Source organism: Prinia subflava, chromosome 2 (assembly GCF_021018805.1).
Source record: "Prinia subflava isolate CZ2003 ecotype Zambia chromosome 2, Cam_Psub_1.2, whole genome shotgun sequence".
Classification (NCBI taxonomy): Eukaryota; Metazoa; Chordata; class Aves; order Passeriformes; family Cisticolidae; genus Prinia; species Prinia subflava.
In genome coordinates this window covers 52,597,994-52,886,351 of record NC_086248.1, presented here as the reverse complement: position 1 = coordinate 52,886,351, position 288,358 = coordinate 52,597,994, and the positions used below count along the sequence as shown (strand labels likewise).

General features: G+C 41.8%; 4 protein-coding genes, 1 long non-coding RNA gene and 1 other non-coding gene across 19 annotated transcripts; 2 read left to right on the top strand and 4 right to left on the bottom strand.

The window, feature by feature from the left end:
* Positions 1 to 78,327: 78,327 nt before the first annotated feature.
* Positions 78,328 to 102,237, bottom strand: TRMT11 (tRNA methyltransferase 11 homolog). Of its 2 annotated transcripts, none has more exons than XM_063389950.1 (13): positions 102,109 to 102,237; positions 100,630 to 100,695; positions 99,802 to 99,875; positions 98,504 to 98,585; positions 98,313 to 98,405; positions 97,151 to 97,285; positions 95,348 to 95,504; positions 90,640 to 90,720; positions 89,868 to 90,032; positions 88,433 to 88,505; positions 87,562 to 87,693; positions 84,223 to 84,343; positions 78,328 to 78,910 (listed from the first exon to the last, which is right to left on the bottom strand). In XM_063389950.1, exons 1-13 carry the CDS (start codon positions 102,181 to 102,183, stop codon positions 78,779 to 78,781), a joined length of 1,386 nt encoding a protein of 461 aa, XP_063246020.1. In that variant the 5' UTR covers positions 102,184 to 102,237; the 3' UTR covers positions 78,328 to 78,778. The 2 variants fall into 2 exon arrangements, with proteins under 2 accessions (XP_063246020.1, XP_063246021.1); XM_063389951.1 differs by having other exon boundaries at positions 87,562 to 87,663.
* A 232-nt stretch (positions 102,238 to 102,469) lies between these two features.
* LOC134546808 (uncharacterized) lies at positions 102,470 to 113,875 on the top strand. 8 transcript variants are annotated; one of them, XR_010079269.1, is made up of 6 exons: positions 102,470 to 102,609; positions 102,882 to 102,969; positions 104,016 to 104,128; positions 104,271 to 104,336; positions 104,662 to 105,045; positions 105,244 to 109,869. It is a non-coding gene; the product is annotated as an uncharacterized LOC134546808 (long non-coding RNA). The 8 variants fall into 8 exon arrangements; XR_010079266.1 differs by having other exon boundaries at positions 102,882 to 102,999; XR_010079268.1 differs by lacking the exon at positions 102,470 to 102,609 and adding an exon at positions 102,641 to 102,778.
* Positions 110,012 to 116,888, bottom strand: HINT3 (histidine triad nucleotide binding protein 3). The gene is made up of 5 exons (XM_063389952.1): positions 116,691 to 116,888; positions 116,176 to 116,293; positions 114,813 to 114,882; positions 113,885 to 114,011; positions 110,012 to 111,947 (listed from the first exon to the last, which is right to left on the bottom strand). Exons 1-5 carry the CDS (start codon positions 116,832 to 116,834, stop codon positions 111,900 to 111,902), a joined length of 507 nt encoding a protein of 168 aa, XP_063246022.1. The 5' UTR covers positions 116,835 to 116,888; the 3' UTR covers positions 110,012 to 111,899.
* Positions 116,889 to 121,129: 4,241 nt separating this feature from the next.
* Positions 121,130 to 204,826, bottom strand: NCOA7 (nuclear receptor coactivator 7). Of its 6 annotated transcripts, none has more exons than XM_063389946.1 (16): positions 204,690 to 204,826; positions 180,509 to 180,638; positions 159,515 to 159,768; positions 143,291 to 143,370; positions 142,358 to 142,465; positions 141,510 to 141,608; positions 140,350 to 140,475; positions 137,952 to 138,136; positions 135,455 to 136,521; positions 133,892 to 134,060; positions 127,554 to 127,701; positions 124,173 to 124,301; positions 123,888 to 124,040; positions 123,258 to 123,353; positions 122,545 to 122,618; positions 121,130 to 121,667 (listed from the first exon to the last, which is right to left on the bottom strand). In XM_063389946.1, the coding sequence occupies exons 2-16, from the start codon at positions 180,556 to 180,558 to the stop codon at positions 121,532 to 121,534; spliced, it is 2,874 nt and encodes a 957-aa protein (XP_063246016.1). In that variant the 5' UTR covers positions 180,559 to 180,638; positions 204,690 to 204,826; the 3' UTR covers positions 121,130 to 121,531. The 6 variants fall into 6 exon arrangements, with proteins under 6 accessions (XP_063246016.1, XP_063246017.1, XP_063246014.1 ...); XM_063389947.1 differs by lacking the exon at positions 204,690 to 204,826 and adding an exon at positions 198,246 to 198,376; XM_063389944.1 differs by lacking the exons at positions 180,509 to 180,638; positions 204,690 to 204,826 and adding an exon at positions 168,720 to 168,838.
* Positions 204,827 to 205,594: 768 nt separating this feature from the next.
* TRNAE-CUC (transfer RNA glutamic acid (anticodon CUC)) lies at positions 205,595 to 205,666 on the top strand. The gene has a single exon. It is a non-coding gene; the product is annotated as a tRNA-Glu (tRNA).
* Positions 205,667 to 216,500: 10,834 nt separating this feature from the next.
* HEY2 (hes related family bHLH transcription factor with YRPW motif 2) lies at positions 216,501 to 229,682 on the bottom strand. Its single transcript, XM_063389943.1, has 5 exons — positions 227,669 to 229,682; positions 226,429 to 226,507; positions 226,242 to 226,325; positions 223,532 to 223,613; positions 216,501 to 218,707 (listed from the first exon to the last, which is right to left on the bottom strand). The coding sequence occupies exons 1-5, from the start codon at positions 228,178 to 228,180 to the stop codon at positions 218,031 to 218,033; spliced, it is 1,434 nt and encodes a 477-aa protein (XP_063246013.1). The 5' UTR covers positions 228,181 to 229,682; the 3' UTR covers positions 216,501 to 218,030.
* Positions 229,683 to 288,358: the final 58,676 nt, after the last annotated feature.

The following is a 288,358-nucleotide window of genomic DNA, read 5'->3' as shown; positions in this document are numbered from 1 at the left end:
AGGGATGCGCCCCTGCCTATATTCAGGTGTATATTCCAGATGCAGTTCTTCCCTATTGCCTTTGTAAATTTCTCAAAACAGTGTACTGAAGTAGTTGTTAAAAATGGAGACCTCAAAGAGTAACCTCCCATCTGTAGTGGCACTTCCATTGTGCATGTATCTGCCATCATCTGCCAATGATTCCTCAGATCCTCCCCTTTTGTCTAGGCTTATTTGGTTTTTTTAATGAGAATGCTGTGTCACAATCTTTTTTTTTTTCCAAATTAAATGAGACCCACCATGAAATACATAATTTTGTATATAGGAATCTGGACAGGATGGAATTATACTTTTACTAAAGCTAGATCTAATTTTAGGTTGTTCAAACCACTGTGACAGTTTTTTGCAATAAATTGAAATTTGTATTTGACACTACTTTGATTTATTGTAATTTTCAATTCTATATACTGCTTTTAATTTAGAAGATGGCAAATAAGCTGTAAAAAACATTTATTTTCAGCTCATTTTTGCAGTGTTATTGCATTTGAGTCACAAGAACAGATTTTTATATAACCAATATTATATTCTTAGAACATAGTGGATTAAATGCAGAATAAACACTAGGTACAGAACTCTCTAGACTATATCATAAAGCGTATGTAATTTTAAAAACTCTCCTCCTCTCAGCACTGCCACTTCATATTTTATTCTTCAAGACATTGTCTTGCACAAATTATATCTCATGCAATCTTCACCTTCACCATTTATGACAAAACCCATCATAATCTCCAAACTTGTGATCCTGTCTATTAAGAGAAAGAGGCAGAAGTCTCTCATAATTTCTGTTGTGAAGCTACTGATGGCCTGACAGGCAAAACCTAAGCTCAGTTCTATATCAACAAGATTTATTTCAACAGTTTTCCTCTGAGTTTTCTCCTGTGTACAGGAGCAAATTACAAGCACTTATATAATAATATAGCATTTCAGGATGCAAGCAGCAGTTCTGGGGTATTCAGCATTAACACTGTCATGCTTCACTCAAGGTTGTAGAAAAATGTGCATAGAAACATTTGGGTAAGCATTCTCGATGGTTTGAGTCATTTCATACAACAAAGAAAACCTGGAATGTTTTTGGGTAGCTAAAGCTTGCACAGATTCACATGCAAGTTTGGAAATGTCTGGAATAGATGATGGCATGGCGTGCAGAGCTTAGGTTGTTGCATTTATTTCTATTTCTCTCTAAAATTCAGATTGCTTTCAGCCATGTCTTTTCAAAATTATCTCACAATGATACCTTGTACTGTTGCTGCCACTCTGTGTTCTTATGAGGAGTAATCAGTGGACTTAGTTATAAGGACTATGTTGTACTCCTGCAGATACTATGTAAATTTTCACAGAATCTCAGAGTGTGTCAGGTTGGAAGGGACCACAGTGGGTCATCAGGTCCAATCTCCAGCTCAGTCAAGGTCTTCCTAGAGTTCACAGCACAGGATTACATCCAGACTGTCCTTGCATATCTCCTGTGAGGGAGACAGCACAGGCAACCTGTGGGAAACTGTTTCCAGTGCTCAGTCACTGCTCAGTGATGTTCTTCCTCATATTCAAGCGGAACCTCTTGTGCATGGTTTTCTGCCCATTGTATCTTTACTGTTGCTTGGCACCACCAAAAAGAGCCTGGCTCCATCTTTTTAACATCCTCCCTTGAGATACTTGTAGTTGTTGATGGGGGTCTCCTCTCAGTCAGCTCTTCCTGAGCCTGAATAGGTCCAGATGCCTCAGCTTTTTTCTGTGAGAGATGCTCCAGTACCTTAATCACCTCTGTAGCCCTCCACTGGACCTGCTCCAGCCTCGTTTGTGCTGAGGAAGCCAGAACTGCACCCAGCACTCCAGATGTGCCTCACCAGGGCTGAGTAGAAGGGGAGGATCACCTCCCTTGTCCTTAATGCACCCCAGGATAGCACTGGCCTTTTTAGCCATGTGGGAACACTGCTGGTTCAGGGGCATCTTGTTTCCCACCAGGATCCCCCAGGTCCTTTTCCACAGAGCTGCTTTTCAGGAGTTTGGCCCCCAGCCTGTACAGATGTCTGGGGTTATTCCTCACCTGGTGCAGGACTCTGCATTTACCTTTCTTGAATTTCAGACAGTTCCTCTCTGCCCAGCTCTCCAATCTGTAAAGGTCCTTCAAATTTAATTATGATCTACATTTTCCATACTGCAAAATGTGTCACTAAAAATTTTAGCAACAAAGTGAGATAATTTCCACATTAAAACAATGTTAAAAATCATATTTCATGTTTTGTGAGAATGTCATGGGGTAGCCAGTATTATCCACCTTCAGCTCAGCTGGTGATCTTCCACCTACCAATAGCCCATCCTGCTGGGAATGTATGTCCATGGACATCTACAAATCTAGACCTGAATCGAAGGGGGAAAGTTGTTATTTTGCTAACTGGGTCAGAATATCAGATTCATGTCTACAATTGAGACAGTAAGTAGTTGCTCAAAGTTTTCATTTTGGAAAACAGGCAATTGTTTGCCAAGTTGGAAAGAGGGATAGAAAGTGCCTTTTCCTTGAAGTGTTCCTACCATCCAGATGTTTCTAGTGACATCTGTCTTTGCTCAATGAACATATGTCATTGCAGACCCCTCACCTTATGCTGAGTAGTTGAAAAAAACAACATATACTCAGCTCAGCAACACCCTGTTTACAGGAGAAAAGCTTTAATTTCAGCACTTTCAACTTAGAGTGCTATTTGGAAACATTTAGCTCATAAAAAGCCTCACAGTTCATGCTTTGAACTCATCATGACCTGAACATTTTGTTAACAAAGTACCCTGTTAATGTTTTGACCAAAAGAACTAATGTACTTGGGGATGGTTGTGTTGCCAAAGTGGTGCTTGCTCCTAAAAAGGGAAAGTTTTAATTCTATTTTCAAAAGCAATGTCTTACTCCTAACTATATATGGAAATGTCATCAATCAGTCCTGAAGACAGAGTGTGTAGTGCAGTGCATTTTAACAGCTTGTGCTCCTGTGTGCACTTGGCGTAACCAATCCCCCACACCGGGGCTCATAGCAAAAGTCTTCTGCTGTGTCTGTTTTCCCTCTACTAGCTTGGGTAGATGTGCACATAACTTTTGTTTTGATCACCAGCAATGAAGAATTAAGGAACAAGAGAATCAAAAGAGGGGATAATAAAATACATTGCCACTCCCAGAGATATTTACAACAGAATTCCTTGACTAAGGTGGTTTGGCTGGTGTTTTTTTTAATCAAGATCTAAGCCACCTAAAGCCTTCACCTTCCACAGGTGCAACCTTCTGATATTGTCTTGGTTTTAATGCAATAAAAAATTATGTCACTAAAAAATGGATTCTAAACATTTTAATCAGTTCCCTATTAATATCTACCAAAGGACTTCCACAAACAAAAATCATTTAACTTAAAGGGATGCATTATTTAAGCATTAGACCTTCCAGAAATGGTAAAGAGTAGTTGTTTGTTAAGCAGTTAGTGCAGTCAGACACTTTGGTTTTCTAAAACAAATCCCAAGAAATCCCTGAGAGATAAATTCAGCATCAGTGAAAGTAGTGATCACTTGGAAAATACTACAACAGTAAAGAAACATAATAATTAAGGGTTAATAAGAAGTGTTGTATTTGACAAATCAGAACGGAATCCTAGAAAATCCAGTGCATTGGGAAATACTGCACAAGCAGTTGTCATTTACAAGGTACTTAATTTTGTTTCATCTCTTTTAACTTTTTTGTAATTCTTGATCAAAATTGAAAATAATATATACTGTACATATTTTAAAAGTCATATTAGCTTCTGTTTGGTTGGGGGGCTTTTGTATGAAGATCATCAAACATTTTGGTTTGGTTTGTTGGTTTTTTTTTTCATTACCAGCCATCTAACTTACTATTGTCTCCTCCATATGAAAATAAAAAGCCCTTCTCAATACTTTCAGAATTGCATTTTATGAATTTAAAACAATCGTACTTGATTGGGTTAACATGGAAAATGTATTTCTACAAGCCCCTGATAGAAGAGTTCACATGGAAGAAAATATCAGTCAAGTAGACAGGATGCAGAGAAAAAAAGCAAAAAAGGATAATAAACGGGAGGATTTGTGGCTTCTTAAAATACTTCCAGCTAAATGTAGGACAGCAGAGATTTTGTCAAAATTAGCAGTCAACATGACATAAGTGTGTAGGATAAAATCTATTTTGTTGGTGAGGAAAAGAAGACTATTGTAACTTACTGAGCTACAGGATATTGTTTCTGATGCTTTGTCAGCATGCTGTTATTAATACAGAGGCTGAACACTATTTGTGTCAATATTGTCACTCGGAGCCCTCGCTTCCCAGCCAACTTCAGCTTCTTAAGTATATGCAAACTCATGCAGTTGTTTTTACTTTGAGGTTCAAACTCTTTTTGAGGCCAGAGTAGTGGCAGATAAACAGAAAGAGACAGAAACCATCCACGGAGCTCAAACTACTGAGCACAGGTTTCTAAATGTAGGATATTTTAGGTAGGAAGCCTGATGATCTATAAGGGACAGTTCACGTTATTAAAAACATGATGCACAGTTAGAGCATGTCCTTGGTTTTTACTCAAGTTTGCAACACCCTCTTTCTTGAAGAGATGATGCTATATACTTCAGAAAGTTCAGCTAATTGTAATGGTTACATTAAATGCTGAATATCTAGAGTTACAGTAGGCAGTCATAAAACTTTATGGGAACAATTGGATGTGTTTTAGATTTAAGCCAGTCCCTGTTAACCAGGGTTTGGGGGAAATCTTCAGTGAGTGTATTTTCATGAACAGTCTAGGTGATGGCAAACAGTAAGTCCTTATTAAATCTGCAGACAATAGGAAGGGTGAAGCTTCAGACATATTGAAAAGCCAAAAATCATGCTGAAAACTGAAGTTGCATGAAAAAAAAAATGGGATGGTATTCAAGAAGGAAGAACACAAAGTTCTGCATTTGGCCAGAGGGAATCAGCTTCTCAGATGCTCGATATAGAACAACTGGTTGGGTGGATAAGGACAGAAGAGGATCCTGGGATTATAAAGCACTACTGGCTGAGTATAAATCAGCCACGTCATCCTGCTCTGGACAGGCCAAACACTAAGCTAGGACTTATAAACACAAGAAAAGACATGCAGCAGCTTCTGTTCTCCTCAGAAAATAACACCTGCTGTTCTGCTTTAGCCGGTTTTGATGTCTCCAATCCACTCTAGCTTTTGACATCTCAATCCACTCTAGCTCTATTTTCTAGGATGATTTTTACCCCAGACTCTGGAATACCTTCTCTGGAAGACATTGGGCTTGTCACTGTTGGTGAGCACATGCAGAATGAGCAGGGCTTCTGCCCTTCCTCCATACTCTGCTGCTCTGCTGTACACAGTGCCCCAAAGGGCACTGAGCTGCTCATTTTGCATATTTTTTTGGGTTTTTTCAGTTTCATATGAGGAGTTAGGCCTGAACCCCACATCAGACACTAGTTCTGAAATGTCTCTGTTCCTAATTTCTGCAGAACTCCAGGCTCACCTCCAAGCCCCTCAGATAGGAAAATGTCATGTCACATTTGTATTGTCTTTACCTCAGCAGCTCTGCAGCACCGCCAGGCCAAACATCCGTGGGACGGAAGGGGAGACAGAGGAAGGGATAAAAGGTCAGGTCTCCAAGTATTGCACATAACTCATTCAGGGGAATTAGGAACTTTTGCATTCATAATTTTACTTGAGTTCAGGCCAGTCAGTAAACATCCTTATTCTGACAAATATGTTGAACAGCTATCGAAAACTCACATTTTCTTCTGCCAGCTTTTTCTAATTTGTTTCTGGTGAGAACAAAGACATTCACTTGATCTAACTTAATTTTTCTTTATTCTGTAAACAGTATGCCCTTCAGAAAGCAGAGATAGTCACAAATGAATTATCATAGATTGCATGGGGAAAGGCTTTGTGAGCCAAAGCAGCCACTGCTGAAGTCCAGTATTCCCTTTTGCTACAAAAGACTTAAAACATTGCTATTTCTACTGCAAGCTAGTCACAACACTGGTTTCAATTCTACCATCCAGACAACACACCACCTCCCTCAAGTGGTCAGCAAATTTAGGGTTGTTTTTTCTGCTTCAAGGGTTGTTTTCTGACATTGCCCAAAGAATGTGTCAAAGAACGCACTTTTTATAAACATTAATAGATCAAATTTAAACCGCTCTGCAAAAACAAAAAAAAAGTACTTTGAATGGTATAAAGAGATAAAAAAAATCTCACGGAAACACTTAGTTGGCATCACTTAGGCACTGTAGGCTTTTGATGAGAAGAAAACTGAAATAGCTGCTTTTTTGTGGATGGGCCCTAATAGTTTTCTGCCTGCGGTTACAGGCATTCAGTTACGGTCACTGCCACGGCAGGGATTGTATAAGCACATAAGCTAATCAAAACAGTGGCACATTTGGAAAATCAGCACTGTTAATTCTGATGGCTTGCTCAAATCCTCATTGGAATAATTACAGTTTTCTTCTTTTGTTCAAAATGCTCTCCATTTAGAAACAGTTCTTTTGTAATTTGCTGCCTAATATGCACTTGCAGAACAAACTGGAACAATGCTGGGGAAGAGCTCACGGGAACTCAAACCAGAATTACATAACTTAAAAAATCAGCAGTAAAGATAGTAAGAATTTTAAAAGAGGAGGAAACAGAGAGCTTCATACTTCAGGAAGCATCCGGGCATCGCTGCCAAGGTTCAGGATGAAGTTCTCTCATGGAACAATGTGTTCTAGAAGTACCTTACAGAGAGACATATACTCAACACATGAAGCAATGCCTTTGTATGCACACTGACAATATCCCCGTGGCAATGGGTGCAGAAATTCCTGCCATGTGGCCAAGTCATGCTCATCTACACATCACTGGACACCTGTGAAATTCTGTGGGTATTATCCAAGATGAAACATAATATTCACTCAGACCACTACTCCCCTGTCAGTGACCAAACACTGTGATATTCAGCGTTACCTCATATGAGCAAAGACACAAAAGGAAAAAAATCAGGTAGAACTGGACAAGCAATGAAAAATTAAGAGCACCATAAAAAATATTCGAATTTGTAGTCTCACAGAATACATCTAAATAAACCTATTGAACAAAAGTCTACACAACACAGAAGTTTAGAGAGGATGCAAAAAAAAAAAAAAAAAAATCAGTGATGCCAAGTCACCAAGAAGTTAAAGTAGTTCATACAGGAAACACAATCCTCATTTCAAGGCCTAAGTCAGTCCCCAGCAGAAGTCAAGTATAAAACTGTGAAGCATGACACATATAGCCAAATATATTATAAGCATTGCTCTTGCTAAAGACAATGTTCTGTTCTAGGAAGTAATTTTTGTCTTTCTTTTTCTGGGTAAAACTGCAATCAGGTAGCTCCAACCATTTATTTTAGCAAAAACCAGTTAATTAAAGCAACACTACCCGGCCTCCTTCTTGGCATTAATGAAGTGCCAAAGGAAGGAAGCATTAAGCATTTCTTTTCCTCTCAGAGCATCTAATATCCCACACTACAGCTGGTGGAAAAATAGTAACACATTTCCTGACTAGGGAAAGAGAGGGAGAACATATTTGTCACAGAAGCCTGATGTTTCTTTTAGCAGTCTGTCTGAAAACTGTTGAAAGGATAATGTCCTCCACATATTTGGAGGAAACATAAGTATATGAAAAAAGGTTCTCCGGTCCTTCTTGCCTTACTACAGCACCAGGGTGGTTTAAGTTGGCTATTGCAGGTCTCTGAAAAATATGGCCAGATCAGACTGTAGAAGACATGCAGGTGTTGTGACAGAAACAGGGCTAAAGACAGCAGCCCTTAGCTTGTAGTACAGATGTGAAGAGGAAGAAGATAATTGCAGATAACTTGCAAGGTCATCATAGCTAACTTTATGTGATTAATTGACTGCTACAACCCCCATCCAGTTGTCTGCTATTTCCCCTTATTCTGTGGCTCCACCTTGAGCTGCCTTTCATTCACTCTGGTGCCTGAGAAGCCTTTATACAGAAAAGTGAATCTTTGGTACCAGATGTGAGCCAAACTAAATTGCCACCTCTAAATAGTCCTGAAGCTTAGAACTGCTTGAATTTTAAACTTATATCCAGATTTGGCTGTTTGAGGTCATCTTTACACCTTTTTGTTTAAAAAAAAATAGCGTTGTCTGATTCTCCCAACTTTTTTTTGCTTCAGCCCTTCAATTCATGGTCAGATTGGCTTACCAGAGGCCCTGGTAACCTACGATATACATCCCTCTCCCCCGCCTCTTCACTTCATAATCTTCCAGAGATGAAATTCAAGATTGCCCTCTAATTATAACAGGACAGCTTCTCAGACAGATGACTTTCCAAGTAACCTTCTCATTCCACTCATATTCAGGGAATGAAAAAGTATGCCAGAGCGTTATGTGATGACGGATGAGGGCCAACATTACAATTTATGTTTGTGACCTGGCACACATATAGAAACAGAGAGTATGATTCAGTGGTTTCTGCAGCCTTAATCCCTACTAAAGAGTGGCTCTGCCAAGGTAAACGTGACATTTTAAATGAAACTGCTTTGCATACACTGCATGGAACCTGAGATCCCACTTTTGTACTGTGGTTTCCTTCTAAAATGTAGCTACTGCCTGACAGGGCAGAGTAAGTGTGCAGTCTGGGCTCCCCTGTGCCAAGAGTGTTTGGTCTGCTTCAGCAAAAGGCAGTGATGAGAAGACTGTGCAGAAGGAGTGAGACAGATGTTTTTTGAACATGGACATTCCCAAGGCTAAGCAAAGGAGTAAAAATAAAGGCTGGATCCCATTTTCCTTCCCCACTCAGACAACTCCCAAGCAACAAAATCCAAATTAGTCCCCACATTTATAATAACAGCACATTTCCTGGTAAATCAATCATTAATCTACAGATCTAGGAAGGGCAATTCATCTCATCATAATACCCACAACTTAAACCAAGGTTTTAGTACTGGGACCAGTTTCCTCTTTCCTCTCACCATTGCTTCCTTTGTGCTCTTTCTAAACACAAAATATTGACCATTTTAACAAAGGAGGAAGAGAAGGAATACAAATCATTTAGTGCTCCTTATAGCACCAATCCAATCCAGCACAAAGAGCCAGCCTCTGCTTAACTATATTATTCGCCAAAATCAATGAGTTTTATCCAAGAACTTAAGGTAGCTGAACAACTCCAAGAGCATCTCTGTACCAGTGTGGTAGAAGTGGCATTGGTCTTCCTCAGGCAAAACCCCACCAAAAGACCTCATATTCAGTAGACTGAGCAGTAACACAAACTACAGCTCATCTCTCAGGCCCTTGCTACCCCTAAGACCCTGCTGTAAGAGATTTATTTAGACTAAGAGCTAATCATTTCACCCAAATATCAAATGTCATCAGTCATCATAATCTCTGACTGTCACTGGCAGGACCTGGAGTACCATAGGTACAACCTGTGTAGGGTATAAACTACATGTGACCAAATGCTGCATAAACCTGGGAATAGAGGAGCACAGCGTCAACAAACAGCCATGGGTTTCCTCAGCATGCTCATCTCTGCCTGGAGAGAACAAGGAACATTTCAGTATTCCTATGCATCGATTCTCATCCCCAGCCATTTTCCTTCCCTCAGACACCATTTACATGTAAACAGGTGAAAATTTGAAGCCCAGTAAAGTCAGACAATGCTTTGGACTCTTGAGACTGAGAATCCCAAGCCCTGTTAGAAAGAAAAGAAAGATTTCTCTTCATCTTTGAAAATGGGACAGTTCTAAAGGAACCTATAGTTGGGACTCAGGTAAGTCCTTATCTTTGAAACTAGTTTGCTCCTTATGCTCTGCTATGGCCACAGCGAAAAACAGTGAGTCTTCACATGCATCCTCAACACACACACACACACAAACACATCTTCTGCCTTTCAGCTGTCCCTGCAGAGAGTGCAGCTGTGCACTCTGCATAGCCAAAAGCTGTACACCTATACATTTCTAGCTGAACCTGGTTTTATTATAACCCTTTAGACCTGCTTATATCACATACTGCATTGGCAATACTTATTTAAATATTTTATTAGCAATAAATTAAATCATAATCATCCACATAATCAGTGTCATTTTGAGTCCAACTGAGAGTCTTCTCTCTACTGCTCTGCCACACCTCCTTAATATGTAGGTCTGAAAAAAAAAAATCTGAAGCATTTCTACATTTCTTTGTTTAAATCTAGCCAAAACTAGACTGGCTAGATTTCAATCATCTATTTCATATAAGCCTACTAATGAAAATGCTACCATCTAGGGTTTTCACCTCCTTAAAGCTAACAGGAGAGAAGAGTTCAGAAATTCCTGTCCCTTTAGAAGAGAATGGATGGGGGAAAGGCAAAACATTTAATGAAGAAATAAAAACCAGAAGCACTTTAAAAGCATGATTTTTCCATTCATGTTTCTTAAAAATATTTTGAACGACAGGAAAGGGAACATTCCCATGAATTTTTCTAGTCAAACAGGTATCAAATGGGCCCTTCCTTATATCACAGAGGTGCCAGGGAGGCTGCTTATCTGCTTTCACCATTCTAAATATTGTAGCTTAGCCATTGTTACTCCCCTACTTCTTTACTCCTCTAGCTTCCACAGTAAATAAGCCCCGGACCAGATGTAAGCAGTTACCATCTAGCAGGGATAGCACAGATTTCTTACCCTTTTGGCAAGGTCAGTGTGGACTTCAACCACATTTCTAGACAGCTAGACACAGCATCCTCTCTCATGCAACTATAAGCTTTTCCTAATGCAGTGGAATCTTCTACTATTTAAATAATTTTTTTCCAGAGCATAATTTAAACAGGATTGACCATAATTACATATATTTTGGAAACTGCAAGAAACGTATGATAGAAAATGGATGTTTCCTGCTTTCCAGCATCTTACTTTGAGGCTCTTTAAAGAGGTCTCAAAAGCTATGAAAAAATCAGTTTTGCTTTTACTGATCAGATCTTTTTGATATTAGAAACCAAATTGCACAGGAGTTTTCAAGTCAACAAGTTCATCACATTTTTTTCTCCACACAACAACACAGTATTGCATTACAAGAGTAGCAATAAGACAAAGAGTAATGAGTTTAAACTAAAAATGAGTCAGTTTAGACTGGATATAAGGATGAATTTTTTTTATAGCGAGGGTAGTGCAACACTGGAACAGGTTGTCTAGAGCAGTGGTAGATACTCCATCCTTGGAAACATTCAAGAACAGGTTGGATGGTGGTTTGAACAACTTGATCTAGAGGAAGATGTCCCTGCTTATGGAAATGGGGTTGGAACTGGGTGACCTTTATAGGTCACTTTCAATCCAAACCACCCTGTGATCCTATGGTTCTGTCTATCTTTACAAAAGTAGTGCAGACAAAAATGAGAAGTAAAGCAACTGGCAAAAAGGAGGAGAAGTAGAACAGTGATTAAAGAAAAAAAAAGTAGGAAAAAAGACACAGGGTCATAGAAGCACATCCATATGTGTCTCTCCAACTACCAGCAGATCATTGCATCTTAAAAATACTTCATATTGGAAGGAGGGAAAAACTGTGAGCAGCTTTGAAATTGTGTTAGCTGTAAAAGATATCTGGTTACAAAGATGTTTAATTTAATCAGGACACCCTCAGCCCATTATTCCATAAACATTTTTGCAAAGATAGAAAGAAAATAAAACACATTGTAATGTAAGAAGATGGTTTTATTTGGCTAAGCTATAATATTAACTTTGCAAACATTGAGATAGAAGATGTTAAAAACCTTCAGATTGTGCATTAGCACTTATTTTAACTGACCAGTTACACAGGAACTTTGGAAACATATTGCACATCATGGATTTAGGATCACATTTAGCAATTTTTTATTGATATAAGAACCCAGAAGATTCACAGGTCACTTGTAATTTTTATTTCCAAGGAAAGAAAAACAAGAGGGTTGTGAACTAAAGTCCTGCCAGTATTCAATCAGGGAAATGCAATCAAAGTAGTGGAAATCAGAAACCAGGCGTATAGTCATGTGAAGATGCTGGCATACAGAAATAGGTCTCCAAACTATGTCCTACCTCTTTTTAAACCAGAAAGAACTTGTGTGAGTTCCTGGGGGAACAGCGACAGCTGCTCCCAAGGACTGGAGAGCACTTCAGGATGACATCCTGAGCAGCACTGTCTGTTAAAGTCTGCAGATGATCAAGGTGGCAGCCTGTTCTTCAAATCTTACCTGCAGGCACAAGCAGGTTTGCACAAATGGTAATCCAACCCTCTTTCCACTATTTAACTGAGATTAATTTGTTCTTGTCTTAAATGTTCTTTGGCATTTCTATCTTTATTCCCTTTATGTCTTAAAGGCCATGCTCTGTAGAGATAGACACACAAAACTCTGCTGCAGGATCATTTCAGTGCATGACTATTGCACCTGGAGACTGCACAAATCTTTAGGAGAACATGAAGAATTAAAAACAGTCAGAAGAAGTGTTGGTATCTGCCTCTGGATAGCAAAGGGTTAAAACAGAAAGCAAAAGGGACTGATCAGGCTAAAAGGAATTAAGCCCACTCACTCTCTAAAAAGTATTGTAACCACCAGATCATGGGGTATGCTGCTGAAGGATACTGAAGGATGCTGAAGGATTTCTCCTTGTCCCCCTTGAAACCGAGCCACAGTGCAGCTGGCCATGCAAGAGCTACACACACAGAGAAAGAGCAGAGCAAAAGAAAATCATTGCAAGCAAGTGGTTAGGGCACACAGAGAGTGCAAAGACCTAGCCCATTTTCCCAGGTCTGTTCTGCATTTTCTTTAGCCCACAACTATTGCAGGGACAAACTGAAGGGAAACTCACCCCTTCCCAAGAAGTAGGGCCTTACCTCCTCTTCAGAGTTGAGTAGCTAACGACTCAGCTGAAGTCCCACATCTCTTGCTGCTGTTACCTGTGGTTCACCTTTAACAGATGGGACACTCTCACGACCGTCATACTGTATCTCAAGTGGGATACAGTATGGCCTTGCAGCTCAGGTATATTTGTGAGATGAGAAGTTTGGTCCTTGTCCAGCTGAGTGGACCCAGCACTCAAGGCACCCCACTGCCTGTGAGAGCGCTGTGACCGCTGTGTGAAAGGAGCATTCCTCTGCTCCCCTGTCCCATGAGGTACCTGTCCTCAGAGGAAAGTTATGCAGACAAGCTGGCTCAGTACAGACTAGCACCCAATATTTCCCACAAGTCTGCTATTTTCTTAGTGGAAGATGTAGGTGCCTAAATTAGGTGACCTGACTGACCATAAGAGGTTGTACTGTTCACACAACCGACACTGAATGGGAGATGAAGGCTAAGCAGATGAAGAATACACCTAATGTTGGAGTGTGTGTATTCGAAGAAATTTCCACTTTTTCGAGCAGCTTCCAGTCCAGTATTCTCTCAGGTAAAGTCAGAAGAAGTAAAGACACACAGGCTCACAGACTCAGAATAATGATGCAGCCAGACTGCTACAAGCTTTTGGTTTCTGTTGATATAAACCAGATGTTGGTGAGATCTGAATTTCTAAGTTTGTTTAACTCCTTGGAGCATCATTTTAGAATAAACACAAGAGGCATCTTTTCCATGTCTCTCTTTTCCCTTGCATCAGACTTACCTCAGCTGAACAGGTTATTATTGCCCAGTAAACTGGGAAATGTCAATTACAATTGCATTGTTTGAAAACTTGGATGGAGGAGGAGAAAGAAAATCTCTGTGAAATTTTCCAGTCAAAACTCCATTTTTGCCTGTCATTTGATCTGATACAGTGGTTTGCCACGGTCAGCTATAGAGCCATTGATAAATTTAAGAAGACCAGAGAAAAATCTTGTTCTATTCAGCACAGTAAGATAAATGTAAAGTCTGGCTCATTAGAAACTGGTTTAGGACTTTAGTAAAAGATTAAAATAATATCATTCTCCTCTCCCTTGTGATTTATTTACTGCACATGGAACAAACGCTCAGAGAGTTTACCTGGTTAAAAGAGATCAACAACTGTCCTATTTTACTTGTGTGAGATAGTACACAACCAAAATATGAAATTTCAACACCACCTAGAGCAACTCTATGTAATTTCACAACCACCATGAAGTGCCTTGTGTTATGCCATCACAAATGTAGCACTGCTGATGCCACAATGAAATCTGGGAAGGGACCGGTCATGAATGGAATGTTTTGGAATTTTGGCTTGCTGCCATGCACTTTGCTCCTACACAACAAAAGTACACTCGGGAGTCTACCCAAAGCTACTCCATGGGACTCAAGAGTGAGGAGAAGGAAGTGTGCCCCTGGCAATGCCAGATCAGCAAGAACAAGACTCCCCAAGGTGTATCCCCTCTTACAGAGTGGGAATAGCTGAGATCTATACGCTGTTACGTGATGCCCACCACTACTCTTGAAAAATCTCAGTCCCAAAAGCCATGAGACAAGGAACAGGGAAGACTAGAACCTCTCCTGTGCCAACTCTTCCCCTTCAGACTAGATGACCCCAATCCACTTTCCTCCCAGATGTCTGCACCCTGTGTTTCTAGCTCACAAATGGGAAAAATTACCTTTTCTAAAGGAAAATCACTTCAAACATGGAAACTGTGGGAAGAGGAAGCAGACCAGAATAAATGGCATGGTGAAGTCTCTGACCAAAATAGCCGAAATTACACCTATAAAGTAAGCAAAAGTTGAGGAAAAAAGAACACATGGATGACCTATATTGAATTTTTTCATCTAGAAAATAATAGTAATTTTTTTGCCATTTCCACTTATTGCTGGAAAAATCTGTTGCTCTGCAATGCCTTTACATTTGCAAATTTGCACAGGTGTTTAGTGCAGTGCTCTTTAACAGCACAGTGCTGCCCAGCTCACCAGAAGTACATACAGGGAGGATTTGGTAGAACTAACTTGATTGTTTTCACTGGAACTGATCAATAGTGCTAAAAAAATTGTAGGAATCTAATTGTCCACACTGCAAAGATCTCTTATCATATAAAATTGGAGTGTGCAGCTAGTGGTTCATGAAAATCAAATTAATTTTAGATTCATTTTTTGATCAGACAACCTATTCACATAAACATTGCAGGAACTTTTTTCTAATGTATGAACTATCTCTTGCCCCTTCCCCCAAACTGGCAAGGATGATATATCTCTTCCAAATAGAAGCGCAGATTTTAAAGTAGCCAAGAAGAAAGCGAGTAGCTGAAGAGGCCACTTTCAGGCTGGGAGGTGCAAAAGCAAGCAGCAATGCAGATCTGTACATCACTGGCTTACAAAGCCATGGAAGACTTCACAGTAAGTGGGTGTGAAAGAGATGATGTTTTCAGTGCTGCAGATGCTTAATCCATTCAACAAGAAAATCATAGTAAAATCAGTCTCCTGAATGTGATGAGTCTGCAGGGATATATACACATGTGCAAGAAACACCCTTCTCAGAATCAGAGAAGAGGAATTCTGAAAGTCCCCTCTTTTTGTGAGTTGTGGTGACGGTCTGGAAGAAATTAGAGACTGCATTAGAGAGCCTGTCTCTGGCACTAATCAATGTGGCATCTTTCCTGAGTGGTAAGAGAGCTGATAACCCTTTTATAATACTGCCCACAGATCACTGACAGTAGTCCAGCAGGCTGACTGATCAGCCAGGCATCTGAATAATATTCAGAATGGGACAAAATAATTAGCTCCAGCTGTAGATTTTGAACACTCATCTAACTAAAGCATGTCCTTCTTTTTAAAATGTCCTCTTTCTGTCAAGGTTGTAAAAATGCTGCTTGGTCTCCCTTGGTCTTTGTATGTATGACAGCCCTGGTATGGCCAGCTACTCTGCAATCATTCCCATTCATTAGATGGAGCTGACAAGTCCATTGAATTCCACTCAGCAGTAAAGCATGTCTTCTGCTTCTGGGATTACTCACTTGCTTTGTTTTTGAGCAATTCTTAAGTGCTTTGCTGGAACAAACCAAGCCACTCAGCACCACCTAAGACCTGGCATTGCAAACTTGGATTCTGCAGTTGCACATGCAACAGCTGGCACAGAGTTGCATTTAGGATAAGAAAAGGTGATGGATATTCATAGATGAGTAGGTAAATCACAGAAGATTTGAAGGAAGAGGGTCAGAAGTAGAGTTACACTGGTGTAATCTTTAAAGAAAATAAAGAAAACCTTCAAACCAGATGTTTTAAGATATCTTACTCAACATACAATTAACAAAAAGGAAATAGTCCTTGTTTCAAAAGGGGCAGGACATGCTGGAACAGCCTAACACACTGAGATCACAAATCTAAGTTAAACACCAGAACTTAACTATAAAAACACTTGGGCAGAATTTCAGGCTATGGAAAGAGACAGATGGAACCACAAGATCTGCAGCTATGCAAGAACCAGTGACATACCAGAGGACATGAACTAGGGCATGGTTCCACAAATATAAATGACCCCTTGTCTGGATCACCCAGGTTGATGCTGTACTTTTCTCTACTCATTTATAGACCAAGCTTCTGTAAAGGGCAGTGGGAACTTTGTCATTGACTTGCAAGGGAGCAGAAGCCCTATTATTTGGCTGTGTACAATTTCAATTAAAAAGTCTATGAATCACATCATTCCACCCTTGGCAGCTGACAGAAGGATAGGAAAAGAGCAGCTCAAGCAAATGGAAATAATTTTTCTTTTAATTTTCTTTTTAAAGGAGGATAGTCAGCATAACTTGTCCATTTTTTTCTCCTATTCTGTTACAAATAACTGTCTCATGTCATTAAAGTGAATTGCTAGCATCTTATTTACTTTTCACTATCAACAGGTTTGATCCTGTGAGATTTATTCGCCACAGATAAAACTCATTCCCACAGAGCAAATGTTTTCTTGTTCAGGGTCATTTGAGTCCTCTCTTAGCTTGATTTTGACAGTCAATCTGGGCTTTGACTAATGGCACACCCTTGTGAATAGAGCACAGGAAACCTCTCAGAAGTACTTCTGTGAGCTCCAGTGATGCCAGCGGAACTGACTGTTCTGATTGGAAACAGACCTTTCACTGTGCCATGACACTGGTTTAAAACACGTCGTTGTACACACGTGCCTGCATTAGATACTGTGTGGGTTGAAATATATTGTAAAAGAAACCAACCAAAGCAAAACCCAGACATCCCTAGAACACAACTGCAGTTACACAGAGGATCATCGTGCAGTGTTTTCTGAAAGAACACAAGAAGTACACAGAATAGTGCCACTGAATAATGACTGATGCTGAGGTAGCTTTGGCTCCAGGCTTCCTAAATGCCCAAGTACCAGTCATTAGGACGATGCCAATATGGGTTAGTAGACATGACCCTGCTGATTCCATTAACATTACCTTAAAAATTGAAAGAAAACCACAAAAAAACCCCAACACCAAATGCAAAGGCCAGAGGGCTACAGGAAAAGGGTAATGATGGTGCATGATGGAGAGGCATTCCTGTGGGCTCAGAGATGCTGCTCCACAAGCCAAGCCACCCTTCATCCCCACCAGATCTGCCCAGCTCACCTCTACCATGCTGAGCGGAGCCATCTCAAGCCAGCCACAGCACTGACATCTCAAATGCTCAAGTCACTTGAGTGTTTGGCTCATACTGATTTCAGTCAGATCTCAGTATTTAAAGCAAGAAGCATTTTGAAGGACCTGGGCCTCAATTCTCTCTGTGTAAACCAGAGACATTTCCCTGTTCCCATGTTCCATAGGATCTGTTTCGGTCTGCAGGGCTTTTAGAGTACTTTCTTTAGCCATGTGTAATATTCAGCCCAGCAAGGCTGCAGCACCAGCAAAGACTTCATAAACATGAAGCAAGCATATGATTAGTCAAAACAGAATACACATTTTCGTTGTGATTCAGCACTGACCTTAAAACAGAACTTCCCTGAGCCTTCAGAACCAGTAGCTTGCTAGTTTCGGAAACATACCCCAAATAACTCCAAACGTAGCTAGGGTCATTGCCAATAGGGCTGACTCAAAAGTACTGCAAAGATCTTTTCTGAAGTGTTTTCCTAGAGATAATACTACTCTCTGTCTCTTTCTCCCACTAGCATCCATATTCCTCAGCACTGTGACCTTGTCATCACACGGTAAATTAATATAGGTATTAAGATAATTTCTTCTTTCTCATAAAAACAAAAGCACCAGAGCTGCAGTAAGTCTTAACTGGACTGGAACCCACTGATATAAAGCTGAACCAAGACAATGTGAGAGAAAACACTGAGCGCAGCAATAACCAACAACCTATTTTGGAGAGATGTATTTCTTGCTTTTTCTTTTCTTTTATGAAGGCATCGATACATGAAGGGAAGTCTAAGAATCTTCCACTGCATAAATCCTTTTATCTACATGGTCTTCTTCATGTTTGTACCATGTGACTCCTGGTAGTCTTCCTATTGAATACCCGTAATCTACGCACTCTTTGCACAGCACTCATAATCCTTTGATGCTGCATGGAGCAGAGTTTAGAAGCTTTGCAAGCTAAGAAATTTTGAGTGACTTATACAGTGAAGCAGAATTTTCTCTGCCCACCTGCAAAAGTGTGAAGCATTTCTGTGATTAAAGTTCATTTTTAAAAGTTTCCATCCATGTAGGGTTTTTCATGAAAAAATAAGCACATTAAAGGCATTCATATATATGTGTTTGCTACTCAAGTCTTCAGCAGGTCTCAGAGTCTGTCACTTGGAAGAACAAATTTGATTTCATTTGAAACAGTCTGCTTGCTCCGTGCGTTTGTTTTAGCTGTAAATTGTTTTGTTACACTATAAACAAACAGAATATAGGGAAGGGAAATATCACACATGCAGAACTTCTCCTTTAATAACATCACTACGTGCACTTATTTTTATTGTAGAATTAAGAAACAATCTGTTCATTTTCATTAGCAATGTCACACTCTTAACAGTTATTAAAATCACTTCTTGCAGATCAAATTAGAGTAATCAAATGCCAAAAAGAAAAAGAGAAAAGAGAGAGAAACTCATACAAAACCATTTTCATAACTTACTCAGTCTAGACATGGAGCAACAAGATAGTGGCAAACATTTTCATATCCCATTGCCTACTCCCTGAGCCATGCTCTCTCTTGTTAACCAAAAAGACCATCAGATTAATCAAAAGAATACCTATCATAGAATATTCCATTTAGAGCAAAATGAGAAATTATTATCAATGTTATAAAATTGCAGACGGCAATTCAAATGTCTGCAACAATTGCAGGCAAAGAAGTAATGCTCAGAATTCTAAATTAAACAAATAAAAGGCCTTATGGAAAACTAAAAGAAGCACCCCAACATTTAAAATGAAATGTGTGGATTAAGATGATGAAAAAACTAGCAAGAGCAGCAACTGTGGAAGGAAAATTATTGCAGGGTATATAAACACTAGTTAGAGGACTAGCATGGCCTTCTTCCATCTTGGAAGGCTGTTATGTTACTAAAAGTCAGCAGTAAAAGATCAGAGCATTGTTAATCAGCATGAAAGGAGAAGATCAGCCAAGAACAGCAAAAAATAAATTTATTTTTAATGGCTATTAAAAATCGCGGGTCTTCTGGCCAAGCAGGGAGTCTGAGATGTCTGGTTACCTCACTCTAGCAGGAGACAAGGCAGCTGAATTTACCCTTTGGTGTTTACACAAAGGAGGCCAATTTCAGCAGCACCTGAGCACCATGGAACTGGGGAGCCAGGACAGCTGCTCTGGCTGCCCTCTTGGTGCTGGCTTGGTTAGACAACGTCTTCATCTGTTTGTACAGAGCAGCTGAATAACCCCGAGATGCCCTGGCACTGAATCGCCATTCATAACAATAGTTTAAGTACACAAAGCCTGAATTCCACCTACATATAATATAGTAGGTTACATTTCTTACAATGTATAGAATTTCCTACAAAATTCCTGTGCAGCACATACCGTGCCTCCGTGTTTCCATAAGGGACTGGGCCCTTTGAGGCACTTAAACAATAGAAAACACTGGAAATTTTGACTGCTGGGAAGAGTTTCAGTAGAGTTCAGTGAATGAGGAATATGAAAAGCAACACACCAGTGTTTCAGTGGCTGTAAGCCTCACATATCAATTATGTACCCACTAGAGGAGCAGGACATGGAGTCGCTGTGTAAAATAAAATATTGTCTAAACCTTACCCTCTGGAGGAGGACCTCACTGCTGGAGTTTTGATATCCCCTGCAGTCATTCAGGAGCTTCCACACACCTCTGCCACAAATCTCCAGGCTAGACTTATACCCAAACACCCTCTTGCTAAGCATTTTTGGCAGGATGACATACAAATGAGATCAGACTGCTAACTCAGACGTATTGAGTGTTGCTCAATTACTGAAAAGAATTGTTCTGCACAAGTCAACTTTTCCTCACTCACAGAAGTGGATCCATCTTTCACAGCAGTTTCTGAAGTGAAACAAAGTTAAAAGGCTTATTTCACGGGAGTGTTTAACAAAAGTAATGAGGTGTCTTGCACCACAGACCAGCTACTGCTGCAGTGGGACTTACTGCTGTACTTGTGACACCGTGGCCAAGGCAAGAGCCGATGACACCCTTCTCTAGGGAAAGAAAAGACTGAAAAATACAAAGCTTCTAAAACACGATCCTTCTCGTGAATCACATGCCAAAAATTGCCTCACCCATGGGTCATTTAATATGCAATTTCAAAGCAGATGTATTTTTCCTGATGCTATTTACAGATCTCTCAAATTGTAAATTAAATTCCTTTTGTTGCTCAGACTTTTTTTTCCCCTGCTGAAATATAACACTGATACAAGTCTGAGTGTTATTTTAGGATGTCTCTAATATTTTTATTTTTGTCTTTCACTGCTTGTTAAAGTTTATCTGGCTCCCATTTAAACATCTGTGGAAAATACAAGTGGATTTACATTTCAATAAGAAATTTTTGTTGGTTATTTTTTTCTCCTGAATGAAATCTCTCCTCCTATTTTCATGCTTTCATGGGAGGAAATCCAGTTTTCTTCTTCTGTACCTCAACTTTTTTTGGTTCTTTCTGAAACCTTTAAGTTAATTCTTTAAATGATTAGGAGAAATGAAGCATTCCTTTACTGACCTTACATTTTGGCCATTCATTTTTAGCAGGGTCTCAAAATTATATAGACTATATTCACAAGTAATATATTGTGATATTTTTTGTGCAGGTTGCAATAACTGAGACAGCTTTGGGTTTTTAAAACTTCATTTGTTGTTGAAGCATTAAATTCAGAGGTAGTAACTGCATAGATCCATGTGAAAAGCAGCAGAGTCCAATCAAAGGCAGTTCAAGAAAGCAACATTTAAGATGCATGGCACATTTCAGCTGGGGTTCAGGGTCTGGATCTGAAACTGAACCAAAGCCAAGAATAATGCTCCATTTATTTCCATGACTTTATTTCTCATTTAGCTTAAAAAGGAAAAAAAGGAAAACACAGAATTGCTTTAAATCTCACAGACCCAAATGTAGTCAGACCTGCAGAGCATAATCCCACAGGTTCAGGTTCAGGAAAAAGAGCTTTAAGTTTCAAATGACTGGGGTTTACATTTGATGGTGCACTTAAGGTGGTCTAATCTAGCACTTTACTGGATTGTTTTATCTTAATTTTTACTATAAATTTGAACTGAGAGTCAAATGTTCTCACCCTAACCAAGCAGCATGGTCTCACAATGTGAAAATCAGGATAAGTATTTTCAACAACAACGCATTTTGGCAATTTCTATCAATCAGATGCCACGTAGGCTACAAGGATATACTACACATAATATTGCTTTAATTCATAGCACCAGTAACAGACTACTTTTTGATAGTTATCAGTTCTGTTTTGATTAATTTTCAAATCTAGGCCTTTTCAAAGCTACAAAATTCATAGCATGAGATCAGAAATCCTTTGGAAGCAGACTTTACCACCAGTTCCTAGGACTTCATGAAGAACCACATCCAGAATAGTAAAAAAAAAAAAAAAAAAAAAAAAAAAAAAAAAAAAAAAAAATTAGAAGTGCTTCAGCATCATACTGCTTTAGTCAGCTCCAGTTCTGGAGATAATCTGCACTTTGCAGCCAGAAGCACAGGAAAGTCAGTCATGCCAGGCTGGTTTGTCTATGGTCTGTGTCACCTCAATCCAGTGCTTGATAAAAGCATCTTATGTGTATTGTAAAAGATGACTTATTGCAAAATCTTATCACTAATCTCTCTGCTTGGGCTCCTGTCATCCCTCCTCTACAAGACAAAGGCAATGATTTCCACATTCACCTGGAACTCTGAAAGGCATCTGCAGGGCAGAACCTGTTTGAAAAGAGAGAAATTTGTGCATCCTGACAATATAAGGCTGTAAAAAATATTGCCTGGGGGAGGTAGTGAGAGAAAAATAGATGTTTTCCTTATTCTTTTTATCTTTTTTTTTTTTCTTCAAAAGACTAAATGCACACAGAGAAGCACACACAACCGAAAAATCCTGCAGACTCCAGAAGATAATGAACTTCTGGGGAATCCTCTTCGAGACAGGACTATGTGAGGAGCTCCCATGTGCTTTTGATGACAGCACATTTCTTCTTCCTCCTCTGGATTCTTTACTTACTGTGATCAGAAAACAGAGATGAGGCTTCAAGATTTTTCACTTCATGAACATTGAAGTTAAAATTAAAAATGTGGCCAATCCTCTGGGAAAATAAACCTTTACCTTCTTGCTTAAAAGGCTTTCACCTGATTTATTCTGATTGCTTGACTTTTATAAATTGCAGACCAGATCCACAGCATCTAATAAATTAGTGCAGCACTGCTAATCAAGGCAAGCTCATTTATAGGAGGCCAGATCTGGATGCTCTGTTGCCTTCGGGTATGTCTCCTGCAGTAAGCAATTTCCCCAAGCTGTTTTAATTACTTTAGAGTGTTAAGATATCTTGCACTCTATTAATGAGATTAGCTTTATTACATGTATCTAAAGTTTCAACACATGATATAATTTTAAATGATTAAAGCAATAAAATTAAGGAGGGTTTCTTTACTAAAAAAAAAAAAAAAAAAGGCAGAAAAAAAAAAACCCAACCAAGCCCTAACAAGTTTGCCAGCATTGTAAAGTGAAAAAGAAGCAGTCAGAACTGGCAAAATATTCACTATGGATAAGGCAGGTTATGACTGGGAAATATGGAAAATTATTTGTCCAACTGCATGACTTAATAAAAATACATACTTTACACAGTGCAGGCGACTATGTCACCGTTTATACTTGTAAAAACAATCTCCTTTTATCTCTCCAGGCTGTGGAACATCTGGTAAGCAGCTTCCATTCTGCATTCTTTGTTGCCCACTAAAACTTTAGGGTTTGAGGAAAACCCATTACCCAGCTTGCCCCTAAAAAGTAAATATTTTAAGAGATCCACCAAAATGTCTGAGGATAATTCACTTATTTATGGACATGCTATTAACTTTATAGTTCAAGCCAGTTTTGCCTGAAAGGTTCTGCTTCTGATGGTGGGAAACCTGTTTTTCATGGCAGATGAATAGGAGGGAGGATAGCTCTTCTTAGAAGGAAAGCTTTTAACAACTTTTGAGAATAAAGCTGTGCAGTGCAACTCAATCAAATGTAGTAAGCAGACCTGAAGACTGGGCTTCTTGAAAATATTTCTATCATTACCATCTTTGGAGAGGAATTTTCTCACATACATTTTCTTTCTATCTTTTTTTAAATCTCTCTCATTAAAAATATCAACACCCAAACTCTAAAACTTTTTCTCTCTGACCTGCCACATCAGTGTCCTTCAGGACAATCATGGTCTTCCTCAGTTCCCTCATATTGTGATGCTTCCTTCAGTTTCTCTCTGGTCATACCTGTGGGCGACAAAGAGAGAGCTGTGGGACAACCATGGAGCTGAGCTGGCAGGTCAGATTCAGAGGGTCTCCTTTGGAGCTTTGCCTGATCTTGTTTAAAAGTGGAGAACATGGGAGTGGAAAGATACTATGCTGTAAAACAAACCCTACAGATTTAGTGCAGCAAAAAATCTCCCAGTATTTTTACATTCCCCTTGCACCAGAGAAGCAAGTTTTGAAACAGCAATATTTTTACATGGTTCAACATTTGCCCAACTTATTCCCCACACAGAAGGGGTAACTGGGTGCCATGAGATGGCAGCAGGCAGAAACACCTCTGGAGCAACTTTTTTTTCCAGATATGCTTCTCAGTCTGTCACTGGGACTCAGTTCTTACGAGGGATTGATATTACTTAGATCTCAGCAGGATCTAAGCCCAGAGACCTGTTGGGGGCTTAAGCAGCCAAACATTCACACTTGTGTCTGTGCAGCACTTCCAGAGGAGCCATGCCAAGGCCATATGAGGGATCTCATTGGCTTTGAGATCTTCTCCCTCCATAGACTTCCAGGTCTGGCTCTGCCCTCACACCATGGTAAATGTCCAGTGGCAGCCTGATGAAAAGATGTACGGGGACAGTTGCTCTGACAGGAAAATGTCTGAGTTGCAAACAGTTTTGTTTTGACAGTCTGGGCAGGATAGGTCAAGTAGCAGCATGGTCCTAAGGATGAAAGGCATTAGAGTTACTTCATTTTTAGGCATTGCAAGAAGACACTGGAGCATGAATCTGAAAAGGTTTGCTTCAAATTAGCATAGAAAGCATATGTACAGGTTCTCACCTAAGCTCTTAAGGCTCATACGATTTGTTATACTGGCACTTCCCGCCCTGGCTCTGTTTAAACCTACCCCGATGTGCAGTATTACAGAGCCCAGACACAAGGCAGGCACATTTACTGCTCTGCCCCAGCCCTGCAGGCTGTCCAGCAGATGGGACTGCTGAAGATCATACATGCTGCTGGTACCAAATGAAGACTTGGAGGGAGATGCTCTGGGTAAACAGGAAAATACAAGGCAGGAGAAGGGAGTTTTACTTGTTTTAATAACTGACTGGTGGGATTCTCTGGAGGGAGCCCATGATGCCAAAGAGAAGGTACAGCTGTCTGCCATGGCCTCCCTGCATTTCCTTACTCCCATCTCCTTTGCCATTTCCTTCCTGACTTTGAAGAGGAGAAAGGAAGAAGATCCCTCTCTTGCTCTTATGAAACAAAACTCTCCCTCTCCCTCTTGCCCTGCACTTTGGATGAAAAGAAATGATGAACACACAACAGCCCCTCCCCTGGGGCTCGCGGGCAGGGTCAGCAGGCACCACTGGCACAGGCTTCCTTGTTTAACTTACAGGATTGCATTTATGTCTTTAGCTTTTAGCCTGTTTCTTTTTAAGAGAATATACTGGATAAAAGTCATTCCTTAAGGCAAAAAAAAAGATATTTGGCTTTGAGTTTCATTCAACTTATTAGTCCAAGCTGCTTGTGGTACAATTGTAATTTTGCCAGCTATCTAGTTAAATGTCCAGCTTGCTCCAGTTCTCTGAGTGTTTCTCCTCAGAGTAGCTAGTAGCTGTACAGAAAAGAGTACAAATGTTAGCACTTGGAGGAGACAAGGAAAACTATTACTGTTAAGTCCACAGGTTTTGTATTTATAAGGTAGGGTGGTTTTGATCTGCATGTGCTGCTCTTAAAATGGTCTCCTTTGTGATTATTACTTCTAAATTACCTACTGGAATGCAAACATGAAAAAAAACCGGGAAACATTCAGCAGAGAATGTCAGCAACAGCAAAACACTAACAGAGGACTAACAATTTACCTGTAAGAAATTATCAGAAAATGGGTTCCAGCTGGATAAATAAAGTGAAGAATTTTTTTTAAGTTTAACCTGCAACACTTTTACAGATCTAGAGAAAAAATATTCTTGCTCTGTTAGCATAGCTACTGGGAAAATGACAGGTCCTGGGTGGGGGAGCTGGGACACTCTACCTCCTCCAGGAGCCAGGCTGAAGCTCTTGGCAGCAAATATATCCCTTCCTAGATCTGCAGAAGACTTCTTTATGAATTCTGACGGTGATTTACTGACATATCTTTATTTGTAGACCCAATAAAATGTTAGGCTGGAGAGGCAGAATACGTAGTACTGCCTTACATCCTATTGCCACTGGGTTTGTCTTCCTTACCTACCATTTACTGGCCTTTTCAAGGCAGTCCACAGGAAGAAAAAACACTGCCCTTGGACCCATGTTAGTGGCAGCAAGGGAAGACAGATAATGTCAAAGCTGAGAAAGCATACATGTATCACAAGCAAAATTCCAGGATGGGCAAAGTTTGACAGAAAATCCTTAAAGAATTTGCTTAGGACTGCCCTAGGAGCTGCAGTGGCTGCTTTTATACCAGGAGATACTCTCTTAGGAAGGTTGACAGCATGGTGGTCTATCAGAAATGCCAGAAGATGCTGGAGGCTTGTTTCCTCTGGTGTAAGGCTTGTATGAGGTCAGATGGCCAAAGTACTGTTCAATAACAAAAGCTGCTCTCTTATCATGACAGAGACATGGCCATTTCTGTTCTTCTTCAGCCTCTCCTGAAACAGAAGACATTTCACGATCTTCAAATATATGGAATAGTAAAGTACCCAGAAAACACGAGTGAGAAAGGATAAGTTTCTCTGGAATTCAGTGAAGGTTAATTCACTGTTTTCAAAGGAAGCAGTAACAACCCGCTTCAAAGCAAAAGTATCTCATCAAATGCCCACAAGGACAGAGAGAGGCTTTGTGATTTCAGGATCAGGCCCTTTGGGAATGAATAAAATAGAAGGTTGTGTTATTCTGATAACATTCTTCTGTACATTTCAGTCTCCATTATGCTCTGGACACAAAACATTTAATTTAATTAGAGATAGAACAAGAAGGCCATGTTATGGTTTTGGTTTTGAAGGGCTACATTAGTCAGGTTGTGATTTGCACAACCCAAACTGGGGATGGTTTAAATTCAGGCTCCATTTTTAGCCAAACCACCCAAGTCCAGAGGGGATAGAAAGCCCAGATAAAAGGGTTTGAGTTTAGTCTCATGTCTGTAATGGACAAACTGGAGTGGTTTGGGTTTAAATGTTGCAAAACCTCATCACTCAGGTTTTGGTTTTGCAAAAACAAAAACAACTTGGAGTTGGTTTGGATGTCATTCTATTTTATCTGAATCACTAACTATGGAGGAGGGGGTAGGGTGGGTTATGCCCCACGTCCAGCTTTAGCAGCACTGTTGCAAATTTTCCTGTGACTTTTCAGGAGACAGAGGAAAACAGCCAAAAAATCCCCCCAAAAACCAAAAAATTACCACAACAACAAAGATTATCAAATCACTTTAGGACTCAGTTTTTTGAGATGCTAAGCAATTGTGCAAGGTATCAGGCTGACACAGCTGCTGGCATCTTTAGAAAATGTTGACAGTACAGAGCGTTTTGTAGGGGTCTGAGCCAGCAGCATTTTACAAGTCAGGCCCTTGACTGGCAGACCTGTCAGCATGCCCCTGAAGTTTGAGAGGCAAGGATCTGTTCCACTGAGCCAAATTTCACTGCTGTAACCAGTCATGTAGCCCTATGCACAAAGTCAGTCAACTTGGATAGAAGTAATTAGAGCTATAAAATGTTAGAGTTTAGGAATTCAGAGGGCATTTGAAACTGAGATATCATATTCTCTGAGCTGAAATGTTGACACTGTTCATTAAAGGACATGTGTTGGGAATGATAGAAAAAGAACATCTGATTTCTAGTTATGAAAAAAATTCATTTAAACAAATCTATTCATACAGTAATTCAGTAATTTTTATTAGTCTCTCTTCTTCTGGCTCTGTATTGATTATTCTCAAATGCAAGTTCATCTTTAAAGCAAGTGGTGAACTTTTCAGAAATTAATCCTATTTGTGTCCTCTAGAAATAATTTTCCTCCTTTTTGATTGCTCTATTTTCAGCAAATTAAAAACCAATATATTTATATAAATTTATTTTTATATTAATATATAAATATATAATATATACTGTCAATTTTATTAAGAATCAGACACAAGCAGTTAAATTTAGGTACTACTTCTATTTGGACCAGAAAAAATGTCAACACGAGGTTCATTCAAGATATTTCTTTTGCTTAAATCAGTGTCAAATCAGTTCTGCAATCAAAAATTACATGTCAGTATAGTCTTATCAAGTAAAGAAATGAGACTATATTAATGAAAAGTAAAACATTTCTGTCATATTCTTGCTATCATTTCATCACTAGATCCCTCTTCTTATACTGCATCCAAACCCTTCTTCCACACTCAAGTCCCGCATATTAATTTCCTGAGAATGACTGCTTCTTCTCCGGAATCCGAGACTGGATGATGATTACACAGACTATCTGGTAGAGCTGGGCCAGCTCACACATCTACTCTCCAGTTTCCCAACAAATCTCCTCGGCACATCCATGTTTCCGAAATGCCCAAGTCCATAAAGAACCACTCTGGAAGACAAAGTGGATTGGAGACACAAGTGCTTGTTGTCATATTATTCATTCTTGGTCTCAGTGACTATATAATACATTGATCAATTTTATTGTAGCTTGTCTTATCCATTTTCTGAATTCTTTCAGTGTCTCTTGCTTACGCATTCTTTTTTTCTTTCGTCTTTTTTTCCCCTCATTTTTTCCAATTTCTCAGCTAACTTCAGACTATGCCCCTTTCCCTCCACCTCTTACCACAACTCCTCTATATCTATTCTTTCTCCTTATATCCTTATACATATATCCTTAATATCAAATGCCCATCTTAACCCCTTCACATGGACCCCTGACCATTACACTGCTGTGTAGCAATGGCAGCCAGTTGCTCTAAGGAGTTGTGTGTCCCCTCACACAGAAACCAAGGTTTCACACACTGCATTCATCCCTACAACCCCAGAAAATTTTGATACTTATGGGAAGGAAGATTGTCCTTTGTAATTGTAATTCCTAAACCAGATCTGATGTCGACATATTCTGCCATAACTGACTTCCACGGCATGAATTAAAATCTGGATTTCTCCCAGTTTTCTACTTCAAATTCATTTAGACTTCCAGTAGCACTCCAGACTCAATATTGAGCAGACTCAGAAAAAAAACCAAAACAGAAACAAAAAGGTGGATAAACAGAGAGACCTTCTATTTGCGGATAGCAAAATGAAAAAAAAAAAAAAAAAGAAAGGAAAGTGAAAAATGCTTTGAGATGGTGGGATCTTAGTTTGGCAAATTTTGTCAAAAAAGGTTGTGAAAAGGTTGTGGCCATGGGTTTTTTCTTCCTTTCACAAAGGAAATGAAATGCACACAAGTCTCCTTTATAATTCATTTGAGACTTTTTAAACGTTGAGAACTCAAGAATTTCATTACTAACATTCCCATGGCAACTGTAACTTGTCCATACTGCACATGTATATGGCACCATAAAAACTAACACTCCAGGCAGTAATAGAAAATTTCTGAACAATGCTTTTGTACTCTGGCAGTTATTGCAGAAATTAGGATGCTAATTTCTATCATATATGGCGTATCAAAATGTCAGCCAGAAGGCTAAAGCAATATTGGATCATTTTGTCAAGCACTAAGGCACTCTCTTAATTCCTGGGAAAAGTTCCCTTACCTTTGGCATCATCCTTGAACATTCTCCACCTTCACCCACCTTTACACTGTCCTTGGCTATATTCACTGCCTTAAACCACTGCCTTAAACCTTGAGATGTGAACAGCTGCAGGTTTGTTGCATGCAGGGAGGATACAAAAGGCTGGCAGCACATCTGCTGGGGTTCATCATTGACCCACTTTCACAGGAACACAGGAACAAGCCATAACAGAGATGTCATTAGTCACAATGGCCAACTCTTTGGTCCTACCTGCAGATTGGAGATGTTAGATCCTTCTGCAATTTGAAATGCAAAGCTTCCACCCAGTCTATGGGTTGAACCCCTCACTGTTATGCACAAATTCATTATTCTGGGCAGTTAATAACAGTGGAAACAGAGCTTTGATTTTTTTTTTTTTCACATGGCCCCAAGGTTATACTTGACCATTAGGCAGGGAGTTTTGTTCAGTGCACACATCCAGGTTTAAAAAATACTAATAAACCTTCTGTGAGATGTATAGTGTATTATGAGCAAGTCATTGTGACACTGTCACCAAATGGAAAGATGAAAATATGGGACACTTCTGCTCCAGCTGTGGTTTTGGCAGCTGTGGGACTGTCGCTGGCTTGGAGCAGGGTACATGACTGGCACAAAGAGCTATTCAGAGGAACAGCGGGAAAAGAAACACTGTATATTTCACATATGATTTGACCTTCCATAATCAAATTTATTAATAATAGCCAGTAAAAAGCTGAGTGGTAATGAAATGATACAGAACATGTTCTGTGGAAATTTCTAGACAGCACCAAAACTCTCATGCTGAGTTCTGTAAAACACCACCCTTTTAAAGAGGAAAGAAGCCATTTGAAAAACAGCCTTCCCATCCTCCCTTTGATCACATGCAGCAGATGGATTCAGTTATGGCAAAATCAATGGAATGAAAAAAGGAATTAAAAGTAATCAGGTAGCTGAGTAGTAATACATCCAAGCAGTAGAGTCTAGGCAGCAAAGAAGGATGTATTGCCAGTGACTGGGGGCTAAAAAGAGACAGGGAAAAGGAGAAGTAGGAAAGGAATTTTGGGGAAGGAAACAGCAAAGCAGGACTAGAGGCAGACTCCCAGTCTTGGATTTTCCCCAAGCAACTCAATGGCATTGAGTTCAATGGCATTACACAGGCAAAGTACAGCTGCTCATACTGGGAAGCAAGCTTAGCTGGCCTTGGCCACAAAGTGTGGTTAGATGGACTTCCCCAGCAAACTCTGTGGGGCTGAGCAGGCAGGAGACCCTGGGCCTGAAGGAACATCTACACACAGTGACCTAACAGGGATGCAGAGATAAGTTTGAGAAGGGCAAGTCAAATAAAGATTTGAAGCGGTGAAGAAGAAAAAATAAGAAATAGGCTAGTCTGATTTTTAATCAGATAAAATAAATTCAAACTCCATGAACTGGTGCTTGGTGATTCTTACATGTGTGTATATATATATATGTATAAATATATATATATATGCATGTGTGTGTATGTGTATATATACATACATATATATATATATGGTACATCATGGTATCACATGGTGAGGAAGGTCAGAACAAATGATCATGGTGCTTTCAGCTGGCCTTGCACATTATGAATCTCTGAATATATGAATTCACATTTGAAAGCACAGCCCTTCTCTCATGCCCAGCAAGAGATGCTGAAGAAAACTATGAAGCATTTCCCAGCATTTTTTTCCATATGTGAAAAAACAGCTGCAAGATCCAGGTCTCAGCATGGGGATGAGTATCCAGGCCTGCCTGGGAAGGTTCTGCTCTGCAGATGGTCATTTTGCACTGCTTATCTCTCTGCCACCAAGCAGTTTTGTCAGCACAGTGCTGCTTCCTGACTAGTGCACTTCATGAATCTCATCTGCTGTCAGTGCATTGTGGAGAGGGGATTTTGTTTATACACACACATGGACGTGTGACACACAGCTCCCTGGCACTGCATGCTTTATAACCTCTGCTTTGACCTTTTCCCTTTGCTAGCTTTGATCAGACTGCAAGATTTTTGTTGAGACCTTGCTATCTACCCAAAGTATTCAGGCAGCATGATAAGGATAAAGCACTGCAATGCTAGCTGAACAAACAAACAAACAAGCTAGAAAACAAACCCAAACCATCTCTAAAGTTTGAATTTCCCTGCCACATGATTCTATTTTGGCTTCTGTTTGCAACATTTAATGATAACCACATTGGTGGCTTAACTTGAAGAGCCTGGCTGCAAATCCAACCCCCTCTCTGACTTTGTTGTGTTCCTCCAGATAACCTCATAACCCCCTTTTCTCTCCTTCATATTTTCCTCCATAGATCACTGCATTTGCATTTGTAATATTTGAAATCATAAACACTGAACTTTTTTGTCTGCCTGCCATGGAAACCCTGCAGCCACTTCCACCCATGTGCACACTCATCTGCTGCCTTTCCATGCCACTCAGGCCACCTCTGGAGCTGGGTGCTGGCTGTCCTCCAGGCTGGCTGTGGGGCCTGTGCCCTGTGGAGGGAAAGGGTGCCCTCAGCTCGGCTGGGCAAGCGCACACGTGGGCAGGAACCCGGACATGTCCCGCTTCCAGAGGGGTTCCAGTCAGGGCTGGTGCCTGCTCAGCCGTGGGATACAAACCACAGCAAATCAGGCTCGTTCATTCCAGCCCATGGGGAGCCAGTTGTTTTTAAAGGGAACCATGTACATCCCAGTGCTATATGGAGTGGCTGTGGCTCCAGCTGGGATCATTTCGGGTGTCAGTAGGGGCATGATTGCTCTTCACAAATGGGTCTCAGAATGACCCAAATGCAAGTGAGGGCTGCAGGAAATCCCATGTCCCCCTCCTTCAGCACCCCTGTCCTACCAAAAAATGCTTTGGCAAGACAGAGGAAGCTTGTTGTTTTTGTTGGCTTGTATTTTTGTTGCATTTGAGAGATCTAGGTAGAAATTAGTTACGCTCATCACAGAAGGTAGTGTGAAAATGAAAATTCCTGCCCCATATATGCTTCTGTCACTTCTCTACGAGGTGCATAGGTTTGCTGATGTGCTGTCCTCCTGTGTGTTGCTGGGGTTTTTGCACAATAACATGCTCAAAAGCCTCTGATGGTCCACTTAAATACAAACAACAAATTAGATCTACTCAGACATAACTGTCTTATGCTTTCAAAGAAATTTGTAGTTAGAAACCTAATCTGAAGACATACAATTTTTAGATTTTACATTAAACATCTGAAAAAGTAGCAATTGCCTAGTTTTCTACAAATAATCTTGAGTTTATTTCTGAAGTTATCATACACTGAAAATGAGAATGAAGGAGAAAACGTGCAAGAAAAGATCTGACTGACACTTCACTATGTGCTGTGCAGTGGTCACTCCACCAGCCAGGAGGACTAGCTTTCAACTAAGGGCCCCGACCTATAAAGGGTTACATCATTGAGAGGCATATTTCCTCTGGGCTAAAATCTTGGCAGAAGAGGTCTTACAGCTCACACTTAAAAACAATAGCTCTGAGAAGGGCAGGGGCCAGAGGCTGTGGTGTTTTTAAAATCTCTGTTATATCCTAACACTTGCACAATGACCATATCCTGAAAGGGGTGGATTTTCTGTCTTTCTAAGATCTGATTGATTTAGATTAGAATAGTTATTTGGTTTTCAAGAAAGAGTTATTGTTCCCATGTGCAGCAATTTTTATATGGCCAACAAAGCTGTGTGATGTTTCTAGCATATGGTGCAAGTGCCTTTAATGATTGGACTTGGTGATCTTAAAGGCCCTTTCCAACCTAACGATTCTATGAGTCTATGATTTACTTGACAGCTCACTTTATATTTAATCCAGAAGCTTGGGTTAGAAGTGGGAAAACACAAGCAGCGATTAGAAACTCTCTAGCTTCACCTGGCTCTTCTCACTGACTCCCTGTGTGGCTTTGGATGCTGAGCTAGAGCAGTTTTTTAAAACAGCCTCTGAGCAGGACTGCTGAGCTTCTGGCTAGCGTGAGACACTGTAGGGCTTCTCTTTACATTGCTGTAAAAAGTAATTTTTTTTTTCCTAAAGTGTTCACCTAACAACTTCACTAAAAGTTACTGGCCCTAAATGTCTGTATCAGTTTCCCCATTTCAGAATGCAGTATGCTAATATAAATCTGCTTCATCAACAAGGACTGAGAATCAACTATGTAAAATCTAAACAAAACTTTGATGTTCACTTTGAATCAGTTCATACTTAGTCTCTATATTTCAATACAGAATTAAAGTCAGCTTGAATCAGGATGTACATGTGCTACATAGACAGCATAAGGAGGCCTTCCTTTGCTGGCAATCCAGAACTGTCTGATTTCAGCCGAGTTCTAATGGCAATTGATTGAAGTGTTTACTGCAAGTCCAACAAGTCCCAGCTGCAAGAATCCTTACGCAAATGTACAGGTTGAGTGTTGCCACTTGTGCCAAGCAGCCTTCATACAGGATTTGTGGACAGCTGGGAGCTCAATATCCAGTCAAACAAAGTAGCAAGGCAGTAGGGAATTGCTAAAATCTGTGATCTACCACCAAATCTTATAAAGCCAGCGGGGGCTTAATAACCCCTGATTGTATCTGCAAAAGAAAATTCTTCCAGCATAAGCTGTCTGTGAAGAAAGCCACATTCTGGAGATTGCTTCAGATGACTTCTCTCCCATGAATCACAGGCATTCATTTTTTTTCAGCCATTGTTGCTCTGCTGTGTCTGCATAAAATGGTGGGGTTATGAAAGGGCTCCCCAGCTTCCTCACAGCAAAGTGAGAAGTGTTCAGAATGAGAGCAATTCAGAAAACAAGTGTATGAAAACAATTTGCAATTCACAGGTGACTGACCACATGGAAACATTTGCTCCTCTTAGGTCTCTCAGGTGCTCCCCAGGGACTTCTTCTCTTGGTTCTCACCTGTCAGTGCTGAGATGAAGAATGTTTTATTTTCTTTCCAGCATTGCCATCCAAGCAGGAGGCATATGGGGAAGTTTCTGGGGCTGAGGTCTCCTTACAAGTCATTGTGCTGGGTGCTGCTCCTTGACCAGGGATTATTGGTGGGCCTGTGAAGAATGAAATTCATCCCCCTCGTCTGCATCATCACACAAATTATACACTTCCCCTAAAAAAGGTATTTAAAAAAATAAAGCCATAAACCTCTATATAAGGACATATAATCAATTGTATAGTGTAGCATAAGGGCCAAGGCCACGCTGACCACCTCATGACAAGCAGCTCCTTCATCAAGTATTGTCTTTTTACAGGCTGTCCACTCTTGTATTCCTAGAATTGTTAGGATCTCTTTAACTCCAGAGTTAAGGAGACATGCTTCACAAGCAATTGCCAGTTTCTGAGCACAATTTTTGAAGTACCTTCTTTTCTAAGCCCTGGTGATTTTGAGTTATACTTAGAGATTGAACTCATGGTCAGGTCACTCAAACTTGTCCAGCCAGCAGTTACCAGAGGTTGTGCATGAGCTGAATGGCAGTAAGTGTCTGGGTGCACACATGCACGATGTAATTTGACCTAATTTAAACCTCTCGTGCTATGAGGTAAATTGAAAGCTGCCACGGACTGAAAGCAGGCACATGGGGAGGTAAGGCAGCTTAGCAGGCACATGGTAACCTGCTATGCTGCAGGGGCTGTGGGGTTAATTTGGCTCGTAGGTTCCCAAATCCCTGTCCAAAATGGAACATACAAAAATAACACAGATCTCACATATATATTGGCAGCCTGAATTCAGTTTTGTGAGTGCCACAATAACTATGGAGGTACTTCTAGAGATGGTTGCACCAATAATCACAATGCTTGGAGAAAAAGGAAAAAGAAGGCATTCAAAAATAAAAAGAAACTCTGTTTCTCCTTCCCTCAACTGAAGGAACTATGGAACCTTGCAACTTACAGCTTCCCTCAAATAGTCACAGTGAGGAGATAACTTGGTATTGGAAAAACTGAATTATCGTGTACTTAACTCAATTTTCAAAGAGTTTTCTAAGGAACTTATCATGTAATTTTCATAACAAAGTGTGTAATTATTCCTCTTCTTTATTGAATAGTAGCCTCAGGTCTATTGCTAAATCTCATGCTACAATAAAGCTGTTGTTTTCTTTGAATTTAATTCATAGACTTAACAAAAGGATATCCTGGCAGAGCTTGTTTGAAGTGAAAAACTGCTTACATCCCATGAAGCTCAAAGAAAATATAATTTATTATACAGTCTTCTCAATGCCTTCATAAGCATTGTCCATGTTCTGGAAAATACTGTCAATAAATCAGCACTAATTGTTGTTTGAAGGTCAGGCTAAAGGTTCTGTTTTTCTTTTAGTTGGCTTCTGTAGGTGAAGAGATATTTGGCTTCATGGCTAGACATTCTTGGAATTAATTTTCCACCAATTCTTATGCTACTGAATGTAAAATATTTTTGGTTTTGAATATGTCACATCATTCTGAGGAGCTAAATCTAATTGCCACCTCTTTGATATATATTTTTTTAGCATTTCTGTGGTTTTTTAATTTTTGTCTGTATTCATTTCTTTTCTGCCTTAGGCACTTCTTTTTCCTTTTCTTTTTTTTTTCTTTTCTCTGGCTCCAAACACTCTTCTGGATCTAAGTGCCTTGTTAGGAGCCAAGCTAAAGCAAAAATTGCAAGTAAAGCATCACCACTGTGTGCTGACTTCCTTATTACTGTAGAAAAGGGTCTCAGCTGTCCCACAGGACTGAGAGAGGGAGTGTGGATGGCTGGGTGGAGATGCAGCCTTAGCAATTTGCTTCACAGGTGTAACAGCCTGAGTGGAAAGAGGTGTAGTGGACAACTGGAGACAGACATGTATGGACAGGGGCTGATGAGCAGCATACAAAGGACAGAGCAACCCTGCAAAGCTGGCTGGCTGAGGGTTTCCAGGCTCCAGCTGTGGGCACTGCGAGTGCTCTGGGAAGGGGAAGAGGCCATGATGGGAGCGTGGCCAGGTGACCTGGAGTCTGGATGCCTGAAAACAAGCTAAAGGTAATTACAAGGATGCAACTCTTCTACAATCTCATACACAGAGCCGCTGGAGGGAAATGATGTGTAGGACGTTAGCACAGTTTCTCTCCCATCACATGGGTTCAGTCATCATACACCACGTGGCACCGGTCCCAGGACACTGGATGCACCAGTGTCCATGGAGCCCATTTCTTTGCTCCCTGTCATGTGTCAAGGTGTCATCACTCCCAGCACATTGTGAATGGCACCATCCTTTCTGCTCCTGCCACTGAGCTCATCTCACCCATCACGCATGGGCTCCATCCATTCAACATATTCACTAACAACTTGGCTGCAGGACTGGAAGGGATACTACATAAATTTGCCAACCGTACTAAATTGGAAGGTCTTGTTGAGGTCTCTTCTCCTTAGAAGGGAGAGGGGCCCTGCAGGGAGACAAAGTGAAGTTCAACAAAGGCAAGTGCCAGATCCTGCTCCTGGGATCAGGGGCAACTCTGAATGTACATACAGACTGAATGAGATGTTGGAGGGCAGCCCCACAGAAGGGGACCTGGGAGTTCTGGTCAGTAGAAAGCTGAACACGAGTCAGCAGTGCCCTGGCAGCCAGAAGGGCCAGCCTTGTGCATGGGGCACAACATCACCAGCCAGGCAAGGGAGGGGATTGTCCTGCTCTGCTCTGAGCTGGGGCAGCCTCACCTCCAGTGCAGGGAGCAGTTTTGTGTGCCATACTGTAAGAAAGGTACTAAACTATCAGAGAGTTTTCAAAGGAGGGCAACAAAGATAGTGAAGGGTCTTGAGGGGAAGCTGTATGAGGAGCAGCTGAGAACACTTGGTCTGTTCAGCCTGGAGGAGACTGAGGGGAGACCTCACTGCAATCTACAATTCCTTGACAAGGGGAAGTGAAGGGGCAAGTAGGAAGTACCAATCTTTTCACTTCTGTGACCAGCGACAGGACTCAAGGGAATGGCATGAAGCTTAGCATGGAATTAGGAGAGGATTAGACTGGATGTCAGGAAAAGGCTTTCCAGCCAGAGGGTGGCTGAGCACTGGCCCAGGCTCCCGAGGGAAGTGGTCACTGCACCAAGCCTGACAGAGTTCAAGAAGTGTTTGGACAATACTCTGAGGCATGTGGTGTCACTCTTGGAGATGGTGCTTTGCAGAGCCAGGGGCTGGACTTTGAGGATCCTTGTGGGTCCCTTCCAACTCAGGATATTCTATGATTCCATGAAAAAAACAAAGAGCACACAGAAGACTGGGAGAAGACTACTTCAGAACAGAACTGAATTTTGGACAAGAGTGTTTGGATATGGTAGGTGGAAAAGAAAATCTGGGTTCAGTCTTCTAAGGAAGGAAATTACATCTTTGCACAAGAGGAAAAAAATTAAGAGGAAAGGAAAGGAAAGGAAAGGGAAAGGAAAGGAAAGGAAGGAAAGGAAAGGAAAGGAAAGGAAAGGAAAAGGAAAAGGAAAGGAAAGGAAAGGAAAGGAAAGGAAAGGAAAGGAAAGGAAAGGAAAGGAAAGGAAAGGAAAGGAAAGGAAGGAAAGGAAAGGAAAGGAAAGGAAAGGAAAAGGAAAGGAAAGGAAAGGAAAGGAAAGGAAAGGAAAGGAAAGGAAAGGAAAGGAAGGAAAGGAAAGGAAAGGAAAGGAAAGGAAAGGAAAGGAAAGGAAAGGAAAAAGGAAAGGAAAGGAAAGGAAAGGAAAAGGAAAGGAAAGGAAAGGAAAGGAAAGGAAAGGAAAGGAAAGGAAAGGAAAGGAAAGGAAAGGAAAGGAAAATGAGTGAGGGCATTTTGGGATGGCTGTCTATAAATCTCTCTCATACCCTGCTCTGTTACAATCAGACCCTATTTTAGATAGTGCCCTCTTTCCTTGTGCTGCCTCTTCCCACAGACAGCTCATGGCATCATGGTGTTGCCCTGCCCACATCTTCGAGGAGTGAGCCCAGTCTTTAACAGCAGCTGAGGTGAAGGGCTAGGCGGGAAGAACTGCATGAAAGATGTGAAGAAATTGTTCTGCTCTGTTTGGATGGGAGAGCTTTGTACCCTACTGAGATCTAGAAAAAACAAGTGGAAATTGTAGACAGAAGTTTTGAATAAATAAATAAATAAAAAAACCCCCACCAGCTCTGCAGTTCTAAGGAGAAAATAATATTTGATTAAAAGACAAAACATGTATGGGGCAACTTTTTCATTTCCTGTTCATGATGAAGGTATTACTGACATTATTTAAGCTGTGTTGAAGACATATAACGAGAGTCTAAGCAGATATAAATGTTCTTTTGGAATGTTATTTATAGTTCCTTGGTACCCAATGCCAAATGTTAATAAGGTTTATGAGAAACCAGTGGAGACTGTAAATTGTTAGACTTCTAATTTAAATCATGTTCCTGACTCCATTTGTTTCCTACACATTGATCTGGCATTCAGATAAATCTGATAAATTCTCTAAGTTGGAGAGAGATTTGTTTTCTGTCAGTGGGAATCTAACTATTAGAAAGACAAGTTGTGAGGTTATTGGGAACAAAGCCACAGGCAGTAATATGGCACACTTGAATACTTCTTTACTATTTATTTAAATGTTACAGTATTTGATAAATTGCTTATGCAGCCATTTAACTGACTCTTCTGGAAAGTGTTTATTTGCAGTCACCTCAATGTCAGCAGTGAAATGAGCTGGAACTGAAATTTCATTAAGAAAGTCATATTTCATTATTATGGCCCCAGCAATCATCACCCTGTGTACATTAAGTCCAAAACCTATAGAATGTTATAATAACACAGCTATGGCAAAAAAATGGGCATGAGCAAGACAGGATATTCACTGTTAATGCACTGGCCATACCAGCAGCTTGGACTCTTGTGGGACAAATAGCTCAAAGAGTAATGTGGGTCTTATGCTTTGAATTTCCTTTGATTTGCCCATTTCAATTTGCAGCCTTAATTTCCTTTAGTGCAAAAAAAGCTCAAGGTACCTGCTCTGTGTCAAAATGAGCCCTACTGCTGTAAAACCTGAAACAGAAGGCCAAAAAAAGGATGGATAAGTTACAAGAATCCTCCCTGGGACCTCTCATCTGAACGCTTTTCTCAGGACAAAATGTGGTTTCCCCCCTGTGAGGAGGGAGGTGACAGAAAGGTCAGTCCCCTGTCCCCTGGACAGCCACAGGGTGTGGACCAGGGGCTGGTGTTCCCCTGCTTTTGAAATGCCCACCATCTTATTTCAATTTTTTAGAGCAGCTAAATTCAGCTTTTTTCCTTACTCCTCTTTAATGTGTATCTACAAACCAGCTTGCCCCAGTTCAGCTAAATTGGATTAAACATTTCTTCTCCCAAACCACAAGACTATGTTGTAAGGACAAGGTTCAGAGTCCACGAAGCCAAGAGAGAGAGGAACAGACGGACATAAGGGCAGGCAGAGATGTCCAAAGCAGGTGAGAGTCTATGGAACAAAGCTCAAAGCACTGTAAGCCCCTGTACTAAGGGATGTTTTGCCCAGGTGTAGCCCTGCATGTGAATATTTTTTCCTATTCCATACCCTGTCACCTAAGCAGTGTGGTGCATCCCAAATTCCTACCCCAGTGCATCCACACACACTGACTTGGAAGCAAGCTGCAACATTTGACTGTGTTGTGACGGTTACTGTGGTTTAGAAGTCCTGGGCTGAGAAATCAGTATTTGGAAGTAACAGCCTGTTAAAAACCAGGACACGGAACACTTTTGTGGCTCCTTATGCCTTATAGAGATTAATGTTATGTGGGATTTTATTCCTCTCCTCTGTCAGTCATAAAAGTCCTCAAGGGATATGGGCATACCAGAATGAACACAATTCCGATAGAGTAAATAAAACTGATCATAGAAGGCAGAGTTTTGCCGGAGGTTTTGTTTGTGCCTTTGAATATACCAGGTCGGATCAAATTAAAATCAGACTATCACAGGAAAATGGGATCAAAGGGGACTGTGAAAGACACGCAGCTCTTACACAGATTATTCACACCTTGCCTCCCAACAGTGTGATTCAAACTCTGCAAAAGTTGATGTGTGTCATAGGCTTCAGTGGTTTTAACTCAGCTCCTCAGTGTTTTAGAGTCCCCTTGGAGCAAGAGAAATTTAACTTGCCCCCTCCCATACACCAAATAAAGTTTCCAAAATGGCACCTCTGCCTTGCTGACTACACTCTTTTCTTTTTTAATTGTACATGTGAATCCCTGAGAAACCTCACTCCAAGTTCAGGATAAACTCATGTTTCCTCTGCTTGCCAGAAGAAAATGAAAAGTAAAGCCCCATCAATTTTATTGCTCATAATTGTGGATAAAATGCAATATATTTGGCTCATATAAATTTGCTAGCAAATTATATTCAATAAAACCCTGGTGAGCAATTTAAAAGCATAAATCCCCCCATGCTGAAAAAAAGCTCATAAATTATACAAGAAAAAGGAGTGATTTCATCAAAGAGCCAAGATCTGCCCATGGAATGTTTCAATAGTACTGGATTTATAGTTTTCTGGGAGACGATTTATTATCCCTAATTTTCTGCAATAAAAAGCTCAGTGGGGATTCTCTGAATGAAATATCTTTTAACAAAGAAATAAATTTTAAAAAAAATCTGAGAGTGAATGCAGACAATGCCATTCTTGGAAATCTGTCCCTTTCGTGTTCCTGCTCCAAAATTAATCATGGAAGACCCTAATAAAGAGTGCATAGAGAGAAGGGAAGGAAGACCATTAGACTTTAAAATAAATGCATTTCACAGTTGGAGAGGGCATTTTTAGTAATAAATTCATCCATGATGCTTCATAGCAATTGTATTGAATTCAGAATAAAAATTACCACGCTGGGAAGGTTAAACATTTCCAAAATACCCAGGGATGATTGTGTTATATAGATAACCTGGAGAGAGGGGCTGTGTGTGACTCGTGTGCACAGGCGTGGCACGCAGTCACAGCGAGATGCTCAGAGACATTCACTGACTTCCCCTGGTTTTGGAGTTCTGATTCACAGCCCTTGTCAAATCCAGTGGCAGTGGCTGGAGAGGTTATTGTTCCCACGAGCCATCAGGGACCAGGGGTCAGAGTACTGATCTGTTGCAGGTCACAGACCAGGGCACCGAGCTGAAGTGAGAACAAGATTTAACTTAATATGCCAGGCTGTGAATCATGACAGCTGAGGAGAGAACCTAATGTCTCTTTGACTGCAAAAAGGATAGTGTAGGAAAAAAAAAGTCTTCAGTCACCTTTTAAAAATTCCCACATAAATCACCAGTGCTGTGACCATGAATTCCTGTTTTGAGAATCTGCTACTGGATGGTAAGAGAGAGAAGATAATGGGATGGATGGATGGGTGGGTGGGTGGATGGATGGGTGAGTGGGTGGGTGGATGGATGCCTGCCATAGAAGACTATGGTTGTTTCTCAAGATGTTATTATTCCCATTTTGTTTATAAGAAGGTGAGGCACATAAAAATGTAAATATCTGTGTGAATGATAAGACAAGCAGACTGACAATACTGCAATCTGAGCACATTACATGCCAGGTTGAGGACTGTCCTCCCTCTCCACAGTAAATTATCCACCCATGGACCATGGGTGTCTTACAAAGGGATAGGGATTGCCACCAGGATAAGTGGGAGCAGTCAAAGTACCTACTACTGAGGTAGTAGGTACATCACTCAAAACCTTTTGCTGTGCCCCCACAGTTCCAGATTTTCAGAAACAGAAGAAGGGTGAAGGTGCTGTTCAAGTAGATTTCCCATATCTATCCTTTGGATTTTCCCTATTTACTTCTTCTGTGTGACAGGTCTAATCTAGGAGCTCTAAGCTTTCAACTTCCATGGCAAAAATACAGACATGGCCAGTTAGGGGCTGATTCAATGCTCACATGATTCTGTAGATGAAAGGACTCTTGCCTTTGATAGGTATTAGATTGAGCCCTTGCCTAAACCCATGTAGTACAAATGAAAAGAAAATGCTCAAAAACATTTCGTTTTGACAGCAAACAAAGGAGAGAAAAGGCCACAGAAGATATTTGTCTTCTCGTCATTGAGTTTTATTATGAAATAAAGCAAGAATTGCTGAAAATAATCTTAGTTCAACTATCTCTTTCTTATATAGCCCAGCAGATTCAATTGACTGCAACAAGGAGGAAGATTTTTCAACAAATTATTTTAAACTCACATTCCAGCTTTGGAGATCTACCAGCTAAGAGTGCTGAGGCAGAACAGCTGGCTGAAGGGAAGGAAGTGTGTCTTTGGAAAGGTAATTTGTAAGTAATAAGCATGCAAGGTTTGCTATCTATCATCTATCCCTGCCCCAAAACTCTTACAAGCACGGGCATTTTGCCCATGTCTGTCTGGCAGACCCAGGAGTTCCTCCCAGCTCCTCTGCCCAGCTGTACGTGCCAGCTACATCCACTGCTGTGTTGAGAGCAGATCCAGCTACAGACTAGTTCCCTCCACCCCATGTGGTGAGAACTCTGACCTATGGCCCAAGAGGTGACTGCAAAGTGCCCTTGCTGCTCCCTTGACTGGAACAGAGAGTGTGTGTCTGGAGCTAACTTACCCTGCACTCCCACAGCATTTGTGGCTGAAGCAGACCAGGAGAAGGCATTCATCAACATCTCATTCAATGTTCTCTCAGGAAAAAAATACAGGCTGCAGCTTGATCATTCACTGCTCTTACAGAGTTGGGGTTTTATTTGGTCCTTTTTTCCTTTCAGAGGACCTGGACTGTATTTCTAATTGATCAAGAATGCAAAATAAAACCTTTTTTTTTTTTAAGGTAAAGGTGTTCTGATTATCCACAGATTTTCCAGTAAATATTACTTTCATCCACTATTGATACCAGAATGTATACATACAGCCATATATTAGCACGTCTACTTGGCATCCCAGTGTGCCAAAAAAATTAGCATTTTCTTATGCAGACAGTGGTATCTGGCTTCTCTACCAAATAGCAAGAAAAATTATTTGACATAAGTAGAAACATCCCTACAAAACAATTCCCCACAAAATAAAGGCATTCAAAACTTAGAGTTTTGTAATCCATTCACTCAGCTGTCTAAATTTTAGAGATAAATTTAATATTTTTTACATGTCTTGGAGATAATTCTAGCATTTCAGTAAATGAGACATCACTGATACTCCAGTAACCGAGTCTGTCCCCTAAAGTACATCAACCAGTTGCCCTGGGCAGGAGCTGTTTCGCCTTAGGAACAGATATTCCTGAATAGGCCTTTTAGACACACCTTTTGTGGATTTTTCCAGAACTTTGACACAACTTGGGAAAAAAAAATCCCAACATCTCTATCTTGATCCATAGAATAGTTCCAAAGCAACCTTCCAGACTTTTACTTGATCCCACATGGAAACTCAGGTCAATCAACATGACAATTATTTGTGCCATTGTGCAGCCTTACTGCATCTGTGCAGGCTCCCATTGATCCATAAAAATAAAAACAGTATTTTTGAACAATCCATCCATTATTAGTGCCTAAAACAGCAGAGTTGGATCCCCAGAAGTGGTTATGTTCAGAGAAATGAAGGAGCCCTGCATGAGAGCTTTCCCTCTTTTTTGTTCAGCACTATCAAACCGACCTACAAGACATCTTGCAGCTACTAAAAAGAGAACCAGGAAAATAAGAAGCTGCTTTTGCATATTGAAATGTGTAAGAGGATATCCAAAAGGAGATAAAACAACTAAAAGACAACTGTACAGCAGGCATAAAAGAAGCAATTTGCGTTGGAGGACATTCCACATATATAGACTGGAAACAGCCAGAGGTGTCCTGCCTGGGGCAGGGTCCAGCTTGAACAAACAGCCTCACAGGCAGCACACGAAACCACAGGGTGATATTTTTGCATAGTGTGTTGTAGTAAAATGAGAGTCATAAACATCCCAGAAACAAAGCTGGAAGGGATCTCAAGAAGCCATTTATTCCATGGGCCAGTATGAGGCAAACTGAGTACAGCTGAGAGTATGTATTCAATCTGTTCTTAAAAATCTCTAATAAGGGTCAAGCCACAGATTTGTTAAGGGATAGTAAGGTAAGGAAATTAATTCAAAACACACCAGCCTTCCAAATGGTGGGTTCCCTAAATTCACCTACATATTATCTGCAAAGATACTCTATTGAAGCAGTATCTCTATTAATAACTGTATCTCTATTATCAGTTACAAAGAGGAGTACTGGTTGTTGGGATCAGATGCCCAGAGCTAAGGCTGATGCCTTTATTGTGTCCAGAATACTCAGAAAAGGATAAGGAAGGAGTGGGATGGGAAGTGGCCCCTTTGAAAAAGAAATCCACTGCTATTGACACAAGAACAAGAGAAGTATCTCAGGACATCAGTGGGTTGGCAGCTGGATTCTGATGGCTTTTTGGTGTATTCAGGAACTTCCCAAAATCACAGGCCCTGGCACTGATCAGACACGAATCAGGAATTATGATCCTGAAGTCAGCCTCGGCAAAGTCACATCAGTCAGACTTAATGTAAAAGTTATTTTTATTTGTTATTGTTTCTGGAAGCCTGGGACAAGAAGGCGCTTCCCAAATTTTGTCAAGGTATGATCCAAGACCCAAACACAATACAGTCAGGATTCAGCAGCACCCAATCACTTAGGCTTAAGAGAGAAAATTATTAAAATGAATGGAAAGGAAAGTTCAACAGTAAAAACAGGTGCTTGCCAAATAAGCCATAAATGAGCCAGGGACCTCTGGCCTAACTTACTCCTTTCTCCACCTAATTTCAGACTTAGAAAGGCTGAAAAGGGCTGAAAAGAAAAGCAGAGCAAGAGAGGACTGTGAGCTTTATGAAGTGTCAGTTTTAGGATACCCCTGTGAATGCATCAATAGAACACAAGAGAAAAAATACCTGGAAGTAGTGCACTAATCTTCCTATGTGTTGGCTGAAGCAATCAGATAGCCTACGGTGATTCTGGGCTACAGTGAGATAAATCAGTGCTGATGTTTATGCCAAACCACAGATACCACACTCAATTTGTTAGGGAATAACCCCAGGTCTTTCCAGCAAAATATTCACTCCTTCCATATCCTGTCAGTGAGCAATATGGAAAAATTTCCCTCTAATGGGTGAGTGCTGTGCCCTAAAATAAGCCTGGGAAACCATAGCTTGTACTTCTTGCATGAAAGTACTGGACAATTAGAAACTCAGCTGAACCATGCAGATTGTCTGCTGATGAGGGCAGATACTTATTAAAAAGCGTGGAGGAATTTATTCTTTGAAGTTTACAGCTGTTGCCATTTCAACCACAAGGCCAAGTTTACATCCATGACAGACGAAGAACACAGCACAGAAAAAAAGAAATACAGCTTGATAATTGCATGATGATTTTACACCTTTCTGAGGGCAGTTTTTTTCCCATCCATTTCAGTGGCTTTATCCACGCAGAAACATTTTTGTATCCTAAGATGAGATCTCTTGTTCCCCAAGATGGAGCAGCTGGGACAGAACAAGTGTCTTGGAGCAGTTCTTGTCCCCTCTGGGTCAGAGGCCAGGTTGTTTTCAGCCTGAATGGGATTGCTATTCTCTCCATAATGACTTCCTATCCCCACATTCTCCATAAAACTACCTCTACAAAAAATGGACCATCCTCCCAGAAGGGAGCAGACATGATACTCAGCTAGAAGTAAAAGAACACATTAGTCTCCATGTGCATTTTCTTTTTCAGTTACCTGTTAAGATCCAGCAAAGAGTCTGGAGATCTGTTTTTCTCCTTACCTGGATAAAATAATTATGCTCTTTAGACATTGCAATGACACTCTGATGTCACCTGTCTAATACAGTCCATCAGATGAATGAAGACAATCTTCCACTACCTTTATATCCTTAATTAAAGTGTTATATCCTTAATTAAACTGAGCTGCTGCCTGTTGGTACTTGACCTCAGAGCTGGGTGATCTCTTCACCGTTGTTCCAAAATCAGTGAGACAACATAAAACCAGCCAAGACCAAACCTTAGCATTGCCACAAAGGCCTCAGTTCAAATCTTCATAGCAAAACATTTTAGGAGACATCCCTGAAGCTGTAGCTTGCTTAGTCTGACCAGAAGAGCACAGGTGTTGGGGCAGGCATCACTCTGCGTTCATCATGGTGCACCACATGTTGATGTCCTGGGGTCATGTGCATATGTGATGGACAAGGAGCAGCCTGCTGCATATTTAGCTGGGTAGTGCTTGATAGACACAGAGGTGTCCTGCAGTCATTTTAACAGTGTGCACTGGCCTAATAACTGTTTATTGCACAAATATTTGAGTTATGCTTAATAGCTGACTGTAAGGAAAACAATCAGAAAGGAAGAAAAATGGCTTGAACTCAGCCAGCCCTGCAGTTAACACAGGACAATGGGAAAGTCATGGGCTCCCAGGAGTCTGGTTCAGCTTCCTGCAGGGCCTACTGAACTGGTTGGGAAAGACAGAGCCAAAAGTCTGACAAGCGAGAAGCACAAATGAACTCTGGCTGCATCAGCAGGACTCTCTTTTCAGAGCCAAGGAGATCTTGGGGAGCTGTTCAGGGGCACCAGACCGAGACTCAGGCACTCGCTGTAGTGTCTGCAGAAGCAGAGACCTGCCTCAGTTGCCAAAGGGGCAGAGCTGTGGATGATTTGGAGGATGGGGAAGAACTCCTCATTTTGTAAATGCTTTTTGGAAAAAGAAACAACACTACAGTTTTGAGAAAGTGGTTTTGACATTTTGTGGGCATCATTTGTCACACTATCCTTGAGGGAATGTCCACAGGCATCCAAACATGGCTTCTGGTGAAACCTTTCCTTCCTGTATTACAATCCCTGGCAACTCAAGGAAAGTTGAGACCCACACTCTTGAAATGTGCCTCAGCTGGCCAAGGCTCAGTGTCCAAGGTGAGGCCAAGACCGAGTTTCTAGCAACAAACTCTGCTGAAACTATGGATGTGAGGCCCACAGTTCAGGCACTGGCAGTTGTCTCCACCCTACATCTCATGCCAACGAGAGCATCAGACAGTGCCTGATGTCTGAGCCACCCTGTCTTTTTCTCCTGTGGGCTTTGTGGCCCATCAGACACCAGAGGGGCAGAAGTGCTGCCAGTCCTGCTCTCTGAGGTCTTGAACAGACACAACGAGGCAAGCTTTTACCACCTGTAAAACGCACTGCCTGTTGGTGCTGGAAATTGTAATGCTCTTTGCCAGGGCCTAGTATCCTCTGCTCTACTGCAAATATGTAAACTGGGCTTGTTTAAGCCACCTGAATTCATACTTAACCTATCAGCATATTAGTGATTTTGCATTACATTGCAATAGAGTATGTGCCAGGTCTGCTCAGCTCCTGTCTTCCAATCCCAGGGCAGTAGCAAGAAGTACTGATGCATACCCTGCTCATGATCAGCTGAGCCATATCTGCACAGCAGCGCCTTATCCATGTTGCCTTTCAAGACTAGCAGTTCTTCTCTTCCAAAACCAAACTGCTAATTTAGATGAAATTTCATCAAGGCTCCTGTGGTCATTATAGCTGTGCACCAGTAAGAAAGGACAGAGCTCTTGCTGGACAACAGCAAAGACTCACTGGCTTATGTATATGAGGACAAGTGACTGCTGCATCATATTTAATTTACCCTTACCACACAGACCATAATTCCATCTAACCAGAAGAAAACATTGCACGATAGGGAAAACAGGCAGACCGCAAATTAAGTATACACCACATGTTAAGTAAGCAGATGTCACAGGAAGGAAAATGCAATATACTGTAGGTGCTGAAAACCTTCAGCTGACATCTGCTCTTTATTTCTAAATTCTCCTTTAATACCTGACATCGTGATCTCATTTTAATGCTTTCTGATATAAAGTGGTGATAGCTTATATCTGCAATTCTCCCAAAGACATTTTTCTCCTGTCCAGGAAAATGGGTATCTTCTTGTTACAGTTGAATTAATCTTTATCTGAGAGATGATTTCTCACCAATCCACCAGCAACACTGGTGAATTACTTTAGAGAAAGTCATATATGATCATAATATTACATTTAACTGAAGAAAGAATTAGCAGCAGAAACAAAAGGTTTGTGAACCTTAGATAGCCTGAGCAGCACCTTGTCCCTTAGCAGGGACCTAGTCTCAAAAAGCACTAGTAACAAAGGAAGAACCAGCCCCTAAGAGCATCAATCTTTCTTCTTCTGTCCACAATCCCTCACAGAAACTACAGTTTAAAATCTCAGCAGGAAGCTGGATGTCAAGTACCTCATGCCTTGGAAGCTCAACTTGAGAAATATGACAGGGGCCCAATTTTAAGGAGTCCTCTCAAAAATCAATCTTTGTTTTGGACATCATAAGCTGTTCAGCACCAGCAGTCAAATGCTAAGATCTTGGGAAGAAAGTACATCTTGCCATAAGCAGCGTGCATCTCTTCACAACAGGAACCCAGTCTGCTGTTTGTAATGCTTGGCGTTCTAACCTCAAGTAAATACACCACGTAATCTGCAGGATATGTCTCTGAGCATGCTTACATGGTAATAATGATGTTAAATAGAATGGCCATATGATTTATTATACCTTATGAAATAAAGCAAAGCCAATCTCTTCCCACCACAGGAAGTACCAGCACAGTAGAAAATGGAAACAAGAAAAAATGAAATACCACCCAGACCTGGTTTAAACATGCAAACTTTCTAATAAAATATCAGAACCAGATGCTGCTAAAGATGAGTGATAATTAAAGAAGATAAATTAAAGAAATGTTTTTCCAGGGAATGACTCTACTGCACACAAATTGTTTCAGCATGGTAAAAAAACATAATAAAATTACTGCTGCTGCCTGTTTTCAAAAGTTTCCATTAATAAGTCAAGGCAGGTTCCCTGCTAAATTCCCTTCTATCCAGGCTCCCTCTTTGCCTGTGTTGGTTTAATCTCAGTGTGGTTTAGCAGAGTGAGCAGAGGCCTGAGCGCTAGGAATTCGGTTCCAACACTGACTCACTGTGTGGGCTCCCTTATGTCATGCTCAGGGCAGGTCAGGCCTGCAAAGCACATCTCTAAAAATGGTCCTGAGGGGTCCAGCGCCTGACCATCTCCCCACTCCTGTGTCAGATGTGCACAGCTCCCCAGAGGTCTTCCCCTGACTGTCAGCCCAGCAAACCGATGTCAGGCTAAGCTGGTGTAATGTGACTTTCTTCAGCCTGGTGTCTCATCACAAGAAATGAGTACACTGGGAGCCAAGTTATGCAGACACCTGTGCAAACTCACGGCAGGAAACGCGGCTGGAGCATTGCAGATGAAGGGTGCATTCAGCAGACCCACCCAGACCACCCTGGAGCTTTATGTGCCTGTGTATAAACTCATCTTAGTCCGGGTTGTTGTTAAGCCTCATTTTAGCTAAACACAAGACGGTGTATAAGCCCCTCAAAGACGTTTTAATTTCTTAGCTTTCTCACACGCAGAAAAGAGTCCACCGAATTGCCAAAGCCAATTTTGTAGCAAAGAATATACTGCACCAGGGGAGGAAAAGAATAAAATGTAAATAATGGCCTAGTTCCCTTTTAACCCCGTGTTCCCGAGGCTCATAACCCCTGCAAAAGCCTATGAGGAATAATGTGGTTTGCAGTGAGGCTGTAAGGTCAACAAACCCGGCGTGTCTGAGGCTGAGCAAAGCGCAGACACCAGACCGACTCCCCCGCCGCAGAGCCGAGGGGCGGCTCCGCCCCGGCCCCGCCGAGCGCCGGCGGAGGCAGCGCGGCCGCCCCGGCCTGGGCCGCCCCGCGGCCTCCCGGGGCCGCCGGGCCCGAGCGCGGGCACCGCTGTTCGGTGGCCGCAGCCCTGCTCGAACCAGCGCCAGGCAGCTCCGTGCCTCAGCGGGAGCTTCCCGGAGGAGCCCGCGCTGGCGGCTCGTTCCCCGGGTATCGCAGTGAAATGGATGAACACACATGCAGTCAGGAGCGGGGACAGGCCCCTCCAGCACGCAAGCTCCCAGCTATTTGCAGATGTTTCAGCTCAGTCTGGGAATTTATCCTCGATGTGAGACTCCTTGCGAGTTAATCTGCGCACGGCCGGTTGCCGGCCCAGCGCAGCCACCCAGGTGGCGAGGCCAGCTGCTCTCGCACCTTGTCCTCCGCAGCTCCTGGGAGCCACAGGACACACGGTACGGACCGCAGTAGCTGGGGCTAACTCCAGAACAGTAACAGGCGTGCTCTGCCGCTCACACTCAGACACCGAACAGCAGTGTTGGCCACTTGAGCCTTTAAAAACCGCATTTATTAAGACCCTTTACTCCCTGCAGACCACTGAACTTGAAACAAGAAATATTGGTTACACAGCTCATAGAGGGATTGGTGACTTCTTGATCTGTTTCAGTCCTCATGCAACCAGTGCTGCAGGGCATCTGTTCCCAAAACACACTTCTCACCTGCTGGGCAGACAGACTTCCCTGGAGATACTGGCTTGAAAATTCAGTGAAAAGGAGACAAGAGGAGATAAGAGGAGGAGAAGAAAAAAAGTAAAGAAGGAAAATTTTAAAAAATTAAGAAAAAAAATAAAGAAAAAGAGGAGAGGAGAGGAAGAGGAGATTTGAAGAAGAGAAGAGAAGAGAAGAGAAGAGAAGAGAAGAGAAGAGAAGAGAAGAGAAGAGAAGAGAAGAGAAGAGAAGAGAAGAGAAGAGAAGAGAAGAGAAGAGAAGAGAAGAGAAGAGAAGAGAAGAGAAGAGAAGAGAAGAGAAGAGAAGAGAAGAGAAGAGAAGAGAAGAGAAGAGAAGAGAAGAGAGAAAAAGAAAAGAAAAGAAAGAAAAGAAAAGAAAAGAAAAGAAAAGAAAAGAAAAGAAAAGAAAAGAAAAGAAAAGAAAAGAAAAGAAAAGAAAAGAGAAAAGAGAAAAGAAAAGAGAAAAGAAAAGAAAAGAAGAAAAGAAAAGAGAAAAGAAAAGAAGAAGTTGTGAATCTGGGTGTGTAATTTATATGTGAGGGAAAGTTTAAACCAGTGTGACTGGCAAGAATACAATGTTACTAAAAGCCACAGACATGCTAATTGGTGAGTCATGTAAGTAAACCCTATTGATCTTGTAGGTTTGCCAATTTTCAATTTTCACTTTTGCTTGAAAACAGCTCAGAAAATAAGACTTAACCAGAAACTCATGATCAGTGATTTTTTCATCCAATTTTTTAGCAAATGTAACTCATCTATCTTCAGGGGTGCTTTTGTTTGCCAAGGGAACAATCACAGAGCTTCCCTTGACTCACCTAAGCCTCTCCCAGCATTGGGTGGAGTCACACACTCAGAGCAGACCACGTCCTATGTGCTTTCCATATTCCCATTATTTCCATATTTCCACTGCAGCTGCAAACCAAGATATTCTTCTCAACCGTGATGTTCACTGCCAGCAAGCAGTCTTAGGTGTATGAGAAATAACCACCAGAGGCCTGTGACACCTCAGCCATGCCACTGCAGAGGTGGGGGATTTCAAAAGGTCAGGCTTGCCTCAGCTCAGTTTTCTTCAGCCATGCCCAACACAGGAGCTCTGAGCTGCAGGAATTTGACTGACATTGTCAGTATGGAGACAGTAAAGGAATGTGACTGATGTCTAGAGGTCCAAAGGTGAGTGTAGTTTGACAATTCATGTAAAGGAATAAAAAAATAAAGCTAACCCCTTCATCCTTTACTATTTGGACTGAATCTAAGATGAATTTAATAGAGGGGCTAAAGCAGATATCCCTGAATATCCACTCTGCTCCTCTGCCACAGGTTAGGAAAGTCTTGTCCACCTTGAAAGAAACACCATCACCTCTTGTATGATCCTGAGCTGCTGAGATAGAGGGATTGGCTCCTTCTCCCCCCCAGAGAGAGCTTCAGTAAGCAGGCACAGGCTTTCCACATTCTTAAGCAAAATATTTACTTTACAAGTGCTGAAACAAAATTTGGAAAACTGAAGAATAATATTTATTTGGATTATGTTAAATTGCAATAAAGTCAAAAGTGAAAATTAGATGCATGCACATACACCAAGGGCATTATTCACTAATCACAGGAACATAAAAGAACTGGAAAATACCCTCCTTCATTGCCACTAGGAAAGCTGATCTGGAATAAATTACAGGCAAAATGTATAATTAGGCAAGCTATTATTATCCAGTGTCTCAGCAGATGCTGACCTCGTTTATGGTGATTGGGATAAGAATTCAAGCGAGGTTTGATTTCACAGCTGTGTCCATGATGCCTCGGACCTGTTGTATTGCCCCAGAAATTCCCAAAGTGTTAGCACTGGTATCTAAGTGTGCTGCTTATGGATTCCTATCCTCCTCAGCTGCTGACTGGAGAACTTTTCTTTAGCTTCTTGGAAATGAGAAAGTTGTTTCACTGATCTGTAAGCCAGGCTTTATACTTGAAACCTGTGTTTAATTACTTTGAAGAAGCTTTAATATTCCACCAGTACAAGGAGGGGGGACCTTCCACTGCACGTTGTTATTCTCTTGTTTTTATTTTTTGCAGGTGTAAGCTCATGGCTTAGTTACTGAAATAATAATTCCGTTGAAAATATCCTTGGCACGAGACATGAGCTGCCAAAGTGTTATGGGCATGGTAATTTGTACGTGGAAATGAGGATGCAGGGAACAACATGAACATCAGTGTCCTGAGGAGCTTATGATTAAAACATTATGCTGAGCTTTTATGATTTCTACAGCTAATTAGCAAGATTTATAAGTGTCTGAAAAAAAATCCAAAAACACAACAAGGCTGAATACAGAAACTATCCTTATTTTTCACTTGGGTCAGAGAACTGCTGGGTTCTAAAACAGTGGGGAAAGAAAGGAAGGGAAAACACCATTATCTTTTCAATTGCCCCCAATTTAAACTAATTGCTTCTCTCTTTTCCATAGGATGAGTGAATGTCTCTCAGGTGTCAAGCATGAAGTCTGTGACTTATTCACATCAGTGGCAATGCCTTGTTGATTTCATAGAGAAGAGGTTTCCTGCTGTTTCCTTATGGATTCAGACTAGCACCGGTTTTGTTTTCCAGCAGCGTGCTGGGGGAATGTGAGGTGTCTGAAAAAGCCACTTCCACTAATATATACTTGGTTGATTCTGTGTCCCCAGGGGTGCAAAAGGAAAAGGAGGGGCATGGGAGGAAAGGAGAAATACCAAGCTAGTCTGTAGAGGAATGAAGGTCTTAGTCTGCAGCCACAGAACTGTGAGGGCCTCCGCTGCTCCCAGAAGGGCTTCTGGCTGGCAGCACCTGCATGACCTGCTTGGGAAGTTCATGGTGTGCATGGAGGGGCTGTGCGTGACCCTGGCCCTTTCCCTACAATTTTTGCATTTTCAGAAGCCCAAACATCTCCATGTAGTCATGGACAGAAAACCCCTGGCCAGTGCCAGAGAGCTCTGTTCTGTCTGGACAAACCTTTCAGCCAGAAAAGGAGACGCACTCTGGAAAATGTGATAGTGCGGATGTCTCATTGCATAGGATGAACTCTTGCTCCAAGTGAGAATAAAGACTGATGATCATTGCTGAAGCCATGACAAAGGAATTGCTTCAAAACAGACCCAAACCAGCTGAAGCCAGATGTGATGACTGGTTTTGTGGTGGTTGTAGTTGGTGTTTGTGTTTCTGCTCCTGTGTGCAGAACAGCTGAGATTTCACTCAGAACACAGCTGGTTGTTTTGGCCAGGCTGTCCCTGGTCCAGGTTTGCCTTTGGGAAGAGACTTTTCAGCCACTGTGGGCATTGCCCTTTGTCAGAATCTGCACTCCTCCTGTTTCTAGCCAAGACTACAAGGACCACAGGTGGGTCTGTGCTCCCCTAGCTGGGAATTGTCACCCGTGGCAGGGGATCGGGAGCCACACTGGGCCCTCAGCTGCCTGGGCACAGAACTACATATAGGGACATGTATGGTGTGTACAACCCTCTCAGGCAAACATGACCTTCACTTCTTTGTGATTGTACTTCGCTTTTTGGTGGCTGCAAACATCTAGTGTTTGCAAACATCTAGACAGAGACAACATATTCCTGTAGCCCTGGGAAATGCTTTATCAATTCTGTATGTCACCACAATGTAATAATTAAAAATAAATTCTTTTACTGCATAACTAGTGTGACCACAAAAGTCCATTTATAAAGTTCCATCTATTTATACTGTATCACTCAGTATAAATAGTTCCCTCAGATATATACAAATACTAGTATGCCACACTTAATAGTATCCTAGCATTTTATTATTTTTTTACTGAACCGCTGTCATCAACTTGTCCAGTAATTTTTTTTCTCATTCCTGTATTCCTAGACAGTTGGCCTAAATGGGTACAATGGGATAGTTTCCACTCCAGCTATAGTTTGGTGCTTTTGTTACACAGTGCTTGGTAGCTGCTGCACTCCTGAGACAGAGAACATGCCAAAGTCTATGGTGAAACCCACACTAGAGTGATGCCATACTCTCCATATTCACCCACAGAGCTGGTCCTTTTTTTTTTTTTTGTGTAAACGTGGAGTGGGATCAGCTAGAAACATTTTTAAAGAGTTTTTGGTCTAACATTAGATAGGAAGGTTTAGCCAGAGAACTTTTCATTGAAGTGGCACCTTAGCCTCCTTGGCCAGAGGTGCTTCAGACCATGGGATTATCAGGCTGGCACCTCCTACTGCAACGTGTCCAGTGAGAGGAACATCAGCAGAGCCTGACTTCATCATAGAAACCCAGGGCTGCATACAAAGCTCCCAAAACAGAGCTGTGGAGGAAAGGATCCCACCCTGCTGGAAAGAGGGAAGTGGAACAAAGGCCTGGCTGAGGCAGCATTGCCGGGATGCCAGCAGAGCTTGCAGAAGGAGAGGAGCAGGACAGGGAGCACCCTGTCACAGGGCAGCCCCTGCATCCTCTGTCTTGCAGCACAGACAGGGGGTCCTGCCCAGCCTCTTTTACAGGTGTGCAGGGAACTGGGGGACCCATAAGCTGCTGGAGCTCTCCTCCAAAGCATGTGCACTCCAGATGGGCTAGGACTGAACGTTAGCCAATACGGACTATTATTTATAATAACAATATTAATAACATAAGAACATCTGGTAGCATTTTTTCCGTCTACCATTTGGCTGGAGGCAGAGCATCCGGGTGACATGACAATGTATTTCTGTTTCCAGTTTAGCCCCAGCTCAGCTGCTGCAGTGATCCAGAGACAGGCACTTCCAGGGACGCATCCCTGCTCCCAGTCCCGGCTGGCCCCACAGGTGTCCCGCCACAGACAGCAGAAGCACCTAAGATCATCCGTGCTTGGATTTCCTTTATTGGCGGTTTCACAGGAGACTGCAAGGGGGTTTTTATGCTTCCATGGCTCCTTTCCATCCTACCCTGTGAGGAAGTCACCCAACTACAGCGGTGTGCGGTTTCAGACAGAAAACAAAAGCTGGCTGTTTTGAAATCAAACCAGAAGCGGCTCTATTACACACTTCATGCTATTGAAAGTATATTTGACTTAATACGTATTTAAACTATTTTGGTATTGTTTTGAATTGTAAGGCTTTCAAATGCCTCCAGTGAATATGTCACTTCCACCAACAAAGATTTCAGTTTTGACAGGCAACTAACATCTAGCCTAAAAAATTAATGCTGTAGTTAAAAACAGACTTTCCTTTCTTCATTATACTGACAGAAAGCTAAAAGCAAAATTACTGTGGAAGCTGAAACTGTTGCTCCTAACGTGTATACAGAGAGTTACAGTAGGAATGCTTTTATGCATCTTGCTCATCATTAGTTTCTCCCAGCAAGTTCTATCTGGGGAGTTGGTTTCTTTGGGATCTGGTGAACTGAGGGTGCATTCCTCAGTCACGGAACAGGCTTTCACTTCAGAGCAGTTACCACATTGCATGTGCATGGACTCTCATCTGCAATACATTTATACAGGTTGATGACAAACTTTAAAAGTGCACTATTAAAACTTCATGTTCAAGAATAATGTTCTTTTAAGTATTTCAGCATTCTCTCTCAAGTCACTAAAGACTGAGATTTATGTAAAGTAAATGAAGCGTCCCTCTGATGCCTTTGGAGGCACGTATCCTGTTCCTGTCCTTGGGTTCAGCCAGCTCTGCATGTATGCTCCAGGACAAACTAGGTCTCAATACTCATTATATTATCAAATTTGCATATGAAGTAGCAAGAAAATGCTGATAAACAGAAAATCCAGGCCTTTGGCTCAGCACTTGTCCAATTATTAAAATCAGTTGCTTTAGATGGCATGTGAAATAAAGCCATTTCTCTTAATGCCTTTTACACACCACTCTGTGAAAAGATTAAATCTAATTATGCAGCTTGACCTCCTAGTTTAGTCAGCTGAATTTGTAGGGCAATGCAAGGTTGCTCCCATCACCTTTGGCTATAGTCCTGTGATTCTTAAAATCCTTAACAGGAAAACTTCAATAGTGCAGCATTATTTGTAACTGACAAAAGCCAGGAATTTGGGTTAATTCTACCTCCAGCCTCATTTTAATCCCCACATAGGTTCCCTGTTGTCACAAATACTATTAGCATATAAAATCTGCTGACTGCTGAAGTTTGGGGAATTCCAGTAATGAAGGAATTTCCACACCCTTAAATCTAACACAATTTCTGAAGCTGAGATGTATATTGTAAAGCTTCCCCTTCCTTGTGTTGGTTCAACACTCGGTGACAGTAGCCAAGAGCCTGCAGCTCTGGGACACAAATACAAGGCCACACTTTCCCCTCTTGGCCTGGAGAGGCAGTGGCTCCCTTTCCCCTTGGGGATGCTTGTGGTGCCACCCAAGTGGGAACCCAGCATTTGCCTTTCTTTGGGATCTCATGGCTGGCCCTGGGTGCAGTGATTACATTATGGGGCAGAACACACTCACACTAGAAATTTGGCAGCTGAACAGCCAGAAGAACAGGGGAAAGCAGAGTGGAAATGAGCAGACTTGGGAAAAGAAAACTGGGAAGGAACAAAGAGAGAGCTGTAATCAGAAATCATCTGAAGCAATGCTGTTAATATGTTATCCATAATAGAGTCCTTGATGACAGTCCAGGACTCTCAGCCTGGGCCAGGGAACTGTCATCTAGAAAGGAGTAAATTCTTACATAGGTTCATGCTATTAATAGTGACATTGCTCAGTAAATCTTACCATGTGCACTGTAAACAAGCTTTTATTCCTGTGCCTCAGGACAAATCCGTCCAAATACAGAATTTATCTGTCTCCCAGCTATACAGACTAGAGGTCCAGCTTTGCACTATGACACTGTGTATGCATGGGCTGCATACATTTTTAGCATAAACAGATATGATTCACCTTCCCCTTGCAAGATGTTGACCTCAGTTCAGTGTCTCCTCCCTTCCCACATCCTCCCTCTACAAAACAGGGTGTTCCCTCCATTCTGTAGGGCATTCCCTCACACACATGTTCTCTTGCTTTATGTGCACTAAAGAAATATTTGTGACAATCACCCGGGAGAGGGAGAAGTGGGTTCCTGCCTTTTTCTTAAAGATTTGACACAGCAGGAGAGAGGGAACTACATCTCCATGGTACCAGAGAGGTCTCGCAGCCTGGAGAGACAGCCTTGCCTCCTCCACTGCTTCCTCTGAAACGTGATAATTAAATCCTTGAGTCCAAGGATGACAGCTGCAATGGGGAGACTGAAGTCCACAATCACAAAGCTTTCTAACCCCTTTTTTCCTACAAGATGGGTTAAACAGCTCTGGGTCTCCCTGGTAAAGGTGTGTGTGTGCTCAAACCGTGTCCCACCGAATGGGTGAGCAGGTAAAGCTGGATGTGAAAGAGGTTTAGATTTGATATGAGAAAGAAGTTATTTAACATGAAGGTGCTGAGACACTGGAACAGGTTGCCCAGAGAAGCTGTGAATGCCCCATCCCTGAAAGTGTTTAAGGGCAGGCTGGATGGGGCTTCGACAACCTGGTCTTGTGAAAAGTGTCCCTGCCCATGGCAGAAGGGATGGAATAGATGACCTTTAGGGTCCCTTTCAACCCAAACCATTCTGTGATTTTATAAAACACTTTCTCAGTCCTTCAGGGTGTGCCTTACTTTACCATCCAAGGTAAGCAGTGAGCCAGTCAGCCAGTCTTTGAATACTGATTCTCTGTGTAGCAGATGACCAAACACCTTCAGGCAGAGGTGCTCTGCTCCCCACTCCAGGCTTTCAAGAGTATATTGTCAAGAAATCCTGCACATCAACTCTGATTTTCTGGTAAGGTTTTTAAAATGCAGGTGTGGAACGCTGATGAAAGATCCCCAGAGCAATGAGGGTTATGGTGTCAACATCAGAAAACGAGAAAGAATATCAGTGATTGACTCTCATATTTTTGCCTGCACGTCATCTGAAAGAAAATCTTGTTTAGTGCTGAGCATCCTACTTTTATGGAAGGACAGAAATCTCAAATACTAGGAGAGGGCACACACACTTGTGGCCACACTAAAAAGTATCCATCGGAATAAATATTGCAATTTATTGGCTCTGGCCATGGAACCATGGATTACTCTGTCTTCTCAAAGATGATGCAGCTAGCAGCAAAGCTCCCTCCTAACACCAGGTTAGTGTTGCTTCTAGTGAGGTTTGGGCTCATGTTGTAGGGGAAGGAAGAGAAATATTCCTCGGATTGATAAAGAGAGGATCCTTGAGTGCTCAGAAAATGGGAGAAGATGTGAAGGTGACTAGCATCATATTGATTGCTGTCAGCAAGTGACTCAGAGCACAGTCCCTTCCAAAATCTTTATAAGGAAAAGACTGGGGAGCAGGAGAAGCCATCCAGCCCAGCAACTCAGGATGGACAGTCCATCTCTGCACTGAGTAAATTAGTTGGTCCAGCTCTTACCACAAAATAGCAGAAGCTGGAGGGCTACACCCACCTAACTTCAACGAGCTTTTGCTAATGTGGGACCTCCACTGCACATTTTGGGGGATCAAGAAACACGAGTGCTACTGGCTAGATTACAATGAACAAAATAAGCAGCAAAGTGACTGCATGTGGGTAATAAAAATAATAGCCAGTGGGAAACATGAGGAATCATTTAAATGATGGAAGAGAAATAATATACATCTGAGTATATTTTTTCATAGGCAAACAGATGAAAACTGCACCTCCAGCAAAGCTGGGGTACAGCCAGGGATTTAGATGTTGCAATGTTTTAATTTGCAGATTTCCTGTTGCCTAGCACACTCCTCAGCCAAGGATTAGACAGTCAAGATACAGTTCCCGGGGGGAATTAGGTGCCTTAGAAGAGTATTCCTAGAAACCAGGGCACTGAGTATGAAGTTATTTACACTGCCCTGGAGAAACCACAGAAGAACAGAATGGGACCACAGTCACAGACAGCAAAAATATCTCTCTGCTCAGCCTGAATCTCCCCCCGAAGGAAAAGAGTTCAAGCCCAGTTAAGTCTTTGTCACAAAAATATCCTTTGCTTTTTTCTTCACCTCCCACTGCATCCGGTATCTGAGTAGCTGTGCCACTCTAATCAGAGAAGGAAAACCTGCTTCAAACGCCCTTGCTGCATTGATCTGCAGCAAGGACTTGGTGCGGACTGCTGCACAAGCACTCACATCAAAGCAGGCTTATCCCCACCCTCTCCCTCCCCCAGAACTGTGCAAGGAGAAGCAAGGCCCAGTCTGAGGATAAGTGTGAAGGCCAGCAAAGAGCTGTGCTGGGGGAAGATGTGCTCCATCTGAGAACTTGCTCTGCAAAAACTTGGAGATAAGTGGGGCTCTGAAAAGACCGTCTGCAGCTGTCATGGGCATGACAGCAGACAGAAGCTGAGGTGGACAGCAGGGCCTTTCAAGTGTGCCTAGAAATCAGGACTTGGGTGCCCTGAGACATCCACTCATCTGACACTAACACACCGATCCCATAGCTGCCTGTATTACCCACAGGCAATGTGCAGATCCAGATAAACTTTGTAAAAGCTTAATGAAGAAGTTTCATAGCCAGCTTTTTGTCAGGATTTTCTCACCCCTGTATTAGGCATGGAAAACTGACAGACAGATTCCTGTTATCTTCCCTTATATTTGCTGCCTTGTGAATGAAGACTGCTCTCCTGGAGAAGAAAAGTGCAGCTGCATATTTCTTTTGTATCAGAACTCTGTCAGAAATCAACCTTTTTTATGGCACTTATTAAATGTCTAAGAGTAATAGTAACATGAAACCAGCTGATATATTCAAGAAACAACTATCCCAAAGAATATGTATGCCATTTTATGCAGCCAAGAGTAAACTGCTTCTGCATGAGCAGAATCTATTTAGGTAATATTATAATTATGACAGCTGTATACTGCTTGCAGGCAACCTCTCCACTAATTTTGTTTGGTATGCAGACCTTCAGGCACTAGAGAAACCTGCTTTAAAATAATTAAAATCTACTTCTTACTGTCCAATTAAGAATAATCTTGACAGCCTAACCTCATAAAAAAAAGAAACAAAGAAACACCAACATTTTGAAATTGGCATGAATTACATATGCTTTATGCTTGTATTAAGTATTTTTTAAAATTTAAGATAAATGCGCACTAACTCATTTTCAATATGATATCACTCCCAGTCTCAGATCCAGCAGATTTCTCTCTCTGGGACTGCTGGTGAACCTTTCCTTCTGCAGGCAAGTAATTTTCATTAGTGTCTTATCTAGCTCCTTAAGACAGGCTTTCCTGCTAGATAAACCACAGCAATTTGAAACCACAGGGAAGCAAACTGAAAATCTCTTTGCCCAAAATGACTGTAAACATACAGGCACAAACAAACAAAACAACCTTTGAGCTAATGAGGATGAATGCCAACAGCCATCTCTGCTATTTTCTGCTAAGTGAGTATTCTAGACTGAAAGGATTGAGATAAGCAGGACAGTGCTGGTGATGTAGTTTGACTTACCAGTTAATGGAATGTGCTTCAGAACAATGTACCCAAACTGGCCTGTGTAAAAAGAATCAAAAAATAGACAATTTTTCTGACCATAGAAGACCACCTCCCTCCTCTCAACAGTACCCCAGACTACTCCCTTATTATAATTAAGGGTATGTGGGGTATTATTGGTGGCAAAACTTTGTTGAACACACAAGACCTATTTAGCAATTGGCTGGACAAAACAATAGCAAATAAACCACAAAAACAATAATCCAGTGCTGGCAGAGATGGACTGGATGATCTAATTGACCTTCTGCATTTGAACCTTGTTATCTGTCACTGGCTATGGGCTGCAGAAGAATGGAAAATGTGTAAGATGAAAACAGGTTTAACAATAGAAAAAGAAAACACAAATGCAAATGCAGAACACAGTATGATTGCTCAAGATGCAAATTATAACCAGACCCAAGAACAGATTAAGAAATGATGAGTATACTCAGAGTGCCAGGCTCCAAATAGTAGGTTACTGTAATGCCTCCTTTTTAACCCCACTCAGACACTGAGCCAGCAGTAAACTTCATTTGCAGGACTTGGCTCTTCATATGTTCGGGTCATAGGTAGAAATGCACATTCAAAGCCCCAGTTTTACTTCTAGGTCCACAGCACACTGGAGACAACAACTTAGACTTCATTTTTCAGTTGGAAGAGTCATAGAAAGTAGATCATTTCATTGAGGCAGCTGAAGACTGGATAAAGCCTGTGTCTGTGGAAGATGACTAACACACAGTCTCTGAACACAGCTCTAGAAACTCTGATTCCTAGTTTACACTAGGAACTGTGTGAATGGTACTGCTGCCATCAGCTGAAAAAGCACCTTGGGGTTCTACGATAGGCAGCCTGAAAGCCTTTGGTTTGTAGAACAAGTTAATCTGCATTTCTTCAATTTCTGCAGCCAGCCCCATGGCCTGAGGACAACAGCATGCTAAATGCCTCTCAATACTGTCCTTCAATATTCTCCATCCTTTTTCCAAGGCTCAGGCACATCATCTTCCCAAGCAAAATATAGGAAAGGAGACTGTTTTCCTGCTCTAGAATTGTTCTCCTCTCTTCAGGAAACAATGGACTTGCTTCCCAATACCTAGTAAAGAAGAAACACAAATGCATCCCCACTTTGTCCAGATAAAGCTCAAAAGCAGACACTTTATGAATGAGAAAAAAACCAAGAAAACTGCGAAGCCAGAGCTCTGCTCGCTTTCATCTTTGCTTCTCAGCTGAAGGCCCACAGAGCACCAGGGTTTCTACAACACCAGAAGGTGGCTGGTAAAATGATTACACCACAGTTTCTAAGAGGGTTTGCTGAGAAGCATCACCCCCTGATGGAGAAAACAGTGGGAGTCAGTCACTCAGCCACCAGTTTTTATGAGTTGGCAGGACCTGTTGGCTGGCATAAAGACATTTTTATTATCAATACATATAATCAAATTGTCTGATTACAAAATTAAGCTAGGATTTTGCAAAGTGATTAACTCAATTCACAAAGATTTTATTACTAATTACTGACTGTTTTATAAAATAAAGAGAGGGAAACAGAACGGTTCATACATTTTATAAGACTATATCATTCCTCAATAAAGAAAGGTTGAGAAATACGACCCTTATTCAAAATATTCAAAGTCATGTAATATTACAAATCCCCCTGTTCTCTGCCATATCACTTTCAAAGTTAGATTAAGAAGGAAAAAAATTATCATTAAAACAGACAGATCAACCTTTCCCAAGATCCTTGTTGAAACAGAAATGGAGCTGAATGCATATGAATGACCTTCTATTTTGTGGTTTCCCAATTTCTTTTCTTGCAAGTGGAATTAATACCAAATTTAGGTTCATTCTATTAGTTAGACCCTTGAATAAAAGCAATTTCTATCCTCTGTCTCTAGCAAAGCATCAAAAATACTCCAGCAGCTCTAGTAAGCTGTTATAGGTCTCTATTGAACAATTTCTTTGCAAATCAGATTGAAATGGAACAGTTTTGTTGGCCAAGAAAACCAAGAACTCAGCCAAAAAAAGAAACACCCCCCAAACTTTTCCCCTCAGTTTTCATGCAAACACACAACTGTAATAATACTTGAGCATGTTTTATCATCAGAATCAACTACTTCAGTCTTAAACAACTTACAATATTTAGCCAGCCATCCAACTAAACTGCTGGTCTCTCCAAACAATTAATCATCTTTTAAACCAATGATAACAGGCAAGATCATGGTTTCCATAATAAACATATATAAGTTGATCATTTTAGTGGAAACCATACTCTGTTTCTCCAATATATATCTTATTGTATGCATTTCAAGGCTGTTAATAATCAGATGACAACTGTTGGAGTAGAGAAAAGAAACTGAGGCTGGCATAGATCCTACCTCATCCTGAGCTTCTGCTTCTGGGGCAGGAGTCAGTAAAATGAAAGGTCTCAATAAACTTCATTCTGTCATGAGAAATGAATAGTAAAGAGGAAGGTGAACCCACAAAGAAACCAGAATGAGACCTTGGCATTTCAAACTCCCTTCCAATTCACATAAAGAGATGCTATTTCCTTTGAGTTTAAATCCCTACCCCACCTTATTGCTGTGTTGCACGTTATGCATAGAGGCCCTAACCATTTCCTTGACTGGATAAGCACAGTGTGTTCCCAGAACTGCAACCACCAGGAGAACCAGGTCACCAGTGGCCAGCCCAAGAGACTGGCTGCTCTGCACCTGCTAAGGGGTGAGTGTTTTTACTGACACAAAGCAGACACATTTAGAGACAAGGATGTGGCACATTTTGGTCCTTCCAAGCCCTGCACCACAAGGCAAAATGTTCTGTTTTGACAGAAGAGGTATTGACAGCACAAAATAAAGCAGCTGACTTCCCACTGCTGTGGGGAGAAGGGGACTTTGGGAGAATGAGGGTCTGTGGTGGCCTGAGGCACCTGGTCACAGATCCCCTTCCCCTCTGACTGCCCATCTGGGCAGTGCTCAGAGGAGACTTGACAGTGGCTGCTGGTACATTGCCTCAAAGCCATCTGCAGCAGGACCCCCTCTCACAAGGACTGTCTGAAATAAAGATATTAGGAACCAAAACCCAGACTTCCGTGTGGAGCTTTTTGAGGTTGGGTTCTGTGGTAGTTTGGTATTTTTTTCAGACAAACATTAATGTAACAGAGAGCACCTGAACTAATGGAAATCTAAGTAACAGTGTAGGGAGAGGAGAGGGGAAGGAATGGGCAAAGGAGTGGAAAAGCTTGGTCATCAGTAATTCTGTACCTATATAACTAATTCCTGAACCTGGCTGAGCACCTAAGCATGTGCAAAACTGCATAGACTGGATCCTCCTCTGGCTCACCTCCAAGATATTAATGCAGATACACTCAAAATTAACGAGATTACATATTTTCTGAGATCTCATTGTTTCCAACTCAATGTAAGAAGAGTAATTTTGGAGGGGTCAGTTGCCCTTTCTTATCCAAAGAATTTGTGCCAATGTAAAATTACTAAGTGGGAGGAGAATTAAAACATGTCACAGGAAACTGGACAATTTAAGTCTCTGGAGATACACATCTGGCTTTACAGTCCTTTCTGTGATATTTTTCTTTAAAAGCTTGGAAGACTACAAGCAATTGAATCCCAATTAAGGCATTACAATGTCTGCAGGGCATTTTTTCCATTACAGGTTCAATAACCTAAATGAGATATTTTAGTTACTTCTGCTGAGTCCAGATTTACAAAAACACAAACACGCACACCTTTGAATATTGAAACTCCTGGTTTATAGAGTCACATATTGAGACCAGTTCTGAGGAAACTCAGAAATTACAGTGCAGTTATGTGTGCACTAGGACAGTCAGCAGATGGGGACCATTTTGAAGAAAGCCATCCCCTTTGTCCAACTTAGAGTAGCTGTGAGTCCAAGTGAAGCACACCCAGCCGTCGTAGCTGCAAACACATCCTGTAGCTATGGCAGGGACTCCAGCCAAGCTACAGTCCCTGTACTTTGTTATAAGTAAAGCAACTTGTGGGACTGGGTACTTCACTTTTGTGATTCAACAAATGTTCTGTACCTCTTTCTTCAGAACTTTTCTATTAACACAGCAGATTAGCTGACACTTTACAAGCTGCCCTATCTGACTTCCCACGTGCTCCAAATCTGCAAAGCAGAAGGTGAATGGTACCAGAAGACTCTTGGGTACCAAGTTTAGAGACTGTCAAAACCTTAAGCCAAGGAGCTGTTAAGTCTCCTTTTCTCTACCCAGACTATAAAGAGGGTGTAATATTTCATGGTAAAATATTGCGATGAAGACATTTGCTTATGTTTTTTTTTAATAAAGTCTGTTTGGCAGCTATAGGGAAATGGACCATTAGGTATTTTTCCATCTCTAGAGTCTATTATTCCAACTTAATTTAGGAACAGCAGTCCAGTATCCATCTGTAACAGTACAGGCTAGAAAAGCAGCATTAAGCACAGACAAAAAATCACAGGCTGCTGGAACGGCCAACACGATCAGTTATCCATATCTGGTAGCCAGTAATCTGATAGTCTGGTTGCTTACCTTTAAGACTGAAAATATCCATCATCATAGAATGGGAATTCATTTCTAGAAGAACAAACATAAAACTTTGAAAATAATCTTCTAGGCATGAGCTGGAGGTACCGCACCACCCCATCCTCTTCTTTGCGCTGATGTGTTGCATCCTGTGAAGAAGGCTAAGACAGACTCTCTGAAATATTGTGATGTTTTTCTCTTCGCCTTGTCACAGCTCTGCTGAGTGATGGAGGAGGATTGAATGGTCTATTCTCTCTGGAGTGAGAGAATAGTGTCAACACTGCTCTAGATTTCAGATCTGGCAAAATGTGCCTGAAGGTGACACGGAAGAACAGTAAGTTTTAAATGACATCTCCGCTCTCATATGACTCCCATGAAGACCTGCCATTAATGGCAGAAAGCTTCCTAAAAATTAAATGTTATTCTTGTGTCTCTCATACTGAGTATGTCAGTGCCATGCTGATTTAAATAAGGCAGACACTTGGTTTACATGTGGAGGACAAGCAACAGTTCCAGTTTTAATGAAAATCTTCTAGTGTGTTTTAGTCCCAGCACCATCAGTGCTCACAGACTAGCAATATTCCATAGATAAATTAGTCTTTCTTGATGTTAGCAATCATAGACATTCATTTTATACTTTGGATATCCTAACACAGATGGGGCTTTTGTGGAAAAAAATCTTTCAGACAAGCTTTGAAGATAACCACTACAATAAAGGATTAATTTTCTCAGTTTCCTAGGTCTTGATCTGTTTGCTGTAGTTTAGTATAAAATAAAGAGCAGCCTTCTTACAACTGACAAGTCAGAGTGAATGAAACCAACTGTGCAAATTACAACCTTTGAAGTTTTACATGAAGATCATACTAAATTCCAGAAAAATTTAACAGTAATTGACAAATTCACTTGCATTTTTTTTTTATGGCACCAAAAAGTTTTGTTCAGGAGAACATGCATAAATAGTGGATAACTACTTTAGATTTCACTATGAATTTTCCACTATTTTTAAAATCATTCTTTCTTTCATGTATTTTTAGTACAGTCCTATGGATCATTGGTTCTTTTCAGTTAGAAAGCAAATGAATGTAAGTGGTGCCCACAAGCTCTAAAATATTAAATGCTACTACAGAATCCTACAAAATTAATACTTTCACAGATAGATCCAGGTTGAGATTTACAGATCCAGAACATTTTGATTCCCTGATCTCCTAGCACAGAAAAAATCTCAGCAGACGTACAGCTTTGTGAGCTGGTTGTGATCAGCCCTAGAAGAAAGGCTGGTGGAGGGGTTTGGATGAGAGCCTGAGACATGGGAGAGGTTCATTTCCCTGCTCCACTATGACATCATGTATGGCCTTGGGCAAGTCACATTTCTAAAATGGGAATAATGACTGCTTCATAAGGATCTTCTGAGGACAAATGCATTCAAGAAGGCAAGGCATTCAAATCACAGAACCATAGGAACACAGACAGGTTGGGTTGGAAGGGGCCTGAAAGATCATCTCATTCAAACTCCCTTGCCATAGGCAGGGACACCTTCCACTAGACCAGATTACTCAGGGCTCAGGTTGCATCTATTCTGGCCTTCAACACTTCCATGGGGAATCCACAGCTTCTCTGGAAAAGCTGTTCCTGTGCCTCATCAACCTCACAGGGAAGAATTTCTCCCTAATATCTAATCTAAACCTACCCTCTTTCAGTTTAAAACTGTTACCCTCTGTCCTAACACTACATTCCCTGATAAATAATCCCTCTTTTTCTTTCCTCTTGTTCCTCTTTAGGTACTGTAGGGCTGACAGAAGGTCTCTCTGGAGCCTTCTCTTCTCCAGTCTGAACAACCTCAATTCTCACCTAGGAGAGGTGCTCCAGCCCTCTGATCATCTTTGTGGATTCCTCTAGATCTGCTTGAGCAAATCAATGTTTTTCTTTTGTATCTTGAGAGCCTGAGAACTTGTGGGTTACTCAAATACATAAAGTAACTTTGTAAGCTCTGTATTTGGAAACATTGCAAGATAAGCACTTCTGGGTTCCCATACAGTTTGCAGAAGGAAGGGCCACAGCAAAGAGTCTTAATCCTGCCTTCCTGAAGGCAGATGTTCCACACAGGAAGAGGTTCCCTAGCCCAGAGATGAATGTGCTCTTGCATTTCACACACAGAAACCACCTTCCTGCTTGGGGCAGGACAGAAACTCAGTGGGTTACCCACTGCAGTCACAGTGGCTGCTCTGTCACTCTTGCACCACTTCCCCATCTCTGCACATAAGGTACAAATACCCCCACGTGGCACCTCAGTCCAAACACCTCCCAAAACCCCTCTGTGTGCTGCTGTTTGCTGGGTAACTGACTTTACCTGCTGCACAACACTGCAGCTCCCTCATATTACTGAGGGTGGGATTAACCAGTCAGCGATCTCACACCTTCAGTGTGGCTGATGTCCTGCTACTCAGACCTTACCCACACACACAAGGACTGTCTCACCAAACCACAGAGAGAGAAAAAAATAGTCAACAGCCCAGCACATCCTCACCTACCCAGGCATGCTCTTGAAATGCTTGGGTTAATACATTGCAGCATCCAAATGAAAGGAATCCCAGGATACCTCTCAGCTGACAGACTGAGAAGAAAGGACTGGTTTCTCAGTCAAAATCAGTAGCCACTGAGATGCAAATTCAAATAGGCCAAAGACCAAAGCAGAAACAGATTGTGTTCCAAAAGGGCCACTTTCACAGTGTTGGAAAATATTATAAGTCAAATCAGCTTGGAGAGAGAATTTTTGAAAGGAAAAGAGAAGTAGTAATTAGGGGGCATTAAAAAAGAGAGAACTGAATAAATAAATACCCACAATCACGCATACAAAAAAACCCCAATTTTTGCTCTGTGGCACATACTGTGGTTGGACTTCTCCACAACTTAAAACTCTCCAAAATCTGAAGATAGACTACAAATGCTGCAGGCCTACAAATCTGTTTATGCCCCTCCGAGGTGGTAAATCTCATGGACCATTTGTAGCTCCGCTACAGATCCTCATGGTTCCTCTGTGTTAACTTTGGGACACCTTGCCCCTGGATCACAAGAAGGAAAGAAAGCTTTCAGCACCCACAACATAGCCCTTCAGTTAAGGGGAAAATGTAATAGAGCATTAAGTCTCAAGTGAATAAACAACCCCCAAAGGCAGCCCTTCTGACTGTAGTGTATCTTCCCTTTCCTCAAAGGCTGAATTTCCTTTTTCTGAGGTGAGCTGTTGGATCAGCTCATGGTGGTCATGAAGCTGTGGTCTCTGTCACACAAAAGATCATCATCTGCTTTCCTTCTGCCAGGAGGTCCTTGGGCAATTCAGCAAAGAGCTTCACAGCCTCCACAATCAGCGTGAGGTCTAGGAGTGGTGTGACAGAGACCACGGCTTCACGAGCACAACAAGCTGGTCCAAGAGCTCACCTCTGACGGTGGAAATTCAGTCTCTTGGGGTAATCTGTTTCTGCAAAATAACTGGTTTTATGCTGGTTTAGCATGCTGAGCTGGCACAGGAAAAGCTCCAGTAAGAATCACAGTCAGTGTAAGAGTGGGTAACTCTGCTGAGCAGAGGGTGAGAAAAGCCAGGACCAGGGAATAGGGAAAAGGTACAAACCCCACTCCTTTCAGCAGCACTGCACCGTCACATTAGCATCCATGTTTGTAAAACCGCAGGCTGAGGACTTGCTGTGGAGCAATAACTCATCTGCAGAACCTTTCATGAAGTGTAATCCAGTACTCCCAAGCAGGATTTGTATCTTACCCATTGGCTCCCCAAAGCATCATATATATAGAGTAACAATCTAGTGAAAGGGGAAATAAAATTAGCTGCACAAATATTTAGATAACCAATGATAAAAGGAGAAGTAGGCAGCAGCTCACAGAAATCATGAGCCACAAAGCTGATCAGATGGACAAGAGGACAAAAGGAAATAAATTCTGTGACCGCCAAGAGAGCAAGAGAGATTCTGATCTTTGGGTGTTTGCTCTCCTGGGTGTTTCTTGAATTCTTGTTTTTTGTTGTATATCAAAACCAAATTGGTTCATTTTTGGATGGACAAAGTAGACAAAAATGAAAAGGGAAGAACTACTTCATAAATATTCTCATCCAGCATAACAGAAGCAGGGGCTTATATGCATGTATGAAATGAAGGTAAATTAATTGACTTCACTGTAAACAAAGAAGAAGTTCAGTAAAAACACAGACATTACCATCTAGGGTAGCTCCTAAATGAGCAAGTCTGAGTTGTGCAAATGCAAGAGCTCCAGAAGAGCAGATGGACAAGTGCTCTGGATTTACCCCTCTCCACTGACTAGAAGGAGACTAACACAACTGCTTGAACTATGGCATTGACATGAAAGACTAGGTGCCTTGAGACTACTCACACCTACCTCATGGCATCCTGAGGAGGAAAGAAAAGTTCAAACCAGCTGGAGACAGCCTTTCAAGCTCATACTTGCTGAACAGTGATGGAGCCAAACAGCAGCAAATGGGGACAAGGAGCAGACCTCATAAAAACAAAGCCCTTGACCCACTGGAAATCAGTGGAAAGGGTAGGTCTCCCAGAGAGGAGCAGAGGGGCTGCTTGTCTTTCCATGGCAGCAGGCACAGCCTGGAGACAGGAGATGCTGCTGTGCCTACACTACCACCCGCAACGCTTTAGAAATAGCCACCTCCTTCACAATCTTCAGATTTGCCAGAAATTGCAAGTGGGGAAAATTGCTGTTGTTTCTAATGATTAACAGACTATGCCATAAATATACCTGGTAATATTCATGTTCCTTCTCTGTGCAGGAGGTGCTCCAGGCAGGCCAGCAAGGCGCTTGGAGCATCTGCAGCAAGGAGGTCCTGCCATCCCCTCCAGAAAGCACTGGGATCTAAAACAACATGCTCACAAGTAGCTTTCAGGTGCCTTTGTGAGCTGCAGCCTCACACCTGGAGGAGCTGTGCTGTTGAAGAGGGCAGCCTGTGGCAAGGCCATGGAAGAGGCTGTCAGCATCCCACAGCACTGCCCATGTCCAGAGCACTGCCTTTTCTTGGCCTCAGCATGGCCATGAAGGGAGGAGCTCACAGAGCGAGGGCTTAGTAAGCTCACAAGTTTCCAGAAGACTCTCCTGGCGAGAGGGAAGAGGAGCAGGAACACGGGCCACTTGCCAGAGATCGATTTGTCCAATTTAAAGAAATTAATTTAATTGTCTGTGGCAGGAGGAAAGCTTGCAGCTGCTGGCTCCAGGAAGCCTGGACAGTAAGACAACACGGCGCCAACGCTGCTAGAATTAAGCAAGTGAGGTGAACACCCAGCAGCCGGGACTCCGGAAGCTTGGTGGCTTCACATCCCTGCAACGACAGGCTTGCACGCCCACTGTTTCCATTGTGAACTGTGACATCCCAGGGTGGCAACTCTCTCTAAAATCCAGGCTGGCTCTGAACATTCAGTGTAGCTGGTACAAGGCAGTGTTTAAAATCCCCACCATTCTGCAGTTAAATCTTTGCCCCGCAAAAGCCAGGGGTCTGTCCTGCAAAGGGGAGCCCCAGCAGGCTGCTCGGGTGGTGGGACACAGCCCAGGGAGGTGAAAGGCAGGGAGAATACTAACAACTGTGTAATTACAAAATTATGTTAACTTTTTTTTTCTTTCTTTTTTTTTTTTTTCCTCAGAAGATAAGAACAGTTGGAGAAGTATATGCTGTGGGGCCTCAGCAAATCTACTGCCAGGATTTGCTGTTTGAGGCTTTCATCCATCTAGTTTTAATCCAAATTAGTAGGAGCTTCAGAAAGGGATTCTGGCAGAGTCACAGCTGGAAAGATTTTCATCATTAATTCTGCCAGGCATATAAAAATACAATTAAAAAAAATAGGAAGGGGATGGGCTATAACAGCTCTTGGCGCAAACCTGTTTTGGTTTGCTTTTAGAGTAAAAACAAAAACCAGAATAAAATCCGTATTTAATTAAGAAATAATCCTTATCTTTGTCCTCCTTGACATTTTTACATAAGGCTAAAAATGCCATTCTGTGATTATAATAGAATTAATTTCCTTGCTTTGCAAAGAGGCCGGGCGGCTGGGGGTGAGCGGGGAGGGCCGGCTCCCCTGGCCCCAGTGGCACAGGGCTGTGCAGATTTTTGGCAGGTCATTCCCTGTAGCAAACAGCAGTAGTTTAACGAGTTCAGCCTGCAGCTTGTCAGCGGGAACGCCAGAATGGGGAGGCAGCACAAGCACAGGTGGTGCCTGGGGCTTGTGTGTGTTCACCCAGTGAGCACCAGCGCTCCACACTGCCTGGGACCAGCTCCTCAGCAAGGACCAGAGGTGCACACACACACTTCTGTGACAGCTCCTGTTCCAAGCTGCGGAGACTAAAACATGACATTTTGCAAATGCCAACTCTGACAAATACTGCTTAAGCAAACCAGCTCCTTTTCTCTTGTAATTTCATTTAACCAGGGAGTGTTGTGTTAAGGAAAGAGGCTCAAGAAAGGGCACAGAAATACTCTCTGCCACATAGGCACTTAGAAGAGAGAGCAGGAACTTCCCAAAAAGCTTCTAAATTGCTATGGGTCTGTTTATTAGTGAGACATAAGGTTCCCTGGAGGACAGAAGCCTATGTCCTATGGTGCTGCTCGTGATTCTGGTTATCCTAGTCTCTGTCACAGCTCTTATTGCAATAAACCCATTGCACCTGCCCAGCACTTCTTGTCTCAGATCTCAGAGCTTTAAGCCAACTGCCTCAAAACAAACCTGATTTATGAAGGCATGAATTGTAACCACAGAGGCATCATTCCACCCATCACATACATTTACACAAAGAAGACAGCCATGAACAACTCAGTGGAGACAACTGCCTGTATGTAAATATAAGGAGCTTGACTGGGAATCAGACTGGAAATCAGGGAATGAGAGGCTGGAAAGCAGTGTTGTGGAAAGGGATATGGGGGTCCTGGTCAAAAGAGAGTTGAACATTAGTCAGCAGTGCCCTGGCAGCCAGGAGGGCCCACTGTGCCCTGGGGTGCATCAGGGGATTGTCCTGCTCTGCTCTGCACTGGGGTGGTCTCACTTGAATATTGTGTGCAGATTGGGGTGCCACAACATAAAAAAGACATTAAGATATTAGAGAGTGTCCAAAGGAGGGCCACGAGGAAGGTGAAGGGTCTGGAAGTGAAGCCTTATGAGGAGCAGCTGAGGTCACCTGGGTCTTTTCAGCCTGAAGACCCCATTGTGGTCTTCAACATCCTTGAGAGGAGAAGAGGAGGGGCAAGCACTGATCTCTTCTCTCTGGTGACCAGTGACAAGACCTGAGGAAATGGCACGAAGCTGAGGTGGAGGAGCTTTAGGTTGGATACCAGGAAAAGGTTCTTCCCCCAGAGGGTGTTTGGGCACTGGAACAGGCTTTCCCCAGGGAAGCCACTGGAACAGGTTCGGCAGAGAACCAAGCCCGACAGTTCAAGAAGCATCTGAACAACGCTCTCAGGCACATGGTGTGATTTCCTGGGGATGTTCTGTGCAGGGCGAGGAGGTGCACTCGATGATCCTGATGGGTCCCTTCCAACTCAGCATATTCTGTGATTCTGTAACAGATCCAACTAACTCAAAGGATTTTCTCCACATAGCTGTGTTTCATGTCTAGCCAAAAATCACAGTATTTAAGGAACCTTGTCTATTTGTTGTTAAGAACTTTCATAACTAAATTTATTCCGTATTGCAGTTAGTTACCCACTTACATTTCCCCAAGTGCTACACCAATAGAAGAAAAGATAGAACAAGGATTAGTTTTGCCTCCAAAATACACAGCATAATTCTCAAGTGTTCAGTGGAAACCTTTCATGATTGTCTCAGGATAAAGCAGACACTCTGGGCTGTCCAGTCATGGCACTGAACATCAGTCACAGACATCCCATCTTCTGGGACAGACTCCAGAGAAGAAAATATTAACTATGACCACTTTGCCAATAGTATCTCCTTATGAGATGAGAATTTTAGGAATTACGTATTTGATTATAGTTAACTAACATGACCTGTTATTTTGCACTTTATTAATGAAATATTTATTAGAATGAAACCATGAAGAACAAATTTTAAAAGAGAATTTATACATCAAGTGGCATTGTCACTGGAAAAAACCTTCAAATAACATTTCCTTTTGGAAAGAATCACCACAGTGATACTATGCTGTTTTGAACATGTTTAGATTTTTTTAATTTTCACCTCTTTTATGTAAGGCAACAAAAATTTGGATTAGAATCTCAGATGATCTTTCACATATCATTGTACAAAATCAGCTTTTTCCAGCACTTAAAAACTGAATTAAAAAATAAAAAGAGTAACTTTCGGGGAGTTTTAAATGAAGCAATATCCTGATCCTACTTTGCCACTCAAAGTACTCCTTGTCAAACCTGACACACTCAGTGGATTCCCCTGTGCCTTGGTTTGCTGTGGGTTTTCAGCAGCCTCTGAAGCACCTCCTGGGCACCTCCCTGAGTGCACAGTCAGCCAGTATCCCAAGAGCAGCAGCAAAGACACTCAAAGATTGCCCTCCTGTCAAGGGACTTTACTTTTCAGCTGCCCACCTCACTTTACACAACCTATAAGAGTTGGAAAAGATCTCACTCGACAAACCTGTCTCAAGGCCCAGTGCCCTCAGTGCAGTGAGGCAGAATGTCCATTCTCCAGGACCTTGGGTCTGGGTGCTCCAGCTAACAGAGAGCTTTCATCTCGTTGGACTGGTGTCCTCCCCACCCACAGCCTCGGGAAAGCTGGAACTGGTGAGAGGCAGCACCAAATGCAAAATACAGTGTACAAAGTAACAGCATCCAGGACAGAGAACTATAATGAAAACAGCTGTGAGGATACATACATAAACACAGATTTTTACAGCCCACTGAGCCAGTAAGAGAACATCAGAGAAATATATTAAAAGGCTAGCATAGGGGCAGGTAAGATATATTTCACATTTTTAAATTGCATGATCACCAAAATCAGTTACAGGAGAGAATAAAGTTAAAGAAACAGGGTTTTTTTGCAAATATCAAACAAAAAGGAAAGGTGGAGAGGGATACCGGTCTCTTCATTCTCCTGGGCACTCACAACTCTATTTTTTTTAGGAAGAAGTTTCCAGACTGAAAAAACAGCCTTGTTCAACTCTGGACCAGTTTAAACTGCAAACCAAACTAAACAGCAAAGAAAGTACACAGATTTTTCTTCCCAGCTTCTATTAAGGGGTGGGGAGTCAGAAAAGGGAAACATCGTGGTGATGGGAGCTGAGCCAGCAGCTGAACCTCCTGCCAACTAACCCCAGAGATCTTCTTGTCCAGCAGGGAAACCTGCAACCACTGTGTATCATCCCCATCCCTCTCTCCTGCTCTAACTGGACGTTTTTGTCTCTGGAAAACCTATGGCCAGAGGACAGTGCAAAGTCACAGTGTCACCACTCTGTGATACCCTTCTCTGGCTGATGGCCTTGAAGCTATGGAATTGTCCTGGAGAAATTGGAAAAAAAATATCAAGAAGAAATCTTAAAAAGCAGAGATAGAAGGGAAGCAAAGATTCAGAATTATTAATGCATTTTCTTCCTATAACTTTTCTACATTTAACCAATACCAAAGAAGCCGGAAGGCCCATGGTTTATCTTCCTAGTACTATTTTTCAGAAATTTTGGACAGGTGAGCTTTGACTGAAAACTCACAACAATTTGACTGCCTTCTGGCTGCTGTGGTGCTATGAACACCCGTGACCTTGTTAAGCCACAACACTGAGTACTTGTGTAACAGAGACACTAAACTCTTAGTGACTTCTACCACAGCCTTCCAGGCCTCTAGGGCTGGCAGAGAGGAATAAAGGGTCCACCAAAACCAACCATCAAGAGCTGCTGTTGGAGAGTCCTTATCCAGTGAGGGGACATTGCCTCTTTGCTGGAAGGGACACAGATGTCATCCATTAACAGACACCAGGTTCTTAGAATGAAGAAACAGGGAGAGCTGCACTATCCTTGAGAAGTTCACCAAGCTGACACATCTGCTTGACTCCTCTCAGTGATAAGGAGAAACTACTGAGTCTGAGTTTCCACGAGTTTGCCTCATAGCTTGAGTAGAAGTGGGAAGTTTAACCAAGACCCTTGTGCTCCTGCTAAAAAAGCTTTTTTGTATGCTTTTACTTGTGTCTCTTTGTTTTAACGAGAAGATCAAGAAGAAGCAGCACCAGCACTGGTTATAGTAGCCAAAACAAAACAAAACAAAAAGGTTAAAGCTTTTGTCCAGGTCATTTCCATGTGGGTTCTCTGATGTTTGATGAGAGTTGAACTTGTGTTACAGCCTTTTCCGTGGAAGAGATTGTCTTCTTCTTCACTTCCTCTGCCTATTTCAACAAAAGTGTAGCTCCATTATCTGTAAGACATCATCAAACCTTGAACTTAACTCGGTCAAATTGGCCACTAATTATAAAAAGATGGTAGGGTATACAGTAAATGCACAGAAAATCTATTTCCACTGCTTTTCCTCTTTCTCTTCCCACAGATATGTGGGAGGCTTACAGTTAGAACACCACCACCAGGTAAAGGGATCCTGTAAAAATATGGGGCTCTTTTCCTTTGTTGCCTCAACAAATTGCTCTCTCTACAGCAAGAGACAGCTTCTGCCCATATGACCTCACAGCTGCTTTCAGCTCCTCCCTCCATCCAATTTGCTGTAGCACAACAAAGCACTCCAAAAACAACATTTATTTTTAAAAACTGGAAAATGGCACAAACCACCCCAAAGGAGAGAAGGACAATGGCAGGAGTTCAGCGCGGGCTCATGAACTGACGCTCCCCGCCAGGGACAGGAAACTGGAAGCTCACGGAAAGAGACTGAAGGGAACCAGAGCGAAGGGCAGTGCCAGAAGCCGCAGCCACCGATGGCCAAACGCTGCCGAAAGATCACTCAGCTGCCCGGCAGCCCTGCGCCAGGGAGAGCGCCAGGACTGTCACAGCTCTAGCTCTATAAACGCCTCTGCCCTGGAAGTCTGCACGCACAACAGCCCGGAGCGTGCACACTGAGCAAGGAGAAGTTTAAGGGTGAGGAACATTTCCAAATGACAGCTTTAAAGCTGGGGATCAGCAGAGACTGAACATCTGATTTCAATTCTAAATGATTTCTGATTAGCCAGTGTTGACGCAGTACCCCAAATGCACTGACAGTTCTTGTTCAAAATGGTATCCTTCAGTAATGACAGAGCTGGTATGTATGGACTGCTAAACAAAGGTCACACCACCACAGCTGAAGGGACTAGAAGTTGGACCAGGCAAAGGAGAAATAAACTAAATCATTTTCGTTGAACAGACAGAGCCAGACGTGCCACTACCTTACCTCTTGTATAACCACTTAGATCACGTGTAAGGTAACTTTCACAAAAATGGAGTTATTAAGTGCATAATAAATACATCTAGAAAAATTCCTTGCCTATGAACAACGGAAATTAATTTTAATTTGTTAAGTAATAAAAGCTGAATGCTAAATTGTAATGCTGAAATGCAGACAGGTTTTCAGAAGCAGTACGTTTTTGATGTAATATTTAAAATGATCAAATTCTGCTTTTGAAAAATTTTCTGAGCTTTGATCTTGCTCCAAGTTGAGTCCAGAACAACTATTATATGGTTGACATTTAAAGTGTCAAAACAAAGTGATTTATAATGGCAACACAGAAAATAAATCACTATTTGAGAACTTTTAACGCACCACAGATTAGAGCCAGAAGGCCAGACTAAGTTGCCATTGAGTTTGTAAGCTTTCCTGCTGCAGCTGAGGACCACAATACACAGAAGAGCAAATTCAGTTAATGAACTTGATCAGATACACACAATGACCTGTGCCTTCCTTCAAGAGGCACTTAAAAATTATGATCTACAAAGACATTAACATGACCACAGTCAGCAACCTGCAGCAAACTGGGAAGCAGGGTTCCTCTGGCTGGAGCACAGATGCATTCACCAAGGTCTGCTTGGTGAACGCAGACCAAGAAGAATATGTGACCATATTTGACCACCAAAATGAGAAGAGCCATTAACATCCTAAATTAATGGGCTTAGTGGTTTTCAAATGAGGTATTTTCATGATGGACGTGGTGTGGATTCAGCAAAGTCTGCCCTTTAACAAATACAGCTTTGGTTTCAAAGATTTGATTAGGCTTAATACCATTAGGGAATCATTACTGATTTTATGCTGTTGTTGTTACTGGTTTAACTATCGATTTCTGAACCAAAAATTGCAGACAGTTGGCTTGACTAAGAGTCAAGGTTTAGGAATGCAAAAGCAAATCCAAGGTACAGATGAGCTTCAGATGTGGACAGGCTTCACAGGGTTTAATAGGCTCTCCAGAGTTTGTCAGGTCACAGAGGCTTTTCTTTTTGTGGGATGTGCATGAGCCCAGTTGTTTCTTTGCATTTGTTGTTTGTTTTAAACACTTGTGACCTCAGCCAGAGCACGTGGAATTCGTACGAGTAATTATTGCATGCAACAATTAAAAAAACCTCACACCAACCTTGGTTTATTGTACACCATTTACAAAACAAAACAAAATAAATGAAAAAGATCTTCTTAATCAGCAATCCTTGATCACCAGCATGTTTTTAAAACAGCCAGATGTTCACAGTTTAAGAAGCCAAATAATACTACTGCTTTCTTGTAAATGTTCATAGTGAAAGAACAATAATAATGGTTTTAGTCAATCATCATGAGTACTTGAAAGTAAAAATATAAATTAAATAAGACTCAAAAAACTTGTACAATAAAATCTGCTATAAACAAATCTAATTAAAAAGAACTGCTCTCAACCTGGGTTGTGGGTTTCATCTTGTTTTAAAATTAAAAGCAGTATTTATTTTTCTGAAGCATCCAAATGAATGTTTCATATCCAGATGTCCTTACAAAGAAACACGGTCTTCATCCTTTCCTCATTTTTTTAATCTGTTTATATAATATTTCACTTCTGATTGTCCTTTTCTTCCTTGGCAATCCTCTTTGTCACACCACTGAAATACTTCTCACGGAAAGAATTGTGTCCCCTGTACGGCATATACTGACCATCCAACAAGTAAGAGTTCTCATCTTGATCCTGCACGGCATCAAAAGACAAACATTAGACTTGAGGGGAGCGTGTTCAGCACATATTCCCACCACTCTGCCTCCAGACTTTTTCAAACCATTATGTGCACAAGGGTAGGGTAGTTAGACTTCTGTTTTCCAGTTTTGTTTTCCAGTTCAACAGCACACACTGAAGTCACTGGAAACATCTCAGCTGACATCACCAGAACCCCACCCTCACATGACCAAATGAGCACAGGTACCATGTGCCACACAGGTTACTTTACAGAAAAAACATTGTCAGGAGAATTCAGTTAGTCAGAGGTCTGTGGAAGGCAGGTACAAACAGAAGAGGAACGCAAATGGCTGAAATTATTTCCTACAGCTACTAAAGCACATTCAGATTTTTTTTTCTGTGCAGCATTCATGTATTTCTGAAAGTTAAAGTTGACACAGTAAATCCCTACACATAATACCTATTTGACACCAGCCAAGAACACAGTTTAGAAAATTGGCCCACTGTATATACAAAGGTTTAGTTCATCATGTACTGTGGCTTTATACAATTAAGATACTTGTCAGCTAACATTAGCCATGCTGTAAGATAAACATTACATCAAACTTTAATCCGAGTGTTAAAGAAAACTGATGGCAACTTCTAAAAACAGTTTTATGCTTCTGGGTGATGTCAGTTTATTATTGTGCTCAAAAGCAGGAAGCAACAGTGACAAGCATCCTCACACAGAACTGAACAGTGCAAGGACAACATAAAAACAAGCACACAACAACTATTCCACCACATGTTCCTTCTCAGTTTTTTTCAAGCACTGCAGTAACATATACAGTGTTTCATTACCTTAAAACGTTTTAGTTATTTGTTCATATTTGAAAATAAAGTTACTGTGGAATGATTTAGCATTAGTAGGAACATGGAAGTAGATTTTAGTCAGTATTTTCATGTTACAGAAGTATTACAATGCAAGGATGAACAGAATCCTAGTGGACAATCTTTCCTTTCAGCTCTTTTGTAGCCTTTTCAGGTTTTCATCTACCCAGATCAACAACCTCTCCTAGCTTCAGTTATCTTAACGAGAATTCTAAAGGAGTGAAGGAAAAGGTTTTTCAACAAAGCAAGACGCTCATGTGCATGCAGAAGAGCCCTCTTCTGGACACAATGAGATATTATTTTGAAGTAAGTCTCACCTGCTATGCCAGCAGACATCAGGAATGGGATGCCAGCTTAAATTAATTTGCTAAATGTTCAGTGACATGTAGATACCTATTATGTAAAGCATGTACACCAGTAGCTGCAGCTTTATTTAAATACTGCAGTGTTGGAAAATAGCAGAAGAAAATGACTTCAGGAAACCCAATACAGACACAGTATTATCTGTTGTCTTTTGGTCATCTGTGAGAGACTGCCATCCCCATGACTATTCTCAGGCTTTTTACATATTTGTGAGAAAACCAAAAATTACAAATTTTCTACAGACAGACAGGAAACAAGAAGGATTTAAGACATACTCCTCTCACAGCCAACCTGGACCCACGTCTCCAGCCCAACCCACTGGAAGAGAGCACCTTTTCTGCTCTTCAAATTCCAGGTCCGAAATCCTTCATTGACATAAAGATGTGTTTTTATATCATTGGGATGTTTTAATAAGAGTGCTATGTAATTCACCTGTTTTGAGAAATGGACGGGGTATTTGACCCTGAAGGATAACGATACATAGATCAAAACACTTTAAGATAAAAAATAATCCCCACAACCTCTAAGAGGTCACACATGTGAACAACATTCATCTTGATTCCATAGGAAACAAAATGCTGATTTGGAGGGTTGGGATGAAGAAGGAAACAACCCCCTCCTCTACCTCCAAGCTGGTTAGGGCAAAGAGAGAATGTGCTGTGTAGAAGAACAAATTTCAAGTAAAACACAGGTGTAATAGGGGCATCTGCATGCACCAGATGGAAGCAGCCTTGGTGCACCACTCCACAGCAGAATCTCACCTTGAAAATCCAGGGCTCATCAAGAGCTCTGCAAACAATACTTGCTAAATGAGAGATCTGCAGTCAGGCATGGATTTCTTAGGAGAGATTACAAAAGTTCCTGGCCCACATCACAATAATTCCAGTTTAAGAGGTTCCATGCCCTACCTCTCACCTGCACAGGCATGACTGTCTAATAATAATGGCAATTGCTTAAAAAAAACCAAAAAAAACCCAAACACCAACAAGAATGGGAATTGCTCCTTAAAAAAGGGAGAAGAAAATATGAAATCCTGAACTACCAGGAGACACCGGTCACTGTTGAGATTTACTAGTCAAAGGAATTTCATAGGCAGCGTGAGGACTGATCAAAGTAACAGAAATTCTTGGATTTCAGAGACTAAGGATTTCTAAACAAATTCTAACTTGAAATATTTTGTATCAAAGAGCTGAATGGGTACAATCTGAACACCACAGATAGGCTTCATTTAACTCTACAGAGAAAATAACTTGTAAAAACCCCTCAACAATTTATTTGTTCTAAAGACCATACTAAAATAGATTTTAGGGATCTCAAATAATGAAGAGGTGGAAGAGAAGGGGATGGTGAATGATAACAGGAAAATTTTGGTTTTCTTTAAAATCTTGGCAAATATTAAGTGATATTGTAAAGATTTTTACTCATCTAACATGCCCCAGTTCAGCTTCAAGGTAATTACCCATATTTAATTTTGATTTTAAAAAAAGTCTTCCTAACCTTATCACTGCTTCCTACCACTCTACATCTGGTGCTGGACAGTAGCTATAGGAACCACTTGTACTAATGTTATACAGCTATAAACAAAAGGAGCAGTTACCAAATCAGAGACAGCAGGGTCATATACCCAGGAACAGACACTGCTAAATTCAGTAGGAAAAATTCTACACCAGTAACAACTCTGGAGTGACCATGTGACATGGAAATGCTTGAGCTGCTCAGCAGGGTGGGTTTGTGTGCCTGGTGCTTCTTAGTCCCTTCCTGGACAATCATATGCTCAGAGTTTGTCCTTCAGTTAAGTTTTCTGTTACATCTTACTAGGTAATTTCTAGGCATCTCTCTTGGCATTAAAAAAGTGGGATGCCTCACAGTGAGGGAGAAACATGGGGCTCTGGGCTGAGGCTGCAGTTCCTCGTGCTCTACCCACCGTGGGTGTTGGGGGGACAGTGTGCATATCTGCTGTGGGGGAGGCAGGAGGGGAGTGTGCATTTTGGGGTGAATGCTGTGCTGAAAGGAACAGTGTCAAAAGTTGTCTGAAACAGTAATTAAAATAACCAAACAACTCCTCTGCCCATATTGTGCACATAAAAGCCTATTCATATCAACACTGAGTTCAGGAAGAAACCTTCTCCAGCTGGGACAATTTCATTTTAAACTTGAAAAAAACCAGACTTGATACTTACAAGACAGTGAGTTATGTATGAGATTTGTGAGGTTTTTAATTCAATATAGGATCTTCATCCTTATGATTTCTTATGATAGATTATTACTTTACCTAGACAAATTCACTTTCTGCTTTCACTTTGGTCTCCTTTTTATTACAAACAATTCCAATCAAATTGCACCACCAATTTTAGCAACTGACTGGATTAATCTCCAGTGAAGAGTTTATTTAAAGTGTTAATAGTGAAATCAAAATTTGCTGTGAAATCTGCAATTCCTTATTGGTGGCAAACACTGGGGCAACCGAAGAACTGCCTAATAACAGTAACATGGCTTGTAACATTTCTCAGCCATTTGCAAGTGCTGCACTGCGCTGGATTAAAAGGCAATTGAGGGCCTGTTACAAACCAGCTTAGTAAAGCAGACAGGAACTGTCTGGAAAGATAAATATTTGGCATATCCATAAAATTTCACTCTTTTACTTAGGAAAAAGAAAAGCAGACAAAAGTATAACTATTGAATTTTATGGTCATATCTAGCAGGTCAGAAGTATCCAATTTAAAGTTTGCTCAGGATATTAATAGAGGAAAAAACATGTTCCAGGTAAGGGATGCTGAGGTGGAGAAATCTTAAGACACCGAAACAAGGTCCTATATCAAGAAGACAGTAGCTAAGGATTCAACACGCATTTTGCTCCCCAAACAAGTTTTGCATCATCAGAAACCACACATGGGTTCTGGGATCTTTGAATTATCTAACAGACATCTGGAATACTGAATGTAAGCACTTGCACAGCCTTATCTAAGCAGCAAGCCTGCCAACTAGTCTCAGGTGCTCAGAGCTAAGCATTTCCAGACATGAACCTGTCAAACCACGAACTAAAGAACAGGTGATGCAAAAGAGGAGAGTAACAAATGACACAAGTCTGTTTGCAGAAGGGTTGATATATTTTTTAGGTTAGAATATGTTACCCCACAGTTCTGGTAGCAATAAAACTGCTGTCAAAACCCCCCCTGAACACCCTGAGATGCACATGTCAAAAATTTTCATCATCTACCCTACTGGTTTGCTACTGGTGAAGTTGGCAGCTCCAAGGCTGAACTCCAGAGAGTGTTTATAAAAGTTCAGGTGTTGCTTGAGCACTGCAGTCACCACAAGCATTAAGAAGGCAGCACTGAGCCCCTGCTGTGTCATTAGTGCAAGCACCACACAGACACAGCAGTCTGACTGCATCTCCTGCCATCTGAAACAGCTCTTCCAGCTGACAAGAATGTACTAAAAACACTTGCTCGCTGAGTGCATTTTCATTAAGAATTTGCCCCACATGTGTTTAGCATCTCTTTTAACAGTATTAAGGGAGAGAAGTATCAAGAATGGAAAGGAGACCTGAATGCAATATTCCCTGGTCCCAATGCCTCAGGAGAGGCACTTAGTGTGTCACAAAACAAAAACAGAAAAAAGAGCCAATGTGCTTTTCTGTACTTGCCACAACTTCAGTATTATTCCAAAAGCTAAAATGTACCACTCTAAAGATCAAGTAACAGAATTAAATAATGTTTACCTGTACTTCAAGACCCACAAAAGTATTTAGTATTTACTTGGGCATAGAGATACACTTTCAAATCAATGGAAACTTGGGCATTAAGGCAAAACCTCCGTGGATGGAATTCACAAGTAACCCTAAGTTCAAAGATCTTTTTCACACTATCAAGGGACTTTTTCAGGATGAAGAGTTTACCAAAAGCTGAGAATAAAAAGGAAGAAACCAAAACCAGAACAGTCCCTTAAATCACTGCTCAATTTCACAAAAGATCTAACTCTGATCATAAAAACTGAACTGTGACAGAAACAAGGATCAAATGCTGAATAGCACGAACTTGTCACGAACACAACAGCTACTATTTTACACAGTATGATCAAGAATTCAAACTTACCTTGAATTCTTTCACCTTTTCCATGGTTATGAGGCGCCTTGATGTGTGGCTGGAAAGCATCTGCTCGCAGTTGCTAATAAGTTTCAGGCACGGATGGCGGGGAATGATCTCTTCTGTGTATCTGGAGGAAATAATCATTCTTAGTGCTGTAGGCTCATGAAGTGGAAGATCTGCATCTGAAACAAAATTCTTACAGACTCTTCACAAAAAGGTTCACAGTTGAAAGTTGTTATGCCCTTTAACCTGACTAAATAAATTCAGATATTGCTGCTCCAGAGTTCTGACATCGTATATTCCCCAATCATCTTGACATACAGTGTATAGAATAAATTAAAACCTCACAGTAAAGAGACACTCCCCCCATTTTCTGCATGTATTTAAATGATGTTAATGTATGTATACGTGGGCCTGCCTGTATAATTTCAAGTAGAAAATATCTGAGACAAGCAGAATAATAACTTATTAGTAACTGGAATAATAACTTATCCAGTCAGAGCTGAGATTTTAAAAATATTTTCCACAGTCAACACATATGAAGTTGCAAGAATAAGAGACTTACTCTGGCTCCCTAAAGGAGATCACTGCACTTCAATTTCAAATCCTATTAAGCCAGCTCTTATTAAACAGCAACATTCTTGAACTTCAAAATTTGGTATTACAAATTTATCTCATTATAATTACTTTTTATAATGGCAAAAAAAATCTACCATCATTTCACACTGGATGTAATTATAAGCCAACATCACTACTATCTACAGAAGCAAGAGTTACAGTGTTTTAAATGCACCACCTCATAGGCATACTATTTTCTACATAGAAAGTGCTTTCTCTAAATTGCTTTCAATCCTCCTATTTCTCCAAATGCCGAAAGAGAAACTTAAAGATTTAAGAACTTTGCATGGGACTAGAGCAGCAAGAAGAATTAACCTAGCTAGTACGGTAAATATCATATATCCTTCCTATATACTGAAACATAGATCAGTCATTTATTCCTAGATTTTGTAATAAGCTTTCAAGTAACAGTTACTAAAAGAAAGCACAGAAAATGGGTTCTGGTATTGTTAGGTATGATTTTGTACAAAACATCTGCTCCTATGATTCTCCAACGTTTGGGGGTTAACAGAATTCAGACACTGAAACACGGAACTGAACAACTTGATACCTATGACTTGAATTTAAAAGGTACAAAGGAAGAGCTTTACATTTTTCCTGTAAAGAGGTGGATTTCCTGAATGAAAATAAAGGTGTTGGTCTGGATTAAAATAGGATCCATCTAGCTGCTGGTGGAAAACTTGGCATTTCTTAAGATAACAGAGAACTGTTAAACAAGTAACTCAATCCCAAATACAGATCTGCAAATAAGAAAAAACCCAAACAGTACTGCCTCTTGCTTTCCTCCAAAATTTCCAGACTGCAAAGCTACCTTTCAGTCACTTCTCATGTAGAAACAAGCATCTGCTTCTGCGAGGTGAACTCAGAACATGCTTTTGGCAAAGGAGAATGAAATTAATTCTCAACTGCTTTTTCTAATACACAAGCCTTCTGATGCATCCAGTACCACCAAACTGTTTTTCTTTTACAAAGGTAGGCACCTTGCCACAACATTTTAAAAGTTTCTCTCCATAATCATACAGAGGGCTGACTTTAATGGAATTAGAAGAATTTGGACTCAACAATGATTTCAATGTCTGACTGAAAGAGTAAACTTTGGAGTGAGATGCTATCCTGAAGAGGGAGAGATCACTATCACTTTGTTAAAAAGCCTTTTCTGTTAGCATTAATTAATGTATTTCTACATTCTTTCAGGTAAAACTCAGAAACATGTCAAGTAAGAAATACAGAAGCAATGATATTAACAGACATCCAATTCAATACAGTTTCGGCTTTAATTTAAGGTAATATACAAAGATGTCAAAACATGAAACTCAAGGCAGGTGTTGCCAAGGGATATTTGATAATGCAACATATTAGCAGAAAGAATCTTCTCCCCACTTAATTGCTTTAATGTCCCATTTTCATTATTACAGCTGAAAATAAAGTGACTATCCTAGTATTGTATGCTAATTCTAGCAACTTTAGTATTTCAAGTCCTACATAGCTTGAAATACATAGTATTTCAAGTCACTTTTTAAAAGGCAACTCAGCTAGACCTCCCCAAAACAGCAACTAAAGTTGATCCCAAATATGCAGTTGCCAAGCTGTCTAAGTGAAACACTTTACACTGTTGTAGTGAGGAAGCAAGCTTTTACCAAAGTTCAATGAGCAGGAAGAAAAGCACTGGTATCTTGATGAGCAAAATAAATTCAGTAATTCCAAAGAGATTTTATTGACGTGAAAATCAGCTACAATACTATGAATGGCCTTCACTGCTTTGTTTGTGAACTGTCTTATGAGAAAAAAGGCCTACAATACCAATTTTATCATTCACTAAAATATGCAAACTTCTAAGTGCATTCTCCTGTTACAGAAGCTTGTAACAGAAATGGCTCCATTTGATTTCCAAATTTTCAAAACAGCATGGGAGATACTGGACTATCACAAGCCATTTCCACAGTGAAACCAGGGGCAACCATCACTTTATATAACAGTTTGACTGTACATAGAAATACATGACACTGTATAAACTACCTTCAGAGCACACCTGTATCTGGAAGACACCTTGAAACAGCTACATACATCACCTCCTCACTTCACAGTAAAAAACCTTTACAAAAACAAAACAAACCCTCAAACCCAATCTAAGAGATGTATAAATAAGGCATGCAAGCAGCTGTTTTTCCTTATACACTCAGTTGTGATCCCAGGCTGCACTGCTGAGGAGCCAGGATCCTGCAGTCTCTGCTGGCCTCTCTAGTCCCTAACAGGGCTGCTCTCGGGTGCTTCCTGCCTCTCACTGCCATCTCTTGGCCACTTTTATTTCTCAGAAGAAAGCTAAATCAGGAGTGCCAAACCCCAAAGAATCAAGGACCATTTTTACACATCTCTATCAACTACTCTAGCAGAAACACATACTAATACCAGCCTTGCTTCTGTCTTGGAAATCCACCTGCACCATGAAAGTCTAACTTTTCAAGCTTAAACCTCCACCCACTGGACACACATTTACAATGATATGCAAAGGCATTTTCTGTTGGGTAACAGTAAGGACTTGTCTCCATTCAAAAGCTCTGTTACAAAATGTGATTTCCCTCATACCAAGTTTTCTAATACACACTCTGGGCATTACTGTTAAGTGCTGGTACAATGGAAGCTCCAGCTGTACTCTGTCCCAAAGGAAAGCACAGTGAGAATGCAGCACCCATTCTAACACAAAACACAGCAGAAACCACGAGTACGTACTCAGGCCTGTATATGGGCAGCCAGTAAACCAATCTTCCTCCCATCACCAGATACTCTGCCCCAAACTTCAAGAGGTCAAAAAAGATGTCACTCAGATGGTAACTGGATGAAACGAAGAAGTGATTTTCTGTGCTGAACAAAAAATGTACAAGTGTAAGCAAACACAAGAGCACAGGTAAAACATAGATTTTTAATAATAGTAATTAGAAGAAAAAAACCAATACACTAAGCCACAAAAGCACTTCCTGAGCTTTGCAAAGTTACCTAAGACAATCCAGGAGTACTGTGGAGTATTACTACTACTATGAGGAATACAACTTCTCAAGTTCCCCCCTAACTGTCTCTTTGACTTCCACATGTATTAAAGATGAGTCTAAAGATCCACAAGTATGTTGGAAATAGTTAATTTGCACAGCATCTTTCTAAAGGAATTAAAGTCAGAAGGCAAGGAAGGCCAGGCAGTGGAGAAGCCATGCAGTATCTCTGAAAAGAAAGGAGCAGTGGAAAATGCAAAAGAAAAAAGTTTAAGGTAAAATTACAGGTATTCCATTTTAGAGTGATTTTGCAGCTTGCAGGGACCAAAGAGAACTTTCTGAGAACTGGAAATACATAAATAGTGGCCCACAGAAGTGAGAAATACAATTCAAAATCTGAATACAAGCAAAGGATAAGGAGGGAGAACGAAACCAAGACGGTTTCACGAAGTGACACAGTAGCTTTGAAAACAGAACAAGAAGGGTTTTTCTTCTTTAATTATAATTGCTACTATTTTTTAACTTCTGACAGCCAATCAAGAATAAATACTTTAAAACTGCAACTGGGTTTCCATTAAGACATTTATATTCTACAACAGATGAGACAGCTTTCCTACCTTTTTTCAACCAACTTAACTGTTTCCTTTTGTGATCCCATTCTGCGAGGAGCTTCTCTGATACCATATGGTGCTAGACAAAGCAAAAGCAAAATGCAGAGATGAGAACCTCACCCTTTGTCCAAATGACATACAATTACACCATACATACACAACAGTGCACAAACTGTGGCTTACACAAGGTTATTAAAAAATTGAAAGCTTTTACAAAGTAAAAGTCAGTAAGAGAAATCTCTTCAAGATCTACTGAAAGTTTCTTGCTCTAAAAAGTAATCTTAAAATTGTTTCAAGGAAATTCCTTCAGCTGTAAGAGCTTCTAGCAGCCTACACGTTTGCTACATGACAAAGGACAATGCTGTGTTGTTCTTTGAAAAATATTCCCTAGATTTCCAACATGTGATAAATAATTCCATCCTTTTTTGTTTGACAGATACAAATATGTCCCCTATAGCACTTACTAACCTTTTTCAAAATAAAATGAAGTATATGAGAATTTCTTGTCAGCACATTACACAAATGGTAATTCTCACACAAAAGAAGAACCAGAGAAGTTTTTTTCTCATATGTTTTTTACACATTTCTAATAGCATAACATATTTACTTCATGTTCAAAAAATCTGAGTTTGTGAGACTTGTTTCAGCACCATGGAAGCACCAATGTAAACACTGCAGAAGTTTTACAAATGCTTTCACACTCAGTTCTAAGTCCTATTAATACTCTACACTGTCTCGTTGCCGAACAGGCCAAATAAAAACTAGCAAGCAACCCACAAAGAAAAGTCAGACTTCCTATTCTTAACTGATATGAATGTGTCATTGTAAAAGCACTTGAGATCAGAAATTGCTGTATCAAGGTCTTTCATTTATCCCCGTGGTTTCTTTTCCCTCTCATACAAGACAAATGGTGTTAAGTAAATAGGTTTCTAAAAGAGCAGAGGATCTTTTCAAACTACTCCTACTTCCAGTAGCTAAGTGTATTGGAAACCCATTAAAATTTCTCTTTGCAAGCATTACATTGAGCACTTAACACAAGTCTCCACAAGTCCATCAGAGATGCACAGCAGACTCCAGTGTGCTGCCAACAGCCATACAGACCATTCTGATGAGAAGCCCCCATGCATCAATGATGTTGTGCTTTTACTGAAGGAGACTTCTTCAAAGGATGATTTTCAGCCATATTGATTTCTGCTGGCGAACACAACATTCTCTCCATGGAAGAAAGTGCCACTGACAGCTTTGTTACATGTTAATAACTATCCTTAAAATAACTGTAGATACATCAAATGCAGATCCAATTTCCATAGTCCTGCTCCCAACAATCATCTTTGGAAACACGGAAGCTGCAGACCTGAGCACTTGTCCAGACATTTAATCAATGTACATAGGCAATAATGTTTTATTGTTACTGGGCAACAAAAGGCAGTAACAAACTCACGGTCTGTAATGATGGCATCAAACAACATCCCTTTTCTCCATATTGGTCTTGACGAATCAGCAACGAGTGCATCGAGGTAGTATTTCTCTAAACCATACTGTCGGAGATTAGCTCTGATATTTTCATCTGGCCCTCTCCATTTCTGGTTCTTTCTGCTTGCCTTGCCTAGGAGGGGAAGGGGAACAGAAAGGGAGAAAAAAAGCTTCCATGTGCTCTGCCATTTAAACTAAAGGAAAATAATCAAATGCCACCAAAAAAACCTGTCAAAAGTACCTGCAATAAACTTCACAAGTAGAAGGAAAACCAAAAATACAAGAGAAAAGTTCTGCTGCACCATATGCATAAGGTGTCAAAGAAAACATTTACAAACCCATTAGTTTGCAAGATGCTCTCTCCATCCACCAGTCACAACCCTGTCCACTAGGTCAAATATAATTTGCATACTTGCAGAAGTGATAATGAGATTAGGGTTCCTGGGTTAGGTTTTGAGGCACTTCTTACATCATGGATTAAAAGAGCACACAGCTGTGGTAATTACTATTTAGAACTTTGTTTTGGTCTTCAATATTCTTTTTCAAAGGTATTTTCTGCTTAAAAATAAGATAATATCTTAACTAGCATACATATAAATCGATGAATAAAACTAAGCATGACCAAATAAATCCTGCAAAGATTACCACAGCTTTAAAATTCACTGAGTATCATCTGCTACCATCAGTATTCTTAAATTCCAGAGGGTAAGATTTCAGTGGCTTTGAAATATGTAACATACCTAATCCATGGATTGTGTTGTAATCTATATCAGTACCACACACATATGCCCCAAAATGTGCTGAGGAGATCAGAAGGCCACCTATACATGGGAGAAAAGAGGAAAAGTATAAACTTCTGTCATAAATGTCACCTGTGTTAGGATTTTTTCCTCAGGAACTTCAGGAGCCTACACCAGCAGCACACTAGACCCAAGGGAGAAGAAAAAAAAAAACCAAAACAAACACTAAAAAAGACAGATCTATCAACCAGTTAGAATCACTATGTAACCATAATCAGACATAGTAACACTAAGTTCTTTGTCTGCTCTACATGATTTTCCTTATCTTGCTGTGCCCTGTGTCACTCCTCATCTCTGGAGATGGTTCAGGATTTTTGTTTATGGCTTTCTGTATTTTAAGCAGTAAGATCCTTTAATCACTATACGAACCAAAACTTTTGATTCTCCTTTGCAAGGAGCAGAATTTCAAATTGTTGTCAAACAATTGGAAAAATCATCACCAAACAAATAGCAGTTCTACTATGTCTGTTCTTAAAGCCAGTTTCTTTAATGATGTCTAAAAATCAAACTTCTATAAGGTTACTATTCCCATGTTGTAAGAAAAAATGGTGAGGAGTCTTACAAATTTAAGTATCTCCAATACTTACACCAAACATAAGTATCAAAAAAGTTTCTATAATCCTTTTCAAGTGTAAAAACTACATACAAATGCCTTTGGCTGTAAGTAAGCTGCCTACTTTGTCAGTAGTTTTACCAATGTACTTATTCTGTAATAAAACAGATTTTTAATTACTGCTATTGCAACCTGCCCTCTTAATCAAAAAAAAAAAAAAAAAAGAACACCCTACCAAAAAAAAGTGTGCTTTCCCCTTGAAACTGACAACAGCTGAATAGCCCACAGAAAAGAATAAATTACATTAACTCTTTAACAGCTTCCAAATGAAACAATGGACACACTGCAGGAGATGAACAGGTATCTGTATGGTCAAGTTATTAATAAAGAGGTCTGTGGCTACCAGACTGGTTCAGAACAGAATAGCAACTGAGAACAAGGCTGTGAACCACTGATGTCAACAGTCCTGCCAAATAAAGGGGATGACTGCTGCAGGATGAAGGGCTGACAATGCACAGGCTGGCTGGCAGGGTGACACCAGCTCTCCCATTCACCAGGAGCATGGAAAGAAGCGTCTCAGATGGCTGCACTGTCCTGAGCCACCCACTGAGCACCAGAAAATCCCCAATGTGCCCTGTGTGCAGCAGAAAACTCCTGCACCATATGGTCACAAACTCTACCAGAACCAAAGGTGAGCGAGAACAAAAAAAACTTGTAAAATTCCTCTGCTTTTTCTTGTGAAATGGATGAGGGAAAAACAAGGTTACTCACCCCAAAGGAATCACCCATTTCCCTTCTTGGCTGCAATCCCTCAGAACAGATGGGCAGTATATCCAGAGGGTCAAGACAAATTTAGCTAGCCCTGACCCCAAGTATGGCATACCACCCAGTCCTACAAAAAAAGTAAGAAGAGAGTGCTTTGCCCATCTAAGAATATTTTTAATCACAAGCAAAAAAAAAGAAGCTTGGAAATCATGAATTTACAGCTTTTAATAAATCTCAGCTTGTACTAGTTCCATTTGTGTTCACGCAGGTGGTGCATGGATACTTACACACTCTCACATGGCCAGCCCTCATCAGTGTGTGAAACAGACACATACAAAGGGTTAATCAGGGAACCACTCTGTCCCTGGTGACTTGTAGCAGAATGATGATGGCACAGAGCTTCCTGCCTTTCTATCACACACTATTACTCCACCTCCTCAGCACAGATGAGGTCTGGTCCTCCAGGATGTAAAAGAAAGACATCCCATCATTTGCAACTATGCAGTATTACAAGTATCTTCCAAAAGAACAACCAACAACATTACTGAGATAACCTGAACTGACTGCCTAGGAGGAAGCACAAAATATTCAGGTAAAAGATTTGATTTATTCTTCTAGAAGCTTCCAGGCTTCCTTCTACCCAACACTGAGGAAAGAATATCTAAACATGGATGGAAGTTAAAAACGCAGTCCTGGCCATTCCAATTCTGTTCGACTATAAAAAGCAGAATCAAGTCTTCTAAAATCCAGCCCGGTCAAAGAACACTTTATATTCCAAGGAAAAATGCCAATTCTCCATTCTTACACTAATGTGAAAGACTTGTGATTTGGCTTATGCAGCAAAAACCAGTTTGTTTGCAACAAGCAAGAACCATTTTGCAAGGCCCTTCTGGTTTGGTACTATTCACTTTTTCAGTATAAAAAACCAGACAGAAACACAGCCAGGTATCAAAGCTGCACCAATAAAGAAATCTGAACTGCAGTTCTTCAAAATACTCCTCAGATCCTGAATACATATTTTTCCAAACCCATCAGCTCAAAATCACTGCATTACTCTCAACTCCAAAACACTTCCCAGAAACTCCAGTGACAGGGCACTGTTGTACTGACAAGCTTGAAAATCTTCTGAAGGTCCTCAAGAGACAACTGAACTTCCTGGGGTTTACTCAACAGAAGTAAGTGCAAAAGCCACTGTTATTTAGTCATAAATACACTCCACTGACAAAGGGCATCCAGTATCTACACTGTCCCCTTTAATCTCTGGCCGTTATATTACAAATATCTAGCAAAAAAACCAAAAAAAACCCAACCAACCGAAATTGTAATTAGAACAACTAGACAGTTTGGGGAGAATTTTTATATGTTACCTTTTGAACTGAAATGCAACATTTATCTTGAATTTCTATAGCTTCATAATTTTTATGTGATTTTTCTTTTTCTGCCTTTACCCTTCCTTTTTGTTTTTGTTCAATTTTCATTCCCAGGAGAAAGAATGCTCTCAGGGACTTTATTTTGTGATTTAAGTCAGCAGGTTGTATAGTAAGACAAAAAGCCATAGACACCAAAATGAAACCAACTGCTAAGAGATAAGCAGAGGAATTTCCTGAACCTTTCAAAGACGAAGCACAAGAAAGAGGAGAAAATTTCTTCAGATATCATTATGCATTAAAAAAATCAGGTCATATATGAACAAAATTTAAGACAAAAACATAAGAGTTTACCAAACCCTTCTGTTTCTGAAAATATTATATCCATGCTCTTTTTCTATGGCACAGAGAAAACACATGCTAGGAAGAATTTATCCTACTAGTGACCCTACTAGTGTAGTCTTCTCTCTCCCTAACTTCTCTGCAGAGATTTTTCTTCATCTTCTCATTACTGTATTTTTAAATCTATGCATTTCACATGCGGTCACTTTGATTAAAGTTTAGCAAGTTGAATATGAGTCAGCAGTGCCCTGGCAGCCAGGAGGGCCAACTCTGTCCTGGGGTGCATCGGGCACAGCATCACAGCTGGGCAAGGGAGGGGATTGTCCTGCTCTGCTCTGAGCTGGGGCAGCCTCACCTTGAGTGCAGGGAGCAGTTTTGGGTGACACAATATAAAAAAGGTACTAAACTATTGGAGTGTTCAAAGGAAGGCAACAAAGATGGTGAAGGGCCTTGAGGGGAAGGGTATGAGGAGCAGCTGAGGACACTCGGTCTGTTCAGCCTGGAGAAGGGGAGACTGAGGGGAGACCACACTGCAATTTACAGCTTCCTTGTGAGGAGAAGAGGAGAAACAGGCATTGATCTCGTCTCTGTGATGACAGTGACATGACTTGAAGAAACGGCCTGAAGTTGTGTCTGGGGAGTTATAGGTGGGTATTAAAAAAGGGTTCTTCACCCAGAGGTGGTTGGGCACTGGAACAGGCTCCCCATGGAAGCACCAAGCCTGACAGAGTTCAAGAAGCATTTGGACAATGCTGTCAGGCACATGGTGTGACTCTCTGGGGTGTCCTGTGCAGAGCCAAGAGTTGGATTCTGATGATCCTTGTGGGTTCTTTCCAACTCAGGATACTCTATGATTCTATTCTAGGATTCTAGGTCAGAAACACAGCCTTTGCTACATTTTTGAAAAAACTACTATAGGTAGCTTAACACAATATACTCTGCTATAATTATATGGCACAAGCTGACGCAATAGATCAGCTGTTTCACATACAGCTCAGTTTCCCTGAGGCAGAAAGTACTTCCATGCCATGCCCAGCAATATGTGGAATAAAAGCTCCCCCTCCTGGCTAAGTTAGGAAAAGTTCAGCTGGGGAAGGGCACCTTGTGTGAGCAGTACTATCCTGAAGACAGGCTGCAATGGCACAACAAAGTGTTCCTCACAGAATGCTGCTATGACCTCACTGTTGCTATCTTGTGCTGTATGAGCAGAAGTGCCCTCAGCACCCCTCAAAGAGCCAGTTCTAAAATGCTGCTCTTTGTAATGTTCTGAAAGTGACTGCAGAAGTGTTTAGCCAAATTCCCATTCTTTGTCACTTTGATCTTAAGCAGTACATGACACATATGGACTGGTGTTTAGGCCATGTGGCATTAAACACAACAGTGAAGACAGACTTTTTAAAAGCGTGAAATCAACTGTTTACATCTTTGGAAGTTGGTCTCCTTCCCTCAAAATCCCTTTCAGGTTAACAAACCATTAATATTATAAACACAATTTTGCCTTTGGTATCATCTCAAATATCAGTTGGGCACCAGAAGTTATGACACCAGGTAAAAGAGTGGTACGAGCACTAATATAACCTTCCATTTTTTCCCACTAGCTGAAGAAAAAAAAAATATATACCTGTTCCAACAAATGGATCATATACAATGTCATTGGGTTTTACTCTCCCATGGTTTGCCATGATAAAAGAGAGGCAGGCATCCATGCTTGTATTTCCAATAAAGTGTCTCTTCTTTACACTGTAGGATTCGATGAGTTCTCTTTGGCCATCTGCGATCTGTTGAAACATTTAAAACCCCTGTCAGGTCCTGGATACAAGATATAAACAGACACACTAACAGACTTGCTTAAGTGACACGTCCACTGACACCATCCAAAACCAGGTAACTTCACTTTGTAACACATCACCTCGCTTTCTGATGCCTGAAAACATGACAGACTTCTTTCCAAGCAACAGATACCTTGGTTCAACACTTGGGTAAATTCTTCAAGACAGAGGTTAAAAATGTACAAATGTTTTAGAGAGAAAATTCTTTCAAAGAAATTACAATTACGGTAACTTTGCTATTATTCTAAGTATCAGAAAAACAATTCCAGACAATTCAGAGTTAAAAAGATTTAAAAATATGAGAATTAGAAATGCATACTAACACATGTGTGCACACACACGGACACTTAAAGTCATACAGAATTTCTTTCTTCACTGGCATTTCTGTCCCTCTCAAAATCTAAATTTAAGATAGTGTTGACAGATGAGAATGTAAGGGAAAAGCAAACAAAGACCAAATGCTAGCATTTTTACATCAGCCTTCCAAAGTATGTCGGAGAAGACCAAAGCAATCCAAAACAAAACACATTCAAACGCACCTCTGCTTAGCATCAGTCTTACTGGGTTAACATAATACACCTGCCTATGTTTTCAGGTTGGTTTACTCATTTTTAAACACTTCAGGAATTCAACATAGATGGGACAACAGTGGCAATGTTTTGCAACATTACCACAACCCATGGTGCTCGCACATTAATCACAGGCATGGAGAATATTCACTGGCCCTAACAGATCACTTGAATCTCTAACTTCCCTGTACAAATGCCACTGACTATAGCTACACAACCTCTGCAGTGGTTCTCCCTCCTTCCAGCTGCCCTTGATCCAGGACATTGCAAGCACACATTCCCAACAGTGGCTAGTGTCATTCTGGGAGATATCCTTTGAGGAGCCACTTTTTCCTCACCAAGACATAAAAGAATAGATCAAATTTCCTCAGGATATCCTAATAACACAGCAGGTTTAGAGTGCATATGACCAGCAGGCAAGAACATTTGTAGGAAAGACCACAGATGACAGGCTCCAGACAGTTTTTGTACTTGGTTCCCTCTGCACTGTCGGCATTCCCTCGGGCAGGTCCCTGCCTGTGGGCTGGCTCACTGATGTCCAAAGGCTCAGGGATCAGTGTGCACCTTTCCACAGAGGTGCCTGCCAGGATCACTTGAAGCACTTACAGAATGCTCCCGTCAGGCTGATGCCACTCAGCAGGGCCACAAGCCATCTACAGTTCTGTACATCCTTCCATGTGTTTGAGACACGAGCTTTCAGCCTCAGCTAGGTCCAAAACAATCTAACACACCACCCCAGCTGTGTAGTCTCACTGCTGTGCTAAATTCTCTCAGTGGATGACAAGGCAAAGGTGTGTTTCCAGATACAACTTCATTTTTTTCACCTCTGAATTGTTCAGTAAAGGCACTTTTTCCTAGTCACACTAAGGACTCCCAAGACTTGCTTCAGAGTATTATGCAATGACAAATTCAGACAATGGTATTTTCCGCTTCTATTAAAAGTCAAAACACTTTTTACATTTAACCTGAAGTACACTCTCCTGAAAATACACACTTGTAAAAACTAAAGCTAACATGCTCACGCACCCATCTACCAAAATACAGATGATGGGGCTCTTCTGGAACGTCATTTGGGTTCATTCCATAATCTTCCAAAATCCAAAAGATGTGTTCTGGATTCTTTAAATTTACTTTTCCTTTGAATGGCAGAAATTCAAGGGCCTACACAATAAAGAAAAACAGAGTCAAAAATAAACAGTGTAAAATTTCTTTAAATAAGTACCTTTCCCCCCAAAGGAAAAAAATAAAAACCAACCAAACAAAAAACCAGGAAAAACCCCACAGTTTCACTTGTGAGAAATGGTACATTAGTATTTAAAAGTTCATTCAATTCTCACTGGATTTTTGAAATGCCTTTCTTCTAAACAAATCTCAAATGATTACGGATTAGAAATTGGGAACCATAACACTTTTTATTAACTGAACAGAACTCAACTACAGAGAAAATTAACTGTACGTATTAATTACGCAATTTTCAAGTTATAGAAACAACACTGATGATGAACAATGGGAAGTGAAATTTCAGTGATGTGCAGCTACAGCAGTTTACATACTTAGCATTATTTCATGTACACAAAAACTGAAGAAACGGAAAAATAGCTACTACTAATACAGATAATTTCAGTCTCCATAAATGAAGTAAATTGAATAAATAGGTGCCTAATTAGGATGTGGAAGAGTAGAAATAAACAGTAATTTGACAAAATTTCCGAAATTAAATACTGATATAGTTAGGAGGAGAGCGTAAGTACAGACAAGAAAATGATGACAGAACAGGAGATCAGCACACAATCCACAGCTTGTAGCTGACGTCACTTGTTCCACATTCTGCAGCAATAAAAGCCTAATAAGGAGATCAAGTAACAGATTTTCCAAAAATCAAGCACCTAACCCTTGCCATTTGAATGTTATAGTTTTCAGCAATAAGCTTCAGTTTCGCCTGAAATCAGCAGTGGTATTTGTTTGGCTTTGTATATGCCTTAAAAAGTCGCTTTATAGGGACAAAAAAACATAAGTCATGAATTTTGAGAGAATGTTAATTCAGATTAAAAAATCTCATTTAGACCTGCTAAGACACAAGCCATAAACTTCCTTAAGATCTTGAAGACACTTAAATACACTGATAGCATGGAATAAGAACAACATTAATTGATTAAACCAAACAAATATTTCTTAACTATCTACTTACATCAATCTTTTTTATTTTCTGTGCCTGCGTCAATGTTTTATTAAATGTATGAATATGTATTTTGTACGTAGAGTCTGACTGTAGATATGGAAGCTGAAAAAAAAAAAGGCAAAGACACTTAAATTAGTACAGATGCAGTGCTATTCAGTGGGTTTATGGAACCATATTATCTTGATTCTTTATATGTATACCATCTCATCAGTTGGATAGTTCTTCAACGATGCATAGAGCTCCCCTGCAGATCTTCCATGGCCCCACAGTTCAAAGATAGACCTGAAATTACAAAGTTTTTGAGAGTGCAGTCACACCGAGCAGGGAAAATGCCATATAGATATTTATTCCTTTTAATCCTTGGCCAACAAATTTAGGCTTTCCTTCACGGAGTATTAGCATGGCATTTAATTCTCGACAAATGCTTTAATTTTTGTTTCTAACAAGTATTTTTAATCCTAGGCTGATATTTCACTGATGTTTTTCCTTCTTTAGCAACATGTACCAAAAGCTTCAGAGCTTTTCATACTGATTAGCAGTGCAATGGAGGCACTCCAGTCACCTTATTCTAAAACTAACACATCTCCCCACAACAAGCAACAGGATAGAAAAATAAGCCATGGGCTACGTATTCTTTGTGCATGGAATTAGCATACATTAGCTGAGAGTGCACAGTGTGCAGAATATCTGCAAGCTGTTTTGTCACATTTTACTCCCCTAGCTGCCTGCAGCTGCTTTTTGAAGTGCAGTGCTCCATTCTTTAGGCAAGAGTGGAGGGCCGAAGTCATTGTAGGTAAAACTGAATACCTGAGACAACAAGCACTCAACAGGGACTGCAACATTGTGCAGAGGGGCCCAAGCTCTGCAGAACACAGCAAAGACACCGCAAATTTAGTATGGTCAGAGAGACATAACACACCTATGCTGCTTCTTATCCTGAACCATACTTCAAGGCCTCTCTCATGCACCTCACTGGAAAGCAAGTTATTCAGACACGTCTAAAAAGGACCAGCTGGAATAATCACTCTCCAGAATATTCCTGTGCTCTTGAATTTCCTACAAGGGACCTCTGCTGCAGCAGTCAGAGCTGAAGGCTCAGATGTCAGCACTGAGGGAGGGTGACACAACCTTTCCCTTCCAAAGATGATTGTCAGTTTTCACATATCACTGGTTTTATCTTTCAATTCTATACATATTTTAGAAAAAGCCACTAACTCAACATCATACAAGGCGCATAAAACATGACTGACACTACAAGTACTGTCTCTGGAGTGAAGACCATTTCAAGATCCTGAACTGATCATAGACTGAGTAAATAGGATGAGCATGCTACATAATCAGTCCTACAGGAGTCCTGGAGGCTTCAGTAACACCTTCTAAAATTCTAGAGGGAATCAGAGACCCTTTATCTTATGACTCCATACAAAATTGATATTTGGCATAACAGAACAAAATTCCAGTGCTTATGCTATTGTTTACAAGATTTTTCATCCCTTACTTTGCACATACTGTCCGCTTCATTAGTCCCCTTGCCATCTCTTCTGACGGAATATTGAGAATCCAAAAGGGAGACTGCAATCAAGAGAAGGAAAGTGAAGCAAATACCAACAAAAACCTAGCTGGATGATGTCACATGAATTACACAACTACACAGTTCTGTTCTATAAAAACCGAATATGCATATTGAAGATCAAAAAAATTAATAATAATTTAAAAAATCTGTTACCTTTAGTAATATAGAGAACATGGGGATAAAATAATTAATTTCAGACAAGACTGTTTACTCAGCTTCAATTTCTGAGAAATTCTGTTATTTATTTAGTTTTTCCAATGCAACTGACCTGGTAAAATATTGTTTGCACTTCTCTTGATTATTCACCCACTAAAGACTGGAAACACTTTGTTATACACAAGCAATAACTAAATCCCAGTAACATTCTCTGACCAAGCACTGAGACCAGAATCATATGGCTTCCTAGCTCCACTCCTCTTCTGTCTCTTTGATTTGGAGGCAAACATCAACTTTCAAACTCCTCTTGAGTGTTTGCAGGGTTTAAATATTCTAAAAAGCTAGATGAGCCTCCCAGCAGATGGCACTGCTTCTTTTCATGCTGGTAAGTGAAGACATCCTGAGGTGCATTTTGTGCATCTTTTTTTCAGTTCTGAGTCTTTACTGAAATTGAGAAGTCCTCAGTTTTGGGGAGATTACAGATTTTTCTAAGAGACTTCAATATTTATTCAGGTGCCTACATTAAACAGAAATACTGTAAAGAATATAGTTGCATACCATACGTACACTCAAGTAAAGTATTTGGTACTCGCTTACATTTACACGAATTTCCTGCTCGCCACTGAACTGTCCACCACAAAGAGAGAGCAATGATGTTATTTCCTAAAGGGAAAATATAAGGGTCAGACTTTAGAATCATTAACTAATGTTATACAGAAAGAAAAAGGTAAAATTCTAATGCAGATGGTGGATAGGGCAGAAGTTCACAAGTAAATTCAGACTGTATGTACTGTTTATGAACTGAAAATTAAGACTTCCCTGCTATAAAAAGCTTTCTCAAAACTCATTGGCAAATATCAGGAAAATTTCAGTAACCAAATCCCACCATTTTGCATTTTCCCTTCATCCCAATCTTTACTGTTCAATTCTACACTCTCACAATTATATTGCTCTTACAATATTATCCACTCTAGTCTTAAAAATATTTTTCTGACTAGGTCTCTTAAAAGTGATGTTTCACTAGTAACACTAACCCAGGGCCAGGATCAGCAAATCATCAGACTAAAAAAATCTGTCCTTACTTGTTCCATCAAGTCTTTGACAAATCATGTCACTAACACAGCTCATCACAAAGCCAAACAAGCTGAGCAGTCACCAAAACACAAGAAATGAGAAATGGCTCTACTTTCTTCAGCATCGATATCAACCAAGTGCCACCAAACCCTTGGTGATAAAAAGAAAAGTTTTATGTTACATATGTATCATCTTTTTTTTTACTTCATTCGATGACCCTGCCTGAAAAAAACATCGGGTTGATCACAAATAAACTGAGGTTCCAGTCCCACAAAGCAAACAGGAAAAAACAACGCACAGAAGAAAGCGTTAATGGAAACAAGCCAAATAAATGATTCAAGACACATTAAACATTTTGTAACACGTAACAGTCCAATCGATGAGGGAACATCACCCTGTGAAACAGACCATGGCACTGGGTGGCCCATCCAGTCTTTCCTTGAACGCTGCAGGGACGGTGACTCCACGGGCCAGTCCATGGAGAGGCCCTGGCAGCACCAGCCCCTCCTGCACCCAGGGCACGCTGGCGGGAGCTGACACGTAACTTGAAAAAACTTTAAAAGTCACCAAAGCCTAAGATCTGAAAGCATTTTTGTAACCCCGGCTTCCGCTTCTCACATGGAGCCTCGGGTACTCTGCCGGCAACCTCTCCTAGCGCCAGAGGCTGTGAAAAGCGAGCGGCAAGGAAAGCGCTGCCTTGAAGCCACCACGCGGAGGCTCCCCACGAGCCTGGGGCAGGGAGGGCAGAGGGAGCCCCACGCCTGGGGGTCCCTTCCCACAGCACGGGGGCTCCGAGCCCGCGGCGCTCCCGGAGAGAGGGGACCCCCGCCGGGGTCTGGCTCCCGGGGGCCGCGCTGTCCGGGAGAGCCCCGGAGGAGAGGGAACGGGAGGGGAGCGCCTCGCCCCGCCCCGGTCGCGGTCGGAGTCGCGGCCCCGGTCCCGGCCCCGGTCCCGGCCCCGGTCCCGGTCCCATCCCCGGTCCCGGCGCCGCGCAGCGCTCACCGGCAGGCGGAACTCGAGGTGCTCCTGCGCCAGCAGCAGCAAATAGCGCCGCAGCGCCGGAGCCGCCAGCGCCATGTCCGGCCATCCCCCGCCTCCCGCATGCGCCGCCGGCAGGGAAGGGCGGGAGCGGCGGGAGGAGCCCGGGAAGGGCCGTGTGGCGGAGAGGCTGCTGCGGTCCCGGCAGCACCCGGAGCTCTTCACGAGTTACCGCTCGTTTCGTCTCCTTCTCATCCTCCTCGCAGTTGTATTTTGGGTGTGCTTTGTCACGCACGCCGCGTGTCAGTGCAGCCGTGCCTGCGTGTGGTTTATAAATAACTCCGTGTACACTGGGACACGCTCGCTCGGGGGTGTTTCACTGCCAGGGGCGCGCTGCGGCCTCTGCCGGCCGCACTTGAGGATGTGAAGCATTAAATAACATTAAGAATTAACAGGTGCCAAAGGAGTCGCGTTCCTTTTTCCGTGGGAAGGAGGTCAGCGCCGGCGGCGTGGGTGTCGCAACAGGTAGAGAAACACATTCCCAGGAAAGGGGCAGAGAGGTGTGACGGTCCGGCAGAGGGGTTTGTCTTGCGGATTATGTCTTATTTTATTATCTAGTCTTGATAATTGCAATCCCGTACTCACTGATCTCCCTGTTGTGTTGATCTGAAAGGTTCGTCTTGTCCAGATTTTGGTAAGCTGTTTATTAAGGGCAGACCTGCTCAGCACTGAACTCGTGTTCTATGTTTAATGTGCTGATTTTGGACAGTTTGGTTTTTTTGGCTTTTTTTTCCTAGATGGCTAAGATTTTGCTCATGACCTGTGAGCACTGCACCGGACACTTTCTTTATGCATCTCCATAATCTCATCCTGCAGCTTCTCCAGGTATCCCTTCCTGCAGTAATCAAAACTGAGGTTACTGTGAAGCTTTAGCCCTGATGATTGACAAGAAAGCAATCTAAAGCGACCTGGCACCTAAACGTGAGCTTTCCTAGAAGAGAAAGAAAAGAGGTAGATGTGGATCCGCCTTGTTCACCTCAGTAGTTGAGTGCTGAGACCCAGCAATAAACATCTTGCTGAACTGCTGACAAACCCTGTGAGCCTGAGATTGCTTACAAAATCTTGGAATTGCTCAGAGAGCTTTAGTGGAAGAAGTCTGCTTTTATTTTTCCAATCAGTCTCACTTGAAATTTCTTAGCTATTTTGCTTTCATTTTAGAAACTCCTTAGAAGGGGATGTTGGTATTATTTTTAAGCTTAATCTCTCTGAAACTGGCTTTTGCGTACTTTATCTGCACTGATTTACATTTGGAACATTGCTGTCCTCAGAAGGTGAATACCTGTTTTTCACTGATACAGTTTCCTACAGAAGATTTTAACAAAAGGCCCGGTTTCTTCTTGCTTTTGACTTGAGGATCCATGCAAAATCTTGGGCAGTGTATACATGTTGCTCTACTTAGTTTGAAATAGAATGCACTTTACTATGTAAGATTTACGGAGTATTTGATTTTGACATAAAAACAAAATGCTTTTCAGAAGCTGTGTTTGGAAACAAAATGTACATTCCTGTAATACCAGTGAGGAGAATCAAATAGTTTGTTAGTGTGGATGTGGGGAGTCATCTTTAAAACATTACATAACTCTTCTAGGGAGGGAAAGGAAGAAAATTTACACTTTTTAGCCTTCAGGGGAATTTTATACACACAACGTATAATTACTCAACTTGAAATTTATTCAAGAAGCTAGAGTTAACCACCTTCCTCTCACAAAAAATATAACAATGGCAATATACAACAATCACGAGTTTCAATTTAAAAGCGAGAGACCATGAATGAAAAGCCATTATTTCATGTGTGCTGTTGCTTATTATTCCCAATTCCCTTCTCTGGTGATCATGTTGCCACTCTGTGCTCAACTCGTGCACCCTTCTAGACCCAGAGGCAACACAAGTGGTTTTTTACTGCCTGGAGATTCTGCTGGGGAATTTAAGGAATCCTGTCCCTGCTCATGGGTTCATGTGCAACACCACCAACATATGAATGTGGGTAAGTGCTCATGAAACCCTACCTTTAAAACAATCATTTCAAAATACCCAATCTGTAATTCAGCTGTTAAACTGTTCGGAGTTTGCATTTCTGTCCATTCCCCCGCAGAAAATCCAGCACTAATCCTGTGTTTTAACTTCAGATGTCGGTGAAAGTGTCAGCTCTACCTGGGTGCTACCTGGAAACTCCGGCTTGCACATTTCAACAGGTGAACAGCAAAGACGTGGCTATAGCACATTCAGATCTCTGTGGATAAAAAAGTCCGTCCCTCATTCCAGAATAGCCATGTCCTGCACAGCCAGTCCATAATCCAGGCGCATGGGATGCCGCAGGTGGTGGGCAGCCCTCGTCCCAGGGGCGGTGAGGCTCTCGCACCGCTGCTGCCCGCGGCTGTAGCCGGCAGACATGGCCGTGCAGCACAGCCTTTCAGCCTTTTAAGGGAGAACAATCTGTTCTGCCTTTGTCTGCCGCACTAAATAGGGTGCTGCCGACAGAGACGCGCTCGCTAACTGGATTTTTACTTCTCCTTGCAGTGCCTGATGAGGGAAATCCCCCTGCTTCCCACCATGTATTGGCGTTTCGGCTCCAGATGATATCTTCTGTGCATAATAACTTCCACGCTCTGAGGGTACCTTGTGACTTTGTCCACCTTTAATCGCGTTCAGGCAGGAGAGCGGCTTCCCTCCCCTGTGCGTGGGCTGGTGTCCCGCTGCTGCCGCTCGGGAACGGTTTGCTCGCTCCGCAGCTCAGCCAGCACCGCATCACATTGTTTGGGAAGTCGGCGGGGCTGCCGGGTACCAGGATAAAGTTCTGGGAAAGGCGTCACTGCAAGAGGAGTGAGTACTGCACTGTGTGCTGCGCGGAGGCTGCGGCCATCGTTCGGGAACTGCGGCACCGGTGGAGCACCGTGTAACCTTGTAAGCGTGATTTACTGCCCTGTGTTCCTAAATTGCTGCAGAATTTCACCTGAATCACTTTTACTTTCTTCACTGCCAAAGAATTATGAATGGACTTAAAATCTTCAGATATTTAACCTCTTTTTCAGCAGCCTTGCCTCTCACTCAGGCAAAACTCTTCCAAAAAATATCAGGCTGATTTTTGTTTTTCCTTCACAGCTGACAGTGCACACAGGAACCACAGTTACAGCCAGTCACTGATTCCTTTCCTGCCTGAGTGCCACAAAATATATCCAGAAATGGAAGGAGATAAAGGGCAAAGCGCTAAAGCTACCAGTGCAGTGGGTGACCTGAGGAAAAGTTGGCAGACCTGGGCAGAGGATCACATTGAGTATCAGAGGAAGAATCCGTTCAGCAGTGACGACAGGCTTGCGTCTAAACCTGCGCATACTCACAGAGGAGATCCTACCTACGGGAGACCCCCTGAAGGGTCTCGGACAGAGCAGAGAGGGAAAGATGCTCACTCACACGTGGGTAAGGAGGTAGAAGAGCTGTGCTTGATCATCAGAAGAACTGGAGAGGTGGGAGAAGATGGACACGTGAGTGTGACATTCGGGCAGCTGTTTGAAACGTATGTGACTATTTCCAATAAAGTAGTGGGAATCTTGTTACGAGCCAGAAAACACGGTCTGGTTCATTTTGAAGGTGAAATGCTTTGGCAAGGAAAAGATGATGATGTGGTCATCACTCTACTACAATAAGGCTTTGTCCTGGAATGAACTTTGCCGCGTGGTTCCATTTGGAAAAACATATCTAGATACCATCTTTACAGGTTTTGGTTACAGAATTTCAACTCAGCTACCTACTGGGACACAAGCAGGAGAGTAAATGGGCGAGAAGGACAAATCATAGTTTAATAAAAATGGTAGAGATTTGGACAGAAATCGCTGATTATGAGCTACTCCATCACGCTGATGTTGGATTGTCCTTATTATCATGTACTACCAAGTATATGAGAGTTCTTCAACTAACTCTGCTGTCCTACTGCATTTAGGTTACTGAAAGTAGAAATTACTAACTTGCTATCCTACAACACTGATTCTGCAGGTTGTGAAATACTGCATGGGAGAATGGGATTTGCAAAACGTGGAATTGAAAACTCTTGTGGGAATTCATATACTTCTTCAAACAAGGAGTCTGGTCTATAGCAAAAGTTTTGGTTCAATCTCACATGGTTAAACTAAATAAGTGGAAGTTAGTTTCATGAAGTAGATGCAAATTCCAAAACTTACAAAAATATCACAGAAAGAATACTTGATGGTTCCTAAATTAGTTGCATCTTGGATTTTGGACAGCTGCACTAGTTCCGGTATTTAGTAGTCTAATCTTACAATCGTATCTTCTCCAAACCTTCTGTGTCTCTTGTTCTTTTTGTTTTCTATCTCACACCATTTTTACATTTTCTGTTCTTCTAACATTTCAGAAGAAGTCTGCAAAGCTCTGCAGCCTTTTTGACGAATTCAGCTATACCCCTTCGTAGAAGGTAGGGTGCCACATTGTAAAGATGCAGAAGTCAACAGAAACTCTGTATTGGGGTACCTGTGCATTCATGAGGAAAAAAAGGCTCTTCTTTCACCAAAATGTAGCAAATTTTTTGTAAAAGGAGAGATACTGTAGTGCCAAATGCATAAATAAAAGTATAGCAGCACAATCCCATACCTCATTTACCTATTTCAGAGCACAGTTGCAAGCTCTTCAGAAAGAAAAATAAAGGATTGGTTAATGAAATAGTTGTAATAGTGCTATGAAAAATAATCAGGAGCTGTGTTTACAGTAGTTCCCACCAATAAAGCTGTATAATTAGAAATCTAAAGTTCTATTTTTAGCAGTGCAAATAGAAGCTTCTGTGTGGTGTTAACTACACTACTTGATGGGTCTTTAAAGTAAGATAGTGTCTTGCATCAAAAAGATATTAAAATTTAATTTAAATTAGGAACTTGATAAAAGTGATGTAAAATTCTATGCTATTTATATAAAAGAACTATTGCAAAAAGCCTAAAAGAATGGGATTTTGTTTTGATGTTGTCATCCAGTGGGGATTTGCACCAAACTAAATCTTTGGCTGAGGATTTCATTTTTACCCTGCCTTCCTTTTTTTTCTAGTGAAAGGACAATGAAAAGAGAGAAAAAAGGAATAAGTTCATGTGCTGAAATAAGTGTATCTGGGGAACAGGGCAGTCAGATGCAGTAGAGAATGGGTTTTAATCAACACGTAATTTTAGCACATTGGAAAAGGGGGAGTATGTGCTGCACCAGGCAGTGTTGGTATGCTCTCTTAGGTTTCAAACCTACTGCTTCTTTCTAAACAGAACTATATCTGGCAGCTGAAAAAGAGGACATGTTGTTTGTGACCTTAACATATTTAAAATGCTTTGTTGTTTTTTTTTTTTTTGGAAAAGCATTTCTTGCCAGATGACATAAGCACATCTCAGGATATTTCAGCTTCTGTTAGAGGAAGTTTTTATATGCATTCAAACTTCAACACAAATTGAGCTTTTTATAGTGCAGATATGGAATAAGTTTTGTTTGATCCTAACAATTCTGAAATCCACTCAGTTCTGCTGTAGTGTCAAGTTCCTAACTTGCAGAAAGCAGCATCAGGCACTTCAAGAGTCATCAGCTGAATAACAGGATGGCACTATCAGGAAAATGAATACATTGCCGGACATTGTACAAATAATTGATTGCAAGACACACATGAGGCAGTATGTAGCCTGAGCATTGTAAGATGCAAGTCCAGCTCACAGAAATTTATTACATTTTAATTAAGGCTGGCTCAAATAGCTAAGTATCAGCAATCTAGGCTCTCACTGCCATGCAAGTGGTAGATGCACGAGCACATTCAAGCACTTTTTAAGTACACCTCTGACAAAAACAGAAGCAGAGCAAACCCTTCAATGACATGGTCTTACCTACGTTGTAAGCAACTAAAAAGAGCTTGCTCTATTATTATATTTTTAATAGATCCAAGGATTACTATATAACAAAAGTATTACAGAGGGATTTTTTTAAAACAGTTACAGAGCCATGTTTCCAATCTGCCAGCTTTAGATGAGCATTCTGGTAAGTGTGACTGAAATATTTCTGTGTGCCCATGCAGTGATTATAAACACGGAGCTGCCAAACTGGTTCAGCACACCAGGTTGACAAATCCAGTCTTGTGCTTCCAGCAATAGCCAGTATTTCAAAAAAAGACAAAAAGACAGATAATAGAATGTATGTAATGTACCAGTGGTCAGCTTGCCCACTGGTACACTCTAGAATAAAAACTTACACCTGAAGCCTGTATAGTCATGAACACATCATGTGTAATGCATATGACTCCATTTAGGTACAAGTTTTACAAAATTATGCTTCATCTGTGATTAGATTGACATCTACAGATGAATTAGAAATTTAAACTTTTCAACATGCAACTTTTTTTTTCATTAGGCTCCTATTAGAGTAAGTGGAACAGAATTTATTAAATTATTATTGCAAAAAATGTAGCATGTGAGGGGTTCTAGTATTACAGATTATTTGGAGTAGTAAGTAAACCCCAACCTTTTAAAAGGTGTTCTTGCCCTACTAAGCATCTTTCAGCTGTTTAAATCTCTCCTAAACTTCACTTTGTGACAGATTACCTCAGTAGTCTTTTCCTCTCACTTGAAGCTTCTAAACTCTGCATCTATTTTGGACTGTATATCATATAGGGATTATCTGTGATTCGTTTTGTCAAACACTAAAGGCACTGTCACCATTTCAATAAATGTTGCACATTAGTTTGAAATGACAAGTTTTTATGCAGCATTTTATTGTGTACAAACTTCTCAGATTTCAAGTACAATTTTCACAGGTTTGCTCTCATTCTCCTACTTTTATTTACAACTCCCACTTAAAAATACTTTGGAGTAGTCTGAAGAGCTATTACCAATTTAAGCACATTATTTTCAACAACATTTTATGTGTATCTGTTTCATCCTTTCAGCATAAGGACATTATTCTCTGGGTTTGTGTTAGGTTGGGAGTTTATGTAAAACAATTGAGGAAAACAGTACAAATAAAGCTTTGTCATTCCTAAACATGAGGTCAAAAAAGCAGCTTTTCTCAAGACTGCTAATGCTAGATCAAAGAACAGAGCCAGCAGCAGTGGCTAAACAACTTTCCTTTGCTTCTCCAGGCTCTTGGAGAGTAAGAGCTTCTGCGTTCATGCTCCTTATTGATCTTTGCTCCTTAGAAAGTTCTACAGATGATTTCTGAAGTTTTAAATTACTAAAAGCTTCTATAGAAGACAGTGACTAAGTTAATAGGATCTGCCCACTGTCTCTTCCAGGGGCTAGCCAGTAATTCAGAAATGTATTGCAAGTATTAAGTTAGGCTTTTCAGAAAGTACTTCTTTACCTAATTAAAAAAATTATCTGCAGAGTCCAAGAATGCTTTGTCAGTGCAGAAGGAAAACAGACCACAGTTCTGTGCTGACAAACACTAACGAGAGGCTGAGCACTACTCAGTAATTAGTGTGCCTCTGTTTAATGCTCTGCTGTTTCAGTTGTTTGGAGGCCTGGTTGTTGCTTGTCAGGGAACATGGGATTTACCCATCTTTCTCATCAGCAAAACTCTGGAAGTGACATTACACCCAGATTTTTACCTTTCCAGTCTTGTCATTTGTGGGGCCCTTCTCCAAAACCGAGGTATAAAAGTTGGCCTTTGTGCTTTCATATACATTTGGCAACACCGAGAGTCTAGCTGGGATGGAGGTAACTTCTTCAGAGCATCCCAGGTTCTGGGTGTGACTGGAAGTGTTGGTAACACAGCAGTTCTGGTGATTGCTGAGCAGTGCATGCACAACGTCAGGGCCTTCCACAACCTGCACACCTGACACTGACTGGCCAGCAGGGATATTCCATGACATATTATGTCTGGAATAAAAGAGAGGGCTTTTTGGGGGGGGGGGGGGGGGGCATTGCTACTGGAGTGCCTGTGGGAGGTCATGAGTGATTACCTTTGCTTTTTTCTTCCTCTTTCCTTCACACATTAAACTATCTCAACTCATGAGTTTTTTTCATTTTGTTCTTTCTATTCTCCTACCCCACTGGATTAAGGGATGAAGAGTGAGCAAAGGGCTATCTAGGGTCAACCCACACAGTCAACTATTCCATTGCACTGGAAAATCATTCCAAGATTAGCATTTATTAATCCTTTCTGGCAACAGTTCATGTTGATATTTTAAATATTACATGTCAAAGTCTGGTACAGTTACATAAGTTAATTACAGATCAGAACACACACAGTATTAACTCTTGAAAGTCCTTAATATTCAGGTACTTCACTAAGGTAGGAGCCAGCTCAAACCTCTTAATCTATTGCACACTCAAAGTTCAGTGGCTTTAAGTCACTTTTCCTAACAAATGTAACAAAACCCTAAAGGGCTGCTAATGCCATGTGAGTACCCACTAATAAGAGTAACAAGACATTAGGAAGAAGATCTTACAGACAGAGAGGTGTAAACTCTGCCAGGTAGAAAATGCAGCTCTTCAGAAAGGTGCAGACTCTCTGAAGTACTGTAAGAATATTACAACACACTGTATCACTAAGGCAGCAGGTGCTGGATCCATGGAAAACACAGATATTATGTTCAGGGAAGCTTGCAGGTGCAACAGATATTCTCACCTCAGCTGCATCTGACTGCATCAGGCAAGGGCACTTGGTTAGTTCGGCACCAAGACAAGCTCTGTGAACAAAGAAAATCCACTCCATGTGTTCTGGAGTTTTAACTTGCCTAACAGTCTGCCTTATTATGGTACTGAAAAACAAGTGCTAGCATTCCTAATTAGAGTCATGCAGCAAAGGCAAATGTTCAGCAGGTTCCTTAAGCAACTTGGCATGTTCCAATTTTGGGCTGATTCCCTGCTATCCCAAAGTCAAATCACATTGCTCTTATGTAAGTCTGCCTCACACACACACACTGCATTTCAGACCAGCTTCTCCTGTGACTTCATTTAGAATCCAAATTTGGCCAAGGCATTAGTAATCTGCAAGGGACTTCCAGTGAGAATAAGATCGAAAATCCGGACTTTTCTAACTACTGCTAGGTGGAAGAGCAGTGTATTAAATCCATTCTTCTGAACTCCTCATATTCTTTGTAAACATACAGTAACTAATTCCAAACATTGTGCACATAAGAGGAAAAAATCTTTAGGTCTATTTACACATATACTATATTCTATGTTATACAGCATTATCACATTTTGGGCACATATTGTAGTCACATTAACGTGTCCTGTGATGCAAACAAGTCAGGTAACATTGAAGTGGTTTAGCACCAGAAAGTCAGTACTGTACTTTCAGCAATGCACCTCCTCATCAATCACTAGGCATAAATAACAGATCATACAAATGAAGATGGGAACAAATGTTTGAAATGTTACCTGCAATCCCAGAACAATGCATGCTGAATGAAAGCTTGATTCCACAAGTACTCCCTTTGGTACCATTCACATGCTGTTAGTTGTAACTCGTTGCCTTGGTTGCAATACATTCTGCTGCTACACTTTGCCTTTTAATAGGAAAAGTTCTCTGCCTGTGTGCATGTGTGTGTGTATTATGTATGTATCTACAGAAAAATCAAATTGTAACTAAAATACATCACGCTATTGCCAGGGAAGTATACAGATTGACATATCCCAATGCAAAAATTAGGTTAGCAGCTACAAATTCTGTGTGTATTTCCCCATAAGGAAGTAAAGCTTTTTTTATCCTGGGATATTATTGGCAACGTCAAACAGTGCAACCTTAAATCAGAGCTCAAAGACCAAACTGGCTGACAACACAGACGTTCAGCTGGCAGCCTTTTCAGTTTGCAGTCTCTCGATCAGTTGTTCAGCCTAGGGAAGAGAGCAAGCAATACATTAACCGCACCTGGGGCCTTCAGTTTACTGAAACTTCCATTTTAAACACAATGACACTAACAGAGCATTTGCTTTTCACTTTTACAGATAAAGTGTACAGGAGAAGCAGAATACAACAATTCCTTTCAACCGCAGACTCACAGTTTCCACCAAACACTCATGAGGTGATCAGAAGAGGAAACATCACCTATGGAGGTCAGAGGAGGTTTAAGCAAATAAAGAGCAGATCTGCTAAAGCACTGTGACTTCAGAGACCTCAGAAGACAGCAGTGCTTGGAACAACCAAGTGGTGAAGTCTGGGATTCTCTCTGAGCCACTCCAGAACACTCTCATCACCAACCCAGCTGCACCACCAGCCACGAAGGCTGCTGAGGGATGGAGGAAGTTCACGTGTGTGGCTCCTGTCACGAGCTACTGCCTCGTCCTTTGTCACATCACTGCACCAACTCATACTTTTGTCATGGCTATTCATGCATCATGGGTGGAACTGGGACAGCTGTACTCTGTACACGTAACAGCAGCAGCTCAGAGAGCCCTCGGGAAGGCACAGGGCAGGAGGAAGTCTGCCAACAAGCAGGCCAGATGGGGCACCTGGAGGCTGACAGGGGCCCTTCTGAAACAGATCAGTTTACTGTCAGCCTTTGCTTTATTTGCCAGTCCTACTGAATTCACCTTTTAATTTGATCTAGTGCTTGAGGCTCTATTAAGATCTCCAAAGGAACTACATTAAAAGGTGAACAGCTCAAGTTTGGCGTATTTTAAATGCAGACGGTAAAAATGCCATCAGCTACTTCAGACAGGACCAAGTCAAGAGGACTTCAGTAATTAGTTTATTTACAAATAAAGCTACATAAAGCACACAGTAACTGAAAATTGTATTATCTGAATCCTGTTTTGCATTCTTAAACAAGTACCACACTCAAGACACTATAATTAAAAAAAGAAAAAAAACCAAAAACACCACCAACCCAAGAATATTTTCCAACCTGACTGCAGGGCAAAATACCAAAGTGCATCCATACTAGATAACCAGACTTAGTACGGATCTCCCTAAACTAATCCAGGATAAAAAGCAGTAAAACTACACAGCTATATGTATTTGAGGGACAAATATTTTTAAGATGCTCAATAACACAGCAGACACATCTGCTTTTTTTGAGCTAGGAGTGAACTTCAGCAAGGTCCCATTGTGAAGAAGCTGTGTTTCTTGTCTTGAAGTAAGAAGCTGTCTATATTCTTTACATGAGACAGATCATTTTCAGCAACTTTGATTTGGGGATGTGCAATGTTACCAAGATGCTGCAGCTACCTTGCAAGCACAGCTGCTTTGCTGTATCAAAGCAGCGAGAGTGAGGTTTAGATCTCGAGAGAGAGAGATTTTTCAAGTGCTTTAGTCAGTGTCAGTTCAGTCTCATTGCTAATCTCTACTGACACAAATCAGTACAAACAATGTTTTTGTAAAGCAGGCACTAGGTCTAAACATGACAAGATGAGAAAAACCACATGAAGTGATAAATGCAGTCATTAGGTGGATCTGTTTTCACCTACACAGGATTAACCAGGTTATGTGCAAAACAGTCCATCACATTTGAATACAGCCTTTTATATAAAATCCCAAATATTTACCAAGTGTCCACAGAAGCACATCACAGAGCCTGAGCTTCAGGCAACATCCAGAACTACTGTACTGTCTGCTGTTAGTTACTAGCATTCAATTCCCCTTAACATGCATAAACATTACAGTTTTTGCCTTTTTCTCAGTTAATGCAAAATATACATAACTGAGAACTAAAGTAACAGCAAAAGTAGTTGGTCAGAGGATTTTTGGACACAGTTAAAAGGTTAGAAGAAAGGTTAGGCATTTTCAGCTCACAACTGAAAACTACAGCAAAGCTCACCTGCGTTACACTTACCGTGATAAACCAGTAGGAATTGACTCTGTAGTAGAGCCTGGATAAGAAGCCCAGCTGACTGGCTGGGGCCAGGACGTGAAGATGCAAGTGGGCTATGGAGCAGAACGGAGGCCAGTGAAATCCCATCCTTCAGAAAAGGAAAAGAAGTACAAGACAGGGGGGATGTTAGTTGAGGAAGAGGGGGAACATCGCAGGGCATTTAACATGATCCACAGGACTAACAACTCATCACATTTTGTTGTACATAGAAGCAAGAACAAAAACATGTCCTTTCATTATACCACAAAAAGCTCTTCAGAAGTTCATTAATCTCCTTCTTCACATCTCTGTATTTAAGCCACATTTTTAAAAGAAGGAGTCAAAAGTATCTTAAATGTATCCTATCTAGTTTTCAGCTGGAAAGCAAACTATCAATTTTCATCATGAAGAGCCAGCTCCCTATTTCTCTATAGTGCTTAAATTATGTTACAGTTTATTTCAGCTATCAAGGGCCTTAAACTGAAGTGTCCAGCACCAAAATCCAGTGAATTCTGGATTGACTGAATGAATGAACTGAAACACAGTGGAGTGCCCTGCTTCAGTAGGCCAAAGGTGACCTCTCTTCTGGCATCTAGGACTCAGAGCATATTCACAGCACATAATGAAGGAGCAGCCTCTTTGGTAAAGTTGTTTGAAGCGCCCTCCCTATTCCAAGATGTGTTCAAGAAAGAACCTCAGAGCTGGAACTCAATTTATGCCAGAACTTTATCAGAAAAAAAAGTTTATGTTCAATGCCAGTAGATTTTAATTGAGAATTTGTGCAATAAGTGAAATGTAGGCCTAATTTCTTCCAAAAATCACAGTGCAGGTTCTGCCACCATCTCTAAAGTAATATTCTGAAAAGTAAAAAACATACTCTATAGAAAGATGGAAGGTTTCTATTACATACCTTACATCATTCAAGTCACTAAAATTATTCTTCTGGAGAACAGCTTTTCCAACTTCCATCATTCTCTTCACTATTAAAACACAAATAAATTTCATTTTAAAAAGGTATTCTTCAGAATATTAATTTCAACAGACTAATCGACATTGAGATCACAGACATGGGTTTTTCAAAATATAAACACTGTAACTATTCCTAGTCAAACAAAAGACAAGCAAGAGGGTGGGTGCAATGATTTACTTGAAAATTGCCACTGATACCACCTTCCACACCTGCAATGCTTTCCAGTGTGATATTATTATAAGAACTTTGGCCAAAGCCATGCTATCACCACACCCTTATTAAAAAACCCAACAATTACTGATTGTTCAGAATGATAACTTCACACTAACTCCAGTGTTGTATCTCTGCACAGCTACAGGACTTTGATCTCCAGGTCCTGTGAAGCCTGGAGTATGTTTCAGAGAGGATACATAAATTTAAATTAAAATAAAATTGTCAGTCTTTCTTATTACTAGCACACAGTTTCATTATCACTGAACAATGCAGTAAGCCCAATACAAAAACTCAAGGCAGAAGTCAGATGAATGGCTTTGAAGCCAAACACATACAGAAGTGGGGTTTTTTTTTCTGGAGAAAACCACCCTATGTTTACAAGAGAAATACAGTGATGCAAGATTTGCAAAATGCAACTACAACTCTTTTCTTGCAGCACGTGTAAATTTCCCTAATGTGGAATTTCTTTATGGCTGCAGTTTCCTCTGTTACTCAACACACTTAGCTAGCCATATCTTGTGAAACAAATTCCAGGACAATGTCTTCTTAAGAGGAAAAAAGCCAAAATAAACCTAGCAGCAATAAATAATGGCTTCAACATTTCAGAATTCTATTTTTTCAAAATTTTTTAAAGTTAATTGAAAAGCCATTTCTGTTTTTCATCTGTCAGTCCCTTTTTTCCTGACAAATAATGCAGCACTTATCTGAAAGTATACACTTTAAAAAATTCTTCTGTAAGCTTTTAGAATCGCATATGCATATCTAAGAAAATGCAATGAAGCAGCGCATAAATGCTTTAAAAATAAAGCTGTACTTCCAACAAAGTGCAGAGGCATCTCTACTCCATGCAAACCGCAGTGTTTTTCCAGAACGGCACCAAAAAAAAAAAAAAAAAAAAAAAAAAAAAAGTGCCATTCTAGACCAGCACATAGAAGTTCCGAGAAAGGTTAAGTCCCTACCTAGCCACACTCACATCAGCTATTTGCACGTTTACAAATGGTGTCCAAAGCTGTACTTCACCAGACTATCCCCTATTTCAGGCTGTGAAAAACCATCTTCCTTTAGGTTAAGCCCACGCCTGCAGCCTTACCCAGAGGTATGTGCTCTGCCTTCAGTGTTTTGCAGTTTCCCATGTGCTTCACGGGCACCACCAGGTAGTGGTGCGGGGCACCAGGTTTTATATCTCTAAAGCAAACAAGGTCTTCATCCTAAAAAAGGATGCAAACGTTTTAAAATGGATTAGGACGAGGACAGTGGCGCAGAGAAGGTAACAATGCCCATACGCCCCATATCGATGCGATACCAAATGTCACAGTTGACACCATCAGCAACAAAAGCTGAGGGTTTTTGGAGGCAGCCTCCAGGCACGGTGCGCGTCCGCTGCTGACCTTCCGCACTCAGGATTCCTCGGCGCCAGCTCTGAGGCTTCTGGCCGCTGTGCCAGCACTTACGGAAGGCACGGCGCTTTCCGTGCCAGCGATGTTTCCCCGCTCCGTCCGTGCAGGAGCTGAGGGCCCTCAGAGCCGCCGCCGCCCTCAGCCTCAGCCGCGGCCCTTGGGCCAGCCCTGGGGGAGCGGGGAAGGAGGGCAGGCGCCCCTCACGCACCTCGCAGGGGAGCAGCGCCGTGCCCGGCTCCTCCCGGCGGGCGATCCTGCAGAACACGCACTTCCCGTCGTAGTCAGCGCGGCCGCCATTCCCGGCTTCGCTGCCCTCAGCGGCGGCAGCACCCGCGGCCTCAGGCCCGGCCATGGCTCCGCCGCCGGCCCCTCCCGCCGCCGGCCCCTCCCGCCGCCGGCCCCTCCCGCCGCCGGCCCCTCCCGCCGCCGGCCCCTCCCGCCGCCGGCCCCTCCCGCCGCCGGCCCCTCCCGCCGCCGGCCCCTCCCGCCGCCGGCCCCTCCCGCCGCCGGCCCCTCCCGCCGCCGGCCCCTCCCGCCGCCGGCCCCTCCCGCCGCCGGCCCCTCCCGCCGCCGGCCCCTCCCGCCGCCGGCCCCTCCCGCCGCCGGCCCCTCCCGCCGCCGGCCCCTCCCGCCGCCGGCCCCTCCCGCCGCCGGCCCCTCCCGCCGCCGGCCCCTCCCGCCGCCGGCGCCCCGCCCGCCGAGGGAGGGAGGAGCGCCCGGCCCGGGAGCTGCCGCTGGCACCGCCCGGTCCCTCCCGCCGGGGAGCGGAACCGGGGCTCGCCGTCAAGGTGGGTTTGGGTTTTTTTGTTTGTGGGGGTTTTTTTTGGTTTTGTTGTTGTTGTTGTTGTTTTTGGTTTGGTTTGTTTTTTTTAATGAGGGGAATAAAACCATGTGAGTGCATTCTGTGTTCATTAAAAGTCGAATTGCCGCGCGGGGAAAAATAAAAATAAAAATCAAACACGCAGTAAAAGAGGGCGGGCAGAAGGATGGTAAGTGCTTAAGATGCTGGGTCTTTCTCGTTGTTCACCAGAAAGTTACGTCCAGCAATTCATTGATCAATACAAACCGAGAGAAATTTTCGAGAAATTTGGACATTTTGCCCCTGGAGTTCAAGTTACTTGGATTTTTATACATGCACAAATAATCTTAAAGCACCATAGCACCATTTCAGCATTGTTGCGGATTGTTCAGGGTCACTAATACCAAATTCCAGAGATTTTTCCGAGCCTACTTTTTTTTCTTCTACACTCCCAGCAGTGAGGGCTAAAACCTGATGTTAGTTCTATCTGCATCAGCTGGCAGCCCTAAAATCGTTGCCTGCTCATGACAGCTACGCTAATTCACAGCCAAAATAAGATATTTCATACAATTGCGGAAGGGTTTGGGTTGGAAGGGACCTTAAAGATCATCTGGTTCCAACAACCTTCCCTGCCATGAGACCAGGTTGCTCAGGGCTCCATCCAGCTTGGCCTTAAGCACTTCCTGGAATGGGGCATCCACAGCTTCTCTGGGCAATCCGTTCCAGAGCCTCACCACTTTCCTATCAACTACTTCTGGAGCTAACAGAGGGTATTGGTAAGTGGTAGCTACCCTTCAAGTTCTAAACCCACTTTCTTAACAGTTTGTATTGAAAATCATTTGCACTGTTCATTAGACTAGAGCTGCAGAATCATGGACCCTGCAACTTCAATGTATTCTTCATGCAGCTCAAAAGGCACAAAGTGCTTGTCCCACAGGTGACAGGCTACAGTGTTTTAAAAGGTAATGAGATGAAAAATGTAGACCGAGATTTTCAAAAATGCTTTTATTTTTTAAAAGCAAGCTGTGCTTGTACAAACAGGACATGGTTGGCTATTCTACATGAAGCACTTGTCAGATGTGCCAGCCTGCAGAGTGCAGTTCCTTTGCAATGACCTAACCCACTCCTTTTCTGTTACAAACAGGCAGATCAAATCTTTAGAGTTTATGAATGAGGATTGTTCTAAATGTGATAGACTTTCCTTTGCTCTAAAGCCAGCCTTTGTGCAAAACATCCAACACAAAGCCTCCACTTAAACCAGCACCAAATAAAACATCTGCAATTACCTGGGTACTGACAAGCCTGATTTGTGTCTATTTGAACATGGTCCTGGATCAAAAATCTGTGTCGAAGTACCACTGAAGGAACACATATTTGATGTTGCAAGAACAAGATCCCGTTCTCCCTGAGAAAATTACTAGTGACCATAATTTTTCAGTTACTTTAGGAAAGTTGTTACTGCTGTTTCTCTCAGAGCAAGGCTCATGAATAGCACACTTGTTCAATTTCACACATAACTGCAGTTTGTTTTCTTTTAATGCCACTGCTGTATACAATGAATACCAATAAAACCCAAGAACCAGGTACTTTTAAGTCTGCTTTGCTTTGCTTGGCTGGACATAAAAATATATGTGAACACTTTGGAAATATGAAAAGGGTCGATACAAAAATGATGCACCTGGACTTCTGACTTCTGGGAAGAGGTTGGTCAAAAAAGATAAGGGGATACATGTCATTCACTACAGCTGAGAGTAGCAGCAAGAAGTACCAGGTAACTGCTGTTTCCTGGCATTTCTTAGCCCTTTGTCACAGTCTGTCTCAGAGTGAATTCAAAACACACCTCTCTTTAGGGACACACCACACTACACACACAAAAAGCCCAAACCCGAAACCAACCCCACCAAAATCTCCAACCTCCTTATCTGTGTTTGTAAAATACAGTATTGCTGAAATTCTCTTTTCATGAGGTGCACAGGTACTTGTCAGCACAACCATAAGCTTAAGCTGCATCCTTTCATCTTTAAATGTTCTGAAGTTTGTGAATAAAAGAGAAAGCATCTGTAACAAGTTTCTTTCTGAATGCATAAATTCCTTTATTGAAAATATTGTGATAGCACTGCATTACATATATTCAATATTCATAGTTTCAAGGGTCACAGAATTTTGATTGAACAACACTGTTTTGAATATAGACCACAGCGTTCAGATATGCTTTGACAAGGATAATATAATGGAGTAAGTTGTAGGTAGCAATAGTGAAATGTATGCAAAATGTTGAACTTGGTTTCATTTTGTTTGTTGTGGGGATTTTTTGTTGGGTATTTGTTTGGTTGGGTTTTTTACCTACTAAGTGGTCTTCTGCCACCATTTAAAAGAGCAAAGAGTGTTAGATAGTCTGGGTATCTTCAAAGCATTATGCTGTTAACAACTTCCAAAATATTTTAAAGCATTACCAATAAGAACTTTATTTATGGCTGTAGTAGCCCACAAAGAAAGGAAGTGTGAAAAGCTTATGTGCAGCGTGTTACAGGCTTACTGTGTATAGCATTGGTTTTTTTGGACTGTGAAACTTCTGTGCAGGATTAAGATTTAGAAATGCTTTTTGAAAGAAAAGCAATTGGCTTATTACTTGATCTATTCAAAAGGGAAAGAGCAGTAACTGAGTTGTATTGCTCAGTTAATAATATTCCAACATTCGACTTTTCTGTTTTAATGCACACTGCTGTCTCTAAAACCTGCCTTTCTCAGGACAGTGAAACATTCAAGTTTCAGGCAGGAACAACATCCTAGTATTAGTTAGGCCTGGATTGTGTAAACAAAACCACAGCTTAATGGCAAAGCAGAGTTCCTTAGCAAGCAGTGAAGATTGCCAGTACCCTCGCACACTCTCCCAATTTACCAAATGTTTTATAATTTTGTAATATATTTTTTTTGTAAAATAATTTTTACAAATTTTGAAATATAGAGCCTTTTCAGCTTTGGCAGTGGGGGAGGGCGAAGTATCTGATAATTCCATTAAAAACAAACAAGAATATTTAGTTGCCTGTCAAATCCTAAACCAGACTGCTGCTTGAAGTATTCTTTTAAAGGAAATTTTATATGTAATTATTAGGAAAACATGTTTTACACTAACGTGACCTGGCCTGTTAGGAAAAGAACTTCCTTCTCTAAATCTCAATTGTATTTTCTCCTTAACAAATTCTTCAATTTGTAGGGAAATGCTCAAAAAAGCACAGTGGGTAGCTTATTTTGAATCATTTGGTGGTGATACAAAAAACCATCTCTCTAAATGTCCTTCATAAACAGTCGAATAATTCTTGGGCAGGTGCTCAGAGCATGCTATCCCAATTCTGTGGACTGCAACACAACTGATAAAGTCTACACCGGGGGGAGTTGCCCAGTGCCTCCATACACTGCCAAAATAGTAACCTATTAACAGGAATGTGACAGCAGAGTTAAGAAGAAGCACTATCCACCTTCTCCCTCATTTCAGGAAAAGAAAACGAAACAGAATTATGCACTCAAGTGTTTCTGCCAGAAAAACAAACCCTCTAATTAGGGTATAATGAAAACCAAATCTCATTTACAAAATAAAAATATAAAAATTAACTTCAGAAATCAAATGAATTGATTCAGAATGAATGCCAATGCATAAGAAACCCACCTCAACAGTAATTATCAAAATGAGATTTGAAACATTGAACAAAAAACCTCATAGCTGATACATTTACAAAAAGAAAAATTTACTATACAGTAACAATAAATAAGGTAATTTTAAAAACATGTTCCCTTAAGTGCTGTGTACACCTATTTCTGATTCTTTTCCATGGCAAACAGTATGCTGTAGATTTTGGTAAAGTAACCTTTTATTTTTGGTCAGCATTTGCATGTTGAACATAAATACACATGGAATGTACTAGACAGTTATAGTTCTTCCACAGGATCTTTTTCACAGTTACATAAAAAGTTTTCAACTTATACATCATGAACATTTTCATAAGCATTGTATCTTCAATGGAAGAGTACTGAAGAGGAAGTAAAAAACACTTCAGAGTGATCTCTTACTGTTCTGTCTCTTACTGCCTCTCAAAACCAATTCTTTTATTCTTGGGTTGTTTGGTTGGTTTTTTTTGCGTAGTCATGCTCTGGTACAAACTTGAGAAAAAAGCGTGTAACATTGTGAGGCAGCCTGCACCTTCTGGACAGCTTTTAAGTGCCTAATGGATCCAGTCCTTAAGGCAGTCAGTGTTTCACTCAAATGTCCATACCTCTACATCTTGTATTATGAAATCTTCTTTCTTAGTTAAGATGTCGTTATTGAAGGTGCTGCAGGAGTTGCTTCGCCCATGATACAAATCTGCATCTAACCATAAACCAAACCGGCCACTAGAAAGGAAATACACAACAGGTATTGTGTATATTGGTGTCATATGGAGCAGTGAAAGCACTGACAGCTGTATAAACAATCAAAGAAGTGATACAGAGGAATCTAGGTGACTTTGAGGCCAAATGTGAAGAGCTCAGTCGTGGCAAAGCACTCACCAAGCAGCTCGTGGAGCAGTCCCCTTGCTTTTGTTTGCACCAGTGTGTAGGACCCTGCAAGTGCCCGCAGCCCTGGGCACCCGGCTGCTCACACTGCCAGCTGTGCCCGTACCAGGGCACAGGCCTTGGGTCCCTTCCCTGGCTGTCTGGATGTGGACAGAGCACCTTCTGGTTATCCCCTCCAGATGCAAACCACGTCCAGCTGTGCCATGGTGCAACCTCCAAGTAAGGTTTAGTTGGTTGTACAGCCTTAGCCCTTGATTTTGTACCTACTGGCCTTTGAAGCTCATGACCTGATTATGCCCTGCCTGTATCCTTGCTCTGTGCATCAACAGAAAAACAACTTAGTGAGGACCACGTGATGAACCCCAGAAACCGATGGCAAAATTGCCACTAGGGATTATCTTCTAGTGACAAACCATTTCAACAATGAGTGATGTATCTACCCAAAACATCTGTTTTTTTCCTGGCTAAAAACAACCCCAACTCTGCAACAAACCCTACTTGCCAAACATCAGTCACACTAAGCAAACAAAATCGCTCTCAGCCTGTAACAGAAATCAGATTGCTGAACTATCTCGGCTAAACAGCCTACTAAAATTACGTTCACCCACTTTTCTGATAAGTTTTTCTTGTACTTACCACTGTCCCTATTTCCATTTAAAATTCAAAAAAAAAAAGAAAGTTTGCTCTATGATTTGAAAGCCAAACACTCACTCACCCTCCACCTCCAAGCTCCAGAGAGGTAGTGTCTCCATTGATGAAGTAGGTGTTTTCTCCACTCCATTTAAATACCTGAGAGGGGAAAAAACATGAACATAGTTGAACTGTGAAGATTCTTGTAATCTCAAAGTACTGGGTACCTACTCTTAGCAGCTAAGAGGTGTGGTCATCTTTTATCTTGTTCTTGAAAGGGGAAAAGGTAAGGTAGAAAGTAAAGGATCTATACATATTTAAAACTATGAACAAAGCACCCTAATCCTTTTTGTAAATTCTGCTTCTCTCTCTAGAAGAAGTGGTACCCTCTTAAAAAGGAACAGTGTGTTCAGTATGGAAAAAGTGCATAAGCCACATTTCAGTAGCACTCCTATCTCTGTTTCGTTGTCACTGTGATACCAAGAATGCACAAAATTATATCCTATTCTTGATGTCACTGGCTTCCAAGGTGGGTATTTGACAATCCACTCCTTAACTCCTTCCTGCTTCCCCGTTCAATTTACTTAAAACCCTCTCCTCACCCTTACAGACTGTCCTCTCTTCAGATAATTAAACACTTTTGCCTAAAGTATTGCATTGAAGCAATGAATGATTAACTGCACTCACCAACATCTGGCACATCTTCTACACTCAAACATGCTATCGTCATAAAAATCTCATAAATGTTTCAGAATTGGAACCCAAAAATCTTATTTCAAAAAGTGGACACCCACTTACCTTGAAATGTGGACTGAATGTGTAGAGAAATGTTTCACCAGTGCCATAGTAATGGTCACTAAACCTGAAGGGGTGTGTAGCATATGCTCCAAATATCTGTCAGAACAAAATGATTACGCTGCTTTTGTGGAAAGTGCAGAATTCAAGAGAAAAACATTCAAAATACTTCTAGAAAAACATTTCAAAATACTTTCTAAGAACAACTGAGCTGATTTTCATGTTAGAAGAACCAACTAGTGAAGTGTATCAGATGTGCCACTATTCCTCCACATCTTCCGTATCCTGCAAGTTAAAAGCCAGACAACAAAAATGGCAGCAGCATTGCTGACTCTAGCAGCTACTGAAGAATGAGACCTCCAGAGAGGCATTGCTTGTGACAGCTTCTTAACTGAGATACCTAAGAAAGGTATTTCCAAAGGCACTACTACACGCACTGCAATTTTAAAGTTTTTATTAGTGCTGAAGTATGTTCCTGTGGTAACTCCAGTTTAGGCAGTAGAAAATATAAAAAGAATACACCCATGTCTTCTTTTGGTATGACAACACTTCACAGCATGACTAGCATTTCCCAAGGATCCCTTTCCAAAATGTTCCCCTCTCTGCTCAACCCCGGCCGGAGCCGCTCCTCACCTGGTTGTCCATGTCCTTGATGACCAGGAGAACGGGGCTGTCGAGAGAGGCCGACCTGCGGTACAGCGTCTTGAGGCTGGTGCCGTGCTCCAGCGTGCTGTATGCCAGCTGCCACGGGTAGCCCTGCACCCGCGCCGGCAGGCGCCGGGCAAGCTGCGCAGCGAGCAGGGAACAGGGAAATGGTTACACAGCAACACACGCAGCGCCCCAGCCTATTCTCTTCCTCACACTCCACAGACACAGCACCACATCTCAGAAGGACACCTGAGGGTTTTCCAGCCCTACCTGCTCTATGTGCATGTTCTCCAGGAGAGCGCTGTGATGCTTTAAGATAGGCAAAGTATCATCATCTTCTTCCTCTTCATAGTAACTGCAAACGCTCTTTCGTCGTTTAGCTTCTTCTACAGTAATGATCTGTGGCAAGAGAACAAGTGTCCAACCTAAAGCACAGCTCTTACACCATCAATCCTCTGTTGAAGCCAATTCATTTAAAACTTACTCCTCAGCTGTCACACTGTTTGGAGAAAAAACACCATATGGGATAATTTGGTACTCAAGCACAGGTACTCTTACGGAAATGGAGAAAATCTTTAGTGGGGCTCAGTGCCACCATGGTACATAGGAAGCAACAGCAAAAGCTCCAAAATGGAGCTGATGAGAAAGAAAAGGGGAAGCAACAAGGCCAAACAGGAAACCTCAAACCGTCTTTTCCTTCCATCAGTGTATCACCACAGTGGCCTTATCTTGGCACAGGAATCTCAGGATGCAGCTGCAGAGCCCACTGTGCTCTGCTATGCACCTCGTTGCCAATGAGGCTTCCAAACGGCTTTCATGTTACACACGGATCAAGTTTTGCATAATTCCTCCACACCTTCACCATCACTGCTGGAACTTGCAGAAGCTGTTGAAGGTGTCGAGACAACTGGGAAGAGATGCCTGGAGGTCGAACACACACCTGCCCCTCCGGTGAGAAAGCAAATGCACTAGACTGACTCCAGGTGTGGATTTAATGACACAACAAAGCACAGAAATTTTGCATGACACACAGCCCTAACACCCTCAGTCACACCAGGCATCCCCAGTGGGATGAGAGCCATGAATCTGCTGCATGCACTCATGTCAGGCCCACGCTCTCCCGAAGATGCTTGGAGCTGAGCAGGGCACCTGGGCACAGGCACTCCAGTGCAGGGTCAGGGAGAGAGAGGAAGGCAGGGTCACAAGGTAAAATCCAGCCTGCAGAGCAAATGCTGCTATGTGTCCCTGCACACCTGAGCAGTTACAGGTATTCCTGCCCATGATACTGCAAGAGCTCTACAGCTTCATCCTGTCCCTCTAGCCTCTCCTTCTGAGACTGCAGATAATCCTATGCTGGAAAATTTTTCATATGGTTAATTTTAGGAAAGGTTTTCACTGCAAAATAGCAGTAATTAAAAATCAGAAACCTGCCCACAACAAACTGTTCAAAGAAAACAATCTTTCTACTTGTATCACTGTTCTTGTTGCCCCTTCTGAGTGGTGTGCTTTCCAGACCATTATTGTATATATATTTATTTTAATTAACACCTTTTACACCTTAAATCAAAAGTACACAACTCCCCTTTTGAGGACTTTCTTTTAGGAATAGTCTCCCCTTCAGGAGTGGGGGAAATTTATCAGCCAATAGCAAATCAACCAAGAGGTATCTGTTGCAAAATACAACCAAACTCACATAGGCAACCAGAGAAAATCTATTAACACAGTTGTAAATTGCAAATTGGCTCCAGAGACAGACAAGCTTCTCCTCTTCTCTGCATACACATTTATTCAGTCTCTGAATTGCACATGTGAATGAAGTTCAGTCAACCACTGCAGAAAGAGGCATCTCCAAGATCAGGTATTTACAGACCACATAAAACCAGAAATGGATGAACAGAATCAACCACTACAGAAACCAGATCTACAAAGTCTTTCAAAGATTTTATAGGGCTGAGGAAGGAAGCTACCTGAGGTGGAAATGTCCCCCACCTGAGTACACAGCACATTTGTTACTAGGACAGAAGTTCCATCAGGTTCACGCTGTTTAAACAGGAAACAATTCAACATACCTCCACATAAGGTTCCCCCTGGTCTGGTCTGGCACAGTAAATAATTCGAATATTCAAAGGCATTTGTCTCTGTTTCATCATCTAGCAGTTTATTTTCAGTACCCACTACTCTACTGCCACTACTCTAGTGGCCAGAGTTCTCAGCCGCAAGACTGACAGACAGCTACTGGCCATGGCATGCTGTGATAAAACTGCTTATATATGCTTCTCTACAATTAGAGTTTCTGTTTCCCCGCAAGGGAGAGTGAAACTTTCACAGTCATCATGCCCAAATTTGGACTTTATTCAATAGAGATTTCCTGGCAGACCTACTTTAAATTGGTGAAGCTGGAAGATATCACAAATAAAAGAGACACACCTTAAAAAGCAGTTTCCAGCTTTTCTTGCTTTCAATAAATATCTAAATAAAACAATGAGAGACAAGCTCCCAGTGTGGCCAGAACTCTCCTATATCTGCCCTCAGATCACTGACTGTCCTTCATTGAGGTTTTATGAAAATGGCATGCAAATAACTGAACACTGAAATCTAGAGCAATATATGTATGACTGCATTCAGCTCTAAGCAAAGCAAGGAGGACTTTTTTTTTTATCTTTCAGCTCACAAAGCATCAACACTGAGAAGCTACAAAACTATTAGTAAAACTATTAGCTCCGGGAATACAGGTTGCTACATTTCAAATTACAAGTCCCGCTTCCAAGCTCCATTTTTCAACAGAATATACTGTGAAGATAAGAAAAAAAAAAAAAAAAAAAAAAAAAAGAGCAGTAGAATTTAAAGAAAACACGTTTATGTTTAAGACAAATAATCAGATAACTTTTTAAATCACCATCAAGATATTTCCCACTTTGGAATTTATGCCTATTTCATTATCCCATATCCTTAGCACAGAAAGTGTTTGAACCTTGAGAAATATGATTTTTAAAAATGTGTGCAAGCTTATTTCCCTTAGAAACCTATTTCAAGCCCATTTCCTTTGTGTGGAGAAGAAAGAGATAGCAAGCACAGGCATGCCAAGCGGTTAAAACAGATTGCAGAAGACCACACACGAAAAAGCCAAAGTCCAATGATAAACTTTATCCCACTTACACCCAATATTCAAACAGTACTGCTGTGTGCACCAGAGAAGTCAGGGTCTGGCGTATCACCACACACCAATCCATTTCAAGCAGCACACAGGAGTCTGGGTTGATGTTTACATGCATATATACATTCTGAAGATTTTATCTGCAGCATGTAAATACATTAGAAAATACATTAGGAATTTAGCTATGCTGACCACATATGCCTGTACAGCTTTGCAAAAGACTGATATCACATGGTAAAAATATTTACACAATGTCTGCTGGTTGCACATCAGAGAGCTCACAGTTGTTTACCTGCTCTTTCTAGGGAGAGAAGAAATGAAGACTGAAGGAATATGAATACATTTGTGAGACAGATACAAGCCCTAACGCTTATATGAAGCAGCAACTGTTATAAACAAACGCCATAAAAATCCTCAAAAGAACATCTGCTGAGATTCTTAGCAGAGGATGCACACTTGATATGCACATGCTTCACGTAAAGGCAGAAAGCACTCACCTCCCAGCTTTTAGTAGTGGGCTCACTAAAGAAGTTGTCAATCATGTCAAGCTCCTCCTTTTCTACCACAACAAAACCTTGCTCTTTGGCATCTTTCCCATATATTTCTGGTGACCACTGAACAAAAAATGTGTACAAGTGATCCACCCTGTGAAGAGAAGATGAGGAGACAACCATTGTTCAGTGGTCAGTGAACCCAACACTGGCACACAGCACAGAGGTTTAGCCCAATGCCAAAGCAGGGACAACTACACAAACAGGATACCCGTGTACCCCCACCCTCGCAGACCACACAAGGCAACAGACCCCTCCACCTGGCAGCCTAAACCACTTCAAGGTTTCTGTGTTTTCCCTCCCCACAATATATTTTTCTCCTCTGTTTGCTATATGCAAAGCCAAAGCATCATGGTAAAACAATGTGGCTTGTCCAGTCCCACACAGTTCATATTAAGAAGTCGAATTGATATTAGGTCGTAGTCTCGAAAGTTAACTCTGCAAAACATTCACTTTATCCATTTAGTTTGACCTCCAGCATGAAACAAGCAATGAGATCACCAGTGAAGTCTACACTACAGTTTTAGCTGCCCTTTAAAAATTACAGAGACTAACACAAAACAATCTTCATTCTCTTAGCATTATGAAAATAAGCTGTTACCAACAGCTTTGCTAATGATATAGTACCAGCAGCACATGCTCTTCCATAAATGTAGTCAGCTCTCAGCCATGTCTTTAAAAAGATATTCCTTGACAACATCCATAACATCATGCATAAATCACAAAACAATTTCTGAAGAAGGAATTTATGTATTAACTTAAAATGAACACATGCAGTTTCAAACAGGAATACAACAGTGGATCCACTATACAAGCAGCTGAACTGTCAACAAAATATCACACCCACAGTAAAGAGGGCAGATAGATAGTAAGTGCTTATGATATTGGATCTTTTTCCAGCTTTTCACCAGAAAGTTACACCCTGCAACTCTTAGATCTACAGAAAACAGCAAAAACCTTTCAGAAATTTAGACATTTCCCCCCATATTTTAGGTTACTTGGATTTATATGTATGCACAAATAATCTTAAAACACCCTTTCAGCACTGTTACCATTTTTATGGTCACTAGTAAAATTCCAGATTTTTTCAAATGAGTCTACAAAAAGAACAAAGGATTTACTTTGTTTCATCATGGAAATAATGAAAAAGGAATAAATTAGCATTGCTTACAGAGGTTTCAGAAAAAGCAGTCTGATTAGCTCTTTGCTAATTAATTTGAGCTTTAACTGAAAGAGACAACTGACTTGAGCACTGTGTATTTTATGTACAGTAGTTCCACTCTGGAAAGCTAACTACTAAATTCCTACAAATCCCTAAGAAAGGGCAATAAAAGTAGTGATTTCTGCTGTCTGGCTAAGATCAGTTTGAAGCCACATTTATGCAGGTGGCTGAAGGAGAGCAGCACACTTGTATCTCAGAATCACAGAATGTATTTATGTTTTAAGCCACCTCTGGAAATCATCTAGGCCAGCTTCTGCTTATAGCAGAGTTAATTTCAAAGTTAGAGGAGGTTGCACATTCTTGTCCGTTTGAGTTGGAAAATCTCCAACTGTGATTCCACAAGTTCTCTGTGCCATTCTACAAGGGTCTCATGCCATCCTGCATTTTCAGTTTCTTGTCTCTTCCCCTTCAATTTTTAACCAAGTGTCTAAAGGGAAGAGGGGGATAATAGTTGTTCGGCTGTACTTCCTCCCTTCACTGAGCAAGAAGCCAAGCCTTTGTTACTTGCAAGGACACATCAATGACACCTTGAGATTGCTCTCAACTTCCCCAAATCGTTTTCAGCAGAGCTACTCCCCAGGCCACCTACCCCCACCTACTGCTGCAGGAATTGTCCCATCCCAGGTGCACAACTTTTGCCTTTGCCACTTCTGAACTTCCTGACACTTCTGTCAGCTCCTCCGATCAGTAGCCCTGCACTCCAATCATGAGCACTCTCCAAATTTTGTGTCATTCCCCAAAATGATAAAGGTGTGTTCTGTCTCAATGTCCACGTCACCAGTGAAGGCATTAAGCAGTATCAGTCCCCAAGAACACCACTTGTACCTGTAGCCTACCTGTCCAGGTCGTATCTTTCCAATTTGGCTACAAGGATACTATGGAAGACTGTGTTGAAAATCTTAGTAATGTGATGGTAAAACAACAACCCCTTGCGTTCTTCTTGCTCAAGGAGCTAGCAATCTCAAACAGAGAAGTTATTTGGTCATTAGAAAAGTGATTTGCCCCTTGGTAAATATATGACAGCTGATCCTGATCACTTCTTTCCCTCTGTGTGCTTGGAAATGGTGTCTATAAGGACTTGCTTCCCAGGGACTGAGATGAAGCTGACTGCCCTGTGCTCCCACAGATTCTTCTCGATTTTTCTGACAATGGTTGCAGCATTCGTCTTTCCAATTATTAAGGAACATCCCGGTGAACCCAGCCTTTCAAAAGATGATAGAAAGCAGCTTTGTAATAACATCAACCAGCTTCCTCAGTATACTCAGAACGTTTCTTGTCAGGCCCCATGGACTTGTATATGCTCAGTTTATTTAAGTAGTACATATCTAAGGTTTCCTCTGCAATGGACAGTTGATAAATAAATTCAGACAGTCCAGATTTAAGAAGCAGCAGCATAAAATAGAAATAGGTGATTACAGAGGTGATGTCATTCTGAAAAGGGATGCTCTGCTAATAAAGTTCTAACATTTTAACATTCAAATTCTAACATTCTAACATGCTACAGTGGTATTTCCAAGCTACCAAACTGAAAATATTTGAGCCAATTTTTAAATTGAAAAACCACTTCTAGAGGAACTTTCTTACAGCCAACTTGACAGCTATGAGAAAATTTATCCTAGAACTCAACAGCTGTTTTGGTGATCACATGCTTATGAGTGTATCATGCACTAAAAACGAGACATCAATAATACAAGGACTTGGAAAGAGATAACTACAGAAACCTGAAGCTAGTAACTCCAGAAAGAAAATATTCAAAAGTCTTCAAGTCGAACCACTGCTCCTGACCCAGAGAAAGATACTAATCTAGAGGGATCCTATGACTACGTTATAAATGTGCTTAACTAAATGATGATTCTTCACAAATCTTCAGGGCTGAGTTATTGTAAGCCCTCACATGCTTTTATGAGCTTATAGAGACTTCTGGGAGCCCTCATTATAAGACATTAAGCTATAGATAAAAACAGGTTTTCAAAAATTTCCTCTGTATAGTTTGATATCTTATTATCAGGAGTCTAGGAGTATTCTCCTTAGAAAAGGCTAATTTAAAAGGACTCTAAATCTTGCAAGAAAGTGGATGGCCTCTCAGCAGCACGATCTCAGTGCAGTGTTTTTTACATCAACTTCAGTGCAAATTATACATTCATAAACCAAACCTGTTCACAAAATTTACACTGTGGAAAATTAAAGAGATTTACTTCTTGACTGAGGAACTAGTCAATGCTATTATTAACAAACAAAGAAATTCTGCATTACTATCTCTGTCTCAGTGCAAGGCATTTTCCTGTAAAAAGTCTTGAGGAATTGTGTGACCTAGTTACTGAGCTACTACTACTCAAAACCCACTAGGGTGGGAAACCTACATACCATTTAAACATAAATCCACGTAGTAAGAGCACACACAGACTTACCCTCTAATACTGTAAGCTATACCCATTGCAAAACTTCCCAGCAAAACAGTCAACCTCTATTTGTGTCCAAAAGCAAGGGTGCCCCTCTGCTCAGCTGAACCTGGCAAGAAGCTGCCCTAGACTGAGCAATCTGTATGTAAGGCAACTCAAGATGCCCAGCACCCCCTCTGCAAGCTGAGGTGAGCACTGCTGTGACCACGCAGGCAGCACAAAGCAGTGCTGCAGTCACTGATTAACCCAGCCATGCTGTGCTGGTCACGGGGTGACGTGTGCCGGGACACACGCGGCTCCTGGAAAGCCATGCACGGACAGAGAACAGAGAACACCTACAGCAGGCAGGAAACTAGACAGGAGATTTAGTGCCTTTATAAAGAATATCAGCCTAAAAGTCTTCCTTCTGCATTAATAAAGTTTTCAGAGACTTCCAACAAATATATAAATAAATGTAAAAATGGTGGGCCCAGACAGTAGCAGCAGCCTGCACATGGCAAGAGCAGCTCTGCTGTGGGAGCTGTGGGCTATGGGACCAGGCTGAAATCAGAGCCATTTTCACAACTGAGGACAGAAGCTGTTTAACAGCAAACATTACGACCATAGAAAAACAGAACTAAAAGCAAATCAGAGGAAGATTTAACTCACACTAAATACAGACATGTAGATGAATTTTTTTCACAATCTCACTCCAAGTTTGGACAGGTTTTTTTATTTTTTTTTTTTAATTACTATAAAGCATTAAGACACTGTACAAGTTACTGTGACTGGACTGCTTTGTGGACAAAAAGATGAGAGTGGTATTCTTGATATTTTCACACATGAATATAAATTGCATTTCAAGTAGTTTTAAACTTAGTAAATTATCTCATATTTGTTTAAAATACATAGCTAACCCAAAAACCTACTGTTCATGGCACCCTCAGGATGCAACACTTAGATGCACAATACTAATGCAAGAATATCCCCAGAAGGTAGGAAGTGTTGTGTTTTGCTTTGGGAAAGCATCCAAAAGCTTGGAGAAAACACCATCTTGTTCAAGAGGCAAGGAGATGCCTTGCATTAATACAAAGGAGTGGGTCTTGCATTTAATTTCTGCTCCAAGTTCTACTTGATCTGTCATGCAGTTCTGGGGTGTTAAAACAGGCATCAATAGCACCAAAAAGACCCAAACTCAGAGCCAATCAATCACCACTACTTTTGATCAAGATCCAAACAGCAGCCCTGACATCAAAGATCTGGTCTTTCAGCCAGCACGGCCAGGTGCTGCTCCAGCAGCTCATTGTGGAAGTTACTTTTTTCTCATTATAAAAACTGAAGTACAAAACAATTGTCAAAACTTCAGTTCATATATGGATTAGGTCTGTTCACCGTTCAGAAAGTTTCTGCTCATAAAAAGACAAGTAGAAAAGCTGTTTTCCAAGGCTGTGGCTAGAAGCTTGATAGATTAACCTGTTGCACAGAGCAGTAATTAGAGATGACCTCAGTCAGCTCAGAGCTTTATTCACTGTTAGCTGCACTCTCCCCGAAGCACTAACTGGCCTTGTGTTGTATCACAGCATCACTCCAACTACTTGAAGTATTTACTCAAACTTCAACCTAGAATTTTCTAAACCCAAGCTTTTGCAATCCCTCAGGAGCCAAGGACTGAGATCCACAGATAGCAAGCAAACCAAAAGCTATCCAGCTACTCTCCCAAGAACCACATTCCAGCTGGATTAAACCTCTCCCTCTCCTCCAGGAAGAGTTCCAGGACGGCAACTTCCACACTACCACAGACAATCAAAACACTCCTTTTTAAACCACAAAAATTACAAACTTAAATCAACACACATGCTACATATTTGAAATTAAAATTATTAAATAAAATTATTTTGGAAAAGTTGACTGCATCTGAAAGAGACACCTCTGAGATGGATCACAAGTTCAGATTCCTCCTTCCTGGCATCTAATTTACCAGAATCACTGATTTTTGTTCATCAACAGACCAGAGAATTGCTCTACCTGCCTTCTGTCAAGAAAAGGATCACATATTTGACTCTTCACAGCCAGTGAAAATTCTTGAGTGATTTATGTGGAAAATCACAAACCTCCACATCTCCAGTTTGTTGGTTTGCTTTTTTGTAGAATATTATTTATGCATTAACATACACCTACAGGAAAACATTTATGTTCCTCAACTTTACTGCAATGGGACTATTTCTAACGTGACAAAAGACAGAAATACTCACACCTGTTTAGTCAGTCTCCCTTTTCCCACATGATGCCCTTTGCTCGTGTGAAATACCTACTTTTTTTAGCAGTGACACCTTAGTGGATTCCATGCCCCTCCAGCCACTACTCCCCTTTCCCTCATTTCCTAGATTACAGCTGAAACCTCAATCATCTCCCAGTTCTTTTATCATATGTTAGCTGCATACATATCCCTCTTTCCATCTTCAAGTGGTACCTGAGCCCTTTTTCCTTCCCACTGAGAGCCATATTAGACCAGCAACAAACACTGCTTTATGCTGCTGGCATGCAATGAAATGAGGGCACCCCTCAGCATCTGCTGCACTTCACGCCTTGGACCATGTAGGTAATGTAAAGTTCAGCCCTAGAAAGAACTACACATTTAAAAGGTAACAGACAGACATTTATGTGCTAACAGGAGTGCAGCTTACCTTTCCCGAGGAACAGCAAACCAGTACTCTGGCTGCTTTTTCTTTTTACTGTACTGTTGAGACATAGTCATGCTCTGAGACACAAAGGACTTTCTCATGGGCTTGCCTACTTTAATGCACAGAAACATTGGAGGAGTCTTGCTCTTCTCCTCTTTTGAAGGAAGCATATCTGAACAAGACACAAGAGAAACGGTCTGCTTACAGGAAAGTACAAATACTGCAGCTGATAAAACACTGTGACAAAGATTAATAGTCTTGTGCAGTGGAATACTCAGAGGCACCATACTCAGAATTACACCTGACTTCAGCAGCACAACCACTTTAGTAAAACCACGTTCATCCCAAACTGAGGCCATTTATTCCCATTTTGTCACAGCCTGTATCCCCCACAGCCGTACAACTATGTACAGAACAGCCCTGTAAAGAAATAGGTAAGATGACCAGGCGTGGTGCTGCCTGCAACACGAAGCAGGCAAATAAAGGGGACATGTTAGGCTCCAGAAAACCCATACATGCTGAAGGGTAATCCTGCATGCACACACAAACAAAAAGCCCAATCAGTTTCTCAACTCTGTCAGTCACACAGCCACACAAGCACCTTTTATCTGCACAAGCCAGGGCCAAGCCTAAAAGCAGTTTAAGCTCCTCAAATTCTAGTGTGCCAAAAAAACCTGCTCATTAAACTACAGCCTCAATCACACTGAAGGTCCCTTCTTTGTTTTAGGTGTACACATACAGCCAAACACCACTAGCAAGATATAAACCCTTACAAAGAAAAGGAAAAATAATTTTAAGAACAACTGTTCATAAAATAAAGACTTCCAGTTTAATCATCCCCCACCATCTGATGTGAATCAAGGCTATGTCCAGTGGTTCATTAAATTACCCAAAGAGGAGCAGCAACACTTCAGGACAGGCTGGTGCTTAGAGGCACTGGGTTGCCACAGAAGTGGTAATATATGTGCACATGCTCTGAACAGAGATTTCATTCTGGTATGTGCTTTCCTGGAACAGCCTGAATTATTTCTGATAAGGCAACGACCAATCAGGAGAAAAGTGATCAGTTAGTAGGACCATACATGTGTTCCTATTTATCACTTCTTTAAGGGTTTCCATAGCATGAGAGACACCAGACACATGCAAATATTGTCAAGAATACTTCGTTGCCCCCCTTCACAGCAATGTTCTAGTACCTTGGATATTATCAGAAACAAAACTGACAGACTTCAATGAGGCACCAGTGGTTACCAATATGGAGTGACAATTCCTAGGTCATGAAGTGTCCTTGCCAGTACTGAAACTATCCTTCTTAAAGCCAGCAAACAGAAGTAAAGATTACATAAGCAGTGATAACTGAATGTGGAAAGAGCACACAAGCTACTTATCAAACTACAAGCTTAGAGAAGTTGAAGATAGCAGGTAATATAAAATTGAAATATACCAAGAGTAAAAAAGAGACCAGGTATTACAGAAAGAAGAAATTTAGAGAAGGCTGTCCATTCAAAGGTTACCGTCATAATGCTGTCCAAGTCTCAGAGGAAACAAGGATAACCAGGGACCTACCTTCAATTGGCACTTGAATTTTCTGCAGCAGCCACAGTCTGATTTCTGATTGATTGTCTAACTGTGTTTCTTGACAGGTCTTGTCTACAGCTGGTACTAATGAAGAGTCCACAGACTCTTTCAGATCCTTTTCCTCTGCTGCTGCTGAGCTGATTTCTAATGAAGGTGCTTTCCTTTCAACACAGCAGGAATCAAGCTCCATACTTTTAACTGTATGGACTTCATTAGCTTGGGACTTTGAACAGCTAAGTGTAAGGTCTATGCCAATTGCTTTATTGTTTTCACCTTTCTGGATTTCAGCCTTGTGTAAGTCTTCAGATGACTGAGACCCATTTCCATCTTTATTGAGGTAAAATTCAATAAGTTTATCTTTCTCTAGCTCTTTCTTAGTGTCCAATTCAGTCTCCACCTTACCTGTCGGGGTACTGACACATTTGTTTACTTCTGGAATAACATCTTGCTTTTCACACAGCTCTAAGTCTAAGTCAGCTTTAGGTTCAACACTGTCCTTTTTTTCCAAGGAATCAACAGTCAAGTGCTCCTGGACTTCTGTAGTAGGTTTGGTTACCTGCTGCTTAGTTCTCCCCAAGTCCCTAGGGTCAGCCAGCAAGCCTTCCATTACTGAGATTTTTCTGTCCAATCCTCTATCCATACGAGATGATGTCTTTTCCAGCTCAGTGAAGCCATTCTCTCCTTCTCCTAGAAGGGATTTTTCTTTGGTTTTGGTATCTGAAGCATTTTTTTCCCTGGAAGGGTCCTTGGTACACGCATCTGCATCAAACTTTTCCAAATGTTCAGTGGCAGTGATGTTGTTGGGAAACTCCAGAGACTTTAATTTGATTGAGCCTGTACTCTCCGATGACTGAAGAACTTCAAAATCAGCAGACGTTTCCTTATCTGAAGGCTTTATCTGTTTGGCACCCAGAGCAATAGATGTATCTCCATTCTGCTGCCTCTTTTCCTTGCTAAGGGATTTGAATTTGCTGAAAGGATTGATATCTTTCTCAGAGGACAGGTCTTCCCATTCTCCTGGCCTGTACAGAGGACAAAGATCCTTTGGTATGTCACTGTCAGGGGAAATGATGGATGTACATATGATGTTAAAGCAAAATGGAAACAAGAAAAAATGAAAAGAAAAACTAAACATCAACTTAACTTAAACCATGAAACTCAACGAAAAGTTACTTTCTCCAAAATAAACATACAGTACTGGAAATAAGAGACTTTAAAGACAATGGAGAAAAATACTGAAAGTATAATACCAAAATAAAATGAGTAAACCACTTGGCAGAATATGCCATGTGGGTGAAGAAATATAACACGTAAGAAGAATGTGCAAGTCATCAGAAGTTCCGTAACAAAAAGACAGAGGACATGTATTTAGCTGCTGGAATTTAATTCAAATCATATTAATACTGTAATTTCCGACACCTGACAATGAGTCAACATCTACAACCATCCATATTTCCCAAGTCAGTACAAATGTATTTTTGAGAAAAACAAATTGGAGATGTCCTGTTTGAACATGTTTACTGCAGAACAGTAACAGGCAACACAGTTAGTAGCTTTCTTCTTTTGTCTCCATTATTCAAACATATTGTTTGAAGGCAGGCTTCCCAAATATTTCTTTCTAAAGCAGGACAATCATAAAACGTTTCAAAATGAAAAATTCTGAATACTTATCAGCATAAAACTTGAGCTCTTTGTTACTGCTAAAACTCTGAGGGGAATGAGAATACAAGATCCTCATCACTTAAAAATTACTAAGAAGTAATTAAACACTCCAGAAATGAGTGTGGCAAGTATCTGGAAAGTTTTTCTAGAAACGAGAAAAGGGAGGGAATTCAATGAATTTCACTGTTCAAGCAGGTATTGCCTATAAGAACAAAACCCTGCTTAGAACAAATAGAGGCATAAATGAAATTAGCCCACCCCAGAAAGTCTCTTATATATTATAGATTATAACTATCAATGCATTTCGGGTTCTGAGAGAGAAGAATTCCAGAGTCTCGTGTTTCTGTAAGTCCTGAAGTTGGCAGCTAAAGTGCTGTTATCTTCAAATGTTTCAAATACTCCTCTGAGAACAGTCCTGGTAACACAGTAATGGTCAAAGTCTAAACCTCTTCACATCCACTGAAAGAGCCCTGGAGACAGGTTAGTGCAAGAGCCCAACCATGGCATATTACAAACATTTTTATTAATTACTGGTTTGTACTGGTCTCCTTTGCACTTTGGTTCTCACATTCGTGACCCATTTGTGTTTAATGACACTTTAATGTCATTTGTATTTAATGTCACTTAGCGTTCAGTGACCCACTTTAGTGTTCTAAAGAGAAAGTTGTTGTTCTAAAGAACAAGACAAGTGAATCATTCCTTTGCTGGCACTTTCCTGTGCTGCACTAAAATTCTTCCCCCCTCCATTCCCCCTTCCCCCACCCCTTTTCCATGACCCTTACTGAAAATCTGCAATGTAAGTTCAGGGAAGAACACTCCTTACGATGGCAATGCATCCTTTATCTTCATGTGAGAAATGTCATTGTAGAGAGCTATTGAGACAACCTCCTCCATGGGGCAGATGAGCCCATATTCTTCACAGCCATTCTCAATTACCAGAGGATCAGACTTATGTGGGTCAAACATGATATTGTTTGGAGTTACAATCATGACTCCTCCAACGACACCCTGAAACAGGAGAAGAAGGAGTCAGCACATCACATGTAATGCACTCATCATTGGGTACTGGATTTAGGCCACTGTCCTAAAAAGCAAAACCACTTTTCTGCCTCTTTATACTGTGCCATGCAGTGTTTGCTGGCAAAATACTTTGCTTTCCAATTGCATCAAGTCAGACATTGTAAGGAGAGAAAAAAAAAATTCTTAGTAACATCCAAGTTCCTGGCTGGTAAGGAAAAACATCTGAACTATTCGACTTTCAGTGCGGACTGCTACAAGCTAAAAATGTGATTATTAATCAATCTCAGACAAAACAGATTAGTGGATTTATTTTTTTAAAAAACTACACAGTATTTTATTCTGGGTGCAGCTACTTTTATTTGAGCCATGAATTTGCATGCAACCAACATATCTGCATGCATTTTTACTCATGGAAACATCCAGGTTACTATGCCAAGCTAACATCAGAGGTCTTCTTGATCTACTTTCCCAGAGGTACATGGAAAAATCTTCTCCATACAGGGCTCTGGTATGAGACAGCTTCTTCCCAACCTAGAAATAGCTGCTATCATTGGTCCAAGTATATTCTGCACAGCTGCAGAGGGCTCATTTAATTCTTCAAAATGTGCTCCAGCAATGTATTTGATAAAAGGCTCCGGCATCAGCCATTATTCAGCATCAATCCATAGTAACTGACCATTTTTCAAGGTTTAAAAGGGAGCTCTGTCTTGCTTCTGCACCCTCTTCTCCAGATGAACTAAAAAATTCACCAGACCAACTCAGCAGCTGTGTGTAAATCATAACATCTGATAAATGGGAGACACAGATCAACTGGAATGACCCACACTAATACTAAGTAGCCCCGCTAAGTAGCAGATACTACTAATTATCCAAGGTCATCTGCAAGGCAAGCCAAGCAAGGCTCAAAAATAGGCAGATAAAAGACCACAAGCCTGGGTTTGTGGGGCTTTTTTTTAAAGCAGTAAGATATCAACCTGATGGCTTGGCACTGGCAAATGAGTACATGAATGCCTGCTCCTTTATAAAGCAAAGTCTGTTCATATTTTCCATTTGCTTCTCCTGTATGACTCGGTTGACAAGCTTGGTTTGTGTTTGGATGACAGAATCAAAATAAAGTGCAGAGGCTTCTCCCAGAAGCCAGAAGACGATACATCAGCAGGGTATACTTCCCACCCAGCCACTGCAGGAAGCCAGGCAAAAGTGATTTCAGCTACACTGGCAAAGAAGCTGTCTCATTTTTGACTGCTCTGATTGAAAATTACTTTTTCCATCCTGCAGCCATAAAATTGGCAATCTGTATCCTCTGCACCTAACAAGCATCACAATAGCAAGTGACAGCACTGCCCTAATTTATATGCGAGACAGCAAGTAGTTCTCTATTACATTCTACAAAATAGCAGACTGTAAAATTGCAGAGTGGTTAAATACAGTCTACATCCACTCAATGCAAAAAGAAGATGAAACTGTAGGTGTAAACACATCCATCTTACAAAAAGTCAGGACTAGGGGAAAAAAAATGTTGCAACTACAACGATTAGCATCTCCAGTGTTATAAATTCCAGAGAACTTGAATACCCAAACACGCAGACAGCTGCGTGAAACCAGAGTCAACAAGGACAGATATATCAAAGCAGGCAGCTCAGGAAGACAGTGTCTCGCAACCTTGAGAAAAGGGCTAAAATACTACCCAAGCTTTGTGCCTTTGCTTCTAAAACACTTGTTGTAATTTAGGATTGCAGTCTCGGTGTATGTTACAAGAAACAGAAAGAAAAGATTGTATAACGTAATATTTATCCTTTATTAGGCTTGCACAACATTCATCAGCAGGTGCAGAACAACATCAGCATATGTGGAAACACTGCTCTGGAAACAGTTAAAATTTATCTTCAAGTCATAAATGAAATAGACTGGCATGTACTCATTTTATAAAGCTGTTGCTCAATTTGATGGAACTGGACAACTAATCCTGACATGTCATAATTCTGAAGTGCAGTTCTCTCTGTCTATCTAGCAACACACAAGCAAAAGAACACAATTAAATAGCATATTATCACAGTACCAACAAACACAGCACCTATAGATAAAGTCAACATAACTTTACATTCTTTAAAAACATGAAGCACATTCGACTCCCACAGAATTCATCTCTCACTTATCCAAAGAAAATCTCAAACAATGCCCAAAAATCAGGTTCCACCTACCTTACCATCTGTGAAGTAACGACAATTCATTTTTAAAAATTTGACAACCACAGGCTCATCCTCTTCTGAAGTAGAGGACAGGACTCTCTCCACTGGTTTGAAAGCCTTTCTTGCCAAATCAGCATCCTTAGAAAAGAAAAAGTTCAGTGCAGAGTAACCACAGGACCACAGTCATACTTTTAGATTTTTGAAAACTTAAAAGGCCAGGTTCAAACAATTATTTTCCATTTGCATAAGGAAGAAAAGCAATGGTCATGTATGTAGGTATATATGTACACTTCGCAGAGTATCATGTATTGAAAAAAAAAAACCCCTTGTAACCTTACAGGAAATGCCATACAAATAACAGGCAAGAAATTAAAAAACACCAAGGCAGGTCAGCTCACCAAAATTCAATTATACACTCTCATTAGGGAGAGAGCCTGGCCTGACGCATCATCTACACTGAAGACCTCTGCTCACAGAGCTCTAGTGTGATTCTCCACACAGATGGCATGGGGGTAAAATATTAAATGCAATTGTTCACTCCAAGCTTCTCTCCACTTTTGATTAGTGATGTGTTTGAAATGACTTACTACTTTAACCTCAGCAGATGTTAAAGGCAGCTAAACTGCCTAAAGGTATTATCTAAAAATCATCATGGCCAATCACCCTTGAATGATCAACTATGCTGAGGCCTTTCACAAATCTAAATGGATCTTGTCTAAAGACAAGTCTGTATATGGGTACCACCACAATTTAACTTGAAAGAAGCTGACTGCTCAGACTAAACTAACACCTCCCCTTTCAAGGATGCCAGCACAGGATCAAGGCTCTGGACTGCAGAGCAGCATAAAAATCTCCAGTAGGAAACACTAAATAATTTTTCATATTTAGCTTTCTATTCTTTCAAAATTATGTACTACACTGTTTTTAGTAGTTTGATAGATTTAGGGCCCAGCTGAACTTGCAATGGGTTTCCACATTCAGAATTCCCTTAATATGGAGTATTTTTAAGACAATGGTAAATTCTGTAGTAGAGCAAACTAATTTAACGCAAGATACTACACAAGGCCTGTAAACTCCAAGAAATGCTATTTACACAGCCTTGATTCTGAGTTTCAGACTTATTTCAGAAAATATTCTGAGAGTTTAAGACCAGGGAACCATGTTTGACTTACAGGGAGTTTATCATATTCAGCATCTGATGATGAAGGAGAAACAGGAGCACCAGGACTAGAAGACAGCCTCCCAGCACTTGTATCTGGCACAAAGAGAATCTAAATACAAACAGGTTTTCAAAACAATGAGGCAAAAGTTTTAAAAGGTTATTAACTATATTATACTAGAAAGACAACACAATACTGATCACTCATATCTGCAATGTACATCTTAAAAAAATATTCAGAAAAATGAAACTAATTTCCTTATTCCAGCTTTTGTCTGCTGGGTATTCTCAGGCAAGTCACATCATCTCTGCGTGCCTATTTACAAATCAAGATACTTCAACCTCCTCATGGTTGTGAAGCAAAAGTAGAGATCTGCTCTTTATGAACCAGATGTTAATCTCCACATATACATTTCCAGTCCTGGACTCTCCTAAAAAGCCTCTCTCTCTTTACTTCTCATCTCACAGGAGACTGAGTCATACCCAACATAATGGCACAAAACCATTTCAATTTCTGTCTCTAATTCTTTAATGCATTATAGATTGCATTTATCCAGACTTCCCAATAATCCAACTCCCTTGCAACAGCTGTATTATCTTCTTGAGCTTCAGTCATCTTTAAGCTTTAGAGACAGTACATAAATAACAAGCCAGATATGGCAATTACAAAGTTTCCCCCTCACACCAATTCCAAATAATAATCTACTGAGTTTCACTTTGAGGTAGGACTTTAAATTACTGTTCATTATCCTTGTACCCAAGTAACTAAAAGATACACATAAGTAGTAAAAAACTTCTATATACATAGTAAACAATTATGATTCAGGTATTAAAAAACCCCCAAACAAATAAAAGATTTACCTGGCCTGGCACAATTGTCTGTGTGAAAAGCTTATTGAGCTCCACAAGCTTGTTTGGGGTGACGTTGAACTTTAATGCTATGCTGTTTATGGTGTCCTGATTTCCAGCCTGAAGAAAGAGTTGATGACTAAGATACAATACTGAACACAGCACCACACATGAATTAAACCCATTTAACAGACTGTTTGCAAGGATAGACTTGATGACCTCAACAACCCATCTATTTAATGGCTTAGGTGATAAATCAGAATCAAAAAAAGGACAGAAATATTCTTTCCTACTATACAGTAGACAAAATGTAGAGGTGTTAGAGATGTCCCTCCCCTTTTCTCTTAAAACTTTAAAGCAGCACAACTATATTTAGAACTGGTCTGGCAAGGGGCAGAAGGTCATACACTGCAAAGTTCACTACACCTCCAGCAGCCACAGCCTGTCAGGCATTTGTGCAGTTCCCAGCTGGGACACCACCTTCCACAGAGGCTCTGTATGCTGGAGTGGAATGCACTTAGGGGCCTGAGGGCTCACACAGATGTTTTGGGCAGAGCTGGCACACTGCTGCCCTGCTCCAGCTTAGAGAAACAGATCTCATCAAGCACAGGTCAACTGCCTGATGACTTAAGCAACATGGCAGAATGGGAGTATTTTTCAAAATAACAAAACCATTGCTCTACTAGAGAGTCATAATGCAGAAGTAAAAATATAACTGGCAGCTGCAAGAGGCAGAGATCCTGCGCTGAACACAGATTCAGGATGTGACCCTAGCTCTCCCCATACGGTGGTATTTGATTGGTACCAACAGTGGCAATTCCTACTGAGATAGGTGCAAAGTGAGAAAGAATTTCTGCTTACAGTTTTGTGCCACTGCCCTCCTCTCAACTTCAACAACTGTACTTTCAAAAAGCAGGCATGAACACATCACACACCAGTACTTACTGTATATTCTATGGTACCATGGGGCTTCTGAGAAACCATTTTCTTCTCTTTCTTTTCATTGGTTTTGTTCTGATTGTCATCTAAAGAGAAAAAAAAATCAAGTCATTAACTGTGAAGATGTTTACCTTTCAGCATGTTTTGAAAGAGACCTACAGTATGTACAAGAAGGAGAAGTATGTGAAGAAGAACAAGAGGACACATTAAAATGCCTATTAGGCCTTAAGATTGAATTGTAAGGCAAGGAAACTTCATCAAGTACAGCAGGTTTAGTAATTATTCAGGAACTCTGCAAGAGTAATGTATATATGATACCACAGCAATACACAACTGCTGCCATGGTTTCTTCTGTGATTCCTCACAATTCAGCTGCTGCATACAAGTACTTTGTACCCTCAGGTGAATATACACACATCTACTGCCCTGGTACAACCACAACAAATACTGGTTAATCACCACTTCACCACAAGTACATTATATTTAAACACTACTTTAATCTCTGAAGGTAAAAGTGTGCCAAGAGTCTTGCAAAGCATATACATACACAGACATGCATGAGAAAGTAACAATTTTGTGCAGAAGACTTTTTCTATCAGCTGCACTACACAGAGACCACTGCAGCTGCAGAAGCCCTTGCAGGACTCAAAAGGCACTCGGGAGCTGTCAGAACCAGAGCTCTCTACCAGAGCAGGGTAGAGATTTCCAGTTCTTGTAACAGCAGTGGGTGAGCAAAGCCGAAGTTCAGGGAGGATGGAGCAGCTCAGCCAGCCCCGGCCCCACGGGGCTCCCCTCAAACCCAGAGCCCAGACCCACATACCTGGGGGGGGTGACAGCAGCATGCAGCCCCAGCTCCAGGAGTGGGGATGGGGTGTCAGGAGGCAATTCATGGCTCTCCCTGCCTGACTGTCCCCAAGCTCTTAGAAAGATCCCACTGCCTCCAGCAGGATGCTGCAGCCTGGACGAAGTGGGGAAAGGCAAGAAGACAAAGCAAGGCTGGGCCCAGCAAAACCAGGAGCAGGGACACGCTGTCCTCTTGGGAGGACTCCTCCTGTGGTCCAAGCCAGCAGCTCTGGAAGATCAGGGAGGAAAGGACTGGGAATGGCAGCGCAGGGCTTCTGACTTGCATTCAGGCTTTGTTGCAACCTTTGCTATTTCCAGAGAGCAAGAGGCAGATAGTAAAAGGAAGGGCGAGGACTCGCCTGCCACACTGTAATGTACACAAGGAACAAGGAGGGGCCCAGTGTGCTGCACTTGACCCTTCTGCTGGCCCATGTCCACAGCAAGATGAATGCTGTGGGGCTGCCCCAGAGTGCTGCTCTCTCAGTCAGAAGAGACTCCCAAGAGCCCTGGACAAGCACCCGGGTGTTACTGCTGGCATATCCCACCCACCACCTGAGGGGGATGCAGTCATAAGTGCACTGGTTGGGGACACTACAGATAAGGCAGAAAGCATGTAGTAACCAAACACAGACAGTTTAAGTACATGCACACAGTGTACATGGCAGGAGGGACAGCAGGAGGAAGGGGAAGATCAGGATGATGCTGGCTTTTCCCTGATAGCATTTTGAAACACAGCATCACTCAATGATCTCAGACACTTCAACTCTGAGACTGGACACCCACACTGAAACTTTTTAAATTAGCTTTCTTACTGTGTTTCTCTGACCATTTGTATTTTCACCATTGCTATACCACCTTCTGCTGATCAAAGTGAAAGGAGTGTGTGGAAAAATAGGTAATGGCAGCATTGGCAGGGCACAGTATTAAACCATCAGAAACACAATGACAACATGACAGACAAAACACCTGACAAATACTCGATGTTTTCTTTATCCATTACCTATATACAACTGCCAATATGGCACAATCCTGACTGAAGAAACCCTGCCAACTACTGAGTTCACAGTGTTTTGTGCTACCAGCAGATAACACTTCAATTAGTCCAGGATAACTATAATTACAACTACATAACACATTCATGTAGGCAAACTACCTGAACTTTTTGTGACCTTTCCCTGGAGAAAGACAAGAAAGGTAGACGTGGCCTTCTAGTAAATTATTTGGTCTAGCTGGAAAAAGTAGACAAGTTTTCAGATATTTTTCCCTTACTTTTCTCTGAAGCAATACACAAGGTAGGAAACAGTTAAGAGCAATAATCTCACACTAACTAGATATGCACCAGGAAGACCTTGGAGGGGTGGGAATAGAAATAAAGTAGGCCAGAGAGATGTAGAGAGAGAGAAAGACATTTTGCACCTGCTGAATGGGAAAAAGGTAAAGTCTGTGTGAAGGTGGGAGAAATAACGATATGCAATAAAAGCAGTTTCTCTGAAGGACTTTTAATATTTGCTATTAGCTAAACATTGCTTGTTCTAAAGCTTTGTGTTTGAAAATGGAGAGCTGATCAGAACAGCAACCACTAAGCCACTGTGGCACAAAAAGATGACAAAATAGCAATAGCGACAACTCTCTCCCCTGCAGCTTCCTACCTGGGAGGTAGGACACCTCCCTCTCCCCCTGTGAAATAGCAGTAATTTCCAGATCCTCCTAATTGCATTGCCTGCTAAGTCTGGAGATTTAAAAAATGCTATTCAGGAAAATGTTACAACCGGAAATACTGTATTCACAGGAGACATATAATATACTCTAGCTCTTGGTTGTCAGGACTATGAGCCTGTTTGTTTAGTAGGGTCCTGAACACAGCAGTGGTACAATAGAGAAGACAACTAAATATGCACATATAGTTGAAAACCTCTAACTGCAAGACAAGAAAAAGAGAAGTCTGAAAGACAAGCTGTGTTTAGATTAAACAAAATACCATGCTTTTTGTCAAGAAATGTTAATAAATCCTAAATAAGTTGAACAATTAGACACATTTATTTCACAGCTATGTGCAACAATATGTTTTGTATAGTCTGTTTAGCCACAGGCTAAAAGAAGCAGTCAATCTGTGAATTTGTCTCCTGAAACCAAAATCTGACATTTGGTGTTTGGATACATTTTTCTTTTACCCTCTAGTGCCCCCTTTTTTTTTCTACCCTTGCAACAAAGGGTTGAGAACACTGTCCATACATTATGCCTAATAACTAGACAGGTTTGGGCAATTCAAAACCACATCCTAATTATTTGAATAGTGTGAATTCTTAACTAGTCTGTGTTTTTAATTGTGCATACAAAGTTTTAAAATCCTAAATTAAAAATTTCAGACCTTCAGAAGAAAGAATTGCAATGAATCCATTAAACCTGACAGGTACTGGTAAGCTCACATACCACACACGTGGTGAGGCCGAGGTCACAAATCGTGCTCTACGGGAACGGTCTACAGCACAGTGACTGGAAAGCCTGGCAAAGCAACACACCACAGTGTACTGTCCCTCCAGTTCCCCTTATCTTCTTTCTCCTCCAGGAAGCCAAATGTTTTCTGACCTGATCTGGAGGCAGGTAGCTCTAGTATAACCACAAAGGTACCCAGAGCACACACAGGCATGATGGAAGCCTCAGGAACCACATTTTGTTCAGTCAGATCTAGATGAAGAGCTCCACAGGCTTTAAACAACTGCCCTCGGCTACTTTTTGAACTTGAACATTTGCTTAGTGGTGAAATGACTCACGGTTCTGCCTCCCAAATATTCCTGCACTGCACATACACTGGAGATGGGATTGCACAGCCATTGGAAGTGACTAGATGTTAATGCAAATTTGATCACACCGCATTTTTAGGCAAAGTGTAGAGTGGGTGGACTGAACCTCTCTGTGGTTTTGGGAAACTTGTAAATTAAGAATTATGTAAAAATAGTAAAATAATAAGCAGTGAGAAGAATGCCAAGTGAGAACAGGAAAGAAAATACAGGCTTACTGAAAAAGACAGGTCTAGAATGGGAATTTTTCTGCCCTTAATGATATATTTGTATCTTAGTTTCCTATCAGACTCTTGACATTTCATTTAGCAGTGTTACAGGAAACCTCACAAAAAAGTTACCTAAGAGTAATTTGGAAAGCAACTACTGAAGGAGTATGATAAAGAGGTCAATCAGTTTATCACCCAAAAGACCTTGACGCATGATGGGAGAATTACACCTCTGCAACTGTGTAAATAGCTCTGTAAGAAGATAGAACAGGTCAAGGAGCATGGGGAGTCTCCTGGGCTGCCCACAGGGAGGACGGGCCCTGCAGGACGATACCATCAGCACCGATGCTGCAGCCCAGCCTGCCCAGCCCCGAGCAGTGCCAGGTTTGGCAGTGTCACAGCTCTGGGCAGGTCCCGAGCCCCCAGCCACCCTCATCTGGTAGTGCCAGCAGAAATGCTGCAGCAAATAAGGGGACAAAGGAATGACCACCTTCCATACCTGGCAAACAAACTCAGTAGCCTGAGAGGATAGAGGCAATGGCATACTTGGTGCAAAAGTCCATTTTATTCAATTATTTCTGTCTTACCAAATTAGAAATAAGTAGGGAATGTAAGCAGGGAAATCTTTCCCCTGATTAGTCCCATGGCTTCTAGAAATCACAGATTTCCCAAAGTAACAGCATTCACTAAACTGCTCTGTTCTTTCAAGAGCTCCACGCCAATTCCATGCCAGGGAACCCCACACTAAAATGATGTGCTCATAAAGCAGTGCTTCCTTTCTTGTACTTTATAATTAATTTCACTGAACATCCTAATTAGTGCCATTTTAAGAGTGAACAAAGAAATAGTCATTATTCACCGTCTGCATACCATTCATGATGTCATACATTTCCAGCATCTTCTCTTAGTTACTTTACTTTTTCCAGCTGACTAAGACTGTGATACTTTGAACTCTCCTGTTTCTCTGCTCACACATGCTGGCCTTCTTGTTAGCTTTTCTTCTCCTACTACATCCTTTTTGAGATGGAGGAAGTAAAACCAAACAAATTTTAAGCTATGAAAAAAATAACCTGCGCTGGTGACAGAAAAGAGGGTTTCCTTAAACCTGTATGATACTAGTCATTTTTCCACATCACACACTAATAATTTTTCCATGCTGCTCAGTACATCACTGCTGTTTCAGGACATTCCAGTCCCACATGTCTATTACAGATTTGTTAGAAGCAATAAAATTATCTTACTATAGTCTAGCCAAGCACCAGGACAAAGGAGTGAAAACCTACAGGTAGCTTAAAAGAATCTGAAACACAGTAAAATCAGGGGAGAACAGTTATCCCTCAGAATAACCTAAATAAGGTATAGATAAGAAATTAAGCAAATAAGACTTCCTGAGGTAGTTTCCTTATCAGTGAATGTGGCCTGATACCAATTATGGTGACAGAGATGAAGTACTGTAAGTATCACTTAAGTGGTTCTAAAAACAGCGATCTCAAGAATATGAAAGACTTACTTGGGACGATAGATGGGGAAGATAAATCAGTTTATCTGAACAATTTTTTTCCATTCCTACTTTCTACCCTGTCCTTTTAATAACTTTCAGCAATTCTGCTATGTGCGAAGTTGTGCATAGGATGATGCAATTGTGATTTAAAGAATCTTTCAGATGGTTTAAAAAAGGCTTTTCTCATGACTCTCAAAGTGATGAACTGAACAGCATTCACATTAAAATTACTAGTTTTAAATAAGAAGTCTTTCTTTTGGCTCCTGTCAAGTGTGGGTGAACTCCACCACCACAGGGGCCAGATTCCTGGTTTGGGACACCTTCCACCCACTCTGATGTTTCAGCTGTAGCAGTCTCTGAGAAAGACAACCCAGTCCCATTCCCTCCTTTTGCCAGCTGCAGCAGTTAGGGGGCATATAAAAAGGTTTTTTGTCCATCTAATCAGACCCTGAAGAAAACCAGCAAGTTAGACAGAAACATTCCCTACTCAGATTTGGATAGTGCACTGCTACTGTGTTAAAAGAGAAATAAAAAAACCCTACACTTTCTCACCAATGCAGGTATCTGTTTTTCTTTTCTGCTTCCCACCTTCCCCAGAGTCTCCTGACAAGCCCTCACCTTCTGCATAGTTTTACTCTAGTGAATCATATCAGTCGGCTTCCTCCTTCGCTACTGCTAAAGTCCCTTGAAAGAAAAGGGCAGCTGTCATCCATCACGACCACACTTGTGCCCCTTCATTAGTGAGACTTCTCCTGACACAGGAAAACAGCAATTCCCTCATCAGTACAAATCCAGACACACAATTCTGAAAAATCTATGCCTTGAACAACTTTTCTCCAATTCTCAATAAAAACTGATTGTCCACTAATTATTTTCCAAGCAATTCTTTCAAACGAATAAAGAGATCACCAGAAAATACAGAGACTCAACGAAAAATGACAATCAGTTCAAAGAACTGACAAAAAAGGTAGTAACTCCTTCTGCTGTTAGGTATTTTCAGGCACACTTCAATAAAAATTTGGCTATTGATATTCATGCAATATTCACATACTGCAGCTTCTACATGAAAAACTGCAAATATTTAAAGAAACTTCAATTTCCTCTTTATTTACTGCATCCCCAAGAAGTGGCATTAGCTCCTTTGTGCTGACAGCATTACTTGTGAATCCTGTTCAGGAATATGTCAGTATCTAAACATGACTTTCACTATCACCATAAAATTTCTGTCTATCCACTACATCAGGTACTCAAGGACAATACAGAGTGAGGAAAATCAGCCTGTCAACAAAGCAGAGCTGAGGGAAGGAATACTTTGGCATCACAAGAGAAAATATGGACATTTTAGAAAACTGTTAACACTACACATGCTAGTTTTCTTCATTTATTTTGCTGCTTTAACACGCCAAAGGTTGCCTGGGAAGGCTATGCCACGTAAGTCAACCAGGACAATGTCTCCACAAATCAAGCACTGCACTGTCCTGTCTACTGATTGGTGTTTACAAGGTCATAGGTTGAAATTATGAGATGAAAATCACAAAGATTCTAAAGATACAGGACACATGCCCTGTTTTTGTGTCTGGAGATGACACCAGCATCTGATGTGCTCCTGGGTGTCATCACTTCATCACGCAGATCCTCAGAAGCCATAGAAAAGAGCAACTCAGTTTACACACGCTACTGATCCCAAGCGTGACCCAACAAGTTGCAACAGAGACATCGCAACAGACTGAGAAGATGTTAGGAAATGCCAGTAAAAAAAGCTGGGAGCGAGGGCGTTATACAGTCAAAAGGATCTGGCTTAACTTTGTATTAGTGTTTAAATGCACGTGAAGAGAGTGCTGCTTTTCAGAGCATTTATATTAACTTTCAACAGTGTTTTTCAAGCACAATATGGAAACTTGTGAAAAAGAGAAATTAAAAGCCTGCCTAGAGGATACCAGGCCTGAGTTAAGCAGACACCCTAAAAATGACTACCTCATGCCTCTGCTTGGAGAGCAAAGGATCTGTAACATGATTTCAAATGCACTATATTGTGCTCCTTATGTACTTCGCTTATGAATCTTCCTGTCTTAGAGAAGAATGTCTGAAACTATAATGAGAATATTCTGCCTGTTCCCTGAGGGCAGAAATCCCAAGAGAGCAATGGTGAGTCCCTGGGAAGGGGAGAGAGCTGACAGATGTGGGTGCTGCAGAGGACTGCTCCACAGGCACTCAGGGTACCGGTTCTGGGAGCCTGGGTAGGGGAGGAGGTAAAAGAATCCCATCTGCCTGGTTGACAGCCCTCCCAGGAAACACGGAAGAGAAAGACCTGTCAGAGTCCAACTCTTTATCCCAGCACAGGATACACCACCAAGACTGCCTCTGAAGGGCTGCACATGCCCTACAGGTACTCGAGACTAACTTCAGAGCGTACCACTGCTCAGCAGGCACAAGACTCAGCAGGCAGCTGGCACAGCCTAGGACAGCCAGACTACCCCAGGCATGATGAGCCAGTGGATCCTGGAAGTGATGAACTTGCTAACCACAAAGACATATTTCCCTTCATTATCCCTGGCAGAAATATGACAACTCTTTTTATTAATTCTCCTGACACGCTTCCTTTTCCCCTCCTGCACACGCACACCTGTCACAGTCACCCCATGGACTATGGGACCAATCACTGCACAGCCCTCCTCTCTTCCTGTGGGACCACTTTTCAGAGATGTTAACTGCATCTGAGTTTAAATATAATTAAGAACATAAGTGCTTGCTCTTTCTGAAAATTCAGGCCCTGGGAAAACAGACAGCCTTTGGAAACACACCTGGATCTTTCAGCAGTGAGATCAGTTTTAGCTAACCAAACACCAGCCTGTCATTCCCTAGTCTGACCTTTCCAGAACAGATCACAAGATGTCACTGCCTGAAATCTTACTTTGAGTAATTGCTTGGTATTTTTTTCCCCCATGACAGAAACACCACTTTTTAATTTTCTGCCTCAGTAATTTATGCCACTGTTCAAAAGGTATCCCTGATTTCTAATTTCCACTTGTTTCTCTCCATGTCCTGGTCTGCTGAACCTGTCAAAGCTCTTTTCTATAATATTTCAATTACACAGTTAATTTAGGATAAGGTTCTTGGGTTTTTTCTCTCTCAAGAATTGTCTCAAGGGAGAGACAACTAGTCTCCCAACATTTTCCTTCTTCCTTGAGCTCTGCTAAATACAACTCACAGTAAACCAAGTCAGAGAACCTGAATTAAGAGCAAAAACATCCCCTGTTCCAGCATCCTGGGTCCTGGAGGTCCAGAGAAGGCTAACAAGGACAAGCAAAGCCATGAAACAGCTTACATGTAAAGAATGCCGCAGATCTTCAGCCTGGAAAGGAAACGATGGAAGAGGGATATTTTACAGAGAGAAAAGAACAAACAAAAACCCGACCAGTCAGCCAGAAAACAATAAAGAAACGCACAAGAAAAGTCATAAGAGTCTTGGAGATGGTGAGTATGGATTGACTGTTCCGTTTCTTACACAAGAACCCATGGCCACCCAACAAAGCCAGCAGAAGCAAGACTGCTCTTCAAGAAAACGGCAGCAAATCTGTGCACTCTTCACCAAAAGATACTGCAGAAACCTGCACAGGCCCAGGGAGAGGCAAGATAAGCATATGATACAGCACTCTAAATGCATGAACTACAAGCAGCTCAGAAGATGCTTTTACAAAATTCACTGTGTTCACAACCTTCCCCAGACACCCAGGTCTTTGTGGGAGAACATATGCTACACTAAACAGGCTCTGGTCTGAAATGACATGGGCTTTCCTACTGCCCCCCTAGCACTTCTCCACCCTGGAATCACACACACCACCAGGCTTGGACACAGAGGTTCAGCAGCAGTCACACTGTAATTCCTTTTAGCCACTTGCATAAAACTTTCAAGTACCTGTGCTATTTTTTTGCCTCCAAAATGATGTTTTCCAAGTTTATGGTTAGGTAAATAGGCACATCGACACCCGAAGTAATTTTTCATAGTTAACAGGCCATTCATCCTGGAAAGGTTTGTTCTACAACCTACCCTTTAAACATATAATTTGCCTGTACTCAAGTTACCACTCAATTCACATAACTCAGCATTGGTAATTTGTGATGGGCACTTTCTCCCTCACCTATAAAGTGTTAAATCACACAGAAAGCTACTGACTCCTTGGTCATCCTACCAGAGGGACCTACCATCTAAATTTTACACTTGAGACATGCTAGAATATAAACTCAAGTGCCTCACAAAATACTAGTACATGACATAGCAATGCAATGCTTACAAATGCAATTTGTCTTGATTGACTATTTGAAAATTAAGGAAGGAATATAAAAATCTTGTATCAACCTTTCTTAAAGACTTACTGAAAAGAAACCACATCCCCTATCACGAATTCATCAATAAACTCTCAGGATTCCTATGCAAAAAACAGCTCTGACAATTAAAAAAAAAATAATTGTGTCATTTAAGCTACTGTTTATCTCCAGTTCTAGTGGTAAAGAAATTAGTAAAGAAAATCACACCACAGCATACAAATAGATCAATCCTCCTTTCATCTTCCTTGCTGTCAGAAGCACCAGAAAATGACTGAAAATTCAACTGCTAGTGTCATATACTGAGCTAAAATTGTGTTTAGTTTCTCTTTTGTTCTTAACAGAGTTAAGAAATCTATTCGTTTTTATGTTCCTGGACAGTTTCCTTTACTTTCCCATTCAGTTCTCTTGCTTCCTACTTGAAACATACATTAGATTGTGGATTATCAACAGGTGAGTTTACAAGCTGGTTTTATATATCCACATAGCTTCATTTCCTTCTAACAGCAGACTTAAAAACAGCTCAGTCTTTTGTCTCAAGAGTTGTTTGCCATGTGTGCCACTGGGATTAGCTCATTTGTTTTGAGCATGGTGCTAATAATGCCAAGGTTGTGTTGATGGGCAATACCTATTATGTATAAAACATCAAGTTTCAACATTTTTCACTTAGTTTAAGGGCAAACAAAAGCTTAGATGAGAATTTGAAGAGGATGCCACACATGGGGAGCTTGTCCAGTGTTAAGACATTTCAAAACAAATTATCAGAACCTAAATGCTAACAACATTATTACTGGTACTTACTGCTCAGATTGAATCCTCCTGCCTACTGACAAGGCATCCCTTCTCTGTGCAACTGTTTCTAGCAAACATCTGTTAACAGCACAGCTTGAATATAACCTCGTGGTCTCAACACTGATCCACTGGGATTCAAGACCATTTGTTCTCATTCCAAAAGAAGTCACCTGAAAACAGCTGCCTTTCAGTCATTTGTCCACTTTATTCTTTCCACATGGTTTCTATAATCAGTGCTAATAAACCAGGCTTCCTGAAACTTCCCAACCAGTCACTGCCAAGTCAGTACCTCCAGTTTACCCTCATATGCAAGTTATTCCAATCCCCCTGTATTTTACGCAGGCAATTATAACCAAACTGATTTCTTCCTATGATGCTCCAATTTTATTTGAGATCTTCATTGTGAAAGAAACATACCTCACCCCTCCTTATATTCACAGTAATTTTTGCCCTGAAGTACAAACACTAAGGCAAGGTCTCAGAACCTGAGAGAATTTAGATCCCGTTCTTACTGTTGTATTAAGCAACTTAACACAACACTGAGTAGCCCACTTTGTAAACCACTTGGATTACTTAGAATAAAAAGTACTTTGCTACATGAATAGGGTTGACCAAATCAAGCCCCTAGAGATTAGGGCTGATTACAGTTAGCTACAGGCAAACATTTATATGGATTTTCTCTCTTTTTTGAAATTATTTCTTCTTTTTTTTTTTTTGTGAGTAACACCTTAATTAGGTCCTCAACTGCATCTTACTGTTCTGTACCAGTAATACAAAAGACAAAACCAGGACTCATAACCAGAAGGAAGTTCCATTTTTAACTCAATATGTATTGAAAAATTCACTTCAGATTAAGCCTGCTTAGCAGATGACCTATTATGCAACGTGTGTTTAGTAAGTGTCCCACCACTTCATTACATTTAAATTCTCTATAATTTTTCACTGCATTGCAAGCAACTTTCATCTTTGAAACAAAGTACTTCTGGTATCATGGGAGCTGCCTCTGCTGTTTCTGTGCCAGTCTAATCTCACCACGTAATGAGTAATGAAAATTGCTATGCCCTCTCTGCTTTACTTAGTAAAATTTGTTCTTGGTCATTTACCCAGAACATTCAGAGCCTTGGTAACTGCATACACGCTGCACTGGTCCTGTATCACTCCCTGCTCAAGGGATGGCAGGGAGAACAAGTCAAAAAAAGGCATTTGCTTTCTGCCCCTAGGGAGACACTCTGGCACCTCCTGCTCAACATGTGATATACTATCTCATTAAATGGACATACACCACTTTTCTTCTCATGGTGTTTAGGAGTCCTACTTGTTCTGATGTAAACCAGAGGTATAATAAGACAGGGTTTTGTTATTCTCACCTCCCACTCCTGCAGAAATTGAACACCATGCAGTGAATGGAAAAGGATGGCTTTATGATTACACAGCAGAATGATAAGCTAGTCAAGTGGATTTTATTTTGTTGACAAAAGTAACTCTGTCATATGGGGCAAGCCACCTAAACCAAACTTTGCTTTACGACATATTCTTTAATAGAGACCAATTCCTGACATAGGTTGCCTGCTTAGATTTTCAAGCAAAATCAGTGGAATCTGGGAATATTATTCCTATATAGGCAGACACATTATATCATGCTGGAATAAATATAAGGATGAAATTCAGTGTCATTTTTGACCACTCCTTGTTTTCAGAAGCTCACACTTTTACCTGCTTCAGTGTCTTCAGTGGCACAACACGAACATTTTCATGCAGTTCAGCAACTTCTGACAGGAATTGTGGTTTCATAATCTCACAGAAGTCAAATCAACATCTTTCAATAAAAACAGGCTTCCCAGAGGGAGCATGTCAGAACCAAGCAGCCAAGCTGCAAAAGCAAGTCAGCTGGGTTATCCCAAGGAGAAGGGGAGAGCATCCTGGGCACTGAGTCCAGCAGCCAGGGCACCTACACAACCATTGTACTGTGCCAGACGGACAGATCCTCAGCAGTCTGAAAGCTGTCTTCTGCACAACAATAGCAGCAAGAGTAAGACAAAGTTAAAAAAGTAGATTACGACACAAGCCAAAAGATGTGGCAAAAATATAGAGAAAAGAGTGATATTTCCATTGATTTTCAGGAAAGAAAGCAACAAGCATCTCTGTTACTTCAAGGCAAGAGAACAAGGGCTGCATCTGCAAGGCAGTGTCTTACAGGATGAGATTTGGAGACTGAATGTTGCAAATTATTATGGAAGTTGCACTGAAAAACAGTGCAAGTGCTAAGAGGAAAGGAAGGTACGAGGCTACACTGGAGAAACTTTCTGGCAGTGGTACCTATTCAGCCACTTAGCAGTGCCTCAAGGAAAATGATCATTCCTGTGTAGCTTCCGGTTATTTGTTTGGGTGCCACCACAGTGCAAGCCGATATGCCGTACTGAACAGCTTTGGCTGGGAGAGGGATGCTGGAGGATCTCGTTCTGGAGGATGCCCCAGTGGCACCTCCTCCTCCTCCTCCTCCTCCTCGGCTCGGCGGTGCCCCCCGCCGGCTGCCGGCACGAACACAACGCCGCCCCGGGGGCAGGAGAGGAGCTCCGCGCCGCACCGCTGTTCTTCCACCTTCCTCAAACCTTTCAACCACTCTTTTATACAAAGCTTGGCAGGGACAACCACCTCCAGTTCTGCACAGCCCTCAGAGCTGTGTTAGTCCTTCCACCGCAGAAGAGGAATTTACTGAGTCAACAAAATCCTCCTGACATCATTGGTGCCTATTAAAATGCACAGCATTCAAAGCAGGAGTCAGGATGTCACTGCATTTACAAACTCAAGAAGGCAAACACGTTCACAAGCCTCTAATGAAGGGATGGGGTGTGCAAGGAACAAATTATACTGCGATGTTCCTTCCCCCATCTTTTAGAACAATAAATAAATAAGGATTTATTGTCCTGTAAAATATGAAAGGGAGATTATTCATAGGACAGTGGTCTTCATTCTGTTAGACTGGCAGACACAACTCCTTTAGACTCAAATTATCTAATGACAGAACCTCCATTAAGCCACAAAGCTTGGGTGTATCATGGGAATATGCAAGGCTCTTGCTACATTTAATACATTTTTCTTCTTAACATTCTTCTTCTTAAACATTTTGATAAAGTGCAGAAAGCATTCTGGGAAAAAAAGAAGTAATTCCTGTGTCCAATTTTCATGAAGTTAGAACTATAGAACTGTTTGAGTTGAAAGGGACCTTAAAGATCATTTAGCTCCAACCCCCCTGCCATGTTCTAGACATTACTCAAAGCTGAATAGTTGGGCAGAAACAGACACCAAAACTCTCAAGCCCTTCAGAAAATATAAATAGAAAAATGGTTAGGAGAGAGAGAGCATGCTTTTTAGTCAGAGCATCTCAGAAACAATATATAATTGTCAATAATGAGACAAGTCAGAGGGGAAAAAAACAACAAAGGGAGAAAGAGGGATATGAGGTGTATGTATTCCTGACATTAAATAATTAAGAGAGACGTTTATGCATGGATAATCCCTCTCAAACATTTTCATATGAAAGTATATCAACAATGAAGAGATAAAGCCTTTACAGATTTGGCAGTACCTTCCCACCACTGCAGCTGACACTTCTTCCAGCAGAGAATTGCTGAATATACACCTGGTAGAACTCAGCTCAGTGAGACAGATGGGTTTGTCCTCTGCCACGCCACATGCAGGTAAAAGACAAACTACTTGAACAAGTCCAGCTCTTTCAGACTGCTGTGGAAGTACAGACAGCTCTCAGAAACTACTCAGGATGTTGGCAAAGGTGGCAGCTTTCTGGAGAGCAGCAGTAACAAACAGCTAAGCAGGTAACAGCTGCAGTGGGCCAAGGCAGTATAAGCCGTGTAGTCCAGTGCCATGGCAACTAACAATTCTACTGAAAAGACTTCATTTTGAAAGTTGCTCATGGAGCTACTCGTTTCACAATCATCTCTTTTCTGCCGCTGTTTGAACTTTCACTTCTGCAATTTGATGCTCCAGTTGGGTAAAAGCCCTTAGGAACAACCAAAAGAAGGCATTTAAACAAGAAGATTTTTATCTCTCTGGATTTTGCCAGTTGGGTCTGTGCTCAGCTCAACAGCAGCATTAAATTATTTCTCAACAGAAATTCTGTATTTCTGCAGAACTCAGAAACTTTGCACACCTACATGATGATCAGTAATATTTCAAGTCAGCCTGTAATGATGGCAATCCACATGAAACCCGGGGAACACTGATGAAACAGATGTAAGTAAAACCTGAGTTTGTACTGACTGTTGGATCACAAGTCAAAGACAACTTAAAGACATCAAAGACACCTTTACATTCTCCTTAGCTAGCACTGCCACATGCTTCAGTGAAAGGGAGTGATCCCATTGTCCCCCTTCTCACCACCCCAAGTGCCAACTGTTGAACAATTTTTAAATTTAACTCCTGAAAAACTTGAGAAAACCTTAAATTCCTCTAAATGGTACAAACCAACAAGTCTAGCAGACGCACTTGACTAGGAATGCAGCAGAAGTTTGTATTTTGGTGTGTTTGGGGTTTTTTATATCAGCATACTACCAAAGCAGAAAGAATTTACAGGTTTGTTCATTAACGATTCTCCAGCTTGTCTTTTACAGATTTTATTTCCAGAACTGTGTGAGCAGAACTTCAGACAGAGAGAAGAAAGTTTTCTTTTAGTTCTCACATTACTGATCTCATCACATTCAAATCTGCCAAAAGTTACAGCCTGATAATAATAAATCACTGTAAACCCTTGAGCTTGCCAGGAAGCATTACTCCAGGGTTTGTCTTCTCTATGGCAAGGCCTATACCGCCTCACAAAAGGCACTCTTCAGTTGTGGGCTGGTCTGCACGACCACTCAACACACAACAACATTTTCACTGCAGATTTCTTTTTATCCTAAACAGGACTCCTCCTTAGGAGTCAGTCATCCATGCACACACTGTGTGAGCAGCAAAGCAGTCTGCTTTGAGGATAGCTACAGTTTTCTGTTCCATTCCTTCTCTTTGGAAAAGGACTCCTTACAAGATGGAATCGGAGTTCTCCAAATCTAAGAACTCATTCCAACAAAATACCAAGACAAAATGTGGAATGGGAAGTATTTCATAAATCATATCTAAAATCAATTAATAGCATCTAACAAATTACAATCCAGAACTGTAAACAGATGTGCATGACTCATCTCATATTAATAATGTACAATTAATTTTTTTCTGAAGTACTTGCAAAAAAAAATTTAAAAAAGAATTTATAATTAATTGAGTTACTTAGCTGGGGGTGGGAGGGGGAAACAAGCCATCACTCAAGTCCTTTGACATCTTGTTTAAAAATATGTAGTTAATTTACTTACTTCCTCACACTTCAACAAACATGAATATGACTTAAGACTGAAGCCTTAAATAGTATACATCAATTTATGAAAGAAATAGCCCCACCAAAAACAATGAACCCCATAAAACATTGAAGACTAATCTTAAAAATAACTAAAATAAAATGCAATAATAAACTAACTGCTGCCTACAACAACACTGAGTTTTAGAACTGAGAAACAAGATATAGGGGTTTTTATGTAAATGCAAGGTTTACGTTAAGAGCAGAAATTTTGAACTATATAACTCTATTTGCTTTTATAGGAAGGATATCCAAAGTTAATTATCCTTTTAAGAAAGGCCTACAGAGTATGAGAAAAATACGTTAGTAAGCTATCAAAACAAACATATTTTAAAATCCTACAGCACTGACATCACTCACCAGTACTATAGTATCTTTTAAGTTCCGTGCGTCTGATGTCTTTCAGTTGATTGTACTTTTTCTTTTTCTTTTCCTTGTCTGGAGCAGTTTCCTTTTCCCCAGGAAATTTACAGTTGTCTTCAGAGGAACTGATTTGCTCCAAAACAACTTTACTTTCATCATCTTTCTCAGAAGGTGTTTTGGACTCAGGAGATCCAGGGGAATTGGCAGAGACAGTCTCGGTGGTCTGTTTGACTTGCCTTTTCTTTTTCAAACTGTGCATAAAGAAAAGAAACCCACATTAAGATCTAGCCAACCTCTAGAGACAAGTTAATTCACTTTCTAAATTGATCTTTTTAAAAATGAATTTACTATCAGAATTCCTAAGAACCCTTTAAAAATCACACACTTGGCATCAGTAACTTGGTAACTAAGATGATTCTACCTCATACTCTTTCTTCCATTATATCATAATCTCAAGGATACCTTCTCAAGAATAACAAAAAAGGTAGTAAAGTTTTTACTGTTGTTTACTGAGGAGAAGGAACAAGGAAAAACAAACAAATCACTGAAAAGCTGGGGGTTTTTAAAAGGACCATACATTTAAATGTAAAAACAAGATGCTGAATTCATGTTTTCAAGATGAAGCCTGATATAAAATAAAATCTCGGATCACAATGTACTACAACGCAACAGCTAACAACAGTTCCACAGCTCTTGTTTTATAAAACCATCTGTTCTCATATAAACTTGTTACTTTTTTCCATTTTGTCCAAGGTTATCTCCTAGAGGCCATTCATGCTATTCCACAGCTGTTCTGGCACAACCCACACTAGCTGGTATTCCAAGTGTCACCCAGGAGCAAAAGTATCAATGCGGCCACAAACTGCTTGTGCCAGAACATTTTCCAGCTGCCTAGATTTCTTCTGAGAGAAATCTTCATGAGCTGCCTATAAATCTTCCAAATTATCACTATAGCAACAAGAGTATTTTCTTTTTAGAAGACTCCTTAAAGCACAGTTCAAGTGAGAAAGACTTCAGGAATCCTGAAAGAATTTTCTGCTAAATCACCATCTACAGCACTGAGCTTGATAGTAAGAGCAAAGACTGACTTTGTGGGTTGAGGGTCACTGTCACTAAAACAGTTCTCGGTTAATCACTGACTCATACCATACAAAATGAAAAACATCTATCTAATGGTCCATCTCCTAAGTACATTAACTTCTTGGTTACAAGGTACCTAAGGGAGTGAATAGTATATTTATCTTGCTGATGCCAAGAAATTTGTTTGTGCACAGGTAGAATTATGCATAGAAAATACAGACAACCAGTGAGTCACCACAAATGGGAAAAGGTTACATGAGCTCACAGCAGTAGCTTACATAAGTGAAAACTTAATACATTAACTTATTAATATAATGCAGGAACTTGAGAGATTCTGTCTTCCACCTTTCATGTCTATATGCTTTTCATGTATTCTTTTAGACTACAACATAAATATAAATACACAGAGCAATTGCAAATTTTAGAAAGACGTTTCAGGCTACACATTTTTTTAAAAAAAAATTAAATATTAAAACCAGTTCCAAACTTAGAATTTTAGACTGAAAAGGGTCAGTTTCTCAGACTATATGTGACCAAAGCTTTCCAGTGAAACACTCCAAAATACTGTCTTACAAACTGTGTCTATCACACATGTATGCATACATATTTCTTTAATGCTTCCCAAAATAGGAAGATTCACATCCTGCAGCCAACCCAGTGAGGATGCTGTGGTTCCCCATTCATTCAAAGCCACACATCTGTAAGATAATCAGTAGCAGTGGTTCATTGTTTGCCCAGCAAGAGACAGTTACTGTATATGAAATTTATGGATTTGGTCCTGACTACATATGAAAACACCATACAGGGATTTATAAAAGATAAAAGTGACTACATCTGTATAACAATCAAGTGTTTAAACTGATTAAGTGTTAAACTAGACTAATGAAAGTTTGCATACGCAAAGGAGACTTATTTTTACCTAATACGCCACAGCCCTTATGAAAGGCTGCTGTAGCAATTACAAAACATTACAAACACTTTGCATGCACGATGTGTATATTTAGCTCTGGTGTAAATCTTGGCAAAGCAGCCCTCTGTGCTGAAATAGCATATTTCTACCATGGTTACACCCGATTTTAAATGAGCCACATTTCTGACTTTTGACTCTAGTGACTCAATGACCTTCCTGTGGGTGTGCATATCACAGGACACCCAAATCACCTGCTTCAACAGATGAGAACTAGCAAGCACCCACTGGCACCCCATTTCTACTCACACTGCATCAGAGACTTCTGTCTTCAGATCCACAGTCTATTTGTTTTGATCACAAACTCTGTTAAGTAAGCTTTCTGTAGTATGAATGTAGTATCTCAAAACAACAAAAGAGCCACTGACAGAAATATAGAACCCTTTTTGGCAGGGGGAAAAAAGGAATAAAGAGAAAAACTTCTCTAGAGGTCAATAGTCCTAGTGACAATACTAACAGCTTCTGTCACTCCTTTCCTTAAAACATTCTCATTTGTACTGGCATTTTCAAAGACACCTCTGCCAACTTTTAGAATAAAGAGCTAAACCAGAACTAGTCCATTAGTGATAGAAAAAAGGAAAGCAGAAAGGAGAGTCTGAACTGACTCACTGCAATGCTACTGACTGGTTCTTGTCCTCAGTGTTTAACTTTGCTGCGTTCCCACTACTACAGCACACTGTGGGCTCATTACACAACATACAGCATTCCCCAGCACAGAGCTGCTGTGAATGGACAGTGCCATCTGCATCTTTCAGGTACAAGTGATCAAGAACCTGGACACTCCATAATTTCTATTCCATCCCCATGGCAGGGATCAGATTTTCAGATAGTGCCAAGCTTACTCCTGCCCACTGCTCTAAGGCCATGACCATCCAACTCCAAAAGTGGTAACCTTGGCACTAGGAAAAAAACCTAAATTAAGACCAAATATCCATGACATTGAGACACTAATTTTGAAGCTTTGAGAAAAGCTAAGGTTACAGTTAACAATAGATGTTGCTGATTTAGCTGAAATGAATAGATGAGCTTTGCTGAAATCAGTTAAAAGAGGATGGTTAAAAGAAATCGGATTTAAGATAAGCTACCCCAGATTTAATAACTCATTGCTTGTCAAACAGAGAAACTAATCAATACAACACAAGACCTCCTGTTTCTAGAAACCCACTGAAATAGTCCTGGAAAACAGGAAGCAGGGAGTTCTACCATCCATCAATCACATCTGCATTGAAAAGGTTGAAAGTTTAGAAGGAGGAAGACTCGTTTTACTTCCTCCTTTTGGTGACCACTCCTCACAAAAGGACCACCGACCCATTTCAGGGAACAAACTAGGCATGCTTAATAGCCTTGTTGTCAATCAGCATACGAAGCAGAGAAGAGGAAGTGACAGGGGTATGAATATGCTTTTGTATTTTGTGTATTCGACATTTTTATAAAGAAAAGGCTTTGTAATTACCTGTGATCTTTGCAGTGCGCATTAGGGAGCTATCCCACGTGCTACCCAGCATCGCAGTGAACATACACTTTCTAACTTGAACTGTTAGAGAGTCTTTTGTCCGTCACAGTTGAATATTGATATTAGATCGATATTCATATTTTAATAAATCAACATTCCAGACAGGACTCAGAGTAACCTCAACTCTGTCTAGGGTTATGATCTCTGCTTGTAAGATGCTTCTTCCAGAGGTTTCTAAAGCCTACTAAAAATTACCCAAACCCCTCCACTCCTGAAAAGCCTTGCCTGTAATATCCCAAGGAACCAAAACAAGCCCTCAACAGCATTTAAAGCCATAACGACAGTCTCAAACCTTTTTTTGACATTATGCACCCTCTTAGTAAAGCAAAGCTCTGTATACACACGAGACAATTCATTATTAATGCACACTGGTAGAGTGCAGCAGAGACTGGGCTGTGAAGAGCACAGCTGGAGGGTTTACTGCATCTTAAACTCCATCCCCTGAGGTACCTCCCTCAGCCTCCACTCACCCTTCTCTCCCTTCACACTGACCTCTGTATCCCACACAAGCTGCCAGTCCTTCTTCTCCTCAGATTTCAAATCCATCACCTCCTAAAGAAGTGGGGGGCTGAAAGTCTAATCTACTCTTCTCCCAGCTCTCAGGTATTTCCCAACCTTCATGACAAGAGCTGCTATGGACAATGGTTTTAAGAATACTATTTGTGGAATTATTTCGTTTTTCACCTACTTCGGAAGATTTTGAGTGGGTTTGTTCAATCTCTAAGGGGATGTCTGTAAACACATCCAACATTCAGTTTTGTCCTAATAGTTATGAAAGTAAAAGAGAGATGAAAAAAAAATTCAACTCCTCAGTTTGATCATGTTCTGCAATTAAGTCATCCTTTCAGGCAAAACAAGATGCATAAAGTGAATTCATAAAGTGTTGCTGCAGAAAATGCTTGGTTTTCAGTATGAGTTGATGGATATATTGTGTTCCACTAAGAAAGCTGCTGTGGGAAAAAAGAAAGAAAGAAATAGGGAGGGCAGGATAAACAATCATCTGTAAAAACACTCCTGTTTATGAGGAAAGTCTTACACATCTGTAATTTCATTTAGACACCAGATAACATTTTTCAAGCTAATTGGTTCTGACAGGCAAAACATTTCTTCTGAGTTTATACAGAGGGATCCTTTTCCAGCCCCTCAAGTGCTTTCTGAGCAACAACCAGTAAGCCATTTTCTAAGTTTGTCCAAACACAGAGTTTACCAGCAAGAGCAAAACCTACTGCAATACAAAGACCATTTAATTTAATAAAGACTAATGATGTGAACTGGACATAATCTCAGAGTAGGCAGGTAAAAATGCAAGGTTAGCAGTGCTTACTTAAATTAATTTGCAACTGATTGTTTAATACCTTGGGCACTGTCTTACAGGAAAAGAGCTAGGAAAGATTCCAAGAAATGGCCTACTTCATCTTCCAGATCCAACTCTATCTGACTGCCTATGAAAGGCAAATAACTAGTTTTTAGAATAAAACAGCCTGAACTTCCCATTACACTTACAAGGTAGGTGGTTAGGGTAAAAAGAAAACTGCTCAGAGAAAAGAGGGATGATGTTATCTACCTGACTTCCACTAGAAACTACAAGCAACCAGTAAAGCAACTCTGACACTGAGACAAAGACATGGAAATCTGACAGTAACTTTTTTCCTAAAAATTTCATTTTTTGCTTAACATTTATTCAGTAAAGGTGTCTAACAGACAATTCAATAAGATCTCATTCAATACATAATACCACAGTCAAAGAGCATTAGGTCCATACCATAGGATGTTCTAAAAAACTCCTGTGATAGTAAAGCATGTTTTAAAGATGTATTAGATTACTAAAGATCATACACTATGTACAACTCTTGAAACAAAAGCATCTAATAAAGTGGCCCTCCAAAAATATAAACAAAAGAAGGAGGAAGGGAGAAATCTTTTTATCTTTCAGCTGACAAGCTGAAGTTTTCCTTTTTAGAAATTTTCCACAATGTGCATCCTCTAAAATGTGCCTTGATATCTGGCAAACAACCATCTTAACATCCTGCATACCACAATCACATCATGTTCCTGAAATATATTTTTTTTAAATTTTATTTATGCATATATACAATAAGATTTTAAAAATACCCTTTAAAACACTGCAGACATCTTAATCTGTTTTGTTCCCAGTATGACTCCTTTATATAAAAATTATATGCACCCCAATTATTTACTTCAGAATTGATCATTCTAATGTTAATTTAAATCTCTGCACTGATTATAATATATACGAGTTTCTTTCTACCCTCCATGCCTTTCTCCACTCACCCAGAAGAGCTAAATAAATCTAATTCATGTCAAAATACCCCCCATATTTACCTACAGAAATCTTACAGTAAAAGTCTCCACTAGGCACCCATTGGTCTGATCTTAATCAGCCATCCTCTCCTAGCCTGCACACATCATTCCTCTCCCCTTCACCCAGCCCAGTGCCAGCACGACTCAGCCAGCTCCAGCCATGGCTGTGCTCTCATCCCATCCAATGGAACCAGAGGAAGAAGCAAATCTCAGACAAAACAGATCATTGCTGCTTGCAAAGCCAAAGGAAGTCAGAGTGCTTGCCAGACTTTACCCAGAGCTCCCCAGTGCAGCTGCTTTCCCATCAGCACAGAAACAAATACAAAGCCATTCACCCTCAGCAATCTTCCTAAAAGTGAACAGCATCCACCCTGCAAGGAGCACACTCCATGGAACACCAGCCATTTCAGGTTGGCACGTGTCCTGTTTTGGAAACAAGCAAGGCACAAGGCTGTATGTTTAGCATTAAAACAGACTATTAAGGCAAATGTAAGGGAGAGAACACATCTTTTGCCAGATATTTAAAGAACTAAACACAGAAAGGAAAAAACTACAAAAAAATCAATTCTGAAAAAGTTACCGAGGACAACTGTGTGGTTCCAGTATGGTGGTTGCAGACAGTGTCCAGAACTTGGTCATTCCAAAGGACAAGAACAACTCCTGAAAGCTCTGATATTAATAGGACAGGTCAAAGCTGGAAATTTCCACTTTTGTTGGCACTCCTGTTACTGATTGACAATAAGTACCAGCACCAGGCTTCACAGATGGTCAGCCAGCAGCAATGCTCAACAAAGCTGGCATGCTCCAGAGAATGAAGTGCTGTACTGACAATCCAGGGTATGTCTGTTCTCTTCCCAATACTGTCATTAGCTTAAAAACAAAGTCAGTACATCTGTTTCATCATCTGTAATGTGGAGGAAAGAATTTGTAATAAAGTTGTTCTGGGATTTTAAAGACACTACGCTTTCTGATACATGTGTTCTTAGATTAAATATGTTAATCTTCCCAATTTTCTGACTTAGATCAGGAATTTTAAATATCCCATCTAACATATTTTATGTTATTTAGGGTGTGGGAATAATCCCTGTTTCCCTGGGTAAAACTTAAGAGGGTTTTGAGCTGCCAGGAGGTTTTTTATTTTTCTAAATTCAAGACTACGATGTTCCCACACACCTTAACAAACTTTCTACTTTCAAAGGCAAAAGTATCTCCATGTTTTGTTTATGTAGCAAAAGAGGTTGTGATGTATACAACACTGTTGCTATGACAACAATTTAATAAAGTCTTTTCCATAGGAAAAGGATTATGGAAAGCTATTTTGCTTGCTTTAGACATCTGTTTTATTCTCTCCCTTATAACCTTTGTTACTGCAAGCTCTCAAAGAACAGCCTTAGGCAGAAGGCAAAATGAAGAAATCTTTCCCTTTGGGTGATTCCTTTAACTTTGCCAGAAGTTCACTCAATAGGCTTATTCAATTAGAGCAGCCACAGAACTATTTTGTCACAAATACCAACTTGATTCTGAACATATTCCCATCGTGGTTCTCCTGCTTCCTTCTGCTGACAATGCCAGATACTCTCTCCTACTGTGGTGTTCATTCATCACCCCAAACGGCTCCTACACATGCCAGGCATTCTTCCAGAAGTGGCTCAACAAGTAATTCTCTCTGCACTGAAGCCCTGGCAAGGGAGGGATGGCCCTGCCCTGTCACCTCCAGACAGTGCTGACTTCCAGCTGTTCTCCCCCACTTAATGCCAGCCCCTCAGCTCCCTCCATATCAGCTGAGCGAAACTGCAAGAAAAAGGGAACTGCTAAAGGAGGATGTTACAGAGAAGCAGCACAGAAAAAGTCACACCACAGTAAAACGTTGTTATTTTGATGAGGACAATAAGCTCATAAGGTTGGCTGACACACATCTCAAGTTCCCCCAAAACTTCAATGAACTCCTCACTCTCTGCCTCAACTGAACACTCTTCATAAACCTCAAATTCCATGAAAAAACGAGGAAGGCCCTTTAAAATTAATATTTATTTAACACAGGGAAACAAAATGCAAGAATTGAGAACAACCCCAAAGACAACAATAGGGTACATGAAAAGCTCTGGGGGATGTGTGCTGCTCCACACAATGGTTGCTCCACACCCACTTTCTCAGATCACCTATGTAACAAAATTTCCTGATAATAGAAACCAGTTTTAGTACTGATTAAACTGACTGAAAACAGTCAGAAAGAAATTTAGTGCTCAGTGACTCAAATGGCAATAAACATCTGCAAGGAAGCAATAAAACAGTAGGTGAAAATCAATGGTCATTTAAAGCAAAACCCACAGGAAGTGTGCCACACATCATGCAGCAGTAATGCAGCTGGAACTCACTTCCAGAAAAAAAACTTAAGGAGTGCTATCTTAGTATTTCTTATATGAGAAGTACCAAAGCTACCAAATCAAATTCTTTCAAGAATTACATTCAGATACAAGTGAAAAGCAGATGAAAATAAATAGTTTAGGCATGCTATTTGATAAAGATAGAAACAGATACAAAGAGCAAATATGAAAATTCATCACGGCAAGGCCATGGAGAACACACTGACAGGGATACAGACTTTCAGTTTTAGTGGTTTGGTTGGTTTGGTTTTAGGAGTTTGTTTGTTTGTTTTTTCTCAGAAGGAATCTACATGGCAAATTTAGAAGGCTGCACAAATGTGGGCAGACTCTTGAAAGATACTTGCAGGCACTCTCCTTTATTTCCCGAGCCCCTCATTCTTGAACATCCATGCCTGGCCCCCAGCAGAAATCAAGAACGGTGAGTGCAACAGTAATGAGGCAAAAAGCACAGCAAACCTCCAGAGCACAAGGCTATTTAAGGAAAAAGAGACTTGCCTCAAAGGCTGTAGCTCCAAGAAGCACCTTTAAGCCACTTCTGTTAGCCAAAGGATGTGCCTCTCTCTCTGCTCACCACTGCAGATTCTGCCCCAGGACCTGTCCCCATTCTTGCATAAATCCATTTTTTGCAGCTGCACAGGGACTGGGAAACCATGTAGGTTAAAGGTAACCCAGCAAAAATACCAATACATTAATTAATTTTTAAAGATTGGATCACTCCCCCATTAGATCCCACTTGGCTGTGCTACCACTGGTGCCAACACAAAAGCAGAAGGTTGTAAGCAGAGGCAAGACTGCTCCTCCAAGCAGGCACTTTGCTGAGATGGAAGGACTTGTCAAGCAAGAGCCTTGGTGGCTCTCTGTTAGGTCACTTGAGATCAGTAAAAAGAGGATGCCAGAAAGGCAAACCAGGCACACACCACACCATGCCCAACACACCTCTGGACAGGAGCACTGAAGTGGTCATGGCAGATTCTTCCCACTTTCCTGGAAAAGGTGCTTTGATGATGGGGAATTTTTATAAACATTGGTGCTCCGAGGGCTGCAAGGTGGGCAGCTTCCCCTGTTGCAGAAAGAAGATAGTGATTCTGCTTCTCCAACAGCAGCAGAGAGAGAAGAAAATATTGTTTTCTCCATAAAAACTATCTAAATGTTAAGAAAGTTGACACAACTCAGTAAGTGAAGTCACCTGTCGGTGTTTGCTGACCAAAAGAGTTGGGGTAATCCAAAAGGGGCTATGGTTCAGAAGTCAGTGACCAAAGTAACAGTCAAGAATTCAACAGTTTCTTTTTTTAAATGATAATAATAACAGAGGTATCTTAGAGAGGGAGGGGACTTGGATTTAAAGTACCTATCTTTGCATTAGCCTTTGCTTTTCTTAAGAAGGTTACTTTGCAAACTACCATTTAAATGTTGAGGTGCTCTGCATCACTGCACTGACCTCTATAGCATCAAAATATCAATTTAATACAGGTGTAAACCAAAGGAGTTTGAAAAAAGAAAAACAGAAAAAATCTACTTTCTTCTTTTTATTATTAACAGACAAGGCCAAGTTTTTTTTTCTTTTAAAAAAGGCACTAAAAAGGAAGCCAAATCAATGGCTTTAAATGCTAAGTTTCATAATAACACCACAATTATCCAAATGTCACCGTATTTCTCAAGGATTCTGTTAGTAACAGCTGGAGATCACAGTGTAAGACATGCTGTGCACAGGCCTACAAACAGGTTGAAAACTTATCCATTCTGGAACAAATTTACAGCAAAAAAGCACAGCAACACAAGTAAAAGAAGGTTTTAATAAAAGTATTTCAGTAATTGCCAAAAAAAAATTTCAACCAACTGCTTATCTCATTTCTATGTTTGCATTCATTGTCCTCAAACAACTTGCAACCTATTTTGCATGTTGAGCAGTTTAATGCCTTTCCTAAACAGACTTCCCATGAACTGGCATACAGCAAAATAAAATGTCCAAGTGAACTTAAGATCTTGTTACATGGATTAAAGTTCTGAAAAGACACACAGCCATACTGACATGGAGGAAAAAAAAGGAAACTGCAGTCTTAGTGTTTAGAATAATGGCTGATATTGTCTCATACAATAGATACTTTGTAAATGAGAATCATGATCAATCTACACCCAAAACAGGTGTCTGCATCATTTTCTATACAAAATAATATGGCACCACCTTTTTAATACTGTAGTGAAAAGACCATTAACTACAGGTATAAAGATGACAAGATGGAGAGCTTGTCTACATGAGAGAGTCACATGGCAGGCATATACAAGTGCAACTTCTAACTAGCATATACCTTAAAATGAGAATTTGACACAGTCTGGTATTTGCCAGCAGCCATACCATTACAGTAGTGTAGTATGTCCTCAATTACTTATGAGAGATAAACTCAGATAAAATGAGTATTAATTACTACATCTTAAAACTCCTCTGTGGGTTTTATATCAAATATTATATTATTTATATAATAAATTATGCATTTATTTATGCCTGAAGAATAGTTTGCATTTTCTCATTTTCACTTCAGCTGAAACTTTTAACCCGCAGTCAAAATGTATGTGGCTGGAAGGGGAAGAAACAATTTCTTCAGGAAAAATGAAAAAGCAAAAAAGTAAATCTTGCCCTCTGTCAGCATGATGGAAAATGGGTCAACAGGAAGACACACAAGAGGCTCTTCTCTACCTCCATGTTCTCTGGACTCTGCAAGTCCATGAGGTCTCACTGCACTCGAGGCAGTAGCTGAACTAGAATAACAAGCTGAGGAAGCCAGGAAGTTACAGTGCTCCTGAATTTAATCCTGTAGGGCAGCCCTTCTGCTTAACACCCTCTGCACCCTCGCTCCCTGCAGCAGCACACCCAGGGGCTGAGTGCTGCCGCCTCCTCCCTGCACATCCAGGGTGGCTGGTGGGAGCAGCAGGCCAGAGCTATCTTCAGCCTCCTGGTATTTTCAAGGACAACGACCTCCTGCCAAATCCAGCCAGCCCAAGCCAGGTAAGGGAGGTGCTCTGTGACAGTCTGTCCTGCTGCCTGCCATTGTACCCACTAGTCCATTCCCTCCTGGGCTGGGCAGGAAAGCTTCCTGGCATGCTGGGTCCTACCCCTTGGCCTGCTATGGCAGGTGGGGAGGGAGCTGCCGGCCCCCCCTCCCCTCTGGTGCTCTGGCACTTCTCCCTGCAGACACAGAGCTTTGGACCTGCTCCCACCACTCGTGCCTGGACAGCTCAGCTCCTACAAGCAGCTTTCACTGTTCTGTAACACCTACAGTATGGTTCTTCACATGCATAAAACTGCTCAAATGCTCAAATGCATCCATCCAGGACCAGAGTCATACGCTCTAGTTTGGGATTTTCAAAACAAAAAAACCCACCCAGTTTTGGCAGTATTTATAACACAGAACATGTGTAAGCAGCACTGCTACATGCAGCACCTGCTGTGGTCCAGGTGGAAATAGCAGTATCATCTTTTTAACATTTAGTTCACTTGTAGATAGTGAACATACAGATAAATCTGCTTGAGGAGATTTGACTTTTAAAGATTGATTGAAACATATGATTAACACCTTCAAGCCATTTATTTATAGAAGCATTACTGAAGGTAAAAATCCGGGAAAGAAATGCACTGTTATGCCAAAATCATAATATAATTTAAACTAAGCTTACCAATGATTGGCTAGCTGTTAAGCTTACACCTACTGAAGTAAAAATAGCCACTCTAGAAAAATAGTAGCAAAAGCCTGAAGTTATTAGCAGTATATTAAGTGTTACACAAGACAAGTTCTCTGTGCCAGAAACTGCTGTCTCACAGGAAAATACTCAGTATATTAAGACACCCAGAGAGCTGATTTATGGATCATTTACCTTACAAAGGTTTTCCACCTTAAGGACAATTATCTCCCTCCTCCCTGAATTCCCAACTCCTGCTGCTCTCCTTGGGATTTTCTCTCACATAAATCAACAGGAGGAATCCCACAGATCTCAATGAAATAGCACGAGAGACTTAAAGCATAGGTAACATACATCTTCAAATTTCAGATTATCCTAGGAAATACTCCTTGCTCAGACTGCAGAGTAGGACAGAAAAACCCCACCAGAAACCTAAACTTACAACTCACCTCCACATAATCAGACTGGCAGACGCAGGGTGGGGTGGAAGAAATCCCTTCCAAACACAGTCTGGAAACTGGATTAACACTGAGGGCATTAGAGTTTACCATAGGGAACCTAAGGCCACCAGGAATATCCATGCAGCCTCTTACCCTGTTCGAAGCCCCAAAGCAGAGGCAAAAAGCTTCATTTTCTTGTGGAGACAAAAGTGGGGAGCCCAATGCCCAGAGGCATGCAGCAAAAACTGCAGAACATGCAACTAGTAGTTGCATGTATTCAGATACAGTGCAAGCAGATGTATATCCAGCGTACCCACAAAGGATCCACAGTATTTCCTGTCTTACCAACAGAATTCCCTTAGTTAGCTATATAGTGCTTTCCAATCTCTCAGACAGAGGGGGAAAATTGTCCCTTTTCAAAACCATGTTCCTGCAGGTATCATTCACACCTTTCCCCTTAAACATACAGCACCTTTACCAGAAACAGACTATACAACATAGCATGGTACATGCCAAAACCATACAGGCAACAGCCTCGAATGATGGCAGATATAAAGACAGGCAATTTTATCTGTGAATCAGAAACACCTTCCCTGAGGGTGCATGCTAGCTTGTTATCAGCTTGTGTTTCCTTCAATCCAGCAAACTCTAACATAGCTTACAATGCTGACTGCTCTCCTTCTCAAAATACCGTACAGCCTACTCCCTACCACCACGTGGTACAAAGCACAGGAGAGCTGACCAGGACTGCTGCCAAAAGCAGGCAGTTGCTATTTCTCAATGCATGAGCAGGAGATAATTAGCAGCACCACTGAAAAGTCAGTACCATTAGGCATCTCTTTAGGTGGCTGCTTCTGGAAGGCCCCTTCATGCTGGAGCAGCTCAGTGATGATAGCTCTGTCACACGTAAGAGACATGCAAAACCAGAAGGCTGAGTGTGACCACCTCCTTTCAGTTGCATCTTGAACAACATCACTTTAAAATCAACCATGCAACCACACTTCTGCCAAGTATTATGCTACGTTTCCACCAGTGTTTAAGCTAGACTTAATTTTAAAACAGTTCACTGGGGTTAAGCAGAACTTTATGCAGCAGATACATAAAGCACCTAAGAACAGAACACACACCTGGGAGGCTGAAAAGCAAAGACCATATCTGCAGACACTACAGAAACCGTGCAGTTCAAAAATGTAATTATATCAGATACAGTAAGAAGTCTGTATCTCACCTATCCAGAAAGCCACCCTGTGAAGCCTACAAATTTTATAATTTTTAAGGTATGTCTTTAAATCTCTCCAAGAGCAAAAAGGTAAATGGCATGGCCCACCAGGTACACCCCTCAGTGCCCGGCATTCCCAGCTGTAGGCTATGGGCAAGGGAAGTAAAGGAAGACAAATTACATTGCAACTATGTAAATAGCAACTCTTATCAAAACTGCACAGATATCCACATCAAAAGGGCCATCGTGTAACTATTTATGTTCTATAAAGAAGGCTAAATAAGTTTCTTTTTAAAGCTGATAAGAGACACCCAAAGGTCCCTTTGGGAAAAGCAAACTTAAGGTCATTGCATTCTTCTGTCAAACAATCCAACCTTACAAGAACCTTGCAAGGTGAAAAATTGTGAAATTAGTGGTGTGACACAGTACATTTGAAGATTAACCAAACTCTTTTCTCTGCCTAGTCTGTGATACAGCTCTCAAAGAAATCAAGAACGTCACAAAACTCCGCCTTTCTTCTCTGTCCTACAACCAGCCTCTTCATACAGAGGCCACACTGTTACCCAAGTCCCACTTCACATGCAGGGGGAAGTGAATGGGTGAGGAGGTTGCTTCCTGTCTTACATAAGCTTTGTATCTCCATAAACAGCATTTCTGGTACTGGAAAGTTTTAAAGAAGCCTGAGGAAAGCCTCAGGGCCCCATTAAATACTTTCACTAATTCTGTTACCAGTAACAAAATTCTTCTTCAATCCTAAATGACTCCAATACTCTTGAGGATGAAAGCACTGGAAAGAACTAAGACTGCAGAAATCACTCTCTTGTTTATGTTTCCCAGAGGAAGCACTCACACTGGGAATAACTGTGATTCAAAAACTAATCAGAAAATGGTGATTCGTGCTCTTTTGCTGAATTCCATCCTGCACCACAGAATTACAAGCCTGCTCTCACAGAAACTTTGGAATCCAGAAAGGAACTTCAATGTGAGATGAAGAAACAGTTCACAAGATAAACAGATGTTCAACTTTTATCATGCAACACTTCAGAAAAAGCAGGTTCAGTTTTCCTTCCCTTCCTCTCATTCTCCAGATTTACACCTATGAGAAAAAGAAAATTTTATAGATATACATATATATATATATATATAGACTAAGAAGTTTGTAAGCAAGAAATAGCAAGTGTCCCTCAAACATGTGAAGGACCTGACCAACCTCCCAAAGCTCCACCCAACAGGTCCCAGAGATGCTGTGAAATTCTAGACATTTTTCAACATCTTACACTATGACAGGTGCAAAGAGCAGCTAAAATACTGACCTACAACACAGAAGACAGAAAGTCTGCTAAAAATTTTGAACCCCCTCAACCATAAATACCTGGAAGGTAAACCATAATACTGTATATTTCAGAAACTATTTTATGGATTTTTTTCAGCTATCCACCATAGCAAATCAACTGTCCTGTACACACCCCCCCCTAAATAACAGAGCAAATAATAACCATTGGACCCCATAAATCTTAAGTAGTGATATATTCAGTCTTTTCTTACAAAATAGAATGCCTCAGGCATACATGACGTTTCCTGAAACAATAAAGTAAAATGCAATACTGTTATTCAGTTTCAGTAACTGGATTATGAGGTAATGTTTATATATCTGGAAGCACAATTAAGATATTTTCATTGTACAAATGAACTGAAATGATGTATTATTTCCTAGAGCCATTTAAAAATATTTAAGCATCTCCAGGATCTTGACTCAACTATTCTTCACACCCAAGATAAACCTCCATGATGGTTTGTTTTAAAAACAATGCGTGGAAAACTTTTCCTCCTAATAGCAAAAAATAAATTATGGGTGCTACAGGAAACCTGAATAAACATCAACACATTGGCTTAGCAGCTTTAGAACAATTGCCAGGAGGTAACTGCTGGAAGAAGAGTGAGCTGTGGAGCCCTCAACACTTGAAATTTGTTACATGGATATAATGAGTCTGGCCAACAAGAACCCCACCTAACAGAAAAGCTTCAGGAAAGGTCTCACATACATGAGACACCCTCAAGGAAGTATCTTTGTGCATGTATTTCTTATCTAGGTTTTCCTCTGTCCTAGCCACCACTGACTCTCTTTTTCCACACAGTCCCTCTGTGCTTACTGCATTTTATTTCATCATCCTACTGTGTCTTAATAGCCACAGGAATAAAAAATATGAAGCACGCAACTACTGAATATGAGAATAAAACAGAAGACAGGAAAAGTCCAAATGAGATGCTCACAAATCTGATAGCTTGCAATATGCAAAAGACTGACCAAGAGAATGACCACAGCGTGTCAGACCAAGGATCTGTGCAAGCCAACATCCTATCTCCAAAAGCTTCCAAGAGCAAGGATCAGGGAAAAACCATAACAACATGACAAGCACATATAATGCCTTCCCCAGCTAAGCTTTCCAGACTCCAGCTGTTCACAGCTCAGTAGCTATGTATCAATGATTCCTACTGCTGCAATTGTTGTGAATACTTTAAAGGAAAGCTAAGGTTAGGTCATAACCAACAATGTGACTGAAAAGCTGTACACCGTTTATTGCATGGTTTTATCTATTTTTAAGTATTAAAAATAATTAGAAGGGAGGGAAAAGCTGTAAATTGGAGATGGTAACAAGTAAACAACAACTACAGTAAATACTTATATTTATCTTCTTTAAATCTTGAGTTTAATGTATAAACCTTCATCTGTACGGATGTAAATTTAGGTATCTAAGCCAAGAACCTAAATTAACTTAAAATATGCTGTGGATTCCTTTACTTCCTTTAGATATTGACATCATAAGGAAAGAGGAGGTGAGCATCAAGTTTTACAACTGGCTTCAGGTTCTAAAAAGTATTAACAACCTGCAGCTAAAGAGAGTCTCTGAGTACTGGGATGGCCTTTGAAGTATGTCCTAGACATTTATGTAGTTTTCTCAACAGAATGATGGTAGCAGGACCAATGTAAATTCAATAAACACAAAAGCACCCAAATCCCAGTGAGAATATTTTCCCTAATACAAATGCTTCATTTTTGGCTTGAAATCTGGCTCTCAGTGGTGACCAAAAAGAAACTGAAAGCTAAAATTCATAATTCCCCTAGAAACTATTAAGAAATCATTCAACTTAAGTATGGGTTTTACAGTTCATCTCCACACAGATTGTTCAGATTAAGGTCACCACAAGTTGAAGACATAACAATTAATAAAATTAATAGAAGTATTTTGGTCAACTTGTTGAAAAGCAGCATGTTTTCAAATACAGCATACCTATTTCTTTTCCCTAAGACAGTAGTAGACAGCTACTTGACACAGGGTTGTACAAAGCATGGTAAATGCTCGGTAACTTGCTGTGATGAATGCTGAGACCCAGAAAACTTGAACCTGAGAGAGACTCTTTTCTCATTCTTTCAAAAAACTATTCAAACTCCTCCCTTACGATTTCTCATATCCTCTAACAGCTTGTCCAAAGATATCCAGTATCGCATAATACCACATGCAAACCAATTCCACTTTCAAGCTGTACATTCAGCCTTCCAGACTACAAATTTATATCCAGGGCAATTCTTTCCACGTGATACACAACATTCATTTTGGTAGTTTCTTTCCAAATTAAGTTAAAATTTTAATGGCTACTGATTTTATGGGTGAAGTACCCCTGAACTCAAGCCTACACAATGGGCAAGGGAAAAGAGAGAAGTCCTACATTCTGTGAGAGGGAAGATGAAGAGGCAGAGGGAAATAAGAAGTTGTATCTGTTCATGGGTTCATGGGAACATAATCACAATAAAGAGCACCAAATGTCACAGTAGAGTCATTATACATAGATGTGCCACTGTGTACATCCATTACACTGTGCTGTCTATTTTTGGACTTGCTGAATACCAGCACAGATACTGGTCCATGTGGGAGCCAGTGACACAGAAGGCAACAGAAAAGCCTAAAAACATGGCTGGGAAAAGAAGGAAAGAAAATTTAAGTACACAGAATAGTCTTTAAGTAGGAGTAACAGTTAAATACGGACCTATTGCATAAGAGAAATTTATGCTCACACGTTACTCCTATACTTTCACTTCTTGCCTGTTAAACTCCTACGAGCCTTAACATTTTATCTACACAAGGAATCTAAATCACTCCTTAAAAAGTTTTGAAGACATTTCTATTTTGTTTGAAAAAAAAAAATCACTTTTTTCATTTCCTGCCAATCAAGGCAAAAAATAAGCCCTTTACCACAAAACACAATGAGTAAAATTGTATTTGGTAAGAAACAAAAATGAGTGGGGGAGGTTTTATTTCAGTTTCACTTGCCAAAGGGAGGGGGAAAGACCTGGGGAAACTGAGGCATTAGGACCATAACTATCTGTAGTGGAAAAGTATGATGGCTGAGTAGGTCTCTTCTACAGAGCAATTTCAAATATTTTAAAGGATAAATATGTAAACAATGTTAAATTTGGGGGACAGATACGCAGACAATTTCATGTTCATCTTGATCTTGCAATTCAGGAGCTGTTTTGTCAGCACATATTTTGGGATTCTCAAGCTAACCCTTCCAAGAACTGCAAGTGTAACTACTCAAGACACTGAGCACCACCCCTGCTAAAAGCTGCCCAGGAGGCACCAAGATCACACTGCCCTGAAGGTCAAAAGCCAGCTTCTGATGGGAATTCAGACACTTTGGGATGCTGGCTGGGCAGCGAGGCAACTGTTTGTCTCATTGCTCATGTTCACATATTCCCTGACTCTGCCAAATGAGATCTTGGGTTTCTGTTATCAGGAGCTTAAGAGAAAAAGCATAATCTCCTACTTTTCAGTTTATGCTTTTGATCTTGTAAATATAATAATAACCTTTCCCTTCACATTAAGATTTCCTATTAAAATTTGTGTATTTCCATTTATAGGTACTTAGTGGACTATATTAATTATTTTATTCCACCAACATTGAGTGTAAACATTTTCCCCTTTATAACCAGGATATAAGCAAAAGGGATCCTTCTTCTCAGTCCTTTTCCCCACCCTTCTGACAAGAAGCACAGATTTTCCTCCTGCTGGCAAAAAGTCTAACCCATTTCCTGTTCTCTTCTGTAGTGAACAGAAGCCTTCTCCCATGAAGCATCTGATCACAGGCAAAAAAAAACCAAGATTAAAGTAAAGGTGAGGTGAAGAGTCTGCCCCTTGAGAATGTTTACTACACACAAATTTAGATTTTGTAAATACTACTCTTATCTTAGACACACAAAACATAACAGTAATAAGACATAAAGGGAAAAAATCAGTAATGGAAGTACAGAGGCATATGTGATTGGGAACTGGCTATGGTTGCTCTTAGCTTAATAAATGTAAGCCCAAATTGGCAGGAAAAGCAGCGTGTTGGAAGCAGCGTGCAAAACTGTATGAGAGCCAGAAGTTATCGAATCTCAGTACTTAAATTTAAGGACACAACTACAGATTTTAAGGTACAAAACAACCTAAACTGATAGCAACACCAAAGCATGCACCTGATTAAATTATCTACATCCCAGTACGAGGCACCTAATCTGGTAACTTCTGTGTCAAGTCAAAATCTGACTTTTGACATCAAGCCAAAATTTTAAATAGTTTAAAAAAAACCCAGGGACATTTTTGGAACTGTCTTTGTACTAATTTATATTAGTACATCTAGGACTATATAGTACAATATTGTCTGCCTATTATTTTCAGGTATTTGTATGACATTTATCTGGGTCATCGTGCAAAGCATTTAAACCGTTCATCTGCAAGACCCTGTGGCACCTGCTCACTATAGGAAGTGTGCTGCACTTAGGATGCTAAATGTAAATTCAGTTCTGCCCCTGTCCCTAAGTGCACACACAATGTGCAGGAAGGAAAGCTGGGCATGACACCTACTGACAGACTTTAGCTTCTACTAACATATAACCTGAGGGTCTGCAAGGACATTCTTGTAAAAGTCATCCACAAGTTTGCTTAGAGTGGGACTTAAGGGCCTGTTACCAATATAAAGAAAAAAAGATACAAGCTGGGAGGGGAAGAGACACATAACCTCCCCAAAGTTATACAGCAGCTGAGTGCTAATACTACATTGATATCACATCTTTTTGAACTTCGCTCAATGTTCTACACCCATACAAGACATGCTGCCCCTGTGAGTTTTCAAAAGAGAACACTCACAAGATGACAGAGGAAAACAGATTACATACAATCATCAAGGACTTTCCTGAAAGCCTCTTGAGACTTTCCACTTGTTTAGCAGACAGCACTTAGAAACAATCTAAAACGTTCTCAATACTAAAGCATCTTATTCAGACATCCGTCTCAAAGCCTGAGTCTTCTTTAACACAAAATTACTTGTTCCTTAGTACAATCCCTTTATCTACTTCTGCTTTATCCCTCATAATGCCAGCTCTGTTTAGGTGCCATTATCCATTTCCCCTTCTCAGAATCCCAAACTGCAGCATTGTGCCAAGATCAACATAACTGCCTTTCTCCAAATGGAAAGCAGATCACCAGACATTAACACATGACCAAAACTTCCTCCAGTCTTCAGCCACCATTGCATAGAACCTGAATAGCAATAAAGGAGCAGCAACTTTTCCCCACACTACTTCTAAATGTTGTGACAGGCATGCCTCTAAATGTCTGTAATGCACTAAGGCTACGGTTATTTAGCACTGAGTAGAGATGGGATACAATTCTCCTCTTCAACAGAACCGAAAACATCTTGGAGGCAAAGATTTTTTAAACCTTTTTCCTATACCTTCCCAAGAGTAAGTGAGCTTTGGTTCCTCTTGTACATCAGAGCTCAGAGATGATTAGAAACTTGCTAAATTAACAAAGACTAATTATTAGGAAAACAATGTCACTTACTTCTTAAAAATCACCAATCATGAATTCCAAATGATAAAAATGACCAACTGAAAAAACACTGCTTTAATTTAACCAAGATAATATGGTTTAGTCAGATGACCCTTTCTTAGCTAGCCTTACCCTATGAGATAATACTACTTAATCTGTTCTTTAATTGAAATCAAATAAACTTCAGGTTTAGACACACATATGCTTCAGATATGCTTGCTTTTAACAACACTGTCCAGGAACTCAATGCTGGAAGCTCAAATGCAGTGCAATTTGCAATTAAGTATCCAAGAACAGTTTACTATTATAAATTAGAATTATAATTCAAGTTTCCTCTACTATTGAAAAGAAAAAAATCACCACTTAAAGTTCAGGGATACAGCAAGGAAAGCACTTTCTGGATACACACTGCAGCATGGGTTTCATTTTTATACATACTTGAAAAATCATATTCTGCCTTGTGAAAAAGGCAGAATAAGGAGTTCTGTATTTTAATCAATATTGAAATAAGCCCTGTAAGATTACCGAGCAAAATAGCCCTGTCGCCGTTCCTTCTTCTCTTCCTTGGTCTCCATTATTTACAGTGGAAGGGCACGGTGAGCAGCCAAGCACGATGCTCTGTTTCCGTCAGTACCTCATATCCAGGCAGAGTCTCCTGTACAGAACAGTTAAAAACAGGAAATTCATAAATCAACATGTCAACAACACCTACAAAACCCAAGAGACTGTGGAAATACAGCTGACCCAGTGACAAAGCGAAGTAAACCTTTTACCAATATTTGCAGTGAAGTATCCATTTAGTATTCAATGAGACAAACCAATAAATGCACTCAGGCCAGTTTCTCAGCACTGGAAGAGACATTTTGCAAAGCACGTAACCCAAAGAGCAGCATCACGTTTTAAAACTCTAAAAAACTAAAAAAAGATTAAACTACTTTCAAGTTCATACCAACACATCTTCCAGGTCTCGTGTGTTTCCTAGACAGGCAGATCGAGAGAAGCTTTGGAAATATGTAGTATAAACAGAATAACCAGTAAGACACACAATGCTCACTTTGAACTTAAATTCTAAATTACTAAAAATACTATAAGACTGTGAGAGATTTGAAAGTCTTAAAACAATGCAAAGGAAAAAAGAGTGATCTACATTCTGTACAAGGTCTGACTGTTGTGACCAATACACAAGTTCAAACAACCATACAGGGAGAAACAAGATGGACCTCTGGCTCTCCAGATGAAATGCAATCACGTTGAAATAGGTAGGACTAGGGAAGGTTATCTAGGTTATCTGAGAAGTTAAAAAGAAAGAAAAAAAAAGGGAGACCAGTAACACTGGTTTTTTACATGAAAATCACCACCTCTTGGCAGAATGCTGTACCACGGCACTTGGAAAACAGGAGCTGAGAATTTCCAAACTGCTTTATAATTACTGTAGTTAACAACATGTCACATAAACTGCTGTCCAAGATCCCTGCCAAGATGTTTTATCATTTTCCCCTCCTCATCATACATCCAGTCTACCCTGATGGCACATGCACAAAATAAGTTTAGAGTTTTTTATCAGTATTTCAGAATAAACTCAAACCAGAAATTACTACTAAACATTTTAGTCTTATAGGCTGTATAACAAAGAAATGGAAGCCACATAAATTGTGATTCATAGCAAAAAAAGAAAAAATCCTCTGGGACCTAATCAGTTCCCATTATTTTCCCCAGCATTAAAAGATCACAAGCTACAAACTGCCAGATGTCAACAAAAGAGATGATGCAGCAAAGATAGACTAATCTACTTGAAAAGCCAAAGAACAAATCATGCTAGAGTCTACTACAAATACTTGCCACCATTTTCTTTCCTTATTGATGGATGATTAGTCCACAGCATATGAAGTCCATTGCTTCAAAATGCACTTTTTCTAATTCAATAGTTTTGAATACATCCAGTGCATCAGAAAGAATCAAGTTGCTCTCATTTTTACACATCAGGTAGTCTTAAGTAATGGGTACTCTTTGAATGGCAAATATCTGACATCTTTAGCTTTATGAAGAGGATATTTTACTTCTGCAAAGTAACTCCTGATGCAGCTTTCAGCTGGACACTGAAAAAACTACATGTCAGAAGCATAACAGCAGCATCAGAACAAACTGGTCTGCCCAGATGTTGTCTGTATGAAGATACCACAAACTGCCTGAGCATTCTGATTCATCTCTCTCTTCCCCGTTGGTGCAGGTTCTTAGATCTTCAGAGGATCAGAACTGGTGGCTTCATTAGCACTGCCTTTAGAGTTACAGTAAATCTTCCAAAGAGTACAACTACAACCTCTATGGCGAATTACAAAAAGGGCTCAAAGAAAGAGGAACCACTTTTCCCCCTTCATCACACTGTGATGTGGCATGAGGGCACTGACAGGCCAGAGCTGAGCCTCACACTGACACCAAGAACTATCCAATAACCCCAAAGCAGCAATATAGTATGAAACCCATGACCACAAGGACAGCAGGACCCATGGGAATGAGGAGAGGGAAGAGTCCCTCACCCCACTGAAACAAGATCAGTTGGGATGAACAAAGGCAAGGGAGATCTGTTCTCCCTGCCTAATCCCGTGCAAGAGTCGGTGGCATGCTCTTGGCATTCATTCTCTTCCTCTCCCATGATCTAACATCCCCAATCACAGAAGTACCTGCCCAGCTCCAGGCTGGCAGACAAAGACAGCAGTACTGCCCAGGGAGCCAGGAGGAGAAAGCCCTGCCTGCCCCCAGCGCTGTCAGGCCCAGTGCCAGAGCAGCCACCCCCTGCTTCAGCAAAAAGGGGCACAGAAAAGGAGCAGAGGAGGTTAAGCCTGGACCTAACCACAGACACTGCAGGAGGTGCCAGCACCAAAGCAGCGAGGCGCTGCTCAGCTCCCCAGGGTGAGGCTGCTGTTTGCTTTCATCAGGGCAAAACAAAGCCAGCAGTGCCAGCACGGGCATGGAGCTTGCTCTTCTCACCAGAGAAATGCAACTCCAAGTCCTTTCACATGGTGAGGAGGAATAAATCAAGAATTAAAAAAAAATAAATAATTATATTTATAGCAGATGGGCACTCAGAAAATTGGAATGTTATCCACAGACCAGACATGGCAAATGCATTCAGGCAATTTTTTTTCTTCTGCTAATAAAAATGTACAGTAATATAATATCCAGTCACCAATTAAAGTCAGTTTTCCTAATACCATAATTTAATGTCAGCTCCCACTCTGTTGACCTAAAACTTACTTAGCTTACCTTCTTAGAAGAAACAACAATGTTATTCTAGCAAGGCATATTAAAGTCTGAAAATTATACTTTGAAAACATAGTACTAGAAAATAGCAAACTGATTAGGAATGCTGACTTGTTAAGTTCTGAGTTTACTTGTGCTGTTGGGAATTTTGTACTAGTTGCCTTAAAGGAAAAAAAAAAGGGAAAACCTGACCGCTAGGAGGAACATAGCACAGCCTGCAGTAATTGCTACAGAAAACTAGTATTTCTGAGAGGTCCTTTTCAATTTTAGTTTTTAAGCACAAAAGCCACATTTACTTTATTGGATGTCACTGACAATTTAAAGTTGCATCAAAAAAGGCAAACCTACACCACACTTCTCCTCTATCTGTCCTTTGATATTTTACAAGTAAAAAAATCCAAGGTACTCTTTATCACCTGCTTAAAATGTTTTTAAGGCTATATGATTAAAATACATCTTGGTTTCCTGGCAGCTCCTTTCTGGCACAGATGAATACTGAATCAGCAGGCTATTAAAAATGTACATATTCGGGGGATATTTATATGCTGAGAAACAGACAACTTACTCATATATCATGAGTTCAGTCCAAACTCAAATGATGACAAAGCTGATTTTATATAAATTTCAGGCTCAGTTTAACCTTTTCTACACACTGAAACAGAAGTAGACTGTGAAAAGCTTACATTACATGTCTACAGCAATCCTAATTCTTTAATTAGGCATTTCAAGGCAAACCAAACAATGACTTTCAGTAAGGACCCTGTTAAAAATTTGCCACTCTCCAAATTTAGCTGGTGTCAGCACCTGATAATTACATAAAGAAAAGAACAAAATACATAAACATACTTTGTTCTTTCTTGTTTTAGTCCTACTGCTCTGGGTATTTTAATTTATAATTACTCATGTCTGGACACTTGCTTTGTCTATCTAGTCTTTCTGACAGGGAGTTCTGGGGATGTTACTGAACATTTGTAATTAGGAGGGGAATCTTCCAACAAGGCCACAAAAAAACCCCCAAAACACCAAAATGTTATAGTCACAGGAACAGACTGAACTCCTGACCATGGACACCCACACCACTTAACTGTCACCACACTCTCAAGACCTCCATGTCCTGCTGTCCTCCCTGCAACCTGGTACTGCAGAACAGCAGCCTCCTGCACTGGTACATCAAAACTAGCAGCAGAAGATGCTCTAAGTGCAAGGATAAACAAAGGGAAAGGAAGATTAAAAATAAGTTAGTGTATGAATAGAGCACCCTTTAAAGACTTTGACAAATTTACCAATTTTTCAGAATTCTTTTTTCTCCCTTCTCCTTCCCTTTTCATGCATGAAGAATGATGTACCTTGCTACTTCCAGTTTAAGTAGTTCGCATTTTCATGAAACAAGAAAAAGTCCTGCTTGCTGTGCTCTGGGTTAAGCACCCAGAAATCTGTCTGCCGACTCTAAAGCATCAACAAGCAATCCTTCAGTTGTGGGCATCACTTTCCAAAACCCAGCACATGAACAACAGTAGATCCCACAGCACAGCAACAGAGAAGCCAGAGAAGCATCTGATTATTTTTAGAACATTCAGTGGACTTGATAGCTTTTCTCTGGCCATCTGTGCTCACTGCAAGTCCTGGCAAAACATAGAGAGAAACAAAACATTCAAGGTCATGCAATTCTCTAGACATATTTTTCATGATCCTGTAGAGTAAGTATCTCGCAACCTCTCATGAGGTAGGAAAATTATGTAATTCCCTGCTTAGCAAATGGGGAGCTAAACTGTAAGAATTACCTTTGCATGCTCAAATGAGAGTGGAAGAGCAATGTGTGCAAGTATCCTCCCAGTAGCTTTAATCCAGCCTCAATAAGCAGCAGCAGTGAGAACACAGGAGGAGATTACTTTGACAAGGACATAGTTATTATTTTCTATGAAATTTAAACTGACTAACTTTGGAAACCAACAGCACAGCCTCGATTTGATCTGCCTCTGCAGGCATATACGTAAGAATCATAGCTCAGATCCACAAAAGAAAATAAAAAGCCCACTCTAACTCCTCTGAGGATCCAGACTCACTCAGTTCCTTCAGCAAGGAGCAAGTATGTAAAAAAGGCAATTAACTGACTTCAGGAAAACCAAGTCAAGGATAGTGTACTCCATACCTTAGCAGGAGCCTCATCATGCAAGAGACAGTGGCACAATCCCACTGTGAACAACAAGCAGAGAAGATGAGAGGTCTACACACAAATTTTCCAGTTAGGAAGGCAGAACAGATGAAGGCACGAGGCTCCCAGTGAGACAGCCAAGCAGACATGGCCACAGCAAGGATGCAACAGGGAGATCTCACTGTGCTGAGGGAACAGGATGCTGCCCAGACACACCACAGAGCATTCATCTGCAATCTGGTACAGTGTCCCACACAACAGTATTTTTTTAGTTTTGCTTCTCTACTATACCTCTGCCCCTGAGACTACAAACAGCACACACATCTGTTCACTGCACCACACACTTCCCATCACCTGCTGTAATAGCAACATTCAAAACTGCTCCTATTCAGACACAAAACATTACTAATGATCTACCTTAGGTCTATGACTCTGCAACAGTGTCTTCCTATGAATAACAAGTCTTCTAGGTAGGTGGGCCAATTCCGGCCCCTAAAAGATGCAGCATGAGGGATGACAAAGGTTACACCAATAAGCCAGTGTTAAGGAAAAAAAAAAGAAAAGGTATGTTTGTAGTACTTCAAAAGCAATATTAAAAATATCTCTCAAGCTGGAAGAGTAAGAAATTGTAGTACAAATCACAGATAGAAGGGAAGGAGTTTCAATGTAATAGATCTGAAATTGAATCCTTGGGGGTTGCTAGCTGTGCCTCTGATGAGCCCAAGGCAGTTACCAGAGCACTGTGCAGATGCAAATAAATAAATAACTCTTCTTTATGCCTTTCATCTTCAAAGTATTACATCTGCCACGTTTCTTGCAACAAGGGCGCACTGTTAAAATCCACAAAAAATAAAATACAAAAATTAAAGAGGTAGAAAAATAAGTGTGTAAGCAGAAGCAATTTCTAGACTTCTTGTTCATATTCAACACAGAACAGTCACAATTTCAGTTTCTCCAAATAGAGAGAAATAAAGATATTCAGTGTGGCTATTTGCATGCTATGGACTCTCAAGGACAGAGAAGACAAGATCTGGAGATAAGATAGGAAAAGAAAGCAAACACCCTCGCTCTTGAAGAACAGGGTAAAATGTTTAGGAGGTTATTATCCCCCCTACAGTGGTGCAGTAAACTAAAAGTTCCAGCATTTTCATTCCCTACTGATGAAGTAAGAACGGGCTAAGCTTAGATCACCTTCAGTGCCCCTACTGGATTTCCAACAGTTTGTCCACATGAACAAAGTTCAAATAAAATAAATTACAATCAATGTAGTGGACACATTTCTGATTCAGAAACAGAACAATAACAAAACTTGATTGAGCTCCAAAGAACTCTCCAGACAAATTATTCCTGCCTTACTGAGGAAGAGGCTTTAACCCACTAACTCAGGCTGTCATGTTTCACGCAGAGTAAGAGGAAGCAAATGCGCTACCAGAAATTCCACATCACCAGTCAGGTTGCCACAAGACAAAAACATCAAGATCTAAACTTTCCTCACTGGCAGCTGAACATCACCAGATGCATTTTCCATACAGAACAATGCATTTTACTGTTTAACTCAGCTTCAGCTGCTAGACAGAAACTGGTTACAAAACACAGCATAAACTATTAACAGGCAGAGTGCTACGCTATTCCAAATGTAAAAGTGCAGTGCTGTTGGAAATCAGGCCACCTGGGAAGATTTTCATTTTTAGGTCAACAAGAACATTGCTGCAGATGTTTTAAAATAATTAATACTTTTATCTTACTGTATATCCTGTTTCAACCTACCCCAATTTAATTAAGCATCAAGTCCAAGCCCTCTGACCCTGCAGCTTTTCACGCTCACACTGTGCAGGTATACACAGTATTGCCCTCTAAAACTACCAGAAAGAAAGAGGAGGGGAGGTGACAGTCAGCCTCCTCTCCCAGGCAACTAGTGATAGGACACAAGGAAAGGACTTAAACTGTGTCAGGGGAGGTTCAGGGTAGATATTAGGAAATATTTCTTCGTTAGAATAGTGGTTAAGGATTGGATTGTACTCCCCAAGGAAGTGGTAGAGTCACCATTCCTGGAAATGTTCAAAAAATGAGCAGACATAGCCCTTTACAATATGGATTCAGTCAAAGATTGGATTTTATGATCTTAGAGGTCTTTTCCGTCCTAATGACTCCGTGATTGTATGAACCATGGAAGGATGAAGTTTACCAAACCCAGAGAAGGTAAGATGGATATCACAGTTCCCTCATCTCTGCCTGGAGCATAGAGGCAAATACACAAAAGACTTTTCATCTATGTGCTCCCCCACATTCAACTAAAACACCAAGTACTTGCAGTTTTCTAAAATACAAAAGACTGATGAACATTCAGCACATCAACTAGCATTCAGACAATCCCCTCAGCACTACCTTCCTGTTTTGTCAGTCAACACTATCATGCTCCTTGCTCTTAACAATTGGTTTCATGATCTGTTTAGTGTTTCAAACAAAGCGCTGTGTATCTGTTTTGATAAGGTCAAGAAAGATACATACAAGCAACACCCAGACCCAAGGAATTACAGGTTTGCTACCAGGTTTGTAAGGGCCATAATGAAGTTCTCCTTATATTCCCTTCTTCCCATATCAGAATGCTGCTAAAGGCCACTGGATCCACAGTGTCACATATTGCAGGCCTGGCCACACTCCAGAGTTGCTTCTATGAAGTAGCTTGCACAGGCCACACAGTGGGATTTGCACCGGCAAAACAGCAGCATCACAGCAGACAGATGAACAGCAAATATCCTTTGGTGATCAAGGGGTACCTGTCAAAGTGCCAAGCCAAAGAATTTGGGCTTTCTCTTGTCTCAGGCCATTAGAATCCATCCATGGGACAAGCAGCTGTCAGTTTCAAGTATTACTGCCCTTTGACTTTCTCCCTTTTGCCCACTTCAGCTGCTTGAGAACACTCCTCCACCCAAAATTACCACACCAGTGACTTGCAGCAGACTCAGAAGTCTGTATCTGCATTTCAGTTTATATCCCACCACACCAGCTCACACCCCTTCCAGCAGGCTCTGCTGCACATGGCTGAATTACAAGCACAGCCTCACATCAGAAAGCTTGGGCAGAAAACCCTAAGTGTGACTCCCTGAGCAGCTGCTTTGTTCTGTGGGCATTTGCAAGCACACATGTGGAAAGATGAGTGCCATGGGATGACAAACAGACTACAGAAGACAAACACATGACCTCAGCTTCACAGCAAACTTGCTCTCTTCTCAGCTCTTTTCCCACCAACACAAGAAAGGCATTTATATGAAATGTAAATAAAGCTGAGGTAGAGCAGAAAGAGAATGGTGTTTGAAGACTCTTAAATCACAAAGATGTGGCTTGATGCTTGGCACAAATATCTACACTGTCAATCACAGGTACCATAAATCACCTTCTGTTTACAGTTATTAATTAGTTTGGGTCCCAAAGGTTTATATTAAATATTCCCATTGGACACAATGAGACTTAAAGCTTTACAGGACAAGACCAGGCAACAAGAAACCCATGACGAACAAATCCATCAGTCTAACAAAAAGTACTAGAAATGGTCAGTTTTTCACATCAAGCACATTTCCAACAATATACATAATCATACTGTGAAAATTACTGGAAACTTCTCTTTAAAAAGCACCCCATCATTTTCAGGTGTTTAGAAAAAGCACCTCAAATCACCCAAGAGAATTGTGAAAACTAAGTATTAAAAAACTTCATTACTTCAAAAAGCAACTAGACACAAAAACTACTTGAAGGTAAAATTATAATTTTTAAGTTTCAGCTCAACACCTCTTTTTACAATTGACCCTGATTCATGCAAATTCCAGGTCATTGCTTCTTCTTTGTCACCTATCTCCCAACTGAGAAGCAAAGAAGCTGAGGAGTAGGGGCAGAAGGAGTCTAGCAGTAATGCAATGCTAATGTTTTCCTATCTGAAACACGGCTAACAGAACCAAAATGCCAGGTTTCCATAGCAACCTGAACTGTCACATGCTGACACTGTATATTAAGCAACACTGAACGGTTTAATTGTAACACAAAATACTGTACATTTGTAATGCACAAAATTAACGCTGGCAGCCTTCACTATTTACTTTTCAATTGCTTAACCAGCAAAATTTATTGCAGCCTGTTGAGTGTGCCCTTGTATTACACCTACGCAACTTCATAGGCGTTCCAACGCTGACACTGTAAGGTGCATCAAAATTACAATGATCAACAATAAATCAAACTCTCTTCACACTGCACAGACTGAATCCTGTTTTTAAAAGCAGCAATGTTTCTAATTATTTCCTTCTTCCCAGCAAAATCCCTTTAGGCATTGTGTAAAAGAATGTTATTTAGTTGTCTTGCCCTTCTGAAACATCCTGAAAACTTCCATTATCTTACCCTTTTTCCTTCCTCCACCTCCAGATTCCTGACAACACTACACACAGTTGCTGACCTTGTACTGAGTCACCCTGCACTATGTGCAGTGCAAAAACTCCTCTCTCAAATGGAATTCCCCTTGCTACACACTACAGCACAGCCACATTTACCAACTAATTAGAGAGCAACTCTTTGAAGAGCTGCTTGCTTCTTCAGAAGCAGAAACAGAAAAGTTCTTTATATTTTTCTGTGTTCTCACCATTCATGCACAGCTAACTCCTCAAAATTATTCAGCTAAGTAAGGTTCACTATGTCTATGTAAGCAGAAAAAATAGACCAATGTTATGATTCATGCAAGACTGTTGTATGCCATCCTTCCTGCAGCATATCTAATTGGGCTTTTACTTGCTCAACTCTGCATGCACTCAATCAGTGAGATGGTTCAGGGCTTTAGCAAACAAAAAAAAAGTTAAAAATACACCTGAATTAAGCTTGAGTGCTGTTGCATAAAAAACAGATGTGTATAAGTTTTCTGGTGAAGCAGTAGCAGTATATATTTAGTAGCAGTAGCAGTTTTGGATTTGGCCTTGCTTTTTTCCATGTTAAAGCATCTATTTTTGAGGGGGCCACAGTCCCTCCATTTTTGGTGCTAAAACTGAAAACTTGTCTTTGAAAATCTGTTAAAAGTGGGTAGAGACCTACACTTTAAAAAAAATTACAAAAACCAGTTTGCACCTACCCCATCAGGGTGCATTAGTGATTTGTAGTTCAAAAGGACTGACACATTGCCTATGAAAAGGGTAGTACCTCACAGCTAGATTCATAGAATCAAGGATCATTTAGATTGAAAAAGACCTTTAAGGTCATCAAGTTTAACCATAAACCGACTCATGTTCCTGCCAATAATTATGACAGGAGCTAAGATTAAAACTCATATATCCAATCCCAAACACGTGGGCAGGCTGACTTCGTGAACAGCTCTATCTTCCACAGGGCAAAATTGCTTTTCTGAGATATCTGCATGCTGGACTCGAAAAGTAAAAAGAAGGGGAAAAAAAGAAGTAGGAGAAGAGATATGTTTCAAGGCCAGATGAAGTAGCTTCCAATTTATAACATGGGATTCTGTCATCATAGAGGCTTTCAGTGAGAAAATCATTCACAGGTCTTTTATCACAGAACTCCGAAAAAACAGTACATGGCATGAAGAAGAAATCAAAATTTACAGAACAGATATAAAACAGAGTACTGTGCAACTTTTTATTTTAATTGCAATATAATGCTGACAGCAAAGCAGTTAAGACTTGTAAACTTTACTCAGTACTGAATGTGAAGACCTGATTCCATGTGACATCCATGGAAGTCTGATTCTTTACAAAGCTTCTAGATACAAACCAAAACCCCAACCAAACCAAACAAACAGAAAAAAAAAAAAAACAAAACACCAAACCAAACCACAAATAAACCCTCCACAATCAGAGGACAGGCTTCTGAAGGACTGTTACCATTTAGTAAGGGCAATGACAGTTTTTTCCCAAGAAATGCATCTTGTAACTTCAAGCCTTTACATCTCAAACTCAACACTGGTCCACAACAAAATGGACACCTGACAGTTACCAAGTAAAAAGAAATACATGTCTCCTCAGAAACATCTTCAAAATCAGGTTGATGCTGAAGTGGCTCCTTCAGCTGCACCACCTTTCCTTTTGCAAACCTCACTGGCTTTCCTCTTTCATTTGCACACACTACCCACAGCAGCCTTCAATCATGGCTCATTCCTAACATAGCAAGGTCCCATTCTGAGAGGAGCAGCATCACTCTGCTCTGCCGGGTCTGAGTCTACACCTCCTTCCTTGGAGGAAAACAAAGAAACTAACACACCTGCCTTGTTCTTCTCTTAAATTTGAATTGTGTTCATAGTTGAGCAGAAAGGCAAGGAACTGCTCTCCTGGATGCAGTGTTATCCCACAGCTCACCACCCATGGAGGCCAAAAGAATCCTCTAACACACACCAGTGCATAAGGTCTGGTTCATTCCTAGGGTTCACGTTCCTTGCTGTTTACAGCCTTCCTTAGCAGATTCATTATTTCTTGGTTTTGCAGTACCACTTTGGTTTCAAGATCAATCTCTAGTCCTCTACCCCTAAAAACTGCCTATTACCTGCGAGGGTCAGCCTGGGATTGGGAACTACCAGAGCTGGGCTTAGAAAAGGACACAACTAGTTTACAAAACACTGAAACTTACCTCTCATACAACAGGGTCAGGTGCACAGTGTCAACAGCACAGGAGAGAAGAAAACTAATCTTCATCTCCTTAATCTCTTTTCATGACAACCAGTGTGTTACTTGTACTAACAGAAGTTATGCACTACAAACAGAATCCAATTTTCAAAACAAACAGACCACTTGAAAATTTGTCCACTGAGGGATCAGTTAGCAACAGAGACCCCTTTGAAGGAATCTAGAATTCCTGACAGAAAGAACATGGACATTTGATGTGGTGTGATGTGAGCAATGACATCAGCAGAAGCCCAACAAAGGAGATTTTTGTTTCCATCCTGTAAGTATGACTGCAGCAGGACACAAATGCAGATGTCACAGAAGTTCTTGCCTAGCCTCTGCACACTGATGTCCTGCTACCCCTCTATTCAACCCTATTTAAAAGGCACACCTAACCAACACTGCCCAGCACTATACGCTAAAAAACCACAATATCACAGAAAAAAACCAAAAACCAAATTACCTGTAAACCAAATGGAATTTCTTCAGTGGATACCTAACCATGAGGACTGAAGAACAGCTCATGGCACTGGCAGAAAGCCACCCTTGTCATACCTTAGTGGTTCTCAATTTGCTTCCTAACTGGCCTGACAATGACCCACGCTGCTTGTGACTTGACCCCAAATATTTGGGTGGCAAGAGGACGTTCATGTTCATCAGCTGTTAATCATTTAGGCCAGATCTGCACAAGTGACTGGCTCACAGCAGCCAAAGTCAATCTGTCACCACATACCTGGCCACATTTCAGCACAATGTTCTGTAACAAAGTAAAAGTTTCATCTGCTTGGTTCTTCACCTATTATCACCAAGATATCACTGCTTACACCACACAGTTACCAGACAATACCTGCATTTCAGAAGTTTTTGGAGCTGCAACAGAAGGTACAGACCAGATTTTATGTTACAGATTACCACAGCTCCTACCTTTAGGACTCTTCTGCAGCTTCACTACAAAAGGCTTGATCAGCAACCAGGATGGAAAAAGAGAGTACAAAATGGGAAACACTGCTTATACAAGAGAAGAATTTCTTTCATATATATATATATTCTAAATATCATGCAAAAAATCTTCATGTGTAAAATTATTATACGCTTCAGTGCTTCCCTGAATTCTATGAACCTTTGTGACAAAGCATGAAGGAAGAACTCAAGACGCTTTCTGGCCTACAAAGTTTTGCTGAGTTTGCTGCAGCTACCAAAATCTGCATACAGATTAAACCCGGCTTTATCACAAGTACCCAGGTCTTTGGCATTAGTACAGCTGCTTAAAAAGCATTCTAAAAACGATACTTCTTAAATTGAGAGTAAAATAAAGCCCTTGACACCAGACTGGGGCACTACTTAACCATGAGACAGTTAATGACAGCAAAAGCCTACTGACACAGCACAGAAGCTGTGCCAGGCCACTGACAACACTGAATTGTTCCACGCAGCATCTCCTCCAAAGTAACAACCTAGGCAGACCCAAGGAGCTTCTACAATCACAGCATCAGCTGATCTGGCAGAAAGCCATCCACACCTCTTCCCCTCTGAATCAAGGTGGCAGCGATGCTCTGTGAATATTCATACTTATTTTCTATCCGCTGCATGACCTTAGAATACTTAAAAAGAAAACAAACTAGAAAATAAGACAGATGGCATGTGGGGCAGAAAGCAGAAAAAAATAGACTGGAGTAACAGCAGAGAGAAAGAGTACTGCTAGAAAAGGTTAAATTTCCTTGAAAAAAATGAGTCAGGGAACACCTTAACTTTCTTAAGATAAGGCTGAGTCCAAGGAAGCAACAGCTCTCACTGTGAACTTCTCTAAAGCAAAGCCATGATTTCCTCTGTCTGGTGCACTAGAACTGATCCTCGCCTGCAGTGTCTCAGATTTTGAGGAAATGGCCCTCGGAAATCTTCAGAAACACTATGGGAAGATTCCCAAATCAGTCACTAATGAGTGAGAGTACAGGAAGAGAAAATTTCCTTTCTAGAAATAATACTAACAAAAAGCTTTTAAATCCTAAAGTGAACACAAAATGAAACACAAACAATGCTATTTTGACATTGTAACCAAAAGATAAACACATATCTTGCCTGTATAAACAGGTATAATTTCCCTGCTAAGTTTGCATGTTTTCTGTTCCTGTAAATCAGTTTGATATTAGCTTTACTTAAACACAGGTACTCATACAACCCACATTTCAGGAAGGATGTTGAAAAGATCCCCTGAGAAACATACAGAGTAGCCATAAGAAAAGCAACAACAGGGAAGAAATGGCCCCTTGGTGAGATCTACACACAGCACACCAAAGAGAAGGCCAAATGCTTAATTACAGCTCAGGAGTACTACAGGGCACAGAATAAGTGAGCTGGGAACAGCTTCAACAAGCTCTGACAGGGGCATCGGACCGACCACACAACACCAGGAATTCGAGGCATGCAACTGAAAGCACAGTTCACCTGTTATGATAAATAACAATCAGAAAGGCTTGCAGACATTATGATAAGTACTCTACACCTGGAAAAATTCAAGTGTAATCCAGAAGTCTTCCTAAAGGGTGAACTGTGGTTCCCTGACAAGTCATTACTTCTCAAGTAAGTACAGGGAGGTCAGGAGGACACTGTATGGTACTGAGCTGAAATATTGGTACTCTTTCTGCAAGCTTGGTCAGAGACCGAGAGCAGCACAGGTGCAAGAAGAGCAAAGCACTGCATGAGCAAAGCACTGCACCTGGTTGTGGGCACTTTGTACGACCTTGGGCACTGCAGCTCCCTGGGAAGCACCACCAGAGCCCCCGAAGCCTGCCTGCAGTCTGCCCTTGCAGGCAAGCTGGGGAGAGACTGCAGATACACAGGCACATCCCATGCAAGGCTGCAGAGCGCTGCCCACCCCAAAACTGAACAAACAGTTCCCAACATACAGCTTCCAGCACCAGCACAACCACTCACGCCCACCTGACATTTTGACCAGGAACAAAGACATACAGCTTTCCACCTACAATAGAAGGATTTGAAAACAAAAGTGGGAAGCAAAAAAATACTCCTCACTATGTGTTTAATATAGCAATCTGAAACATTTTGTTTGGGAAGGGAAATATATTTCCTCTAGCCTGCTGTGAATTTTGTCAGTAACTCATTGTTTTATAAATCTGGCTAGGGAAAAATGACAAGGGAGTAAGATTTTAAAAAGGAACAAAAAGTAGGAGAAGGAAAAGGAACCGAAGACTTGCTTCTCCTACTCTGCTTTCCTTCCTAGTCAAAAGAGGTCACTTGAGCGAGCACTCTTGGTGACTTGACTCATCAAATGTAGCATTACATTTCTTCTTTTTGGGAAAGCGAAACCCCCAGGACACACTCACAGCAAAACTGCCAGCAACATGACTTGGACATCTGTGAGGGTGCAGATCGCTCACAAGAGGGAGTGAGAAGCCATCAACTTTGTGGTTGTGGTTTACAGAGGCATACTTGTATCTTGGGTGATGTGTGTGCAATATCGTGGTGCTAAAGGATGCAGTCACTGTTCATCCCCTAGGTGATGAAATGACATGATGAACACTTCGACTCAGTAGCAGGCTTTTAGCCTGTGTTTACCTTACATGCTACAATTGCTGTCCTCTCATTAAGTAGTCATACATTTCTCGTATTAATGCACAGTGGTGGACTTTTAAGATTGGTAGGTGCCCATTAATCGATTATGGTTTGCTTCAAATGCTATGACCCAGTCTAAGGGCCTGTGTTTGTGTGATACTTAAAATGTGTGTTGATGAACTCTGCCATCATATTGTATCAGCCAGTGTTTACACAGTATGGAAATAATAATTTCCTCATATTGTTCCATCTGATGCTTATGTGTACACACACGGACTTATGTGTACACTGATGCTTATGTGTACAGCCACCCCCACCACCAATAACTCCATCAGCAGGTAGATACCTCACAAACGCAAAAGCTACACCTAGAAAGCCTTTGACTTTTTGGCTTATTGATCACAATGAGGAAAAGGTTTGTCAGTCAGCTGCTTTTTGGGTGATGACACTGAGTTTCTTCTGCCGGATGAGGCGAGGACCATAACTGCCTACTGCTAAACTGGGCACCCACTGAGACACACACAGCACGAGCCAGGTGCTGGACAGAGAGCTTTACCATTTTTTTCAGTATTGGTTCTGTTCCAGCTTTCCTTTCACGCCTACTGGATAGCAAAGGGAAATTGAGTCCTTTTGTCCTTCATTTCCATAATTATTGTTCATGAGCAGCTCCAGCTGCCTAGAGCAGCAATTTCTTGTGTCAGATCCTGCTGCAGCAGCTCACACTACGTTCTCACCTTTGAAACACCCAACCAAATGGGTGACTGCAGGGACTCACTCTAGCTCCAGAACTAGCCACAGGATTCCTACATTTTTAAAAATTACCTTTCTGAAGACATGTTATCCTCCAATCCAAATCACTCTACAGTGAATTCATTTCTGTTTGAATAGATTGACTTTTTCCCTAACACTTAAAGAGATTTGCAAGCTGTCAGCTGAAGTCAGGACCATAACATAGCCAAATATCTACTAGAGCCAAATATCTACTAGAGCCAGTCTCCAACCAAATTCAACCTTCTCATTCAAAATCATGGGTACACAAAGCAACAAACCCATATTCTTAATAAGACAAGGACTGTTCCAATCAATTCTAACTCACTTCCTCTCCAAAGGGAATCACTTATCATTTCAGCAGCAGACGTGACACATCCAAACGGGAGTGTGACTACTGCTGCAGTGAAAACAGGACACACTGGGCAAAGCCAAGGAATGAAACCCAGAGTCTGCCTCATAACCAACTTGGACAAAATAGGTATTCCAAAAGTGTTTCTTTTCCATAACATACTATGCAACAAGAAAAAAAAAATCAATCACAGAATTTCCTTCCAAGCCCAAGATTTCAATCCACTACTTAAAAAAAAAAAAGGGGGAAAGTCATTAGACAGCATTTTGGCTATAAGCATCTACTTCTATACAACTCTTCAAAGCATCAACATTGCTTGACTATTTAGGTCCTTAAAATATTTTGTGTATATTTATGGACATTTTCCAGATAAAAGGATGAAAGAGAAGGCAGTCTAAAATGCAGTGCAACTTATATTTTTTTATCATGACTTATATTTAAAGCTGTATATTCCTGATAAAGTAGTTTTCATTCAGAAAGTATACATTCACGCACACTTAAACATATATTCTTGGTGTTTTCCATTGTCTTCTCCAATAATTTTCTGAAAGTCCGTGTGTGTACACATAAGCATCAGATGGAACAATATGAGGAAATTATTATTTCCATACTGTGTAAACACTGGCTGATACAATATGATGGCAGAGTTCATCAACACACATTTTAAGTATCACACAAACACAGGCCCTTAGACTGGGTCATAGCATTTGAAGCAAACCATAATCGATTAATGGGCACCTACCAATCTTAAAAGTCCACCACTGTGCATTAATACGAGAAATGTATGACTACTTAATGAGAGGACAGCAATTGTAGCATGTAAGGTAAACACAGGCTAAAAGCCTGCTACTGAGTCGAAGTGTTCATCATGTCATTTCATCACCTAGGGGATGAACAGTGACTGCATCCTTTAGCACCACGATATTGCACACACATCACCCAAGATACAAGTATGCCTCTGTAAACCAACTCTGAAGCAGTGTATGATGAAGGACATAGAGGAAAGTCCATTGCACTGATTAAAAAGACACAAATCAATTACGGACACACCTTTGGAACCCGGCAACACTTCGCAATCACGACAACCTAAGGCTATACAAATTAATATAGAGAGAGAGAGCCTGGAACATTCCAGTAATTCATCCGAGACCCTGAGAGAGAGGAAATAAATGAGGTTTGAAGCCGCGAAAGCCATCTCGGCCGCACCGGCTGGGTAGCGGAGCAGCAGAGCACATCGCAGGCGCCCAGAGCAGCGCCCGGGGCGGGCGGGCCGGTCCCGGCAGCCGCCCCGCGGCCCCGGCCGCGCCCGCACGGACACAGCGCGCCTCCCGCGGGGCCGCCCGCGCCTCCCGCGCCGCGCTGCCGGCCCGGCTCCGCGCACCAGCGAGCGGGCAAAGCGCTCCTCCGCCACCACAGCGCCGGCCCGTCCCCGCCCCGCCGGGCTCCGCGACCCCCGGCCAGCGCACAAGGCCGCGCCCGAGCCGCCCCGCCCGCCCCGCGGCCCGGCGCGCACGGACAGACCTGCGGGCGGAGCGCGGGGCGCGGCGGGCCCGGCCCGGCGCTGCGCCCCGAGCGCTCTGCGGGAGCGCCGCCGCCTCCGCCGCTCCCCGCTCGGCCACAGCGGCGCCGGCCCCGCCGCGCCCCGCGCTCCGCCCCGCCCGGCGGTCCCGCCTCCCCTCGGCCCCGCCCGGCCGCCCTCGTCCCGCCGGATCGCGGTGGCCCCGGGCCGGGGGCCGTGGCCGCGCTCCTGGGCCGCTTCACGGGCTCCAAGCTGTGTCCTGAGCGAAGGAGTCTGCCTGCGGAGCCAGAAGTCCTGCGAGTCATTAAGCCCTACAAGTCATAAAGCCCAAGCGCCGGGGACTTCGCTGGAGGGGAGTTTTCTCAAGGGCGATGCTAAAAAACAAAACAACCAGTTTTGGAAACTGAGGTTAACCAAAGCCTCTAGATCCGTGGGAAACTGAAAAGCCTAGAAACCTCATCTGCTGTTTCTACACTGTCCGCCAGCAGGCTAATTCACCCAATTCCCAGAAAACAACACCCGCTATATTTACCAGAAACTCCACTCCCTACCCCAGGTAACTGCAGGTAACCCTTCCAGACGTTTGTGGCTAGCCTCAACAAGATTTCTTTTTTTCTTCCTTGGGGTAGTAATCAGCTCTGAAAGACTGATTTCAGTCTTTCAGGCAGTGTAACAAAGGCATTGTAACACTATTGAATTCCAAATTCTACAACACATAACCTCAAGCCTGAAGATAGAAAGATACCCACATACATGAAAAGATGACACAAAGTGTACACATATATAGGGAGATGCTAAAAAAGTGTGTCAAAATAACAAATGGTGCACAGGGGTTACGAATCCAAGGAGTTTTAATTTTAAATAAGAGATTTTTCAGAGGCTTATTTTTTAAATTTAACAGCTGCTTAGAAGATTAATTTTAAAAATGTGTCATTTTCAGGACCAAATGCATCTCCAATACAGACACAGCCATTTCCCACCATTGCCATTATCCTACTTGTAGCATATGCTTGCTACCACTCAGTGTCACTACTGGAACAACAACTGTCTCAACTCCTCCACTTAATTTGCTGCTGCACTTTCAGCTAAAAATGAGGTTTCCATCTGATCTTTTTTTTTTTTTTAATGAAACAGTTTATTTTACAAGAGACAGATTTTCTTTGAAATGTAGTCTGCTGCTTACAGGATACATTCTGATAACGCACTGCAGTTACCACATCTTGTTATTATCCAGCAAAAGATTAACAAACCCAAAGTTACTTTGGTTAAAAGCTCAAAGACTTCACTGGCACAAGGGTTCTCTACCACCACATGGAAGAAAGGGCCCTGCTCTCAGTTACTCCTCCAGCAGTGCTTAGATAACAAAACTGGGGGGAAAAAAAGAGGAAGAATAGTAGTGCTGTTTACCCAACCTCCTTTGCCAAATTGCAGGAACTGTGAAGCCCTATTCATCAAAGTGGTGGAAACCCTATTTATCTCTTAGCTGCACTTGCACAACAATGACAGTGACTAACACCTTATTTTAGCACCAAAAAAGTTATCCTGTCCTAATGTTCCAGTCTGCCATTCATTGTCATTCCAAATACCTCTACATTCTAAATTCCTCTATTGCACAGGGTAGAAAGCTCTAGGAAGACAATGCATAAACTCCATATAGCAAAGAAACTATCCATTCCTACAGTACTTACGTAGCCCTGAGCATATCGAATACATATTCTAGACTGCTGGCATGGGGGAGAAATCACTCAAATTCCTGTCAGACCATCAAGATAAGCAGACTAGGACTGGGGCAGAAGCATCATACAAGTTCTGGTTATGGCACTGTAGGTTATACAGACTTCATGTCTTTGGAAGAACTTGTGTGAGTGGGACATCATACACCCTTTTATTTTACTGAGTCTGAAGAACTAAGTAATGCCTGCCTTTCTGTTGCAACGATGAACATGAGACAGGCAGATAACAGGCAGATTAGACACACACACATTACCTTTGAAATAAAATTTAGTTTTAGTCTCTCTACAGCAGACAGTCTGAATGGTTGCTCTTTCCCATGGCAATATGTTCCTTGCCAATTCATTTGAATACAAATGCTCTAACATAATTTGATTCATTGTCTTTGTGGTATCAATGCTTAGAATATCTTTACCTGAGAAAATCTTAAATTCATGTAGCTCGTTGATTTCAGGATTGGGCAAATTTGTTTTATCACTGTTTGCATTATTTTGATGGAGACCACATGTAAATTTCCTATTTTCACCACTTCCAAATTGTGAATTTTTACCCTAGAAAAAGATTTCTCACATAAACTCACATGTATAACCACACATGAAAGACAGAACAGATTCGGAATATTGAAATACTACATTTGAATGTGTTTTGGTCTTCTGCTTCAGTGTACATTAACAGAGTTGCATACATTCAAGAGAAAAAAATTGCTAGAGGTACACTATGTTTATGGCCTGCATTCAGATCAGCTTATACTAACAGAAGAAAAAAATACTGTATTGCTCCTCTAGTTCATGTAGATTTTGTTTCTTTTTTACATCTGTAATTGTTAGCTTACAGCTGATTTATTTAAGAAAGACAACCTGCCATAAAGAATTACACTGAAAACCTTGAGTAGTATAACAGGCCAGTTTTGAAAAGATATAAAGGTAAAGGTGACACCAGTCTTTCTCTTTTTTTCCATTATCAGCCCTTCTGTTTTTGCCTATTACTCCTACCATTATTCAACATGAAGTAGTCACAAAATAGGTTTCATACAGACAGACTTTTATGCATACATAATTGAGGCTCTGCTTGATCCTTCTGCACTGAGGGCTATTCTTAGCCTGGTTTCTTCAGTTTATGTAATGATGAATTTTCAGAGTGTCCCCAACTCACCCTTTAACTTTGAATTGATTGTCTAGATATAACTCAATGTGACTGAGGCACTGAAATTTTCCACAAGTTTTACAAAAACGAGGAAGAGACCATAGCTTGAAACTTTCATAAGAAGTTCTCCCCTAATAACTGATTCAGTGCACCTATTTCTCTGTCTAGAACAGCAAACCAGAAGTAGCTTCCAAAATGCTCAGCTGAAGAAGATACAAGAGGAGATGACAAAAAAGTCCTATTTCTTTCAGCTCAGGTAGCTCAGCGGGCACTGGATGAAGCACCTCACCACCAGGCTTTATCCCAAACCCTAGAATCACGTGCATTTTGACACGGGCTAAAAGGGAAAAGAAGTTGACCCAGGCTTTCCTAAGTGAAATGCAGTGCCGAGGAAGAACGGAAGCTGAAGAATACAAGAAGGTGTGACAGTATTTATAAAATACCGCTGGTTGCTCTCCCTCTCGTTCTTCAGGATCATTAAAATATCCCCCAGGACAGGGACTGCCGCGGCGCCGCCCGTCCCCTGGCGCCGCCAGCGCCACACTGCAGGCACAGGGAGCCAGCCCCGCACGGCCTGGAATGTGCTCCTGGAGCTGGAGTACCGCAACAGCTGCAACCTTGGGACAACGCCGCTGCAGGCTTTCCCCACGTTATTTCCATCCAAACACTACTGCGGTTAAAACAGATACAATAACTACAAACTACAGTAGTATTTTTCCCCCCAGAAAATCGTTATAATCCAACAGTTAGGTCACCTATCTGACCAGACATGGAAATTAAACATAAAAAAGCAAAAGACTGTGCATCACTCTTCCTTCCCTCTCCTTTCCATTTCCTTGAAACTAGGATGATGTACGATTACAAATCAGGTGAATTTACAGACAAAAATCTGATACCAAGACTCTCCACATGAAACACAGTTGAGGAGAGAGAGGACTGATAAATGCAGCTTCTCTGCAGATCAAGGGTTTTCACTAGAGCTGAAGCATGCGCCCCAGGTACTAAAGCAAATTTGTACTTACCATTATATAGTACATACCTACTCAAATTATATACTTTACATAACTTAGCGCATTACTTTGATATTCTTACTCATTTTTGCATCGTAAGCCTATACATATCAATCTGTGTGTCAAATTAAAGTAGTGGTAATATGTAATGTATTCATATGGAACAGACAAGTTAATTGCATGCTGCTGTGCAGCGTGCATTTAAAGGAATCGCTTCGATTTTTCAGGTTCCAAAATTCAGCCTTACCTACCAAATTGTGACAGCCGTGGTACAGTGGTGCCTCTAACACTGAATGCTACTCACTCGATTTCACAGGCACACCAGCGTTAAATGAAAAGAAACATCGGCCTCTGACATTCCTTTCCTGGTGCTTGTGGGAAGATCATTCCTCTCCAGCTACCATCTCAGGGATGCAGGCACAGGCACTGGCTGCTTCTGTGCTGGCAGGAGGCTGAATCGCTGACAGTTTCACTGATGCACTTCTCTATCGGATACAGGAAGCCAGAGGCGAGGCACAATCTTTTGTCAGTGCACATGACTTGTACAGTAAAGAAAGCCATTTCTAAAAATAACTGGGCAGCATATGACTCTCAGTGCTATTTTCCTGGCGGTCTAGTGGTCAGCCCTCACCTCTTAGGTTAACACCAAGGAAAGATTTCCTACTTCAGTAAATTTCTTTTGTACATACCTTAGTTTTCACTGCTCCTGTGGTTGTAATCAACAACCCTTTCACTGCTCAAGAGAAATTTAGTAAGATGTATTACTCATTTAGAAAGTGATTTGCTAACTGTCAAGCACAACAGAGCAGGATTGATTTGTTTCTACATCTAACAGCTTCCTAGGGAATGGACAAAACACATTTGCCCACTCTGCCATTAGCATAAAGATCACATTTTTCATAGGCTCAGCTACTTTTCTGAAACTGTCATAGGGAGTATTTTGTCTCCATCACTGAGGCAGCTTAAGACTCAAGGGGCTCACCCCAGCCTTCCTCTGTGGTGTTACATAACAGAGACACTCTTAAGGGTGGCAATGCCCATTCTTTAACATACATACATCTTCAATCCCGCCAACGCAGCTGCTGTGGGCCTAGCCTAGTTCTAACCTAGCTGTCTCCAGTGCTGTGAACATCACAGCCACTGAAGTCAGCACCCCTCCAAAACTGAGAAGCAGCCAGAGTGGAGAAGCCTATGCTTTTAAACACAACACTGTGAACCTAGTGTGTTGGGAAGGATGAAGTAGAAAGACCTTACAAATATAGTGGTTTAGATTCTGGGAGTCTGAGTTCCACAAGCGAGATAGAAATGAAAGCAAGCTTTGAGATTTAGGGTGTGGGGTGCAGGGCCATCAGCTTGTGAACAACGACCTGCTAAGCTGAGGGCCAGCCCCCTTGATTAAACAATATACTCCTGCTAAGCTAAAGGCCAGATTGATTGATTAAACAATCCCCTTCTGCTTGCCTTGGGTGGTGGGACATTTCTATTGGCTGTATATGTTGTCATCTTGTATTAGATTGGTTAGTCCAACTCATACTCTTCAACTTAGAAAGATATTTAATGTACGAGATTCAGGGCTCTGGCTCTCGGCTCGGTTCGCTGTTCCTGCTCTCCTGGCCTGCTTTAGCTGTGTCTAGCAGCTACAAGCAAGGCCTTCCCAATAAACCACGTGTTACCCCTGCACATTGCTTATAGAGATACTTTGTCGCCGGTTCTACCGTCACGGAGATACTCCTTCACTAGTGGAGTATACAAACTCTTCAGGCTAGCTCAGTTTCTGCAGTATAACCACCTCAGTATCTGGCTGGTGTTCCTTGCAGGTTTCACTCTGTAGGAAACTAGGTCCCACTTCGCCTTTCTCCTCCACAGTGGGCACAGATCACCTGCTGGGACCAGCTGACCTCTCTCACCTAAGGACACCCATCTCCTTGAAATGGCCTCAGGCCACAGTGATACCTCAGCCTCCAGACTGACACAGTTTTGACTCCTCAAGGCCTGAAATGCCTTGGTCTTACCAAAGGGAATGCTGTCAATCCTACCCGTCAAGAGCTGTTCCTGCATATATAAGACATTAGATCATATCTAAGAGGGCCTGATTTTAACCTCCTATTTTGATATCTCCCTCACTGCACAGTAAAATTGCTGAATTCAGACCAAAGAAAGCTCCATCACAATCAAGACACACATTTTGTTCAAGACTGCTACAGTGAATGTTTTGTGATGAAATGAACCATTGGCTGAACAGGGATGCTGATGAGATGGCAACCACACACCTTCAACCTCCTTCATTCCTCACAGAAGAAAATGATCCCCTTAAGTTTGTTTTCAGACTCTAAAGCTTTTAAAAATCAGCTAATGCATATTTGCACAGTCCAGAAGCACACAGTCTGAAGCTTATCTATCTTAACACAGAAAGGTTTTTGCATTTTAGAGGCAAAGGTCTTGAGAACTGGAGAAATTTACTTGTGCGGAGCCAACCCTCCTGTATTGTTGGACACTGCCTAAATAGGGATTATTTTTGCTAGTACGGCTCCCAGATCTTCTACGCTCATGAAAACAACATACCAGAGGAAAGAGCTTTTACACAGAGGTCATCTGCAGCACTGGTCGTTCTCATTCCGCTCACACAAACCTTACCAGAAAAACAAGGTCACAAATTAGTATCTATCATGCGAGGAGGCCGCGGCAGCGCAAGGAAGCACACACCGGCCTCGATCCCCTCTGTGGAGCCACTGGCTCCCACCTGAGAGAGGGCTTTGGAGCCGCTCTGCCCTGCAGGCCCAGCACCGGAGCCCGGACAAGCTGAGGTGTTTCCACAGCCGCTCGGAGAGCGACTAAAGCGGCGCGGGGGAAGCGCCACGTTCCTCCCCTCCCGGCAGCCGCCGGCCGGGACGTGCGCTGCAGGGCGCTCGGCTGACGAAGCCCCGCCTGCAGCCGTGGCAGCGACAGCCCGTACGCACACGATGGTGTCACGACCGGTTTGCAAAGGCAACGCGAAACGAGGGGAAACAACGGCGCGGAGCCGGCGCCTGCTGGGGGCGGCGGGAAGCGCGCTGGCGGAAGAAGAGAGGGAGAGCCCCTCCTCCGAGCCTCCGCCCATGCTGCGGCCGCGCAGCTCTCGCCTGTGGCGCTGTGGGAGCCACCCCCGCTCCCGCTGCGGTACCGCCGGGCTGGCCGCTCCTTCCCGTCCGAGGCTCCGTCCCGCCCGGTTCCTCACCACCATCCCGCCTCCCGCCCACGGCGAGGGCGCTTCATCAGGCTCGCCTGGGCGGCCCCCTCTCCTCCCCACCCCGCTGCCGCGATTCTCTTCCGTGGAGTGGAATAGAACGTCCCACTCCACATGCAGCTGATTCCAGGACTTGGTACTGCCTGGAAAGTGGGGGCACAAGGAAAAAGCTGCCACACAGCGCGGTGAAGGGAGCCCTCCGTCATTGTCTCTTTACAAAGAAATGGTAGAGACTGAACAAGGATCCCTGGTGGTCTAGTGGTTAGGATTCGGCGCTCTCACCGCCGCGGCCCGGGTTCGATTCCCGGTCAGGGAAACTTGTCTTTTTCACTTTTCATCTCCTTTGTTTTACACCGACCATCTCCGGCCATCTCCTGCTTTTACAATTCTGGGACCATTGGCCGGCTGCTGTGCGAGCCCGAGGCGCGGGAGTTGTAAGACGCCCTTGACAGCTTGGAGGAATCGTGCACGTCTCGGCGGCCTGTGGTGGTGGGCAGGGGAAGGCTGGCCAGATACAGCATCTGCCTGAAAATCTTCCCGTCACAACACTGCCTGTAGACATCCCATGCCCACCCGTAGGGATTCCAGAAGTCAGCAGAGGCCTGCCTAGACGGCCACATGCATTTAGAAAGAACGAAAGAACTTTTTTTTTTTTTTTTTTTTTTGTCTGCTCTAACAGCTTAGGGTGTTCTCACACCTTCCCCCCTGCCACCAACAGGTGAACGGTCACTTAGTGCTATCACGAATCTTTGAACCGTGGCAGCAGGGACCCAGTAGGGGCTGGAGCATCTCTCTTATGAGGAAAGGATGAGGAAACTGAGCTTGTTCAGCCTTGAATGAGAGAGCTGAGAGGGGACCTCATCAGTGTCTACAAGCACCTGAAGTGAGGCGCCAAGAGGATAGAGCCAGGCTCTCCTCGGTGGTGCCGTATGCAAAAGCACCACTGGAAATAATGGCTTTGGCTGCCTTTCACAGGGCATGCCAGAGCCTAGGCTGTCCTCCACTGCAGATAGGAGTGTATCCTGGGAAAAGTCCTCCACTGCATTTTTTATAACGAAGAAGCTTCAAGGAGGTGCAAAGGGAAGGGATCACCCTTGCTCTAAGGCAGAAAGCAATCAAAAGGGCTCTTGTAACCCTTTAGATATAAAGAATAGGTGCCACCAAATTACAGTTAAACACCAGGTCCGCAGGTTCCCACCCTGGGAATTACTGCATTCCTATGGCTGGAGGTTCTTAAGAGTGGGCTGGACAAGTTATCAAGTCTCTCAGACTGGGCAAGGGGAATGGCTCAGTGGATCTCCTAGGATCCTGAAAAGCACAATTATATGATTTCACCCTGTACTTTCCCCTGTAATTAACAGTTTACCCGTTAATTAGAACTGTGTAGGGCTCTGAGATTCTTCTCTCCCTCTTTGATCTCAGTGAAATGCCTTTCCAAACTGGTGGAAGAAGTCGCTGCTTTCTGTGTCAGAAAATTATGGGCAATTTTAGAAGCAGCTAAAATTAATTTCAGGTGTTGACTACCTTCCCAGAAAAGGCATATATATCTGGTTTTACCTAATAGGAACAAAAGAAGCTTTTCCTTTTTCTTTAACTCATTTTGTAGTAGGGTGATTGCACACTCTCAGCACTGTAAGTCCAGCTTTAGAGTCATCTGAGAAAAAATAATCACATGTGAGATTTTAGAAACATGTAAAACCCCCAGAATAACTCAGACACACAAAGAAAGAGTAGTTTCCAATACTTTGTTAAGAATGTTGCATAATCTCTGAAGAAGCTACCTAATGGCCTTCAAAATCCCTTTTCAGTCCAATGCCAGGCTTGAAATTTGCCCTTGCACAGACAGCAAACATCCACCCAGCAAGGAGTAAGCACCAGTCTTCTTGGCTGTGTCCTTACACTTCAGGTCCCACTGTGATTAAAGCTGCCCTGGTCTGGGATGAAAAGAGCCCAGATCAATGTGCACCTTGAGCATGTGTTGAAGAGTGTTACAGCAGTTTTTGATTCCTTGTTCCTGGACCTTAATGATGGAGAGAAGGATGTGATGGAAGGAAGGACTGAGTACTTGTTTTTAACCGGTAGAAGAACCATCCTTCCTAGAGCTTTTTTTGATATTTTTGTTTTACATAAAAGGTAACTCATGATGCTGACACGGTGAAGCCACAGAAAAGGTGGGCTGTTTTACAGAAGACTGGCAGTGCAATCAAAGGCACATCACAAGAGTGATCTGGCTAGAGGAGAGATATTTCAAACAAAAATAAGATTATTAATAACACATTTTCAAAATGTAGCTGAATTCACTTCTCACTGTGGTAGATTTTGAGCTACTGGCTCAGAAGTATTTTCACTTTCATTTCTGTTCTTCCTCAAAAGTGTGACCAAGTGCTTTCCATGTCACAACAAAGGTTTATGGCAATGAACTGGAGGAGAAATAAGAATGATAAGGAAGGCAGTACCTTAACTGTAGATCAACTTAAACCAGCAGCTGAGTCAACTTTTCTTTCTTGCTACTTCCTTTGAGTTATAGTCCTACATTAGTTCCACTTTGTAAGTTTTTTCCAATCTTATATGAAGTATCTTGGCTGTGAGTGAACATAAAATTTTACATGACTTTTACAACTAGCAATTCTTTGGAAAATGAAAGTTCCCACCTTTTTTTATAGGCATATTTTCTACTTGCCCTCATATTTCACTTCTGTCTGAAGGGCATAGAGTCATGCAGTCATTCGATTTATTCTGTTCTCAGGACATTCTCTTGGCTGCTTATCGCCTTTTTGATTGTTTTACTGTGGACATAAACAACTGCCACTCTGTGGCATCCTTCACAAGGCAACGAGCCTTTGCCTATTGATATAAATGTTGGAACACGCCACGAGGTGGCATCCCGGTCCTGTGTTTGCCAACACCCTCCCGCCGTTTCCACAGCAGCCTCTCCTCTGGAGGTTTCAGAGTCAGTTCCCTACATTAACGTTTTGCCCGTTTCATTCCAATGAGCTCCAGAGTAATGAAGGATTTGTATTTGCTGATAAAGCAAATTTCATGTATAAATGAAGCTTTTATTAAGGCAAATCACTGCCTAGTTTGAGTTAAATGCTGTATATGGAAACTTTACAAGCGGTCTTTAAACAGTCTTAATATAACATTAAAAAAAAAAAAGTCACAGAGTATTATTAGGAGTGTGACTCGGACTCTATCACCTCATCCTGAGTGTGGCATTAATACAACAATGACACATACCATTACCAGAGTGACAAAGAACCCCTTGTCCCTGAACGTGTTCACCCCCACAGCCACTCTGTTAGGGGTCAGCAGCACCTCTGCTTTTCACCTGTAGGTTTGGAACTGAAGGTCATGCAGAAAGTTTGTGCCAAGGTGAAGAAGGGAACCACAATTTCTGCATCCCAGGTCAGGATACCGGGGCATTATCTGCCCAAAGACACAAGATAAGGTCTGGTTTCATTCCCTTCCTTTCTGCATGGATTCACAAGGCTGGTGAGCCATGGGAGCAGTCTGTGCTATGACATTAGTGCTGTCACCATGGCAGTCAGAGGACATAAACAAGACAAAGTGTTTATTAAACTGGTGAGGTGGAAGGAAAAACAAACCCAAAAGATTCTTTGAGGCATACAATCCCTTTTCCAGACTTTTCTCCCCATCCTATTATCTATCCCAATATTCTTTCTATATAATATTGATGTCTTAAAATGTAACTGTAAATCTCTTCCCAAGCTAAAGATTCACTATGAAACACATTCTGGACAGTAAGATAAAAAAATATGACAACCTCACTGCACATCCTCCTAGGACTGTTTCTTGAGAACTAGAGTTGAAAAATTTACTCTGAATTGTGTTTTAAGAGAAATTATTTTATGCAAACCAAGGCAATTTATTTAAGGTAACATTATTGAAAGTCCAAAACAGATTTAATTACCACTCACAGATTTAGATAATACTGTCCAAGGACCATTTTCTAGCAAGGAGCAGCTGGCATGTCCTATTAAGAAGTACTCTGATCATGAAATTATGAAAGCTCTGATCCTTTTAAAAGTCTGAACTTTTTCTCTTGCATGCAGCAAATCTTTTTATACTGCCTTGTGGCTACAGTCAATCATTACCTTCTGCCTTTCCATGCTTTGTTTCCCTTGTGGTCTTTAGATTAATCACACTTTAGTAAACTATATGTAAACATCATTATGCTGTGCTTAATTTTTGTTTTGCTAGTAGAAAAACAGAGATGGGAGGTGCCAGTTCTGGAAAATAATAACAGACTATAAATTGGTATTACAACACATGCTCTGGCTGATGGTGCTGCCAGCTGCATGTAGCAGGGAATAGCAGCAACCCAGACAAGGACAAGGCAGCTGGGCTGGTGGAGGGTGTCCCCAGCAGGGTGCCTTTGTGGCTGTCCACCCAAATTGTACCTGCATCCTTTGCAAGGGATTTTTTTACAGAAATTACAACTCTGTATTCAATAACTGGCATAATTGGTATTATGTAAGCTGCGGTTCTGCACAAGAGATCCAGCAAAATAAATGAAAAAACGGGAATGATCTTCCTATCTGCTCAGATAAGAAACCACCTGTCTAATTCTGTCAGGGTGAAGTTTTGCAGTTTGTTCATTCTCCACCCCAAGCCAGGTAGTATGTCTCAGTTTCAGATTTGCTGGGACTGTGGCGTTGGTTCAATCAAAATGGAATTCCTTGCTATAGCCTGCAAGCGCTTTCATCCCTCCTACCACACTGTGCTCGTCTCCCCTTAAGTAACCAGGCTGAAGCAGAGTGTGAAGCACATGAGAAGATGAATATGAGCTCCTCAGCTTCTATCACCCTGACTCCCCTGCCTGCTACAAGGCTCACAGGGAGCCTGTGTGTACATGCCAAACCCAGCTCTCAAGTGGTCTCTCTTGGGTTTACCATCATGTGTGTCTTTGGTGAGAAAGGAATGGCAGGTGGCTGGTGGTTCTGCTGTGGATGTGGGCAAAATCCAGGTATCTTAAAGGTAAACCAGGTATCTTAAAATCCCTTGTACCTACTGTTTATTACAGTTTGCTGATCCTCCTTTAAAAGTAAAAAGCCAAATGATTAAATGTGAGTTAATGAATTCTACTTCTCTTCTGGTCATGCATTCAAAGGGGCTTTTCTTACATGTCATTCATTATGGCATCAGAAATTTGCCTCCCTCAGTAGCATCTGGGCTCCAGGAGAGCTACTATCTTCTACTAACCAGAGGCTCATGGTAAGGGGTAGAAACTTGAGTTAAAAGTGCTCCCGAGATGATGATGAGTTAGGAGCTAATCTTTCCCCTGGGGTCTGAAGTCTAATTAGACAAGATCAAGGACAAGAATTAATTAACACTATTCCCACTTTACAGGTTAGTAGCCAAGAAGTGAACTAACAAACAAGTTATATTTCTGATGTATTTAAACACTCAAAAGTAGCTTGACACCTAAAACTTTTAAAAATCAAACAAAAATGCATCTAAAGCTTTGGTCCTGCAGGGGGCCTAAAAGAATAAAGAATTTTATTTATACAAATAATCACACTGAAGAGGAATAGTTCCTCTCCTTCCTTTAGAAGTACATCCTCAGTTCCTTCGTAAGGCAAGTCCTAAGTCATATTGGTGATGAACTGTACCACTGCTTTTGAAAAGCAACAAGGACTGAAAAAGTCACGCATGTCAACAATAGCTAAAAAAATATCTCTAACATGCCTAGTTCTTCTTTACTTTAAAGGTTATATACATGAGAAAAAGAGCTTTATTTCCCTTTTTTTTGCCAGTTTGAACCATAGACAGTGTGGAGAAACACTCCACTGCAAAAGCTGGGCATATGGGCAAGCAGCTCTTACATATTTCTATTGAATTATTACTCCTCTTTTGTTTTGTTGGTGGCCACTGCTCTTGGGCATCCTTGGGTTTTAACAGTCACATCAAAGGAGCAGCTCTGGCGTGAGAACTGGTCAAAGTGAGCCAGATAATTAATGGATTTATTACTGAGGTCGGTTCCCATGATTGTCGGTGGGCAGCAGCAACTGCTGTGTTGTAATCCTCATTCTCTTGGTAAAGCACATACTGCTTTAAAAAGGTTTAATGATCCAATAGTGATTTACTAATGGGAATCTTTCTTGTCGGTTTAGCAGGCCTTGAAGGAGGACAGGGTGGCACATAAAAGTCAGTTTTCAGCAGTATCAAGAAATGGTTTCATTTTTTTGTTTTGAGATTCCTGTTTGGAGCATTTTATTATTCACTAACTGCAATAATAAATTGAAGGGTCAAAGTCATTGTAACTGGGCAGGTATTGGATTCTTGATAACATGAGGAGGGAAGCAGACAGACATTGGTCACCGTAGATTGCGGCTGAAGGTCTGAGATAATTATCAGAAAACATTCACTTCAGCTTTTACAATCGACAAAATGAAAAAGTGTGGTAAGAGGGACTGAAACAGCCTCATAAAACCACAGGCTGGCAGCTGGTCCTTGCCACCAGCCCCTGCTGGGGTGGCTGCCTGGAAAGGAACTTTTGCTAAGGTTGCATCCCCTTTCTGCTGGGAAAGGAGGGAGGGGGACAACTAGTGGAACAGCTGCCCAAAAAGGGTGCAAGGGAGGGAAAAGGAGAGGAAGAAGCTTTGCTACGCAGAGGGAAGGAGATGCTCTTGGTGTCCAAGGAGCCAGCGTCCCCTCCGCAGCTCCCCCTTGCCATGCTGGTGCCTCTTCAGAAAAACAAACCCCAGAAAAGCCAAGAAAAATAAACTTCCTTCTCTTCCACCAAAATACATTTAGAGAGAAACAGAGGGAAAGGGGGTGGGGAGAAAAACAATGTTACTTTATTTTAGGGTTTGTATAATAAAGCCAAGGGTTGTGCTGGCAAGTGACATGAAGAGCTATGTGAACAATCCACACACAACAGACCTCGTCTTGTTAATCAAGTTGTGAAAGTGTACCTTAAATGTTTAACTTTTGTTTTAAACTTGTCAAGGGAGAGAGTCCTTTTTCTCAAGAAAATTAAAGTTGCTTTTCTCTCTGAGATATGAAAAAATACAGCATTCCAAGTTAAATCAAAAGTGGGGAGGGGGGAAGTGTAGGCCTTTACATAACTACAGTTTTGTCTCCTTGGGTTTATGTATTGCCTTGGAGTCATTTGTTAGATTTTCCCTTACCACATAGTAGTATCTATGGGTATTCTTTACAGGTAAAACAGGTTTCTTTGTATCTTTCGTAGAGACACGGTTTCCTGGAGCGGGTGCAGAGGTCTTGCAGTTCACGTAGGCAGTATTTGAAATTTCCTAGCAACCACAGTTTCTGTGTTGCTCAAGGTATTTTTTGATCCTGAAAACTTTCTTTGTAGAAGAAAAAAATCCTGAAAATGAACTGAGTGGAAAGCAAAATTCAGTCACTAACTCAGAAGGATTTTCCTGTAGGATAAGTAATAGCACTGTTCAAACATCGTCTAAAACATTTAGCTTTGCTTGAATTCAGTATTAGCAGTTTAATATCTGTAAAAAAGGAGTTTGCTTCTTCAGATCTTGAAAGTAATTCAATCATTTCATTTTATTTCCCATAATCACTTCCTTTTGCTTCTGGTATTTGAGTGTCTAGGGTACAACACTAATTCATGTGTCCCAGATTTACACTGCCACCATGAATGCAGAAAAATATGCCTTTAAAAACAAATTATATTGATATCATCTTATAATCACCACCACTGCTAAAATCAGAGCATTAAGAGAACTTTTAAAATTAGTGTTGATTGAGGTGTTGACTGGTCTTAGTTTTATTGGAGTGATAGATGATAATGCATTATCACCAAATGATTTTGATACTGTTCTATTGTTTCATCTGGTGAGGAGTCTGATTCTTTGAAAAAATTAGATTGTATGTGAAAATATTATTATGCTTCAAATCTTATATCTCCAAAGATGATGCAAGAAATTCAGTTGCCTGGCCATATATATTGTGCCTCTTAAGCAACTTGTATTTCCCAGGCATCTGCACAGGACTGGCAGAGGTGACACAGGACACAAGGGAGACCTACCCCCTCCAAAGTGATAGCTGGAGCCCAACTCAGGACATGGCAAACACTTGGACAACTGAATGATGACTAAGTGATTGTGTTTGCACATTCATAGCACTTTACAACTTCCAGTAGTAGCAATTACCAGGATAAAAAAAACTAATCAACACCAACCACACCTTCTCCCCAAATAGAATCCTGCATATTTTATGGAAATTATCTGTCAATTATCTGTCAAAATATTATTTAATTTATAAATCAGGAGAGGTTTAGTTTACCCTTGAGTGGAGATCTCAGCCTTTCTAGCACATGCCTGGTAGCTCCTCTGCTTATCATTTCTGGTTATGATCAGATGTGTTGCTGCACTCATTCCTTTGAGACTTTTACACAGTAGTGTGCAAGTATTTGCTGTGTAAAATGATGATGCAGAGAAACAGCACACGAGTAGAAAGTTCAGTGTTGAGTAAGATTAACTCAGGTCCATGCAGCGGCCTCACACAAATGAAGCTTGGATACATGAAGCTTGCAAACAAAGCTATACCAATTCCTTGATCTTTTCTCGAAGTTGAACAAAACTACCAGTTCAATCCCTCGGGTCCTCAGCTGTGTGATCTCAGGCTAGCCCTGCCTACAGGAGCAGATGACTAGTGAGGCTGGTGACTAGGGAGCTGTTAAAAGTCCATTTCACATGTCAGTATTTTCTGATGTTTTGATCATCTTTTGGCTAAAAGATGCTTGTGACCTTTTCCTGTTATAAAGATGAGATTCCTTGTTTACAACAGCCCTAAGAATTTCCCAAAATCCATGTCCCAGGCTTGTCTCGTGACATCTTGACTGAAGTACCATCTTTCAAAATAGCTGCAAACATTTTGAAGGTTCACACTAAGGAGGCAGCAGCATGAGCTGGCACCTCCTGGCAGTTGTTCAGGCAGAGGTAGTCACAGCCAGGAGACGATTATTCTGCTTTGAATATATGCATTCAGCCCTCAGCCACAGTAGCCGGTTTTTCTTCTAGGCAATACCTAATGCCGGATTTCCTCCACTTGCAATCACAGCAAAAGGAGGACAGGCAACATCGCCTCTCAATTGCCTGTCTCCTCTCTAGGGTAATAATCTTCTCTCAGCAGCCTAAATGCTTTTTATTTGCATTGCTGAGGGCTAAGGTTTCGAGCCTGCTAATGCTGAGTGACAGAATTGGTTTTTAGGTTTTTTTTCCTTTTAAGAAAAACATTCTAGGAAATTGCATAACCTGCTTTGATCCTCTTGATAACTGGAATTTAGTTGCAAACCCACCCATTGAAAAGTTAGTCAAAGCCAACTGCTAAGTGTTGAACAAGCAGCCTGGCTTGTCTTCTTGTAGTATGTGCCATGACGTACTCTTAAATTATATAAATTACTAACTTTATTCTTCATCCAGGTCCATTCATCATTGAATGGACAATAAAGATAGAAAAGGGCTGAAGTAAGGTTGCACGTGCACAGCCACAAGTCCTAACATTTGCATCTTGGTTATGCCAAGAAAACAGCTTTCCCTTGCTCCGTTTGAAAAACTGCATAGACGCCTTCAGCTCTGAGCTGTTAGCACAGCAACAGCCAAAGCCACCAGAAGCTATTACCCTCTGATGTCTTTCCAACAGCATATGTGAAGTATGTGTCTTCATCGTTAGTTTCTCACTTGGAAAATCTTCATCCGCTCTCAGAGACGTAACATTCCAAACAGACTAGGAATAAGCAGGCATGAAAGATGAGCTCCTCATGTCCTCTCGATGACTTGATTCAAACCAAACCAAACCAAAAGACAACACAACAAGAAATAGTGCAGACCAAAAGCCAACACAACAAGCAGTAGAGGACACATCAGCAACTCATGGATCTGGCCTGGTTTTTGAAAGTGAAAATGGATAAGCACCAACAGGCTGCACAAATCTATCCATGGTGTGTATTTAATCAGCGTCTTTTCAAACTGCTATTTTTTTAGAAAGAGGCAGAATATTGCATTTCAGGAAACAAATGCTGTTTTGGGGCACATCAGTTAGATTGAAGACCTTAGGCGGAGCCAAGTCAGTGGGTGCCTATTTTTAAGGTGATACATTCCTGGGAGACCTCCTACCAGGCTCTCCGAGGGCAGGTTAATAGTTAACAGCTTCCATTGAAGTAGGGCTGCAACCTGCTCTTTCATGCAAATAAACCCCACTTTTTATCTACCAGCCATTAATGCCCCCTTTTTTCTTGAAAATACACATTTAGAAAGGGAATGATACCTCATCTGTATGCTGCTAAATATGCTAGAACAGCACTACAGTATTTCTGCCCTTAAAAAAAATAATGTTATAGTCCCCCTCAAACAACACTGCTTCAAAGAATATCAAGGTTGATTAACAGTGTAGGGGTTACCAGACTTCTTCCCCCTCTTTTGTCCATTTTTTCAAATGAACGACAACCCCTCCTCACTTAAGTGCTGATTGAGGCAGGGGTGGGTTCCAGGTTTAATATTTGGAAGAAAGGATAATAGGGAGGGAACCACTGAACTGAGGCTGCTGAGGCTTTTGATGATGGGTGAAGTGTCTGTCTTGCTGTAGTGTGATCCTCCTTTTCTGTGTCCCAGTCTTGCCAGCTGTTCTTTTGGCATTCAGACGTGTACGACTTTGTCCTCATCCTTATAAAACAGAGCTTTCCACACTTTCCACTGAGGGGCTTAGCAGGTCTGATGAAACAATAACAAACTCTTGCCTCAGTGAGAACTGTCAAATTAAAAGACCAGAACTTGAGGTAAAAACTACCTCCTCTCATTCCATATCTTTATGGATTAATGATGTCATTGGGTTAACATTTTCACCTTCTAAACTCTTTGGAAAGCTGAGCCTAGAAACCTCAATGATTTTGGGGGCTCTCCAGGATGAACAGATATGCTTGTCTCATTAAGCATATACCATCAATGGAGAAACAGTTTGCAAGTCTGAAATCCAATGCTGCTTTGCTATTTTCCCCTGCCTATTCCAGAGCACGCTGGACAAGATGGGCTGCCTGGCTGAGCAAGGGGAGCAGAAGAGTACAGAGCAGCCAACAGGCTTGTTACCGGGGCAGAAAACAACTCTGAGCCCACAAGTATTCCTCAAAAGCAAACAAATACAGTAACAAATCATCCATAAAACGCAGTCAAAAAGGACTTCATTTAATTAGTGATATGTAAAGACTTTTGCATAGAAAAAAAGGTTAACAAAGTAATGCATAACAGACTGACTAGGTACAGTATTTTTAAAACAAATATTTTAAAGTATATTTTGCATAATGTTTAACATTTTCAATGCTTATTGCTTTCTCCACACAGCAGAGAAATCAAGTGCATAATAATACATGCTGTGTTTTATTTTTATTTTCCTTTTTTTTACATAAAATCTCTACTTCTTGATTGGTTGTATTAAAATACTTAGGTTATTTTAAGTCACTGTAATAAAAAATGAAAGCAAACCATTTTATGCAGCACTCGTCATCTGGGTATTGACAAAATAATTTACTCACATCCCATTAATACATTCATTTTGGTTTGGAATCAAACCCACATTACAATGTTGGCATGTTAATAGCCAATTTAAAAATCGTCCCTACCATAACTTCATTCATACCCAGAGTGATCATTCTCCCAGAAGTTGATAGGGAAAAGAAGAGGGATCTTGCACCAAATCGGCTACAAGTAAATGTCCAAATACAGCTAAATAAGTTAAGTTGAACTCTTACAACACTGCGTCTGTTGTATTGGCATGAATCAACTGTATCCAAGTGTGCACACTTTAAATAGGTGGTTACTTCTGGGTGCATGACAAATTCACTGTTTGTACAGATAGGAGCTAGCACCATGTTTAAGCCATAAAAATGGGTGCCTCGGGGCTCACAGGCAGTGCTGAAACGTTCATTAATCCCAGCACTGATAAGATAATTGCTTTTGCCAATGCTATGCTAGACGTCACAATTTGGCAAGTCTGTACAAAGAAAGTGAACTAAGGAAGCGAGAACTAGGCCTGTCAAACTAAACATTCTTCCTCGGCAATCTTTTGGCTAAAAAAAACTCTCCCCTTCAAGAGCACATTCTGCCCTGGAAAAGTATCCTAGTTCTGAAGCTGAATGCAGAATTTCACCTCTCTCCCATATCATTTCCATACCTGTGCAATGTTACTTGTTTTAGCAGAACACACACACATATATATATTTATTGATTATTTTTTCAATGTCAGGCACTTATGAAACTGGAACTCTTTTTCTAGCCTGGGGAGACCTGGTAGATGCAATCCCTCGCCTCTCTGCCAAACAAGGATGCATAGCTGGAGAACTATTAGTTCTAATGTCTACGTATTTCTACGTGTTTTGCAAGAAACCTCTACATGCCGATATGGTCACACTGTTAGGAAAGCCGTCGCTGCTCCCTCAAGGTGCCTCCAGGACAAACGGAGGAGCAGAAGGCGTCTCCGCACGTCCTCTCCGCCACCTGCAGTGAGGATGATGGGCCGTTCCTCGGCGGGCTCGCCGGCGCCCCTCAGGCCCCTCGGGCGGGGGCCGAGCGGGGAGGCCGCAGCGAGTCGCGGAGGCTGCGGGGCTGCGCGGGCTGGCGGCTGTGAGCACGTGTGCTGAGGGAGAGGCGGCAGCTGCAGCACGCAGAGGTGTGTGGCGGGCGAGACGCTTAGAAGGCTCCCACTTCAGTCCCCCAGGGTCGGTAGGGTTTCGTGCCCCCGGTGCCAGCCTGCTGGGGGCTGGCCGTGGCTGACACGGACAGCGGAGGGCTGATGGCGGTCGCCGCAGCGACGGCGGCGGCGGCCGCGCTCGGGGGGAGCATGGGGAAGGTGCCGGCGAAGGAGAGGGGGAAGCTCTGGGCCGCAGCTGTGGCTGCCGCTGCCGCGGCGTGAACAGTGGCCGACAGGGACAAGAGGGAGGTAGAGAGAGGAGGGACACAAGGAGCGATGCTGCCAGCGGAGGGGACTCTGAGGGCGGCGTCGGCGTGGGCGAAGGTGGCCGTGAGCAGGGCGGAGCCGTGCGGGGGCACGTCCGAGGAGAGTCTGCACGGGGCCGCGTCGGCGGCGTGGAGTCCGTTGGGCTGCAGCAGGGCGGCCGGGAGGTGGTGGAAGGCGGCTGCCCAGTGGTGCGGGTGCAAGGGGTGGTGGTGGTGGGCCATGGAGGAGGTCATGGCAGCAGCTTCCCTCTGAGAGGCGCAGGTGCTCAGGTGAGACACGAGTCGAACGCGCAGCGGGTCGGATGTGTCGAGCCCTTCCACCGAAGTTAGGTACCTCGCCACTTCTGTCAAGCACTCCCGGAAGCCGATGCTCATGAAATCCATGGCCAGGGAATGAGCGTCAAAATAACCTGCAAGGAGAAGGCAAAACACGTGTTGAATGTGGAGCTGGCCGACCCAGTCCTGGCTCAGCCACCGCATCTGCCGTTCGCCATTTATGGGTTAGGATGTGCAACAGAAGTCTGTTCTCTGGTCTGAAAATGATCTCTGTGACCATCCCTGTAATGTAATAGGCTGCACTTGCTTATGCAGACAATATACAAATGAAAAGAATTAAGTCTGTAAGACACTTAAAAAGATACATGATGCCTCTCCTGAAATTCCTCGGCAAGCTGCAGCAGTGCAGTGTGTGAATGAGATGTTTATCCACACAAAGAAACAGGCTGGAGATCAGAGAGCTTGCATGTACTACCCTGCCTTTTCTTCCCAACACTGGCATTCATCCGAACGCTTTCAAACTATTTCTTGACATTGTGAGATAGTTGTTGTAGCTGCTGCTGGGGTCCTCTACTTCACAGAGTCACTAAGACAATATGACATACGGTGTTGCTTAACTACAAACAAAAAACATCTTGTGATGACTCTGCACACACAGAATAAAAAGCTTTACTGAGAAAACGTTTTATGTGATGCCATTGCTAATTTAGAGATGGAAGACTGACATTCATATGGCCCATGAGGTATTTCAACGAACACCAACTGGAGCTCCACAGGCTTGGGACAAAAAAGCATTTGAAAAAAAAAAAGGCTTATTAAATGCACATGAAAAGATACTCCCTTTCTAAAATCTTGTGTTTAAGTTGCAGCTCTTCAAACACGAAAACCTATTCCACTTTTTGGAATTTTCTTATTTTAGTTTAAATGTTGTCTCCTTGGGGCAATAATATCCTGTCCAATCCCAAGCTGGCATGGTGTTTTCCTCTCACTTCCAATGAAAATTTTTAGGTATGCATGACTGTGATGTGTCAGTATGTAAAGATCAAGTGGCCCTCTTATGGTGGAATGTGGCAGCAATGCCTTATGCTGTCATGAAATAATCTCTACCTTTCTGAAAAATGTTAGCACTTTAGATGACTTTTTTCACTTGAATCAATTTTCAAGCTAGAAGTGTTTCTGCTGCTGCATGCCCACATTGTAGAATTAACTCAGGCACATTTATCGATATTGCTCCAAATCCCCTGCTCACTATACACTCCACCTTGCCAAATCACGATGGCGCTTTTGCTGCAGGCCAACTTGCTCATCTGAACCTCAGAGAAACTCTGGCTTGGCCAGCAGATCAACAACCACGAGGAGCTGAGGACTGCTGCCCGCAGTGCTGACTCCTCACAGCTTTCTTCCTGCCAGGTCCACTGCAACCAAAGGTTTGAGCGAACTCCTGAGAAACAGAGGCCAGGCGTGCCAGCAGCGGTGAGATAGCAGGGTACCTTCTCGGGTGCCAGTCAGCCTGCCATGGGGACTGCTTCTGTGCCGGAGGCTGCAGGACCTCCAGCAGCTTCAGAGGGGCTGACACACAGCCAAAACCACTTCCCAGCTCTGGCCACGAGTCAGCCAGTCTGGGAGTCCTGAGAGCACTCGGCCCAAGCCAGGGCTTCCCGGCTCCCTCCCTCTGGACTGGAAGAAATGTGGGGGATGTGGTTGTCACCAGCTTCCCCTGAGTCTGAGCTGCTGGCTCTGTGACAAGCCATCCCAAAGCCCTGGTGATCCTGGCTCCCTTTCAGTCTCCTATGGTGGCCGAGACATGAAAACAGAGGGCACATGAGAGCTGGGACTCCCAGGCTCCATTATATTTTGATGGTTATCTTTTCCCGGTTTCCCCTTCACTGGCTTCCCCCTTCTGAGAGAGACTTAAAAATGTTGTTTCTTATTTCTTTCCCAACCCAACAACATCCTCCAATATGTGCACATGCCAGTGTTTTGTAGTGAACATGGACTCTTGGTTTTCCCTCATCTGTCCTGGTAACTCACCTGCGCTGCACACAGGCCACAGGTCACTTGAGCTACTTGAACCCATGCACTGACCCAGGTGTCACTCACTCAAGATAAATTTGTAGTGAAGCTGCAATACAACCACACTGAGTTCTCTGCAAGCAACTCACTGTTGACGAATCACTCCTCCCTTGTACTTGCTTGCACCATCAGCAAAAAGCCCTGGCCTCAGGCCAAAAGAATAACTCAGTGTGAACAGGAGACCACTGTCCACACCTCTGCATCAGAGAGGCGGAAACGCGGAGTCTGCACAGGACCTCAGAGGCATCTGCCTGCCTGCCCAGGCAGCTCTGAAAAGCAGAGAAGGGGCAGAAGCTGTGTCAGGTTTTTTTCCACTGTGCCACCTCGGGATCAGTGTGCTGAGCAGTGGCCAACCCCATCCTGATTTGCCAAGTCACATCCATTCCCATCATGGATATCCTCCTTTCTGTGTGAAGGACAGTCCTCAGTGTAGGGAAGCATATGGGTATCAGGACCCATTTCTCCTTTCTGCAGTAATAAGTGTTTGCCCCTGGTAAAAATGATGAAACTTTTTTTTTTTTTTTTCTGATACAAAAAAACCCCTCAGGCTCACAAGATGAATTACAAAGTGGGAGTAACTATACTTGCAAATGAAACAAACATCTACTTTAAAAATACTCTAAGAAATTATACTTAAAACTGCTAGTTAGATTGCAAAGTGAAACATTAAGTGAACAGGAAATGCAGGCTTAAACTTTACCCAGTACTAATTCTCAAACCTCTTTTTCTTACAGTTTCCTAATCTGTGCAGTGAGATTACTCTTATCTCTAGGACAGAAGGAGCAGATAAAGTTGTAGTATTTGTGAAGCAATCGGGTATTATTGTGATGGGCCACCCACTGTGGATCGTGGTGTAAAAAGCAGTTGCAGAAATAAGCCTGCATTGTCTCTCCCCACACTACAACAGCTTCATCCTTCCCCATGCTGCCACAGCTATGCCGGTGTCAGCTCGGGCAGGACAGACATGGCAGCAGAGACCAACCAAGGAAGAGAGCAGACTGCAAGACCTGGGACTGCTAACAACATCCAGCTTGTCCAACTGCAGCCAGAGGCTGGGCTCCACCAACATCTCTCTCTGTCACGCAGCTCCCAGCCTAGGGATTTCATCCCCTGCCCCACTTGGGCACCTGACATTACCCATTTATAAAAAAATCCCCTGCACACTTTTTTTGGGTGGGAAAGCAGGGTGAGGAAGCTTCCTGATAAATTAGGTCTCCATTTGGGTTCACCTCCTGGCCGTCCCGTAGTCAGTGCAAACATCAGAGGGGTGGGAGCTGCTGCAGCTCCTCAGAGGAACAATGTGCAGCGTGAAGTGGGGGTCGGGCTGGGATAGCTGAGCCACACTGGTGTGGGGAGGATGAAGCGAAACAGCCACCACTTCCCTCAGCAGCTGAGCACAGTGTGCTCCATGCCCCAAGGGAGACAGAGCTGGTGGAACACCAGCACACAACCTCACATTCAAAGAAGGCACCATCCATCACTCGGACACAAGAGAATCCGCATCACCTGAACACAGACTGCACAACCATGATCGATTCTGGTTTCATGCATTGCATAACTTTCAAGAGCGTAGCTTTAGCAACAATAGTGCTTTCTCAAGGACTTTTTACACAAATACATTAACTTTCTTTTTCAATTTTGTACATTTTTTGAGGAATCAAGAGGAATGTCTGTTATCTGATAGGCAATAAAATTACTTTCATCTCTTATCAAACAAGTTAGCCATAAATTTTAAGCTTAAATGAACACCTAGAAAAAACTCCTTAACACCTAGAGAAAAGGTACCTCAGCTTGGTGTTAATTTTCACAAATAACAAAACACCCGCCTTTAACACGCTTTCCTGTAGCCATCTCCTTTGAGGCATGCACTGATTCTGAGTTTTTTCATTGTTGCAAGGTACAGAGAGGAGCATAATTCAGTCATGTGCTAAAAACATCGATCAAAAAAACAGTAAGAGAGAGAAACCAGCAGTTTCTTTCCTAGCCTTTACCTATATGGCACAGTGGGTGAGTGAAGAATCAGCTGGTTTCCACTACAACCATTCGAAGCATGATCACGGTTGATGGCATGGGACATGGGACCGTGCTTATAGAATGCCAGCAAGTTTTGTGTCCCAAGTAAGTTCCAAAATCATGACTACACAGAACACCTCGTGGGTGGCTGAAGCCATTTGGCCTCCAGCCTTGGGACTGTCAGCTTGCACAAGCGAGGTATGCTCAACTCCCGGCTGATCTAATGGGTCAGCGAGTGCAGCCGCTGCGTCACGCCAGCACCCATTAACAGGGAGCTACACTGGCCTCTGACACACAAACATAGCAGAGAAATGTGAGTGCAGGGAGCATTGCCTGCCCGTCTGCTTTGTCAGATACCTGGAGCTACATAGAGCAAGTCTGGGTTTTGTTCTGTTGAATGAAATGGTCTAACCTGATGGAACTGAAAAGTCTTTCCAGATCAAAGAAAATATTTAAACATAAATTAAAGTTCCTCTCTGTTCACTTCCTTTGGTATAGCGGCTCCAATAATGAGGGTTAGCATCAGGTTTTTTGCTACACAATTGTTGCCATAAACCTCCTGTTTATGTTTGGTGTTTGTGTATTTGTTTTGTCTCCCTGTGCAGATTTCAGTGCTCTTTGGAAACCCCAAACAAATCTCTGACTGGGCTGCCTGTGAATGAAGCCTTTACTCCCACAGTGTTATGAAAGCAAACACAAGCCCAGGGTCAAGTGCTTCTTTTGTCCCAGTAGCTCTTTCCCACGAGTTCAATCCTGCCATTAGCATTGATTTCCACTGCTTTAATCTGGAAACGCCTATCAGAGCTCCTCAAAGCACTTTTTTTTGATGAGATGTCCCCAAATATAGGAAAAAAAAATCCTTGGCTCCTTACCTTTCCCTCCTGTTGCCTGCAGCATCTTCAGATGATCCACTGTCATTTGCAGTATTTCCGCTTTTTCTAATTTGGCAGATCCCTTTGAGATAAGACACACATATAAATAAAGGCTTAGGAGTACTAGAAACTTTAATTTGATATACTTTCCACTGAGCTCAGCCTTATGGTTTCAATTTCCCCTATCATTAGGACATTCTCAGCTTAATTCTTTCGTGAGCATCTGCTTCCCAGACTTTGTCTAAGGACTAATACTGTCTCCCTAATTTCCCTTTATTAGGGCTATATCTCAGCACAGCTCTGTTCTTGAAGGTAGTGTAGAGATGACATCTTCATGAAATGAGAGAAATACGTAACTTTCTGGACTTCCTTTTTAACAACAAACACAAGTGGAGAGCTGGCAGGAGGGAACTGTGTGGCCATAGATTAAGACCCTGCTGCAACGTTATTTTTTGTGCTGTTACCAGTAGGTGTCCCTGCGGACACACACCCAGCGCTGTCCCTCTCTTCATGGCCTGTTAATTTTCAACGTGTCATTTGGTTCTTGAATATTCCATTCTCATTTTTTGACTGAAAAAACTGCCGCACAGTCCACAGTATTTCAAGTTAGTGAGAGGCCTACTTTGCAAGGACTAAATACTGTGAAAGAGTGTAGCTCCTCTGTCAGTAAAAATCTTTTCTGACACTGAGAGCGGCTCACAGAGCTACAAGAGATGTGGGAAAAGTACAAAATACAGCTCAAAAGAGAGTATTAGTATATCAATGTATAAATAAAACTACTTTGCTTGGTAGCATTCCCTTTGACATCTGGAGCACACCCAGACAACACAAATGTTATTCCAGTGCAAGAGATCATCCCTCGGAATCAGTTAAAATCAGGGCCGCAGTGCAAGCTGCAGCCATCAGCGGATCGCATCCTGTGAGCCAATTTTTTTCTCTTAGTTATCATCTGGGCCACCTCACTGTCTCAGCCAGCTTCGCCCGGGTTGCACATTTTTGAGTTGGGCAACTCTTACACGGTGCTGTGCAGCCCCACTTCAGAGCGCTCATCTCGGGAGCAGCACCGTGGCTTGGGAAGGGAGGCAGGCGGAAGCGAAACTAAACCTCCAACTTGGAAACTCCAGTGAGCTGAATGTCAAGGAGCTGGGAAAGGACTGATGACTTTGTCCTTGGCATATTGCAGGAAAATGGTGGGACTTTCTGATTCAAATACAGCATATGCTCATTTTTGCAGCAGTAATTTTTTTTTTCAATCTGCTTATTGCTTTCAACGCTTTCCTGGTACCAAGGTTGATGTGCGTGTGAATTTTTGGTCAGAATTCCCCATTTTACATGCAACTACATCCTGTAGTTTTCTCAGACTTCATCTTTTCCACAGACACAGTACAAGCCGTCTCAGTGAGAGTGACTAATAGCTAAAAACTGCATGGTGCTGGGTAATTTCCAAAGGCTCTGTAGGACTTGTTTTATAATGTTTGTGGTTTTCAAGAAATAAACAATAAAATGGGACAAACAACTGTTGTCTCTTGCCCCTGTTTATCTAGCTGAAAATATCCCTGTCATTGTTTTGCCAGAACCAACGCAAGGGCACAGTGACAACTACCAGTTACTAAAAATCATAATGCAGGTGACACGAGTGATGCTCTCAACCAATGCTTCATATTTATTTTTTTTTTAGACTGCTTTTGCTCTGGCCAGGGCTGAAACAGGCCTAACAGCGCGAGGTGTTTGCCACGTAGTTACCACTTGCATTCAGCACCTCCCAATCCTGCTCTCAGATTTTACTTTCTGGCGTTCTTTATTTTACTCTTACAAGGAAGTCAGGTTATTTATTTTCAGATGTTTCATTTTTATTGAAACATAGTGCCAGTTTCACATATCCACAGATAATCAGACACTTCTAGCAAAACAGAAACAAGGCTAAATATTGAATCAAAGCCCAAAAAATAAAATTCAAGATATGGAAAAAAATTAATTTCAATGGAAAAACCAAAATGCCTTTTTTTTTTTTTTTAACAAAACATTGTATCCCAAGCTCTCGGTCTGTAATTTCATGACCAAGGAGCTGAGCCAAAGTTAACTGGAACCTTCCAGACTTCCTACCAAATACTTTCTCACTGAAAGTCCGAATATATCACTGACTCCACTAGCTTACATGACAGGGGCCTACGCCACCTCCTAATGCACTGATTCTAAAGAGTCATCTTAAAACACGAATAATCCAGACTGCTCCCTTTTCAGGAAACTGGACTGATTAGTTTGCAATGGAAAGTATAGATTTGAAAAAAGAGGTCTCTTAAAGTGGCGGCAAAGTAAATTATATTTAAAGATTTAGACAGAAGACTAATTTACATACAGGTTTGGGGAGTTCTGTTAGATTTGTGTATTTTTATTTTTTATTTAACATGGAGTAAAGCACATTTTTAGCAAAACCACTACTGGAATTCATCGAAAGAACAGAGGCAACATGAACATAGTTACCCTTAAGGGAAAAACAAGCCAAAGAATGGAAATGTTTTTCAGCCTTATAATGAATTATGTTTCTAATAGTTTTGCCACAACAAAGCATTTTATTGAAATGCCTGCTTTGTGCCAGATCAGGACACATACAGTATTATTTTAATGAGATTTACAAGAGAACTAACATTGCCAGATGAGATACAGAATTTATTTAAAAAAAAAAAAAAAAAAAAAAAAAAAAAAAGCTTACTTGTTTTTCAAAAGCAGTTGGTACAAGCCTTCTCAGCTCTGATAAACTGTTATTTATACGATCACGGCGCCTTTTCTCTATAATCTATTCCCAAAAAAACAAAACACATTAAGTTTATAAAAATGAAGGGCAAAGTCACAGCACACATGCAAACTGTCAGATGCAAAAATAATTAAATGAAACATACCCCTCTTCTTTTCTTTCTGGCCATGATCTGAGATGTTGTTGTTGGGGAATTTGATCGAATGACAGAACTATTACTTTGCCTGGGAAACAATAAAAGTGCGTCAGGTGTTGCACAACTTGACACCTCTCTTTGAAGACACCTTAGGTCACCATATTACGTATGCATAGTCCCTCTCATGCCATTTTCAATGCTGCTAAGATGTGCCTTGCATTGCACAGTGTTTTTGAAAACAGTGATACATTTCAGTTTTGACTATCCCAGCACACATTTTGAATTAACGGAACGCTCTGTTGGAAATAAACTCCTTTTCTGGAGACAGTTCACTGATCAGCACAGATTTAATTTTCTTTGCATATAAAGTCCTACCAAGTACAGGCTGAAGAACCAGGCCCAAATCCACATGAACCATCTCTATATGGCAACAGCAGTGGTAAGGGGACATACACGATGGCACAGCCTCTGCCAGGCCTGCTGGGTTTTGACACTGCTGCCCATTGCTACACAATCAGTAGATGCTCAAGTTCTATGCCAGGTGCCCAGCCTGGCTCTGTCGCATTGTCTAGAAGCAGGAGCAGAATTCAAAATCTCTTTTTAAAACTATACTACCCACGAGTATGAAGTTGTTTTATTTCGTCATGAGCACATGAAAAAAATCAGTATCTTTTAATACTCATCTAACCACTGATGAGAACGAGATGGGGCTCTGGTGCACGAACCTCTAAATGGGCAGGATGGGCCCTGAAGCCCCTCGGCGCCCCGCAGCGGGCCCAGCCCGACCCTCCCTGGGGAAACACCGCTGCTCGCCCTTGGCTCGCAGGGCGGGTTTGCTCAAGTTTAGCTGCTGAGGATCCCTGCTTACTTTCCACGGTTCATTTCCCACTGGCGCCGGTTCCTTTAGGTTGTTCGGCCTGATCAGGAGCGATTTTGGAAAAAGTCTGATTGCAAACGGCAAATTAAGCGGAGCTAATGAACCGCAGCCCGGTGGCTCACAAATCTACTGGAGTGCTGCTCATAATTTCGAGGCTCGGGCAGTCCAAGCGCGGGGCTAATTTTTGGTGGGCTATGAGCGAGCTGCCAGCTGACCTGGAGGGGGGCACAACACCTCTGTCCTCGGGGGGTGCCGTCCCTCCCATCTCCATCCCAAGGGGGTGTCCGGGTCTCCCCCTCGCCTGCCCCAGCTCGGGGCGCACCCCGGCCCGCGCCACCGACGGAGACGGCGGCCCCGGGGTGCCCCACTTACCCCGAGTAGTTGTTCTCGCTCCCCACGTCTATAGTCTCGTCCATATCGCTGTCTGAGGTAGTTTCCTCGCAAGGTCGCTTCATCGTGTGCACGGCGCGGGAGCAGCGATAAATAAATCCGGGGGGGTGGTGCTCAGGGCACGGCACGGCTGGGCACGGCACGGCTCCGCACCGCCAGCAGAGCGAACCCTCTCTGAGGCGCTTTCCCACGCCGCGGCACAGCCTCAAGCCCGACGGCCCGCCCCCGGCAGGGCCCGCCCTGCCCAGGGTGACGGGCGGGGCCGCCCACCGCCGGGCGCGGAGCCGTGCGGAGGAGCGGGCGGCCGCCCGGCGGGGCCCCGCCGCCCTCGGCTCACGGCGGGCGGGGAGCGCAGCCGGCACAGAGCCGGGGAGGGAGGGGCGCGGGGTCCCGAGCATCCTCAGCTCCCTGCGGGGAGAAGGAGTGGAACTGGGTTCCCAGCCCTCCGATGCTGCCGGGCGAAGAGGGGCGGCCGGGGTCGCCCCGCTGTCCATCTCTCACCGGGCATTTGGGAAGATCTTGCTCCCCCCCCCGCCCATAATACACGAGCCGGATCAGCCTCCTGCCTGGTGCTCCGGAGCCCCGGGCGGTGGCAGCAGCCCCGGTCTCCTCTCTTGCGGTGCTGCGAGTTGTGTTATCGGGCACATGAGCGCGCGTTGGAGAGTTCCGTAAATCCCGGGAAATGTATAAATTCCTCCCGGCCGCCCCGTCCCGCTGGGCTCCACGGGCGCGCCGAGGGCTAGCGGGCGCTTGCAGGGCCGGGAGCCAAGCACGGCGATAATCCCTGATGGGAACGTCTTGGGAGGAAGTTTCGAGTCTCGCTTACCGGAGGATCTGTAGCAGGCGGGTTTTATTTTGCGTTTGTTTGTGTTTTCAAATTCCGGATTCCTGACAAAATACATTCGAAGTGGTATGTTCTTCGCAGAAATTTAATCTTTTAACTGTGGTGACTGTCCCTGTCTGCCTGTTCCCCCCTCCATCCCCTTTGCCACCTTCCTAGGAAGGTTTTTCTCCCGCCCCTGCTGTCGGACGCTGGCCGGGAGGGGCCGGGACGGGGCCGAGAGGGTCCGGCACCAGCTCGGACACCGCCGCCTTATCCCGGCTCCCGGCGGCACACGGAGCCGCGGTCGCTCAGCAGCCCGGAGGACTTGGAGGCTAGCGGCGAGGGGGCTGCCCTTGCTCGGACTCGGTGCCTTGTCGGGACAGGGGCAGCCCCTCGCCGCCCCGCCTGGTCGCCCGGCGCTGCGGCTGGCCGCCCCGGGCGCCGGGGAGCAGCACCTGCCGGGGAGAGACGCGGGCAGCAGCTGCGGGCGTCGCCGCAAAACCGCAGAGCGGCCAAGTCTTCCTTCAGCGCGGCGTGGCCCCGCGACCCTCACCGTGGCACCGGGGCAGTCCTGCTATCGCCTCTCCGGGTTTAGCACGATGCTGCTCCGGACAGAGGGAGGGAGGAAGGGCCGGAGGGGCCGATGATTCCTTTCGGGCGGGCTGCGAGCTCGACGGGCCGGAGGGAGCGGGCGTCTTCCCGTCGCGGCCCCGCTCGGCGGGCGGAGTTTGCCCCGGCTGCTTTATACTTAGCAGCCGGCGGTACCAATGACTGAGTTTTCCACTCGGTTAAATCCCGTGGAAGGCACAGGTGGTTCGGTTCGTTCGCGGGTGTGCGTGCAGCAAAGGGCCGCTGCGAAAGAGAAACCGGCGCCAGCTCTTTTGTACGCCGACATCCGCCATCTCCGCAATTATATTTGGTGGCACGTCGGGTGTTTGCCCTTTCATGTAGATGTTGCTACTATGTAAAGGAACAGCGGGATTTCACGCCTCATTGCCCTACCGGGACATCCTTTTCATGCCCCTGTTTGCAGAGTTGCTAAAAGCTCCGCGGCTGCTCGCTCAGAACAGAAGCGAGCGTCCGCGGGAATGGCGAAGGCAGCACCAGGGAACTTGGGACGCATTCCCCACAATGGTCCCTTTGATGGGATCTGAACAAAAACACAAACCAAACCAAAACACAACAACCAGCCCCCCGCCCCCCCTCCCCCCAAAAAAGCAAACAAAAACCAAACCAAAAACTCACGAAAAAATCCCCACGAACAAACAACCCAAAAAAGTATCGGGAGAAGTGGACTAGCAGGAGCAGCCTGTGGCGCCCGACTGCAATTTGAAGCACAAACGCTTTAGAAATCTGGGCTTAGACTCAGCAGTTTCAGAGCTTGACCTGGGGGTTTGTAGAATATTTTAAAAACCATAATAAACAGTAAAAAACCCCACCCCAAATTCTCGTTCGTTGTCTGGGCTGTACCGACACGGGGAGACCTGAGGCAGCCGGGCCTGCTCCCGTGCGGGACCCTGGTGCTGGGCGCCCCGGGAGGGGCCGGGAAACGCTGCCCTGGCTCAGACATCGCCTTTCAGAGCGGGGCGAGGTTTGGTAGCTCTGAGTTGAAGTCCGTGTTACCCGGCCTGGGCTGCAGCTGCTCCAGAGACGCCTGCGAACAAGGAGGGGGGCACAGGCTCTAGCGTGGGTGTCCGAATCCCCGCTAAAGCACGCGAATCACCCGGGGATGTTGATGGGTTTCCGAGCTGTCTCGGGGTTTTGCACAGAAATCTTTCATGTCACGCTTCGGTGCCACTGAATTTATAATTTCTGCCCACTCAGAAATAGTGCTCAATGCTGCTTCATGGTATTTTTTCCCCTGGGGCACAACTCCCGCATGCTGTTTTCCTATAGAAACCTGAGCTATCCTATGGTTACCTCCCCGAGTAGGGCTTATGTCAGCGCCGTTTGTCCTGGATCCGGCTGCTAAGTCCTCCTGGCAGCCTCGTTAAAGTCCCTCCTCCGGGAAACTTCTGTTTCCATTTTGCCCCCATTAGGGGTGTTTTTTGGGCTTGTGGGGTGGTTTGGGGTTTTTTTCTTTCTCTCTCCTTTATTATTATTATTATTATTATTATTATTATTATTATTATTATTATTATTATTATCATTATTATTATTATTATTATTATTATTATTATTATTATTATTATTATTGAGATAAATTACTTGCTCCTTGGGTGAGAAATCACGGGCTTTCCCGGATCGCACCTCTGCCAGGTCTCGGGCTCGCCCCTGCCTCAGGTGCCCTGCGACAGGCGGGGGCTCCGTGGCGCAGCAGCAGCACCGCGACCCGCGGGCCGGGCCTCTTGTCGTGCTTTGGTCCCGGCTCTGTGGCACGCGTGTCTCTGCAGCGGCCGCCCGAAGCGTGGATCCCGGGAACACTCGCTGAGGCGGGATTGCCCGCTCGGCTGGCAGCACGCAGCGCTGACAGCCACGCGCTCGAAGCCCGAAGAAATGCATCTTTCTCCGTTCCCCGTTGCTTTTCCCTCAAAGGGAAACAGCCGGGCGGAGGCCCCGGGACAGCCTCAGCCCTCACCCACGGCGGGCAGGGAGAGGGAGCTGCGGGGCGACCCCCGCTCCCCGGCGTTCCCCGAGCAGCTTTTTCCCGGGAGAGGCAGCCCCGGCCGGCGGCTCCCTGGAGGCTCCCCGGCCCGGGTCGCGGTCGGGGGGAGGCCAGGCTGCTCCCTCTCCCTCCCTCCTTTCGGCTTTCTTGTTCGTTTGTTGTTGGGGGGTTTTGTTTGTTTTTCCTGCCGTCGAGCGCGGCGCTGGCTGTGGCTGCGGGGCCTGGCGGGTCACACGGGGCCAGCTCCGTGCCCCACGACAGTGGCCGAGCCTCGGGGCGCCCCCAGAACCGAATTGCCAAAAAGGCAAAGCAGCGCGTTCCTCGCTACCTCTAGAGAGCCGGCTCCGTAAAGAAGTGACTCTAGTCTGCTCCGAACCCGAAAATGAAATTTCCTATGGCCCGAGATTCCGGGACTTTACACGTCGCTGTGAGCTGTTCAGGATTAAATAGTTACGGGGTTGAAAGACTATTTTAAAAATGTGCGTGGCCTTCTGAAGGAGCTGAAGTTTTGCTCAGGAGCTCTCTTCAAGGGGACTTAAGATTGTCCCGAGTTTCTTTGGTGAGCACAGTGGATACTCAGACTCGAAGCCATAGAGCATTTTTTTTAATGCTTTACTCTGCCCTTCTTAAAAAAAAACATTTGCATCCCATGTCCTTCACTCAGTAAGCAGCATCTTGGGATAGCTGTTATACTACTTTTAAATTACTTTCTCTAACTATTAGGAAACCCTTACCAGGAGAGAAATGCAATTTCCATTCATGGACTATGGACCATGACACAGTTTTTTTGGTGGTTTTTTCTTTTTCTTTTTCTTTTTCTTTTTCTTTTTCTTTTTCTTTTTCTTTTTCTTTTTCTTTTTCTTTTTCTTTTTCTTTTTCTTTTTCTTTTTCTTTTTCTTTTTCTTTTTCTTTTTCTTTTTCTTTTTCTTTTTCTTTTTCTTTTTCTTTTTCGACTCATCAATAACTGCCAGGAAAACAAGAGAAAAAGGCTTCTTTATTTTTTTTTTCTCTCCGATGTGATTGTAAATAGATAGTTAAAATTCTTTCTGGCCACATTCATACTAAGATGGGATGGACAGACTGAAGAAAGTGCAGAGAGCTGAGGAAATTATGTGTGACAGCTGAAGGAAATAAGGATCAAAAAAAAAAAAAAAAAAAAAAAAAGGGGGGGAGTCACTTTTAAAAGTGATTTTGCCTAGACAGTGGCTATACAGGGGTGGAAGTGGATACCTGACATTTCATGCCAACTCTGTATTGTGGGGGAGTATTTGACTATTAGCTGTGTTGTAAGATTTTTGCGAATGGATCATAGTAGGGCCTGACCCACAGGTGATTCCTGCAGTAATACAGTAACCCCACAGATATCACTGCAATCACTCCATTAGATCACTTCAGTTCTGGAAAGGATAAAAAGCACACAAAGACTTGCTACAATAAATTTCAAGCTGAAGATGGTGAAGGAAAAAAGTAGGAAGGAAGATGCAGATGATATTTATAGACCTTCCTAAGTAACAAGTTTTAATGTTTATTAGTAAACTACACCTCCAAAAATCTGATCTTGGTCAAGTAGTGAAGCTGACTATTGGGTTTTTAGGCTGATCACAGAAAACGTAACTCTGCATCTCCTGCAGTGTGTCACACCACTTCTCTGCCTTTGGTGCCTACAGGGGTCAATGAGCACACCCTCCTGGGTTGAGTGCTTCCTCCTGACCCCTAGTCAAAGGTGCTGCATGTTTGTCCAGTCCTCCCATTCAGAGCATGAAATGCTCTCCCTGAGAGCTGTCACTACGTCGTAGGTGACACAGAAAGACAGGGAACACCTCCTCTGGCTCCTTCTGTCTGGTGATAACAAGGGTGATTGAACAGCACCCCAAGGAAGGGCAGCTAGAGAGGACAAACCCTGCAGCTGAGAGCCTCATCCTTAACTCTTTGCACCTTGGCACACTTCCTATGTGAGCTCAGGCACTCAGGACAATTAATTAAATTAACAAAAGGTGTAAATTAAAAGTGTCTATGAACTGTATTGAAACTCAATTTGCATGCTCTTATTCACAACAGAACTGGCTGCAATTTGATTTAAATTAATTCTCTTTCAGAATAAAATAACACTGAATAGAATAAAAGCAGCTTTAATTTTGAATGGATGTCTACATAGAATTGTTTGTGGTTTAACTAACCCGCTCTAAATGTTAAGTCTGTTGATTTTCCTGGGCATTTCCATTTAGGCTAGTTTGCTTGGTGCCTCTCTTAGGCTCCTGTCAGTAAAATTGAAATAGTAATTGCCTGCTAAATTTTAAAGTCATTGTGTGAAGGATCTTGGTAATGACAACATTTTGCCTGATACTCAGCATACATGTTCTGCAAAAGCCAGGTCTTGATTTTCCATACATGTGCAAAGTTCTTGCCTGGTAATATTTTACAACAACTGCACTCAGATGTACATGACCAGGGAAGGCATGCAGCAGTGGAGAATTGGGGCATCATTGTGGATTTTAGACTTTCGCTGAACATCTCCTTGGATTTGGCTCTCTGTTTTTTTCAAAGACTATGGGCCAAGATTTAAGAACTCTCTAACTTCAGCAATCTTAATGAACAGCTTCAATGGCGTTAAAGGGAACTAGGGCAATTCCTTTACTAGTGAAAATCAGGCCACTTAATTACCTCTCAATAACATAGAGAACCTAGTCTCACAGGTTTTTTGCACAACATGAATTATGAACTTTAATCTATTTTAGAACCTATTAAAATCCAAAGATCTGTATCAAGAATAAAACTATCCTATTGTAATGGAAATAGAGTACTTGTAAAAATGAGCACATAATCACAGCTTTCTCAATGAAACTCATTTCTGTTGAAATAAATTTTCACAATGGTGAAGCATAGTTTAACTCACTGGTAACTGTGGCAAGTCCAGATAAACACATCCTGTGTCAGAAATGAGGACCTTCTTGAATTTTTGTAATAAAAACTTGGTAGGTTTTGAGCTAAAACAATTCTATCTTTTTTCCCCCTTTTTTTCAGTTCCTTCTCCCTTGTCAGCTTTTTCCAGCATTTTCCTTTATTTCTTTTATGTTTTTCATGCTGAATGGACCTTTTTTGTGTGCTTTTTGAATGCAAAAAACTGAAGAATTGTCATTACTTGAGTTTTATTGTTGGTTGCTCCTTTAAGATGAAAAAAACCCATGCTTTCCAGAGAGTTAAGAAGAAACCAATTTTAAGGGAGTGCTAAGGTTTTATCTAAGATTTATTTACGAAAGAAAATAGTGTATCATATCCAGGCTTTAAACCTAGCTGTTATAATAAAGCACTTCACCTAATGCTCTAAAAATACTCCTTTATAGACTGTGCATGATAGAAATAACCCCAGATATTCTGGATAGATCCATGGTATTTTAGCAAACTTCCTCAGTAACAGTAGTCCTTACTGGCACTTGGAAGGGACTTGGAAACTACAGATCCTACAAAGCTAGGTAAGTAAAAGGACACACTAAACATCTGCTTGTCAGTAGAAGAAGTTTTGATCTCTGGAAATAAAAAAATTATTAATGGAAACATCTTCCATCTGAAATATAACACATACGGTCATCATGAATACTCAACTACACAAATTAAACAGGCATAAATTCAGTCAAGAGCCAGGATCTTACACTGCAGGAGAGATTGGATCAGGATTTTCAGCCAAAGAGAAACTGTTTTTCCCTGAACTGGAAGTTTTACATACTGCCATGAATGTATGTTCATGTAGAGAACAGTTCATCTAAACTACAGGAAGTTCCCTTTCGTCAGCCACTGTCCAAGGGAGAGAAGTTGTCTCCGTTCCATTCTGATCAGTCTTGTGTCTCACAAGAGAGTGAGCCTGTGCTTAAACAAGTATTTTCATGATTCTTTAGTTAATATTGTGTTTGATCCTGCTGAGCCTAATCAGGAAAACCTGTGTTGACTAGATATGACTTTTGCTTCAAGAAGGAAATTGAAAAGCTCTCTCTGCAGGAATTAGGCCTAATTCCAATTTTCTTCTTACTTCTAAAAGAAAACAATTTTGTGAAGGTATTTCTGATTTATAGTGATAAATATTTATCTCTCCTTCAAAATATTATGTTACTTTGGTAGTATTTTATTTTAACATCTTTCTAATTAATTTTATTCAGTGTATATTTTTGTTACAAGTGGTTGAAAATAAGTGTGTCATATTACAGCAAAGATGGATCAGACTTTGAGAGGAAAGCTCTGCAGCTCTGAGGACCTGTCAGACTTGAAAAAGTGTTCATTGTCAGTGACTTAAAAAGTGTTCACTGTTCTTTCTGGTAAAGAGATAAAAAATTCTGTGAAGACTGAAGGCTTTCCAAAATGCTAAATGCTTTCCTTTGCTTAGTAGGTTGTTTTCTTGTGTTTCATTTTTTTATGGCAGGTGTTATCCAAAGCACACTTAAAATTACTGTGAGAGCAGCTTGCTTTTGGTGCTTGCTGGTTCTGTGTGAATGCTGGTGCTCACCTTTGCAAGGAGCAGAGGTGGCATTTTCGGACCTGTGCTGTTCCTTTTTCGAGCTCCATCACAGGGCCTGAGGTGGCTGGCAGCACTTCCTCAGGCCTTAAGCCTGGGAGTCTCCTTCCCTGGATTTATTCAAAAGCTGTCTGCACACAACCCTAAGTAATGTGCCCTAGGGAACCCTGCCTGTGCTAGGGGGTTGGAATTGATGATATTCAGTGGTCCTGCCTGATCTTATCCTTTCTGTGGTTTTGTAACCCTTCTGCAATTACAGAAAATGGACACACCTCTTGCCAAAACACCATGAGGTGCCCTGGATGTTTTTGTCCTGCTGTAAAGGATAAACCAGATGCTGCTATTTCACGTTTTCTCCCTGCACCTCCCAGCTCAGCCACTCTTGTATTGTTTCTGATCATGGAATGCTTTTTTAACTGAAGACTTTAGCTTCATTTTCTGAGCCAAATCTCAGGTCTCTGAAACTTTCTCTGCTCTGGGGTCATTGCTCCTACTTGGAAAGCTACCCTGGCCTTCTGCAAGTCTTTCTCCTTAGCTTTTTTTCTGACTGTTGCTTTATTTTCTATTGCTCCTTTTGAGACCTGTTCCCTTTTGCCAGCTTCTTCTCTGGGAGAAACATGATGATTTCTTATCGACTGTAGCTTACAGAACTTTCTAGCAATGACTTCCCAGTCACAGAAGGGCTTTTACATGATGTCTCTTTTGACGGACTCTCCCTCTTCATATGTCCTTCTCCCATCTTTGTCCTTTGCATAGTCAAAACTGAACTCCTTCCTTGTTAAAGCTCCTGTTTCTCTGCTTCCTCGAACAAGGTAGACATCAGTTCTCTCAGTCTTGGAGAGAAAGGCTTATAATGCTGGTGCCTGCTCTGCCCTCATGTTTGCTTAGATGTGAAAGTTGTTTCCAAGTGCAGCTATCAGATCTTCCTACAAAAGCAGAGGATTATCTGACTTTTTCTGCTAGGCAGACTAAACTTTGTTCAGGCTCCTGCCTGACTTGCCAAGCACATCTCCTCTCTTTGTTTTTGGGCCTTTAGAAAAGCTGTTCATTTCATCCTCCTGGTTAATAGCTCTGGCCACATTACTCCTGTCACTCCCTCTGGGCCACTCATTCCTACTCTGGCTGAGACACCCTACCTTTACCATCTTGGCCCTTCTCCAGCCCTCCCTTGCCCCTGCCTTTTCTCTTACCATGTGCTCTCCTCCCATCTCTGGTAGTCTGCTCAACCCATATCTGCCTTCCCCATTTTGTGTGTGCAGAGTCTCTGAAGCTCTTTGGTGGGTTTTCCAGACACTCTCAGGGTTAGCAGTGGCTGTGCAGGGCTCCCAACATGAGGGCTGTGGTCATTGTCTGTGACATCTGCTCAGATTCACCATACTGACTTTGCAGGCTCAGCAGGTGCTCCCCAGTGCAGACTGCTCCATTTTTCCCAAGTTATATTGCAATAGCATTGCTAGTTTATCTCCTGTATTACCTTTAAATTGTCTCTGGGCCTAAGCATAGGTGCTGTAAACCCCGAGTGCACCCAGGATTACTAGGTATGTCCATGTCCCTAAGATGTCGAAATGTTCCCCTCAGCCTTGGAGCTCCTTCTGTCTGGAAACCCCCCACTGAGGTACTTCAGCATGCATGAAGTTTTTTATGTGAGGTGACATGTCAGTGCAGTGTCACTTAAACTCCATCACCCATCCATCTCTGTGGGAGATTTGGGTTCCTGCAATCAGGGGGGATTTTTCTTCCCTGATAGGGGAATTCCAAGCTGGCACAGCAGCCCACTGGCTCTGTCAGGGAAGGAAGAGGTGAGAGGGATGAGCTGCAGAAACCTCCCTGCTGCTGCCCTTCCTCAGATGCCAGAGGGGACAAACCTTCCTGCTGTGAGAAGGAGTCTGACAGTAAGGAGAACAAGGCAAATATTCTTGCTAGTGTTGAGTAAGGAGAGGGAATTGTCATGCAGAGCAATTGCCCTGCTGGAGGCAGTTACCGAGCACCTGCCTGTTTGAATTTGGTTAGTACCCACACAATGGGTGTGTGTCACTTGTGTCACTTGTGTTCTCTGCTTCTGAAACCAGGTACCCCGCAGAGCTCAGGGCCTCAGGGCACACTTTCATATAGAGTAGAGGTTTTTGCTGTGGTTACAGAAAGGCCAGAGTCCTTGTGTCCATGGCACCATCTGAAGTCCATCACGTGCGTTTTTAACAAAACAGCCTCTCTTTTGTTTCATACTGTAAAACATAACATAGCACAAGTAACACATATTTAGATTTCCAGGACCATTGTTTCATGCAGTTTCTCCTGGAGTTTTAACTTCCTTCTAATTAAAATAATCTCAGATAAAAGCACTGCAGTAAAGAGAGAAAGACAGCTAACAAACCAGGTATAAAGACGAGATGTCAGCAATGCATTACGGTTCAGAGAAGAGTGTCTGAGGGAATTCTTGTTTAGCCCATTGATTTCTTCTGCATTGATCTTAAATGGGAAGTAAGGAGACTACAGGACTGATGCTAAATAGAGCATATAAATTTATTTAAAATTTAGAAGACCTGGCAACAGCAGATAGGGCATGAGCATGAGAGAAAGCAACCTGAGGAGCTGAGGAAACACAGCCCAAGCAAGGTAAATCATGAGAAAGAGGGGTGCATTCTAGTGAACAGGAGGGCACAGACTATTTTTAGCATAGCAAGTCTGTAAAGTGGCCACTGGAGCTCAGCTGGTGTCATGTCTGTGCACTTGTGGAGCAGGCCTGCCTAGGGGAATAAATCCTCCTGGTGCAGTCAGATGCTGTCATGTCAGAGAGAGACAGGCCGTTTAGCCCAGTCAGAAGGCTCAGGAAGAAAGGGGTTGGCGCTGGTTGCCCTCCTTTGTGTGTTTCACGCTGTCCTTGCCTTTAAGTCGCAGTTTTTCAATTCAAAACATGCTTTGTGCAGGTATCAGAGTCAATACAGGAAATATTTAGAGGGATGATAACTCTGTGTAGAAAGACAACAGAATTTCATTGCCAGGGTTAGGGGTAGTACAAAGTACACATGTCCACAACACACCTTTGTCCACACAGCTGTTGCTCACCTTCCCCTTCCCTGTGGGCATAGAGAGCATTTGCTTTCCTGTAACACCCATCTCCTTTTTCATGTGTGCCTGCAGACGTTAAGACTCTTTCGTTGGGAAAAATTAAGCCCTTCAAAAACAATGGGAGAACCTGTTGAGTTAATTTTCAGTGTAACCAGTTTTTCAGTCTTGGGTTGGCTGGACTTGTGATATTTTGCTTGGGTTTCATGGTTGCTGGCAAAATGACTAGGCAAGTATTTCACAGAGTCATCTAGGGAAGAAAAGAAAACATCCTAACAGAACATTCCAGCAGATGAGTAACTTTTAAAAATATGTTTTGGTACTTGTTTCTAGTATAACCCTACATCACATGCAAAATTGTAATGGATGAGAAAATGCACCACTGACATCTCTTTTCCTACATCAGTAAGTGTGTTGTTCAGTAAAGACATGTTCAGATACCTCCTGTGAGAGATATTATGAGCCTTAGAGCATAGGATACGATAAACACTTCTGAAATAATGGTGTAACTGATCTGCTGCTATTTTATACTTCAATATGTTTGAAAAGACTACATAATGTCTTATACAAAGACCTCTGTATTTTCATTGATTTCTATATTAGCACCATCACATAGTCTACTTATTAATCACTTCATCAACCACTAATTAACTGAATAACTAGTGCTTTAAAATCTGCATCTTGTTAATATACAGCTTTTAAGTATGGTAGCAATTCATACTTGCTACATTGAACTTTCCCTTGTACTTTCTAACAGATTGAGTGCTCTTCCTAGACTCAAAATATCCAGACTTAGTGGCTCCCACATAATAAATAAAATTGTTCAAATGGCAATACTGCAAAACTCCAGTTCAAAGGGTGAAAATTTTGCAAAATATTCCAGTAATAATAAATGTAAATTTTGCTGTGACCACTCGGTGTCATCTAGTCAGAGCTAGATAGTTTCTTGTTCTAGACTTGGCTTTAGTATTAAAAAAAAAATCACATTTAATCTTGATTATCTGAGACCCAGAGGATGGATACCAGTTCTTATTCTCTCCAGGTGAGCTCCTCAGAGACAGCATTGCAGTATCTACTGCAGAAGACTACCAGTCTTAAGAACCATATTCCCTCTTAGAAAGGCTGCTTTGGGAGCAGACTAAGGCACATGACTGAGAATTTTTGCCCTGATTTGTCCCAAAGATGTTTTGCTGCCAGTGTTGCTGGAGAGTAGACAGATGAGTACATCCTGCTTCCTATAGCTGAGAGGATACACAAGGGTCCTCTGTCCAGCAGCCAGCACTATTAGGTGGCACAGGTGCAGACTTCAGGAGTTTCCATGAGAATCTGGTGTCAGCTCAGGACAGCTCTTCATTCACCTTGCATCTTGAGCCCTCTACTTCTTTGCCAGTCTACTAGCAACAGGAAAATGCTCAGCCTTCAAATGAGACACACAACCCCAGGTCTCTGGGGAGAAGAACATTTTTCAAGAATTCTGTGTGAGGTGGAACACTTGGAATCCTTTTTTTTTTTTTTTCCTTTGTAAAGAGCCTTCTCTGTTCTGCTCTCCAGTTGGGTGATCCTGCATTGAGTTCCACCCAGCCAATGTGTAATTGCTTGGAACTGGATCCAAGGCTTGGAAAATCTTTTTGTGTGTTAAATCTGTACCTAATCAAATATCTACTCTGTGAGGAGCAAGACTGTAGAGCAGAGAGGGGGAATATTTCCCACTGATAGAAATAAAAAGCAATGTTTTGGTTCAGCTGCTTTGCAGCCACTTAAATTCAGTTTACCACGGACTAGGTTTGAGAGAGGATGCTTCTGAAAGGGTTTTGTTTTGTATATCACAGTTTGCTTTATTTTAACTATTTATGTCAATTACCTTTGCTGCTGAGAGACTAAGAATCAGACTAAGAATTGTGTCTGGTGCTGCTTATCACAACATTGTAACATGGGGAGTATAATGAAACTGGGAAAAAAAACAGAGGTGGAATTAATTGCAATTAGCAACATGCAACAAATGAGCAGTTGATTACTTATGAAAAGAAAATGGTCACACCTTTTCAGCACTGCAACAATCCAGTGGATCAAAGATTAGAACGTTGCAGATTGCTGTTGACAAACGGGAGGGAATTCACACAAAATACCTCAGTCCACTGTTGGACTTAAAAGACTGGTTTATGGGAAAGATTAGGACAGCTAGATAAAGTCTGTCTGTCTAAATACTTTCATGGCAGCAGTGAATGTGGTATACAGCACTGTACGTTGAAGGGCTTAGTGGGAGTTGAGGGATCCAGTAATCCCTTACAAAGTTGTAGCCTGTAAGCATGAAGAAAGGATGGAAGTGGGTAAGGATTGCAGAAAGAGCACAAGTGCTTAGATGAAAAGAAGGAAAGCTCATGCCAAACACTAGGAAATATTACCTCCTGTGAGAACTGTTAGGCTGTGGTCAGAAGTTATACAAAACTCCTTAGCTGAGTCATTTAAACCAAATTGTAAAAAACACTCTAGAAAATATGCTGTACTGGCAGAGAGCATGCCTAGATCAGGAACAACCAGCCTACTCCCCAGTTTCCTTTTTCCCAAGGGCCCTCTACTGCTAGTGTGGTAGATTTTAATTGACTTAGCAAGAAGCAGAACAGGGATGGCTGGAGGCAAAGAGGGAAAATTCAGCACATGGGTTTTGTGCATCGTGGGAGCTCAGCATGGCCGCTCTTACGTACACGCAGTAGCCCCATGGACACGGAACACCACAACACTGACTGGCAGGAGCCACATGTGCCTTCTCCCACAGTGAGCTGTTTATCAGCTCAGCTCTAATCTTCCCTGTATCACTGATCAAAGGGGTCTGCATCAAGAGGAACCACCAGGAGACACAACGGGACAAGCCGGGGAATCTGCAACAGCTGCTGCTGCTGCATCCGTGTTGATGGCTGCTTGTGCCTGTGGAGGGGGGGTGAGGAGTGAGAGGCAGGAGGCTTGCAGAGACACGTCACCTTGCCACACAAAAGATATGTTTTTGCCTCTTTCTACTACCACTACCACAGATTTCCCACATTTTTAGTTAAGAAGAAAAAGAGTTGAGCATGTCACACTGTACATTTCATGCTTCCTTCCTTTTTTTGTATTAATAAGGCAGGAGTTACAGGATTTTGGGGGGAAGCTCTATGGCAGTTGCAAGCAGCCTGGAAAAAAAGAATTGCTCTCTTGGGAGCCTCAGAAGAAAGCTACAAAGTGAAAAATATTGTTCTCTGCTTCATGGAAAATGCTGGATGAACTTACTCATCCTGCTGAGATCACCATGAAAGCTTGGTTGTGCCCAGCTGCACCCATCATGCAACTTATTTGCTTCTCCAAGGGATTTTTTTCCACGGCTTTACTCATTTGTGGCCAGCACTATGTTCACCTGGCTAAAATGAAATTAAAGCACAGTTTTTGGCACCAACATTGTTTTTATTGTGAGAGATTTTTTGGGATTTTAGTGATTGAGATTTTGTGAAGCCTCAATTATCAATTCGGTATTTGTTGGAGAGTCTTGGTTTTATTTTCATTTATGAAGGCCATCTGAGAGTACACTGTGAAGGTGATCAGCAGGGAATCTCATTTCTGTATAGCACCTATAACTCCATCATGACAAAATGATCCCAAAGACCCAAAGAGTTAATTAGCACATTAGAGTAATTTAATGTGCATTTTATTTACTGTATGCCTCCAAGATGCGGAAATGTTTTCTCTGGTGAAAAATGTTATTTGTATTACACAGCTGGGCATGGGTTGGCCTAAGGAATAGATTCACAAGGGCACACTGAAGTTTTGACTCTCAGCCTTGGCTGGCAAAGCCCATGTCTTTGAGTTGGGCTTCCCAAGGATGTGCAGGCACATTATGGGGAGAGCACAGTGCCTCTGAACATCAGTCCCACTCTGGGGTGTGCACTGTCATGTGTAGTGGATGTAAATGATGTGTACAGGTTGCTTAGCTGGCTAGTAGGACACACCATGGGGCTATCCAAGCTCCAGGCCTTTCTGGATCTCTGGTGCTGATGCTGGGCTGCTGTGGGACATACTGAAGCTCTTCCCTCAAGGCAGACCCCAAAGTATCCCATGCTTGAAGTTTTCAACAACACAGCCAGCCTGGTCTGAGGTGGGTGGTGGAGAGACTGGGCTGTAGGGATCTCATGAGGGAGAAGGACAGTGCAAATAGGAGGCAGAGAACTGTGGGACAGCCCAGCCTGCTCCTCCTGCTCAGAGGCGGATGCCTGGTGTAAGGAGCAGGTGCTGGTCATGCGAGGCAAAGGAGCAAACCCAGTTTCTCAGGCCCTTGCCACCAGCAGAGCAGATCACAGGGCTGCCATCCTCTGCAGACCATGGCCCTTCTCAGCTGCTTATGCCCAGTTCCAGCCCTGTGCTACAGCCAATCTTTTGGAAAACAGCCAGGCTTCTCTCTCTACAGATCTACTTAGAGATGAAGTGCTTTTTCCTTCCATGCTACAGAATTGATGGGTGTGGGAGAGGATATTCACTTTCACTTCCACTGAAGTCATGCCCTTTTGGGATGACCATAAAAAAAAAAAAAAAAAAAAAAAAAAAAAAAAAAAAAAAAAAAAGCAGACCTCCTCTTTGCATGGACAGCTCTCTGAATGCGACCTGCTGCCAGCTGGGCATGGAGGAGGAAAATTTAATGACTTGCATGACCTTGAGCCCAACCAGCACAATCCTTCCTCTCCCACTCTTAATTAGAATACTTAACATTTCTCAGCTGTTTAAATTTTAGGGAATTTTGACCTAGGGATCTCTTGTGACATATTACAGCAGGGAAGAGCAGACTCAGCCAGAGACCTCTTGCACATGTGAATCTGCGAGTTGCAAGATGGTGGCATGTTCTACAGAAGATGTCTTTTGGCAGAGCCTTTGGCTGAGTGTGTTAAATTCTCACTGAAATGTAAGGGACATTCCCTTTCTCTCTGTCAGGCTTACAGGATAGGTAGCAAAAAGTGGACCTGGAAAGTTTTACAATTTAACAAGGTCTGTGGACTGTTCATTTGACAATCTGTTTTTTGCAGAATATGATAGGTATCCTGTTCTGGGAGAAAAATGCAATAAAAACTCCAGTGAATAAATACAAGTTTTTGCTTTCAACACTCCCCTCCTGGACTCCTGCTGTCAAGTGGCTGCAGAATTCAAAGAGATTATTTTGGCAATTCCAAAAATCTGTCACACAGATCTGAGTTTTTTTCCTTGTATTTGTCAATGTGTGACTAAGCACAAGTATTACAGGAAACATGGAAATGTTTCGGCTTTAAAGAATGGCTGTGGAAAAAGACCTCCTACTGATTAACAACTGTTGTTTAATCAAATAATTTTTGGATGTCCAAATTGCTGATTGTTCCAGTGAGGGTTACATTCTGACCAGAAGAGATCCCACCAGTCCCATGTCATCAGCCTGCGTGCACTGACAAGAGGCTTTTCTGCAGCCATTTCCTGCTTCAAAACAATGGAGCATGAGAGATGCCCATCTTTGCTCCCTGAACTGCTTAGCCCAGTCCCCAGGGTGGCATTAAAACCATGGGAGAACCAGCTAGGAGAGGAGCTGGAGTGTGAGGATGTGTCTTTGTTTCAGAGATGCAACCCCTGGGATGAAATCCCAGCTAGGATGGGAACAGAGAACATTTCTCATGTTTTCTGGGGCATTGAGGGTCAGTGTGGGCATATCAGGTGCTGGCTGGAAGGAGAGCAGAGAGGGCCAGGGACCCACAAGGAGTTCACCAGGAGCTTTTCTGTTCTGAATTTCTCCCTCCACAGCAGGGACCAAGCCCAGCTGCTGTTTTGCTGTCCTCTGCAGGGCTGGAACTCAGGGCCCGCTGCACACACACCAAAGTCCTGGGTGACACTGGGGGTGTTTTGGTGTAACTGTGCTCATTCAAGTGCTCACACACACACAGAGAAACTGTTATCTCTGTACATTTTGTGTCTGTTCTTGCTGGGAGACTTTCATCTAGTTTGTCTTGTGAGGTGGCAGAGTGCTGCTGCATGGCCTTTCACAGGTGATGGGGACAGTGCTGCAGCTGAACTCTCCACCTTGAGCTCATTCAGAGTGCCATTCAGGTCTGCCACTTTCCTAGCAATACATGTTCCCTCTGCCAGTTTCCTTATGGGCACAATACTTCAGCTCCATGCAGCTGGGTTTTCTTAGTCTAAACGGGGCTGAAGGCAACCAATTAATGTCACTGCCCATTTTGAATGTTGGTTTGTTTGTTTTGGGTTTTTTAATAGGCAGCCAGCAGATGTGAGCAAGGGTTGCTTATTGACATTAATCCTTACCCTGTTGATAGCCCTGGGCAGGCAGCTTTAATTGACCAGAACTGAATCCTGTAATCATATCACGGAAAATATACATCACATTTATTTCAGTAGCACATCTGAATTGCAGTAATACGAGTTCATGGCAAAACTCTCAGTGACTACTTTAGAAGCAGGAGCAGAACCATTGTCTGCTAGCACAGATGTAACTGGGCTGTGCCCCACAATCTGCTGTGCTTAGGCAGGACAGTGAGGCCATGTCCAAAAAATCATAAAATTACCCTCCAGGATCCTGCAGACCAAGCCCTTTTCAGACAAATAAAGAGAAGTCTGTATGTAGTGGCTGTAGAATTGTGTCTTTCATTGTTTTCTTTAAGTATAGCCCTTCAATAGAAGGGATGGTCAGAGTCTCTTCAAGCAGCAGAAATGCTCTAGTGAGAATACATAAAAGAGATCATCCAAAAAAATGACAATTACAGAAGCCTTCCCCATTACCCAATTACCTGCAGAAAATTATAGTTAAAAAAATAGCTGAGAAAGTAAAGCAATGGAAAAAAACCTCTGAGATTTAGTTTGATCACTTTATGACTGGGAAAAAATCTGAAGAACTTAATCAACAAACAATATTGGTATATTGACTAATGTGTTAATGAATTCAATTTTTGTTAAATATATCAACATGTTAGTTATTACATGGAAAAGAAACAAGCACGAATAGCTGGCCACATAGTCAATTGAGCCTATTTTTTCCATGGTGGATGCAAGGTCTGTGACTTTTGTTCAACAGAATGGTTGAGAGATGAGGTTTGGGACTGTGTTAAGTTACTATGAATGGCAGAATCCAGGCAGAGCAGATGTGACCAGTTGCCTAAACTTGACTGTGGGTATATTCCTCTGAACCTTTTCTCATCCTGGTCCATGCAGCAACATTCTAATAGGTAAATATTTACTATAATGAATTGAAAATGTGGATGAAAGTGCTGATTTGTAAAAATAGATATCTTGAGGATGAGCAGAGCCCTTGGGCTCAATGAGTGTGAATATGTTACGTATGCTTCACTTTGTGCATTGACTATAATGTATTTGTAGTTGTTAAGATGGTTTGCTGACATTAAAGCTCCAAATAGCCAAAATGTCCCTTTTGAAATGGTAGAATTATAAACCAGTAGGATTGTGTACGGTATGCAAATTAAGTTACACTTAAGTGTAGCTCTTGTTTAAAGTTTTTGTATAAAACGAAGACCTTATTTTACATGGGAAAAATAAAACACCAAAGACCTTGCAATCAGAGTTGTACAGTTGTTCCAGACCTTGAAGGAGTTTATTAATATAGGTTTTTTAAAACAATGCTGATGTAATTTCTAATGTAATTTTAGGTAATACCCATCACCTTAAATTTTGCTGGTTTTGAGAAAGGAGAGAGGCTACACTGAAAATCAGAGGGCACACATGCAGTAAGAGGAACAATGTACACGTGTACAATGTACATATTGCATGTACTGAAAAGGTAGGTGGTCCTTAATAAGATCATTGCCTCCTCTTTTGCAGAAGAGGAGTGTTTTAATTATCAGGAGACATCTTCAGGAGCTTCAGAGGGGAAATTGGTGAGGATATTGGTTAGATGGATCAGACCATTTTGCCAGTATTAATCCAGGGAGGTTTGAAGGAACGGTAGAACTGAGGTAGAATTAGATTTATTTTCTTTATTATTTTCTTTATTTATTCTTTTATTTATTCTGAGACCAGAATTAGTCTCTTTTCTTCATACTGAACTGGTTTTGTGCAAAATACTTTAATTATAGCCTGCTTACTAGGAAGTACAGCCTCTTCATAGAAACAAGTAAACTTCTGGAGACAAACTGATGTTTGTAATTTCCTTACTTTCAGGAGGAGGTGCATTTTTTGGGTTATTCAAAATTCTCAATTTCACTGATGTTTTCATTTTTATTTTAAGCCATCATGGCAAGGCATAAAAATTAGACAATACCCAGAATTTAACTTTTTTATTTCAGTCCCTTAGTAATAGAAATATATCAGCATGTAAGACAAAACAGTTCTTAGAAGATACAAATTTAATTGACTGCTACCTCTTATTAGGCCATATACTAATTCAGATTTTGGAATTCATGAAGATTTTAATGGGGAATCTCAGTTTTCAGACCTTTTTGTAAGTAGCCAGAGAGGAATGGTAATAATGATTTAAATTATCTAACTTGATCTATTAGAAAGGAGTGGGATCTCCTTAGAAAAACTCACTGCATGTAGTTTAGACACATTCTTGAACAATTTGTTGTCTCAGGGCCTCTCAGCCCATGCAGAATGTTCTAGGGGATCATGTGATTTCCTTGTTGCAAACCTTGAATAATGAAATCAGGGACACAGTCAAGTTGGAACCCATCTTTCCATGGCTTTGCCCTCAACTCTCTTCTCTGTATAAACATATACTTTAAAGTACTAGTGAGAAAATTTGCAGTTCTGATGCCTTCTCTGCATCCTAGAAATGACTGTCAGGTTGGTTAGTTATAAATCCAGTGGAAATATTAAAAGAATTACGCTATCAAGACTGAATTCAATTTTCTTGTACTTCCAGAAAGGATTGAATTACATTAATGATGGTTTCATGTTTGAATTTTTCTTTGCAGAGTTGTAGGGACGACATGTGAAGGACTTTTTGTTAGTGAAATGCTCACCTAAGTGTCTGGGTTTCCAGCTTTTCCTCTGTTAGTCCTCATTAAATGCACAGATTGGTTAAAATTCACCTCTTTCTCTTTTTCAGATATTTGGCCCCAGGTTGACTGTTTTTCTGAGTGTAAGAACTTTTACTAGGCAAAAAAGAAGACCCTGAAGAGTGTGATGCTACTTTATGGAGGACAAATCTTCTATTTCTGCCCTGACATTAAACTCTTAAAGGTGAACAAAGAGGGAGACATGTCTAGAAATGCACAAAGAAGCTGAGCTAATTAAGAGAGCTCCCACTGCCTCCCTTCATGAAAGCTGCTATGCTTTTGAAACCCTGGAGATGGTTTCACTGTGGATTTGTGAGGTTAGGCATACAGCTGGCATGCTGAGACTGTGGGCTGGGTGGTATGTATAGAATGTGTTTGATCAGTTTCCCCGGTTGTATTAGAAAGAGATGGCATAAAACAAATGGAGTGGAAATAGGCAGAAAGGATGAGCAGTTCCCTGTGGGATAGGTCTGAACTGATTTAGATTGTGGGAATTTTGTATATGTGTGTATTGAATGCATTTTTTTCTGGAGATTTCAGTGACTTTTTTTTTTTCTCTTAATCTTTATCAATGTTACAGAAAAAATATTTGGCCTTCAGAAACATGAGGTTCAAACCTTGCAGTTCAATCTTGCAGATGTTTGCATGGCATGCTACAGCCCTGCTTTCTGCATACTGACATGCAAATAGCTTGTCAGTCTCATCTTGCACCATTACTGTGATTCCTTATTTGGTTCCTGTCACTTCCAGGTATTCAGCACTGTAAAAATACATTCCTTGTCTGAAACATCATCATAGAGGGTGTGCTTGAACAATGCAGTCTCAGGGATAAATATATATGATTGTGGCATTTTGGATAAAGAGGACCTGGGTGATGCAGGACACACTGCCTCTGTTTACAAGCCACTGAGGGTCAATAATGAATCTTCAGTGCACCACATTAAATCCACCAATGCTAAAGCTACCCAGGAGATCCCAGCATGCTGGTGAGGAGATTCATATGGCAGTCGATCCTTTTGGTCGTATTCACAGGCAACATCTCCTTCACTCTTATTCTTTTATAAGAATATAAACAAGACCTTTACACTGGATTGAAATTCATCAAAAATCCTTGTGTCTCCTCTTCCCTGACGAGCCTAACCCTGATCATCTGATTCCTGTATCAGCAGAAGGATTTCCTCACTCAACAGGACCATGGATAAACTTGGCAGATAGTAAAGAGCATTAATAATAACAGATGTTGTAATGTTTTTCTGTGTTTACAATGCCCCCGTGTGCTCCATGTATTATTTGAAATTATATTGAAGTGATTGATTTTTATTTAATTACTACAAGAGAAAACATTTTTAGAACAGCTCAAGGGTTTTGGAAAATTAAATAAAGAATTCAGAATCTGTCTGAGAAATTCTGTATTTGGACCTGACTTCACCCATTAAAAACAGGTACTCAGTTAAATGGGAAAATATAATTTTGCTTCAGTTTTGTTTCTTTTCTATTGTAAAGATGAGAGCTGCAGTGAAATTCTACTGGGAAAGCAATACCATTAAAACATCAGAATTAAAGGGGAAAAAATGTTAAAGTTTGCTTGAAAATTTTATGCAATCATATATGTCTGCCCAGTCTTTCAATCTATTTCCTTTTGGCTTTTATTCAGCAAGCTGTTTAAGCCTATGTCTCACATTAAGCAGGCAGCAGGTTAAAATCCTGTTGAACTGGGGTAGGCACAGTTACATGTTAATTACAGCTCAGAATGATAAATATTTGCTCAAATTAGTGCTATGCAAAACCTGATTTCTAACCTCATGAAAACTCTGTGACATGTGCAAAGGACTTGGAGTGTTGCACAAGCCTCTTGAGCTGAAGTTGCCCATGCACATGATGCATGAAGGGCACCTTTATTCAGAAGCAGCCATGGATTTGTAGATCTGTGATGATTCATTGAGCAATTTCTAGTGATCCTGGAAACTGGAGTTTTCTGAGGCAGCAGAAGGGCTACTAACACATTTCACAAAGGAAATGGAATAACTTTGCTTTTTCTGCCAACCAGGGGACACCACAATCTCCCTTAGGGTGCCAGCAGAGGGTCTAGCAGTCAGCCTTTGAGTCTAACTTCCTTCCTGCTTTCCCACATGATGCTTTGCAGGACATGAGTGATGGGGCACTATGGCAAAGCACATCCACTACAAGCAAATGTTGATTGAGTTTGCAGTCTTCATGAAGTGAGTCAACGAATTTGAGTTGTAAAACTTTGGTTGTAAAAGACAGAAAACCCTCCGCAGCCCAAAGCCAAAATTCTGACCAGAATGCAGTGATCAGGAGCGCTCTGTGGCATTGCTGGTTTTGCAGATTTGGCTCCAGTGAGCCATTTCCCTCAAGAGGAAGGGCCTTCCATTGCCTGTCTTGTGAGAAGATGGAGTGACTGAGCCTCCCCTGTGTCTCCCCTGAGAAGCCTGTGCAGGGGCACCATCGTCCCTGCATTGGGATGATGTGTGCCACAACTACTTGGATGCCACTTTTAGCAAAAGGCCAGGAAATTCAACACAGTGAGGGATTAAAACCTGTGCTCTGCAGTCCCACTCAGGCAAATACCCTCTTCAAGACGGAAAACAACTCTGTGTACCCCTTTTTAAGTACACCCTTCCAAGAGGCAGAAATCTTCTCTTTCCTTTTTAGCAACTGGAAGATTTTAAAAAATGCTTTCAGGGCATTAGGCTCTGAGCCTAGTCAAAGTCCATGAACCACACGTCTCACAGGGCAACAAAAGCTGTTCTGGTTCTTCAGCAAATATCAAAGCCCCTTATTATTTGTCCTCCCCGTCTTAGACCCATTCTACCACCATTTCCAAAACTGCTTCTTGCCTATGCTGCTGAGAAGCCTTGATCTGGCTTTACATTAAAAAACAACTGAAGTCAGATGAGTACTTAGCAATGTGGAAGCCATGGAAAATTTGAATCATAAGCAACAGTTTGTTTGAATGAGACTCTGTCTGACTTTGAAAGAAATACTACGACATTTTAGGTATGGAGTAATTTGAATTTTTTTTTCACTCTTGTCTCCCAAGGTTGCAATTTTAAAGCTTAGTCTTATATGTCCCCAAATGCATATGTCAGTTTGTCACCCATAGGTCACTGTTGCCTCCTTTGCAAGGGGCTGGGTGCTCCATGTAAGTGGTGCCCCAGTCTTGAGGTGCCTTAATTCCAATCTCAACTACAGCAACAACACACAAGTGAAGCTGTGTTGGGACCTGTTGTGTTGCTACTCTGGGCTTTGTGGGAATCCAAGACACATTGTGGTATTTTGGAATGAACCTTTCAAAGAGAAGGGACAATTTTTGGTAAACCATAGGGAGTGTGGAAGAGCAGCTTTTCTGTTAGAATAGGAAGCTGGAAATAAAGGGGTTTGATTATTTCTGCACAGAGAGGTTGCTCAGTATCGCTGAACTTCCAGTTACCTCTTATAAAAAACATTACAGCTGTTAATGTGAACCATAGTAGTGCCCAAGTACAAAATTGGACAAACTGAATGGCAGAGCTGGACTTTGGGTTTCTTGTTTGTTTGTTTGTTTCTTTGGGGGGTTGTTTAGGTTTTTGTTGTTGTTGATTTGTTTGGTTTGAGTTTTGTTTGTTTTGTGTTTTGGTGGGGGTTTTCATTAATGTGTAAAGAAGAAAAAACAAGAATAAAATGGGGCAAATTGTAAACCCCTTTCTTTCAATTTTAAATTGGTGTAATAAAAAAGGCCAATATATAACAGCCACATGGAGGAAAACATAGAGGGGGAAAGGAATTGTAAGGTTAAGAAACCTTAGAGCTCATTAGGCTGGGCACAGTATGGCATTAATCATAGGATCATAGAATCATTTAGGTTGGAAAAGAAAGACCACTAAGATCTTTGAGTCAAGCCGTTTACCCAGCACTGCCAAATCCATCTCTAAACCACGTCCGCAAGTGCCATACCTACACGTCTTTTCATTACCTCTGGGGATAGTGACTCAAACACTTCCCTGGGCAGCCTGTAACAGTGCCTGACAACCCTTTCCATGAAGAAAATTTTCCTAATATGCAGCCTAAACCTCCCCTGCAGGATTACATCTCCCTCCCTGCAGTAGCTCATTTATAAGTGATTTGAGGATCTCTGCAGGCTGTTACCAGTCCTGTGCTTTAGGATACCTGTTTCCGGTGTCTGTATCCCTCCTCCTGGGAATTGCTCAGCTGAGAGCAACCCCTTTCCCATCACTGTTCTGTAGCTGGGGGCGAAACTAGCCTAGTGAACTTGGCACTTCCCCACAGATCCCTGGGCTGGGAAGATGATGGCCTAGGGAATGTAGGCACTCCTGGAACAATTCTGTTCCTGATTAGCCTCTGTTTTCAGGCATGGGTCTGTCTATCCCCCAACTCGGGTGACAAATCCAGCTGTGGGGTTAGAGGGAAGAGAAGGAGGCAGCAGGGTGAAACTGCCTCTCCTAGGCAATCCAGCTGGGTTATATGTGCTTCTAACTGCCTCCTGGAAAGGTGGGAAATAGAGGATATAATTTGTTTCCTGAACACCCGATGCCTCTGCACAAGCACAAGCACCCTAGTCAGTCATACTTTCTCTGGAGTCCATCCCTCTGGCAGAGAAGCTGGCATTGCCGTGGCATTTGCTGACAGCCAGCTGTCCTACCTGGAAAGCAGCACTTTGCTTCCTGTTTGCCAGTCTGCCCCAGCCACAGAGAAATCCTGTGGAGAAAAGTTGAATATCAGGTTTGTATCAGAATAAATGTATACGAGGATCTCAAATTAACATTGTGTGGGGAGTCATAGTTTCATGCTTCCTAAATTTTAAGTGCCTGACTTTGCACCTTATCAATAATCATAGCGTTTTTTCTTCTTTTACATTTTGTTGTTATGGGCTGCTGATTAAGTACTACAAGCAGTCCTGAAGAAACCCCCAGGTTATTGGGAAATATATTAATTTGTTCCAGATCTCACTTTACTTATCATCATTGGTTTTGGAAGCCAATAACTTTAAAGCAGAGCTGCAAATCGTTTCAGCATGTTAAAACCCACAGTGATGTGGAAGTTCATGTGTGTATGCCATGTCTTAAACACAGATGTACGTTTTATGTCAAACACTCAAATGACCACTTAAGAACATGGGAATTTATTTAAATTTTGGCTGCTTAGTAAGTGCTTGACTACGTTTCCACTACATAATAATGACATCAAGAGCTTTGTTAAATTAACCACAAGACCAGTGTGTATTTCCTATGGCTTTCTCAGGGGACGTCCAGTACCCTAATCCTTCCAAAAGGCAACATGCTAAAATATTGCAGGGAGTGAGTACATGCAGAGCAAGACTGGAGCTAAAAAATTACTGTCAGGTGCTAAAGTCCAGTGTAGATCTATGTAATTTAGGATTATTGCTGCTGTTCTGGAATGTAAAATAAATCTAACACTAGTTTGATGTCAGCCCTCTGGGGTGAATTTATCACTAGAATGTGTAGCTGAGGATGCTCTGCTCATGCTGGAAACTTCATGGCACATCTGTTCTCCTATCTCTTGTGTCCCATGTTATTGAGTTTCAGTTCTGAAAACTACTGCCCAGGCCATGCACACAGGCAAACACTGGCTGTTGTTTTTTGTATGCATGTGTAAGTCTGTCTTTGCTCAAAGATTCTATTAGGAATGACTGCTTCAGTTCCACTGTCTGTTGACGAACGGTTTCAGTTCCTGGCTGTAGAAATAATATCCTATGACTTAGGTATAAAATGAATAGCATATTCATCAAGAAACTGTTGCAACAAATTTCTTGCAAGTGAAAAAAAAATTGAATGCAGAGCTTAAACATAAATTATGAATGGGAAAAAATGGCTGGAATTGTTATGTTGTTGGCTACAAACAAATTGCTTAACTCTGGTGCTGAATCAGCCAGGTAGTTACTGTAGTGTCCAAATGGTGTTTGGCTCCAGGATCCTCAGCAGCTTTGCTAAGCATAGTGGAGGATCAGGTAGACCATGGCATTTCCTCTGGTCTGATCCTCTCCTATCTTATCTCTTTTCTTTGTATGCAGCTTCATAACAGTGATCTCCAAGAAGCACAATAGCTGAATGTCACTGGAAAAATCCATTTACAATTTTTTATTCCAGGAATATTGCAGACATCCAATGACAATGATGACACCTGGAAACACCCATAGCATGTGTGCAGAGTGTGGAAAAGCTAGGTTTTTGTATTGTACCTGCATCGTATATTGGTAATAATGGTAGGGATTCATTATTGGTAATAATGGCTAGGGTTCAATTAAGTTTTCTGGCAACACCCAAAAAATATGAAAAGACTAGGCTTCCAACAATTCATTCCTTCAGGGTCCTTAAACATATGTATCAGTGGTACATCATCAAGATTTTGGCAAGTCCCTAGCAAACAAAATGGAATATTCATATCTTGCCCTAAAGTATGAGCATTTTAAAAGGTGACTTGTCACAGAAGCGAGTCAGCTAGGTTGGAAAAGACCTTTGAGATCATTGAGTCCATCCTATGACCTAATACCACCTTACCAACTAGACCATGGCACCAAATGCCACACCACTCTTCTCTTAAATACCTCCAGGGGTGGTGGCTCCATGACTGCCCATCCTGGGCAGCCCATTTCAATGCCCAATCTCCCTTTCGATGAAAAAATTCTTCCTCGTGTCCAATCTAAATCTCTTCTGATGTAGCTTAAGACTGGATCCTCTTGTCCTGTTGCTGGTTGCCTGGGAGAAGAAGCTGGCTCCCACCTGGCCACAGCCTCCTTGCAGGCAGTAGTGAGCAATAAAGTCTCTCCTGAGCCTCCTTTTCTCCAGGCTAAACATCCCCAGCTCCCTCAGCCACTCCTCATAGAAGTTGTGTTCCAGACCCTTCAGCAACCTTGTTGCTCTTCTCTGGACATGCTCTAACATCTCAACATCCTTCCTAAACTGAGAGGCCCAGAACTGGACACGGGACTGAAGGTCCAGCCTAAGCAGTGCTGAGTAGAGGGGAAGAATCACTTCCTTCTTCCTGCTGGCCTCACTGTTCCTGATCCAGGCCAGGATGCCCTTGACCTTCTTGGCCGTGTGGGCACACTGCTGGCTCCTGTTCAGCTGCCATCAATCAGCACACGCAGGTCCCTTTCTGTCTAACTGCTGGCCAGTCACTCTGTCCCCAGCCTGTAGCACTGCAGGACCTGGCACTTGGTCTTGTTGAACCTCATGCCATTGGTCTCAACCTGTTGTGACCAGCCTAGCCAAGTTCTTCTGCAGAGCCCTCCTACCCTCCAGCAGATTGACATTCCCACATGGTTTGGCATTATCTGCAAATTTTCTGATGGTGGACTCCATCTCCTCATCCAGATTATCAGTAAAAATATTGAACAGCACTGGACCAAACACTGATCCCTGGGGACAACACTGGTGACCAGCTGACAACTGGCACCATTCACCACCTCCCTCTGGGCCCAGACATCCAATCAGTTCTTTACTCAGTGAAGGGTGCACCTCTCCAAGCCATGGGCTGACAGCCTTTCCAGGAGTGTGCTGTGGGAGACACTGTTAAAGTGAAGTCTGGGTACACAACACCCACAGCCTTCCCCACGCCCACCAGCCTGGTCGCCTGGTCATGAAAGGAGATCAGGTTGGTCAGGCAGGACCTCCCCGTCCTAAATCCATTCTGGCTGGGTCTGATGATATGGAAAGAAGGACATCATCATAATCATGTTGCCATGTGCACATTTTTGTGGCACAAGCATTTTTTGTGTTATGCACTCTAAGTTAATATGGCCATCTGAAAAAATAATGAAGGTCAAACTTTAGGGAGCACATTATCTTATATGATGTACAAATTGTGATTGACATATATGCATAAAAAAGTCTTTAGCAAAGCAGTTAGTGGTCATAGAGTATGTAGACACCACCATGACTGATGCTAAAAGAGGTAATTAACAGAGCAGCAATAGCAACAATTTCTGTCTTCAGAGCTGGGTCTTGACAGGCCAAGAGATTTCCACTTTCTTTTCTTTCTTTTCCTGCAACTCTGTATCCTCTCCTCCACCAAATGCATGCTAGCTAACCTATTTACCCTCCGTAAATCCTGTGCTTCAAAAGGCAGATGCAGCTGGATTGCCATTACCTAGCTGACAGAGCTAATTGAGCTTGCAAAAGTGGTAATTGTCTATGTAGTTTCCTTCTGTGAAGGCAAACATTTACATCGGGGGTAATCAGCAGCTGCTGATGTTCCCCTTGGCAGAGTCATCAATGCACCAGCCAGGCAGGGGTAGCACAGGCTGGGAATCACCGCTGTAGGGTAAGGCCTTGACACACATAACTCTGCCTCCACACTCACTTGTCAAGTATCCAAGCGAGTCAGTGGTGAGTCCCACTGTAAAAACCATTCTGGTTATGTATTCATTATCACTGTCAGTGTATGGCAGCATTAGTAAAGTCATAACTTTTTTGAGGTATTGGAAATGCAAGAGAACAAATCCGTATGCCCAAATGACTCCCTGGGGTATCATGTTCTGTGACAGCCAGGTGTGCTCATTGCTAAGGGGTTAGCAGAGTGGCCAAGACAACTGCCCTGTAATACAAGCTCATGATAAAGTGATTTTGGGACACTTATTTTGTATTGCCTGTTTAACCATGAAACACCAAATACCAGTCAACTCAGTGGACAATTGCAAGCAAGGGAAGACCACATTTGTACTGACTAGGGACTGTTTCTGGTATTTGTCCACTAGATGGCTGCAATTGTTGAAGGTAAGTACCTGACGTGCTTGGAAGGGGCTTCAGATGCCAAAATCTACATTCCATTCTCTCCTGAGCTGCTGTCCTTTCATTGCTTAGAGAAAACGAAGAACTGAGAGACCTGCAGAGGGCTGGAATTCCTCAATTCAGAGATGCAATATTTATCTCTATGTGTAAAACATGTATAATCTACCTCAAAGATATAAAACCTATTTCATCTTTGGCAAGGGGCAACTAGCAGAAAGGGGTCCACTCGTGGCCTAATTATTTGTTGTGTCAAACAAGAATTTATGAATGAAACTTGAAAATTAAAAGGTAAGACCTATCACAAAATAAACCTTTTCCTGGATCTTAGAAAATGTAGGGACAAAGTGAGAATTTTCAGAAGTCAAGCTCTTAACAAAAGAAATTACAAAAAATGACAGCAGGTAAAGCAAGAAATGTAAAGCAAAACAAAAGAGAATGTTCATCTAATGTGCCCTGAGGATTTTGCAAGGTTTAAAGATAATCTGTATATCCTGTAAAAGCTAAACAAACACTTTGTTTCAGCTTTCAATAGTGATGATGTTGGCCATGAGGTAAAAAGTGGGAAAGTGAATGGGGGAAGTTATCATCAAATGAGTGTGGTGGAAATAAGACTCAGTCAGGAAATAAGACAGTCAAATAAGATAATGTAGATTACATAAATATATGAGTCAATTTACTGTGTTTGTTCGAAAATCCATCTCACCATGCTTCCCAACATAGTATTAGTTTCCGAGACTCCTGCAGTTTGTGGCCCAGGCACTCACATACCTGGTGTAAGTATGGGGAGGGTTGTAGGTGTTGTCCTTCAGTTGTTTCCTCTTTCATTCACTTGTTCATATACCCCCTCCCCTGTTTTTATCTTTAATCATTCACAACATCTCATGACAAGAAATTCCAGAGGTTACATGCAGCTTAACTGAAGTACAACCTTCTTGTGTTTGCTTTGAACGTGTCTCCTGCTCCTTGGACTGGAAGAGACAGTGAGGAACATGTGGTCTCCAAAGCCTCTCCATGTACTCCACTTAAGGCACTGGACAATCTTCACCCACAAGACCAGCTGGAGAAGTGTTAGTACTAGCAGCAAGGATTTTTAGTACAGCTTACTGCTGACAAACAGAATAATTAAGCAAATGGAGATAAATAGAAAACATGATAAAAATTACCTTGTTTGAATAAAACATTGCAAAAATCTGTCTTTGAGATAAATAAGTGATTTTCTAACTGAAGAAAATATAGCGAAATCATGGAATGGTTTTGGTGGGAGAAGATCTTTAAATCACTGAGTCCAATGTTAACCCAGTGCTGCCAAGTCCACATTAAATCATGTTCCCACATTTTTTAAATACCTCCAGGGCTGATGACTCCCAACACTTTCCTGGGCAGACAGTTTGAATATTCCTGGTCTGTACTGAAATATTTTATATTGTACCAGCTGAGAAGCTGTCAGATTGGAGACAATGGAGATTAATATGAGAAACCTGAGTTGCACATGAAAGGGACAGGACAACATGCTGTGCTGAAAAGAAACCTGTCAGGCTGCAGGGAGCTGTCTTGAGACCCTGTCTTGGCACTGATGTCATTCAATATGTTTGTTTCATGAGTTTGGAATAAAAAACAGGAATAAGTTGGTGAAAATTGCCAGTGAAAAATAAAAATAGAAGCATTCAGTACAGATGAAAATTAGACCATTGCATGAAGATGACTTTGAAAACTACTTTGTAGATGAATTGAGCAGAAATGAGATAGAATTTAATAGTACAAATAGACAATCATTGCATTTAGGAGGTCATTGAAACATCTGTTATAAGCTGGATCTCTGTAAGAGGTAATAGAAATTAGAAACATGAGTGTGATTTGGAAGTGAAAAAGGCTTATGCTCAGAGGTTTTGTGACTTCTGGCAATTCCAGTGGAGGTAGAGAGGTATTGTTTTGCAAGGTGCTTGTGAGTTTGCATTTGAAGTTTCATTCTCACTCTGTTTACCCCACTTCAGTAGAAACTAGATTAGACCAGAGTAGATACTGAAGTGTAAAAGGAGAGTGATCACAAAATCGAAGATCTTGTATACAATAAGAAAATAGCAGAGGCTGGTGTGTTAGCTTAGTGGGGGGGGATATGATTGTAAACATTGGAGAGGAGAAGATAAGCTAAGTAAAGCTAATTTGGAAAGAAATTAAATACCAAAGTAAACATAAGAACAAATGGCTATAAACTTGCTGTAAGCAGGTAGCAAAAAAACCCAACCTTTTTTTTCATGGAGTTAGATAAATCCATAAAAATGTGCTTCCGTCAATTCTTCTCGTGATAAGGGAGAGTTCAGGAAAGTCTTTGTTTTATCATTTTTCTGTCACAGGCTGATGAGCCATTTGCCTCTGATCTCTGAGGAGTTTGTACTGGCAAATTATGCCTCAGAGAAGGGCACTGACTACTTGGTGATACCTTTCCTGGTATGGATTATGTGCCAGCCTTGAGAAAAATGCCAACAAAATGTACAAGAGTCTTGGCACATTTGTTTGTGGTTGGTCACACTAGTTTCCAGAACACAGTGTCCTTCCCGCTCTCTTTCGGAGAGCCCTGTCTCATGCTACCTATTTTTAGATCCCTTTTTACCCACTGTCCGTGGTGGGGGGTTTGCTTTCAACCTCTTAAAATGCTCTTCATGTTCTCCTTCCATTTCCTTAATTTCTTTTTTTTTTTTTCCACAATCCTCTTTTTCCCTCACTAATTGTGAAGCCTGCACAAGGCTGTCTTTGAGATATTTCAAAAGGACACAACACTCCCTAAGCAGAAGGCTTTCAAATGCCTTCCTCCCTTCTGTCCAGGGCCATATGATCTGGTACATCTACATTCTGTCAGATCAGCTCGGTTTCTTGTTGGTCCTTCTTTTAAGATTCTGAGAATTTTTTTAATGGAATTGTAGGGTTGGTTTTGTAGTTTCTTTTAAATTACTACTAAAGAGAGGGATGCCTGTGTACACAGTAATCTCTCTTCCCTTTCTGTCCTGGTCTGCTGGTTTATTAAACATGGGATCTGTTGGAAAATGCTGCAGCTGTCTTCTGCAAATGCATGAGCCTTTCCTCACCTTGGGACTTAGAGCATGAGGGAGGAAGGGGGGCTCCACTTCTTAGTCTTGTTTCAGCTGCCCCCACAGTCAGAGTGAGGACTTTGGGCTTGCCTCAGGCATTGAGCTGGTTCTGGGGGACTAGTCCCATAGCATAACCTGGTGCTACGTAGGCTCTCACCTGTGGGTAGTATCAGTTCACCTTGTGGTCATTTAGGTTTGTTCAGTTCATTTTAAGGGAGGAGCATCAGAAGCACAGAGAAAACAGCTGTTTTGCCCAAAGGTGCAGCAGGTCTGGTGACAGACTTAAGAAAACCTCATCCCCAGATCTAGAATGAATGTCAGATAAGCAATGAACTCATCAGTGTCACATACTATATTGAGATTCTTTTCCATATTTTTCCCTTTGTATGACCAAGCCTTCAATCTCCCCACTCTTCATTTTCATATGTTGCATGCCACAAGATGAAAACCCACACATGGGTTTCAGAAACAGAAAGGCTTACCATGGTTAGGGAGACATGAAAAGATGCCCTTGGTTGTTGTGCTGTTTCTCATTATATCACATAGATTAGCTAATGTGATGTTTTAGGAGGGCTTGTGAGGAAGAGTACCTATGTAAAGCAATAGGTGACAAGCTAGACCATGGTCAATGTTATGTCACTCTTCTGTGAATTGCTTTGTACATCACACTTTAAATGACAAATGGTGACTCTGTACCAAATTATTCCATTTTCCATGCAAGATACACAAATATAAATCAAAGAGGTCTTTTGGAAGCTGGCTCTTATTTTCTGCATTTCTTGCAACAAAAGACCTGTCTCAAATGTCTGTGGGACATCTATTCCAACACAAATACACCACGGTTAATGCTTGATTTGAAATCCATTATAGACATCTGAGACTAGAAAACATCCATCGCTTGTTTCTTAGTTTTTGTGCCAATTTGCTTAAAACCCTCCCAACATTTTCTATAATCCCCTTCTTTTCTATCTCTGTGGAAGGGAGCATTCTGAGAAAAACATTTTTTCCCAAGCTTCCAACTGTGTTACTGTTGCAGGATGTAGAGAGATACCTGGGAGTGTTTCTGTTTAACTGATTGTTGTTACGCAATTTTTTGTGGAAATGGATAAACTATGCTGATGTTACAAATAAAACCAAGGGTTGTGAGCTGGGAAAGATGTGGAAGGAACTGACTTAAACTACCATCTTGGTATCTCCAAAATGCACAGAGATTAGGGAAGTATTTGTTCAACTATTTAAAGGAATGTATGGACATTCTGAACGTATGCCACTAATCAGTAGTGATTAGTGATCACTAATCAGAGCAGATGACTGTGGGTCACAATGACTATCAGAGGGACGCCAGAGAGATACTGTTAAGGAGGACTGCTCTGCTTTGGCATAGCTGATGCTTTTCCAACATAATGAGAATATTACTTTGAACAACCATCCTGAAACTCTGTGTTGATACTTGATATTCTCTGAAATAGTGCAATGGCTGTTCTGAGATTAATTTCTTGGACTGAACTTCCTGCATGACTTCTCCCAGCAAAGCTCCCCCCAGTGACTCAGAGTGCTGGCTAGCGCAATACTGGGCTCATGGCAAGGAAAATACCACTCCCTTTTTGTGACTGAGTCCTTGTAGGCTCCCCTTAGTGCATCTCCTGGCAATGATTAGGAACATCTACTCATTTTTTTAAAGGCTACTCCCCCTCCCATAGACTTCAATCCTGTGAAGTCCTTAGGAAACATACCAAGATCTGAAAAGCTATTGTTTGGTATTTCAAATCCTGGTCCCTTTATGTCCAGCTGGTGGGAAAAGAGGAGAGAGACACAGAAAGAAAATAGGAAGGCGGCAGCGGGGAATGCGGGGGAGAGTTAGAAGTTGAGCGCAAAATGGAAAGAACTAGGGATAAATGGATCCAAGGGACAGAGAAAAATGGGACAAAAGTAGAGGAAAGTATGCTTAGTCCTGGTCCTGCTGGATGTTTCAGTAGAGACTTTATGCAACTAGGGGGAGGTTTTCTCTTACGAAATAGCCTGTAGGAAGAGGTAACTAAAAATACAGGCACCTCAATAAATGAGGTGAAGATTAGAAAAAGAGAAAATCAAACAGAATACTAGCAAGAAAAAAAAAATGCAAAAATACCTAAGAAGTATCTGGATTATAAAGGCAGGAGAAAAAAAATGAACAAAAAGCAAGTATTCTGTAGGTGGCTTCCTGCCAAGGACGGATGATTTTATCTCTCTGTGCCGCGGTTCTTCCCACTGCAAAATAGAGCTATGAATGTTCTTCCAATTTTTCAGAAATATTTGAAGTCTAGGAGTTGTTTGGGTTGTTCTAACACTGGGTAATGTAGAGTGGGAGAGGCTTGCTGCAGAGATGGAGTCATTTTGGGACTATCAAGATGAAGAAAACACTGGTATGTAATAGTGCTACTGAGCTTTAGGGAGGAAAATAAGGGCATATTTAATGAAGATGAAGAAGGCATTAACAACATGTATTAATAAGAGTCATATTTGTATGCAAAGGCTTGATTTGACATGTAACTTTAACATTTTCCCCTCCCATATTTAGACAATTTTGTTTTTAACACTTTGAAGTTTAATACAAACTTTTTTTTTTTGCTTTGAGCTTACCCCTCCCATTCCCATCTCCAAGGAGGTCATCAGATTTGTTTACCCTCTGTGACAGAAAAATCTTCAGAATAAAATCTTATCTTTGGCTGGCTGGGCCAAATACACACAGTACATTTAGGGAGTCTGATATTCCTTGGCAAAGGCAATTACCATCTGTCTGGTAATCTGACATTGTTCTTCTGGTAGACACGTATAGCTGTACAGACTACATGGGAAGCTTTGCATGGAATCATGTTTGGCACATGTTTGTGTCCTTGCCTGGGCTGAAATAAGTTTGTGAGATGGCTTCCACTACTAACAGCTGAAAATCATAATAATTTCTTTCATCTCTGACACCACTGAACACCACATGACTGTTCTCCATTGCAAAACTCCGATGGTCTCTGTCAGTTTCTCGAAACTTTGGCTGTGGTTGTATCTTTCTTACCGATCCCTGCACTATCTCATTCCATATTTACCTCATGTATAGTCACAGGATGCAAAGTCTTGGATGATGCTTTACTTTTTGTTCAGCACCAGTATGTCTTAAACTTCACTTGAGTCATGGCAAAGTTTGGGCCATGCTTGGAAAAACAATATCAAAAGAAGTTTGGATGGGCTTCAGATCTCTCATATTTCAAACAGTATTTGGCTGCAATAAAGATAACAAATTGTGACCAATGGATTTTATTTTCAATGCTTAGGAAACTAAAAAAGATACAACAGATAAGAAGTATAAAAGCAGAAGATTATAGTTGCATTTGTACACAAGCAAGAAAGCATTGAAATACCCATATTTTTGGAGGAATGCAGATCTGCTTCTTTATCTCACAGATAAGTATGGGCAGAACTGTAATTAAGGATGGAATTTCTTCTGAACCCCACTCTTTTGGCTGCATGAGGGGACCTGCTGGTGGTTTTGTTTAATGAGGATAGTCCCACAGAGTTTCTGTTTTCAAAATTCTGGGATTAAAAATGAAGAATGCAAAAGCTACAAATACTGAGGAGGCTAACATTTTTCTTCTTCCACTGATTTACAAACCAAGTGTGATTACTTGTTGTCTGGAGCTGGCCTATGGAACTGTCTCACCAGTATGAGGTTTTGAGTTAAAAAGCTGATGACAGTGTTTCCTGATGGTCTGCATGGCTGCCTGGCTTCAAGATCTACTCATTGGTTTGACATAGATTTTCATGTGTCACTCATGGTAAGAAACACCCAGGTGTCTTCTAGGGATGCTTAAGTGTGTCTGTACTGATGCAGTATGTGGCTCATCACATTCTTCTTTAATGGAGCTCCATCTTAGAATGACTGGATTCAGGATGCTGCATAGTTCTAATCAACAAAGAGAAGGACAGTTTTCCTTTTCTCTGGAAGCATAAAGAGTTGATAGAAACTAACAGAGTACTTCTTTTTACAGGATGACAAAATAGCTACCAAGTGCTTTTAAATATTGTTACTGCCATAATGAAGAAATTAGGTTGTGTTCCATGAGCTATGCTGTGAAGGGCTGAGCAAAAATGATGGCTTTTATGTATACAGAGTTCCCTCCACAAGTTTTACCTCTGGCATTGTGATCCTTATGATCATTGTACTGGTACAGCTTGTGGTTAAGCCAGGAATGAAAGCATTGCCAAGATGCACAACATAAGATAATTTCAGCTTTGATTGACATGTCAGAATCTATCTTTCTATTGTGGTGTTAGGGATTGCTCTAATGTTACTTTCAGTAAATTAACTATGACCCCACGCTCAGAGATTTTAGGGTGGAAAAAGATGTCTATTCCCTCTATTTATAAAAAGGGCAATGTGCAGACATGCGCAGCTCCATTCGCAGAAGAGAAATTTGAGAGATAACTGTTCATAGTTGTACATGTTCTTGGAATTTAACAGAAGTGTGTTCTTGTAGCAAAGACTTAATTTCTGTGCTCCAAGACATTCTGCTCAAGGCTGCTGCAGAGATCCCTATTCCTGGGGGACTAGAGAAAGACTTGCCAAGACAAACCTGGGCAACTGCCCTGCCTTGACATGGTCTGTGAGAGGTGGTGAGCCTGGTACGGCTGCAGGACAATACTCAACTCAAGGGAAAAGGGAGTCAGAGAAGTCTTTATCAAGGGCATTAGAAAGGTAAGAAAGGTATAGGATTTTTTTTACCTTACTTGCTGTATTTCAGAAGGGTGTTTGTTTGGTTTGTTTTCTTGGCCTGAGTTCATGACTGTATTCCCCATCATCTTCTTAGGACTTTGTTTTTAAGTCTTTGTGTACTGGAATGTCAGAATTGATGTGGGGAATAGTCCTAGGGGAGGAACACTGAATTTGCCCATATTTATGATTTAGTTTGACCCAAGCCTACAATTTATCAGGAGAAACCCCATGGATGCCAACACTTAAAGGGCTCATGGGAGCCCGAGGGTGGCCAGCTGCAGACTGGTAGCAGTACAGCTGGGGGATGCTCAGGCAGCTCTTTCCCCTCCCAGGCTGTTCAGTGTGGCACCATTTCCAGGCAGCTTCCCAGGGCTTATCTCAGGGACTGGCGACACCAGGCTTAGTGCAGCCCTTCTAAATCATTGTCTTCTTTTGGGGTGAAATTTCACAAACTAACTCAAGACCAGAAGTGGAAAGAGAGAGCATTTCAGGAAACATACTGATTCTGTTTTTTCTTCTCTTTTCATTCAGCAGCTTGGATGGGACCTGATGACTGCTTTCTGCTGCCTCCATGGAGCGAGGGTGCTCTCTGTGCCACAGTAAACTTTGTCTCTGTTAAATCAACCTTAGAGGCTTAAAATACCCTTCTAAAGGATCTTTTGTCTCATGGTGCAATGTCCTGTATCCCTGGTGCCAACAACATAATGTCAGTTTTACTTGCCATTTTTAGGCTATCTTTACAGCATTTTATTTCTGAAGTCCTTTGCTAACAATCCAATCACATTGTTACCTCCCTATTGGAACTATGAAAAAATATTTTTAAAATACTATTATTCTTCTTTAAACCCAAGACATTCTGCAGTATTTTCAAGAATGGGAGAAACTAGTGAACTGCCAAGATCTAGTCATTTTAGATGAGAAGTATTCACCAGAGGTTCAATTGATCAGGAAACACAGTTTGTGGGATATAAACATGCATTATCTCTATAAGCTCTGGCTTTCTCCATCAAAGTACAGGAGAGAATATTGGGAGGGTTCAGTTGTAGTACAAAAGTACTGACAACCTCTCTAATTATGGCAAGGTGCTAAGCAGAACTTCATACATAAAGTAAATATAATATATATGTATATACTACATTGATTTTTAAAATAAAATTATTGACACATCTGTATTTGCTCATCTATTTATTTTTTAACTTGATCACTTTCTAGGAAAGAAAAGGAAAAACTCAGTTTCTAGTGGAAGAAAACCCACAGCCAACAGAAAAAGTTATCTTTCCCATTCTTCAGTATAATGAGATATAACTCTGCTTCTTCACCGCTTATAAGTGTACAAAAACTGTCTTTTTACTACAGTCATGTGGGGAAACACTGATGGCTCTGTATGTAAAAACTGGAAAAGTGAATGCTGGTTTCCACTGCCCTCTACCCTGTACATTCTTGTATCTGTTGCAATGATCTGTTCCTTGAAGTTCAAGGTGTTGTATATTCAAAATGAATGCTGGAGGTATATATATAGGTCACCACGTGCCTTTCATAGCTTTAAATGTAATCTATGCCCTGTTTTCTCTAGGGAATATTTGACCTGACACTGCACAAAATTTAAGAGATTGAAATCCTTTCATAAAGGCAAGTGCTGAAAATTTATTACATCTGTTTCACCTTGTGGGAAAATTATGTGGTTTACAGAAAATCTAAAAAATTAAATTAAAACACACAATATGCTGGAAGTAGGTTGTTTCTTCTGTACTTGGAGCATTTTCTTCTGCAATTGCACAGCAGCATGCCTGGCCAAAATATGACTGAAAATTAAAGAATCTGGAAAACACAGGCAAAAGGAACAGAAAAGTGATTTAAGTTCAAAAGTTACTGCTGGAAAAATGAGTGTCAAACAAAGCCAGACACTAATTTGGTCTACTATCAGAGCAATTTTAACACAGCTATGACAGTATTAGGTGGCTTACATAGGTACCATATCAAAACATTAGGATAAAGGGAACAACCATGGGCATTTAATGCATCTGCTGCTCAAGAAAGGTCTGAATAAGAGACAGTGTAGTTGCTGTATAAAACCCTTTTTCCTATGACACCACTCATACTCTTCTCTGGCAGAAGCATCACTCCTTTCAATGCCTTTATTTCAGCTCTCAGGGTCCTTGCCCCATCCACTGCTGTGCCTGAGCTCTTTCTCACTTGGCCAAACAGCAAGATAAGTTTCTGTAGCCAAAATCCAGGGAGAGGTGAAATAGAGCTGGCTGCCTGATCTGGTGGCAGCACCACCAGCACTGCCCTGCCTCCAGCTGGTCGCTGCTCCCTCTTCCCCCAACCTCTGATGTACGGCACTACGGACAGAGGGTGCTCAAGCAGGCACCAGGGAGTCCCTGGGTACCAAAAGGATCGCCTGCACATCCAGCTGCCACTGCTACCCATTCACAAATTGCTCCTGGGTTAGAGCACCAGGAAAATAATAGTTCTTAGCCTCTTACTATAGATGCAAAGTGAAATACCAGGATGGGCTGAGAAAACCTGTCCCACCTGTACCTGCCTGTTACCCAGCAGCCACAGTACTCTTCTCAAAGGTTTGAAATCCAAATTGACTGTGTGCCTTTCCTCATTACCCAGCAGTGACTCACAAACAGTTTATTTGGTTCTCCATTCTAGTGGTTTTCCTGCAATGAAGATAACATGATTTCCCTACAATCCCATAACTTTCCCATTTCCTGAAGGTATAAAGACAATTCAGGTTACATTATGTGAGATACTGGAGCATCAATTAAAAAATGTCCAGTTTAAAATAGTTGTCAAGGATTCCTCTGTAATTATGGGAGAGATGAGTGCCTCAATTGACTCATTTCAGCAACCATTTTAGGATGAGGAAACTACATTCCAGAGAAGATGCTTGTCTCCAATGACTGTGCAATGTACGTGGTTAATGATTGTGTGACTTTCAGATGATCCTCACTGGGTGGCATGAATGTCCATTCTGTGTTTGCCCATCTGAGTCCTGTGAATGTTCAAGGTAGTTTCGGCTAATTCTTTAAATATCAGAGGATAAAATTAGGAAGCTGATTTGGAAAACAACAAAACTAAACAGCTAGCTTTTCTGAATATTCTCTACCTGGTGTCAGGCTGAACTCTTAGCCTGAGAACTGAGTTCTGATGTGGGTTTTGTTGCCTGATTGCACCTCACATTTTTATTGAAGGCTGACATTGAAGGCAAAGGTTCAATGTTTTGCCTTTGTGTTGTCGTGCTGTAGTTCCTTCCACACCACATGGTGGTCCAGCTCTTTTCCTGTCTTCTTACTACTAATGTAATGGAAATATGTTTTTTTGTTTTCTTTTATGTCTATTGGTGTGTGTATACTGCAGAATTGTAATTGCAGCCATGTAGTAATCTTTTGCAGGATTGTAAATTCTGGCATGATGAATGTTTTAAGAACACAGACTGGGATTAATTCACATCATAGACTAATCTGCTGCCAATGTCCTTTAAAAAAGTCTTTTATATCACTCATCAAAGAGGGCATCAAGCAATAGAAGAAGAAAAACAACAGAGCCAAAACTGAATAGAAATGAGGTTCTTCTTAACATTAAATGGTGTTAACAGACTTTTCCCCATATTTCTAGACTGACACTGTTTGGCATATATGTTCCAGAACAAATTTGTGTCGTGATCATGCAAGCAGGTTGTTTTGAGCCAAAGATCTCAGGCAAGTAATTCTTTTGACTGCAATATGGTGATAGTTAACAAAGTGAATTTAAAGAAACAACAGGAATGGTCCGATCCGGGATCTACTGCGTATATATCAAAGCAGTACAAAGGCAACTGACATCATTATATCCTAGCTTTGCAGGAGAGAGTTCTGCTGCCAAAAATGCTTCTCTGGAGTTGTACCTGGAGGTTTTACCGTACTACAACAGCTTAAGTATTGCAGCCTGTGTCTGCATGAAGGCGACGCGTGTCCTTCATTCCGTCGGTGCTCCTTGCACTTCCAGGAACCTTTCACGTTCATCAGGCTGTGTTTCTGTGCAGCTGCTACGTGTGCTGCTGAAAGCAAATGAGGCACATGCTATGTGTGAAGCTAAGAACTTAGCTGTGAAACATATTGTGCTATCAATTTTTAAGCACTGTTGAAGAAGTGATGGCACAGAATGGCTTTTAAAAGTAAGTGCAAAGGATTAAGTGTCCTAAGTGGAAGGCAACAACAGGAGTAAATAACAGTGACAAAACTTTTAATGACATTTTCTAACTGCTAGGCAGGCTTTCCTCTATGTCCAAGACAGCCAGGTTGTGACATTTTTGCAAGCTAAGCAAGGCTTTTGGCATGCGACACCTTCCAGGAAGGCTAAATGCTGTAAAAGGAATAACACTCTCCTGGTAGTTAATTAAGGAAGAGGTCATACTTCCCTGCAAGTGAGGAATGAATCAGTGTCCTGGCATGAAGCTAAGGGTTCCAGACCTCCGTGCTCATCGACAGAGCTTCAGTACAGCTTTTTGTAACACTTAGTTTCTCCTCTAAATTTCAAACTGAGAAATTATGCTCTGGCTGTCTGCTTTGCTACACTGGTTTTATTTGGGCATGATACGATCATTGTCTGTAGCTGTTGCAGTGTTGCTGTTTGTTTTCACAGCACACAAAATGTTCCACCTCAGAAGCAGCCGCTTTTCAGGGTAAATACTGCCAGCATATGCGGCACATAAAGTCCTTCAAAATTCCACACAATGAAATGTCCTATATTTTGAAGAGCTGTGTTTTTGTTCTTTTAGGCCTCAAACAGGAAATATTTAAGCACATTTTCAATTAAGTTGCAATGAAATTAGTGTAATTGATGTCCATGTTTTTAGCATATGTTTCTAATTAAACACATCCATAGATGCTGTCCTGATCTGAGTCTTTAGGCCTGCAAAGCGTGAAAGCTGAAGAATTCATGTTTGGCTGCTCTGGGTCTCTGAGTACATACATTTGAAGGCAATCATCATATTCCCTCCTTCCTTAGTACTAGGTCTTAGACCTGAACTGGGAACTGTAGTTGTACCTACAGAGTTCCAGTCTCAAGGCTGTGGGCTGCTCAAAGCAGGACTGGAAGATATAGTTCCTGTATCTTACGCAGACAATAGTCAAACACACACATAGAAAACAACTGAAGAAGCACTGGAGTGGAAGGTTTCCCAAATTAATTTCATGTTCCTGACATGCTAGTTTGAAAGGACACACCACACTCTACAGGACAGAAAGCTGGTTTAAGCCATCACTAGTTTGCTCTGTCTGGAAAAAGAGAAATAAACATTCACAATAAAGCACTGATTTGGACTGAGAAATGGTAAAATGTTTTCACAGCATAAACCAGATTTACTTTAGACTAGTCATTCAGCACTACACCAGGAGGAAAGAGAGCAGCATGCTCACACATTAGGCACTGGTTTCAGTTGCCTGTTTATTACAGTGTTGGGCCTTCATTATAGTCCTGCTGCATGAAGGAAGTCATTGAACTTTCACAGCTTGAGATCAGTAAAAGAAAAGTTGAATCAAGGAGTAGATCCATCTAGATATATATTCCAAAGTATCTGGCTGGTTGGATAAAATGTTTGTAAGTGCAAGCTGCATGCTCAAATTGACTTTTATAATTTAGTCTATTATGTCAAGTAAGGAATATCACCCTTTTTCTAACCTTTTTTCACAGGTTGGCAGAGGAACAGATTTTCCTCATTATCTATAGCTAATGACAGCAGAAATTCTTTTTCAAAAAGAAAGGAGGGATCTGGTTGTGTTTTTGTGAAAATAACCTAACAGTCATTTCCTGGCTTCTTTTACTGTGCTATTCATCTCAAGTTTTGAAGAGCTCATCAACTTGTAAAAAAAAAAAAAAAAAAAAAAAAAAAAAAAAAAAAGCCCAAGAACAGACAGAGATTTCAGCATCTTTCTCGGAGATTGCGGCATCTTTCTCCTTCTCCGTGTTTTCGAGAGAAATTTTCTCTTGCGTTTCTAATTCTGAGCTCTGAATATCTGGAGGATACAAGGGTTCACCATGTTTCTATATTTTCTTCTCAAAAGGTGTGGATGTTGATGTTTGAGCCATCCTGCAGCTGCTGACAAGCACATCCTGCAGCTGGAGCCTGGATGTTGGAGAGTGTGCCAGACAGGCACATGGCTTGAACTTGTGGATCTTGACAGGACAGCTCCACTCTCCCCAGGAAAGAAGGTGCCATAAGATGCTGCTGCCTTCTAGCTTGGCCAATAGGTGACTTTGATAGGTTCTTACAGAGGGTTTTGACACAAAGCACAAAACCGAGGGGCTGTTGAAGGATGTGCCTATAAAATGTCAAAGAATAGACAGTAAAATATGACAATAGAACTACTGAGGACATTCAGGGAAATGTTTGCACAATGATTAAACAAACCAAACACTAACTCACTGATTTTGTCTTAACAAAGTAGAATATGATGTTTGTCACTTTACTGGAGAATGAGCACACTGCAGGATCCCAACATGTTTTGGCACATGAAGAATACCATGTTTGTTACCCTTGCGAAAGATCTTGCTCTGGTTTCTCAGGGTAGTGGCAGCCTTAGCTTATGTACCTCCTGTAGTTCCAAGCACGCTGCTACTAGAACTCCAACTTGTCCCTCTGTTTATTTTTCATATCAGGGCTGAGTTATGAAATACTCCCTCATTGGCACTTGACACTTCCTTGTGCCATCCTTTGCCACCTTTTGCCTTCCATCCTCAATTCTTTTGAGATCCATTCTGTGATTTTTCCCTTTAATTTTCTTTGTTATCTGCTGTAGACTTCAGCTTTTCCTACTTTTTTTCATGGCTCCAAATAGCCAAGCTAAAGCACCATATAAGCAGTTAACCATAAACACACTCTTGGGAATACTCCAGGGTATTGTGATGTCGCTTGCACCAGGAGGAACATATTTACAGTACCTCCATTTCAGAGAATCTGAACAAGCTTCCAGTGATTATTACATAACCTTAAGCCTTGTAAGAGTTATTTGCTCACACATGCCTCAATGCTCTACTTATTATTTAAAACTTTTGTGCTAGAAACATCATTGTTCATGAGTTAATTTGATAATACTTGGATACCTAGATTTGTGACTTTGCATGTAAACTATTTAGCCCTTTTCATGGGAGATCTTAGTGTTAAATGCTCCTACCCACCACATGAATCAATTTCAGTAGTTCCTCACCAGGGAAGATGACCCAAGGGATATCAGCTTGTTGTATGAGGTCATATCAAGTATTTGTACTTTTTGAACACGTGAAGTGGCAAATTGTTTACAAGCAGAGATATCATTGTTCATTTTTGCCTGCTATCTCCTCCACCCAAAGCTGATGACATTAATTTCAAATCTGTAAGCCCTAAACTGTCTTCTGAGAGGTTGTATATATGTACTTCATAAAGTTTTACACTTCCAAGAGGTGATATTTCCATATCTACCTTTAACTGGCTAAATACTCCACATTAGACATGTAAGGGTGCCATTAGGCTCCTTAGAAGTCTCCTTTGCCAGAATGGATGGAGCTCTTTCTCCTGGACAGAGATGGTCAGGTTTCCCTATCTCCTATATAAAAATCTGTACTTTAATTTTATCATCTTGATGGTCTTGATGAGAACCCTGTTCACCCCAATGTCTTGAGATGTATCTCTTAGGCACATTTTGTAGTGCCTAATTAACGTGAGTCTTTCAACAACTTTCAGAGCTCCACCATGAGCCCTTTTGTTTGATGGGCAACACCAGTGTGCAGAGAGTTGTCTCCTGAAGGTGGATGAGCTGAGGGGTGAAGGGCACCTCAGCATGGGTCATGTCCTCACCAGTGGGTGCTGTCCCACAGTGTCTGATCACGGTGGGCAGGTCTGGAGGCTGTGGCACCACCCATCAACAGACCCTGACATGGCAAGTGACAAAACAGGGCCAGAGACCATCCAGGTGCTTCCGTCAGAAGCAAGAGGAGATGGAATTAGCCTACTGCATGGCTCCAAGTCTATCCAGACACAGAGACAGGATTGGAGACAAGTGCCGTGCACAGGAGACAGGTTATTTATGGCACAGGGCTAATGCTTTCATGAGAGAGGGCTGGAAGCCAGCATTGCAATGACACCACTGGGGCAGGGACTGACCACCCCAGGCTGAACTGGAATGGGATCCTGGGCTGTGTGCAAGGTAGGGTAGTCCTAAGAGACGCTGGTTGGGAGCAGTAAGGCCTGTGGGTGCCCTTAGCACCACGACAGGTATGTAGGCTGCTGGCACTACTGCCAACAACATTACTTGTGATTTTGCTTTATTTACTAGCTGGGTTTTCTAGGAAATAAAGCTCCCACCATACCATTCAATGTGGCAATCATGTGTTTGTTCATATCCACACTCCTTGATAATTTTGAAACCAGCTGGCAATTGGCCAGCTAAAGTTGGTAGCAATCACAAGATGTTAATGATATTCCTGCAAGCTTCATGAAATCACACAAGCCTACTGCATAACACCAGCTGAGAGATAAACTGTTAGGGGAACACAACGCCAGTAGACACTTGAGAATCCACTGGAGACAGAGCTTTCCAAAGAAGAAACTTTACTCCTCTCAGGACACTGGCTTTGAAACAGAATTCTGTGGGAAACCATGTGCCCTTTGAGCTGGCACCTGGAGTGACGCAGTTGGTGGACACTTCAGTTTTCTCCCCTTGCCCCTGGCTTGGCAGCAGCTGACTGGGAGCAACTGGTTGGTCTGGTCAGCCCACATTGTTCTTGCTTTTCCCTCAAATATAAAGGTACATTCATTGATGTTTGCAGCTCTCACTTTTTGTATGTTTACTTGTTAGGAAAGGAGTAAGTGGCAGTGACAGCAACAGGTTTTCCTGAGAAATCAGGAAGAGGAAGCAATCTATGTGAGTAGTGCAGGATGCCAAAGGAGCAGCTACAAACCTTCACATTCAGACTTGTGCTTGACAAGGAAAGCAGCTCTTACACAGCACAGTTCCTCTTCTGAAGTGGGCACAAAATTTTCTGTCATCTCACCACAGGAGGGTTAGCAGCATTACTGATAGTTTTAAAAAATCCGTAAGACATCAGGACAATACATGTAGAAGGACACACAAGAAGTAGCACTGCCACAGTGTACAGGAAGAATGAAAAAGAAATGCTGCCCTCTTTTTTTGTGGGCTCCCATGAGGCTGAGCTTTTATCATGGAGAAGAACAATCCATCCAGTGTCCAGCTGAAATCTCAAATAGCCATCTCATTTTTCTTTTCCAGTAATGGGGCCAGTTTTGTTGCAAAAAAATAGACATAGAGGTCCAGAGAGAGAATTGTTAAACCCATGTGTAAGTGCAATTGCATTTGGCAAAAAAATTAGAATGGGTTTTTTTGAAGTAGAAGAATACTTGAATATAGAAGTTGAAGGCTGAAGACGTTTCCAGTGACAACTCCTGTACCTCATTCCCACTGGTACCTTTATATTTTTTTGAATATGTCTCTTAGTCAACAAACATAATATTTGAAGAGTGCAGGAAAATATTTTGCAAGTGTGCCCAAAAGGTTTTTGACTTATGTGGTAGAGTTTGGTTTGTCCTCAAAATGGGACTTTGTGCACTCTGCCATCAGCTTACAATTGAGATGATTTGCAACTCTGAGGACATGTTCTCTGTGTTTTTTAATACCTAATAATAAAAGAAAAAAATCATAACTAGCCCTGGTACAGTGCCCTTCTCTGTTCCTTGTCACTCAACTGCCGAGCTTTGGGAAGCCTGCCAAGTCCCTGACAGCAGCTTCTTGTGAGAGCAGAACTGCCCAATTTGATCCAGGGGAAGAGACAGTGTTTTCATATTTTACTCTGATGTCAGCAAGAGAAACCTTCAAAGTGGAGGACTACTCCCCAGCTGTGGGTGAGCTGCTCAGGAGGTACCACTCCTGTTGCATTGTCAAGTTGATCAGGGTAGGAGAGAGCTCTTTTTCTAGGCTGGGTGCACTGAAGAGGTGCCAGGGCCTCCCACCCACAGTCCTCATTAAAGAAAAATAACAACAGCACAAAGCCCAAGGATTGTTTACTTATTTGTAGTATCTCAGCAACGGCTACTCTCTATCATCTGTTTTTGCTTTGGTGATTTCTTTTTTTATTAAAAAGAAATGCCACATGTTGCCACACAAGTAGCTAACCTCCTGCAGCCGGTCAGAGGCTGCCCGCCGTGCCCAGAGCATGGGCTCTGCTCCCCAGCTGTTCAACCTGGCTCAGAAGGAGCTGCCACAGACCAGGACTTTGCAGTTGTTCTCTTTTCCCCAGTAAATGGAGCATTCGCACAAACAGTTCAGCCTTGTGACACTAGGTCAAGCAGGACAACTACTTTTGGCTGAAGCAAAAAATGAACAAAGTTCTGGAAATGCCCAATTGGTTCATTTCGACATTTTCAGAAGGAAACATTGAATTATGGAAGGCTCTATCCTTGGGGCGACTTAGCAACTTTCACAATGCAGAGAAGAGGGAGATGGTTGCGCAGCCCTCCCTTGCAACCCAATCTTATATTTTGGTGTTTACAGCACTTGTCTGAGTGAGTAATTAATTACTTTCTATAATTTGCTATGAAACTTCAGTCAGAAATACTGGTTGACCTGCACTCCAGTTCACCTTTTCTGAGTGTTGAGACAAGTTCCTAAGAGGTAAAGTGCCTGAATTCAATCATGTTCCTCTCTGCAGTAGAGTCACAAGGAGGAGAGTTGAAATTTTTTCTCCTTGGTAAATACTGCAACAAGCAAGCTTTGCTGATTAAGGATATAAGTTCAGGGAACCTGTTCTCAAGGTTTTTAGTTTGCTAAATCCAGCCATAAATTTCCTAATTTCTTTATGTTAAAGTCCTTAAAAATCAAATAATGATTTTGAAAAAAAAAAAAGTAAAAAAAGTCAAAATAGCTCTGAGTCAAACAATTTAAAGTAATTTAAAATGAATTTAAAATAATTTCTAAGACAGTTGTTCTACAGGTTAGCACTGTATGAAGGGTGATCTCACAGGTTCTTTGAGATGAAAATCATGTTATCGCATTTCTGCCTGCAACAGATGGCACCTCAGAGGTGCAGAGCTCTACATGAGTGCCGGGCAGCTCTTTTGCAGTTAAACAGTTGTAAAACCTTAATGAGTTGTAGGGGATGTTTCTGGCCTGTGGAAAAAGCTGTACTTCTGCTTGTGATGGTGAATCCACCAAACTCTCATGGAGGAAACCAAAGGAAACCAAACCAAACAAAAAGAAGCAGGAGAGCACTGTATCACAGCAAGTAATTGTCCAGAGAGGATGGCAGTACAGTGTGACAACGCTAAGCTCGGTAGCAGTTATTGTTAAAAGATAAAAAATGTAAGTTGTATGTGGCTGTATCTTTGGACTCCCACACAGCCCTCAGAGACATTGCTGTCCCTGCTGAAGGCACTGCATAGACATAGGGAAAGAGGCACTCCTGGCCTGGGGACCCACAGCTATGACACACAACAGCACAGATACTGGGTGGTTTCATTCCTCTTGTGTCAGATTTCTTGTCTCACCCAGCATTTCACTTAGCCTCCAGCTGAGGCAGAGACTGAGTTTTAAGCACCTGGGCATCAGTGCTTTGACCTGGAGCCATGTGTCAGGAAGACTCAGAGGAACACCATGACAGCAAGAATGACTGAATGACAAGTCTCTCCACAGGCAGTTTCTGTCCCAACCACCAGGGCAGAGGGGATAATTCCTCTCCCTCCCGCACTCCACCACACAGCTTGCTTACAGGCTCCTTTGTACTTGCTCCCTTCGGTTAAGGGACTGCCCTGATTGGGCTGGTGGGACAAGCTCTGCATGTACTGGTGTAATTAAAAATGGTGAGGAGCACAGCATGAATTGTTCCTGAGTACTGGAAACAATACTTATAAAATCACTTCACAGTAGTTATAACTCAACTTGCTGGAACACAAACAACTTTGAAGACCAATGGCTACTTAAAAACCACTCTGAACAAAGAAGTGCTTATGCTTTGCCACATTCAAGTCTACCTGATCTGCAGCAAATGGGAGTTTTAAGAGAAAAGGAAGATATCAGTGCTTTCCATATGAAGATACGTGAGTGTCTCTCCCAAGGGAGACTGCGTGAATATATGGGATGATTTTGCAAAGACTGGGAAAACTGAGGGCTCAATTTTCAACTGTCAGCCCACTTTAAAGAACATCATGGCTGAAAACTATCTAGTAACACATTTAACCCTCTGGCTACTGATTTTCTCAAGCAATATAGATATTCAAGCTAATATACAATCTCAGGTCGCCTCCAGGGCTGAAAATCCTAAGGATATCCACACCATTCCTTTACACTAACAGTCTGGAAATGATGCTGAACACTCTTCTCTTTTCCATATTTTCCAAGCAAACTTGGGGGAAAAAAACAACTAAACAAAACCCAAAAACCAAAACAAAAACGTTTGGTGCCCTTGCAGCCCCAAGTGCTGAACTTGTCTTTCTGAAATGCTGTGTCAACAGCTCTTCACTCTCAAGCCCATTATTTTTATTGGCCACGGCTCTCAGGCTGGTGTTGACAGGTTAATTTACAGTAACAGTGAGAGTCACCTTTACTCACTATACCCAAAAGCACAACCCTCACCGTACTTGAATGCCACACTCTCAAGAACAGGAATGTTGAGGAGAGAGAGGGAGAAGGAGCCTTGAAGCCTCGTGCGGGCGCTCAGGGAGTTGTACAAAAGAATGCTCTTTTGGTGAAATAATTTTTGCCAGCATATGCAGCTTGAGCAGGAATGGTTGCAATTATTTCTTACCGTGCTTGTTAGAGAGGACATATGGGAAGATTAGCCTCAAGAATGTCACTCTTGGACATGGTCTTCTCGTGGGGATTATGCCACAGGGTTTTTTTTCTATTTGTTTTCCTCTTTTCTTTTTTCCTCCTTTTCAATACATCAAAGTTCACTGAGAGAAATTTCCCTTGGTGACATGTACAGATGAGCAGATCTCAAAAGATATGTTTCATGGGGTATAGGACTTGTTTCTCTTTTGCTCTTCTCTCCTATCTTATCTCCCCTCCTCTCATGTCTTCTCTTCTTTTTTTTCCCTTTTATTTTCTTGTCTTCCTAAATGAATCTTTAAAGAGCGAGCCTAGAAATGGGTAGGGAAGGTAGAGGCTGAGAAAAAGGCCTTTTCTCTAGTTTGTAAGCTCGTAGTGCTGCTGACATGATACAGATGGTGAAGACTCCATTACAAAGCCAATGGAGAGCACATACATTGAAGAGGTAGGAGGAATTCAGAGCAGCTAAGTGAGAGGGGTAAGTGCTGCCAAGAGCTAAATTATGCTAGGTTGCAAACTGACAGACCTTTCATCACACAAGAACTGAAAAAAAATGAAAGTGTCTTTCTAAGTGGTTGTGTTTTTATAGTACTGTTTCTTTTTGTTAGTTTGATATTTGTTTTATTTTTATAGGACTGTCATGTAAACCCATGTGAATTAATAAGTTTTTGACTGTAGAACTACCAGATACTATAATTCTTGCAGTATTCTTCAGTCTAACCCTAGAAAATGATCATATTCTGGCACTACTTATCCAGCATGAGGCACCACCAAGGCTGGAACAGATACAATCTTTCTCTACTTTCAGCAGTTGTGGACAGTGGTGGACAGTGTGCCACTGAACCTACAGCCCTCAGGCTCATATTCTGTTTTGGCTACATGACCATTAAAGAATCCAGAAGACATGCCTCTGAGGTTGTGACCCTAATGGAATTTAAGGTGGTTACACTTTGCTGAAGTAGTCCTATGAGTTTGAAATACACTCTTGTTCCAGACTAGCTTTCAGTCTGGATCTTACTGTCTCCTGACACACTGAGTATAAATGTAAAAGCAATTAATGCATTTAGTCTGCAAGTCACAGGATCACAGAATGACCATTGCGGTTGAAAGGGACCACAGTGGGTCACCTGGTCCAGCCTCCCTGCTCAAGCAGAGTCATCCTAAAGCACATGGCACAGGATTGCATCCACACAGTTCTTTAGTATCTCCAGTGAGGGAGACTCCCCAACCTCTCTGGGCAACCTGTTCCAGGGCTGGGTAGAGGGCAGGATCACCTCCCTTGATCTGCAGGGAATGCTCTTTTAGTGCACCCCAGATACCACTGGCTTTTGTGGCCTCAAAGGCACACTGCTGGCTCATAGATGCTTGTTATCCCCCAGGACACCCAGGTCCTTCTCTGCAGAGCTGTTTTCCAGCAGATCAGTCCCCAGCCTCTACAGGTGCCCAGGATTATTCATCCTAAAAGTGCAGCACCCCTTTGTTGAATTTCAGGCAGTTCCTCTCTGCTCATCTCTCTGACCTGTGGTGGTCCTTCTGAAGGGCTGCACAGCCCTCTACGGGGATTGGCCATTCCTCCCAAATTAGTGTCATCAGCAAACTTGCTGAAGAGGCACCTGCCCCTTCATCCAAGTCATTGATGAATAAATTAAACAATACTGGGCCCAGTATTGAACCTTAAGGAATACTACTAGTGACAGGCCTCAGTAAAACCTCGTCCTTGAAAATCAGGCTGCTTTAATATATTTTAACATAGGCACTAGCAAACTAGGCCCACTTGAAGCCATGCCACATGGCATGGCATGTGATATGACATATGAAGAAATGCTAAGTGAGAAACTAGATTAGGAAGCAAAGACAAAACTTTGGTGTCCTGGGGTAGTGTCACAAAGGCAAGAAGGACAGGACTAATGGCATGGCATGGCATGCCATATATAACAGCTGCTGCAGAGCCTGCCTGGGCTTGTAAAGGCAGAGGGCTCCTGTGCTGATCTATATCTCTTCTGCAGCTCTGCTTGAAGGGGCCTCTCTGTTTCCATGGCCAGTGGACGGAGATGTTCTCACAGCCTCCTTTGCACTGCTGTAACTCAATCACTGTGTGATAACAGACAAAGGCAGAGACAGACACTGAATCAGAAAACCTCTTCTCCATTTAGCCACAGTCTTTCTGCTACAGCATCTCTCTTGCTCACAGCAAGAATGCCAGGGAGACAGAGTTAAACAAACACCAGCATATCAGCACAGGAGGATGCTCCCCTGCTGTTGAGACTGTTTATACTGAAGGCAAAGGCAGTAACAGAGATCTCTCATGCAAGGCAATAGCCATTATAGTTTTAGGATGAAGATTTCCACTCCACATCTATGTTCCATGACCTACTATGGCAAAAGGGTGTAATAAATATAGAAAAGCTTTTTTTGCTCTCAGACTGACAGCAAGCCAAGCAAGATCTGCCACTGTCCTTACCGTCATTGCAGCTTCCATGTAAGATTCTGGGGAAGAGCATAGGAGGGACAGATTACATGGTCCAAGCAGAGCAGCCCATCATGCTGCTGGCCATAGAACCTGTCACCTTCCACATGAAAGGCCATGGGGCTGATCAGCTTAACAGCAGCCTAGGGTGGTCCCAATAGCCTCTTGAGCAGAAGAAAGCACCTGTGGCCTTGCAGAGAGGGCTCCAGCCTGGCTGAGTCCTCCCAGGGCTGACAGACATGGTTGTAAAGGGTTCAGCAGCTCGCTTGAAATGGGAATGTGCAGCAAGTGGGGAACCCGTGTTTGAGCAAAGTGTGTTGGGCCCAAAATGTTCTTGTCACTGATCTCATGACCAGCCTTGGGTTGGAGGGCTGAGATATTTACCATGCTGTCATTCTGGCACACATCCAAATGCTCTGTTCAAATTCAGAGCAGAAGTCTCTGGCAGAGCTGAAAATGGTTATAATTTTCAGTTTGGTCTCCCCATGTTCAAGGCTACAACCCTGTTATGTATTTTTCCAGAGAAGAGGAGCAGTAGGCTGGTTAGTGCTAGGCTAGATAATTAAATTATTTCCATTAACAGAAAAATAGCCAAGTCCCTAGTTAAGCAATCTGTAACATCTGTGACAGATTGTTAAAATTAACATCTCTGCCCTGGTGGTTTTCAAGCAGCAGGGATGTTACACATTTTGCCTTGCACTTTGGATTCATCACCTTCTGGAACCCAAAAAAACATCCCTGCCTCACACCATGCTGGCATCTGTAGCTGTTGCCCAGTGAAGAAAGAAAAATGTGATCAATATTCTCTTCTTGGATTATAGCTGGGTCTCTTCCACAGTTTCATCTGCTGGTAAAGTAGACCTAAAGTCTTGTTATAAGGTCATGTTGGAAAGTACTGTGGCAGTCTTTTAGTACCTGCTCAGTAATCTCTCATTCCCACAGTCAACAAGCCCAAAGAGCCAAAAGAAAATTTTCCATCATTTAGAAACTTGGTGTTACCCAGTACCCCTCTCAGTAATGCTAGGGCATATGTAGCGGAGTCTTTGATGCCAGTTTCAAGAAACATTTCAGTATCCTTGCTGTTATTGCTGGTGGAAAAGGGCTTGCTCTGGTCTCTTGCACCACTATTCCACCTCTGTGACACCCATCTTGTGACTCAGGGGCAAGAGAAGAAATCAAAGTTCTGCATTTCAAAATTTAAATTTTGAATCTGCATTCCTTTGCTGGAAGTATCTGTTCAGATATGATATTACTGCCTCCATATATTTATTCTCCGTATTAAACCTCTTACTTTCCCCAGAATAACGTAGTGATTTTAGTGGGAGCTTCAGACAAAGAGTAGCGTGACAGGAAGCATCATAGCCTTCATTTAGATAAGCACTCCAGCTGACATAGCAGATCTAACCAAACAACACAAGAAAAGTACAAGAAGAGAAAAGTTTCAGTGAGTAAAAGCAGTTGGGAAAGACAGAAAGGATCTGACCTCTTGACCAAATCAGTAGCACTGCCTTTTTTCCTTCTGATCAGTTCCACACTGCTCCCTGCCCCTGCTTGCTGCCATTCCTGCTGTGCTGGAGGCAAAATCCCTGGCTTCAGGAGGCCAGAGGCTGAGCTACCCTGTTTTCCAAGCTTCTCTCTGCTCCTGGCAGAATGAGAAGAAGGTAGCGTAGTCATTACTTTGAAGTATGTCTGCACATAATTGCTGAGAGATTCAAATGTCAATGGCAAATGAAGCTCTTCTCTCAGATGTCATTATACTCCTGAAAAAAAACTTACAATCTTCTTTACTGCAGGAGTGTAAAAGCCCCAAACTCCCAAATTTTTGTAAGATGCTATTACTTGTTAGAGTCATATATCTCATATGTCTTTGCTCTTAGTACAATTATTTTAAGAGCTAGTTTGTTTATTAGGGACACAAAAGAAAACTAGAAATGTATGACTTATGCTCTTCAAAAACAGTTATTTATAACTATACTAATTATTTTCTTTCCTTAAGAGCTGTGGGTCATGGCAACACAGATGCTTTTGGTCTGGCTAGTAAGCCTTAGTTTGGGACTAATGTCAGGGTGATAAGTTTTCAAGCCAGTTACAAACAGACCACCAGTAGTGACACAAAACCTTAATCTCCCTGCTGTGACCTACTGAGGGACTGCAAAGGCAGAGATTTATTTGTGCTTTAAAACACACCTACTCTTTTTCTTTCAAATATTTCATGACACATTTTCCCTTGATTATACCAGTCCAACACAGGAGAGGATGGATTTTTTAATCAATACCAGGATTCTTCTGTAACCTTTCAAAAAGCCATCCCTGTCCTGCAGGAGTCAGTAACTCACATGGACTTGCTGCCTGTCAAAAGCATTTGTAAGGATTGAGAAACCAACCTAGTATCTCAGTGTCATTTAATGAAAAATATTTAATTATTTAATGCAAAAAAAGTCTTCAACTGATATTTTTCTGTTAGACATTCAACTATGTATTGATTAATAAGAGTGATCCCCACAGAACAAGTGTGCGAGCTATGATCCTGAGTTGGTTGTGGAGCAGAGACAATGGAGTAGAGATAAAAAAACATTCGCTGGATACTAAAGGTAGCTCACAGTTCACTGACAGAACGAATGGCATTTTAGGCCAAATAAACTAGACAAAACCTAAGGATTCAGGGAAATTGTGGTTGCTGTAACTGTGGGACAGTGTAGGGGCTTACACCAGAAATGATAAAGGCAAGGGTACTGCTTTTTTTTTCTAGGGGATTCTGCACACAGAGTCTTGTGGGATCAGAGACATGGCCAGGAAAATCTTCTCATGGATGGGGAGGACACTGGTGTAGAGCACACTGGTGTAGTGGGAGCTGGATACTGTAATTTAAATCTAAAGCCAGAAACCTAGCGCTAACATGTTGCAGCTCAGCTGGTAAAAAGAATAAGTTAGTGAATCAGGTTAGCAGTGATCAGCTCTGCTAAATATTTTTCTTCCAGATATGATGGTGAAAAGGGAAAAATGTTACCTTGAGGCTGATTTTAGAATTATTCCAATATTTCTTCCTTTCAGGAACATAGTAGTTCTCATATCAGACCAGTATGTGGCTCATCCTGTTCAATAAGCTCAATGCAGCCCACATGGCTTTAGGAGGGGCAGGTCATGTTTGACCAATCTGATCTCCTTTTATGGCCAGCTGACCCACCTGGTGGATGCAGGGAAGGCTGTGGATGTTTTCTATTTGGACTTCAGCAGGGCCTTTGGCACTGTCTCCCACAGCACACTCTGGAAAAGCTGGCAGCCCACGGCTGGGACAGGAGCTCTCTCTGCTGGGTCAGGAACTGGCTGCATGGCAGGACCAGAGAGTGGAGGTGAAGGGTGCTGCATCCAGCTGGGGCCAAGCACCAGTGGTGTCCCTCAGGGGGCTGTGCTGGGGCCAGCTCTGTTCAATATCTTTACTGATGACATGGATGAGGGGGTTGAGTCTTTCATGAGTAAATTTGCAGACAACACTGAGCTGGGAGCATGTGTGGATCTGTTGGAAGGGAGGAGGGCTCTGCAGAGAGACCTGGAATGGCTGGATGGATGGGCAGAGTCCAGTGGGATGAAGTTTAATAAGTCCAAGTGCCAAGTCCTGCATTTTGGCCACAATAACCCCTGCACTGCTATAGGCTGGGCACGGTGTGGCTGGACAGTGCCCAGGCAGAAAGGGACCTGGGGGTGCTGGTGACAGCAGCTGAACAGGAGCCAGCAGTGTGCCCTGGAGGCCAAGGAGGCCAAGGGCGTCCTGGCCTGGATCAGGAATGGCGTGGCCAGCAGGAGCAGGGAGGTCAGGATTCTTCCCCTGTCCTGGGCACTGGTGAGGCCACACCTCGAGTGCTGTGTCCAGCTCTGGCCCCTCAGTTCAGGAAGGACATTGAGTGCTGTGTCCGGCTCTGGCCCCTCAGTTCAGGAAGGACATTGAGACGCTTGAGCACATCCAGAGGAGGCAACAAGGCTGGAGAGGGGCTGGGAACACAAACCCTGTGAGGAACGGCTGAGGGAGCTGGGGGTGTTTAGCCTGGAGAAAAGGAGACTCAGGGGTGACCTTATCACTCTCTACAACCTCCTGAAAGGTGGCTGTAGCTAGGTGGGAGTTGGTCTCTTTCTCCAGGCAGCGACTGACAGAATGAGAGGACACAGTCTCAAGCTGCACCAAGGGAAATACAGGCTGGATGTTAGGAAAAAGCTTTTTATGAAAAGAGTGATAAAGTACTGGAATTGTCTGCCTGGGGAGGTGGTGGAGTCACCATCCCTGGATGTGTATTAAAAAAGATTGAATGTGGCACTCAATGCCATGGTTTAGCTGAGGTGTTAGGGCATGGGTTGGACTTGATGATCTTGTAGGTTTCTTCCAACCCAGTGATTCTGTGTATGCTACCTTAAAAACACAGTCAGCACTAGACACTTGGTGACAAAACCTTGCCTTACACAGGCAGATACATTTGTGTTCCACCCCTCTTCACATTTATTCCTTACCATCAATATTCAAAGCCAACTAAATCCTAAAGTAAAGGATTTAATGTCTCCTTTGGATTTTTTTCAGCATTATCTCTTAAAATTTTATTCTTCACATAGTTGTCCAATCTCTTTTTCACAGCACTAACAATTGAAATTTTCTGTCTTTGAGGAACATTGAATAGATACTTCTACTGAAGCCCTCCAAAATTTACCTGAATCTTCTTTCTGGTCAGTAAAATAAGTGGTGCATTTTTTGGATGCTAGGTAAGAATGAAAATTTGCTCTGCCTTTCCTGTGTCACTACTTCGCAATTAACTTGAGGAAACATCAAATTCACTGATTTGAGAAGAGGGAATTTTGGAGAACATTGTTAATATCACCAGGTTGAAAAATAACACTTTATGGATCCTAGATTTTTCCTCATTCTGCTGCTTTTAATTTGTAGCTGGATTCTGTGTAATACCAGGAGAATAACTATTTGCAGAATCGTTTTATCTGAATATTTTCATCTTTCAGTTAAAATTACTTTTTTGATTATTTTTGACCTGTCAATTCAGACTGAGAGAGATCCATGTGGTTGTCTGATACGCAAAAGTCATTGCCCAATGTTCTGGCACCCAGGTACTGTAATTTATTTAAATGTTGGACATTTCTTATTCCAACCCCCTCCTGCTTGCACTTCTGAAAGGGCCAGCACTTTTAAAACAATAGTGATAGGAAGTGTACCACAGCACTCACAAAAGGGAGTCCTACAATTAGAATTTTTCTAGGCAAAATGCTGCAAGGAATTGAGCATATTCCAGCTTTAATCTCACCATGGCTGGAGCCATTAGGAGGGAAGATGGACCTGACTGGACATATTCATGATAAGGATAAAGGCAGCTCAAATGAAAATGCTAAAGTGTAACGCATTTTGCCTTCCAGAAGAATGTGATGCATGCATACCAAACAGTAATAAAGGAGATTGGGGTAGATCTTAGAAATGATTTTTAATGTGCAGTCAGCTACGCACTGAATTACGTTACCTGGAGAAACTCAGGAATCTCCATCATTTGATATCTTAAAGACAAGATTCCATAAACATGCCTGGAATAGTTTAGGCATAACTGGTCCCTAGTTGGAGCCAAGTCAGAAAATCTTTTCAAATCTTATACTCTGTCTATTGTTTAAAGGTTTCCTCATGATTCTTTTGTGATGCCACCGTCACAAAATCATGTTTGCTACTTGCTTTGAAACTGCTTAGTTTGAAACAAGTCCCCTCTCTTACTGCTGTGACAAGAAATTCTTACAATGGCTGTGCTGTTTCCTAACACGACCTGGATTGTTCCATATACAAAACATGTTGCTATAAAATTATTTTTCTGTGTAACAAGAAAACATGTGTAACATGATAACACCTATTTTGTGATTCTTTTGTTTCTCTATTAATCTTTGACACAGAACCAGCCCCATCCCTCTGAGAAGCTGGCTTGCTGCACTTTATTCTCCAGAAAACTTGGCTTACTTTGTACACCAGTATATTTGGCCTTTGAAAGTTGGCTTGCAGTTAGCAGACAGAAGCAGGGTCAGAATTAGTTCAAAATAAATTAATAGTCAGAAGTTCTAACTTGCTAAGCTGCATGCAATCCACCCTTCAAAGGATATTCACCAATTGCTGTAATTGCTCTCTTCAAGGGCTTCCAAAAAATCCTTGGACATGCTAATTAATGCTGCTTTAGATATATGTTAAGGTATTTGACCTGAGAATTTAATTCTACAGTTTAATTCCATAATGATTGTAAATGGTAGGACTGCTGCATATTTAAAAGAACATTAGTGTGAATTTAGCTAGCTGTTGGCAGTTTAACAGTGACTAACAGATATTAAATAAGCATGAAATTCTGGTGGTGAATGACACTTTTATAGGGGCAATGGCTGGGAGCTGAAAGCAGGAGAAAATACTGCAACCATCCATGGTGACCTTCCCTTTCCCCTGGATTTTACAGAGCCTTTGCACAACTTTCCCATCATCGGGACAAGCGTGAGTTGGTAGAATGGCCTTGTCCTTGTAGGCTTGGACAGCACATGATGAACTTGGTGGGACTGAAGCTTCTTGGATATGTCAAAGTCATTGACAATCCCTTGCGAATGTCACTGACATCAGGATTTCCACAAATAACTGAATATTTCAGCTACTCACAGATAATCACATCTTCCAGTGTCAAGTAAGAAGTGTGTAAATCCTACCCCTTCTTCTGCCAATTTTTTTTTCCCCCAAAGTGGGTGTCAGAAGAAATCAATTGCCGGAGAAAAGAAAAGAAAACAAGTTGATCCTTTTATTGTTACTGTTCAAAAGCGTCTCTTTGTTTTAGAAACAAAAATGGTAGCAAGTGACTTTTTTCCACCCCACAGTGGCTACATAAATTTCTGCTACTAAGGGACAAACATCATTGATTTGACCGACTTATTCAAAACAGGTCATGGAGCTACAGCTTGTTGTGTCAGTTCTCATCATATACTGATGTGGCAGGTTTTATGAATAAAATATGGGCAGTTGCTGGCTGGGAGGATGCCACATCTTAGCTACCCCAAACCCTCTGTCCTTGAAGAGCAAAGCTTTGAAAAATTAAGACCATGTTTCAATCCAAGCTGTACAATATGCTTTTCAATGAAGTGTAATATATTGTTTTTAGCTGAATAACTTTCTTCTCCTCTTCTCCCCTCCCCCTGTCCCTCCCCTACTTAGGGAAAAAAAAATCCATGCCATCTTAAACTAAAGCACACTTCAGTCAGTCTCTCTGTGTGTGCTCTGTGCCAGCAGCCACAGCAATTCTTTCATCTTGGCTTCAAAGTGGTGCTGAGAGGGGGAGGGGGGCATCTAATGAAAGAAGTGAAAACAAACAAACAAACAAACAAGCACAAAACAGGGGAGGAAATGAAAAATAGCAGTCTACCTTTCAAATCTGAGTGTTGCCTGTAGGCATGCTCTGCAGTAGATGTTGCACTCAGCTTCAGCCCCTTGTATATTTTTTTTTTGTTATTGCCACTTCCCATGCTGGGAAGATTCTTGTCATCCCTCACATATTTTATGCGCAGAAAAGGCTGCCCTGCCCTGTGCTTGGTGATTGAGGCTGTGCCCCTGGTGTGCCACACTATCAGTGGTTCCCAAGGCTGCCTAGCCTGGGAAAAGCTGCATGGAAACGGTCCAAAATCAGCATTACATGCATTATTGTTCTTACTCTCTCTGATTAGAGTGCACACAATGAAAACAACAGCAACAGCCTCGTTTTCTAGCTCTCCTCCCAACACAGGGCTGTTCTTAGGCTGCTTTTTTTTCTCAGAGTCTTCATAGAGATTAACTGCTTCTGTGCTGGTGGGTCCCAGGCATCCCAGCAGCTTCTCTGGGGGGAAGCCCAAAGAGCTTAGTCTGACTGAGAGTCACATTTTCAAAAGTGCCTAGCTGACTTGTGAAATCCCATTTTTAAAAACAAGTCTAGTGCTAGGCTGCCTTGTGGACCACTGGAAACACACTGCTTAGATGCTGTGGTAAAATGCAAGGCACAGTAATCCCCATAAAACAAAACAGAGTAGGCTGAAAGATATTTAGGCATAGTCCTTTGAATACTTATGCTTTGTGTTAAATGCTGGAGGCAACACACGCAATGTTCCAGCAGTGTGTCACAGCAGCTGGGTCTCCCCCAGCCCAGCCACCATCACTTTTTTTTTCTTAGTCCCTGGTCTAACAGGTCTTGCTGTCCTGGCTGAGGAGTGCCAGAATGGACTAGCACTGCTCTAGTGGCTAAGCAGTCACTTGGCAGTCAATAGTTTAAATGTCACGAGACCTTTTCCAAGCCCTGGGGTAGCCAGTTTGGGATGGGATAAAGCTCAGTGTGTTCTATGAAGAAGTGGCTTATCCCAAGCACAGGGAAATGCCACTTAGGAGTCACTGGGTGAGACATGGCATTTCAGGCTCAATCTGATTTCATATTTCCTGAAATATATTAGGTGGCATATCAAACAAAGGAGGCAGAGAATTTTCTTTCCATTTAGCAGGTTAGACATATTCTAGAGTGTCAAGTACCTGCACCTTGAATGTGCACAAGTATTTTATAGGAGGTGAACTCTTAAATCTGCTCCAGAAGAGTGCAGTAGGTAGACTTGGGTACTAAAGATGAGAGAGAAATACTGTTTTTAGACATAAAAATCCCACAGAGTACATTTTTTGTTCAATTGTAATAGATGCTAATCTTTCTCATTTTGTTTAAAGCAGGTCTATCTTGAAGACACTATTGGGAACACATGTAGGAACAGACATATACTGTAAGTGATGTTTTGTTTTAGGATCCCTTGATGGCTTC

What these genes read in the sequence shown, in the direction of transcription:
- HINT3 (XM_063389952.1), bottom strand. Translation starts at nt 116,834, where the DNA reads ATGGCCGGGCCTGAGGCCGCGGGTGCTGCCGCCGCTGAGGGCAGCGAA. An exon ending in CGGCGCTGCTCCCCTGCGAG is followed by an intron (nt 116,294 to 116,690) that starts GTGCGTGAGGGG and finishes ATCCTTTTTTAG; the next exon opens with GATGAAGACCTTGTTTGCTT. An exon ending in AGTGACTTGAATGATGTAAG is followed by an intron (nt 114,012 to 114,812) that starts GTATGTAATAGA and finishes CCTTTTCTGAAG; the next exon opens with GATGGGATTTCACTGGCCTC.
- TRMT11 (XM_063389950.1), bottom strand. Translation starts at nt 102,183, where the DNA reads ATGGCGCTGGCGGCTCCGGCGCTGCGGCGCTATTTGCTGCTGCTGGCG. An exon ending in ATCTGTATTTTGGTAGATGG is followed by an intron (nt 95,505 to 97,150) that starts GTGCGTGAGCAT and finishes ATGTTTCAACAG; the next exon opens with ATCGCAGATGGCCAAAGAGA. An exon ending in AAAAGGTGAAAGAATTCAAG is followed by an intron (nt 78,911 to 84,222) that starts GTAAGTTTGAAT and finishes GATGCCGTGCAG; the next exon opens with GATCAAGATGAGAACTCTTA.
- HEY2 (XM_063389943.1), bottom strand. Translation starts at nt 228,180, where the DNA reads ATGGACAGCGGGGCGACCCCGGCCGCCCCTCTTCGCCCGGCAGCATCG. An exon ending in AGCGAGAACAACTACTCGGG is followed by an intron (nt 226,508 to 227,668) that starts GTAAGTGGGGCA and finishes ATTGTTTCCCAG; the next exon opens with GCAAAGTAATAGTTCTGTCA. An exon ending in CCAGAAAGAAAAGAAGAGGG is followed by an intron (nt 226,326 to 226,428) that starts GTATGTTTCATT and finishes TTTTGGGAATAG; the next exon opens with ATTATAGAGAAAAGGCGCCG.
- NCOA7 (XM_063389944.1), bottom strand. Translation starts at nt 168,808, where the DNA reads ATGTTTATAAAAATTCCCCATCATCAAAGCACCTTTTCCAGGAAAGTG. An exon ending in AGACAATTGTGCCAGGCCAG is followed by an intron (nt 141,609 to 142,357) that starts GTAAATCTTTTA and finishes GTTTGTATTTAG; the next exon opens with ATTCTCTTTGTGCCAGATAC. An exon ending in TCAAGGACATGGACAACCAG is followed by an intron (nt 123,354 to 123,887) that starts GTGAGGAGCGGC and finishes TTGTTCTGACAG; the next exon opens with ATATTTGGAGCATATGCTAC.